Source organism: Dermacentor silvarum, chromosome 6, assembly GCF_013339745.2.
Source record: "Dermacentor silvarum isolate Dsil-2018 chromosome 6, BIME_Dsil_1.4, whole genome shotgun sequence".
NCBI classification, from domain to species: Eukaryota; Metazoa; Arthropoda; class Arachnida; order Ixodida; family Ixodidae; genus Dermacentor; species Dermacentor silvarum.
In genome coordinates this window covers 121,697,676-121,939,690 of record NC_051159.1, presented here as the reverse complement: position 1 = coordinate 121,939,690, position 242,015 = coordinate 121,697,676, and the positions used below count along the sequence as shown (strand labels likewise).

Below are 242,015 nucleotides of genomic sequence, written 5' to 3'. Positions count from 1 at the left end.
GTGTAGTTATGCGTCATGTAATTTGATGTAACATTAAGTCTCGTACTTTCATGTTACAAAATATGACTATTATATGGGAGGCGTGACAAATATAAATCTATTTACCACTGCATGAGTGGAATGGTACGTTTCTGCAACCAGCAGTCAACAAAGTGTGCTGCATGCGCTCACAACCAACACATAGTATTTTGCATAACCGAAGCACAAAGGTGCACAAATACCGTAAAAACCGGAATATTGGTCGAACTTTTTTTCAAAAAACCATTGCGAAAAGTCGACCCTCGTCTAAATGCTGTCACCATTGTGCAACCGGCTGAGTCGCATTTGTTTAAAGGTAAGGGTGTCTTTCGATAGTTTTGCCGTTGAAAAAGATTTTTTTTCATTTTTAGAATTAGTTAGTTGGGGGTCGACCTATATTCCGGTTCGACCTATAGTCCAGTTTTTACGGTAATATGGGAGTTGACATAAGCTTACGTCCACAAGTTGTAGTTGTAATATATGTTGTCTTATTATTCCGTAGCCAAGCATTGCAGACCAAAAACAACTGCACTGCGAAATGCTTAAAGTGAGACATCTATGACCGCAATACTTGCTTAGCTTCCGTGGCGTTGCCTGCCAAATGTGAAACGGAGTTCATAACATGACTTGGGCAGCCACATAGTACTACTTCATTGACTAGACTACCCTTGTAGTCTAGTGGCCCAGTGTCTAGGCCCAGTGTGCCTTTCTGGAACCTCATGTACCACTTCTGAGACCACTTGGGACCTTTTTTATCTGTGACGCTGCAGGGTGCATCGAAGACAGCATCCTTCAAACGATCTAGCAGTGATAACAACTGGCTTTGGTAAGAGGTGAACATGTGCCGAGGCTAAAAATTGGAAACTTAATAAGTAAAACTTATCAACAAGCTTATTGCCTGCTACTGCAGTTTCCAGTATACACCACTGCCACTATAATTCTTGGCCAGCAAAACTTATGTTCTGTTGGCAAGTAAGCTCTGTGGGACTCTGTAAGGCTTCATGAATGAGATAATAGAGTGTTTTAGATTAGGGTGTTGAAGGCATTGGGGGTGAAAACTGCTGTGTGTACAAAAGAATGCAAGGAGAGCACAAAGGAATTCAAAGGTCCTAGAACAGAGTTTGCACTCCCCAATGCTTGGGTGCCCTAGTCCAAATCTCTCTAATGCTCATAAAAGCAGGAAGGGTTTGCAGGAAAATGGAGACAAAGTGATCAACAGTGACCAAACAAGCCTGGAGCCAACATTTCAATAAGGTGACTGTTTATCACAGAAAATGTCTCCATCCTTTCAGCTGCTGTTTAATTTGCTCTTGCACTACTGTCTGCTAGCAAGCGACTGCACCGAAAACTTAGTGATACTCGGTTCAACCCCTAGACTAGCAGGAATTTTTTTTACAACTGCGGAGAGCTCGTCTGGGTTTCCTTTGTAGCACCAGGCTTGTGAAGAAAATTTCATGCCTCATGTGCAGACCGGTGGATGTTGCATTCTGCAATTACTTCGTGTAACAGAAAGTCTCCTCTTCCTTGGGTGGATGAGTTTTCTCTTTCATTAAATTATTTTGGCTTAAAACAGCTTTAACAAATTGAGACAACTATTGCTGGAACAACAAGTAGACAGACTTTCATACTAAGTGTGTTAATTGTTAGCAGCCATGAAAAGTAGTATGGGATGAGAAGGTGGGCAAGGTTCATGGTGGACAGCATAATTACATGTAAATTTGCAGGTGCAAGATACACATAAAGCTTCATCTTATGTCTTCCTTCTGCCTATGCTGGATGTCTGTCTGTCTGTTTTGGAATATAAGAGGCAGTATATCAACGACGGTCAAGTTTGATCTTAGCTGTACATGCCGCAGTGATTTCCCCTGCATGCGGTATTTTGCCAAAGTACAGTTTATTTTTTACTGTCTTACGAAGCTTCTTGATGATTTACTGGCTCTAAGTAACCAGTTTATGACCACCAAACATGATCACCAAAGCATTGTCAACGCAAGCCACTGGCCAGGCTTTGTATGTGTTTTCAAGGTATGGGAGCCTTGTGAAAAAGACATTTTTATTGCACATGGGACCAGGTGATACTGTACTGGTTGTGTGTAAACCAAGAAGAGTTGCAACATTGCAGATAAGTATATTCAACTACTATATTCCTTTAGCAGAACATGAATGCTTTTGGTATCTGAATGGAAGAGAGAAACTTTATTTACTTAATTAGCTTTAGGAGAATGAGAAAAGTGGCTGCAGTGCACGCTGCATTGATTGAACATACGGAGTTCCCATGCCTTAGTTTAAACATATATTGCACTAGGTGACTGACGTAAATATAAACGATATACTTTAAAGCTTGACAACTCTTAAAATGGGTTTTAAAAAAGTTCTGGTCCCAGCCAATAGGTGTAGTGCTCGAAGGCATGCTCTGCTTCTTGACAATGGAACTGCGAAGTACACTTTTATCTATGCATGTTCAGCAAACCCTCGTTTTAATGAAATCATCAGTGAAAGTAAATGTAATTTGTTATATGTGGTATTTTGTTAAGTGAGGAAATGCTCTAAAAGAGCGATGTAAGATGGATCATTTAGATGTAAGGCAGCGTGAGAGTTCGAAGTACAGGGGTGTGCGAAAATTTGACACTGTCGAATAACGAATGGAATAGTGTCCTATTCGGTCTGGCCTTTGTATCGAATGGTCACTATTTGTAAATACGAATATTTTTTTAATACATTTGGAATATTTTACATCAACTGTGTGCAATCAAACATGCAATTGGACCAAATACATGATAATTTTCATCCCCGTGGGCATAGTATATGTACTTGAGAACATGCATAGTACATATCGCTCAGGGAGCCAGACTTGATTGACATTACAGTGATCCTTCAAACTCTTTGAAGAGTCCTGTGTATGCGAACGAACTGTTTAATTGTAATGGAATTAATGAACTTCCTAATACTATGTATTAGGAGATGTCAACTTTCTTTTACATTAATTGTGACAATGGCTGCTCATTATTCGAGAAGTATTAGATATGTGATTCAATTCACTTATGGCATTATTCGATTTGATTTGCTTCTGGCACGATTTGATTCGTATTCGATTCGTTCTCAAGAATTGCTAATTCGCATACCCCTACTAGTAAGACGTATGCTGAAACAAGTCATCACTCAAAGTGGGGACATATGATAGCGGAGAAGTTCTGCTGATGCCCGTGAGCAGCTGCCTTTTGCCTGTATGAATTATCATCATGTGGTTTAGTTAGGTTTCAAGGAGCTGCTACTGCTTGGTGGAGTGCTCTTCACAGGGCTCCTTTAACTGCCAGGTTGATACGAAGAAACCCAAAGGGTTGATCATCACATATATGTTGCACCATGCAGTCCCATGCGGATTACCCACTTCGCCTTTCATGTACTACTAAGTGGAGTCCAGCACCACTGCACCTCTCAATATAACAGGTCTAAAATGCATGCATTGCACCAGTTTGTGTGTAACTGGGACCAGTTGGTTGCCAGCTGGAACCAGTTGATTCCAGTTGAGACTATAGTTTGATCCCAGTTGGAAATTTTCACATGGGTGTGTAGCTGGGACCATGAAAAGCATTAAAATAACCCCTTCAGTCACGGCGTACACATTTGTGTACGCGACTTATTTTCGCAATTTCTCTGCAGTGGTGTCAAGGAATAGATCGCGAACATTAAGCTTATAGTAACTTGAAAATTCCGCTTACCCTAACGCACCTCCATTTTATTTCTGAGTGCAATGTGTCACTATAGACGACCGCTTTGGTGAAGGCACTACCGTGTTTGACGGGCTGTTCGACGTGAAGCGGTTTGGTAGCAGCTGTGAAATAACTTTTTTTCCTTTCTAGTAATGCTTGCAGCGAATAATTAAATTGTGTATGTAATTCGAGCGGTTTACTAAATTTATTTTATGAAGAAACGTAGTATGACTGACTGATCACTAAGCAGATATTCGATAACTCTATAATTATAATGAGTCATCATAATATGCACAAGGAGTCCTTCCACTACCTAGATTTGCTTTCAATGGAGCATGCAGTACCTTGGCATAAATATTTGTAAATTTCATACATTTATCGAAAGTCTATCATAATTCGTGACTGAAGGGGATAAAGTGACATTTTGTATAAAGCGATCTAGGTGAAACGACTGTTTACTGTATGTTTGTTATATACATATGCGTTATATTAGTCTATTTGTGACAGCATATATTTTATACGTTGCTTTGTCCTCCTTTTAAACAAAATTTATTTTCTTCATTTTTCAGCCTCGATCCTCATCATCTGGTCGTAATTATATGTATGGTGCTCACACAGGTAATGGTAAAGTGTTAATAATAATGATTAAGTGTCATTGATTGCAAAACTTAAGAGTGATGAAGTTGCAACCACTGCTGTGTTCGAGTTACCGATACCAATGTCAATACTTTATTTACATTTATGTGGGTTTGTCCCAGGCACGCAGGGGCGCAAAAAAGCATTACTTCCCATGCCACAGTGGCTTTTGGTCCCAGCCCGCTAATTGCGCACTATTTATAGTTGTTTTTATGTACGACACTCGGTGCTTGCAGAACTCAGAGCTGCAGACAGGCTGTCACTGCGCGCAAAGCACTTTTTAGATGGAAGCGTCGAGTCAATTAGCGCGGCGAAATAAGCGCTCTTTTTTTTTTTTTTTTTTTACCTCATCAGCACGAGCTATTTCTGTGCGAGATCGATGCATTCATCAGGGATTAGTTTCGCAAACTGCCGCAAGGTGAAGCGCGCCGCGCTCTCCGCCCCTGCCGTTTTCCCTCTCTTCCTCTTCCTGCCTTCCCCTTCCTCTCTACGCATCTCACGTTTTCTGTCGGTGCGTTTCGTTTCCCTCCGTCTCCGGTCGGAGGAAACAGGATTTTGTGCTGCGTGCAACTCGGTCATGTCAAGCAAATGTTGTGCTGTGGCAGCGATTCGGAAAACCTTGAGGACTGCAGGCCAGACTCGGCACCTGGACGCTGCAGTCTGGTGAACATGTCACGTATCGGGAGGCCAGGCTCCGGCCTCTACGAGATGCTGACGACAATGATCCGTGCGAACATCGAGTACTTCAGAGAAGTGGAGACGGAGACGGGAAGTAAAATACTCGCGCACCTGAACTCGATGCAAGAACTGCTGCATTGGGTCGAAGACTCTGCTTACAGAATATCGAGTTCAGCGCACCTGTTTGACTTCGACTCGGAGACGCCTGCGAACGGCTTTCGAAGTATCATCACAGTCGTGGATCGGTTCATCTTCTTGGCTGCCAAACTATGCAGAGCGCTGCAAATGAAGCGCGGTTCGCCGTTTTTTCGAGGGGAAAGTTTCGCGAAGGAATTAGGCGACCACGTCGGCATCTTGCGCGGCCTGAAAGTCGGCATGTCCATCCTGGAGCAGATGATGGAGCACACGGATAAAGGCAGTCTGTTCGTGGATGAAAACATGAAGTTTAACGACTTGTTTAAGGAGTTTGACAACTTTGACCCCACATCCTTCTACGGCCGCTGCATGGGATTTTACGTAAGTGATGCGTAAATTATCTTCTATCTTCTTAAGAGACCAGCTGAAAGTAGAACTTACTCACAGCGGAACATTACAGAGGCATATATCACAGAAGGCTTGGTTCGATTTGCATTCGCTGTATTCTTCGTGATTAAGGTGTTCCAAGTTAATGACACAGCAAGCGACACACACACACAGTCACATACGCGAAGGTAAACGACCGCACCTATCAGCGGGTGCAAATTGTTCATGCATAAATCTGGGCTCCTGTTAGACGTTCTTATTCGTCATTCCTGAACGAAAACTGACACTCAGTGGCTTAACGCGCAGTAAAATAAATATATTTATACCTGTGAAATAATATATTTACGCCTGTGGTGCATGTCATTTGCAAAGATAAATTTTTAATTTAGTATGTTTGATGTGTGCCCGTTGGAGTTATGAAATGTTTGTTGATATACTGTTAAAAATATATATACCCAGTTCTAGTCACTTGTTGGAAATCTACACAACAAGGTGAGTTGGATGAAAACACATTATTGCTGCACTCGGACAGAGTTTTCCTTCATTGACTTCTTTCCTCTTTCCTCATGTGTGTAGAGTTTGTGCTGGTTGGTATGTTTGTCACAGGCTGTGGGATGAATGGCTTCTCGTTGTTTGTCCAGCAGCCGTATAGAGTCAGCTGTATCACCTGCAGTGCGTTATGTGCGATAAAATGCAAGCTGTAGTTTTCCAGCGTGCAGTATTCATAACTGCATATCTATGCATTGGATAGCGGGTATTGCATTTGCAAAGCTGGCGTCTTTCATCGTCTACCCGATATCCTGTTGTACTGCGAGAGAGTGACACTATCAGAGGATATATGTGGTACCACTATGCTCACATCTTTGTCTTGTATGTTTCTTTGATATCATGTGCTTCCATTCTCTCCCCCTTTCTATGAAGGTCAGCTTATCTTTATCTTTTGCCTGCTTGGCTCAGTGAAGCGAGCAGTTATATACTGCACTACTGAAGTACTATACTGACTGAGGAAGGGGGGGGGGGGATGTCGATGCAGTGTGATAAATAATGAAGTCTTCAACATTAAAAAGAACACTTGTACACTCTACAGAGGCTTTTCAGCTTCCAAAATGACCAGTTTGAAATTTTTTGGCATGACTGGACTTTGTACACATAGGTGCACAACACAACAGTTCATAAATATGCAGGTGTCGCCTAGGCTCTACATTTGGTGACTGCATTGTGTTGCTGAGTTGTAGTCTTAAGTTAAAACAAACTCAAATAAGTATACACCTATATTTCACTGTCTGACTAGCTCTTGCCTGCATTTTATACTCAGCACTAGCCATTGTCTGTGCAAGTTCTTAAGCTACATGAGTCACACATTAAACAACAATTATGCAGACACATGCACCTATTTATGATAGTTGATTGTATGACGTACCTAGACATATTCAAGAAGTAAAAGATAGCATTTTTAGATCTAAGTGTCATTCCTGATTTTTTATATTCTTATTTTCTTATTTATGCTCAGGCTTTCAAGGCAGAAACAAGGCTAGGGGAACTTAGGCATTGGAGACATTTCCAGGGCTTTGGGGAGAAAAGAAAACACCTTAGGATAAAGTAAGAAAAGACAACAGTACAGGAAGGACACATGTTGCTGCAGGATTTCTTAGGTGCATTTTTTTGGGCAGTAAAATAAGTTGAAGACCAACATCCTTCCCACCCCGGGTCGCCTTCTCTTTCTTCTAATACTTCAGTCACATGGGGCACTTTCAATTGCGATTGAGTGTGTGAGCGATCTAATTTCTCAATTGCAGTTGGCTCCCTTCTTCAGCTCGCACAAAGGAACCAATCGTACCAATCATGATCGAGAAATTTGATCACAATCCATCTCGATAGCAATCGAAGGGTCCTGTGTTACACTGGTATGAGATGTTCCTTTTCTCCCTAAGTGCTGGAAATGTGAAATTTTTTTCAGACATTGTACTTTTATAAGCAAAATGATCAAAGCAAAATTTGAACTTTTATACAAGGAACATGCACCAAACACATTAATGACAACTTGAGAAGTTGTAACATGCTTGAGCATCTGGCACTTCAAGCGTGCTCGTAGAACTTTGTACCAGGAATGGGAACCTGGAGATATCAAATGTGTATGGCGCAAATATTGTAGTTATGGAGGCACAGCTTATGATGGGCAGTACATTCCTTAAAAAATGGTTGTGACAATGATATGGAAATTCCAATTGTAACTAGGGTTTCCGAGTGTAACTAAGGATATATTAAGGATTAAGTTTGAATGGCCCCGCAAGATATGTCCACGATAAAAGTGGTAGGAGATAATGGAGTAGCAGTAACAAAAAAACAACAAGGGTGTAATGTTCAAACACTATGCAACATTTTGTGCACAGTGTCTCACGATTACAAATGCACCATGCAGAGACATGCAGTGCTGAAATTATAGTAATTCATAAAGAAAGTGGGGTTGAAGAAGTAAAAAGTTGGAGCTATAAGGTTCAATAAAGCAGATAGGCAATTTTTAGTAGAATCGGAGTACCATTTCATTTCACTTAGCGCCGGGAACAGGTCGATGTTTAGATGCATTATTAAGCAAATTTATATCCATCATCACATTGTTGAGAAATCTTCAGAATATGATAAACATCCCATCATGTGGCATTTGTGGATTATAAAAATTGATTTCATTCGGTTGAGATGCAAGCAGCCATGCAGGCATTTTGTGATGAAGGTATGAATGAGGCACATATGAAAGTCTCAGAAAATATATCCAAGAATTGCATAGCTTCACGAAATAGTGTAAGAATATCAGTCCAAATGGGTGTCAGGCAAAGTTGCACAATCTCTCTGTTTTATTCGTAGCCTGCTTGCAAGAAGTAATTGAAATACTAGATTGGGAATGGATTAGGTGTAAGGATCGACTGGAAACATCCTGGCAAGCTGTAGTTCACAGGTGACATTGTTCTGTTAAGAAAATCCCGCCATTACTTACAACACTTGAGTATCTGAAATGGCAAAATTTCAGAAAATGCTTTTCCTTTCATATCATCACCTGCTCATAACTGGTCAATCCTGGGGATAATGTTGGCAGAGTGTTGTTTGGTCCACTGACAAAGTGTGAGAAGGAACAGAATTGGAATAGAATTGTTGCGTGATCCAGGTCTTGGCTGACAAAAAATGTAACGTTTCAACTTGCAATCCTACTTGTTATAACCTAACTTTCTTATAATGAAATTGAAAGGGAAGGCAAAATTACTTCAGTATATGCAATACTTCTACATTCATTATTGCATGTACTGCAATATGAATCTCCATGGAGATTTCAAGGAAAATTTTCCTTACTTCGTTATATCCTGTTTCATTACAATGAGGTTTGTCAGTGTGTATATATATATATATCGCTTGTTTTTCGCTCATGCCATTTTTGATAACAAACTGACAGGCAGATATTCTCAGTGTGGACTGTGTGCAGCTGACAACTGCTGCACATTATTTGGTGTTGAACTGGATTGTAACCTGAAGTAGCATCACATCACAAGGAAAAGAAAAAAAGAAACAGTGTATGGGCGTCCAGATCATCATCAAAGCTTGTCCTATTTTTAGGTGCTCTACACTTACATCTATTACACCTTAGTTCACTATTATGTTAATTATGGTATATAATTTGGGGGATATAAGAGGGGCGCTCATAAGGTTCCACACTACAAAGAATGTAATTTTTATATTCCACCAAAACTAAGAGAGATGTGCGCTCATTTTGATGCCTGTTGTATATGCATGCTCCATTTTGTAGTACTGGTAGTACAAACTTTATGAACACCCCTTAGTGTAGCTCACATATCTGATATTGTTGCACACATTACAGAATCAGGCTGTAAGGTTGCTTATGTTTAATCCACTCCATACTAATGGCAAAAAACTCCTTCATGGCAGTAATATTCTGACTGTCTATGAGCTAGTTAGCTGCTGTCTTTTGTTCAGGTTGTACAAAAAGGAAGTCCCTGTTGCAATAATTTTAACAGCATATCTGGTCAATACTAATAATGCAAGTTCTTGCTTCAGTTAATAACTTCCTTCTTCCAAAAGTAGGTACTAACCATGGTAGACAGTTCCCTTTTCATGTGTTTTATTTTGGAACAAAATATCCTCTGCTAATAAGATCATTACTGTATATACCAAATAAATTTTTATTGATGTAGGCAGAAGTATTGTTGCTGTTTTTAACTGCTGCATGCTTTATTGATGTGGAATATATTTGGTTCTATGGTCTTCATTGTTCTCATTCTTTGTATAAATAACTCATTAAATTTCTTTCTATTGCACTGGCTTTAATTAAGCTATCATTTTTTTAACATGTCTATCCCTACTTCTTTTTTTGCTGAGCTTTTGATTGTTGTGCTTTGCCTTTATGCTTGCCGTTGTGCTTTACCTCTTTATAGGCTTCTTTTATATCTTTGTTTTGCATTGTGTAATTGTTTTTTGATTGAAATTTTCAATTAACATTGTATAGTGTTCTTGTTATTAGCAGTTGCCCTTGATACAGCCATACTACACTCTGAAACATAAGACTTCCTTGTTTATTATGTTTTTTCATTGCAATTTATTCTTTCTGCAACATTGAAGAGTAAAGTGGGTCACCGTACAGTCACTGACAATGGGAGCTTCTCTTATATAATACATTTATCCATATGTGTAATGTAACTTTAAAAGTCTGAAATCTGTATGGCTATCAGTATTGAACAGAAACTTGAAAAGAATCTAAAGACCACAAAACAAGTTATTGAAAAGAAAATACTAGGCTTAATGCTTACGGATGTGAAGGCAGCAGTATGGATGACACATCAAATAACAGCTGATGATATTCTACCCGGAATTCTGTTAGGAAGTGGGTGATAATGCATCAGTGCTTTATTAGAGTAACAGAGTAGGTGTTAGGAGGAAGGTGAAAATAATCAGGGGTGGTAGAGAATTTTAATATACAGTTGAATCTCGATATAGCGAATTGTCTGATATGATGAAATTATCATAAAATTTGGTTGGTCGATTATGTGGCTTTTCACAGAGTATTCTGCTGCTATTACGAAACTAAAAATTGAAGATCCATGACATTGGTTATAGCAAAGCAACCATTTGTTCACTTATATCTCAAAGTGTCTATCCTGGTAGCAAAAGTGACTGATATCCAGCAAGATCAACTTAAAATGGCACATTCTGGTTATGTGTCCATCCCGTGGAATCATACTGATCGCACAGTTGAGTATTAACAATGTTGCAGAGCACATGTGTGTCATTTAGCGTCGTTCACATGATGCGTATCAGTTCAGCAAGTCACCGATGGGCCATCAACACTGACAGCTAGGACACCTTTGCTGGCCTGACGAAGGCATCATACATTTCTGTTGCATAGACACCTTCACTTTTTTTTTTGCCAATGTCAGTGTGTACATTTATAACATATGTAGAATATAATAAAGGTATATTTGTGTCTGGTCCAACTTCATTATAATCAAGGTTTGACTGCAGCGAATTACATAAGAAAATATGAGGGTGCAGGTAGGGTTTAATTAACTCATGACACGCAAAATTCTATTCGTCTAAGAGAGGCCTTTGTCCTGCACTAAACAACTATTTTGTTACCGTGCCTATAGAAATAGACCAATTTGATCGACAGTCTTTCTGCGCATTGGTAAGCAGAATTCTGCTACTAGCAACATCATGCACCATATGAAATATAGACTGAACATTAACCATTTTTCAGATTTGTCAATGTTTAGCAGAATGGGGAGTCTGGAAAAAATAAAACTTCCACTGGGAGGTGTCGTCAAAACTAGACTCCAAGTGCTCCTAGCATTTCTTCAATAAAAAGACGCAAGACTCACGCTTTGGTTGACTCTGCAACATAATTTTAAATGACAGCAGCAGTGAAGACGCAGGAACTTCTCTCGGGTTGTCAATTTTCCGATCCGACGTATAGGCTGTCTTAATTATGTATAAAGCAATAGTAGGGGGGGATCCCCATGAATGCGTGCTATTTTGATAATTGTGTTCAACTAATAATATCAAGCGCAACTTTATTTTCCCCACAGCGGATTGCTTTTATTATGAATAAATGCGCTTCGACAGCATATGCACAAATTATTACGAGCAATCCTACCTGTCGTATGGGGTTTTCACTCGTACAAGAGCACACAGTTGATTTCAGACTGACCTTTGACCGCAGTTTGACTACTTGTCTAATCTTGTACATTTTGAACCCTGTCTGTGTAAGTGCCCTTATTCATTACTGTACAATATTGTGCAACACTACATTACTGTACAGCAAAGCAACATAACAAAGCACGTGAGGCTCCAGTGCCAGTTGTATGCACAGTAGACCACCTTGCTTGCCCAGAAATGCTGATCGAATGTAATGATCAAATATGATGCTCCTTGACCTGACAACCGTTGCTTTGTGAGCCTAAAGAATGGAGTAAAAAACAAACCAGGAGCCTGCCGCTATGAGTAAAATCAAATTCTCCCTGTACAATAGGAACTTACCCATTTTCGCATTTGCGTACTGCTTTGCCACATAGCATGGGCATCACTATGGCTAGTATTGATGCCATCAAATCTTCATAATATCTTATTTGCGTGACCTGGCTTACGAAATTGGGAACTAGGAACCAGGTGCATATTTTGTATATTTCAGTTTCTTTTTTTTACTTTCAGTACTTATACTAAAAATAACAAATTGTTACTTTCAATCATGTTATTTCAGGTGCTTCTGTGATGTTTCACATAAGAATTCTGAAAAATTGTGTGAGCAATTATTACTGCTATGCATTCATTCAAAGCATCAGTGATCAGGCTGTAATTTTATGTGTCACAGTATATGTTTCGACTACTACATCTCGAAATAAAATGTTCAAACATAATAGCACTGAAAACGAGCACATTTCTGGCTGTAACGGAACAGGACAGGACTAGGTGCCGTGCTGTTGCTTTGATTTTTATGACTGTTGCAAAAGATATGTGTTTGTGAAAAGATTTTTGGAGAATTCTGGGAAGGCCACTGTGTTATAAATAATGCCGAAACTGTTCTAATCACTGACTGTGTAACTGTCAGCGGAGTCTTGCTCATCTTTATCACTTTGACACAATGAATAGCTTTACATAGATTACTTTCGTTATCTGATCAATCATGAGCACTTCGTGTAGCCACTTTTTCTTTGTTGCCTTTCATGAAGCAAGCAGAGCAACATACACTTTGCAAAGCAGCCTTTGATATAAGCGTGGTGTGATTGTGATTGCTTGATAGATTAGATCTACTTCGCCATTACCCTGCTATTTCCTATTCTGTATTGTAGCTGTTGAGTGCCATAATAGCTCTAGTTTCATTTTGCCAAAGTTCACAGAAGCGGTGGTTCCATTTGGCTCCTGATTGTTATTGTCATGCCTATGGCGAGCAACTAAAATTTGTCCCCTCGTATCTTTTATCTCAAAGTTCCATTTAGGCGACTTTCATTATCTGTAGTCCTTGTAATTATCCCATGTGGGTAGGTGGTCTGGAATGCAAGTGTTCGAATTTGTGATTTTTGTGTGAAAACATATATTGCTGATCAACTGTTGTGACTTAATGGCACCCTGTATTTATTACGGAAAAGAGCTAGCTATTAAGTAACAATTGTCATAGAAGATTGGCTTATGAAAGCATCTGCTTGAAAAAGTCAATGTTCTTTCATTGCACACAGCACAATACAAAGCTTTGTGGAAATTTAATAAGATAAAATTACAATCTCGTTAAGATTTTCTGAACTCTGTCATTGCCTTGCATTTATAATGCTGCTTGATTGATAAAAAAAAATAAAGAAAATGGGCCACGGCACCTCTTCCCTCAAGCAGACTGATTTTGTAGTCCTTTTTCATTCTTTCTTTCTGTGTTCTTTTTTGAACAAGACTTACATACCTGAGCTGGAACGTTAAGTAAATCATTTTTTGTTATCTTTTATTCGTGAAAGGACTGATGGCTGTCCAGAATGTGTCCTGAGCTCGTGGTTCTAATGTCTCACAATGATGGAAGCAAGCTTTGCTTTATCCCTAAAAAAATTATTTACTACTCACCTCACAAAAAGGTTGTGCAAAATGGTATGAGATGACACTCTGGTATGCAACATTGTTAATGCAGTCAGTTTACATGCCACACAATCTCACATAAATGCAGATGCCTCTAGCTGTTCACTGTGCTCTTCTTTTCATCAACAAATATTTCCTTGCTCGCATTAGGACTGTCACAGTTTCAAATGTCCTTTTTTTTGTGTGTGGACTATGGTTTTTTTGTTGAAAAATTTAGTGCTAAAACAAAAATGTGAAGAAGAGAGCACAACACGGATCACAACATATTGTTTTTGTTGAAAATCATGCTGCCTTTGCTCCTCGTGTTGACGCACTGTGCAGCTCAGTGCCTGTTATTGTTCAGCTGGCACTTCAGCTTGCATAATTCCTGCACACTTCCTTTCCCTTCCTCCTTCTGGCTCCTTTGAGGAATAACTTTTCCAGTCTCTCATCTTGTCAGTCCTTAAACACCAATCTAGGCTCTGCTGGCTCAATACTGTTGATTGTGGTGTTTGGTGAGTGCCTCTGCCACCCTTCGTATCACCACATTGGGCTGTATTGGAATATCTGACCAAAAAAGTGTGCATGAAAGACCGTAAGCTGTTGGAGAGAGCTGTCACAAGTTGCAGATATGGGTTTCAAAACTTTAATTAATATTGTATTTAAAGAAGACACTTCCTGCTGCTAAAGCTGCAGTCATTTTTATTTCAACTTCTCAGCCGGCCGTCACTATTAAGGATGATGCTATCTGTTGCCAAACTTTGCAGTGAGATACCAACGGGGGTAGGCAATCCAAATCTGGCATATGATTTCAATTATGAACAGTATTGCCAATGTCTGCACATGCATAATGGAGAAAATTCACAGATTGAAAATTTCTGTTAAGAATCTTTTCGCATGTTTTCTAAATAACAGCTGAAGACTTAGTGCTTTTGATGATAAGCTTTTCATTGTGGCACGAAGAAAGGGGTGGGGTTAGAGGGTGGGAGAGGATTGGAAAGGAGAGGTGCAGTTCATTGGTCCCCTTAATATAGTGGCTGTTGTAGTAAGTCACCTGTGCATTCATTTATCCTTTGTAAATCCCACTGATGCATATAGCATTGCTTAAGCTGGCTTTTTATCTCCCTTTCAGTTTTGCGATGCTATCAGGCGGACACTACGTAAAGGCCATGCTGTTTTGTCAGCCTACAGGGACCACTATTACCAAACTGGTAGCAACTTTGGAAGCACCACAACGTTGATCTGGAGGTTCGGAAAATACAGCATGGATACAGAACTGCGAGCCAAGCAGATGGTGGAAATGCGCAAGAACGTCCACACCTGATTTTCTCAAATCTATGTGGTCACTTAATGAGCAGGTTCTTCTTAAGGTGTGTGTTCCTTCTTCACTCCAGTAGTTTATTTAGTAACATCTTTTGTGAAAGCCTTTACTTCTAACTGCCCTTTGTGATGGTTGAATTTTATAGAAAGTTGACTCAGGGCAAGTCCTTTGTTTATTAATAGTTTTACAAATATCTAAGAAATAACATATGATAGGAAAATGAGTGTGTTAATGCAGTTCTAATCAACCATACAAATATGCATTCTCATCTATAGAGTAGAAAAATATTTGCTGCAAGTTGACCATTGGAATTTGCTCTTAAGTTGGGTTCTAATTGTGCAATGTAGTGAAATGGAAGTATCCCCTTTAGCGAGATTGTGCATCTGCTGAGCTTCTCCCCTTTTCTTGAATCTATTATACGAGAGTCTCATGCTTATGGATCCTGTCATGCAAGGCAGAGAAAGAGTGTGGTCACTTGCATCATTTGACCTGTATCTCTAAGACAAGAAGACGTTGGCAGCACAAAATACACCTTGTGCAGTGTGCGCTAGCTTAGAAGTTTCTTCTTTGTCAGGATAAGAAAGAAGCTTGTCCCTGTGTGATACCTGCCTCTTATTTCCCGCTTATAGAAAGTGAACAAGTTTATTTCTTCGTCGCTGCAAGTTTGCTGCGATGTAGGTGGTTCCTCTTGAACGTCTGGGCCTGCCAAAGGTCGACGAACCGTCCACTCTTGTAGAGATCCCTTTTCCCTCAGCTCATGGTCCCCCTGCTCCTGTACGATGCCGGCTACTGTCATCTGCAGTTAGAGATGGAATGGTAAGCTGTGACTGTTTAATATGTCATAGTATTGTAATGAGTTGTAGCAGTGAGTAAGTTTTAACCCTTTACCTCCCAAATTACTTTTGAAAACGTTACCAGAATACCAATTGTTTAAAAATGGTTGATGGAATTGGCACAATAAATAAATGCGAGAAATACATTTGAGAATTATATATCTATTCGGAGAACAATAATAAAATTTTTCTTGTATGTTAAAGAAAGTAGGCTACACTGCACTGCTTGAACTTTGCTTTTTCAGTGTCAATTAAAGTTTAATAAAAGTAAACGTACGAGACACGACTTCCCTGTCCTGTGAGAGTTGTCACTGCAGCTCACTGCCACGTGGGGTCACAATTAGTGCTATAGGAAGGCCTCATTTAGTGTGGTCTGTATTAATGGCCTTACTTATTAATTAAGTGTGCTGCCCACCTAACACCATTTTTCTTATTGCCAATTTTAAAAATGCTTCCACCGAGATTTCCAATTTTTTCAGCACTATCTGTGACAGAAAAAACAGAACTAGCTGCGTGGATGTGCTTGGATTGTATTTGGTGAAATAAATTGGCACTTTTTACTCCGTGCTCTAGCCCAGCTCGTTCATGGCAGCTGGTATGCAAAGCGTGGGGACGTGCCTAGCTTGTCTACTGGATGTAAAGGGTTACTGCTTCGAGGTATCTGGCAGCCACATAACATTCCACTTAAATAAGTGTCTGGGGAAATATTCTGCCAAGTAGATAACAAAGTCTTGTTCATTTTCTTTCACTTGCACTTAGCTGGAAGCAAGTATAAGTGGCTCTCGTGAAGCAGATTATCTGTGCATAAACTTACCATTTGTTAAAAAGGTTTGCAGAGGCAACAATAAGTTGCCTATTGACAGAGCTGATGCTTGCAATAATTAAGTAAGTTCCTGCCTCGCCGCATTTTGGGCTTGACCTATGCTTGGATTGAACCTTTGTCTTCCAGGACTGCAGCCATTAGGCTACATTTGCACATATACATCTCTTGTGCCAAAGCCAACTTAGCCCTTTGAGGTAATTGGCATGTGTGGCATGTGCCAGTTTCTCACACTCATTCTTTTCTCATGACATCTACCACTTTGAGATGCTGTCTTAGACTACGCTGTCTTCGGGACCGGCCCGCATTCCCCAGTCCTGACCTCATAACAGCTAACGTTAGGCTGTGCAACATTGCACCGCCTTCATGGTCAGCCCAGGTTGAACAGGTTTTAATGTTTGTCCACTGGAGTACAGATTCTATTGTCGTTCTAATGTAGACTACGTGACATAGACGTAAGTACGGTACGATTGTTTAACACTTAATTGCAGATGACGTCACAATATGTGTTTCTCTAGCTTACACCTGTCCACTACCTATATAAAACCCAACACTCAGCATGTCATAAACTCAGGTTGACGGGCCGGAGTACAAATCATGCTGTATTCGCCATACAATCATTGTCACCATCATCATCGTCTTGTCACGTCAACACTTACCTGGTCCACCAGGTAACGCTTTGCAGAACACCGAATGATTCTGGATAGCCAGCTACCTGTAAAATGCTTTGCATAACATAGATTCCCACAATGCAAGGAATCTGCGCGTAATTTCTTTCCTTTGTTACTTTGACTTGTCGACTTACTGTGGAGCAACGTACTGCCAATGGCATAGCTTCTTAACGGTGCATAAGTTTGTTTACCCCCTTCCCTCTCCTGCACGCAAGCATGCACACACACATAGTTATATAACTTCGTGCAAGCTACTCCTAGTACTCTGAAGCTAGTTCTACATGTAAAATGTGTTTTTGTAAACTGCATAATAGTAGTAGCTTATCTAAATGCTTTTCTGTACAACTGGACAAATACTTTTTTTTTTTCCGCACACTTTTAATCTTGTAAAGCAGACAGAAGCATACAAAGAAGTGATGCTGTTCGAGCACAATATTCTGATTATAGGTTACTACTATTTGTTTTGTAAAAGATCTTCTAGTTCAAACCAGTGCAAAGCAAGCACTTGAAAGAGCTGTTATCCATGGCCCTTCTTGCTTTGTTTATGACACTGGACAGTGCGTACTTGGCTAGAGTTGAAGGTCATGCCCAAAACATTGTTTCTTTTTTGTTTGTTTTTATTTTGTTTCTTTTTCTCTTTTGCATTTAGCAATCACTGCTGCCAAGCAACCTTCTCAACTCGTCTGATGTCCTGCCACCTTCTCATGGTCTCATATTGCATTTTCATGGTGGTGGCTTCATTGCCCAGTCTGCTGAGTCCCACGAGGTGTGTATAGAGATCGGATATAAACACAAAATGCAGTACAGCAACACTTAAAATTTCTTTATTAGTCACATGTGTGACATGAATAATCAGAACAAGGTGCCTTTTTCTAAAGAAAATCTAAAAAGCATGGAGGAAATATTGAGGAACTATGCTCTTATGGGGAAAAAAAAAAAAAAAAAAAACGAGACAAAGAAACAACAGGAGAACAGGCAGAGCATTCTTGCCTTATTCACTGTCATGTGGGAAACTTAGTTATTGAGGTTTATGATGGCATGTTTGACACAAGAACAAAGAAAAAAAGAAAGATGTTCTGAATATATAAAATGTACAACTTGATCTGTCTCTTGGTTTATGAAGTGCAAATCCTGGATAAAATGCTTAGCACATGTGGTTTAAATATTTATCCCATTGTGCATCATGCCAGGCTTAATTAGGACTCGGGATAAGGAATTATTAAAATTAATTAGCTTACACTGTTTGTCAGTACTTTAAAAAAAAAAAAACATTTTGCCTTCCTTAGAGCAGCAGTTGTTATGGGCCACAAGGAGAACTGGTCAGAGAAAAGTAGCAATGATCAGAGAATACGAAAAAAACATAAGGTTGGTGTACACCTTGCAAGGCCTCTTGCAATTGAAGAACTCTGTTGAAATGCAAGACTGTGTGGTTTGTGCAGAGTATTACTATCACTGGTACTTTTGGTGTATTTTTCTGCACAGTAATTATCTTTTTCATTCATGCAGCGCATACATCCTGGAAGCAATAGGAACTATGCCTGTACAATTTTTTCAGAAGTATGGCAGAAAAAAAAAAGTTAGCCAGCTCAAAGGGAGCATGACCATTATTCATGGATGTCACAGGTTGCTGTGACAGTGTGACACAAACTTAATTCCAAAAAGCTTGTGTAATGACTCTCTACATTTTTTTTCTTTATAGACACTTGTTAGAGACAGTTGCTTTAAGGTTTGGTTTCATCTATTTCATCTATCTCATTTGATAGATGAAATGGATGACCTGGCTCGCATTTATAGGGCATAGTCCCCCCCCCCCCCCTTTTTTTTTTCTTTTTGTATTCTGGGAGAATTAGTTGCGGGAGCAGTTGTATATGGCGTGTAACATTTAATTGCATGTTGAGAGTTTGCATGTTCTTTCATTAATACTGTAGTTAAAATAGGTTAACCCCTTAACTGGGAAATTGCTTACTCAAGAACAACCACACCTTGGGGAGCTTTTTCAAAGTTTTGTTTTAATCTAGAAAAAAGATTTTTTTTACAACACCGTTGATATGCAACAAATAATTACTTATTTAACATTGTGTTATGCTGCTTTTCGCTTCAGAAGGTTGTTTTCATGTGAAAAGTCTTGTAAGCATGGTGCAGCACTCGGGGCAACATAACAGTCCTTCATCTTGCTTCCTTGGGTACTTTGCGTTCTGTGCAAAGGACACACATTTTGTGCAGGTACTTCTTGGTTGCTGATGGGTCATGGAAGTTGTTAAAGTGACTTGCTGAAAGCTGATCCCGAAAGTCGTTCTCGTCTTCTCTGTTGCCAGTTTCGCTGTCAAAGTCACTGTCGAGTTCCGACACATATTAATTGTCAGTGCCGTCACTATGCTCCAGCAACGCTGCACTTTCGCTGCTTGTCAAATCGTTTTGCCTCCTCGCGGAATCCATGTTTGGAAGTTTGGTACAATTCGCGTCAAAATTGAGATTTCCTACTGCCAGAAAGTCACGAGTCTGTAGAAGCATTCCCCACCACCTGCTCTCCGCTTTTCAGTCTACAAAACCAAAGTGGTGCCATTTAGAAAACAAACATCTCACCGTCATTCACTATTCTTTTTCTGAGAGATGGCAGAGTATATTCTGCTTGATAAAAAATGTATTTCTTTTGAATCAGGCTTTTCTATGCAGCGAGAAACTCATGCTTCCCTAGATGCGCTTCCCATGGCGTGGTCAACTGGTGCGCCCTACAGATGCACTCTCCAGTTAAAAGGTTCACAGTGTGCCACAGTTTAAGTTAGCAACAAGGTTGTTGCTTTGGGTGAAGATACTGGCATTAATATTTGTGCATGTTCAAATAATTTTTTAATATTTTTGTCTCCTATGAAATCTGCAATGTTTTCCAACTTTATTCTGGAGAACACAGAGCAGTGCTTTCTATGGTGTGAGCTGCATTGTTTGTCACACATTTATTTTACACCGCGTTCACTCTGTAACAATTTTTCTTTGTACAGATCTACCTGAGGGACTGGGCTCGTCTGGTTAACGTACCAATTCTCTCAGTGGACTACTCCTTGTCGCCAGAGTACCGTTATCCACGGGCATTGGAAGAAGTGGCCTTCGTGTATGGCTGGGTTCTCAACAACTGCCACAAGCTAGGTACACACGCCTTTCATGTGTTTCTCTTGGTTGTTTCATGAGTGTCCATCTTTGTGTGTGGCATTTTCTGGCATCAAGAAGTACACCGGGTGTGTTTTAAACTTTGGATGGGAACTACTGAAGCTTACTGAAAAGTGAATTTGGTTTCCGAGTGCAGTGATTGCAGCCTGTTCTCATTGTCATGTGAGAGTGAACCTCACTAGTGTATATCTGTGTCATAGTTTTTATGGAACTTTCACCTTATGACACTTTGGCTAACGTGTCGTAAATTTTGCAGCAAACTGTTTTTATCATACTCAGTGCCAATCATGTATGCCTTCTGCCAATACATATAATCCCTGCACCTCCCTTGTCACTTGCTTTGAAGGGTATGGCAAGGCGGAAGCTTCTTGCCATCTTTGTTGAAGGTACCATAGTGAACAAATGAGATGTGAACAAGTTAGGCTTAATATATGCGCACAAAAATCCCCCGCATACTGAGAAAAATCTGGGGGGATCTCTACAACGTGCAGCAGCTATGCATGATAAAGAGCAAAAGGCCTGCCGTATCATACATCTTCTTCAACTTCGTTGCCTGTTTATGACTGCCTTGTGTACCGTGATGGGGTGTGACATGGGGTGAGGGCTACACTGAACTCTTTCTGTACCATCGTGGGCAAATGAAAGGCAAACGGGAAAATAAAGTGTGATGTTGCAACGCTGCTTATCCATTTGCGAAAGATAGTGAAAGCACCATACTACACTTAGAAGGCAAAATCTTGCTGACGTGACATGCACTAGTGAAATAGTAAATGAAACAATGTGTTGGTGGCGGTGGTGGTGGTGGTGGTGATGTTGAAGCAGGCGGGGTTAGCCTGGCATACATCTAATTAAGTATCTTCTCAGGAAACGCTAGTGACAGGAAATGGTTTGTATGTATTTCGTTCCACTATAAAGTATGTCTGTCTAAGGAAACTTGAATTGCTGTACTTGGCAGAAACGTGCATCAAGTAGCAGCAAAAGAATGTGATATGCTTCTTAGCATTGCACTAAACTGTGGCACTAAGTATCACTGAACGAGCCTTGTTGGGGGGGAAGCCCTGAGCTTGTACCCTTTTTTGTACTTACCGCAGCTGCTCTTTCATCACCCTGTACACCTCAAGGGCAGATGCTGAGCCATTACCCCATTCCCCTCCCCATGTGCAGGGTAGCAAACTGGACTAAGTCTGGTTATCCTCCCTTCTCTCTCTGAGCCATCAGAAGAGACACAGCTAGTCCTCAGTCACAATCTTGCATTCTTACGTGATTTTTATATAGGCAAAGAAGATCTGGCTTTGCTACTTGAAGTTGAACAGAGAATTGAATTTTCTGTTTGGACTTTTTGTTGAGCTGCAAAATATATGTTGTGCTTATTTGAACTACTGGTGCAGGTATGATAGTGTAATAAATCTACGGTTACAAAAGCCATGTCGGAGTAATAATAATAATAATAATAATAATAATAATAATAATAATAATAATAAAAGAAGACAGTTTATTGCTTGCTTGTATGCTCAGTTTGAAGAATGTTTTACACTGGGATAGCATGATCACAAAGAACCAAGAAATTGTTTTATGTTTCAGTGACATGTTTTATAACAAGTAGTCGCTCTCGACATAAAAAGTGTGTTACATATAGTACCTAAAGCTTGGCACAGAGAACGATATAACAGAGGGCAGCAGGAAGGAGCAGTGAAAAATCAACAGAATTGAGATAATGCTCGCGGTTAGAGGTATGCAGCATGAGCATGTATAGTACATCTTAGAAAACACTGCATTTGTCGCACATTACCTGTTGGGAAAGAGCTCTCGATTCACTCTGTGTGCTTCAGTGAAAAGTGTTTGTACAGGCAGGAGTAGGGCGTGCAATTTAGGTAGGTTCATGGTTCTCTTCGAAAAGATTTTAAAAATTAATGTTTTTCTTGGTGTGCAGTTCACTCTACTACAGAATAGCTGAGGTTATGTTGTGTTCCATTCCATTGGTTACACTGTGTCTGCTGGTTAGCAGATGTAAAAAAATTGAATAAGGTCATGTTTACTGGGCTGTTGGTGAGACATTTCCTTTTCATTGGTCTGCATACCTGCATGCGCTCCGATGTCCTATTTTCCTTGAAATGCTGTACAAGACTTGCAGCATTTAGTAAATTGAAGAAACAAAATTTATGTCTCCCCAGGCGCTGCTCTGCAGTTTCCGAATTAAAGGAACATAGAGTGCATGTGATGTCCTGGGATAATGCCATATGCTCTCTTGCTTATTGTTCTTGCATTTCCAGTGCATTTCACTCATTGGAACTTTTCCGCTTTCCTTCATTACTGATAAGCATGTACACGTAATGACTATCTTTTCTTTTTCACTGTGTCATCTTGCGCAATTTTATGACTTTTTAATACAACTGTTGCTGCTGCTTCTTTTGAAACAGTTTCTGACTAAACCTGCCATGGTGGCTTAGTGGTTGCGATGTTTCATTTCTGTGTGAAAGGTTGCATGTTTTATTCTTGTCTGCGGCATGTGTATTCCGATGGAAATGGAATGAAAAAATACTTGGTCAAAATTAATTTAGACGCTTCTCCCCACTTTTTTTCCCCCGCTCCCAGACTACAGTGTCGTCCATAATCGAAGTGCTGGTTTGAGTTTTTAAGAGATCAGTAAATCAACCCATGAATCAACTTCTGACTTAATAAGCCATAGTTGCACTTCTGTGTGTTGTGATGAGCTTTCTTCCAATTTGCAGGTGGCTTGTCTCATTCTGGTTAGATGACATGCAAAACAAGTAAAGCTGCACTGTGTGGGTGTGCTTTAATTGATCACTGATATATTGCATTTTTGCTGGCATTATTGGGAACATTGCTTTGTTAAGTGTCTTTTTTTGTACCTTCTTACCTGAAGAATTAAGCACACAACCATCGCTTGCGAATATATGACCATCCACAAATCTTTGTGTGACCACAAGAGAAGCAGTGAGCTCTGTACTTTGACTGCGATATTGTTACCTACAGACATTACAGATAGTGGCACATTTATGGGTCTTTTGCTGTAGGCACCTTGAGAAGCCTTTTGCGTGCAGCAAAAATTGCCTTTGCATTTACAGTTATGCTTTGGAGAAGGCCCAGCGTGCAATCTGCCGTAGTTCCAATGCCGTGGAGCAGTGGCGATTGCACAGTGCCTGTTTGTGTATTGATAAAGATGTCACAATCTGCTAAGCCAGAATGCAGCATGCCTGGCTTGTGCAGTACGAGACGTTGTTGAGGGCCTCCATTGTTTCGGTTCACTGATAAGACAGGCGATAGCTCGGCGAGGAACTGGAGGGCCTTGCTCTGAATAGGTTCAATGGCAGGATGGGTCAGGGTCATAGCACGTGCTCTGCTGTGGAATGCTGCTTCCATCTACTGTGTTGTTGTTTATTATTCAAGCTGATTCACAGAATCTTGAGAGCTGATGTTTGCATTCGAAGTGTACACATTGCAAAGTTGCAAGCACTTTCTGCAATAATAAAGCAGCAGCTAGGGTAAACTCATAATATAGTTCATGGTTGAAATAAATCGTCATAGAAAGAGAGAGAGAGGAGTAGTAAAAAAAAAAAAACTCTGTGCAGTCCAATATACCATGTTTAGATTTGGAGCTTCAGCACATGTAGTGGGCTCTTCTGTGAGGTTCTTTCTGTGTGCCAGTTTTTTCTTTTTATTAGAGGGACCTTGTGCTATACCTACTGGCTGTTTCAGTTTAATTTTCTTTAATCAGCAAGCCATTGTAATTGCTTATTTATTCCTGGTGTGATAGCTTTGGACTCAGCTGTTACTAGTTCTATCTGTAACTCCTTCTACTGTTGTCTTACATTAGTTCAACTTCTTAGAGGCATTGACTTTTTATTTGAGTATCATACGTGTGAATTAACCAAATTTGAATGAAGTATGGCTGGAAACTAAAAAATGGGAGTTATATACACGGTGTCCCAGCTATCACGCAGCACGATTTTAAAAAAGAGGAACGGTGTTATGCGAACAAACCTAGTGTGTATTGTTTCCAGTACAGTGGAGTAGCCGCTAGTAATTTTTTTGTTACTGAGATTTAATTAGGTAAATGTAATTAATTATCTAACTCGAGAAGTACTGCCCTAATTATCAAAGTGTCAATGAGAAAGTTGTAGAGCAACATGAAAAACTCCCGGTACAGCTTTCTGTTGCTCAATACGTGCTACATAAATGTGTTTTTCCGAGCGTGAAAGAAGCCCGCGAATACATCCAAAGTGCCTCGAGCGGCCAGTCACGTGGCAATTCTGTGTCAACTATGCGTCAACTATGGCAATTCTGCGTCAACTGGCAAACTATGACGTATTTTGGGTTTCCGCGTATGGCCCTTGAGATCCGTATTTGCTAGCTAACGATGGTGTCTATGACGTGTTGTGGCCCTAAAATTGGTTTTGGCTCATAGATGTTCCGTATAAAGTCCAAGGGCGATAACGCAGTCGCCGCGTGCCGTATGCTGTATGTGCGGGTCAAAACTTGCGAGGGGAGCCGATGACCGCGTCTAAATCTCGCGCGTGCAAGAAAGAAAAGCAGGGAGGAAGTGCGCCTTCTTCCGTTGCGCTCGAGACACCGGCTAGGGAGCGAGGGGGGAGGGATAGCGGGCGGCGTTGTACTGTACTCTGGCATCAACTGCGTACTGCGCGGCAGTGCGCGGTCGCGCGGGCCGTATCTTGAAAGCAATCTGCGTTGGGGCAGAGTCTAGGCCATGGTGTTAGAAGTAACACCGTGGTCTAGGCAATGTAGGTGTGTCGGCGGCTCGTAGTTTTGTGCGTGCTGTGTGTCCTCGGCGCTCAGTTTGCGTTGAAGCAATAGACAACAGCACGAAGGTCACTTCGCTCACTTCTGCAGTGGCGCTTCCACACGCCACCAGTGTTTGACAGTGTGTGCCCACGCTCATCGAGTGTGATGTGTCACAGCATCTGCCAGCGCATCGCCAGCATCAACTGGAAAAGGAGAGTGCCGGCTTGGCGGGCTAGGCCAGCTGCAGCAAGCGGCAGGATCAGGTTTGAATTAAGGGAGGTGGAAAGGTCACGCCTGCGGTGGCAAGATCGCCAGGTCGCAAGCCCACCTTGCACACGCTCGCACGCACGCACACGTGCGCTCGCTTCGCATTCCATTGGAGAAGGTGCTTCCGGTTGCTGCTTGCACAAAAATGACAAAATTTAGGGCGAAATCTCTAGGTTGTCGGCGGGGAAAATTCTTTATTTCAAGGGGGTCACTCGCTGCCACTTCGTTACATAGAGGTCTCAAATACATGTGCTTCTATGGAGTAACGGCGGGGAATAGAAAAACTTCGTTATATCCAGGAATTCGTTATATGGAGGTTCGTTATAAGCCGGTTTAACTGTAGTTTCAAATGAGACATTTTGCTATTGATAGTGCAGAATGTTGACTCATGATAATTTCAGACTTTCATAATTAGAAAATTCTATTTATTTCAGATGAGTGTTACGATGAATTCGAACTTTCTGGCATTCCAGGGCAATGCAACAGAGCCATACACAGCTGATGGCAGGACATTCATAGAGCATGGATAGCCAAAATGTGTGCATGATTGATATTGAGGCTGCTGTGTATGTTAGGGGCTTCTGCTACGATTATGCACCATCTAGCTGGTCTCAGATGAGCAACACTAACTGTCTCATATGCTGCACTATGCTGCACTTGTTATGTCATTCTACTCCTGAGCATGAGGTTATAGATTCAACTCCAGGTGACGATTCTGATGGGATAGGTATGCAAAAATATTCATGCTGAGCTTCAGGTGCATGTTAAGGAACACTGGGTGGCTAGAATTATTACATAGCCCTTTGCCATGGCAGAGCTCATAGGTTGGCGTTTCTGTGGTGTGCTTAACACAATCCTATCAATCAATCAATCAATCAATCAATAAGCTATGATGCCCCCATATGTACATCGCGCAGGTGCTCTCTTTTTCTTCTCTTCGCCACGAAACACTGCAGTGGCCAGTCACTCACTTTTGCACTTGGCGGAGAATTGTTTTGTTAATTTATCTGTTGTACCATGCTTTATTGAACCACGAATAATAATAATAAGTGCTTCATATAGGCTTGAATTAACGCACATAAAATGTATAGCACAGAACTTCACATGTGCTCGGGGTGTAGCATGCGAGACTTTACCAACAATGCCAATTAGTGCTTTCACATATACTAGTGTGACTGTGTACTGTTTCTCTCACGTTTTAATGTTGACCTTGCAGGTTGGACTGGTGAGCGCATCTGCCTAGCCGGGGACAGCGCGGGTGGCAACTTGTGCCTTGCACTGAGCCTCAGGATGATACAGCTGCAGTTACGCTGCCCTGATGCCATGTTCTGTGCATACACGCCAGTCATGCTCAACGCTCATCCGTCTCCATCCAAAGTGCTCACGTGCATGGACCCACTCATACCACTCGAGTTTCTTCTCACCTGTGTTCACGGTAAGCTTGCCATTTTATCAGAACTGTCATTTAGTGGGTAAGTTGGTTCAGCATGACAAAACTTTAATGCGCAAGTAGTTAGTGACACTAGCCGGTCCATGAGTGGTTTCTTATAAGGACCAAAGGGATATATGATTTATTAGATTTGCCTTCCAGAAACCTCTCAGTGTTAATTTTATGCCAGAACATGACTCACAGTAAAAGCTCGCATCTAATGTGCAACTTCTTTGCAGACCTTAGCATGTCCAATTTGCACCTCGTGTTATACGCTGAACCCAACAATTTTCAGCCCAAATAAGCAGTTCCAATTTTTTTTTTATCATGCCTGCTATGCTATCACACCATTTTCTACGCTATCGCACCACCACGCTTTGTGGCACTCGCCTTGTCAGAATCAGCACTGTCACACAATGTCGGGAACACAGAAGCAATGTTCAGATGCTTTAAAAGAAGAGTTATTCAAGCTGGCGAAAACAATGGCAACTGTGCCAGGAAATATAGTGGTTTCGTCGAGTGCTTTCAGTGCCGTAGTTACCTCTCATGACTTGCGTTGTTCGTTCACATTGTAGTTCAGTTTCTTTTTAAGTTGCCTCACTCATGTTATATGCCAATTAAAATTTCTTTTTCAATTTTCGCTGTCTCCAAGTGTCGCCTTGCTTATGCTCAGGTCCACTTTATATTGTTACCAAGCAATGCTCGAGACAACGCTGAGGACACCACAGAAGACGGCGATGCTTTCTGATGTCGTGCGGACTGGTTTTGCATCTTTTATGCCTTGTATGCCAGTTGTAAATATTCTGTAAATATAATTTAAACCTCTCTTTCCCTGTAACAATATGCGGGTCTTTATGCCAGTTGCACAGAAAGCCATGACTGCAGAGGCTGCACAATTATAGCAGTTTAAATCGCCTGTGACAAACAGATGCTCTTCATTAGCTGCACTGGCTCAAATGCCATGGCCTGCCAGGCACCGCTACCGGCTCTGGGTTGGAGGTCCACCTGCCAAGGTGACTTGATGGAAATGGCGTTCCACTGCCGAGCAGGAGGTCACGGACTTGATTCCCAGCTGTGGCGGCGACATTTCGACGGGGGCGGAATGAAAAAACACTTGTGCACTTAGATTTAGATGCACATTAAAGAATCCCAGGTGGTTGTAATGAATCCAGAGCTTCCAAATATGGTTTCCATCATAACCTGTGTATTGCGTTTGGATGTTAAAACGCAAAATTTGATTTGATTTGGACGTCTACAGAGAGGTACCCCGCTACTCTAATAAAGTACCGACAGAGGAGTGTAAAGGGGTAGGACCAGTGAGTTCTATAAGAAAAATATAATAAACTTCGCCAACATGCTGTTTCTTTTCACGTTGGAATACATCATAGTGAGCTTTTTTATCACCAGTGGTTGACTGCAACAATTTACATATTATTCGCAGGTAATCACAAGTCATGTAATCTGGTGCCGATTCTGTCACAGTTTGCACAATTTTCTCGCTAACGATACTGTTTCATTTCAAAAGTAATGCTTTGGACACATTGGAATGCAAATCAATTACTTTAGCTTTACTTAGTACAGTCCAATCTCGATAATTCGAACTCAAAAGGGCCCGAAAATTTGTTCGAATTAAAATAAGTTCGAATTAACGAAAGGAAGTATTTTTGAAGTATTCGAGCACCATAGCAAGATGAACGAACGGTGTGAGTCGTGAAATTTCGCGGTGCGCAAGCGCATAGTGAGTTGCGCCCACGCCTGCCAACATTCGGTTCCTGATAACGGCAGAAAACGAAACTTTACGAAGCGGACGGCGCCGACATGGCGACGGGTGCGCATGCGTGCGGAGACCGTCGAAGGTGAGGGAGGAGGGCGGCAGGAAAGCGGATTTGGCCTCGGCAACTCCGCCGCTTCGGTGGAAGTGGCTTGGGTGGCTCCCCTCGCCCTCTCTCTCAACTCCCTCGCAGCTCCCTCACCTTCGACTGTCTCCGTGCGTGCGCGCCGCCGGTCCAGCCGGCCCGGCGCTCCCTGAAGTTTCGTTTTCTGCTGTTATCGGGAAGTGGGAGTGTACCGGCGTGGGGAATTCATTGGCCGGACTGGGCTTCTGCTGCGGCATGAAGGGGTCTCTCCTAAGCTTTTGCTCTATGGCGGTGTTGGAGCAATGCCGGTTGGAGGCGCCGCCGCGTTATTTGGCGCGCTGCCGAGAGCATTGTCGGTCCACGGTATGTTCGAATTAACCGTCACAAATGCTTTCGCGTTCGAATTATCGAGCGTTTTCACCCATTGAAATACACGTAACTTTGACGGGACCAGAGCATCAGTTCGAATTAAGCGTGTTCGAATTAACGAGATTCGACTGTATTGGCCTTGACTATCTTTATTATCATTGGCAAAATTGTGGATAAAATTTAAAGGGTCCCTTTAATTCCCTTCTTAAGCTTGTCAAATGGTCACCCCTTGGTTTCTAGAACGTGACGTAGGTCTGGCACACTGTGCCAAACATTTTTCCTTCCTCTTGTTAACATCCAAGTTCCTGCCCCATTAGTTAGCACCAGTAGAATGCAATGATTGTGCACTTTTATTTTTAACGACAGCGGTGAGCTCCCAGTCAGGATTTGGTAATGCCTGCCGTATGCGCTCCAACCCATTTTTATTGTTCTGTAAATTTCCTTCTCATGATCAGGGTCCCCTATGAGTATTTGACCTTTCTTAAACATACTCCTGCACAGACTGTAGAGGCCGAGTGATGATCATGAATTCTTACTCACTTGCTAGGCTATTGAACATTACCTTTGTCTTCTGCATATTGATCTTCAACCCCACGCAACAAATTTGCAATATGCTGCGGAAATGTCACGCTTGCTTGGCTACAAAAAAAGAAGGGAGAAAAAGAATATGCATAGGATGTGAGGGTCGCAGTGGCAGGGGCTTTGACAAAGGAGGTGGGCCTTGGGCTTTGATATAAGAGAAAGCAGGTAAGGAATTGTGCTTGCAGACATTGGTCAAGGTGACTAGAGAGAGCTTCGGTGCAAGGAGGCTAGCTTGTCCCCTCGCACTGCTGCTTTGCAACATTTCTTTGCTTCTGTCTCAGCTACTAGTGTATTATTTATAACACTAGGAGTTGTAACAAATCGTTCAGAGAGCTTTCTACTCCAAAAATAAAGAAAGAGAAGTCTTAGAAGAAGCAAAAGATAGAAGTGAAAAAATGTCCTAAATCAGTGGGACAAGGAAACTCGCTACTACCCTCACTGGGAGAGCCTCGGTGCAAGGAGACACACTGCTGCTTTACAACATTTCTTTGCTTTTATCTCAGCTAGTAAGGTTCCCAAAGTGCTTGACTTATCAGAGAATTGGTCTGATAAGAGTCTTAAAGAAAGTCTGCTGTAATTTAATGCCTCGAATGTAAACGCTTTCTTTACATTCTTTATTGTTGTGCAAGCTTAAAACGACATAGGTAGTGCATAAATGTCTGTTATTCTGTTATTTTGCAGCCTATGTTGGTGTGGAGCCACACGATACGAGGCAGGACACAAGACACACGCATGGCATTCACACAGCAGTGGAGGCATTGTCATTAGTATCCGGTCAGGGACACGAGACTGCAAGCGAAACACCGCATCTGAAAGCAAGCGTGCCCTCTGAAGAGCCCAGGAAAGAACAACCGTCCCCTCAACACGTAGATCAGCCCAAGAGTCAGAATGATTTGCTCCAGGACTGTACAGACAGTGCTTCTCTGCCAGCCACGAATGGCATAGAAGTGAATGCCGGAGAGGAGCACGTTATATTTGAGATTCCTGCTGACCTGTCGGCATCGTTGCGGCGTAAAGCAGCAGAAATGAGCAAGCAAAGTTTGGAGAAAGTTTCGGGCCCTGCTTCTAGAAGACGGCCTCCCAAGACTCGTCGTGAGGCACTGCCTTGGTTTCATCCGGAAAATCCATCTAGATTGAGGATTCTGGAGGCACTGGTGGCTCGAGCAGAGGACCCACTGATGACACCATACTTGGCTTCAGACGATTTGTTGAGGAAAATGCCTCCTGCCTTCTTTTTGGTAAGTGGCTTCAGAGGGTTGAGTGTTTTTTCCGTCTTATGTTCTGCCATTGCAATGTCTGGAAAAAGCTTGTCTGGTAAGAGCAAGAAACTTGTCTGTTCTCTCTAGAAAGACCAGAGCATTGTGTCTTGATGATGTGCAAACCTTAAAATGATGTGTTTTTATTGTAATTCTTGTAGTTTATCTTGATGTCTGTACAGTTGCAATTTCTTCTAGCGTACCATCATTGCGTAGACCATAGCATCATTGAAAAATTCAAATTTCTTCTAGCACTGTTTTGCAATGCGTAATTGCTTCAGTACATTGCATTGGTCGAACATGCACGAGTAGGATATACCACTTTATTTCAGCCGGCATGCCCATGCTATGCAGAAGAACAAAAAGCATTTTTTTTAGTAGTAGTAGTAGTAGTAGTAGTTTTAATAGTACTAGTAGTTTAGCAGTAGTCAGTAAAACCGAAAATCACAATGTTGTTCACATACACTGGTAGAGGCTGTAAATGCAAATACTAGGCTGCATTGTGAGGCTGTGCAGATATTCAGCTTTTTCTCAGATCTCGTTTTCCGTAAAATTTTGTGGTTGATTGTACATGCTGAACGTACTCGAACTCTTGTTAACATATCTCTAAGTTTGCCTTTGGTTAGAGCTTCCTGAGGGAATTCTGTTGCACATTTTCGAATCCAGTTACAGTTAACTGTTAACCCCTTTAACCCCCAATCCTGAGCTGTACTCATCATACAAGGTTGCACCAATATTGCCAATGATGAGTCAGACTCGTTCAGCCTAGTGTTGTGCTACTCCCACTGCCAAAGACGAGTCAGGGTCGGTAATTGGCTCTGGGTTCAATTTTACACATTAAAGGGGGGTAGAAGTCTGGAAAAACATGTAATCAAGTATGAAGAATCATGTAATATGTTTTCAGAATCAAAATGACATAGAAAAATTTATGACTACATGATAGACAAAAGTCGTAGTTTCGCCGAAAGGCGAAGCATCGATTGTGGTAACACATTATTAGACAGCTATACGAAGTAAGGATAGTAGCTTTATTGGCCGTATAAACTTGTAAACTTCCGCTTACTAACTAAATTAACAAGCACAGTGCCACGGGCGCATAGGCAACCGAACACATCTCACTCGATGACCGCAGACACTCGCTGTCAAAACGCTGCCGTAAGTAAGCGCGGCAGCAGCAGCGAGACTGTCGTGCTGACTCTCACTGCAACGTCAATTAAGCGGCGAGAACACAGCGCACATGAAGCTTTGAGGCCTCGGCGCACCTAGACTTTGTACCTAGACTTTGTCTCCATCACAGATCCTTTCAAGATAGGGACCGTGCGGTTGTGCTCAACCGCGCCATACCGAGCTGCCGCCGGAGTAGAATGCAATGCCCCCTCCCCCCCTCTTGGTGCCTTGCGCGTGATGGAAGACAGTGCGCTTCCTCCCCTCCTTCCTCCCTTGCGCGCTGAGATTGAGCCACCATCCTCGGCTCACCCTCGCACGCTTCACTCGGCCACACAGCATATGGCTTGCGGCCACGATGTTATCGCACTTGGACTTTATACGAAACATCACAGCGACGACGATGGCGGAAATGCGTGTGGAGTGTCCATATAGTTGCTATCACAATACAAAAAATTGGGAAATTTGGTACATTCTTTGAGAATTATTTTGGGGTTTAAAGGGATAAAATTGAATGTATTTTTGACCTGCTCTAAAATAATGAGCGATAATTGTCATAACTGGCTAGCAGTGGCATCATTGCAATTGCACATCATAGTCATAATTTCAGTGTAATATTCACAGTTACACTTATAAAGTGTTCATAACTGATGTTCTGGTTCCATTATTTTAATGAAGGAAAAATTATTTATGTTTTGGTCACCTTACTTCACTTATTATTGCGATAGCAATTATATGGACACTCCAAAGCAGATTTCTGCCGTCGGCGTCGGCCGTCGCCGTGAGGTTCCGTATGACGTCAATGGCGAGGAAATCGTCGCCGCGCTCCGGACGCTGTATGTGCGTGCGAGGGACGCGCGCTTTCACGGGGAGCAAACGCACATCGGAGAGCAAATGCGCGTTCTGCGCCGTGCTCCCTGAAGGGCTGCAGAATTAAGCGTCTCGTTCCTCCTTTACAATCACCATACATAGAGAGCAAACGCGACTTTTTCCCTCGTGCAAAAGGCCGTGGGGGGACGGGAGGGAGGAAGGGGAGGCGACATTTAGCTGCGGCACCAAATGCGTATTTATATAAAAACGTTGCGAGGCGAGAGGGTGGGTAAGATTTCTGATGCTGCTCGACGAGTGTCCCGTTCTGATCTCGTCGAAAACCTCCGAGCCGGCTCCAGAGGCACCAGCAACCGTCACCAAAGCCGCGCGCGTTCGGTGCAAACGCGGGTAAAATGCCGACGGCATCGACAACAGTTCTGCGCGTTGCTGGTGCTGCTGCATGTCCAAGTTTATACAGCTGAAAAAACTACTATCCTAACACCGTATAGCTGTCTACTAATTTGCTATCGCAATTGATGCTTCGCCTTTCGGGTGAAACTGCGACCATTTTTTTACCGTTCCTGGCTCTTGACTTAAGGCATGTTTAAATTTGGTGTATTATCACAAACACGGCATGATTTACCGTTTCATTCATTCATTCATTCATTCAATCACTCATTACTTCATTCATGATTGCCAGCATGAGAAAGCGTTGTGTAGTACTATATTAATGACCACAAACCCAATACTGTATAACGTGAAGACCCCCCCCCCCTATCTTTCACTTTGCACTTCAGCCACTAGGTGACTATAGATTGTGGGAAAGTGAACGTTTTGATGGTGCGAAATGCAGGCTTTGCAGGCTTACAGATAGCTAATGAAATTTAGCTCATTGAAGGGTAAGGGATCCAATAACTAATCGGGGTGAAACTACAGCAACTTAGGCAGGCTCTTTAAGTTCAGTGGACAGATTTACAATAGCTACATGCGGCCATGTGGCCTCACTGTTCAAATTTAACCGTCTTGATGGTGCTGTGAGCATCTGGCCCCTTGATGCAGCCCATCGTGCTTTTAACAAGAATGGTTGGCATGGTGTAATGGGCAATCTGTTATGCTGATCCGCATCCGCACATTGTGTTAATGTATCGCCCATCGCTGTATACTAAGAGAAGGCCCTTTTCTAAGGTCCTAGGTAAGACTACATTATTACATTTTGTTGTCACATTATAATTGCACTGTTGTTTTCTACATTTCACACGTAGTGGAAATATAGTATTTGCACCACATGTGTAATGCGCACATATGCACACTACACATCATGGTCTTCATTTATTGCAAAGCTGTTCAGGGGAGTTTTATAGCTGTTTTCGTTTTTGTACAGCAAAGGCGAGTGTGTGGTGGCATGCTCGATATCAGCCAGCAATGCAATCTACTTAAGAGTCACTAATTTTTGCTTATAAATGTAATTATCAATGATTGTAAAATAAATGTTACCTTGTGTATACCCTACTCGAATAGATAACAATTTTCTGTGTGTTCCTTCTTTTTTTTTTTTAGCCAGTACGTAATCTGTCATTTTTGTTTCTCACGTGGTGTTTTACCAGCTCCACGTTGGAGGTCAGCTAGGAGTTTGTATGGCTGCGGTGGTAAAAGTTGACGGCGTAGTCAGCAACGCAGCCTGTGAGGGAGCCCCGTATGAGCAGCAGGGCATCGGTGATAACTCACCACTAGCTAGCAAACAGACCCCTGATACTTTCAACACACTTATATGGCTTCGCTGTCTTTGATGTATCAGTTGATCAGATTGGCGTACATTTACGAAGGATTAAAAAAAAAATGATTTTCATGGTCTTGCAATAAACACTACTTTTCTGTTCTGTGTTGCTTTCAGTGCCTTCATCTCGACCCAACTTTAGATGACATGATCATGTTCGCCAAAAAGTTACGTGCCCTGGGCTGCCAAGTAACTATCAAAGTGCTGGATTACCTTCCACACGGGTTTCTTAATCTCTTTCCTCGTGGAAACGAGGCCCAAGAAGGTATCCAGTGCTGTGTCAACATGCTGCGGGCTGCCCTTCATATGGAGACACTGGGTGGCAAATGAGTATTTTTGATACACCCACTATACAGCCAGCAGTTGCTTAACATTAAGGGTGGTTTTTATGGAGCCAATCTTATACAGAGACTAGGAAACACTCTAGACGAGTGCATCACGTAAACACTTGCATCACTTTTGAACGTAAGAGGCCTTTTGTATCTATGAGGATTACTAAAGCATTATATAATTGTTGGCAATTTACACTGAAACTATGCATTTCCTTGGAGAGGCCAAAGTGGTTGGAGGATTGCAATTCTTTGTATGATTTAGTGCAGTACTTGTATTTTGAAATGGTGTAGGTTGGTCTTTAAACAGACAGAAGCTTACATATCGCTGCCAGGAATTGTTACTGCTAACAGGGTGTCATGTAATGCCTTACCACGTAAAACTGACCTGCCTAGGAGTGTCTACCAACTATTGTTGCCTATGAGCAAATGTCCTTGCTATTTTATGATCCAGTGAAGGGTGTAAATATCACGTCATTCACGCACACTTTAATTAGGAGAGAGATGTTTTTGTTACCGAGAGAGCCTTCCGAACGAGAAATAGAATGAGAAATTAGGTAGAAGGAGAGCTTGGGAACCTGGTAAACACTTACCTTTACAGACAGTACCAGACAGACAGGGATAATAGAAATCAGGACAACACTCAGTGCTTTTTGTTTTCCTACTGTCCTGGTTGGTTTTTAACTGTTTGTATAAATGAATGTTTGTCACTCACCTATTTCTCTGTCCCTGTTTCACATTTTGTCAGTTACAGCCATACTGTTGTAGTGTAATTTACATTAGCTTTCATATCAGCTGGATTGCGGTTGCAAGGTTGACTTAAGTGTTCACGAGTCAGGCTACGTTGAGTGATTAGCAGGGTAGGTTGATTTGTTCGGCCAATTATGTGTGCGCAGTCAAGCTGGGCTGTCTGGTTGGACTTGAGACAAGAACAAGTTTGTGACCATGGTCTCACTGTGGCCTCATCACTGCTTCGATGCAACCTCATAGTTGAGATTACGACTGCTTGCCTCATTCTTGGCAACATTGCATCACCTGTCATGGCGCTGGGCCATCACTATATACATGACTCGGCTTTTGCTAGAGTCACGTCTTTGTGAAGGCATTGAGGTAGCACAAGCTTTCTTGACTGAACACCTGGCTTGACCTGCTTCTGATAGGTTCGTGTTGGTCTGCTGGGTTGGGTTGCAACCGTCCCGTACTCTAAAACTGAGAGACAGGTTCGGCTTGAGACAGCGCCCTGTGTGGTGTGTAGCCATGTTCAGCAATGAAGGCAGTGCACCACCATTCATTTTTTTTTTCTTGGTTGTTTTAGCAAAATAATTTTTATTCTCTGAATAGTCAGCATACAGCTCCTGTACATACATAACATCTCTTGTTATGTGACACGTGTTGTACTTTAGCAAATTTCTTGGCTGGCACTTTGGTCAGGAAGTCTTGCCTATGAGTCAAAGTAAAGTTAACCTTTGTTGTTCTATATGTTACCTTGTCAGAGATATGTGTTATGATGAGTAAATTGAAATGTCATCACATCCCTCTACCACACCCCCATTTCCTGTGGTGATGTTGTAGCAGAGCATGTTTACTTCGTTTTCATAATTTTATCCGTCACTCGTGTCACACTATGTTTTGTGGCACCATTGCCTGTTTTTGTAACTGTTTAAACTAGGTCATATACTCGTATGGATTGACACACTTCTCAAATGATTTTTGAAGATACTTGCGGCAGACAACACAACAGTCGGTGTTGCCGATAATGAACTTTCACTGCTTCTACAGCCAAGTGACACAAAACCTGAATGAATATGAGACTCGGAACGCTCCAGCTTCATGCCACATGGCCGTAAGGAGCAGTGGTTATCACGGCATCTGCTACGCTCTGAACAAATCAGTCTTTAGATTTTAATGGTTTCTCACAGCTGCGTTATTGTGCAGGAAAGACAAGTCAAGGCAAATTACTTACTCGATATGGGGACTGCTAAGATCTTCCTAAATATTGCTCATGGCACTAAAAAATGTTCTTGTTAAGTGCTCTTGTTGCCATGGTGCTGTGTGGTATTGCTAGCAAGGGATGTCATCCCTGCACACTGTGCAACTGCAACTTGCACAACGAATGTCACATTTGTGGTAGTTTTTGCGTAGTTTCGTTGCAATCGTCTTGGGTCTTCATGCACCCCGCTTTGCTGACCTTATTACTGTAGGTTTCTGTTGTTTCACACAGAAGCATCTCCGAGTGTACAACAGGCGAGATGTCGCTGTTAGTGTTGTGACGCGGCTAAGATTATCTCTACTCTGCCTTAAAGTGCTCACATTGAATGTCGCAGTGCGTGTGATGACACCTGTACATTTACAATATTGAGTAGTTCCTAACCAGTTGTTTTCAGTTTTCTTTTTTGTGCATTTGTTGTTACAGCTGTGCTGGTCACTATTCGCTGTAGTGGTTCACCTCCTGCTTCTTTGTTAGTCTTACTTAAATGAGCAATGAACAGTCAGTATTAGGTTTTGCTCAAAGTCATGCTCAAAGGATGCAGTGCACTTTTTTGGCATGGCAGGCTACCTTCTTTATGTACACTCGTACTATTTGGCTATTGTTAATATCAGTACGCACAGTTGCAATGACATTTTCATGTTATGAACAAGGTGTACTGCATAGAATACTTATGTATCCAAAGACATTTTGTACTTTGAAAGGTGTATAAACTGTCCAAGCACACCCAGGCTCATGTGGTTTCTTTGTGTGATGTGTTTCAGTGTTTGTAAGACACCTGTGCACTCCTAAGAAAACTTGATTTCTTCTGATGCATACTCCATTGCCATTCTTGGGGAGAGGGCCACGCAAAATGCTGGAAAAGAACACATCAAACTGTAAGAAACTATATGCGTAGCTTGTTATGCCACTGAAAATGAGGCAGTGGCACCCAAATTGAGGATAAACTGTTCTTTTAGTAGAGGGAAATTTGGCGCTGCAGTCGTTCAAGCATTATGGCAATGATTGGCAGTACTTACATAAGTTTTCTACAATTTGGCAGGGCTTTGATCAGAAAGCAAGCAAGCTCAAATTCCACAATGTGCCTCAACCGAAAAACTCATGTCTCTCGGGATTCATAATACATTCAAGGAACTGGCAGAAGCTCAACTGATAACTCAAAGAAACAGCCTCGCGCAAACGACCACAGGTAGGAAACTCCTTGGCAGACTCGGGTATCACGAGCTCCTAGAAAAACACAACCAAACTAAACCCATCCCCACAAGAATCAGAAACAGCATCAAAGTGGCACCCATACCCAGAAATATGGACCCAACTCTACATGCAGGCAGAAGAGAAGCCAGGGCTGCATACATTGAGAAAACGCACGGAGACAAACCAAACTCCCGCTTCGTGGACGCGGCAAGATACCCAGGCAGGCAGAAAAGAGCGGTAGCTGCTGTCACTGACTACTTGGACAGAGAAATCACTAGCGCCTCCACTCACAACGCCACTATCGTGGAAGCAGAAGAAATTGCAATAGCCCTTGCTATCAAAGCGACAGAATCAAACCAACAACAAATAACCATCCTATCAGACTCTCAAGCGGCATGCAGAAGCTACCTCAGGGGACGAGCATGCACCACAGCCTATAAGATTATACGAGATATAAAACCGCGAGCCAGATTTCCCCTTTTATAGGTACCCAGTCATGAGGGAATCGGGAAATGAAGAGGCTGACAGAGTAGCTCGTGCGCATGCTACGCACCACGGGTGCTCACAGGCCGCCTCTGACGACCTGATGCCAATTGACCAGAACTACTCTGCAATTTTAAACTATCACAGAGGAAATAGAATCAATTTACCACCCCCAGATAAGAATCTCAGTAAGGAAGAACAAGTTATATGGAGAAAGCTGCAAACCTATACATATAACAACCTGCACATTCTCCATAAAATTCATCCCGAAAGATATACGGACACATGCCCATTGTGCGGGGCCACGCCAACCTTAGACCACATCTCATGGGCATGCACGGCATATACAGAAAAGACAAACACAGAAATTACGGAGCAGATACAATGGGAGGCGGCGCTGTCCAGCTCACAGGAAGAGGTCCAAAGGGCCATCATCCGACAAGCAAGACGGCGCGCGGAAGCCAGTGGGGCCCTTGCCTAGGGGCGCCACCCATTGAGCGTTTTATTCTTCAATAATGTTGTTCTATTACTACTACTAAGCAAGCTCCAGCTTCTTTTATCATTCTTTGGTAAAGCCAGGTTGAGCTTTGTTGCTTGCTAGCTGTGCATCATTTCTTTTTAGCAGTTCATTGTTCTGCATTGACGACCACTTCATTTTGTTGTGCAATATTGACTGCCTGCTGACTTTTTCGAGTATTCATGTTGCCAGGTTTGGATTGCATTGGGTAGTGATACTGGCTAGTCTAGATAGCCAAACAAGACAGAGGATCACAGGAAGATGGAGATATGGTGTGATTAAAGTAGTGGTCAAAGGGGTCAATAGTGGTTGGTGTCTGGAGCTAATGTTCCAATTAGGTGACTTGCCCAAGGCAAGTATCCTTATTGAAAACATCGGCTACAGTGACATCCCTTGTTTGACCACTGCTGACCATTAGTTTAGATGTTTAAAAGAGTTACTTTTGTTATGTTCTGAGAACGAAAGGAGGGCAGAAATTACAGAGTAGATGAGTCTAATCATTGCCATACAGCACATTTGAGATGACATTGTTAGGCTAAAAAAGAAAGTGAAGATTGTTCAAAGCCCAAGGGACAATGTTCAGACAAGTCATTATACTACCCATCATTCGTACATTGAATGAAAGGCTGTACTGGTGAAGAGCATAGACACTAGTGGCAGATTTCCTTCTACAGTTAAACCTGCTTATAACGAACCTCCATATAACGAATTCCTGGATATAACGAAGTTTTTCGATTCCCCGCCGTTACTCCATAGAAGCACATGTATTTGAGAGCTCTACGTAACGAAGTGGCAGCGGGAGACCCCCTCGATATAACGAATTTTCCCCTCCGACCACCTAGAGATTTCGCCCCAAATTTTGTCATTTTTGCGCGAGCAGCAACCGGAAGCACCTTCTCCGCCGCGATGGAATGCGAAGCGAGCGCACGTGTGCATGCGTGCGTGTGCGAGGCGGCCCTGCATCCCTCGACCCGGCGATCTTGCCGCCGCGGGCGTGACCTTTCCCCCTCCCTTCATTCGAATCTGATCCTGCCGCTTGCTGCAGCTGGCCTAGCCCGCCAAGCCGGCACTCTCTCCTTTTCCAGCTGATGTTGCCGACGCGCTGGTACACGCTGTGGCACATCAGACTCGATGACTGTCAAACGCTGGCGGCGTGTGGAAGCACCGCTTCTCCAGCGAGCGAAGTGACCTCACGCGCTGTCAAACGCTGGCGGCGCGTGGAAGCACCGCTTCTCCAGCGAGCGAAGTGACCTTCGTGCTGTTGTCTATCGCTTCAACACAAACTGAGCGCCGAGAACACACAGCACGCAGAAAGCTACGAGCCGCCGACGCACCTACACTGCTATACTCTGCCCCAACGCAGATCGCTTTCAAGATACGGCCTGCGCGACCGCGCGCCGCCCCGCTATCCCTCCCCCCTCGCGTCCTCGCCGGTGCCTCGAGCGCAACGGAAGGCGCGCTTCCTCCCTGCTTTTCTTGCGCGCGCGAGATTTAGACGCGGTCGTCGGCTCCCCTCGCACGTTTTCACTCGCACATACAGCATACGGCGCGCGGCGACTGCGTTATCGCCCTTGGACTTTAGGGCACGGCCACGCTAGCGGCAAGAACACGCAGCAAAAACGCGCGTCAGATGCGCGCGGCAAAAGCGGCAGGAATCGGGGGTCTTGCGGCGTGCCGCGCGAAATGTGTTCTGGCACGTACACACTAGCGGCAAGACGCGCGCCGCGAAAGCAGCCGCGAAACGGGTTTTTCTTGCCGCGGCATGGATCGCTCCTGGACCGATTTCTTGCGGTTTGCCGCGTGCCGCGGATGCATGAAGGAGACCAATGAGAGCGGCCCGCTTCCGTGACGTGCGCGCGGGAAACTGGTGCCATGCGGACCCGCCCGACCGCTTGTTTCTAGTTTCGCACTATCATCTGCACGCGTCAGCTCCCGGATAGTTCGAGAAGGGGAGAGGAGTCCAGTCTGTCACGTGATTGCCGCAGCGGCGCGCCGCCGGTTGGTGTGGCCGCCCTGCCGCTGCTGCGTTTTGCCGCCGGCGGAGCGCCGCGCGCGTTTTGCCGCTAGTGTGTACGTGCCATTCGAGATCCATTTCTGCCGCGAGATGAAGAACCAATCAAGAGCGACGTCACGGAGCCATCACAACCGGAACGCCGCCGGTCCGCGCCGGGTTTTCAATCGACGATCGTCGTCTCTCGCACGAAACAACGAGCGCTCGCGGTGTTGCTCGCCCGTTCGGAGAGCGCGGGAGATCTTATCGCGCTGCCGCGCGGCGAGACGCGCGTGCCACGGTGGCCGCGCGGGCTGACGCGCGGCAACTTGCCGCTCGCTGCATGACGCGCGCGTTTTTTGCCGCTAGCGTGGCCATACCCTTATATACGGAATATCTATGAACCAAAACCAATTTTATGGCCACAACGCGTCATGGACACCATCTTTATATAGCAAATACGGATCTCAAGGGCCATACTTTTGCTGGCGGAAACCGAAAATACGTCATAGTTGTCGCCCCCGGCACTTTGGGCGGCAAATGCCATCGTCAAGCCACCAAGCCAAGCGACATGAAAAGTCAAAATGGCCGCTCGGGCCGGCGCGGGGTGGCAGTTCGCAACGTATGATGCGGGAACGGTACCACAGTTGCGACGCAACAGCGGGGTTACCAATGCATTGAGTTCTATGGGAGCTGTGCCGGGACCGGTCGAAAACGACGTCACAGCCGGGAAAACGCAGCCGCCGGGAACGTAACAGCGAGGTTCTACTGTAACTTTATACGACGCTACGACGCCATCGTGACGCTCGCTCTTCGTTTCCGATGCCTCGCGCTTGTGCGAAACGACACGCGTCCACGCATCCGGTACCTGGTGTGACATTCCGAGGATGAGTGCTTCGACGAAAACGGAAAACGGGTGCGCGTTACAATTGAGGGCGCGTTAGAATCGAGTAAATACGGTAAACGTTTATTTTTCGAATTTTCGTGCCGAACCTGCATACAATGAAATCCTTTTTATAACGAAGTTTTTCGGGAATTTGTCAATTTCGTTATATCCAGGTTTAACTGTAGTATTTTTAGTGTGAGAACTTATGGCCACAAGTGGGAGGATATCGAAAGCTGAATTGCCATATCAAGAGGTACCCTGTATGGGTTGAACACCAAGCACAGACTGACATTGCAATCAGCCTTTTTTTTCCAGGGAGGAAGAGCGCCTAAGTGAATGCCCTTGCATGACTCGTTTCCTGAGTTACCCATGAATAAAAAAAAAGACGCTTAGGTATATGCCTGATGCAGCATGGCACCTTGTCCTTGTAACATCTGATTTACACCCAGCTGCTGGAGACAATTGCACTTCTATGGATCTCTTGGGCACACATGAATGAAGTCTGTTCCCCGCACTAATGAAATCGTAAATGTAGTATATGCCATTACATGAAGTATGGTGCAAACAGGCATACAGGACGGCTGAGGACATGAAGACGACGTCCTGGGGTGCCCGTTTGCGCTATACTTTGCATGCAGTGCTTACTAGCCCACCAGTCTGTTCTCTATATGCCATTGCATCACTGCCAGAGTGGCGATGCCTGCTGCCTTTCATGAAAAAGGCCGATTCGCATTTGTGCACTTAGGCTCTGGCATTTGGGCTCTCTGCTCATGTGTCTAAATATATGCCTGCCTTCACACATATCAGTTCAAGTACATTCAAATGTCTACACCAGGTGTTTTTCTTTAGCTGCACCAAATTTTGAAAAATCGCCTGTGGCAGATAGCACAATTATAACCCTTGCACAAAGTTACTCGATGAGGTGGGCATTACTTCTAGAATTCAAAATGCTTAATTGAATAATTAACATAATTGTACTAATTGACATTCTAATTAATACATTATGGCACATATTGTAATTTACTAATTGTGGCCAGTGAGTTCGTAAGACGTGTCCACATGAAAGGAATTCTCATGAGTGCACCAGTTTCGACATAATAATTTTCGATGTGTGCAACAAAATACATGGCCATTCCAGTTATTTCTGTGCTTCACTGCATAAAACTGTTTTCATAAAAGTGGAACACCACTGCATCTTTACTGCAAATTTGACGCCACATATCTCGAAACAGGTGCCATCCTTATAATTTGTTCCAAGTCAATATATATTGCCTTGCGAACGTTCTCACTAACTACAACTCACAAATTGCAATATGTGCATATTAATTATTAAACTACTTAATTAGTGAAATTTCGTTAATTAGTCAATTACGCATTTGATTGCATGTGAAATTGCCCACCCTCGTGGATTGCCCGCCTCGATTAATTTACTGTGAGGGCTAAATTTTTCCTACCTGCCATAGTTGATTTCTTAAAATGTTGCATGAATGAATTATCGCATGTAACAAAGTTAATCAAAAACGTTTCACATATATCAGCATGCATTGAAGATATACCTATAATGAATATCGGATATAGCAAAGGTACTTTCATGTAGAATGCCATTTTGTTGTCTCCAGGTTTGACTATGGAAAAGCGTATTACATCTATTGACATGTAAGTATGTCTATTGGTATGTAAGTATGGTTTGGTTAGAATAACCATTTCGCTTCGCTCTTGCTTTCACGACTTAAGAAAAGAGATTTCAGTGAAATTTGTTAAAAACTGCTGTGATACGGCTTTTTCCCCCCTTTTTTTCTGGGTTTTTGTGGAAATATCTGGAATTAACTTGTTTTGAATTTAGTTGACCATGTGGATGCAGTGAATTGTTTAATTTTTTTAATGTGTATTAAACGTTGTGAAGCTTGATATTACTATTAAATATTTATCTGAAGTTAAATAAGTGCCTGGCATTTCCATCCTCATTCAACGTAAAAGCTGTCACTTTTAAAAGACTTCCTCCTTCCTAGGCTGTTAAATGTTTCAAGCAAAACACTTTTGCTAAATTGGGAAACTTGATTTTTTATTTATGCTCGTGCCTTAAAATGGACGCTAAAGAGAAACACAAAATCGTTCTGCGGTAATAAAATATTATTTGAAAACCTTATTTTCATTAATTTCACGGTAAGAGATTTACTAGATAAGAAAAAAGACAAACCTCCATTATAAATTTCCGTGCAGACCGCAGCGCTGGTTGTGATGTGAGCACTGTGATGTTTTGAAATATTTTTCGTATGTGTGTGGTTGTGGCGCACTAAAAGTTATCGAAACGTAGCATTAAATCGAACATGAATTGGCACATTTGAGCGGACACCAGCGAGTTACAAGTGTTAAGGTGTTTACTGACAGGGTCCGCAAGACAGGAGAGGTCGAACTCATTGTGTATCAGTAAATTACGCTTCTACAATAACTAAGTGGCTACTCCTACCATGAGAGGGAGCTTGATAAGATAGAAAAGGTGCAAATACGGAAGACTGATGGTGACCTTGCTTCGAAGTTTTCTCACCAGGTCAGCAGCACGTCATAGAATTTTGACAGTGTCTACACGGGATTAGTTATCTACAGTTAAACCTGGATATAACGAAATTGACAAATTCCCGAAAAACTTCGTTATAAAGAGGATTTCCTTATATGCAGGTTTGGCACGAAAATTCGAAAAAGAAACGCTTACCGTATTTACTCGATTCTAACGCGCCCTCAGTTGTAACGCGCACCCGTTTTCCGTTTTCGTCGAAGCACTCATCCTTGGAATGTCACACCAGGTACCGGATGCGTGGACGCGTGTCGTTTCGCACAAGCGCGAGGCATCGGAAACGAAGAGCGAGCGTCACGATGGCGTCGTAGCGTCGTATAGTGTTACAGTAGAACCTCGCTGTTACGTTCCCAGGGGCTGCGTTTTCCCGGCTGTTACGTCGTTTTCGGCCGGTCCCGGCACAGCTCCCATAGAACCCAATGCATTGGTAACCCCGCTGTTGCGTCGCAACTGTGGGACCGTTCCCGCATCATACGTTGCGAACTGCCACCCCGCGCCGGCCCGAGCGGTCATTTTGACTTTTCATGTCGCTTGGCCTGGTGGCTTGACGATGGCATTGGCCGCCCAAAGTACCGGGGGCGACAACTATGACGTATTTTCGGTTTCCGCCAGCAAAAGTATGGCCCCTGAGATCCGTATTTGCTATATAAAGATGGTGTCTATGACGCGTTGTGGCCCTAAATTAGTTTTGGCTCATAGATATTCCGTATAAAGTCCAAGAACGATAACGCAGTCGCCGCGCGCCGTATCTCTATGTGCGAGTGAAAACGTGGAGCCGACGACCGCGTCTAAATCTCGCGCGCGCAAGAAAAGCAGGGAGAAAGCGCGCCTTCTTCCGTTACGCTCGAGGCACCGGCGAGGGAGCGAGGGGGGAGGGATAGCGGGGCGGCGTTGTACTGTACTCTGGCATCAACTGCGTACTGCGAGGCGGTGCGCCGCGGGCCGTATCTTGAAAGCGATCTGCGTTGGGGCAGAGTCTAGCAATGTAGGTGCGTCGGCGGCTCGTAGCTTTGTGCGTGCTGTGTGTTCTCGGCGCTCAATTTGCGTTGAAGCGATAGACAACAGCACGAAGGTCATTTCGTTCGCTTCTCTAGCGGCGCTTCCACACGCCGCCAGCGTTTGACAGCGCGTGTCCGCGCTCATCGAGTGTGATGTGTCACAGCGTGTACCAGCGCGTCGGCAACATCAACTGGAAAAGGAGAGAGTGCCGGCTTGGCGGGCTAGGCCAGCTGCAGCAAGCGGCAGGATCATTCAGGTTTGAATGAAGGGAGGGGGAAAGGTAACGCCCGTGGCGGCAAGATCGCCGGGTCGAGGAATGCAGGCCCGCCTCACACACGTGCGCTCGCTTCGCATTCCGTCGCGGCGGAGAAGGTGCTTCCGGTTGCTGCTCGCGCAAAAATGACAAAATTTGGGGCGAAATCTCTAGGTTGTCGGAGGGGAAAATTCGTTATATCGTGGGGGTATCCCGCTGCCACTTCGTTACGTAGAGGTCTCAAATACATGTGCTTCTATGGAGTAACGGCGGGGAATAGAAAAACTTCGTTATATCCAGGAATTCGTTATATGGAGGTTCGTTATAAGCAGGTTTAACTGTATGAAGAATGACTATGTTGCATTTTAAAAGGCGTGTGTTTCGTTCAAAATGTGGTGCCATTTTCGCGGCTTTCCGCTTCCCTTACCAGACGGCGTCGGCATATTTTAATCGCGCACTCAAAACTGCCATAGCGCCTCTTCGCCAGTGCTGCTTTCCTAACTGCTGAGGCCATCATGGGGAACCACATCACTTTATGCACCGTCGCTTTTCACAGAGGGTCAGCCAGAGGTTAGGCGCGGGCAGTGTTGATAAGCCGGTGCTCGTGCCAGAGCATGAAATAAATTAATTTATAAATTCATTCAACTGCAATGATTGTTCCTGTATGCTGTTGACTGTTATGGACTGCTGAGGGCCAACCTAGGGTGCTCTGAAGCAATGTCGCGCCAGTTGAACCCCAACAGAAGATGCACACAAGTCGGCACAGAAACAGAATACATTGTTACCTTGTACATCACTGCGTAGTTCTTCTCCGCTAAAGAAGTACGTCTTCTCTCTGGAACGATTAAGCAGAAATTATTGGTGACTGCAAAATATCTCATGCACCACATAAATTAGAGGGTATGCAGGCATGTTTTTATGTAATTACAGTTGGATGTGTTTCAGATACGGTGTAAAGTATGAGTTGACACTTGATTACACACTGTACATGTGTACATACAGAGTGCTTATATTGTAGCTGTGGGCTTGCTCATTTAGTCGCTCACGTTTTTCGAAATTAGAGTTCGCCACATTTATGTGCTTTGAACATTTAAATGCAACGGAACGTTCCTTTAGCTACGAGTTTTGGAATAGCAGGTTCTTCAGTAGCCAAATTTGCCATTTTCTCGCAGTTAATAAACAAAGAACAATGTGTGTTTATGAACTTGAACCTGTTCTATCTTTCACAAGGAGTGCAGCCGACCTGAAAATTAAATTTTAATATAAATTAAAAAGGTAGAGTGGCTTTCTTATGAAAGATAGTGAGGTTCACTTTATCGCATAATTGTTTAGGAAGGAAATGTAGACCATGAGGTAGGTTTGTACATGCACCTATCTGGTGTGCACTGAGTCTGCAACAATGCTTCTTACTCTCGTCTATGTAATACCAGTGGCTTCAAAAGACATATTTTGAAAGAAGATATTGCAGTAAGCCAATCGTGGTACTTCAGGCTTTGTTTTATGTGGCACGCATAAGAAATTGTGCGATATTCAGTGATGACCAATATAGTTATCAAATGTTCACCTAGTAGCCTTAATTATTTTAGAGCATACATTGCAATTGCAGATTTGAAATTGGTCAGTGTTTATAGGCACGTTTATTTAGTAGGAACCTTAGGCCGGTACCAGTTTTGACACATTTTACCAAGATATCCCACGAAATGCATTGCAATTTCAGTAGGGACAACTGGGCGAGTGGGTGTAGTAATGTGATAAAACATTGCTGTTCTGCACGTGTGGTGGGGTAACCTGCGCGTTACGCGCGGATAAACATGGTAACGTAGGGTATAAACCCACGTGGACACTGAAAAAAACCTAGTATTCCCCATAACTCCTATATATCCAATAACATCATATGACATACGAGAAAAACGGGTTTTTGTATGGGATCCTGTATGTTTGATATCGGATTATTGGATATGGTAGTTAAAGAGCATATAGATTTTACAATAGGGTTTGCATGACAAAAGTTGCTCATTTTATAAAATAAACTTCCTTCTCTAGCAGCAAAGTGAAATTAACCGCCCACTATATGAATGTACTAAGGACAGCTGCGCTAAGATGGTGGATCTAATAAAAGACTAATGCAAATAGTCGAAATATGCGCGCTAGTGGGTGTTCTTTTCCAGTGGCGCACCGACCGGGGGGGGGGGGGGGTTGTAACCCCCCCCCCCCCCCCCTGAGGCCGAGTTAACTCCCCCTTTTGTTTAACCCCTTTTCTTTCCTTGCGCCTTTGAGTACTGCAACTAAGATGTCAGACGCGAAATCGTCTGCACACTAGCAAACTTGCGCAAAAAGCGCATTTTTTGACAATTTCCCGTGAATAAATTGAAATTAGTGCTGTTTAGATGGTATTGGCAAACTAAGGCAAACTGTCAATCCCCCCCTGGCAGATATTCTGGGTGCGCTACTGTTCTTTTCAATAGCGCATAACTTTCGTTGATGGGCCAGTTCCGCAGCAATGAATCAATCCCGAAGGAGATTTAGAAGACGGCGAGTGAAATCTCCTTGTTAAGGAGATTTCACTGACCGGCTAAACGCCAGCAAAATGTTAATGTTACACGTAGTGGTTATTGAAAGGCACAGCGGTCTGTAGACATTATAGAGCTGAGATAGCCGGGCGCATAGACATAAATATGGAATCGTCTACGGCTCAGAGGATGAACGGAAATAAGGCGCAAACACAACGTGGTGAAAAAGGCTCGGCTCTTGTGTTGTTCTAAACAGCCCGCTGCCAAGTGATTATTGGAACACTTTTGCCACGGCCAATCGTTAAAGAAAAATGAAGGAAGAAATGAATGGATATTACAAATGCGGGGTGCTGTCACAATGATTGTGCGCAAGAAGTTCGAACTCACACCATGGTGGATCCCGAGTTTGCGAAGTTACTGTTGCTTCTTCGTGATCGTGACCACCGCGGTGACTCGTCCCCATCAGTCTCCATTTCCAGGGTGGACTCTGCGTGTCGAAAGAGAACGGCGAATTAGCCTTTGCACTATACGTTAGCTCAGCGTTGGCTGCAAGTGCTCGTTGTTACATGTGATGGAGGTTGAATTATTGCATTATTAATGCGCTTTTGCTGTTAACAAATGCATGGAATGATGCTGCGAAGAGTGCTTATCGTAGGGCAAGCCAGGTAGGCGTACTGCTTTTTGACATATTCACCGCTATTTATCGTGCCTTAGAGTTTGGCAGTAACACTTACGCTGCAGTGCACACCAAATGCTTTGCATTTTATTGTCTCACGGTTCCTTTTCGAGTATTCATTGTAGCACGTATTAGTACTGCTTTATTGCTACCTGCGAACCGACTGAAAAGTTACTACCCTTTACGCCAAACAGTCACCACCAGTGGCGGCAACGCCGCTATACTTTGTAATGGAACTTGCGTGAATGGGCATATAAAATTGGAATACGCGTGAAACTGTTCTGCGAGAAAATGGTAAGCTAGCTACGGAGAACAACAAACTATGCCTGCGTTACGCCTCTTCGCCGTGCTTTAGAAACAAACCGCAGATACGCATCGGTGCACAAACACACGCATAAAGGGCGGAGAGCCGTTAAAGCTACGAGCGGAGCTGGCAAAAAGACCCCGCCGAGGAATATCGTTGGGACATCGCGGGCGCTTAGCACCGAGTAGGTCACAGAGACGCACACTCTTGGACATCGGCATGCGTGCCTCAAGTGTGACGAGGTATTAGTCAGCTGAATGGTATGCATGACGCGTGACAGCAAAAACGAAAGGTGAGGAGTCAATTTAGTGTCGAGGGAAAACATGCGCGCATGCTAAGGGGCTCCAAATGAGCGCTGTCCAGTTGGAATATGACGAGCGAACATACACGCGCTACGAGGAGACGACTGAGGCGACAATGTCTGTCTGGCAAATGAATAGCAGTCCTTTTGAGAGGCGTTTGTCGCAGAATCCTTTGTCCTAGCTGTCACTGATTATAGGTATGTGTTATTGGTGTTGGAAGCGTCAGTAGAGGAAACTTGAGGGACCTTAAGCGTTCGTATTGGTGTTGGTAGCGCGCCCGTAAGAAATATCGAGGGGCCTTCAAGAACTTTTGGTGTTGCGAATGTGCCCATAGGAAGTCTTGGCGGATCTTTAGGAATGATGTTGGTGTTGGGAGCGTGCTCATAAGAATTCTTGAAGGCCGTCAGGAATTCGGTGTGTCCGACAAGATCACTCCGAAGGATTTTTTAACTGGGGTAAAACTTTATACCCATAAAAGGAAATGATAGATCTCCTCACTATTTTCTTGTGGTATCACATAGGGCCGACTGCCCTTCTCGGCCGGGTGCTGCCACTTCTTGGGACAGCCGGCAGCTTTCGTCGCCTTTGGGTTGTCGTAGTGGTTGAACTGCGTTGTTGGCGTATGGGCGGCTTCGGCTCCCTTGTCTCCTTTCTGCGCATCTGCGGGATCATGAATCAGTGCAGGGTTTGAAAATGGGTGACGCAATGCCTTGTCATGACGAAGACACTGTAAAGGGTAGTTAATTATTCCAGCGACGAAAGCAAGCAAGTCATGCAGTTTTAACCGTCATGGATTATGAAAGAGTAGTGTTGAACTCCATATATCGTATTACCGCGAACATAAGCACCGCGGAAATGTAAGATCACATGGCTTTTCTGTAATCGTGCAGCGGGAAAAAGGAGTACATTCGTATACTTAATCAAGACTTTTATCAATCAAGGTACTTAATCAACTTTCTTGTTTGAGAGCACGTGCATCACTTGGCAACGTTTGAGAGCAATAAGAAAAAAAAAAAAAAAACTGTCAGCGCTTCCACTGAGGTGGAGATGGAAGACCAGCGAAGCTGTACTATGGTGGGAATTATGTATTTCCAATTATGAGTATTAAGATGTGATGGTGTAATTCGTTATTTGAACGATTAAAGAATGAGAAATTTATATGATCCGGTGGTTTTAATTTATTTAGTGACCACAGGGACCATGGCCTTATGGTCGCTACGGTACACCGCCATAGGGTTACGGCAAAGGTTGGCACGTTCTTCATAAACACGTCACCAACGCCGCGCGCGTTCGCTGCGAACGCGAGCAAAACGCCGCCGCCGTCGACGACAGTTCTGCGCGTTGCTGGTCCTGCTCCCCTCCCTCCCATCCCCCCACGGCCTTTCATGCGGCGGAAGAAGTCGCGTTTGCTCTCTGCCGTGCGTTCGCTCCCCGTGAAAGCGCGCTTTCACTCGCACATACAGCATACGGCCAATGAGAGTTTTTTTTTTCTACACGCGGACACGACCATCGGAGACTGAGCGCTTAACAGCTTCGCTGTAAAAGTCCGAGGCATATTGTGTTCAGTGTTTTGTTTTGAGGTAGAAAAGTGGTCTCTAGATAGTCGAGGGAAGTGCAGTGAACTTCGTCTCCTGCCTTCGACCTCCTCGACATTAGACTCGTACTTGCTTTCGTAACAGTGGCTATGTCGACAAACCGCGTGCGGCGCACGTGATCGATCTCTTTCCAAGAGTAGTGCGGCATTATGAAAATAAGGTTACATCTAATTTTATGGTGGTAAGGAAACATTGGTGAAAATATTTCATTACCTTGTAACCCATGCAACAAGGATATTAAACGGTACAAGAATCAGGCTGGCCCAATATGAGGTCGGAAGTTGAGAGAGAGAGGGGAGAGAGTAAACAGCTGGATAAACGTTTTCAATTTGCTTTTCGCACAAGTGTAAAAAATATGTAGAGCAAACACAGAAGTGGTACTAATAATTTCGTCTTTTGTCTCCCTGCCTTTCCTCTCTTCTATTTCTCTATCACTCTTTTCCTCTTTTGTGTTGATAGCCTACAAACTGAACACACGTTGACAGATCAGCTTGTTAATTTAACTAGATTATTCAAATGACTGTTCTTCGTGCAAGATCGAATTGTAATTGGCTTTCAGTACGCAGCATAAAAACTCAACAAAGGGGTAACTCAAATTTAACGACTGTAGTTGTAAAGGAGCGCCACTGGAAGTCCGCTGAAAGTAAGCAATGTCATTTGAGCCACTTCACCATCAGGACACAGGCTCTCAAAATTTATCAGTGCCTTATATTTTAGATAATCCACATAGGTTCATCACTTACTACCTGCAAATAACGAGACCGATCACTTTCAAAAAGTTCGTGATAAATGTAACTCTGGTTAACTATTCCTGGCACAACAATGGTGGCGTTAAATAGTTTTCAAGCTCTCTACTTACCCTCATTGCCAGCGAGATTATGTATTGAAAATGGCCTCTTCGTTCTTGTATTTGCTACAGGTTGTTCCTGCGAAAGAAGAAATGACAGTATACACGCCTTCATTAATTATGGACATAATTAGCGCTTGATCGTCTCTCCTTAATTGTTATACAGCTTACCTGCGTTTTCTTGAGCACTATTCTGGACTTTATTTGAGTTTCCGGAAACGGTGCATACCCTGATATGTCATCAATTGAACCTGAAAAAAAAAAAAAAACAGTCATAGTTTTCGCTTTCCACAAGTATCGGGTCAGTTGTCGCAGTTTGTGTCAATATTTGGCGGAAGATGAGATTTATACTCCTGTAACTCTATCCCACCCAGTGTCGATGCATGTTGCTTAGTGATTGCGCTGTTTAGTTCTCACGGCCACCTGTCTCATTTGGTTGCTCTGTCATCCTGCATTCTCTCGCTTACTTGCGCAATTAACCTCGTAATTCAGAAACTAGCCTTGGCCTTAATCTCCACCTTGATTTCATTAATTGCAGGGCCACGCCACCAATCACCAAAAGTAGTCACTGCTCCTAAAAATCATTTCTCGGCTGCTCCCGAGACGAGGAGTTGCTTGAACGACAGACAGCACTCTGATATTTGACATAACTCTGGTATCGCGTGATTGCAAAATATTACCGGAGTATATTCTATTGGTCCCACTGACTGCATAAGTCTAGACTACATTGCCCTCCACTCAGTGCAGTCTTAAAGGAGAAACGTCAAGTCGCGTATAGTTTGTGAATGCGGTAGTCAGTATCGCTTAAACATGGTCTCTTCGGGGGTGACCAGACCACAGGACGGCGCCGTAGTCGTATCATTTTGGGGCCTAGCTCGTGTACCTTGCGTGGGCGTGGCTGCGGGCGCCACCACGGAATGGCGTCCCGGTGAGGCCAGGCAGGACGAGCCCTGGCGGCCGGACGCCGACGTGAGCGTTGAGAGGACGTTGTCGATGCTGGAACGCTTCACTAGCGCCGACTCGGCAAGGGCGTCATTGCTGGCACTGCGGCCGCCTCCTCCCACTGGGTGGCCCTCTGTCGGGCAAAAAAAATGATTGTACTGCGATTGTTGAACTACAAAGCGTGTGAATTAGACCGGCATATAATATGTATATTCTATTATATTGAGGAGCTTGTTATGCAGGCTGACCGCTGCTCAATGTGTTCGAAAATGGGCGTGAAGGTTGCCTGTAAAGCGTGCTTTTTCTTAAAGTGAGTCGTTCTGAGGGAAAGCACCTTTACTCGTGGAAAAGGTGAGCAGGGGTGTCTGAATGAAAAGAGTGTCCAGATCGAATTACGTTTTTCTGGTCTTGCATTCCACTTACGGTGTGATATAGCGCGGGTGTCCAATAATTACGTGACTTGCAGCGCAAGCAAGATCAGTAGCAACCAATGTATTGTGAGGCTGAAAACGAAAAGAAAAAAATAATTCCGTCCGAACATACGCGTCACATTACAATTTGTGGTGTGACTTACTTATAGTACAGCGAAGCTGTTTATCTCTAGTCCCTGTATACATCACCCGCATGCGGTCCCAGGGGGGGGGTGTAGGGGGAGGTTACTCTGGCCGGCTTACGTCGGTATCACGGCGCATGGACAGAAATGGCCGACGGCGCAAAGAGTAAAAACAAGTAAAAAATGTTCAGACAGTCGTCAAATTTCTCAGGGAGGTTCCTGTAAACTACGTAAATTAATGGATTGGAGAAGACAACTTGGCACATTTAGGTCTGGGTGGGTATCGAACCCGGGCTTCTGGGTTGCGAGACGACCACGCTTCCCCGACGCCACGGCGGCTCCACGGTTCTGGTTGACTAAGGGTGTGCCTAGTGCGTGCGTGGTTGCACACGTCAGGTCACAGCCATCTGGCTGACTAAACAGGTTTCCCCGAAGGGATTTTGATTGCTTTCGCATTCCCACACGTAAGCAATCCTAAGTGCCTCTGCCGAATTTTTTATTGTTCGCATTTCGCCTGTTTGTCGATAGCTTCCGTGGTCGCGTCTTTTCCAGTCGCATTTGTAAGCGAACAGTGAGCCGCGATAACATCGTGTTCCACGGGGCGAAGCGGGCGACAAAGATCGGTGTTGGCGTAGTGTGGTGCCGTATGAAAAAAATGTATGATTTCATAATGTATGCAGTCCATGTATGAAGTCCATGTATGTAGTCCACGTATGCAGTCCACGTATGCAGTACACGTATGCAGTCCACGTATGCAGTCCACGTATGCAGTCCACGTATGCAGTTCACGTATGCAGTCCATGTATGCAGTCCATGTATGCAGCCTAAACAGCTTCGCTGGCAGTCCGTCCCCATGTGAATGTTGCGGCCTCACGAATTTATAAAAATAGTTATAACAGTAAGGTATCATATTTCATGCGTCGATGACAAGTCTACATGAGTTTTTTCGCGAGGACCAGTCCAGGAGGTTTGGTATTGGAGAGTGAGGGCTCCTTAATGGATCCTAGAGAGCTTTGCCTGGTGGTATGCCTGGCATGCTACTCTAGATGGGTATGACGAAAAAGGAAATCATATGCACAGAGAGTGAGCAAGTGCACCAGTGCAGGCTGGTCTTGCCACTACATTCATTGAGCAGGTTTAGGCCCAAGGAATATATTGGCAAGATCAGCCTGCAAAAAGATAAATTCACACGTAGGAAATACATTTACTGTATTTTATACCTTTACTGCTTTTGCTTTCACTAGCCAACAGTGCAACAGGGGTTAGTGAAACTGTCCTATTATTTATTTATTTATTTATTTATTTATTTATTTATTATTTATTTATTTATTTATTTATTTATTTATTTATTTATTTATTTATTTATTTATTTATTATCATTAGAAGGACCACCACCCTACTAGTATTTCATGTCTTCTATACGACGAGTGCAATCTGCGGTACTCAACTCCATTTTCTTTCCTGGCCGCCAATTCTGTTACTCGTAATAGACCCACTAGTTAACTGCTTGGCGCATTACATGATTTGCCCAACTCCATTCAACTCAATAACACTGGGAATACCAGCTACACCTGTTTGCGCATTAATATACCTGTAAAGCGTGCTTTTCCTGAGAGTGATCAGTACTGAGGAAAAGTAGTCTTGCTCGCGAAACAGTGTGAGCATGAGTTTGTTTCTTTTGTTTCTTAATAAAACACCTGGCCACTTGTATTACTATTCTGTTCTTGTAAGAAGCCAAGAACTATTGTAACTGTGCAACTCCCTAAGTCGGTGGAAAAGGAAGTTTGCGTGATAGCGCTCACCGTGATCCTTGGCGAAGGTGGGCTCCGCACGCCTCCTGCAGCAGACGTAGCCCAACACCAGGGTGGCGGCGGCCAGAGCCAAGCTGAGTGAAGTGGCGATGGGAACCAGCAGCGGCAAGTCGCCGTCCGCGCCACTGCCACCGTTCACCACCATCAACTCTGGGAGGACGGTGCCTGCGACATGCACCGAAGATATGTGGTAAGAGGCAACGTAAGAGGCAACGTAGGAGGCAACGTAAGAGCAACGTAAGAGGCAACGTAAGAGGCAACGTAAGAGGCAACGTAAGAGGCAACGTCGGTCGACAAGCAGAAAAGGCTCAACCATTCGCAGCTTTACGTGTGAACGTAACAGTCAAATGCCGCCGAAAGATAGTTGCAGCGACACTGCGGAAATTGGGATGGAGGCCCAAATTTTGGGACGATTCTTTTCCCTCGCCTTTTCTTATTCCCTTACTAGCGGTCGTGCCGAGTGGCCCGTCTCAGCGATAATGACGGTTTAATGAAGCCATTATAGCGCAAATAAATACAAACACAAAGAACACAAGACCGGACACGACGGGTCCGGTCTTGTTTTCTTTGTGTTCATTTTTTGTTTGAGCCACAATGGCTTCATCAACTATCACCCAACTAGCCCAAGAACAAGTTATCTTAAGATAATGACAGCGTGGCCACGCGCTAGCTTATGACGAAGGGCGGATGTAGTGGGAAAAAAAAATAAAGGAAACGGTCGCGAAAATATGGCACCGCGTGCTGTGCTTTTTAATGCGAGGTTGTCGTAATAAAAGAACTGTGATCATTTTTGTATATACGCTACGTGCATGTCTAAAGAATGTTCAACATGGGCTCACAGCTTGACCTTGTGTTCGTAAGCGTAAGCTCAGACAAAGATGGGGCACACACAGCGTTTTCTCGCAAACACGCTTTCTTGCATACACCAGCAAGTCCAAACCCTAATGCTTACTCACGTTGACCAACGTCTGCTGCAGTCTCGAAAAGCCGCCAGACCGGGGTTTGTGTCTACAGAGCAGTTCGTACGGCTCGGTGCTATACAGTCACTGTCGGGCATCCTTTTGCCTTCAGTAGAATTTATAGTTGAACGAGTTCGTTTTGGTCCATATTCAGAAAAGCGCGAATGAAAGAACGGAAAGTAAAGTAAGGTGACGCAAGACATCGTATCACAAGTATCAACTGAAATTTTCGTTGACGAGAAGGACGATATCAACTTGGTGGCAATAATCATACATGCAAAGCAACAACACCAAAAACCATTGCAACCTCAAGGTAGCAACGATTGCATTGCACCCCTAGATTATACGACGACACATCTTCTGTCATAACCTTGTGCTGTATTGTGTTGCCCTTATTTGTACGTCCTTTTCTTTCGCTCTGTTCGGAAGATGGTTCTTTGAATTTAGGCGTAGCACTCGAGAACGTGTTTAAGTCTAAGATGTTTGATATAGTAATAATTAAGAGAGAGAGAGAGAGAGAGAGAGAGAGAACAACTTTTACGAACAGAACGCTTTTTGGAGCTGGTTCCCGGGTTAGCAAAAGTTCATCGATACACGCAGTGGTGGCGAGCGCACCTGCAAGCGTGGCCGAAGCCGGCAGCGTGCGGATGGCGTACTCGGCGGAGGTTGTGCCGGCCTCGGTATGCGCCGTGACGCGCAGGTTGTACCAGGTGTCTGGCCGTAGGTGGTGCAGCGTCATTGGGCCCTCGCGTGGTTGCAGGGCTCGCGAAGCCACCGTCCAGGGACCCGTGCCGTCGCGAGGCCTGTACTCGACGGCAAGGTGCGACACGGGGCAGCCGGCCGGACTCGACGCCCAGGAGGACGGACGAAGGGTCAGCGAACTCGCGTTGGGCGTCACGAACGCCTCCCGCTTGGGCGACGAGGGTACTGCGTACGTGGGTCATACGTGTGCGAAATTACTATCCAGTTATAGTTAAATCACATGATTAGCGAGAGGCACGAAGAAGCACGTGATCGGAAACCTTGTGCGGCTAACGCTAGACACAGCAACTATATGTGTGTCCGCGTGCGTTGGTTTGTGCATGTCGTTTTTTTTTTTTTTCATCTTTAAGCCATTTCACATAGGGCAGCACGAAATGTGAGTGGTTAGTCTGTCGTAACCACGCTTATTCGAATTAAAGCAACGGCAGCGCAAATGCCTGCCCTAGAGCTCTCAATATACGCCTGTCCTACGCCGACAGCGCTTTCATCAATTTCACCGTGGATGACACGTAGGAGGATGCTGTTTCTATCTGGTTTCTTTAAGAACACAGAGACTGTCAGACTTCGGGCGAAACGTCGCTTGCTGTCTTCCCATGTATTATTTCTTGTCCCTTTCTTGACTTTTCAGCAACCTTTTGGTGAGGGTTAGTCGCTCTTCATTCCTGCATCTGCCCTCAGCACCTTCAATCCAATTTAGTGCACGATTTGTTTGCCAGCGACAGCACTGTTCCCGCTGGTTTTATCCTTGCTATTTTAATTTCTTACGACTGCAACGCTTTGCACGCAACGAAGGAGAGAGAGAGAGAGAGGCGCTACTCTCTTACCTCCTCCCTGCGTCCTTGCGAACACGGTGTCACTGGGCTCGCTGCGACCCCTGTCAGCCACAGCCACGACGTAGATGTGGTACTGCGTGCCGCAGGACAGGCCGGTCAGCTCGTGGCCCAACCAGCTGCCGTTCACGTGGGTGGCCGTGGCCAGCCTGGACGGCGAGGAGGTGTCTCTTGCTCCAGCGCCTCCGCTGGGTCTCGGCTGTGGAGGAGCCACGCGCACCAGGTCCCAGGAGCCCTGCTGCCTCTTGTAGTGCACCTCGTACTCTTGAATAGTGAGTGAGTGAGAGAGAGAGAGAGAGAGAAAGGGAGAGAAAGAGGAAGAGAAAAAAGTTTTGTTGGCCCATATTTCGCAGCGTTAATAAAGTGCCAGAAGAGCTAATATAGGCCAATAAGACCAGGCTGACACTACGCAATTGTGGCACTAGAAATGATCAGCGAAGTCGTTGACTTTACACGAGAGTGCATTCCAGGTCTGCGCGTCGTTCTCTAGTATAGCTGGTTGCACACGGTAACTTAACGCGCATCAGTTTAATTTTACCGGTTCGGGAGACAGCAAATAGAGAGTGCGCGAACAAGCAAAGTTCGGAAGTTTAAGTTGTTTGCAACCTGCGTGGAGACCATAACTGGATATCAGTGTCAGGAAGAATAAAAAGAAAGAAAAACGTTCGCAAGTAGTTATAGTCACGAACTTTGTTAGCGTACTCGGAGAAGTGTTTTGGGGAAAAAGAACAGGCTTTATTTTGCACAAATACACATGCGCGAAAGCGTGGTGCTCATTACGCGACATACACGCATTGCGTTCAATTTTTCTTTCATTCTTCGCAAGCCGGCACAGATGCTTGCAGAGACGCGAGAAATGCGCACCTATTTAAACATACGTCGCATTTCAGTGGCAAGTTAGCGGCGAGAGCGTGCGAGAGAGTAGTTAGTTTCTTTAATGGTTAAGTATAGCTTCTGCCTGCTCGGGCCGCTGGTCACGAAGCAGTTAGCTTCCACATTGAACAAACAGGTTACCAGAAACCTCCATTTTTCAAAACAACGCTCTCTGCTTGCATGCCTAAATGGCGGGGTGATGGTGCGCTTATCTTTACGCATCCCTGTTCTCTGTCGTCATCATCATCCCTCATCTCTCCTTTTCTTCTTCATTTCCGGCTGCAGAGCTGTAAGGCTAGGGCGTGTTAGCTGCGGCCCGCCTCTCTGCGTTCCTAGGAATACATATTCTTCATCTGATGTGCTAGGTCGGCGGCCGACATAAAATCTATGCCCGCATTCGCAAGAAAGCCCCCTACGCTATAATTGATACTAAGAGAAAATTTCAGCCAATCATGATGCTATACATGATCATGATCTGATCAAGATGGGGTCAGTTGGTGCAAGACAGGGGTAATTGGAGATCACTGGGAGAGACCTTGCTGCACTAGACATGAACTGGCTGATGATGTTGATGACGTAGCTGTACATTTCATTACCGAAGACGACAGGCCAATGGCGGGGAGCACTTCCGAACGAAAAGCTTTGTGAATTTGGCCCCTGCTTCTTTACGAATTGGACGCTGAGCACGCCACAAGTATGTGCGATTTTGTGGACTGCAAACCTTTCAGTGCAGCGTCCCTACAAGACACGGAAAATGGTGCAGACGAAAGTACACGAAAGAAGGGGCACAGCGCATACGTTCCGTCTTTCTTTTGTCTTGTCGTCTGCGCCGTGTCATCCACGAACCAACTAGCCCGATTTCACACTCTCCGTCTTCTTCGGTATTGCTAACGGTCTCGCCAATAGAAGCAGAACACTGATAATGTACATACACTAAGAAATGCCACACCTACGCTGAAGAATTCCATATTCTCAACTAGCAGCAAATTTTGATACTTTCTGCGTAAGAAATGTCACACCTACGATGACGAATTCGATATTTTCAACTAGCAGCAAATTTCGATACTTTCTGCGTCGGTATAGTTTCGTTTTCTTCAGTACCGGGAACGTGATAAAGAACAACTACTGTTAGGTTTTGGAAACGCTTTGATATTGTTGGACGGAGAACGCTTCAACAAATGTTAATATTTTTTTTTGTTTGTGGATCGATATACGACAAGATAAACGGTGGCTGCCATTCAGTAATGCTGGAAGTGGGAGCGTATATTTATCAACGGCACAAATGAAATACCGGAAGGCAGCAAAATTGCACCAATTGTTTTCAGTTCATGCTTTGGATACGCATTTTCCACGAGACGTGGCAAATTTTCCGTGCGTCTCTTCTCGTGCACGCACATGTCAGACACGCGAGGGCGCTGTGGTTGCGGCAGTGCCTGGGACGCTTTTCAGCGCCTTCAAAAAGAGCCCACGAAGTACCGCGCCTGCTAGGTTGGAACGTTTAACCAAGTTGTTGCGTGTATTCTGTAAATGCCTGCTGCTTCTTCTTCTGCCCTCTTTTCCTTTTGAGTAGACGCTCACGTGACACGCGAGAATCGATTCGGCAGCTCCTTAAAGGCAAACTTGTATTGCTGTCATGCGTCGACTCGACAATGAAATAGCAGCATGAAGTAGCGGGCTGTAACCAAACCAAAAAAAAAAAAAAGTGCTGCGGCCCCTCATGATTACGCCGAAATGTGGTCGCGCCGACGGTGTAGTGGAGGGACCGATCACGTTGCTGCGGGGGAACGGATTTTCCTCGGTGAAAACGTGCGCCGCGCATGGCTTAGCTTTCAGTCACCCGTCTGGTTCTTGCCGACTTTTCTTTCTTTCGGGGCGGGCTGCGAATCACTTTTCGTCGTCGTCTGTTTACAAACTCCGATGTGACTTCGTAATGGCCAGACCTGTTATCCCGTTTTCCGTTTTGAAGCAGCACGCATCGCGTCGCAGAGGGTGGAACTCTAGGAAGAGGAGGAGGAGGAAAAGAAGAGGCAGACAAGCGCGCGCCCAAAGAACTTCGTGCGCGCGTGTGCTCGTCAGTTTGAACGAGAGGCAAGAAGTGCGAAGCGTGCCACGATTTGCAAAGAGGAGAACGCTGGCCTGCGGAAAGGCGGACGAAGGTTGCTTTGAGGCGCGCAGAAACAATGACAGTGTTCAGCTCGGTGCGACGTTAAAAAAATAAGAAGAAAAAAAAATGCACACTTTCAGGGCTCCACGGTTCCCGAAAGCCCGCTTACGTGTCTCGCACGGTTCCTTCCCGGGCCCTGGGCTTCGGAAACAGCCCCTCCCACTTTTTTGCCGTCTCGGCCGTTTTCCGCACACCGAGAAATCAAAATCGTATTTTATTCCGTTTTCTGTCATACTCGCGTTATTTTTGGCGCGCCCCCCCCGAACCGCTTTCCGCCCTTTACGTTCTTCGCGCTATTTCTGTTATCTTTGTTTAAACCAACTTTTCCCCGCCAACCTCCCGCAGCCCTCCTCCCAACCCCGCCTCATCTTTTTTTTTTCTCTTATTTATTTGTCCCGAAGTTCCGCCTCTTCCCTTCCCTCACCGCAATACCCCGCGCCGGCTGGAATCGATGAACACATATTTATTCGGCATCTGGACAAGCTTCTTTATTTTTTCTTTCCTCCACGACGTTTCCTCTTTCCGCGCTTTCTTCCTTCGCCCAAGCTTCTCCCGCGTCGTCGCTCATTCGCGCCGCTGTCTGCGCCCCCGTCGGCAGCCGTCGATCTCGCCCGCAGGTTTTTCCACTCGAGAGTATTCGCCGCGTTGCCCTTCTTCGCTTCTTTTGGGATTGATGCGCCGTATGCGTATTTCTTTCGCCTTCTCTGCGCGACGTCGTCGTTTTGTTTACTTCCCAACGCACATTTTCCTTTTCCTCCTCGCCTCGCCACCGTTCGCGGAGCGCCTACCTCTGCTCTCCCCTCCTCCGGTCCTTTCGTGCCTGGCTCACTCCCGGCGTCGCGCAGAAATCGTCGCGCCACGCGCGTCGCGGCCACATCTTGGCGTAACGGTCTCGTCGCGCTGCCAGCTGCCACGGTTTCTCCTCCTCGGGCCCCACTCGCTGCATCTCTTTCTGCATTCGCATCCTACACACTCTCTCCGTCTTTCTCAGCCCTGCCTTCCTTATCCTGACTGCTCGGAGACGGGGCATCCTTTTCTTTCTGCATTTTCTTGTCTGTACTCTCTTTCGTTTCCTCCACCGTAGAACGTCGTCCTCCTACGTCACGGGCGGCCGCGGCGCTGCTTTTAGCGACGCGCCCGACGGGGCTTCGCCTGCTATTGTTTAGGAGAAGGCGACGCATGCATGAAATGCATTTCCTGCCTCTTCCTTTTCGCCCCTCCTTTCTTTCGGCTTCGCCGCGCGGCGCGGGAGCAGCTCGGCAGAGCTCGTCTACTTCTTTGGGGCTCGCTGCGTTGACTCTGCATTATACGAGAAACGGCGTGGCGGCAAGGCTGACCCGCACGACGCGTCTTTTTGCGCGAGAATCGCGCGTTGCGGCGTTTGTCCGCGTCGGATTCCAGCTGCGCTAGGATTAGATAGATAGATAGATAGATAGATAGATAGATAGATAGATAGATAGATAGATAGATAGATAGATAGATAGATAGATAGATAGATAGATAGATAGATAGATAGAGAACTCGCGACGTGCACCCAATTAATGTCAACCGCCAATTCGCTTTCTACTCTGGTCGTTGTTAATCTCTCTAAATTTCTGTGATCTGACACCTTTCTTATGCACAAAATATCTGACACCGTGCGCACGTTAAGCAGGACCACTCGAGGCGTTCCATCGAAAAGCAGCTCTGTTTAGCTCACTTAGGGACTATTGGGATAACAATTGTATGGACCACGGTGTAAGAAGTAGCTTTCTTCTTACACCGTGGTACGGACACTCCTAGCGAATTTCAGCCGTCGTCGTCGGCGTAAGGTTCCGTATTTATTTGGGTATATGTATGCTCTATACCATGCCATGCTATATGACTTGGGGTATATGCTGGTTATATTGCCACACCATTCTATCACTAAACTTGCTCGTACCAGGTCTTTTGTTCTTGACAAAATTATTACTCAGAATTTGGAGAATGGCAGCCCACAAACAAATGTCATGAAACAAAACACCGACAGCGCATGCTTTTTATCTTAAATCTTCTCAGACCTAAATATTAAAAGTGCGAAACGACAACAGAGCTCAAACCCGGAAATGATGTAATTTTATTGGCGCCGCTGTGCACTACCTCCGGGATCGGGCCAGGAAAGAGGTTTGAAACATACCCGATACGGAAAAATGGTGGTACAGTTGCTAAGAAAGACGTTGGCTTAAATTAATACACATAAATGAATTTGTCCGATGGCAGGATTCAAACGGAGGACAGCTCTTTCTACAGTACTTCAATTTATACTGCCACTACAGCAACGAGTCTTGCACGTCGTGTAATATTCTAACATGTTGCTATCGCATTCATTGCTTCGCCCTTATGACGAAACTATGATGTTTTTTTTAGTGCTCTTTTGTGTTACCATGTCTCGATCGGCCGTTGTGATGATTATAAATAAATAGGTCTTAAAGTCAGAAAGCAACATACGGGATGTGACAGACAGCGCATGGCTCCGTATTCTATTAACGACCCCGGATACTTGGACGAGCGTTAAGATCTCTTCTTTACGGGCGCTATTGCGTTCTGGCCGCTTCGGAACGCGCCGGTCGCAACTGGTAATCGAACTTGCGCCCTCGAGCTCAGTAGCAGAACGTCATAACCGCTTAGATATATCACGAGTTTGAATCAATCAAATCAATCAATCAGCTTTGCATAAGATTGCCGTTTATTTACAAAAACAACCAAATTCGTACTTGCGCGCATGCAGTGTCGTCTTCTCATAACATACCGGATAGTATTTTTTTTTCTGAAGGAAAAAAAAAAAGAAAGAAGCATTCAGCAAGGAGATTATTAAATTTTGTCGTGTTGCGAACTCGAAATTTCATTCTCACTTTACGCTCGCTTCTCAACAATCCGAGCTGCATTATTCTCCCCCGAGAGCAGATATTTGTTGCCGGTACCTGAAAAGGCGGCAACCACATGGCGCGCATTTCTGGCGTACCTTCGGCGTCGCGTCGCCGCGTCTCCATCGCGTATTGCGCCATGCGTGCGCGCCGAACTGATGGCCGAAGTTATTTATTGCAGTCGCTGCTTCAAGCGAAACCCACACGGTAACAAATTTAAGCGCAGAATACTGCACGCAGCACGGACGTGCCAATGCCGGGAAACAGCTATAGACGCGAGACAACGTTACGTCAGAAATACGGTTCATGTGGTTGCGTGGCATATATTTTTAGACGACCGCTTTCATTCACATATCATCTGCCGAGAAGCCCTTCTTTCCCCGCTGAAATCGTTCTTCAGAAGAACGCACGCTTTCACGTGCCGCGTATGCAGGCTCGCCGGAGCATGCAAATCTGAAACGAATGGCGATGGTTCCAAACCGGGCCACCCGAGTCAGATTCAATTACCTCTTCTCTTCTTCACTGAAGCGTTCACAACTGATCCGTAGGAGACATCAAGATTTCTTAGAAGAGACGTTAGACGCATCGGCATCCTACGCTCGCGAGCACTTTCGCCCGCGCAAGTTTTTCTTTCTTTCTCTCCTCTTCTTGGACCGTTTCGCTCGCTCGTCTTCCGAAAAACGCAGCTCGCGCGCGGAATAAATGCAGCGGGAACAGGTTCAGGTCAAAGCAGATTGTGAGTGCGTGATATTCAATTTGCGATGTCCGTGACGTAAAGTACACAAACTCCTGTGCGGTTATTTTAGGGCAACCCACTGACTCGAGAACACGATGATTCTTTTTTTTTTTAGAATTTTCTTCTTCGATTCGGCGAGTGGCCTGTCAAGATTGCGCGTGAATTAAACGCTGCAGATTTCGTGCGATTCTGTTTTAAGTTGCTAGACAATCGTGAGAGGAAACCGCTGCTTCACGACAAATACCGATGACGTGACGGGAACGGGACATTTTTGACGACTCTGTGAATCAGGCCTTATAGACCGCCGAGTGTCGGAGACGTTGCAGAGTTTGTGATTCGTGCAACTAAGCAACCCTACCTTTGACCTTGGGCACGTTCGTTCCTTTGGCGGTGTTCCTGTTGAGCCAGCCCAGCGTGATGCTATTGGAAGTTGTCGACAGCACACTCACGGAGGCAGGCCTCCGGGGAGCTGCGTAGGCAATGAGGAACGCGCTGTTGTTTGCGGAAGCGGTATTAAGGTGCGATATTTCACATGCAATTTATGTAGTGTTGTGGTGGCTGTTTAGTATGAAAGGTTGTCAATTTTAAGTTTAACACGCGGGTTTATCGCCACACCAAGACGTTCTGCAGTGAAGCGGTAACCACGTGGACAACATTTCGGACCTGACGTTGGTGCGTCTATGTTACCGTCTATATCGCGGTAGGAACGGTTTCAAGAAGCCGTATCTTGTAACTCTTGTTCTCGAAGTCTGTTGCTTTGATTACGGAGTTAAAATTCTGTATAGTGAGCAATGACAGCATTAACGTTGTCGTTTGCTATTATTTTTATAAATTATAATAATTATAAGTGTTGCATTTAGACGATCCTTTTTTTCCCCGCAAAGAAGCATTAAATGGTTCAAGCAAATTCTGATTATCTCTGCACTTTTCCTAAACAACACACTTCTATATATAGTGATGGCTGTCCTAATCGGTAAGGTGCGTTATTATAGAATTCGAAAAAATGAATTCGTTGGGTACTTACATTTTTGAGATATGTTCACTGCAAAGAAATGAGGAAAAGAAAATAAATAAATAATGTGTAGACATGCCCACTGGTTCACGTTTTGCCAAGCACAATTATGAACACGAAGCGTATACGTGATATCCTCGGTTTTTATTCGTATTTCAAAAAGATGTCAGGCACTCATCATTTTGATGCAATTAACATTCACACACTTACCGGGGGTGGGTATCTATCTATCTATCTATCTATCTATCTATCTATCTATCTATCTATCTATCTATCTATCTATCTATCTATCTATCTATCTATCTATCTATCTATCTATCTATCTATCTATCTATCTATCTATCTATCTATCTATCTATCTATCTATCTATCTATCTATCTATCTATCTATCTATCTATCTATCTATCTATCTATCTATCTATCTATCTATCTATCTATCTATCTATCTATCTATCTATCTATCTATCTATCTATCTATCTATCTATCTATCTAATCTCTCTCTCTAACAAGGCACCGTGCTGCTGTGCTGGTTCAAACCGGCTTCAAAAACAACCGTCGGAGCAACTTGGGCCACTGGATGTGGGCATGTGGTGCTCTGGGCACGTGGTGCCCTTCAGTGAACCTTTTTGGCACCGACATGGGTCACTGAGTATGGGACGCTTTTCAAGGAACCTCACTGACGCCAACTTGGGTAACTATGTGGGTAACTTGGGTTAAATTGGGTAATGTGGTTAGTTAACTGCGTCGTATATACTCAGACACGCTTGCTGAATGTGTAGTATTGACACAAGCGCCATGCGCGGACTTCGCGGCGGTGCCGCTGAATGACTCAGCGTGTCTATAGAGGGAAGCGCGAGAGAGGAGCCCGGCTCAAGACCCGTCTCATGCACGACGCGCGTCTTCGCGGTGGCATTGCGGTGTTTCATCGCTATCCGCATTAACGCCGACATTCGTGGTGATATGGGTTCTGCCGCAACACTTTTTTATGGAAGCAGCCCGCAAATTTCTTGCGTAATACAAAACAGTTATCATTTTCAATCAAAGTGCGTCGTAATACTTGAGACTGCACACGTACTGAATCCGAACTAAGCACATTACCTTCCGTTTTACAGACTGTCGTACGTATTTGATAATTTGGAGTAAAACATGGAAGCTGTGAAAGATACTCGCGTGTCCTTTCATTAGTTAGGGCAACAAAGGTAAAAGTAACTAATAAAGCTGTCTTCGCCGAAGTCCTGCGTGGTATGCATCTACACAAGTAATGGCGTATTTTGCTTGAAATTCTTTATTATGTTTCTAAGATAACGAAAGTAATCCATATCTGAACATTGCAGGAGCACAACGAAACCCGCTATGAAGTGGTCTGGGCCTCTTGGGTAACGTCGCTTTGTTGACGCAGCCACCCGAGGTCGTAATATAAGTAAGGTGATGCCCGCCTTGCGTGTGATAGGCGTGTATAGGCAAGGGTGGCCGTCCAAATTCGGTGAGCCGCGAACCAATTGAAGGGCACGGGAAAATGACATTAAAGCGCAAATTAGTCTACAGCACTCTTTGGTAGACACAAACAAGTTGGCGCTTGCTGTCCACTCATCGGTAAGCATAAGTAAGGACGGTACGGACAGAAAGCGCGCGCAAAAAGGACCAGCCCGAAAGCTCACCGTGCACCCGGACGGCGTAGTGGACGGCGTCCCTGCCGTACAGGTTGTGCGCGTGGCAGCTGTAGTTGGCGGCGTCCCCTGCCTCAGCTGCCTCGATGTGCAGTGTGCCCGAAGGGAGCACGCGCACACGCTCGCTCTCCCGTAGAGCTCCGGAGCTGCGCGCGGTGGGGACAGAGTGTGGTGCTGAGTTCAGTGCCGCAACGTAGGCCAATAAAAACAAGACGAGCACAACGGCTAGATTTTAAATGGTGCGCTGATTTATTAAGGGCACCATTTGTAGAAAAGAAGCAGCCGTTAGACAGTAAAGAGAGAAAGAGAGAGATGAACACAAAAGACTTACATATATAGAACATGACGATGTTTTCATGATCATCTTCCTGACCATTTTGTTGACATGTCGCTTCGCGAAGTGGGGCTCACCAGGTGGCTTTGAGACCCTCTTCTCCCTTCCAAAACCCAACTTCAGGCCGTAGAGCCGGCCTTTTTCTGACATTAAAGATTTTTAGGTTGAACTCGTGCTTTCGCTTTCGATCCCTAGGTTTTCTTTGAGATTGTTGGCAAGTATATTCAGCGCCTGTGCACAGATGTAAGATTGAACTGATATGGGTCACCAGCTAGTCCTCTAGAAGGACGGGAAAAGCATTACACGCGCGACCTTTTTTTATGAAACAGGTACTTGCAGCTCTGAGAAAGGCGAAACACTTGTTTACGCGAAATGCACAGGATGGGTGGTTGTGTACTAAAAAAAGCACTGCTACTATCGCTGAAAGCTATAGGAGAGTTGGTTACTGAAATATAAAACATCATTACAGCACTTAAAAGACGACACAAAAGTGAGCTGCTAATTACTTGTACGCTAAGCATGACTACTCAGTATATTTAGAGAGAGAATAGAGTTATTGGTATGGAAGGTAAAAGCTTGGAGTACGCTTAAGCTTCGCCTTTAAGAGTGGAACGCGATAGCGTTATTGGACGCTGTTGACGCCAACACCGTATTTTCTGCGACATGGGGTTCGATCAAAATTTAGAAAGGCTTGGTTTTCAACATTCCCCTCAATGTTGCCTAGAACCAAAGTACAGCGAAACACCATCAGAATTGGAGGACGCTTAAGCTTCGCCTTTAAGAGTGGAACGCGATAGCACTTAAAGATCCCCGGCTGCGTATCAGGCTTTTTTTTTTCGTATATTCAAATTACAGTCCGACGCTATCACGTCTGTAGGTTGTGGTTAAGTCGTACTCTACGATTTTTCTGACGGATTTTACTTTGAGGAATTCAATTTTTGTTCACTTGCGCCTTGCGCCGCGCGAAGGGCCCGCCCGGTCGCGGTGGTACGGGATGATGTAGGGAGCCTACCTGCAACACGGTTTTAGGGTGGTGACAACACCAACATTTTGACCGCTACTTACCGCCAAATTTGGCGGGTAGCCATTTTGGTCCACAGTCTTTCTGCCCTTTTTTTTTTTGTCACGCTCTGATGTACTCATGTTGGCACGCGATCTATTAAATTTCTTTAATTTAGTTTTGCGCCAATGCGCACAAGAAGCCTGCATACATCTTTAATATACTAGTTGCCTTTTTCTTTTATTTTAACACATCAAACTTACTGTTCTATTGCACGTCGTGTGACACATATAAAGCAACAAGTTATAAGGCACGATGGCGTGCTCGTGGTATTATTATCTCACGCCAAGAATGTGAACTGCATTAAGCATTGTCGTTGCCTTACAGTTGTACATGATATATAAAGGGTGCTTTTCGAAGTGTGCTGTAATAAAGACTGCCCTTACTAGTCTGTTTAACTAAAACGTAGACGTGCCGTGTACGGCGCTCAGACGCGCCATTTGTCTCTGGCTGCTGAGGCCAAAGTTTAGTAAAAGAAGTTAATTTCACGTCACCAAGGGTTGCGGGAAATGTGATCTGTCGGCTGGTCTTTCGCCATTTTGTGCCCCAGATTTAACCCGCCAATTTAGCTGGCGGCGGCAAGTGCCTTTACAAAGGCTGTCACCACCCTTAAACGGCGTTGCATGTAAGCTCCCTAGGATGATGTGGTTCGGCATGATTATTTCCGCCAGACGCCAACACTTACGCCGACACTGACGCCGACGCCGGATTTTCTGCGACACGGGGCCCTTAACGCTTTCGCGTTAATATAGGACGGCTTTAAAAAACTGTCGCAGTTTCACCCGAAAGGCGAAGCACCAATTGCGATAGCAAATTTGTAGAGAGCTATACGGAGTAATGATAGTACCTTTATCAGCTGTATAAACTTGGACATGCAGCAGCACCGGAAAAACGCAGAACTGTTGTCGACGCCGTCGGCGCTATGCCCGCGTTCGCACAAAACGCGTGCGGCGTTGGTGACTGTTGCCGGAGCCTCTGGGGGCGGCTCGGTTTTCGACGACATCAGAACGGGACACTCGTCGAACTGTGTCGGAAGTCTTTACCACCTTCTCGCCTCACAACGTTTTTACATAAATACGCACTTGGTGCCGCAGCTAAACGTCGCCTCCCTTCCCTCCCCCCACCTCCCCCCACCGCCTTTCGCGCGTCGGAAGAAGGCGCGTTTGCGCTACATAGAAATGGGGACGTTGATTCAAGTATTGTGATAATAACGTGAAGACAGGAATAGCGCCCTAAAGAAACCCATCAAGTGTATTATTTTCCCGAAGAATACACATGATGCAAGGTCAATAAGGTCCAAGGTGACCCTTGTTGCCTGACGCGCGCAGCGTTTGGCAGTGTACATCATGCAGACCACCATTGGGGCGAAACACATGGAATACACCGACGTTTTCGCACATGCTGTGGTATTGGGGTTGCCTGCTGCTTCAGACAAATTACAACTTCACGTTCTTTAACCAACCTGGTGGAAATAGGATATGGAGATCCAACACACTTGTTGGAGTCTAAGTGATGCGAAGCTTTGGTGCAGTTAAAGAAGCCGTGTTTGAAATGTGCTGATGTCCGTGCTTTATCAAGGGAATGCAATGTCACTGTCAAAGTCACATGCTGTGTCCGACCAACGACAAAACCAGTTGCTTGCTAAGTAAGACGCAGAGACCTGAAATGGTTAGATGCGTGCATTGTGTTTATTATGCAATCTGGTGTCCTTTTCCCAACTTCTGACGGTCAAGTCAGTCTATATTTACTTTTCAAAGTTAAAAGTTCATACAGAAGAGTTTTGAGCCTCAGGTCCCGTCCCCTTCTCCCACGCACGCACGCACGCACGCACGCACGCACGCACGCACGCACGCACGCACGCACGCACGCACGCACGCACGCACGCACGCACGCACGCACGCACGCACGCACGCACGCACGCACGCACGAACTTGTGCATTCTGCAGACGTGGTGGGAATGGGAACACAAAATTTCGTTGATTCTCGCTTGCTCCTGGTCTATTGCCCACATTCTATGACCCTTATAGGGCTCATCCACGCACTAAATTGACAGAGGCTGCGCGACCGACCGCGACTGGCGCCCAAGCAGCAGCTCACGGCGACCGATGTCCACACCGGCAAGTGCGAACTGCCCCGTTGCCACACCAAAATGTCTCGCGATTAGTGCCGTTCGCGTCAGCTCGCACCGACATTGCCACGTAAAATAAGCGCCAGCGTATGCAGACGTCCATGCTCCTGTATCGCTGATTGATTCAGTAGGTTTGTGACTGCAGTCGCGCGATTAAAAAATCGAGCGTTGAGAGACTGACCCAAAACAGTTACTTTTGGGCCAAAGCGATCATTTGTGATCAACTTGGTTGCGCGACCTCTGCGAGTCACCGGTGTAATAGAGTCTTCGCGTTTCGCTTCAGAAATTTTCCTTACGCTTAACGCTGCGCTTCTGGTGCGCTTTGTAGCATTTACTGCTTTTCGCGCCGTTTCTTCTGAGCTGCTTTCTCCTCCTATGTGAAGAGTGGTTTCGGGCCCATACCTGCAACCATCACTGCGTCTTACCGCGCTCAATTGTACATGCACGCAAACCGCATCCGTAGATTGCGCCTCCGCCAGATCTCTCCCACTTCACGACGATAACACGCCCCTACGCACGTGTTTCCAAATCCTCACGTGCCACCACTCCTCTCATTTCTACTTTACTACCGCCGGACTGGAGTCGGATGACTGGAGATGGAGGACTGGTCTAAGCTGTTGTAGTGCCTCTAGGCGGCGTCGGTAGTCCGCTTTATTTAGGGAGCCTTCATGCAAGCACTGTAGCTCTACTTTGCTCTAATCTGCAAGGACACCGGTACAGGACACGAGGCGCCGAAAAGATAGGCAAAAAAAATAAATAAATAGGGAATACCGATGTTATTTGCTTCGTACAAGTAGAAAAGACGTACTTCGTACATCGTGAGCTGCATGTAACATAATTTTAAAAAGTTCGTCACGCTAACACCGAGCGTCTATAAAATAAATAAATAGAACGTTGGAGGGGAGTTAACACTGCGGTGTCATGGGCCTTGAGATCCATCGTGGTGCGGAGTGCATTCTGCATGGAGTTGTCAGGACCTAGCTTCCTGTCGACATAAGTTTTGAGAGCCGACTACTCGGTTGCAGGTTTACGCTCAAGAATCTTTCTCCCCCTAAAATAAAATTAAAAATTAAAAAAATAAATAAAGAAAAGGCGTTGGAATACCTGCACTAAGCAAATCGAATTCTGTGTGAAAGTTTAGCGAGGAAGCATCAGGTAACGGTGATTAGTAAAAAAATAATTAAGAAATTGTCATGATTAATTGATTACTTGACCGGCAAGCGCGAGCCATATATCCTGAGATTAAAACTATAAAACCCAGTAAAGTTGAAACTAAAGCGCAGGAAAGGGCGAACAACAGCATCTCTCTCTCTGTTAAAAATAACAGACAGTCAACATTTTCAAATTTTTTATCATTATTTTTTTTCTTCCCCGACGCCTGGCTCTATAGTGATGGCAGACACGAGCGAGTATTGTAAGGGCAGAAAACGGCGTACAATCCAACTTTCTTCACACTCGTAAACGAGCCCTTTCGCATAGAAATGTCATCGAGGGCAAATCAGCACATTTTTTTCCCGGCACGTAAACGAAGCTGATGGCGCGAGACGCGACGGGAGCGACCTAATGTAATTACGATTCGTCAGCACGTCGTACGGTTGCAAACATAGCAGGATATTTTCGCGCGGCCGCTCGCGCGAATATATCGACAAACATCGCAAAATTAAAAAAGGGAAAAGAAAACGAAGCTAATCAGCACATTCCGCCCGAAACGCCAGATCAAAGGACATAATTAATGACTCCCGCGAAAACGGCTCGATTAATTTGGCGTAAGACTCGCGCGGTCCCGCAGAGGTTGCTTCGCGACGGCCGGTGATATACATTTCTCGTCTTGCGAGGGCGCTATCGCGAGCACGCACAGGGCTTGGGGTTCGCACACTCCCGAACCCCTTTGAGAGAGCGTATATATCGTGGAAAGGGCGCGAGCGCGGGAAAAGGAACGAGCGGGGAAAACGACGCAGATGCTGCGAAATACCCTCGATTCTTCTTCCTTGCCATTCGGTGGCGTCAGAGGCGGCCCTTCAGCAAATCCGGTGAGACGCTGCGGAAGGGAAAAGGAGGAGAGAGAGAGAGAGAGGCTTGAACTAAGATTCGCAGCCAAGGCATTCATTGCCCGAGACGCGCCCGTGGCTCGTTTTTTACGCTCGCCAACTATACGGACAGGTTTTTGCGCGAGAGCCTGGGGTTAGGGCCGCGGGGCCTGCTGCCCATTCGGAGCGAAATGCCGTCTGCGCTCGATTTCGCTTCCAGCAGCTCCGAGGGGCAATCCGCCTGCCGGCGGCAGGGAGCGGCTCCCGTTCGAGGTGAGCACACGGCGCGGGCCTCGGCCAAAGCCGAGCTCTTTACCGCAGTGCTCTGGCTCGCGCGGGGGGCCGTCTTTGTGAGCTGCGGGCCGCGCACTCATCGGACAATGACGCGAGATGGGGAGAAGGTGGTGTTCCCTCTCCTTCCTTCTCCAACTCCGGGTTCGTTGTTTGCGCCTGCGGCCGGGTCGGAATGGCCGGATTCTCATCGTTGGCGAAGACAGCGGCCGTCTCTCACAGGATGGACGCGCGCGCGGGACTTTAGAAATGGAACGGGCAGGGGCAAGGCCTCTACCCCCCCCCCATTCTTTCGCCGAACGATCGCAAGGGCGTCGACGGCGCCCTGACGCGGTCAGCAGACAGACTATACGAGGTAGGCGGAACGGATTCGAGCCGGAGATGCGAGAAAGACGACGGGAGTTAGGCGGGCGGTGATTACGGCAGGTTCCCTGGTAATGACCGGCACCCGTAGTCGTTTAGGGGCCTGGAAATACGTTGGATGAAAGGACGCGGCTTACGTGCGTGTAGGCCGGCGAGAGAAAAGGTGCGCGCGGGTAGAAGAGGTGCATTCTTAATGAGTAGAGGATCAATTGAAGAGAAGAGAAGGACGACCATAGGCGACGGCACGAAGAAACACCCGTCTCGGCTGCCACAGTGACGCGTTGAGGAGAATAAAGAGGTCATTTGGAGAGAACAAGGAAGTGAAAGGATTGTAGCACCGATGAACCGGCGGAGATGCCATATTTCTGCTGCGTTGTGATTCGTGCCTCGAATACGAAGAATTCTGAATTGGAGGTGTGTGAAAGAGGAAACAGCCACCGCTCCGCTAATGACATGGACGCTAGATGGCGGGGCGGTGTCTTCTGGCGTAGGAAGCCTACATTTTGGCGCCGTTGCCGTGTCTCAGCCAAGACCGCGCTCGCGCTTGAGCTAAAACCGAAGACGTTCTGCTGACACCTTTGCGTTCAAAGTGCTAGTTTGTGCGTTGTACCGTCGCTGTCATGCGCATGCTAAGTCATAATGAATGAGGGGCACGGACCGAAGAGTACTTAGTAAAAGAAAAAAGCGAGAGAGAGAGATAAAGGAAACCCTCGAGGAAGACTAAAGTTAAACTGGCATACAGAATGCAGTTGAGGAAGGGTTTTATGTTCAGAAAATAAGTTCCGACGTACGCCCGAGAAGAAAAGCAGCTGACGCCTCTGGCAGGCTCCTGGAAATACGCATTGTTACATATCTTGTTACATAATATAATCTAGTATAAAGTGAATAAAAAACACACTATTTACCGAGGTGTAAATATGATGCTTCATTATTGTTCTAAAATCTGAAATTCTGCTCTTTTTTTGTAGAGACATTTACGGCCTAGATCACCAGAAGAGCCACCTGAATCTGACTTTTTTCTTTAAATGCAACAGTATTGATTCATAATGGTACAGCAGATGCCTAATGGAAGAATTTCGGCGTTTGACATGTTTTTGAACAGGTTTGAACAGCCAGGGCCCAAGCGAAGGTTTTCCTCTTGAGCGAGCATTCGCGCTAGGCGACGTGTGTACGCACCTTGTCCGCCACTCCCTCACTGGCGTCGGTTGGCCCGCTGTCCTGCAGGGCAGCTCCAGATCTTGCTTCAAAGCAACGCTCACCTCCCGGCTGAACGACGCTATGCGCGCGGGAGCTGCGAACCACAGAGTGAGTGAGTGAGTGAGTGAGTGAGTGAGTGAGTGAGTGAGTGAGTGAGTGAGTGAGTGAGTGAGTGAGTGAGTGAGTGAGTGAGTGAGTGAGTGAGTGAGTGAGTGAGTGAGAGAGTGAGTGAGTGAGTGAGTGAGTGAGTGAGTGAGTGAGGGTGGAGTGAGTGAGTGAGTGAGTGGGTGAGTGGATGAGTGGGTGGGTGGGTGGGTGGGTCGGTGAGTGAGAGTTAAACCCGGGGTACGAACACCGATTCTAGACGTTTTTCACGGTTACGTGAAAGATTGCTACACTGGGAAGCTTGTGCGTGCTTGACGTTCTTTATAGAAACGGCTAATAGACGATCTTGCTTTGAAGCCATCAGCCACGACTTGCTGCAACTTTTATTGAAATGGTCGGGACTACAAGTGCTATACAAAACTTACTCTACTGTCTGTCTTTTGAGTCTGTATAAATGATATCGCCCTTTGTACAATTGCGACGCGGGCTTTGCGTCTTTCTTTTACTTCGCCTTAACCCCACCGTGAAATGTTTGTCTGTCTAAGCAACAGATTCAGATACCAGCAACAGAGGCAGTTGCAGGTGCCTTGCATAGAGGCTGATTATCGCTTGATGGGCATACCGTCTTTGTGTCTGAGTGTCTAGTTAATTAAAGTGGTACGCGAGTGACGCATATACAAGGTACAAGATAGCTAGTGTGAAAAGTGTACATTCTGTTATTTTTAAATCTGTGACCTGCTTTGTGGCACCGTGCCGCAATGCTTGTCAACCGCCAACCGTATAACAATCATAATTGCTCGAGTGTGACAGAGGACCTGAGGTCAGAACGTGGGTGAGTGTGCAGTGACAGTGTTGCTCACGAATATGAAACCCTTTGAAGCAAACATAACGTAAGAAACACGAAATAAGTAAAAAGGGTACTTCTACGTATGCTGCGCGTAACACGCACGAGAAATAATCTACACGCATATGTTACTTAAATGCCTGCCTTTACTAGCACTGTAATATATATATATATATATATATATATATATATATATATATATATATATATATATATAAAGAAAAAAAAGCAGACTAAAAAGCCTGACGGTGTACCTCAGCAGGCGAGGTTTGTTATCGAGATAATAATAGGCGGACTTTTGAGACAATGACCCAGTATCACGCGCGAAACTCGCTATGGTTGTCCCATTTCGTCCTGTATCGCTGTACGAGTTTGGCGCCAGTGCAGTATCGCTTTTATATTTACCGAATGTCCTAAACGCGCCAAAACAATGAAATGCTGGTAACTCCACATAATTACCTCCGTTCCCTAGTGCTCCGATTCTACCCGATAGAGAGTACGTTTGCTCTGCTTGGCAGGCCCGTGCGATATTATACTGCAATGCGGTGCATACGAGAACTTTCGGCAAATGTGGCTAAATATACGAAGCTACACTCCCGAAAATACAGACTCCCGCAAGAGACATAGTCGGGCGCTCCACTTGGCCTTGGAGTCGTGTATAGGAAACGGAAAAGATGCAGGGAGAAAGGAACGTAAGGAAAAACAGGAGAAGCGTGCTTACCCCGCACTTCGGGACTCTGGGTGACGATGCGCGTGGCCGGTCCCTCACCGGCCCCCGTGGACGCGGTGACCCAGAACTCGTATCGCTGTCCCGTGCGCAAGCCTCGGGTCTCGTGCCAAAACTGGGACGATGGCACGGACACCGGTCGCGCGGGCACACCGCCCGACGCCTGCTGCGCATGGATTGAAACGTTGTTGCAGGTGCACAATGAACCATGACGGCGCTCCTTACATGCCGTATAATAGAGAGTTTTAGAGAAGGGGGCGCAAGCGGCTTGCGTGCGCAAGAACTAGGTGCCATGGTGCTGCGCATGCGCGGACACCTACGTCTGGGTCTGCGCACTCGCAGTACCGTGGCCCCTACATAGTTGTTGCGTGCGCAAGCCGCTTGTGTCTCCTTCTCTAAAGCTCTCTAATGTTACTGGCTCTACGCGGCACGTGGAAGAAACAGCACATCGCCTTTCACCACGCCGGCACAAATGTACAAGCTAATAGCGAGCATTTTCGTCAAACTATGGCAAAAGCTTGTGAACAGTACTTGAGTGGGGCTTGAGGGAGGTGAGCCACTTATGTGCGCCAAGGAGCTTTAGCTCAGCCTACACTAAGGCCTATACTAAGCCGTCAGCCTATACTAAGCTGTCATATCTCCTGTCAACTGTATATAGCAACGTCTCCTTTCTCTTTTTATCTCCCTACTCCTTCCCCCCGTGCAGGGTAGCCAACCGGAACTACCTAGTTAACATCCCTGCCTTTCTATGCATTCTTTCTCTTCTCTTTCTGGCAGCGTGTATACCGTAAGGTGGTTTGTCAATCCAAGCAATAATAATAATCACGCGGACGAAACTTATAGACGAGAAAGAAACGACATGGCTGGAAGGACAAATGAAGATGTCGCGATTGTTTAGGATTTGAGGCGCTCGTGTTGCATGTTGACAGAACTGGGAGTTCTGCGAACTGGGAGAACTGGGAGAACAAGTTTTCGGACAGGCTTGACACTGACAGTATTTTTCAAAAGCTGACAAGAAACTGCGTGAAAGTTCGGTGGTAGAGAAATGACTAGCCGGGTGAACGTTTGCGAACGCCCTTGCATTATTAAAGTACTATAGGCCACAGTGGCAAAGTGAAATCAGAAAGCAGCGAAAGGTCTTGGTGCGCACGTTGATAATATTGTGAGAAAAAGACGACTAGCTAACCAATGCTTTGGCCTTGAAAGTACTCCAAGTAAAAAAATAAAAAAATAAAAAATAAGTAAATAAAAAGTAAACTGGTCAGGTGCATTATATAGGATAGACACAGCGCGAAGCAAAGCTGACATACTACTAACTTTTATAGACGAAGGTCAAGATGAACAGTGTGAAGATGAGAGCGGTGAAAGTTCAGAACATGAATTTACAATTTGTTACCTGCACTTTGTGGCCTATACTCTTATATAGAGAACACAACTGGTCAAAAAGTCGATATCAGGACAGCAGTTCTACGACCGTATTAGAGAGGGAGTGGCTGATATAACGCGTTATGCAGACACATATGTAAACAAATTTTGCTGGGTTCCGTTTCATGCACGTCTGCTGTAGTTGATCGATGCCCGAATACTTACCTACATATCTCTCTCCTCTTTTTTTTTTCGCTTTTGCAATACCTGACTTGCAGTACAGTGCCACCCCATCCTACTATCCTACGCCCTGGTCTGCCACTTTTTTTTTCTCTATTTACGTTATTACTCTTTTATTCTTGCATTCCCACGAGATAATTTTTGAATTTCAATGCATCTCGAAGCACCGCTCAATTACCTACCGACTATAGTGGACATGAAGCCCAGTTTACGTTTTCGTGTGTGTTATGTATGAGAGAAATAGTAGCTGCTTTCATCTGTATAGCGTGAAAAGAAGTTGGGGCGCTGTCGCTAGGTACTGACATGAAAACTCAAGTACAGATAGTTCTGCACGTTTGGTACCAAACATGAACTTGTGTTTATTAAATATACCGCTCTGCAATTTTCGCGGCGCGCGTTTCTTACAGTGGTTTGCGCGTTCTTGAGGAAAAGTTCGAGCGCGCTGGTCTGGAATTTCTAGCGTTGCGCATGACCCTCACACCAGCTCAGTGCGTACTGCCGGGCACTTCCGAAGCTGTCTCCGTGAAATGAACGGCTATTTTTGCGGTAGCGTGCAGTTCGGACACGACAGCTTTATTAGGGGTCAGATTTCATCTCCAATGACACTTCCTCCGCAGATGCATCTGTGGGTGTCACTCCGCTGCTGTTATTTCTGCAGCAAACCAGTTTAAGCTGTCTTTTCGAGGAGGAGTCGGCGCCTTCAACTTCAAATTCTATGAAGTCATTCTCTTTTGACTGCCATTTGTACACGCCCAGATGATTGGCTAGCACGCGATCTTGTAGCACAGCACCGACCTGACGTAACGTCTAGGCGGCGCCACTCAACGTCCTCACCGCTAACACTAAATCTACCAACAATCACGGAGAAGGGTGGAAAGTAAGAAAAAAAAAAGACGATTTGGACTCCAAGCCGGCGGCCTCGTCAGTATAGAGCGCTTGAGATTGACAATAGCACATGGAGTCTCTCACACTATCGTAGCTCATAGGAGAAAGCGGCTTTGAGAAAGATCGTGTCGTTTCCGATACACTCTCAGAGTTCAGCCGGGATTGCAAGTGTATAGCAGCGGCCACGGCGCGGCATTAAGCGGACCGTGGAAGAACCCGACGCCTGCTGGTCTCCACCAATCTCGACGCATTCATCCCAACGGAGTCGCGCAATCCCATTGAGGCTAAATTTCGAACAACACGACGGTTACTCTCTTTATATCTTGGCTGCGGAGCCAGATAAGACCCGCTTCGAAGCTTGCTTTGTCACCGCGTACGGACACAGAAAACGCACTCTACGAGCGAGGAGATTGTGAAGGGGAGGGGGGGGGGGAGAGCGGCAAATAGACAGGGAGAATCTTTTCGTTCGACTTCACTTGTCGCCTCTTCCTTCTTCTCTGGTCGTGTCTATAGTACACAATGCGATTCCTTCTCACATCTGAGTTCAAGCTCGCCCTCTGCGAACTTGTTGTCTGGAGCGTCTTGTTCCTTTATTTTCGGGTTTTGACGCTTCAGTTCCGAGCAAAATCTAGAGAAACGCCTTATCGATTTGTGTCCCTTCTGCTACTCTGCCTGTTTCGTGGATAAGTGGTCTATGCTTGGAAGCTGGGGGAATAGGGAGTTTGACAGAGAGTGGTTGCGAGATCTAGCAAAGACGCGTTGTTAAGAAGAAAAAAAAAAGAGAAAAGGAACTTGAAGAACTTTGACACCGGACTTCGTTGGCACTCATTTATTTACGTCTTTCTGTATAAAAGAAAGAACGGATTTGGAGGCCCACTTCTATGGCCTTCGACGTAGGGGAAACAGGCACACACATACACACACACAAAAGCTGTGATAGTTTCCTACACGCCCGCGTGAAGTTTTCGGTTGAGCTTAGCGAAACTGCCCTGCCACGCCTCCCACTGACCAAGCTCCTCCGCTTGATCTGGCTATTTTTTTTTTTTTTTGCGTGCAAGGCTTTGACTTCGGCGTTTGAAATGCGCTGATTATTTGTCAAAGGAGGCGGGAAAATAGCAGCACTCGCGTGACGAGCCTCCTTGGCGCGATAACAAATTGACCCTCAAAAGAAAACGTTGCATCAGGCCAACTCCACTTCTGCCTGCCTGCGCTTTCGCAGAGCTCGATATGTACGCTGCCATATGTCATTCTCGGAAACTCGGGCCAAACGGCTATGTTGAAATAGCGAGCGCTGAAAAGGCAGCGATATTACGTTATAGACATTTTCGTTTCAGCTCGGTTGCAAATGCGCTTCGCAGCACTTTCTCAATACCGGAGGTCGAATGAGGGCGATATTTCTTGAGTCCAGACGAAATCGCCGAGTCGGCAGCTTGGTTCACTAGCCAGGGTGGCGTCTCGTTCGAAAGTCAAGCCCTGCTGATTATTATTATGTTTTGTTCCTGGCAGAGAACATGTGAACTCACATGATGGAGGGCGCAGTGTAATGCGCGAAGCTATAGCGCCTATTTGGAGGCCATAACCGGTTGGTTGCATGCCGAGAGAACGCAGAAGTCAAGTATTCAGCCACCTTGTTTCGCCGGGTCTTATGGGGCGAGCAAACGTTTTCTTAACGGTCGGATTCATTTGATTGAACTCAGAAGCTTTGAAATAAAAGACCGCGACGTCGTACTCTATACTAACTCGCACTCGGCGGCCATAAAATTTACCCGGGAAGGGGGGGGGGGGGGGGGGTGCTATTCTGGACGTTGTGAAATTCTGCCATATTGTCAACTTCTGTAATGGTGGCGTCGTGAGCCAAACAGAGAGACCGTTGCAGCCCTGTGGGCCAATCAGAGCAAGCAATATGGCGAATTTGACAGTATGGCGGAATCTGATATTGTCCGACATAGCACCTCGGGGGCTCGCTGCATTACCTTACTTTTAAATAAAATTAATTTGCCGGGTTTATTATCCTATAATCTGCACAGAGAGATGCGGAAGACTCTTTAGCGAGGTGCTTCGGATAAATTCTGACCACCTGTGGTTCTTTAACGCGCGCCCAAAGCACGGTACATAAGTGTTCTTAATCAAAATGTGGGCCTGGAATGTGAAATGTCATCATGATGTCATCGTGGAATGTAATCAGTATGTGGGCCTGGAATCGAACCCGCGAGCTCAGCAGCTGTCTTTTGTTTTGCATTATTTGTTGCCTCCGTAATCGTGCTGTCGATTTCCTCGTGACCACCCATGCACGAACTGATCAGCGCTTGGTTAATGCAAATATATTGTGTTGCTCATCAGAAGCGCGAAAGACTTAAATTAAAAAAAATAATTGTGCAGAAACTATTGACGATGATTGTCATAGTCGGAGTGCATAGCCGAACGCTTTTAGAAGGCAATCTTCCTTGCTTGAAAAACGCAGCAATCAATTTTCCACAGTTCTGAAATAGGAAAGCGGTTGTCATTGGTTAGAACAGGTCTGCACACGATTGTTAACGCGTTTAAAACGCACTGTTAGATGTTTAAATTACACACGAAAAAAAATGAGTCCAACGAAATGACTCCGATGTGGTTCCGACGCGGCTCAAGAGGTTTGGCTTTGACGTACTGTTCACGATGTGTTCCTACAACATGTAAAGTTCCTAATGAATGTATTAATGCGATAGCATTAAGGGCCCCGTGTCCCAGAAAATCCGGTGTCGGCGTCGTCGCCCGTTATCATCTCGTATATATTTAGGTATATGCATATGCCACGCCTTGCTATATGACATGGGGTATATGAGGCTTATATTGCCACACTATTCTATCACTAAAGTTGCTTATGCCTTGTCTTACATTGTTGACCAAGTTATTCCTCGGAATTTTGAGAATGACAGCCCACAAACTAATGTCATGCAACGAAACACCGACAGCGCATGCCTTTTATGCTAAATCTTCTCAGACTGAAATATCAGAAGTGCGAAACAACAACAGAAACCTGAAAATGGTGTAATTATTTTGGCGCGGCTGTGCAACACCTCCGGATCGGCTCACGCAGGAGGCCGCGTTTCTACCAGAAAGATCGCCTTCGTGCATAGCGTTCACCGCCAGCGTTTCCCGGTAAACATTACGGCTACATAAGCTGCAGTTGCCGGGAAGCGTGAGTAGCAGTCAGGGATCTTTGGATGCTATCGCGATCCACTCTTAAAGGCGAAGCTTAAGCGTCCTACGAGTTTTTGTGTTAAGGCTGTGAAGCAGTTTGGCATCTTAGCCTAATCCTTAATAAATGCTTGGCAGTGTCCGGCAAGGCCTAAAAAAAAAAAAGAAAGAAAACGCGAAGAGAATGCAGGTCGTCGGGGGTTTCGCAAGATACCTCATTTGATGCACACTTCTTTATTGCGATAGCAGTTACATGGACACTGCAGGGGAATTTTCGGAATTTTCGCCGTCACCGTGATGTTCTGTATATATTTTTGTATATGTATGTTTTATGTTTATCTATGCCTCGTATGCAAGGTAGATGCTATACTATTCAATCGCCAAAGTTACTCAAACCAGGTCTTACATTCTTCACTAAATTATTCGTCAGAAGTTCAGAGGATTGCAGGCATAAACAAGCCATCAAAAATTTCATTCAAAGTGCATGCCTTCTATTGGCTCGCTACCTAAAGGCCGCGCCGAGAAACATACCATCCACGTTCAGGTTTGGAGCGAAAGGGGTTGTCCTGTCACGGCATGCGCTGAATGCCTCGTCATTCTCAAATCGTCGTGATGCCACCGCGCACAAGCCCGAAAACGAGAAAAAAAGCAAAAAAAAAAAATACGCGGACGTCAGAAGACTTTTGTTGTGTACTATTATGCGTGTCATTGCAGTGGAAAGAGAGCAATGTATGATTTCATCGTTGAGAGAAGCAGACGACGCGCATAGGAGAACGACTCGGATAAAAAGCTTCCGTATTGGGAAAAGGTGACTGATACTATACCTAAAGCCCCTAACTATACCGGTTTGTTCAAAACACTTAACTCGGGCCGACTTCGTTATTCCCGGCGAGTAGACCATTGCTTTCTCTTTGTTTATTTTAAATATCTTGTTTGCGTTTCAAATCGCGGAGTGTACTTTCTTCAGTCAGGCGCTTTGATAAATTATAGTGATGTACGCTTAAGCTTCCTTCTGTTTTTGTTCGTTTATAGTTTTCTGTCCCACGATTAGTGTTACTAATGCTTTAAGCAGCAGGAATATTCTCGTTAATGTACTTTTGTCTGCAGGCACGGTAGCAGGATTGATAACTGCCTCGGAAGGTTTGAAGTTGATTATGACACATGTCATGCCGCGAGGCGGCATATCGTTTTCATAGCATGCTTTAGTTTAGCGATGCAAGCAGAAGATGCTGTTTTCTAATTCAACGCAGTGAATTGTCAGTTTATTTGCTCGCAATAAATTTAGAAGTAACTGCAAACAGCGCTCGTTCCAGCTTCGGAGTGCGGAATATCCGTATATATCTTCTGAAAGCACGATAAGCGTTGCTGCCTATATATTGAGATGCCATGTAGGATATACTGCAATGCGAGTCGCAGTGTGGAGCTGCTTATGAAGGTCGAAATCAGTCAAGTATCGTACCTGTAGCAGTGAAGCAATCCCGCGAACAAGTGCTTGCACGTTTCCCACTACGCACATACACTTCCTTTTTTTTATCCTCGGCTCGCTTGAGAGGCTCTTTGTCTTAAAAAAAAAAAAAAAATCTGATGCGGCTCGCTGGGCAGGCCGGACGTTTTCACGCACAGCGCAACTACTTCCGTGACTACGTCGCTCAAATCCTTGAGACCGATCAAAACAAGGTGATAAGGAGCAAGGGCCATTTCGGCTTCCACGAAACACCTCGATTCGAGGCCGCAAAAGAGAAACGTGACCACAGCGCCAGGCGAAAGAGCTGCCGTGAACCTGGATCTCTTAGCCATCTTTGTTTACTTGGACAGTGTTGCCAGATCAAGTAGCGGATTGTGGAGTTGCGGATACTAAACCTTCTCAGACTATAATAAAAGAGATCAAAACAATATTAGTGCTCACGATGTGAAAGCGATGCAATTATATTGGCACCACTTTTTACGGGCAGCGCAGTGGCGCCTGTGAGATGCCATAACAGGCCCTACACGGCTTGTGGATGCTTTTAAGTGGGCCAGAAATTTCGGCGCACCCGCGTATAGCTAGAACACCGTTCGATGAGTCGATGAGCACGCTAAAAGTTACCTGTCAGTGCTGCACCCTTCGGGCGAATCTGCCAATTTAATTTCTTAGTTCACTCGGTCTTCACATTAAATCATCTGCCGAGAAGTACCACACGGACAAAAAAATTCGCTTCTCCTCAAGTTTATTTGAAGTCTGCTATTAATACAGGAAGTGCGTGCAACACTACTAAGAGACAAAAAACGTATTATTTGATGGCGACCAGGGCTAGTTCTTCATTATTGTTTCGTTATACGCTAGTTGGATACATTTGAACAACACAGCGTACATTTGCTTGCGTTCGAAGATTTTAGCTAAAAGGGGCATGAAATAAGGGGAAACACTTTCACCTTTAAATGTTTAAGTTTACCGTTGCTTAAAATGCTAATGAGATATTTAGTCGAAATCTGTAGGCTAACCAGCGCGAGCACGGAGGTTTTGCAATACAAGGTATATGTGAGCAGTGCTTATATAAGCTTCGCTCTAGTGGCAGCACTGTATGTCATCCCCGTTACCTTCGCATTTCGGTTTAGGGATACCAAACGTTTCTCTAACAGCACGAACTCTGGCAGCAAAAACAGTAAGCTCATTAATTCACGAGAATAACTTCCCTGGAAAACCTTTACTGAGATATTGGATTAGTACTCTTGATCGCTTTGTCACAACAGAGATCTGGAAAGGCCCGAGAGCCGAAATCCCGCTACAATTTTACAAAGAAGCAGTGAACACAAAAAAAGCGATCGAGGAACTCTGTCCAGAAACCCCACTAGCAGACATAAAGACCGCAGAAATAAGCGCTACAATGGCTCTGAAGGAGTTGAAGATGGAAGATGTACCAAAAAGTCTACCACATAAGTGGAAATTTTGGAAACACACGCAATTACCGAAGGAAGTGAAAGACTTTGAATGGAAAAGACGGTGGGGAGTTCTCCCGACAAAAATAAGACTTGCACGGTTCGGGATCACACCATCAGAGGAATGTCCTAACTGCAAACAACCTGAATCGCAAAGGCATGCATTCAAAGAATGCCCTTCAGCAAAAGTTGTTTGGAAGATAGCCAACACCAAGTTCAGAACAAATCTAGCCAAAGAAGAGAAGAAGAAAAGCCTCTTTGAAAAATTACTGACCATAGTAATAATGTATAATTTGTGGAAAAGAAGAGGGCTTGCTGAAATTAAGAAAAAGCCCCAAAAAGCGGTGTATCCGGTATTAAAAAACACCAGAATCATGATGTGCAAAATATTAAATGAAGAGCTAGAAAAAAATGGAATAGACAATTTTCTTAAAAAATGGCATACAAAATTTTGGATAGTTAAAGAAAACACAGTTGAAATCCCACTTATTCCATACTAACACGCATTTAAATCTTTGAACTTTAGGAAAAAAAATGGAATTATGTGACCCCAACAACATTTCAAGAATACCAATTTTGTGAGAAATAAAGGGCAGCCTAAACATTGTATAAAAATACAAGGCTGATCCATTTGCAAGTGCATTTTCCAATGTATTGTGAGTCAAACTAAACATTGTATAACTGTGCAAGTTTGAACGAAAGTACAATATAATAGCCTAAAAATTGTATAACTGTTCGCAACTAATCAAATTTTATGTTACAAATGCCTAGTGTATAATTGTGTGTAATAGTATGTAAACAGATACCAGTATATCAAGAAAAATGAATGGTGTTACACTTGTGAATTGTAAAAAATGTAGAGATGACAATAAACTTCTCCTTGTGTACCTTCGCATTTGCTTACCTCTCCGCGGCCTTCTGAAATGCAGTGTTATGAAAGGGGCAATCACGCCCAATAATGCACACGTGTTTGTACGGCGACCATTACAATGGTTTTCTATGAACACGGTAGCGTCAAGGGCCCCGTGTCGCGGTGAATCCGGCGTCGGCGGCGTTGTCCGTATGAGAAAAATCATCCCGCACCACGCAGGCCCTCCGCGTGGTGCAGAGGCGTTACTGAACTAGTTGAATTTCTCAAAGTAAAATGCGTAAGAAAATTCGTAACGTACGACTTACACACAAGCTAGAGACATGATAGTGTCGGATTGTAATTTGAATATACGAGAAAACATAATTTTGTTACGCGCAAGCTCAAACACAAACCGTTTGAGGTCTGCCTTAGTGGGATCGGCGCGCCCCGCTCGCTTCCTTGCAACACCATCCGGCTGGCGCTCACCTCCGAGCGTCCGCGGCAGCGGCGGCGCGCGCCGTGCGGGGTAAAGAAAAAAAATGTCACAGTTTCGCCCTAAGGGCGAAGCAATGAATGCGATAGCAACACAGCAATGTCATACGAAGTAAGGTGAGCGGCTTTGGTAGCAACAACACGCAGAACTGTTGTCGACGCCATCGGCGTTTTGCCCGCGTTAGCTCAAAATGCGTGCGGCGTTGGTGACTGTTGCTGGAGCCTCTGATATAAATAGGCACTTGGTGCCGCAGCTAAACGTCGCCTCCCTTCCCTCCCCCTCCCCCACGGCCTCTCGCGCGTCCGAAGAAGGCGCGTTTGCTCTACATATATGGTGATTGTAAAGGAGAAAAGAGACGCCTACTTCTGCAGCCCTTAAGCGAGCACGGCGCAGAACGCGCGTTTGTTCTCCGCCATGCGTTCACTCCCCGTGAAAGACGCGCCCCTCGCGCCCTTTCACTCGCACATACAGCGTTCGGCGCGCGGCGACGATTTCATCTCCAAATGACGTCATACGGAACCTCACGGCGACGGCGACGGCGACGGCGACGGCGACGCCGACGGCGACGGCGACGCCGACGGCAGAAATCTGCTTTTGAGTGTCCATATAATTGCTATCGCAATAAAAGAAAAGAACCAGAAAGCTCGCCTTCGTGCACAGCGTTCGCCGCCAGCGTTTCCAGGTATACATTACGGTTACGTGAGCTGCAGTTGCCGGGAAGCGTGAGGAGCATTCAGGGATCTTTGAATGCTATCGCGTTCCACTCTTAAAGGCGAAGTTTAAGCGCGTCCTCCAAGTTTTTGATTTAAAGCCGACAATTTTAACACGAAAGTGTTTTATGCCGGGGTCCACCAAGACTTCACTGACGTATTTCCGTCACGGAAATACGTCATAGAACATAATACAAAGAAAGAAACCAGAAGAAAAAGTTCCACAAACATGCAAAATTTGGAAATCGAACCCACGACCTCTCGGTCCGCGACGATAGATCGCCGAGCGTTTAACCCATTGCGCCACAAACGCATTTGCAGAGAGCTACACAGACGCGCCTTATATATCTAACACTCCTCCGTGTACCCGCGCTCTTGCTCGGGGCGGTGCCGCCGCCTACGAGCAGAAAAGAGAAGTACTGCATTATGACACTAACGCGCACCGACAGTGAACGCTTCGGTGGTCTCAGCACTACGACGCCTCGATGCCAGCATTCGAAGGGACGCTGGCATCAAGAAGCACTACCAACGCCGTAACACGCTAGCACAAACGCGTTAGAAACGCGCTAGGTGGCGTTCACCGTACTCAGCACAGCGGAGCGTGGCCTCCGCAATTAGCTCTGAAAATGTTTCTGAAGTTGATCGCGGAGGCTGCAATTACGACGCGCTGTACGCGCTGATTTGACTCGGTGACGATTCAGTTACGTGCTTTGTCTTGCGCGTTGTATTAGTGTGTCAGTTACGTGCTTCGTCTTTCGCGTTGTGCTAGCGTGTGCAGCGTAGTGCAGCTTCCATATGCACGACGGTTGCTCATGGTCATCGACGTTGGTAGTCGTGATGGAGGAGACGTGCCACCAGGCGTCAGCGTGGGTGCATCAACGCCTAAGGGCGCTTTAGCCACAAAACACCAATAGACATTATATATCAATGTGCAATAAACATTACACTACTTCTGTGAAGACACGTTTCACTTTCGTGTTCTATACCGATTCCTATATAAGAGGGATCAACCACATTTTTTATTATCCAGCGGCCGTGAGCGAGCGCCCGAGAGCTCCATTTGAACAAAACATAGCCGGCAGGCCTTCTTAACGGCGTTAAGAAGTAGATATTGTACGTGGAATTGATTGTGTCCTACCTTTTTCGCTTATGCACCCTGAGCCACGATGACGTTTGCTCTGCGTCGTTCACGCGGTAAGACAAAGAGTGCGTAAGAAATTACCATAACTTTTCGCTGGCTGCTTGGTGCATTACAAAAAAAAAATAGTGAGTGCATCTATTGAAAGAAAAAGAAGGTTTGGCCTTCCATCCTAGTGACGTCACCATTTTCTTTGTACGCAGACTTCCAACGTCTTCCTTAATCTAATATCTTAATCTCGTCTTAATCTAGCCTAAGAGCGCAGCTCTTAGGCGCCCGTTCCTGCGGCGAGCGTCGGCGTTCCTCGTAACCGAGCGAACGAGCACAGCGAAGGATGTAAGAGCGAACGCAGAGCGCAGCATGAAAGACGGCGATAGCGCAAATAGCGCGAGGAGGAAGGAGGAGGAGGGGAGGGTATACAGCGAAAGTGTCGCGCAAGACAGGCTCTGCGGCAACGATGGCTACGAGATGGCGCCAGAGTAGCGCGCGTCGTCTGTTCACCGATGACGCCACCGATATCATATATGGAAACAAAGCACTGCATGAGCGGAGGTCTGTCTGCGGCGGCTGCTGTGAATCGCGCCCACGCGTCACCCACGCGCTGACTCTCGCGATCTCCCGATTAGGGAGGCAGTAGCGCTATACTTCGCTCCGTTTGCAACGTGCTGCACGAGACAGACTGTCCGCGCCAGCCAGTATATCGCGAAATGAGAGCGCGTATATAGCTGGCTCAAATTTCGCAATAGGGGGCATCGTAATCCTCGGTGACTTTTTTTATGGAAGTACGTACGATGTATCTCGTTGGTTTTGGCATGTTTCACGTTAAGATGCATCGGGCATAAGCACGCTGAACAACTAAATACAACCTTCCCTCGCGTCAACGCCCACTCTGTGTGTTGCGGTGCAGCGTGCTTGTGTCGGCGCGGCCCGCGCTGATCGACATGCTCACCACTGCTGCAACAACCGCTGCACCTGCTTCCATAGCGATGCGCGCTTTCACGGCAAGAAAAACGCATTCCATTCGGTGCCCCTCGACGCGATACCACCACAACGTGTGCCTCTCGCAAATGTACCAATGACGCAATTACGCTCCGATACCGATCCACTTAAAATGATTGGTGGAAGTGCGTCTCTGTTGCAGCAATTTGCAATTACGAAGTATGTCGAAGTCGAAACTGCGATCCACAAATTAACAGAAGCGGGAACGAACCGAAGCAGAGAAGCGCAACTCTTGTTGGAATAGTTAGCTCCGCTGACCGCTCTTCAAGTCGCCCTCAGTTGTCGTTCGCCAAGGGGCGCGAGTGACCCTTGTTGTACCATTTCCTGTGTCGCTCGAAGCAGTTCTGTCTTGACACTTCGTCGGGAAACTGCTTTAATCATACCGCTATGCAGACCACTAATAAAAATGAGGAAATTGCCAGCGCGAGTTACGGCGTCGTATGCGACGTTGTGGTTCTGCATATGTTTATAAATATTTTCGGATGTGTGCTTGTGTACACACTTACACTTTGATGCTGTTTCGTTTACTTAAAGTAGTGAATGCTGCATAAATGCGGCTCGGCGCGAAACCTGATCTGACGCAATTTTGCAGAGGCGTGTTCGAAAGTGTTATATGCGTGTTTGTATGGCATCCGGAGTGAAGGACGCTATTCATCGAGTTTAGATTTAGAGGAAGTAGGCAGCACTTTAGCAGTGATGCACAGGCAAAATTTTAAGTTTTTGCTTAAATTAGGGGTTATAAATAAAACCTCCGCTTTATGCCTGTTTAGAGGAGTTACGTAAAACGCTTACAAAGTTCTCCCGCTGCTCTGGGAGAACCAAATGTCGCAGCATTTGTATATATTAAGAGAATAGGAATCGCGTTATGGATTACGTGAGAAGTTTGAAGTGTGCATTTTAATTATAGTCTTTGACAATGTTTGCTGATTACTAGTTTTCTCCTTTTTCATGGGTCATACGATCCACGTATGTTCACTGCGACTCCTAAGTGAACTGAACAGGACACGTTGCTTGTATTTCGTTGAAATAAGAAGCGTGCTGTTGGTGATGAAAGAAAAAGAAAGTTCAAACTTTGTGGTTGTTCAAGGCTTTTGTAGAATTGCTTATACAAGCGTTCCAGAGCTTTACAAGCGTATTTTATGAACTGAGTAGGTTTTTCATATTGTCTTAGGCGGAACGTCAAATTTGCGTCACGTTACGAAAGCAAAACGGGGCCATCGGCGCCATTTTGTAAGCGTCATGCCTACGTCACGCCTCGAAGAAAATGGCGGAATGTACAGAATAGAGCCTCAGGTCTTTCCCACCGCAAAGGGAAGGATCGCGTTAAGAAGGATCCGCGCGGTTGCTGTACTGACTCCAGCTGCAACCTGGCCATGGGGTCCAGACCGTAAGCCAGCCTTCGGCGGCAAACGTTTATGCCGGTGGGCAAAATTTCGAATTAAAAAGTAAGATACAAAGAAAAACGGAAAGAAAGGAAGAAAAAAATAAAGAACAAGCAAACAAACAAACAAACAAACAAACAAACAAACAAACAAACAAACAAACAAACAAACGCACGTAAGTGTTATGCTGTGTGGTGAACTCAACAAAAAATTTAGCTTCTTAACGAATTCCGTTCTCGAAAAACGTTTGCCACCAGCTTACAAATGATACGCCAACCACCGTCGTGCTTGAATTGCTTTAGAATTTCGAAGGCTCGCCATTTCGTTTAGTCTAGCGGCCCGCTACGTGGTTTCGAAGGACCTCAATAAAGTTTTTTCCATTCCATTCCATGGATTCGTCCGCCGCTCACGATCCACTGCCATCATGCTTCTAGTTTGGTGTTGCCTGGTGCAGTCAACCACAAAATACTACGGATCATGAAATCTGACAAAAATCTGAACATATCCGCAGCCTCACAACGCAGCCTGGTATTTGCATTTCGGGTCTCGTCTAGAATATGCTAACAACATTATCGTATACAGTTTTACTGGCTATAGATAGTTTGCACATACGTCATCGCGGACGCCATCTTTAGCTACCAGCAGGTCGAGAAGCGGCGTAATCAAGAAGCATGACAGCACGACAGGCGCGTCTTGTGTCGAACTTCAAAGCGATAACAGTTATAAACCCGTGAAAAACAGTCGCCGTTCAAAAGTAAAACAGAGTGCTCGTGATAAGACGGTGCACTGACGTCATCGTAGCCGCCATCTTTAGGTACTAGAACGGTGGGAGCTGCCTCCGTGACGTCACATGAAAACTATCTATACTGCTTCAGGCTGCTCGGGAATTGAAAGTTTTGCTGAGATCCCGTTGTCCGTAAACTTTTGTGGTTGACTCTACGTCCAGCTCGTCATGCGAGCATCGATCGTTTCGGCAGCCACGAGATTTTTGTCCGTCATCGTGGTCGTCCCATCAAACATTGTTTCACTTCTACTTCTGATCGAGTCGCAAAAGCTACAGGCTCGCAAAGACTCAGTTTGCAATCCCTGCTTCGTCGCTCGACCGTTGCTTTGGTAACGCTCTCGCAACTGATAACGACGTCTACTCGCGATCGCCCCGACGAGACCCACGACAGGTTTCGTGTCTTCGGCTGGGCGAGGCTGCTCGACGCTAGCGCTATTGTCGCCGAGAGATACATCTGCGCGCAGCACCCTGCTGCTACTTTGTCCTCTGTGGCTTCGATCTTGGAATCAAGAACGCGACTCCCACTCGGTAAGACTTAAATATCTTTTTATGCGCAAGTGGGTGCGGATTACTATACCTTCGTTTTAATGACGGGAACAGCAGACATCACTCAAAACGCGATACACACAGGCGCTTATTCTTTGGGTGCATGGTGTCCGCTTTTCGCGCCGTTACAAAGAAAGTAAGACTTCTTGCTCTTGAAAACCAGTACTTGTTCTACATCAGTTGCAACTAACGTACGTCCGACGTTTCAGCTTCATTCCGCCCAGCGTTGGCACCTGAATTTTAAACGTGCGATAACAGCGCGTCGCCGTCACGCATGCACGTGATGGAGCCGGTCAGTGTGTTGGGGCTCTCTCCGTTGGTTAATGTTTTGGCCAGGCGCCTCTTTTTGTCAGCGGCGCCTCACAAGCTGATTGAGATGGAAGGTCGAGACATATGCTCGAAGAATCTGTAGATGCATCGTTTCCAGCTGCGCGTGCGATGTTTCCCGCGCGTGACCAACGGCAGCTTGTCATGAGTGAAACATGAGTGCTGAGCCATGGTCCTGCAACCATGGTCGCGCCACCATGGTGGTGTTATCAAGGCGCCGCGCTCTGCGTACACTCGCGCCCACAAGCCGTCAGTCTGCGCGCTGCTGTGGTGGGTATAGGGATTCAACCGCTTAAATATATTTCGCGGTACTCATTTTGACTGTGACTGCGATGTGAATCAGATACGGATACGCTAGCCCCATAGCACGCCGAGGTTGTGTCCATTCTGCTTATTGAATGATGTGGTTTAACGCCCCATAACAATGCATTGGCTTTATGAGGCGCTACATCGGGGGTCATTTGAACAATTTCAACGGCCTGTGGTTCTTTGACATACATCTAAATGTAAGTACACGAGAACTCTTGCATTCGGCTCGCTATTTTCGGAATGCGGCCGCCGCGGCCTGGGAATCGAAAGCTTGACATCGAGCTCAGCGTCAGAATGGCATGTATATCCACTGAGCCACTCTACCGTGTTCAGCGTGTTTGCTGCTTATGACTCGACACTTAACATGAATGACTCGTCTGATTAATAATCGCCGCGTTTAAAACTAAATCTGGCAGTCAGACGAGATCCGGGAAGGTCTCTGTGCCATCTGACATGGCCCAGAATTTGCGTAGCTTGCAATCTAGCACTCAACCTAGTTTTTCACACAACGTGCATATATACAAATTATTCCGGACTAATTAAATTGACTAAATAACCGTTCGATGGTGCCCACCTGCTTGTAACGTGTTGAATGCTGCAGAAAAACGTGGCATTGTCTTTGTGCGTTGATAAAATACACTCGTAGTGGTATGTCCAATATAAACAGCAAGCTACGCCGGAGGCATGCACTGACCTGGTTAGGCGCGTGGGCGTGCACCCGGCTGTACACGGTGTACCGCTGGAGCACGCCCTTTGCCTTGGACGGTGGAAGCCAGCTGATCAGGATGGCGTCCGGCGCCAGCACCAGTGCCTTGATGTCCGCTGGTGCCTCGGGCACTGCACGGAACAGCGTCCCGTCAACGTCAGTATAATAGTTACTACTACTACTACTACTACTACTACTACTACTACTACCACTAATAATAATAATAATAATAATAATAATAATAATAATAATAATAATAATAATAATAATAATAATAATAATAATAATAATAATAATAATAATAATTGAATTTCACGACAGATGCTTCTCCCAGATATCTACAAGACCCATCCCATTCCTCAAAAATTTCGGAGTATACGCATTACAGCAAATCCTCCGAAACTAAAAAAAGGAGGGTCACTCTCAATAGCGTTGCTCCTCCTTCCAACTATTTTGTTACTGTAAGAGACCACCTGTTATATGTGCTGCATATAATCTCCACTTAATATATAAGCTCCACTGCATATATAAGCTCCACTGCATATATAAGCTCCACTTAATCTTATCTAGGATCATCGATCTGCTTTTGAACTCAAATCCGTGCTGCCATCTGTCTATTTCTTGCTCTTGAATTAGTATGCCATACCACAACCTATATATGTTGCTCATGAAAAGTGTGCTTTTCAGTGACACGGCAAACCAATAATCATTGTTTATCGTCATGTTATGCCTCAATTTTGGCTTCTCTGCGTCCGAATGATTTTTCGTCAAAACGTTCCAACTGATTTTTCGTCTTCCAGTCCTCAAACAGATCAGCACGTCGTTTTAACTTCTTGTAAGACCTTTATAATTGTGTCCATGAGGCTGGATATATGGCAAACAAGTCACAACAGTGAAGATACGTCGGGCTAGCCTACATGGGCGCTCCTCATGACATTTGCACCTCTTGCGTGATCATTTCTCTTCCAGGTTGCGTAATGCTCAAACCACGATGAAGCCAATAATATCGAATCAATGTATTAGAGATGCAGTAAAAATTCTAGCATTGACACCTAATTAACCACGAGTAGATTATGGACAGAACGGGTCGCGACATTCCGAGTGGACGGTTTGAGAAAAGGGTTCTCAAAATGCTGTTGTATGTAGTGAGATAATGGGTATGAAGAGCATGTGCTGGGAACGTTGTATGTAGTGCGGACATGCAATTTGCTTGTGGACACTGCAGCGTGGACATACCCGTTTTCTTGCATAGCAAGCTTAATTGAATTTCCGATTATATTTGCATCGGAACATTGGAGTGTTCAGAGTGGGACACTCCATACATAAGGTGCACCAAACTACACGAACTAATCCATTCGCTTCAACTCCTACCTCCACACTGACGTCACCGATTTGAGGAATCCCTTCTGTGTCGGCTATGGTATTGGAGTTGCCTTCGCGAAGGCTTTACACTACACCAATTGGAATGACCGACAATGCAGCGCACTATACCTGCGGTTGCGAAGACAACATCGAGCCTTTATTGTGTTGTTGCCGTCTATTTCAATCGAAAAGACGATCACTTTGCAGTATATTGCGATGACTCGACAATAGGCCGCTCCCCGTGCAAGAGCTATACCGTCCCCATCGCTGGTCGGCTCTCAAAGCAGTAAAAGCACTGCTGCGCTTCATGAGGGCAGCTTGCCCGTATATGAACGCCTTTGACTGCGTGGCTCCGTCCGCGCGTCCGCCATTTTCCTTCCCGTCTCCCTTTTTCGTCTCTGTGTTTCCCTATTTCCTTCCCCCAGCATATAGGGCATCCACCCAGGCGCTTTTCTGATTAACGCACCTGCTTTCTCTCTTTTATCCTTGTCCTCATGATAGGGGATATACAAAGAAATACTGATTCACCGTTGCCGCATCGCAGCAGGCTACCGAGCTCTGTTACATCTGCGTCTAGCCAAAACGCGCGCGCGCACACACACACACACACACACACACACACACACACACACACACACACACACACACACACACACACGCACACACACACACACACACACACACACACACACACACACACACACACACACACACACACACACACACACACACACACACACACACACACACACACACACACACACACACACACACACACACACACACACACACACACACACACACACACACACACACACCCTGATAACTACAGGGCATCGTCGCCAAGCCAACAGAGCGCCAGGAAACATGGTGGCATCCGGCGACAAGTGAGTCGTACCCTTCACGACGGCATCACAGCAGTTTCTTACAGTCTGCCTCAACCTCGATGCTACTGAATCGTAGCAAAAGGCGCGACTTTCAAATGTAATTAATGTGTTAGGCCCAGATCCGCCGATCCAACGGCTGCGCCTTGTTACGTGTTACAGGATTTCGCCTCTCTAGAAAAAATGGCGCCCTTTCGGGCATACCTTGTCCCAAAAGAATAACCTTCATCTGTCTGGTTTGCGTTTCTTTCCTTGAAAACGTTGCTCCTATGCTCTGCACTCGCTACTTTCCTGTCAAGAATGCTCTATCACACTGATAACAGGCATTCCGTTCGTGACGTTGAAATGCCGGGTGCCCGTCGTTAAAGAAAGGCATGCAAGATAGATGACGATTTTGTTGGGGGGCAAGATAAGTTCGAAAGGGCGAATACGTTTTTTTAGAGTTTATACGAATGTAGTGCGAGTTATTTCTGTGAACCGAGAGTAGTATAATCTTTTCGCTTTTCATCTTTGGCTCGGACTGGTCTCGGCAGCGGCAGCACCGTCGTTGGTCGTTCATTCCATTCGGCACTTGATAAGAAGAACGAAAAATGGAACGCTACTTTATACCCGTCCAACTTACTTATTCAGCCGGAGTGGCGCTGCAGACGGCAAAGAAAGCCTCATGCTCTGTGCTTAACTTTGAGAGCCGGCGCAGGCTATACGTCGGGCAACCCAGACAGTTGGTTAAGCGTGCGTGTATGTTGAAATCCGCTATATTAAAAATATAAGTTCAAAGTGAACACTAGCGTCTTCCATAGCATGATCGATGCCCCAGGCGATATAGTCGCAATCTTACCGTCCTCCGGTGTGCTGCAGTGTACGGGCTCGCTGAATGCTCCAGTGCCCGCGCCAGTGCGGGCAGCCACGCGGACGCTGTAGTTGCGGAAAGGCTCCACGCCACCCAGCACGGCCGACGTGGCGTCGGGAGGCACGTCGCGCTCGGTCCATGAGGGCGCCTGGGACAGCGCCGTCTCGGCTTCATCCGAGCCTGGCCCAGCGAACAGGGTAAGAAAGCAAGAACATAAAAAGGAAAAGCTATCGCTGTACGCAGAGGCACTCGAATTTAGTAACTTATTCCTCGTTCCCCACGAAACTCTATATCAACGCGCGTGAACCATTCTTGTTGCAATTTTTTTACATGCTTTTTACGCTATAGTTGGTGACCATACATCTAAGATTTTTTTTTCTATTGGCACTTAATCTGATTGTTGCAAAGTCTGATTATTTTCTCTTTCGTGTCGGTAACACGCTAGACTTGTGGGACGCTAGACACGCTAGACTTTTCTCTTCTAATCGCACGTAGTTTTGTTTCCGTGTTTCCTCGTGTTTCTGTATTTGCCTGGTCCTTGACAGCATGCTGACGAGTGTTGTGTTTGAAGTGTGACACTCATAAGGGACCTCGTTACTAGCTGCTCGGGAGCAGTTGTATTAATGTGAATTTCAGAACTGCCGTTACTGTTTTTTTTTTTTTGCATACATGTGCCAACATTTCAATAAACGCAGCTAAAAAAAAGGCTCTTAGCCGAGGTAGTACAAATATTCGAAACCACACGTTTCCGAGCACAGCTGGGTATGGGGCTAAGAAAAGGGAAATGCGCTAACACGCTCGTGGGTCAGGTCGGTTCAGGGAACGAGAGCACTGAATGAATATAACGACTGGGTTGTGTGTTTGTGTGTTGAGTTAAGCAGTGCCGAAAATCCCATTTCGCTGATGGAAAAGCAGGTTGGATTACGAACAAGGAAAGCAGCGCGAACTACGAGATGAGAAAGTATTTCCAAAGTTCTGCGCAATGCCTAACACATGACACCGCGCAAAAAGCTAGGATCGACAAAAAGTTAGCCATGAAGAACGCTTCGTTGTTCATGCGTTGCTGATGTCTACGTCGATGAGCTTTATCCACAGACACGCTTTGTTCTGCTATCTACAGCGTTCATTACTCACTGAGTGAAACGCGACAGCCAGAGCGCGTGGCCGCCGTATAGGCGCCATCGGCACATGTAACGCCACCCGTGGACCCCCGTGGAAGCAAGGTGTTGTATTGCGGTATACCGCGAAGGTGAGAGCGATTCTGGAGCAGGAGATTATGGCTTCCGGTTGCCGGCGAGCGGGTTCTGAGGTACACCGCAGAACCGACTGTCGCAACAGTTGCGACTGTCCGACTATTCCACGAGTTACGGTGCATCGACAATAAACTTAACAATTGTTTTTTAGCAGTCTTATCGTCCAGTGTATAGCAGTTGTCCTGACTCTAACTATATAAAAGAAAAAAAAAAACCTGACAAAAGCAGAGGCAGCCTCCCACTTGCACAGACAAGCGTAAAGTGCTCACCGTAAAAGCTATGGTCGATCAGCTTGTAGAGGATGCGGTAACCTTTGTGGAGGCCGTCCAAACTTTTCTCGTGCAACACTGCCCACGAGACGCGCAGGCTCGTGGCCGAACTGGCCGAACAGTGAACGCCGGACGGGGCCACCTGAGGCACTGAGAGTGAGAAAAAAAAAAGACAGTGAAGAATACGCACCGTCAAATTGATGTAGACAGAGCCTCCACTTTTCATAAGCGCTGAGAAAGGGATGTCGGCTTCAATGATGAACAAGAGATGTTAGCCTGACCAACACCTGGAGGGTGAACGATGCGATGGAACATCGACCGTCGACACGCGAACACGCAACTAACGAACAAGATAAGCTAACAAGCTTGCTTGCTGACTGGATAAGTAGTAAACATAACAAGCGCTGAAAGATAACATTAACTGACAACGTGATAAATAAAACGTGAAAGATAACGTGAACCTAAGAACTTGAACACTGCAGGGCGCGGTTAGCGACTTTCGGACAACGTAAGAAATATGAAGTGTATTAAACAGGAGCCGATGGGTCAGTTTCAACAAACTTTGTTTCACCAGGAAATCGTGCGCCGGTGACCGGCAAGAAAACCAGGCACAGTATGATTAGGTAAACACACCTAAATATTTAAGGACAGGGAAGGGTAGAAATGTTTTTAAACAACGAGCTTAGCAGTGTTTAGGTCGAGCATATCGGACGCAGCAACAGTATTCCATAAGCTTCACCCGCTAGAACGCGCAAAGCAGACGAAATGACAACTTTCCTGTGTTGAACCACTAAAGTACTTAATAATTGAGTACTCTCTGCAGTGGCTTAGTGGCTATGGAGGCGTTTTCCGGTCCTCAGCACGCAGGCACGGATGAGATTCCCGGCTTCGGGGGCTGAATGCCGATCACCACAGAATAATAATAAAAAAAATCGTGTACCAAACTTTATATGCACGTTAAAGATCTCCAGGTGTTCAAAATGAATGCAGAACCCTCCACTGCGATGTCTCTTAAAGATACCGCGTTCCTTCGTGACGTTGTACCCTATAAGTCAGCATATATTAAGGTATAAGCAACTGTTTCACGGATCGTAAATGGACATCGGAGTTTTGACAACCATCTGGCACCGTGTAGTAGTAAAATTTCATTTCGATTCGTACCGCGGGTATGGTTGTGGTAGCTCATATTGCATAAGTAATGCAAATATTCCTTTTTGTAAGTAAAATTGATTGCATTCGACGGCATTTATAAGTGCTGAAATTATAATTGAAGTCCTAAATGAAAGCGTTTCGTCGTCTTCTATAAATTCTACGTTCATTGCTGTAAGGCTGTTTTTTCTAATAACCGAAGCCACAGTGAAATATAAGGGCAGTGATTATAATTTGACTTATAGTGTGGTTCGACCTGGTTGTCTGGTTGGCACTCATGCGCCAGTACGTGGCACTCAGTCACGTACTGTAGTATAAGCATACATGTATGCACCCCAATAAGCTCGGCGGTTTTTCCTTTCTACTTTTTGCGAGCCTTTGTTTCTGAACAAGACCTTGCTGCAACCGTCGGCCTACACAGAGTTTAGCCGCAGACCAAAATACCGCGGAATTAGGCAGCTCAACGTCGTAGCGATGCAGAAACGGCCGTACGGCTTGCAGAAATGCATGGTATGTAGGAGTCAGCGCTTCCTCGGCTTTCCGCCTGCCGTCCGCGTTATAAAAGACGACCACAGCAGAGCAGCGGTGCGCAGAGTTGGGCTAGGTGGCCTTGCGTGGCTTCCGAAGTGTGGGGCAGCGCAGCAAAACGAGAACCCCCAGGTGGTCTAAATTAATTCGGGGTGCCTTACTACGGCGTGCGTCATAATCAGATCGTGGGTTTGGCACGTAAAACCCCAGAATTAATTTTTTTAAGACGAGGAAGGGAAAGGGCGCATCACTCGCAACTAGCTTTATTCAGAGAAAAGCAGCGTAATGTATAGCCGTTCCGCACATGCGCAAACCAGATCGCTTAAAACGCGCATCAAATTACACCAGATAAGGGCATTCCCAGGAAATTTCTAATCTAGTAAAGATTGACTACCCTACGCTTGGGGATGGGAGAAGGGGAAGAGAAAGAAGAGAGAGAAAGGTGGGAATTCTTGACTGCCTTCCTTATACCCCCCTCCCCTCTCTATCTCTAATAAAAATTGAAAAAAAAATCGTATTCGCCGCCACGCAGAACCACACGCGTGTCACTGATACACATGTCTCTTTTCTTCTTAAGGCATCCGTCCTATTATGCCGAGAATACAAACACCAGAAAATCCCGGATCACACATGCATGAATCACAAAGCAGAGGCAAATGTGCTGAAAGATTGCTTTTCTTTTTAATCGAGAGTTTGTGTTTTCTAACTCTGTCATTTAGGCACCCGCCTTTTTGGCCGATGTAAACCCTACCGCAGCTAAGCGGGACTTCATACATACACCACGCCAACCGAGCAGGCGACATACGGCCTAGCATGCCTCTTCCCACTCGGGGAAGGCCTTGCCGCTTTGGAAATGCGTGGGCACAGGCTAGCCATCTTGCGTGGCGCCGAGAATACCATAGACACCTTCTACATATAAGCCGCACTCCTAAGGTTGTGCGTATTCTTATGCACGTAAGGCGCAACCATTGGTCTTTAGTCCATCGGCTGCTTGTTTTTCCTCGTTCCCTTCACGTTTTGAAGGAGGGTTTGAGAAACTGCCACAACGGCAGAGCTAGAGTAACGAGCTGCATGCAGATAAAAATGAATTATATAAAAATGAATTATAGATGAAAAAAAAGCATGATAAACCAGACATTTTTCATGCTTCTACTAGCCCAAACCAAGACATCGTTTGCGTTGTCTCCCTTTCCTATATGCCATCAGAGATTTTTATAAATGTCGAACGCAAATGGCTTAGTGCACGCAGAAGTAGGAACTCTATTGTAGTTCATTTGCATTCATTGCAGCTCCTTTCAGTTTTTGCTTTTATTTTAAATTTTAACACGAAAGTGTTTTATGCCGGGGTCCACCAAGACTTCACTGACGTATTTCCGTCACGGAAATACGTCACAGAACATAATACAAAGAAAGAAACCAGAAGAAAAAGTTTCACAAACATGCAAAATTTGGAAATCGAACCCACGACCTCTCGGTCCGCGACGATAGATCGCCGAGCGTTTAACCCATTGCGCCACAAACGCATTTGCAGAGAGCTACACAGACGCGCCTTATATATCTAACACTCCTCCGTGTACCCGCGCTCTTGCTCGGGGCGGTGCCGCCGCCTACGAGCAGAAAAGAGAAGTACTGCATTATGACACTAACGCGCACCGACAGTGAACGCTTCGGTGGTCTCAGCACTACGACGCCTCGATGCCAGCATTCGAAGGGACGCTGGCATCAAGAAGCACTACCAACGCCACCTAGGTGGCGTTCACCGTACTCAGCACAGCGGAGCGTGGCCTCCGCAATTAGCTCTGAAAATGTTTCTGAAGTTGATCGCGGAGGCTGCAATTACGACGCGCTGTACGCGCTGATTTGACTCGGTGACGATTCAGTTACGTGCTTTGTCTTGCGCGTTGTATTAGTGTGTCAGTTACGTGCTTCGTCTTTCGCGTTGTGCTAGCGTGTGCAGCGTAGTGCAGCTTCCATATGCACGACGGTTGCTCATGGTCATCGACGTTGGTAGTCGTGATGGAGGAGACGTGCCACCAGGCGTCAGCGTGGGTGCATCAACGCCTAAGGGCGCTTTAGCCACAAAACACCAATAGACATTATATATCAATGTGCAATAAACATTACACTACTTCTGTGAAGACACGTTTCACTTTCGTGTTCTATACCGATTCCTATATAAGAGGGATCAACCACATTTTTTTTTGCACCCGGCTGTTTGTGTCCCTAACTTTGGGTCCCGTGTTTCTAAAACTCCCTATCGCCTTGCTGCGCTGTAGCGTGCTTCAGATGCGGCAGCCGTCGCGCGCTCACCGTCTTCCGCGGTGTAGACGATGACCTCGTCGGAGCGCGGTCCGGCGCCGACGGCGTTGTACGCCTGCACCAGGACGCTGTACTTGGTGAACTTTCGCAGGTTGCTGAGCACGCACTCGCCGGGCGCCTCCGGGTCGTCGCCCTCTGTCCTGCTCTCGACCGTCTTGTACAGGTGCAGGTCGCTGGAATTGTGCAGCTTGTAGCCCACGTAGTAGCCCCTGATGCTCCCGTGACGAAGCTCGGGCACCGGGGGCTGCAGGCGCGGTTCACTGTTCACTTCTAAATGCAGTCACTTGCACATTACTTCGCAGTGTCTGTTCGTACGGAGATACAACTATCTTTTTTATTCTTCTGTGCAGTAGAGGCACGAAAAAAGTGCCGAATGCATGTGATAACCTCCGTTAAAAAAGCGCTGCGCTATACGTAAGGTAATGTGCACAATAATGCACGTTACTGTAGATGCACTGCCGTGTTTACTCAGAAGCTGGACGCATTCCTGTAAATTCCAAAAAACAAAACAAAATAAAAACAAAAACAAACGCGCATTCGTTATTGAATCAGAAATTACGAGCTATTAAATTACACGCCTGTTTTCAATGATGATTAACGGGTTTTAATGGCGCAAGGGCCAGTTCTGGCCAAAGAGCGCCAAACGCATGGTGTGATGAAGTATTAATGGGATCAAAGTATGTAACATGGCTGTAAAGGGGCCTAAAATAAGTCTCTGTAAATTGCTTAAAATATAAGTGTACTAAATTATGGCAATGGTTAGTTACGCGTGCTATGATCATAAAATGTTTGCAAAGATGGATGGTTAAGCGAGGCGTATAGGAGATGGTAGCACTATAGTACCTCAACAGAACCCTTGGAGGCAAGGGTCGCGAGGCGCGTACGTGCTCTACAAATATGCTTACATTGCAGCTACAACCTACAAGGCGGAGGCAGTGCTACAAATAACCTGGCCAAATTATTTTTAAGGTGTCGATTTCTTTAAAAAGTTTAAAGGGCCGTGTTAAAATTGAAAAGCGGTTCATTGCTGAGGCCTGTTTTCAATGAACATTTCAGCTTGCTACCATGAAAAAATGAGACATCACTAACATCGCAATGTCTGGAAAATATTACTGTTTTTGATTAAGTGAACGGGTAACGATTAGCTAAAATATTCAGGCCACAGTCTAGAATTTTCGCTATTTCCGCGGGAATATGTGACTAACAGTAATTCAATAAAGGCATGCCACAATGCGTGGCTGAGAGGGTTCTTAATATTCAACGCTTTAAAATGGAATTTGTGACCGAAATTGGCTTTGCAGAAAACGAGCATGAAATGTAAGAGTTAGTCTCGACAGTAAAAGTACATGTATTGTGACGTGTGGTGCGGAAAGGTGTAAGTTATAACAGTCGGAGCGCCTATCGTGGTGGGAAATTCATAATACGAGAATTCGCAGTGTGTAAATAGGCCATAAATACAAGAAAAAGAGACGAACGCTCGTCTTTTAGTCCATTCTTTTCAGCAGGCAACTACAAAAGCCAGAGGTTGTCGAGAGTCGTACCTTCCAGGTGACTTTAAGGGACTGTGGGCCTAACGTCTGGACGGAAACATGTGTTGGCGGACCCCCGGGCACTGCGGAAGGGGGAGAAAAACAAATAAAGCACATGTACTAGTACAAATCTCTCGAAAATGCAAATGAAATAATTGAATGCTAATAACAAGCTCTTGCTGAATGATTTTGTGGATTTCCTATGCAAACATTTTGCCCGAGATTGCGAAACAATTTCAGCAAGGCGTTCCTAATATTTCTAAGTCGAGTTATTTGCCACATAACACATAGTTATAAAATTTGGCGTTTCCATGATATATTTCTCTCGACAGCTTTACACTTAACACATTTATAGCACTGGGTTGTCGTTAGCTTCTTTATATTAGTTTTAATATGCATTCCGTGTTATCTCTAACTTGTCTGTAATCGTAAACTTTTTGTTAGCTTTTCTCAATCTTGCGTACGCTAGCAAGACCACAAAGCCGCAACACGTTCAAGTTACGTGAAAATGCTGGCGTGACCGCACACAATAAAATACCATCACTTACCCCCTCTCACCCCCCCCCCCACCCCCTCCTCAAAAGTAGTTGTTTCACATTGCGAATGTTTTTTGTGAAGTTTCTATAGCCTCTAGTGAAGCTACGTTAGAAAATCGACTGAATTTCGATCAGTAACATTGTGAGGAACATTGTGATGCGGGAAAGCAATCTATATCGGTTTCTTTACATAGGTAACCGACAAAAGCATGATGAATCTATTCGTTTGGCTGAAGGTTCTTTGCTAGGTTCGTGAAACGAGCGTCAGGTATACTGCTAAGTTAACCCGCCCACTAAGTAGGTTGACTGAGCAAGGCAGGCTAGGCAAGATGCAAGATGCACGGCAAGATGCAGACAAGCTCTATTGTTTAACCTCGATGCCGCTTGCTGCTGCAATCTCGGCCAATCACAAACGAATTTACTATTCAAACGCAATTATGTCCGACTTTGTCAGCCAGACATCTAACTCGGTCCGCCCGTGTCGCCTTTAAGTAAACTCACCTAAATAACATTTTCATTATTCACGCGAACCAAGAGCTCCAGCACAAATAGCGCTTTCCATGGTGCACACTGACCTCGCGTTCAGAAGGAAGCCAACTTACCATTATTTTAGCATTGAGTGACAGTAGAGAGCAAACTCATGGTCTACATGATGGCTATACTTGGCGCCAAATCGCATTGATTTGTGTACCTGATCGGTACACAATCGTTAGTTTACTGGGTCACCAGAGGGATGGCATACGATTACTGGTCACCAGAGCCGATCGCGTTTCTCTGTCATCGCAGAGCGCTGTAAAAAAATCTTTTTTTCCCCGCAGACCACCCTTGAGAAACGTGCGCGCTGCACTGCTTTCCTTCGCCGCTGATTGGCTAATTGAACATTGATATGAAGATGTTCATTGAAATTAGAATGAGAAGCGCAATTTAAATTCGATTTATTTGAGGCTCTGGTGTGACGTAGAAAACACGAGAACAAAATGGAGGAAGTTGGAGGGGGTGGGGGGACGTAGGGAGGGTATGTCTTTGGGCGCACCTTCTTCGTCGGTGGTGATCAGCAGGGGCGGCTGAGTGAACGGCCCCACGCCAAGAGCGTTGACCGCGGCCGCCCTCAGGTGATAGGCGGTGGACGGCTGTAGGCTGCGCACTGTCCACGAGCTCTGGTCACGGCCCACACTCACGTTGCGGACCCACGAGCCCGCGTCCGCCGACCAGCCCGCTGCGCGCCAGAAACTGACATTTCAGTCTTTCCGCTAAAACCGGTTCTTCCGGAGAAGCGGCAGTTCTATACCGACCATGTTTCTCGAAAATCACAAAACGCCGCCCAGGTAACCCGCCAAATCACCGATAAGGTCCCTCCATAAATCTCTCCGTTCATTCATGAGCGGTAGGGACACAGAAATGCTGAAGAGCCAAAGCCACACACTGCGTGCTCGGTTTGCTGCCTTTCTTTTTTTTTCTTCGCCTATTGTTAATAACGAGATGTGAGAGTTCTGTGCGCTTAACTGTTTGTACAGCGAAATAATTAAGTCTGGAGACATTTACGGTTCTTCTAGGTCATTTCATTAAGAAGGAGATGTAAGAGATGACAAGCTATCACGTTGTTGTGAATGTGAAATCCAGTCATATAGTATTCGTAAAATAAAACACGTGGTCTTTTACATTTCAGCCATTCTTAATTTGTCTACTTGTCTATACCTTTAGTGTTTTCGTCGCATTGCATGAGTCAAGGCTGTTGGTGAGCACAACGCACAAATATTAGACACCGGAAAGAGGGAGACAAGTTCACCTCGTGTCCTTTCTTTAATCTATTCTGAGATATGTGTATATACTGTCGTCTCGTCATAGGAGTTTGCTGGCCTCATACAGTGTACGAAGGGTTGACAAAGCGCTATACCATGCCCACTTACCGCACTGCATATATATATATATATATATATATATATATATTATATATATATATATATATATATATATATATATATATATATATATATATATATATATATACAGGGTGTTTCAGCACACACTTTCACAAATTCTTAAAGGTTGCCTGTGGCAGTTAGCACAATTCCAGTTCATGCGCTGGTCTACTCGAAGAGGCGGACATTACTTGCACAAGAAATTGAAATGCATAATCGAATAATTAACAAAAAATCACTAATTAAGTCTTTAACTAATTACCTGATGGCCCATATTGCATTTTACAAATTGTAGCCGTGGAGTTCGCAAGGCGGATCCACTTGGAACGAATTCTCGGGATGACACCAGTTTCGAGATATTAATTCCCGAGATTTACCGAGAAATGCATTGGTGTTCCAGTTACTTTCTTAACAAAACGTCGCTTTATGCATTGAAGCACAAAAGTAACTGGAACGCCAATGCATTTCTCTGCAAAGTTCGGGAATTAATCTCTCGAAACTGGTGTCATCTTGAAAATTCGTTCCAAGTGGGTCCGCCTTGCGAACTCCATGGCTACAATTTGTAAATTGCAATATGGGCCATCAGGTAATTAGTAAAAAAATTGATTAGTAAGTTTTTGTTAATTAGTCGATTATGCATTTCTATTTTGTGTGCAAGTAATGTCCGCCTCTTCGAGTAGACCAGCTCATGAAATAGAATTGTGCTATCTGCCACAGGCAACCTTTAAAAAAAATTTGAAATTGATCGCTGAAACACCCTGTATATATATATATATATATATATATATATATATCATGAACGAAAAGAACCCGAGGGGACCACAAAACCGAGGACAAAGTTTTGGGACATCACCAAGCCAACAGCAAGTTCGGCAAGAACCTCAGGAAGGACCTCGTCAAAAGAACAATCCCGTGACCAACATACGACAAAATACCAGCACACCGCAACCAGTAAGTGTAACGAAACAGGGAACCCCCTCAGCGTCTATTGCTGAACTTGTCATTCCAATGTTGTTTTCTGCTTTAAAAGCCATACTTGTCGCAATTCCACAGGCAAATAACCTACCGGAGGTTAAGGCCGTACTGTCGATGGAACAAGTGATATTACAAAACGCTACGTCAGCCACTGCGCAGACGAGGCATGAATAATTGTTATCAAAATGTCGCCATATTTCAGTGGAATGCGAATAGTCTTCGCTCTAAATGTGCGGATTTTAGAAAACTGGTGGCTCAGTTCTCCTTTCCAGTGTTATGTATTACAGAGGCTGGTGTAGACAACGCTTTTCGGCTAGCTAACTACGTTGTTTATACATCCTCTCGATCTTCAGGATTGAGCAGAGCGATGATCTGTGTTCGAAGAGACCTGCCGTCAGCGCTATTAAGTGCTACAGCGTCAGACATCCCAGAATACGTAGCATGCGAAGTTCGGTTTGGCCGAGTAAATATCACTATTGTCAGCGTTTATCTACAGCCTTCTACAAATATTTCATTTTCCACATTGACGGGCCTCTTTCAGAAATACACAAAAAATGTAATATTTTGCGGAGATTTCAATGCACACCATGTCATGTGGGGAAGCGCCTACTGCGACCGTCGTGGAAATGAGCTAGAAAAGGCAATTCAGAAGAGTGGTCTGTGTTTGTTGAATGACGGCTCAGTGACCTTCCTACGGGGTTTTAATTACTCCAGCTGCCTCGATCTCACGCTCTGCTCAAACGATATTGCATGTGGAGCAACATGGAGAACAGACATTGAAACAAGGGGCAGTGATCACTTTCCTATCCTAATACAGCATCCTAGACTACGATTTTTGACTTATCGGCGCTCTGCAAAAATAACAAATTGGCAGGCATTTCGATATCACATTACAAGTCAAGCTGATGCTGTCAGTGATACAGACAGTCTATTATCGCTTATAACAGACAAATTAAATCTTTGTTCAAAATTTGTTAAGATTCCTGATGGTTACGCTGGTGTAGACTCTGAATACGAGAGGCTCAGAGCCATACGACGCAGAGCTGAGAGAAAATATCGACGCACAGGCCTTCTTGAAGATTACCGAGAATGCCAAAAGGTGTATGATCGTATGGGTCGGCAGCTGGAGCGACTAGGTACAAAGCGCTGGCAGGAATTCTGCACTTCACTCACTCCCTTTACACCTGAATCAAAATTATGGAATGTTCTGCGCTCTTTAAGTGGACCAGTAGCGCACCAACAGCCATTCAGAGCACTAGCTTTAGTCCAGAAAGTACCGGAAACAACTATAGCAAATGAGTTTTGTCAGCTTATTACTCGCCCAAGTGCAGCAGTAAACACATCTGAATACAGTAATTCTGTCGAAGAAGTCAAAGCATCGATCAATTTTTCTATTAGAAGCGATCATCATGACCTAGATCAACCGTTTTCACTAGAAGAATTAAAGAACGCACTTGTATCGTGTCGCCAGAGGACAGCAGCTGGACCTGACGGGGTCACATATGCTGCCCTGAAAAACTTGGGTCCTGTAGCCACAAATACTTTATTAAAATTACTGAATGATGCGTGGATATCGGAATGTCTTCCTCCTTCTTGGAAAATTGCGCGAGTAGTTCCGATACTAAAACCGGGTAAAACTCCTTTATCGTTAGATTCTTTCCTCCCTGTAAGCCTGACAAGTTGCGTTTGTAAACTTATGGAAAAGATGATTGATGCTAGGCTTCAATGGTGGACAGAATGCACCAACGCACTGCCCGAAAATATGGCGGGCTTCCGCAGGCGCCGGTGTACGATGGATGCAATTTTAGATCTTGTTACATACGTAGATCACGAGAGGAGCTGTGGAAGAATCACCATTGCAGTGTTTCTAGACATAAAGCGTGCATTTGACACAGCCAGCCACACTCACGTACTGCATGGGTTAATTCAGTTGGGCATAGTTGGCCGAACACTGAGATGGATTGCGGAATTCTTAAGAGACAGGAAAATCTATATTGAAACTGCTGATGGCAAAAGCACAGAGCATAAAGTGAATCAAGGCGTTCCACAAGGTAGTGTACTCAGTCCATTTTTATTTAACTGTGTTATGGCTGAATTACCCCATATCTTGCCTGCTACCTTGAATTATTCACTATATGCAGACGACTTGTGCATATGGACTTCTGACACGAGTACTCAAGCCGTTCAGCAAACGTTACAAGCTGGCCTAACAGTGATTAATGATTTTTTGAAAAGTAGAGGTACGATTATTTCACTTGAGAAAACTGCTGTACTTCCTTTTACAAGGAAATGCCTCAAGAGATTCCAACTTGTGCTAGACTCTCAGCGTTTGCAACTTGTGCGACAACACAAGTTCTTAGGTATTATTATAGACAGACGGTTATCATGGGCTCCCCAAATAAAAGCATTAGAGGAGAAAGTCAACTCCCTAATCAACATTCTTCGTCGATTTGTTGGAGTGAGATGGGGTAGTTCAACCTCTTCTTTATTACGCATTCACTCGGCGATCATTAGACAAAGAATAGCATACTCTGCTCCTGTACTACATGGAATATCCCGTAATCTAGAGGAAACCATTCAAAGATTAATGGCCAGAGGCCTTCGCATATGTCTTGGTGTTCCCCGTGCATCTGCCAGTGCTTTGGTAATTGCTGAGTCCCGCCAACCAACTTTTCATGCACTAAGATTTACGGAAACTTGTCGTCACTTTTTTCGTTTAGCAACACAACACGCTAATCATCCATTATGCCAAAACCTTCAAGGTAGAACCGCTGCACGCATACATGATGAAATACGGCGGTGCAAAAACTTACTACCTGCTTACGAATACTGGCCTGCATGCGCAACTCATCCCCCATGGCGACTTACAATTCCAGAAATAGTCACTTCAATTCCTGGAGTAGGTCGTAAATGTGATATGCCCATAGTTGCGATAAAGCAATTAACTTTATCACATCTTTACACTAACTACGTAGATCGCATTCACGTATATACCGATGGATCATGCTGGAAACAAAGCTCTACATCAGCGTTTTATATACCTACATACCAAGAGAAAAGATCTTATAAGCTTTGCCAATTTACAACGTCCACAACGGCAGAACTTTACGCAATACTTTCTGCTTTACGTTACATATGTCAGCATTCAGGACCTCTTCGCTGGGTAATTCTGAGTGATTCGCAACCCTCATTGCTGAGCCTAAATGAAATCAGCTTAAGAAAAAGAAACAGCACATTGGCATATGAAATACAGAAGACATATGCCATAGCGAAAGATCTGCAACATGACATAGCTTTCCAGTGGATTCCAAGTCACTGTGAAATTATAGGAAATGTAACGGCTGATCAAATGGCACGTGAGGCTCATCAAAAGAATGAATTAACACTAGTTCCTCTAACAATGAGTGACGCGCGTTGTTTATTGAACAAACTATGCGGTAAATTGTCCAAGGAAACTTGGTTCATAAATGATGCGCAGAACTCTCGATTATATAATATTGATCCTGGAATAGAATTCAATATTCCGTTTAAAATTAACCGATCGGTTGAAACAACAGTACATAGGCTTCGGCTAGGCACTGCCTATACTAAAAGCTTCCTGTATAGGATAAGAAAAACTAATAGTGCTACATGCTCATGTGGAGAGGCTGAAGAAGACATAGAACACCTTCTTATACACTGTAAAAAACATGACGCTTCCCGTAAGAAGCTTTCAGAAAAACTACGTGGCTTGGACAGACGACCACTATCCATAGGAAAAATTTTGGGCCCATGGCCTACAGAAAAACAACAAAACATCGCTGCGCGCGCCTTGGTACAATTTTTGCAGGAATCAAAAATATCACAAGAATACTGAGTCGGATATTAGTTATTGCTGGTATTGTTATTATTAGCAGGCACTCTTGATTACATGTTTACTGTGTCTTCGTGTTCATGTGGCATTTGTGTCTGCGCACAAGACTGTTGTATTTAGAGCACGGCATTCAAGAGGGACCTAATTCGCAAGTGCCCAACATCATCTTTGTGAACTTGGTTTTGAGAACATTTATGCTTTGTGAACTCATGTGTTGTGTGTGAACACTTCAGTTTTGTGAATATTTATGTTATGTGAACTCTTTTGTAGTGCGAACATTTATTTATATTTCAGTTAGGATTTTCTACGTGAACGTTCGTACATGTGGTTATTAGTCCAGTTTTGTGAGTTTTGACAACATTCTGAGAACAACTATCATGCAAGAGAAGAGGAGTAGCCGGCGCCACATATAGGCACCAACCTCTCCTTAAATACATTTAATTAAAAAAAAAACCCGAGGGGCCCGATTTTTATTTTGTTGGCTTCTTATGACTAATATATATATATAAGACATGATGGCACAATGTAGGCGTGGTCGTAAGCGAAAACTTAAAATTTATAATGCCAACAGTGCCGAGAGTGGAACTCTCGTCGGTAGGGCACTTTCGATATATATATATATATATATATATATATATATATATATATATATATATATGAAGGAAGTATAGTTCTTCGGATCCGGGGTTGATTAACTGAAAGAAGTGCAGGCGCACGTAAAAGCGCCAAAACAAACATTTAATTTCGACGTCTCGGCCGGGGTGCGGTCTTCATCAAGAGTCGACTTTCAGTCACTCTTAGTGAAGGCCGGACCCCGGTCGAAACGTCGAAATTAAATCTGTGCTTGCTTTTTTAGGTGCGCCTGCAATATATATATATATATATATATATATATATATATATATATATATTGCAGCGTTTTCGGAAGACTGTCTATGATCGCCAAGCGTGGACAACGTGGATTTAAAAAGGCTTATCTTCTGAGCTCTACAAATAGCATTATGCGAACGCGGACTGAGTGCCTATGAAGCAATATCGTAGAAACACTACAACGCAAACTCGCTCGTGCTCCTTTTTTGAAGGGCGCACTTGTAAACAAGCGCAAATTTGATCGATACCACCTTTTTAAAGCAATCTCTCTCGCCTGTAGCCTCGGCGCTGTCTGGTTTAAGCCTGCTTCTCCTCTCGATTTTCGTTCGTTTTAGGACCGAGGAAAGGGGTTTCATTTCCTCATTAAAGCGTGCGTAATACCGCGTTATGAGTCCCTGCCGGGCGCCGTAGAGATAAAGCCAATAAGTCCCTCGAACGTATTCACTCTTGCCATCAGTTCCCGAAATGCCTTCGGCAATTTTTATTTAAAGCGCGGCCTCATCACTAAGATGAAGAGAAAAGTACGCTATTCACTCAGAAAGTTGACTTTCGCCGACAGATGCCCGAAGCTATCTTGAATAATTTAGTAATTTGGTAGGAGTTCTAAGTGTTCCCTTCGGCTTTCCGGTAAAAATGTCAGAGCGTCTTTATGACATTGCTTAGACACAAGGAGGTTTAAAAAACCTCCTTGCTTAGACATAAAGAATCGCCATTAGTATTTACGCCTAGGGATATGTCAATACAGATAGATAGAGAGAAAGTTCGCATGTGTGAGTGAGAAGTGATAGGCAGGAAACTTCTTAGTGAAACGCGGAGACATGTTCGCGTGTGTATAACGGTGTACTACAATTACATATATCCCTAAGTGGGAACTCGCCGTTGTGGTGGTGTGGCTCTGGCATTGCCCTGCTAAGTACGAAGGTGCGGGATTGAATCCCGGCCGCGGCGGCCGCATTTCGATGAGGGCAAAATGAAAAAAAAAAAGCCCGTGTATGCGTGCATTGGGTGCACGTTAAATAACCCCAGATGGTCGAAATTATTCCGGAGTCCCCCACTACAGTGTGCCTCATAATCATAGCGTGGTTTTGGCAAGTAAAACGGCGGAACTTAATTGGATTTTTTCCCCTAACTGGTTAAGCCATCAGGTACATAAAGGACTGAGATAGAGGAAGAGAGCAGGAAATATAAGTAAGATTAGAAAAGTAATTAGAATATCACGAGATGAGGCTATGGAAAAAGAAGCATTCGAGGTAAAGGAAGGTAAAATTGCGGAAGAAATGAAAAGCTCCGAACTTGTTTGTGATTTGAGAGAAGTGTGGGCTCCCTATGTTAATGTTTTCGTAAAAATATAATGCCGCCTCGACCGCCATTAAAAAAATTAGGAAAAGAAAGGAGCAAGAGGTGGAGGAGGAGGAAAGGGAGAAACGCGCTTGGCGAACAACAGAAAAGTCGCGGTGACTTTTGTTTCTTCTGATGGTACCTGAGGTTATGCTCAAAAACAGCTATTAAATCTGTAGGGTGCAGTGGGAGGCGCTTGCGGATGAATGCCGACTAACTGTACGGTTAGAAGTGAGAGGCGAGAAAAAATAAATAAATTGGGCGCCATCCCGCCCTGCCAGCGTGAATGTACAGCGAAGCTGTATCAAACACCACACGTGGTCGAGCACTGTGGTCACGCTGTTCTTCTGGCGTCTTTAATTTCCGTGGTATACCCGTGGCAGTCGTAGAATGAACTGAATGAGTTGCTAGACGGGCCTCCCTTTCATATATGAAAGCGTGGTGACGTCACTAAGTATATATATATATATATATATATATATATATATATATATATATATATGATGTGTGCCTGAGTGCAAAGAAATATATGCCGCTTGCCTTCAAATGTTAACCTGGAATCTTGTGTTTGCGCCACGAAATTTTCCGACCAACGCTCTCTAGAGGTATACAGCTTCGCTGTTTAAAAAAAAAAAAAGAAGATTGCACATTCACATGCGCGTTGCTCTGTGTAGCACAGTTAGGCTTAGACAAATATTTACGGCTAAAAGAGAGAATGTGTAGTTGGGCCGGTTTCATTCGAAAATACACAATAAAAAGACGTCACGCTCGAAAATACGCAATACGCGAATGAACTAAGACATGATCATTAGAACAAGATCAGTGCGACAAAGGGAGTCTCTCTTTCTTGCCGCGTTATTTTTTTAGCTGTTCTTGTTTTAATATTCTTTTTTTTCAAACGGACGCCACATAAAACATGAACACGGAATGACACAACGAACACACCGTGTTTGTGTTTTTCTGTGGCGCCGCTTCAATGAAATGAACCCTTGCTAACTCGTCCAACTGTCGGTTGTACTTTGCTCTAATAATCATATGCCAATCAGCTCCACAGCAAGCTCTCCTGAACTAACGCATGGCAGCGCTGTCTGAGGAAGAGCACGTGGGATCGCTGTGCGCATGCGCATTTGAATGGTAGCAGACCAGAGGCGTTCTTGTACTGGATCAGATAGGACAGGATGGCGCTGTTCCCGTTGTATGGCTCGCCCCATGTCAGACTCGCCGAGCGACTGTTGACGCTGGTCACGTTGAAACCAGGAGGCGCTTCTGGAGGTTCTGCAAGTATGTCACAAAATTTTTGTTGAGCGTGTGCACACTTCACATGAGTGCATACGGAACACGGAAATTAGGAAGAGAGAAAACAGAAGGTATCTTTATGCAGTATATCTTTCGCAATGTATGCGCATCTTTTATGCAATTTATTTTCTCAGCTTTATCAAAACTCTCTTGCTACGGACACTCGAGTTTCTATTGTCGGTTGTTTATCGATTCTCTGAATTCTATTATTTGTTTATTCAGTTGGCGTCTAATCGGATAAGGTTTACAACATGCTATTTTGCTGTTTGTTTTCTATTGATAGTCCAAGCACGTTAGCAAAAACTGCTCTATTGTCGGAACGCTTTCATATCAGCTCATGTTGTTATCCTTTAAATTTAGCAATTTAATGCCTATGTAGAAGACGATGACAAGTGAAACATTTTAGTCCCACGGAAATAAATAAATCCAGGCGCATAAAAAAATCAAATGAAATTAAAGTGTATCGCGCTATACGGGCACAATTTCTGGCGGAAGATGCGTGCGAACGCTCTGAACGAGTTTACTTATATCCTTGCAGATATATGTGGCCATTTTTGAGGCCGTACGCACGCCTTTGGTGCACATTGCAGAAAGCTAGGAAACGAAGTACAGAAAGGAGAAAGGAATTCCTACACGCAACAAATAAAAAAAATAGTTCATTTCTTTTCTTGCTTCGATTTTCACGTTGTCTCGCATCAAGTGCCGTAAGTACGACGTTGGATTACACGATTGTGCTCTATCAAGAGTTGTTCGTGCGCTCGTCGAAGGACGTTAAAGAACTATTCGCTGCACCGCGTTGTGGCGCCGGGAAACGGTAGCCCGACAGTATTCATTGTAACCCATTCGTATATAGTGACGCTCTTTATGGCTGCCGCAAAGCCTGAAGCCTGGCGCTTGCTCCGCAGTGGACTTACAGTACACTGAGATGGTTGGATAACGTGAACCTTCTTCCTCAAAGCTGTGTGTGTAGTGCAGGTTGATCTCGCCAAAGCTATCTAAACTTAAGGCGATGTATATTTAGGGTTGAAGTGTGTGGGTTACCAAATCTTGTCAAGTTTAGCCGTTCTGAGTAGGCATCAGAGTTCTGCGTAGCATATATATATATATATATATATATATATATATATATATATATATATATATATAAATTCTGGTACTTGCTCTTGATGCCTGTTATTAAATTTTCATACATATGCCTTGTCATCGATGTAGTAAAATACGGAACTATAGTGAAGGCGTGAACTGAGCGGTGCTCCTAAGGCATACATTTTGGATAGCTCAAAACTTTATACAAGTTGTTCAATCCCATATATAGTGTCTTCGTGCCCGCCTAATCTCAAGAGGTCGAACCAGTGACCGTTCCTTCTTATCGGACACACGAAGCGATGAATGACAGAGACGCGATCACGGCTGGCTTAGCTCTAGCTCTCGATTAGAGATCGAGGAGGAAGTTTTCGACTCGAGCAGCGCTTCATTTTTCTTCAGCTTATTGCCCCCGTTGGCAAAACGCCGTGCCATTACGACAGTGAGGTCGAGCGGTGACGCACCTTGCACGATGAGCCGGATGTGCGTCTCGTCCTGTCCGTAGTCGTTGGCCACTTCGCACACGTATATCCCCGAGTGCTCCCGCTGGGCTCCGGACAGCGACAGAGTGGATAGAAGACCATCCGGCAGCGACTTGTTCTTCACGCGCGAGCCTCGCCTGTAGGAAGTTGGCACGCCGTCGTTGGGGCGATGGGCACAGTGGAAAATGAGGACACACTTGGATGTCACGTGCATTCGACAAAAAGAACATGCCTTTTCGTTAGCTGTTTGTGCCTAATTTCCGATCTACCGTCGTAGCCATCGTATACGATTTGTAACGCACCAAGTAAAACTAATCACTTAAAAAAAAGTAACTACGCAAGACAAAGAGACCACGAAGCCAGATAAGGCGTAGGGTAAATGTAGAAGCAACAAAAAAAGATGGAAGTGAATGTGGGCGAAAACTTCGGTGTTACGCCAAGCTGTGGTTTTACCATTTTCTACATTTCCCCTATGCTTTCACGTAATTCATTGTTCCCGTTGTAGTTGTGGTTGTAACGTGCAGTACAGCGGAAGTTACGCTAGCAAAAGCAATTATATACCACCACACACCTTACGTGCCTCGGCCATGTAAAGGCGAGCAATAAGGTAGCCTATTTGGCCGCTCACGCGAACTCACACGTGCGCGGCAAGATGGATCGAGTCGACTTGTAGGGTTGACATTCTGCCGTCCGAGGAACAGAAGCAGGAGTACGGTCGGGACTACTGGCAGATCTCCTATCTTTGCAAAAGCACGCCGGCAACTGCTGCGCCCCAACGTCTTATTTTAACTTGTATGAGGTAAACGTGACAGGAAATGAACAAGCAGACGCTGAAGCTAATATAGCTGTAAATAATGCGCCAGAAGTGAGCATCACGTTCTCACGAACAGACACGAATGCTCTGCTTCGGTGCGTTATGCGGAACTCTACACTTGAGTACTGGACCAATCCTGATAGACGACACAGGCGACTGCACAAATGTGACCCAGAAATGAAGTTCCGCATGCCTCATAAACTGAAGAGGAGCATAACAAGTATGTTACACCGGATTCGTCTTGGTGTTGCGCTCACTAGGCGTTATACGCATATCATCGGCTGCAGTGACACTGGTCCCTACTGCGATCACTGCCCAGTGCCAGAAACACTTGAGCACATATTTTGCTCATGCCCAGCGTAAGTGCGAGAACGGCAGAGCCTCATTTCTACTATTCAGCGAGTGACTAAAAGACCAATGTCTGACGAGATTGTATTAGGTCCTTGGCCTGACGCTAGCAGCGCAGTTGTGGTCATCGAAGCCACTATAGCCTTCCTTCAAGCCACTGGACGCGATGCACGACTCTAGTATGACCTCAACGTGATGGACATGTATATACGCACCTCTTAATCTTATCATCATCATTCATCGCTATTTTATCACCCCCCCCAGTGTAGAGTAGCAGGCCAGAGCAAACTAACGCTCAAGCCGACCTCGCTGCCTTTCTTCAAGTAAACCCCTCTCTCTCTCTCTCTCTATGAGGTAAACGTGTCACCTAGTTAAAAGCAACGCAAGCAAGTCAAACTCTACCAAAAACATATCAAGGCGATTATACGGAGCACTGGTATAGAATGCTATACACTCCACGAAGCTAACCTCAGACCTACTGAGTATACCTACTATACACCAATCGCTGAACGTATTGGTGTACTTGAGAAACTTCAGAGGGAGGCGAAACACCTCTCTCCTGAAAATACAATGTCCCCGCTTGCTTGCGCACGGAGCCACTCTGTGTTTCAGCCGGTCAAGGAGAGCCTCGCAAGAAAGGGAGGAGGAAAGAGAAAGGCAGAAGGCAGGGAGGTTTTGTGCTTTCTGAGAATGTCTGGCTTGTGGGAGCGCCTTTGACTCCGTAGTGCTGTCCGTGCGAGTCTCTCTCGCTCCCCCATCTATATCACTCTCCCTTCTTTCTATTCCCCTTCTTCCTTCCCCCAGAGTAGGGTAGCCAACCGGACTCTTGACTGGTTAACATCCCTGCCTTATATATATATATATATATATATATATATATATATATATATATATCTGGGCAGTTTAACAAGTAATACTTCTCATCACTGTGAGCGTGGCAGAACCTGCCGGGCTCATGTAAGCACTAGATGGTAGTGCTGAGGGAGCCTCGAATATTGGGCTGCCTCGGCGGTAGACATCTAAAGGCTGACGGGTAGAGTTCCGCAGTTCGGCAGTCAGCAGTGACGACCCAAACGCTGCGGTTGGCGCGCTATGCTCTCTCGCACCGACCGTAGACTTCGTGCCGCTACTTCTGCTGTCTGGGCTTACCAAGAAAGCGTGTGCACGTAAGCACTGCGTAGTTGAAATTTATTAGCCCGAGTTGGACTTAACCTGCTTACGTTGGATTCATGTGAACGAGAGTACAAAGAGGCAGAAGCTTGGCTTAGAAAATGTTTAGGAACGCAATTTTGTGTTGTGAAGAAGCGGAAACTCCAACACGGAGAAAGGTTATCGGAAAGCTTTCTTCTCTTTACGTGTACACAAGTAATACTTTCCGATCCGCGGCTGCTATCAAATATGAATGATACATCGTTATGAACAGCGCGAATGATACGTGTTATGAACAGCGCGAAAGTTACCTGTCAACTTATCAGATAGCTGCCAAGGTTTTGGTCTAAATCAGCTTGTCCTAGCATTGGAACGCACTTGATTTGAACATGAAGCGATTTCTGTGAAGTTAAAAAAAAAAAGAAATACCGGCTCTGCACTGACACTATCGATCCCGCTTGGACATAAAGGAAGATGTCTCGAAATCAAGCCATGTGAGCGGCCGCGGTATGGGTTTTAGGAGGCTCGTGAAGCCAAAGTTTGTCCACTTGTTGCTGTTATACTACCGTTATAGCAAAAAAATTAGAACTCGCCATCCCATTTTCCCCTTTCTCCATAGTCTTTTTGTTGAGCACTATTTTCTAGTACTTCTGTGACGACGAATAATCGCTACATTTTCTTGTTCTGTAGTACGAACATATCGGGTTTATTCAAATCTGGTATATGGTTGAAAGATTTTATGTCCATTTTGATTCATACCACAGGCATTCGCGTTAACCATCGCTGTACAATCCGTATGTGCATCGCAACTTTCATCGCTAGAAATAAAACACGTCAGTAACGTCTTCGTCTAACGTGACTGATTCCAACCAGCAGGAGAAAAAGAGAAATTTCTGCTTCGGTGACGATAGTCAGGTGAGATCTTGTCATTTACACCCGCGAACACTAGCCATTTCGGTAACGCTGCTCTGGTAGGCACTGGCGAAACTTAATATGTTCCAATAGAAAAGCAAATGTCAGTTAATTTTAGAGCATAAAAGACACCTTGTGGCCACAAGTAGCAGTAGGAACAATATGGCGTACTACAGCAAAACGCACTGGACAAGCAGCGGTGCATTACGACCCAGTACTAGGCAGCAGGGGCTTGTATGTATGCAAATGCCGTTGCGCGTTGCCGTTTGCTTTCCATTTGCTACGTCAGATTGTGTACCACTACCTCGCTCTTTCTTTTGGAGTTCGTGCTAACATTGGTTCTTCTTTCCAAAAATAAAGTTTTGTGGACAAATGCTGGCTTAGGTACCATGGGAAGTTTTGCTCGTTACATGCAACATTACAAATCAGCCTTCGGTAGTGGCACACACGTACAAACGCGACGTTTTTAGCCAGCTAGGCTTGGCCGCAAAGCTTCCGTTTCTTTACCGCCTGCCGTGCCGTCTCTTCGAAAACGATCCCTGCCGCTGATTTGCGACGCAGCTGTCGCCAAAGCCATGTCCAGTCGAGCAAGGGCCACCGAACGTTACGCGTCGATACGGTTCATTTGTTCCTCGGAAGGAACTCGCCGTCTCCCTATGGGCATTTACGCGAGCAGCGTTCGTGTGGACCCAAGAGAGAGAGAGAGAGAGAGAGAGAGAGAGAGAGCGTTAGCAAAAGAAAAAGTGACCTCAACGGGAAGCCCTTGAAAAACTGGTTGGGATAAATTTGTTTGGTCTCAGTGAGGAGGTTGGGAGCAGGAAAAGTACCGCTGGCTCGTTAGAAGTTGTTCTTCTCTAATGGACCTTCGCTTCGCCGGGCAATTTGAGACCAAAGCGCGGACATACCCATGCTTACTAGGCGATCATTATTACTCTGGGAACACGGACCCGGGACCGTTGTTCCGAGCGAAAAACAAGCTTTCCTCGTGGCCACTTTATCATACCACTGTCGTCAACGCCACGGACAAGAGCACCAGGAGGACTCTTGGCAACGGTCACTGGGAGACAACGAAACAGCATCTCCTTCCTCTCCAGCCCACCCACGTTTCCCCCCACATGCACCTTGTAGACCTCTTTCTTCACCTCGCTTCACTTCCTTCTCGCGCACAACTCCCACATGTTTCCCTCACTTCGGCTTTGCGGTCATCTTTCTAGGCACATCTTTTTTTCACGCTGGGAGGGAAAACTCCGTGTCAAAGTTCCCCTTCTTAAGCGCCTCCTCCCGCTCCCTGTAGCCCAGGGGGCCTTTCGCTCTCTTTAATGATCGCCATGGCTCAACGAGCAGCCGGGACGCGGCCGCGGGCGCGCAGTTGCGAACGACACTGACACGCGAAAAAAAAAATGGTGCGGAAGTTGGTAGCAGATGGGCATTCCTTTCTGGCCTCCGCTCTGCCTCTGCCTTCCCCAATTCCCTTTCGCCTTCCCCTTTTCCTTCACCGCTCGAGGCTCTCCCTGGCGGGGAGTGCGAGATGGTCTCCACGCGGCCGCGACGAAACGCCGCCTCAAAACGTCGAGAAAATCCGCGTCCGAAAACGATCAAAACACTGGCGGGAGAAAGGCGAAGAGGAAGGGAAAGAGGCCTGAGCGAGTGTAACGAAGACGATGGGGAGAGAGAGAGAGCGCGTGTGTGCGTGCAAAGGAGGAAAAGGCAACTCACAATTTGTGAGTGTCCAGTCGGCGCCCGTTGCGGCTCCAGCTGATGGTGATGGGCGCATCGCCGGAGGCTCTGCACTCGAGGCCGACGTTGTGACCCCGCTGCACGGTCTGGTTCCGGTACGACTCGTCGAAGCGCGCTGGCACTGCGAGACACGGATATATAGGCGGAGCGTCGTTTGACGCGGAGTGGACGACGCTCCAGCGTCGGCGTGGTGTCTACGAGCGCTCAGCGACAGAACGAGCACCTCTATACGAATGCCGTTTCTTTTTTTTTTTTTTTTTTGCTGTGGACACGAAGCGACAGTAAATGCAAAGCGATGGTGCGAGGAAATGTACACTGCGAGAGATTGCCGAGAGCTCTGCTTAGAAGACGGAACGCTGCGCAGCGTTCTCCTTCGTGGTCACCGCGCGCTCTCTTCGCGCACCATTTACTGGTTGCCGTTTCCGCATTGCAATGCTTTGTTGTTTTGTTGGGAGGAGGGGACGAAGGAAAATCTTAAAGTTGTTTGAACTCGGCGGCCTATTTATCGTCAGCTCTTATTCTATTGGCCAAGCGAAAGGACGCGGTTAAGGCAAGTGCCCCAGACCATGCATTGAAACAAGGAGTTATCGGAGTTGGCTCCTTCAGTTGCCGCCAACCCAGGCAAAGGAAATGATCATATCGAGGAACATACCTTCCCTTTTTCTGACTGTACGTACTAAACGATGTTAAGCGGACATGGCAAGGAAAATACTGTATTGCGCGAGTCATTTTGCCTCGAGTTACGCTTCCGTAACGGAACGTTCAAGAACCTAACGCGGTTACCTCACCAGGCTTTAATACGCTATAAAGAGTTTTACTGTAATTGTTATTTCAACCCGCAATGCTGTATTTACCTCCCGTTCATCTAAGCTACTTACCATGGACGTTGAGTGTTATGACGGTGCTGAGTCCTGTTCCGACGCCGTTGCTGGCTTGACACAAGTACGAACCTCGGTCAGAGACCCGCACTTGTGCCACGCGCAGCGTGCCATTCTCGAAAACTTGGTAGTCGGGGCCGCTTAGAATCTGTCGGTATTCCGTGGCGCTTGGCTCTGCGCAGTAAAGAAGCGGACATTTGACAAGGAAGGATTTGTCTTTTATTTCATTCGAAACTGATTATCCATAATTATGCTTATTATGCATAATTAAACCAAACAAAAAAAAATTGTCGCAGTTTCACCCGAAAGGCGAAGCACCAATTGCGATAGCAAATTAGTAGAGAGCTATACGGAGTAAGGATAGTAGTTTTATCAGCTGTATAAACTTGGACATGCAGCAGCACCAGCAACGCGCAGAACTGTTGTCGACGCCGTTGGCGTTTGGCCGCGTTCGCACCGAACGCGCGCGGCGTTTTTATATAAATACGCATTTAGTGCCGCAGCTAAACGTCGCCTCCCCTCCCTCCCTCCCGTCCCCCCACAGCCTTTCGCGCTACGGAAAAAGTTGCGTTTGCTCTCTGTATATGGAAAGGAGGAAAGAGACGCTTAATTCTGCAGCCCTTCAGGGAGCACGGCGCAGAACGTGCGTTTGCTCTCCGACGTGCGTTCGCTCCCCGTGAAAGCGCGGCTCTCTCACGCCCTTTCACTCGCACATACAGCGTCCGGAGCGCGGCGACGATTTCATCGCCGTTGACGTCATACGGAACCTCACGGCGACGACGACGGCGACGCCGACGGCAGAAATCTGCTTTGGAGTGTCCATATAATTGCTATCGCAATAAAATAATTATTTCCGATTCTACGCCTTTTTAGGCATCAGCCCTCCGCTATTGGTCAGAAGTTTTCGGGCTGCTCCAACTTCGCCGGTCTGTCATGCGACGTCACAAAACCACGAAACTCTCCACGTCGAAAAGTGTACGCATTAAGGATGTATTGCTATGCCGAACAAAACTGAAATTTTTTTGTATATTCAGAAACAGCCCCGTTCCTAAATGAATACAAGATGACTGCTCGCCGATTGCACTGACAGCTCGGAGCTGCCGGGGAGAATGGATTTATTTGGGTATAATAAAAAAAATGTTACTTGGCAGCATAACGTTGTTGAGTCCTTTTGGCACGTACACGACATCACTATGCCAGCCTTTCTTCACTGAGAAATCGTTTTAGTGGCATTTTTAGCCTTCCGTTGCACGCCGCCGTGATTTTCTACCATCCACCGAAAGCTAGCAAGGGCAAGTGGGCCAATCGCCGCCGCCGCCATTACTCTCCTCATCCAGGTTATCTAATTTTACTGCGCTAGCCCGGCCCCAACAAAACCCTCTCCTCTTCCGCGTGGTTCTCGCCTTTTGCCAGCCGATTAGATAAGAAAAGGAAGGAAGGAAGGAAAATAAGAGGGTGAAAGGCAGAGAGGTTAACCAGGTTAAGTGTCCGGTTGGCTACTCTGCACAGGGGGATGGGGTGAGGGCAGCAAAGATTAGAAAACAAGAGAATATTAAAAAGAAAAGAAAAAGAAACGCATCAGACGCACATTCTATAGTTCTTCACTAAGTTTTGAGGAGAGACCTGTAGCCTACCGAGCTCAGCCTGGTTAACCTCCCTGCCTTTCCCTTATGACTTTTCTCTCTCTTCACTAAGTCCTGTTTATTTTAAAATCTTACTAGCACTTTTAAAGCAGTTCGTTCCGACGTCGGCTGGGTCCAGGGACCAAGAATTCTGCCTTCCGTAAGGGGACGGCTGTCTATCCTTGTCGAGCGTGGTGCTGAGGACTTTCCTTTGTGCACTAAAACGACGACAATCACACAGAAGATGTGCTATCGTCTCTTTGCACCCGCAAGTTCCACAATCTGGACTTGTGGCCATTCCGATAAGGTAGGCATACGTGTTGGGAAAAGCTACTCCAAGCCATAGGCGACATATGAGAGTTACCTCCCATAGTGGTAAGCCATGTGGAAGGCGGAGCTTCAGATTAGGATCCAGGGAACAGAGGCGCTGGTTTTTAAAGTGCATTGAATTCCAGTGGGCTAACGTAAGCTCGCGAGCAAGCGCACTGAGCTTTCCTGCTGCGTCTGTTCTGGACGTAGGGATAGCGACGCAATCGGCACTGGTATGTGAAGATCGAGCGGCTCGGTCTGCTTGCTCGTTTCCAAAGATACCAGAGTGACTTGGCACCCATTGAAAGACGATGTCATGTCATTTGTCAACTGCCAGATGGTAAATTTCGCGTGTGTCCGCGAGAAGTCGTTCGTGGGGTCCACGGCGTAGTGCAGAGAGCAAACTCTGGAGGGCGGCCTTGGAATCGCAGAGGATAGACCATTTCTGGGGTGGTTCCTGATCGATAAATTTCATTGCTGCACACAGAGCTGTAAGTTCGACCGCCGTCGTCGATGTCAAGTGCGATGTCCGGAATTTTATCAGTGTATATTTTGCTGGGACAAATACTGCAGCTGCTGAACTGGAGTGCATGACCGACCCATCGGTGTAAACATGTAAGCAGTCACTGTGGACCTCATGTAGTAGCAATAATGCTGCCTGCTTCAATGCTGTTGACGGCATTTGTGCCTTCTTCTTGACGCCTGGAATGGTAAGGCATAGACAAGAAAAACATGTCAAGGTAGGCAATGCTATTCGCTTTGAAAGCGAACAAAAGTGACCTACAAACGAGGACAGAGTTTCATTGGCCTGTTCAAACAACGCCGTGGGTCACCGCCCGGGGCTTGCGTCGGCGGTGATGTAAATTTGACGTCAGGAGATTGGTATAAAAACATATTGGAATAGGTTCACGTTATAGGGTCCTTGGTGTTTATTAAATGATGCTACCGTAGGAAAATAGGCCAACGAAGGACCGGCTATCCGAAACATCAGAAATAAATTCCATCCGGAACAAAAAATAAATGCAGGAAAACGAAACAATACAAACGAAAGAAAAACTAAAGAAAAAGAGGGAAAATAGAGAAGGGTCTATATAGAACATCACGTAACTCAAGCGTACGTAGCCTGCTATACAATATAGAGTGCGCTGTATCGGCGTCAGGCGAACGTCCAGTCGCAGCGTGCGTTACCAAAACAGTGTATCTATCTGTATAGTCAAAGAATAATACACAAGACACTGAAAAAAACAACAACATAAATATATAGTGCAAGTTGATGTAAACGTGTATGATGTCAGATAATGAACACCATCGCAATTTACCGTCCTTAATATCGACTGCATAAAGTTACTGGATATCGGAAAGTCACAAGGAGCTATGACAGCGTGTCTGTCTGGGCTACGACCAGGGACCAAGAACCTTCTCCACAGATAAAGGACGCCTATCCAGCCGGTTGAAGAGGCTGCTTGGGGTCTCCGCTCGCAGATTCTCGCTCGTGTGGCGGACACTCGATCAGATGTGAGACACCGGATCGGCCGGTCTCTTACTGGCCACTGCAGTGTCCCCGTTTAAAGTGCAGGGAAAAGCAGGAAGGTAAACAAGACGGACGGCAGGTTTGCTACCCTACGCTGGAAGAAGGCAACAGGATAAAAAAATGGCTCAGGTTTAACTCTTGTAAACCTAGTTATCACGAGCGCTAGATCTGTTTGGCTTGGTTTTGCAAAGACTATGCAAACAGTGGTTTCATTAATGCATGCTTCCGCGCTTGGTAAGCTTCTCTATATCGTGCTAATCTGGCCTCCCTTTGCTCCGGTGTTTCAGCAGCCAACTTTGCCTTTGCTTGAGATTTCGCAGCCTGCCGGCTAGATATATCGACTGGATGATTGGATTCAGCCTGTCGCTTGCGCTGAAGCGCACGCACAGAGGGCCCAGCCGGCGCGCCAACCATGACGAGACGGAGCGACCAAGCGCTGGCGAAGCAGCCGTTAAACCCTCGCCTAGTCACGTGGCACTGCAGTGGCCAGGTTCAGAGCGAGCGCAGACGCCTGTCCGCAGCGGATCACGTGACGTGACGTCACACTTGCCACACTTGCACTCCGGCGGCTCAAGGTCATTGCGACGCGATGAATGGCCTTGCGAGACATGGCGTAGTAGAGCTTTCGCTCTAAAAGGAAAAAGGCCTGGTAGACAGCGCACACTGCAAGCACAGAAGATCGGACATGAAAAGACTACACAAGGTCGTACTGAGCAGTAGATTGATAGGACTGCAGTGAAGTTCAAGTTGGCTTTGTGCGTACCCGACGGACGCTGAGAAAAAATTATTTTTGCCATGCGATATATATACGTATGTAATGACGGAATGAAGACGATGACATCCCGGGCTCAGCGATCATCATCACGAGCTGAAGGCACGAGATCGGCGTTCGAACACCACCATCTTGTTCTCCCCGAGTACTTTTCCGAGCTACCGCCTGTTTGTTAGACTCGTCCAATAAACCTCTTTACACGTATATAGATAATTTGTTTTAGTGAGCATTTCCTGCCGCTTGTTTTTGCTGCTTCTTGCTGCTTTGCTGGTAGGATGCTTTAACGATTCGCGTATTAATGAGCATTTACCGTGGCCCCTTAGAATTAAGTTGTGAAGTGCTTGTAATGCACGGCTCACACACGAGTGCTGCGAAGAGGAGTCGATAGTCTTAATTTCACAACGCCTTTAATCGAGAGGAAAGTAATAATTGATCATCGATCCGGCCGAATAGTTATCCTGTTTATTACAGAGGCACGGATAGGGCTCATCTTCTGAGGCCCAGGAAGAGCTATACGGGTAACTTCCAAAGGCCCGGCGATGGGAAAGAGATCGCAAGAAAAGATTGGCTGCTACTTCTAGATCGATTTATATCGAGTCTATAACCAATATTACACACAAGGGAGATAAGAAGAGAAAACAAGCGAGAAAACGATGAGTGCAGACGCAACAGAAAAACCCACAAAATGAGTAAACGAGCGGGGAGGGCTACCGGCGCGTGGCCCGACTGCAAACCTTAAAGACGAATCGATAACGCCGCTCCACTTTGGAGCGGGAACTAATTACGCGGAACGCTGGCTTCTTTCCAATCACCGGTCGAGAAAAAATTCAGGAAAAGAAAAAAGAGGGAAGCAGATAGAGAAAGAGGTATACAGAATGAACGATCCGCACAAAGGAAATCTCCTCCGCAAGCCATGCATGCCGCTATTCACTGCGTTATTTTTTTTTGTCTGTGGTGTTTTATTACGCTGTTTCGGTTTCATCTTTTAGTCGTCACATCTCGTTGCACTCTCTCTCTTGCGGATAGGATGATCCCGATACGTGCAGTCCCTCGGAAAGCAGCAAGTATAAGTAGTTTATTTTTGTTTTGGTTTTCTCGTCAGTTATTGCTTTTTCCTAATTTGCCTAGTGGGAGATAGTATAAAGAATAATAGATCACCGGTCTCGCTCCTGATCAGCAGGTTCGTCAGCTGCTGTGGCTGTTTGTGCAGCTACGCGCATTTACCCCGTGCGCGCCTATTTTTTTTCCCGCCGTGCATGGATCGGGTTTTAGAAACGCCGGTGTTTGGAAAATGCGGCGATCCGTTGCGGAATATGGAAGCTGAGGAAGTTGGGATGGTGAGGAGGATACCTGGGAAGTTCATCTCGTCGCTTCGGAAGAGTGTTGAATAGCAAAAAAACGAGGAGGTCTGACACGTGAGGGGTCGCATGCGAAGGGGCGATGACGTCACCGACGTTGCGGCAAGCCGATGGAGCAGGGAGGAGCGGCCCGCGTGAGAGGCGGCAGGTGTCATCCATCTTCATTTGCCGGCGGCGGCCTTGTCTGTTTTCGCGTCGGGTTTATCTTTCGCCCGGCGCGGCCGAGGCACGCGCGATGGAGACGCGCGCCGAGCGTATAACCGGTTCGCGATCGTTAATTGCCGATTACCGCCCGTTAATCTTCCTCCCGCCATTCACCATTCGAACGTGTGTACGTGCCCCGGATTTGAACGATCGGAGAACAGCGCACGGTGTATAATGGGGAGGGGTAAGCGGACAATGTGCGCACGAAGCGCGGCAGCAAATACGCTGCAGGAGCATTTTTGTATAGTTTCGTTTTGGGGGAAGCTCTTCTGCTCTCGTTACGAGCTGGATAACGGTAATGTAAACGAAGAAAGTAAGAAATCGCAAGTCACGCGCGAATTTCTTATCTGATCCGAGGTCTCGCCTTCGAGAAAAGAAATTACTGCCCGTCGGAAAACTTCTAGGAGGATAATTGCTTTAAAACGTTGCGTTCTCCTTCGAATCATCATCATCTTCGTCTTCATCACTTATTCTACTTCACCTTATACTTCTTCTTCTTCCTCTTAATTTATGACAACTGCAGGATGATGGCCCATTCCAGCGATCTCCAATTACCCATGTCAGCTGAGCCCAGCCTGCGAATTTCCTAATTTCATCACACCACCTAACTTTCTACCGTCTTCGACTGCGCTTGCCGTCCCTTGGCGCCCGCTCTGTAGCTCTAACAGAGCACCATATGGTTGCTCTGCGCATTACACGGCTTGCCAAACTTCATTTCTTCCTCTTAATGTCAGCTTGAATATCGCACCTTCGTAGCGTCTAATAATGTGCGAGCGACGCGATGAGGTGGAAACTGTTTTAACAGCGGCAAGGTGCTCGCTTGCCGATAAATCAGGGTTGCGAAGTTATACACTGTACCCAGGTTCAGCTATGTGTTAAAATTTATAGCCAAATGGTAAGCTAGCCATAAATTTCTTTTTTGCGGGAGGAAGAGATTTGTTATATCAGAGAGCCACCCACGAGTCGTCTACGAGTTGCTATCAGTTGTCTATGTTGTCTTGTCTGAGTCGCTATGTGTTTTCTATGTTGTTCAAGTTCTATACTGCTGGGAGTTGTCTGTCAGTTGCTGGTAAATGTCTCTGTTGTGGTAGACTCGCTTTCAAAAACCTATAAGGCTTTAATAGCGTCACTACAGCTGATCGGCACCGCCCTCAGGCTACACTGGAAGCACTCCCGTGTCCTTGATCTGCGTGCGAGTCCAAAGTTGATGAGAAGCGGCGCGGTGTTGGGCTGTTGTGCGGTGGTTGTAACGTCGAAAATATGTGGAGCCTGAAAGTGTGCACGTTTCTTTATTATTAAATCTAAGAATGGTAAGCTTTACTAAGGATGTGCATTTCCAGCGCTTCTTGCGATCTCGTGATGAATTATAACCAATGCATACTTTAGCAACGTATCTCACGAAGGCGGGGTATGCAAAATACTGTACTGGTATGCAAATACAAAGTACTGAATTACGAACGAGGCCCGAAACGCGAAGAGCGAGGCGTACTGGTCGTTGTATATTTTTTAGCTTTGCCGCAAGATCAATTTGTACCGTGGCTGCCACCATCTTGGACGTCATGTATACCGTACATTTGCCATCATCATGAATATCTTGTAAACCAGCTAGCTGGAGCTGTGCTGAGAGAAGACAGGTTTTATGCGCACTCTTGGGTGGAAGCGAGCAGCGGCCGTATAGGACTGTTCTGAAGTTGCATGGCGAGCGGGTTCATAATAATTCCTATCTATTTTCTTTCTCAATTAAACTTACAATATAGCACTTTCTAATAGTGTGCTACAGAAAACAGGCTAAGAAATTGAATGCACGTCACCTTCAGTTTCAATGGCGCGACCTTTGTTCATGTAATTCTGCAATTATAAGCGATCTTCCACGGTATAGCTAGCAGAGAATGTTTCGCGTCCGATTTCAGGCCACAGTAGATGCAAACGGGACGAAAAAAGAAATACCCAGCTAAATTTAAATAAAGGGAATGTGAAGGGAACTAGCCGATAAAATATAGAATAGTAATAATCTGGAGCCCTCCCTTGCGTCTCTGTATGGCTTTCAGTTCTATAAAACATTCACTCGTTATTGAAGTTTAGAATGCTTCCTTCCGAATAGAGCTATTACATTTGCAGTATGCTCTGTCGGCCGTCACTCAATCGCCTCGGTCGATGATATCGAATGCCTTATTTTCATTTTTACGCCCTATAATGTCCCGCAGCTTCAGCTGTTCTCGTTGCCTGCGTCGCGCCAATTGCTCCGGCATCACCTCTGGTCGTTTCACTGACGTTTGAAAGCTCAGTGCCTCAGAGTAAATGTTGATAGAGGTGGAGGAGGAAGGATGAAAACCCCAGAATTAAAAAAAAATTATTCGTTCAGAAGCGCCATGCGAGACGGATGAACAAGATGACGTGCACGGTGAGGCGGAACATGACACGAGCTGCAAGCCTGTGAGTCGTTTCGCGCACGATCTCATGCGAACGAGCTCGCCGGTGATCTCACCGGCGAGCTCACCTCCCGGCACAACACCCTGAAATGAGTCTGCCAAGTGTTTCGAATCACAGGCTACGTTCACATTACTTAAGAACTTCCGTAGGAGTCGGGACACCTGCCTCCTGAATGCCCAATGTCTTCGCGAAAACACCACGCCGTTCACAATAGCGTGTGGAGCACCTGGACACTGAAATGCTTACATCAAACGTGTGTGCTTTTTAGCTGAATCCAGGTCAGGATTCTAAAAAAAAAAGTAGTATTCAACGTCACCGTCAGTTTTACAAGTCAGACATTACGGCGACGCGGCGTGTCCGATCATGTATATCTGTGCTGGGGTACGTGATGACTCCGTGCGGAGGCAATGCGACAGGGACTATAACTCAGCCCCTTTGTCACACAGGGTCGCTGTGGTGGTGACCATAAAGAATGAAAATGATTGGAGACGGCTTGTTGCATATGATGTTGGCCGTATCTCGGCGCCTTCTTTGTTGGCCTGAGCTCTAAGGCAACGCGAGTAAGTCTGCCAGTCGATTCATTGCCGCTACGCCCTAAATGCGAGGGAATCGATTGAAACGTATACTACACCCCTGGTTTCCCAGTTGTTCGAGAAGGCATAAACTTTGTGCGCGCTTCTCCAGAGCAACATTGCGTAGACATAATGCTGGAACGGTTACAGAAAATAAAGATAAGGACTTTCTTGCATTAAATACTAGACTACTATGCAACACGAATGGGAAGTTTGCGTAGTTGTTAGCGGTTTTCGTTTGAAACGGAACGAATCATTTCTTCACTTTGTACCGCATCAAAGTGGAGCACGTGCAGCATCTAATTTTTTTATCAAGCTACTACTGCGGCGAAGGACAAGAGCTGTTTGAAAGATCGCGGATCATGTGATTAGCACCCGTGCCTTCAACACGCAATGTTCAAGTACACGGACATGATTCGCGGCGGGCTGTCATCTTGATCCTCGCTTTCAGATGTGCGCTGCAAGTTGGAACCCTGCTTCCGGGTAAGCATTGGAGGCGCTCGGGCGAAGCACTTGCCGCGGCCTACATAGATTCGCAGCAAATGAGCTCCGCAGCTCGTCTAGCCCTTTCCTTCTTTCCTCGCCTTCTTTCCATCCTTCACGCACGTCCCTTTGTTATCGTCAGCGCGCAGCAATGGCGGCTTATTTGTGTTTAACGCGGTGTCGTGTTGCGGCTCCCTCTCTGTGGAGGTAAAACCCACCCTCATCACGCTCAACAGCGACGTCGGGAATCCCCGAGCGAGCTCGCTGCTCGATATTGATAGAGCCTAAGTGGGCATTGATGGAGGCGCGAGTTTCACTGTGGCGAGCGCTGCGAGTTCTTCTTTGCTACATAGCGGAAGACTTTGCCTTCTCTCTCCTCCTTTCCAGACTTTCAGCGGGGGGCCTGGCGCGGCGGGTAATGGCTTTACCGAGATAAGGACCTAATGATTTATCTACGGCCCAGGAAGACGAGATGACGGTGGCGTTAGCGCGCGAAACAAACCTACGCACACCCGTCGAAGGCACGAAGCGCACCGCGGCGACGACGTTTGTCTGTCCTTGCGCTCTTGCTGCCTCTTGTTTCGTCACCCAGAAGACATAAAAGGGATTTCTATGTGCAAAAAAAAAAAGAAAAAAAGAAAAGGAAGACAGAGAGAGAAATGCTCACTTTAACGAGAGGGCCGGGATGGACTGGAAAGAGCATTCAGACCATGGCGCTGACTCGGTAAAGAGTGGTGTGGAAAAGGTTGCCACACAACGATGGTAATCAACGAGTGTTGGAGAAGCGCCTTCCTTTTCCCACTGTAACTGAGGTGTTGCTTTTCGATGCGAGGCCCTAGCAGACACAAGAGAGGTCGGTGGTATATAGGAGAAACACCCGAGACAACGTACGAGAGCCCGAGCCCAGCGGCAACGGTGGCTTGGCGTTACGAAACGAGAAAGAGTGGCAGATAGTGTAGAGCCGAGGCCGTCGTCCGCCATTGTGTGTCTCACGGCCGCGGGATTAGAAGCCACGACATCTAATCGCCGCTCGGTCATCTATCACGGAAGGGCCGCGCTTAAGACTTATCTCGCCGGCGTTCTATACTGTGGTGGCTCACGTTGCAGGCGGGGTTTAAAGCATCGTCAAGGGACGGCATGGCTCAGCGTGTTTCCGAATGCAGAGAGTCGGTGCACCTGTTTCTTCTTCTCGCCTGGCTCTCGCTCCTCTTTCTATTTTCTTTGTTTTGCTTACTCACCTCATTCTAGAGTGCCAATTCCCCGCGTCGTTTTCCGCGCTTCTGAAAGGGTTTTCACGGAGGTATTTACTGGTCTCTAGCGTTGTAATTTGTTTTTCTCTCAGTGGTGGCAAAAAGATATTCGGCTTCCTCAGTATAAGCTCCACTTAAACCGCGACCATGGTGGCTAGAAGGAAGAAAGAGACCGCTTTCTGAAGTGCAGTTCAGATAAGATCAGATCAGAATCATATATTTAAATGTCTCGATGACTACTTTTTGACGAGGATAAAGGAACAAAAATATACAGAAGCAAGTAAATTTGAAGACAAGAACCTTTCCAATCTCATTATGACGGCCGGCAGCGCAAGGAAAACGGCGACACAAAGAAGAAGAAGAAGAAAAAAAAAAAGACAGAGGACGAGGCAGCGCTTGTGATGTGTCTTTCTTTTTGTCTGCGTCGCCGTCCTCATTGTGCTGCCGTCTTATGAAGTTGAAGCAATTCGTCGTCGTCCTTCGAGAATCGGGTCTGGCCACCAACTAACGTTAAAGACACACTCACCTCGCTATGGAGCTTTTCCTCTGAAGTTTCCAAACTGAGTCACCATACTTAGCTCCATCTACCTCCGCTGAAATATATGAGTATAGTTATTTCGCTACACCCCATCCCCCTCCTCCCCCTACAACGCCTTGCAACTAGAACCAACGCGGAACCGCGTGACTGCCAAAATTGAATACTATACAGCCCCAAATGCAAGGACATACATAAAGAAAACCAAATTGCGAGAATGGACTTAGACCACGCTGTGCCCAAACTTCTACCAGCTGCTTGTGCAGAAGCTGCAACGTAGGCTTTCCGTGTTCGTTTGTGGCTGCACGTACACGTATGCAGTCAGTTGTACTTACGCGTTAAGTGTGATAAAACTGGGCAGGAGAACGAAAACAAAAGAAGAAAATGTACTGAGAGATGGGCTCATTAGAGGCGTTACGTTCGCGATACTCCGTCTGCTCCTGTCAAGTACGATGAAAAAAAAAAAAAAAGGAAGAAACACGACTTATTAGCGTACTCAGTAGTCTAAAAATGAGGAAGCAAAATAAGCAGGGTATCAAAAAAAAAAAAAAGAAATGTAGTGTCAGGGGTCTCAATTGCTCCAGTTTCGTGCCAGTGTAGAATTAAATGTTGAAAAGAGGAGGGCGAAAACCGAAAACAGACGAGCATCGCTAACTGTTCAGGCGAAGGCAGTTCCTTGGTACGTTGAAGCCACGGTTGTTGGAAAGAAATCTTGATGAAAAAAAAATCTATAAAAGACGTACAGGACAGGAAAGAACTCAAAAGTCGCAAATGAACTAATTCCGATGAACAATTAAGTGAGAGGAGAGAGAGGGGGGGGGGGAGGGGACGCGCACGCGCTGTGGGGGTGTGCCTCGCACTTAGAAAATTCCATCAGTCACAACACCGGTTGAGCGTGTCGTGATGCGAAGCACTGTTGTGTGGTGAAAGAAAGGGTTCTCACAAATCGTGGAGCGAGACGGCGACCGCAGGCGTAAGGTCTGCGCGAACCGGTGGCATGTGCAGCGGGAATAATGCAGCGTTTGTGTAAGAAGAAATGTTGTATTACGTTGTAGTAACTCCGTTTGCTCCACTCGGGGAGTGCAGCGTTCGGCGATTCGTTTTCGTTCCTGTTGAGCAGCGCGGCAGCCTGAGGTGTCCGAGCCGCACAACGAGGACGAGCGGCCTCGGTGCGCTTACGCTGTACGTTCCTGAGAAGCTTCTCAAGGCGAGGCGTTCGTGGCGCAATGGGCTAAATCGCCTGGCTTCTGTGAGGAACCCGTGCGACGCAGGTTCAATTTCGCCCAGCAGCGGGTAAATTATAAAGGATTTTTTTTTGTATTCGTTGAAGAGCGCCGTGGAAGAGGCTAGACGAAAATGGTCAAGACAGATGGCAGGGACAATCAACACTTGTGGCGGGTTCCGGCGCGCTTTTTACGGAAGCCGAGAGTGGAGTGAAGCAGCCGAGACTGCACTAAGTTCGGGATCGGCCCCCATTTTTATACTGCACTGTACCTTCGGAATTGCCCCCACGAAAACAGTTAGACAGATGGCAGGAAAAAAAAAAAAACGCGCTGCACTCGAAAGGAATTCCTCGCTTTAAAAGTTGGGCACTGCTCTCTGAATACACGAAAGCAAAACCGGCTGACATACTTTTAAAAATTTGTGCCCGCAGTAAAACACCGTGCGCAGGGGTCGCTTTGCCGTGAGAGTCCAATATATGTATACGTCCCGCAGCGAACAGCGAAATCAAACTCCGATATAGGCGAACCAGAGCGCGCCCGGCAGCTGTAAACGCGTACATACCGTGTCTCGCGCTCTCACGGCGAAGTCATCGCAAGGTGCGCAGCGTTAGCCGGCTCCCGCACCTTCACCCTCCCTCTCCCCGGTGCACCAACGCCGCAGGACGCGCGAGCGTTTGCGACGCGAGAACGCGAGCTCCTCGCGCGCGCGCGCCCCAATTCCCCCACCCGCAGCGAATATAATGCATTTTTAACGACAAGACACGCGTAAAGGCAAACAGGAGCGCGCACTCGCGCTGTCGTCGATACACGAACGTCTGAGTATCGTCGCTGCCCCCCCCCCCCCCCCCTTACCTCCCCTCCCCTTATTTTTTTCCGCCCACTTCATTTTTCTTTGGTTGCCTCCTTTCTCGCGTTAGCCGACGCAAAAACGTTGTTGCGCGCCACGGTTCAATTTGCGGAAAGCACACCGGGAAGTGCGCACGAGCGAGGAGCACCGTGTACGGGGATGCATAGATCTAGCTACAGCATCTCGCGCTTTCTTTTTTTTATTCCCGTTCCGCGAGTCGCTTTAGCTTTGCTTCTATATGCAAGGCGCGTGTTGGAGGCGCGCAACGCGGCGGAGGAGGCTACGTACACGGAAACGTGATTGTGTGTCTCTCCTTGCTGGTAGCGCGCATCACCTCTGCATCCTCTCTATTTTAGCAAGTGTTGGCCTGGAGCGAGCTTCCTAAGCGAGGGATGCATATTGCATCCCTCTATTTGGTCGCTGCTGTGCCTATGCGTTTGTAAGCGCGCGTTTTTGCTCGGAGTAAGCCCAGAGACATGCGAACACTCTTAAGGAAACCAGAATTTTATCGCACCTTTGCTCCGTGTTTCGTTTGCGTGTGTGTGTGTGTGTGTGTGTGTGTGTTTTCGCTTTTTATTCAGAACGGTGTCTTAGGAAAAAATAGTCGGTGCCTGTTTCGAAAACTTCTGTTCAATTGAGCTGTCCCTGTTTTTGCAATGTAATAAGTATAAAAAAATAATAGAGAAAAATGCAGACTTCCGGGATGCCTCCGGCTCAGAACTCGTTTACGGCAGCAGCAGGTTCTTATACAGCGAGCACCACGATCCGGCTTCTTACTCCTTAAATAATGTTTCTTTTGTGAACATTTATACTTTGTTTACACGAAATTGAGAATTTATGTCCTTGCGTATATTTTTTTCTAGTCGTTATTCTGTATTTCCTGTTATGAGCACAACCATCATGTTAGAGAAGAGTAGCCGGGGCCCCTTATTGGCAACCACTGCTACTTAAATACACATAAAAAATGAAGCTGTCTTCTGAACAGCAACTTCGGATTCGCGATGCGCACAACGTCGTCTTCGTCGGCCACTCTATTGCTTGCCGCAGCCTCCGAAATACGTTCGCTGACGCCACCATTCTGAGAGTCTGGATGGCGCGCAATACCCTGAACGAGTACTCCAGCGTGAATGTGTTGTGATAGCCGAGTGGTTACTTCACATTGCCACGGGAGCGTGAGTTCGATTCTCAGTGACGGCACCAGGCGAAGTTTTATTGCAATGGCAATTAAATGAATACTCCAAGCGCATTTCTGCCGTCGCCGTGATGTTCCGCATGAAATCCAAACACGATAACATCGTTGCCGCGCACTGTATGGTGTATGTGCGAGTGAAAGCGTGCGAGGGTCAGCCGACGATCGCGGCTCAATCTCGCGCGCGCAAGGAAGAACGGCGGGGCGGAAGCGCACCGTCTTCTGTCGCGCGCGAGGAAAAGCGGGAGGTGAGGGAGGGGGCTGTGTGTTCTACTACCAGCGGATGCTGCTTACGGCGCGGCCGCGCGGCCGCCATATCTTGAAAGCGGTCTGCGACGTGGGCAAAGTGAGCGCCCATGCGGGCCTCATCTTCAAAGCGTTCTCCGATGTGGACAAAGTACGAGCGGATGTCCAAGTTGTGCGCCCGATAAAACTAATACCCTTACTTCGTATAGCTGTCTACTAATTTGCTATCTCACTCGATGCTTCGCCTTTCGCGCGAAACTGCGACTTTTTTTCTTCTTAGCTATATGGCGAGGATGAAGCTGATGGTGTAAGAGCGTTCTGACGACGATACGATGGTGGCATAACGGAAAAGTATGGTCACAACGAACCCAGTTATGACCTTCTAACTACTGCCACACTAATAACAGAGCTTCACCTGAGCTCCAGTGTTTTTAAAAACGTACTTATTTGGGCACGCAGTTTGAAAGCCCGGGATCGCGCGTCTAAAAAATGTGAGTAAGTTCACTTGGACTGAGAGCATTGTTGTTGTCGCCTTCAACATGTGGCACGTACCCGCGAGGGGAGGATTGTCCAAAGTTTGCAATTGAAACATAATATTAAGTCCTTGCTTCCCGTTAACTTAGTGGTCTGTACTGCCTATATTTATTAATAATTCATTTTCTCTACAGTTTTAGACTACGCAGCTCGTCTTCCTTTGTTTGCTTTTTTTGTTAGATTCTGAATGTCTTGTCCATTAGACGCACACCTTATAATTCACCACATTTTGAGTCATCAAAATGTGGTCATCAAAATTTCTACCTTGAGGCAGAAATTTTGAGAATAGAAACGATAAAGAACACGCGTTGTGTAATACCTTGGTTAATAGCCTTGTATTGTTTATTAGCGATCTATTCACTTTGCTACCTCCCTGCCTTTCCTCTCTTCTATTTCTCTCTCTCTCTCTATTCACTATGCTGTGTAGAAATATTGTTACGTAAAACGACACAAGGCGGGACTATTTACACTGTATTTACAATATGTGAGAGACACAGTAGCCAAGATGGTGGACAGCCACCAGCACCAGAGAGAACCGTCTTCTTCGTCGTCTGCCCCAGGTGAATGTCTCTCTCGTAGCATTACCTCCGGCGGTGGAAGCGCCGTCTCGGCACACTTCACACATTGTCGTTAGAAGGAGGGCGGTAGGCTTTCAGTCTGCTGACGTGAACTATGTCATTGGGAGTGATCGCAGGCGGTAAAGTCGAAGAGACGGGAACAATCTCGTAAGTGACATCCGTGACCTGGCGGACGTTTCGGTAAGGACCCGTGTATCGAGATAACAACTTCTCGGACAAGCCAACACGACGGAATGGACACCACAGGAGAACAAAGGCACCGGGTGAGAAGCGAACGTCGTGATGCCGGCTGTCATAGAGGTGCGTCCAAGTCGCTTGCGAGGCCAACAGCCGAGAGCGGGGGATCCGACGCGCGTGATCGCCACGAGCGATGACATCACGTGCATATTCGCTAGGTGGCGCGGCAGCAGCCAAAGTAGGGTGTCCATTGGTAAGGTCGGTTCGCGGACAAAGAGAATATAAAAGGGTGAATAACCGGCGGTATCGTGACGCGATGAATTTTAGGCGGAGGTCACGTAAGTTAGCGCCAGGTCCCAGTAACGGTGGTCAGATGAAGCATACATTGAGAGCATGTCCGTGAGGATGCGATTTAGTCGCTCGGTGAGGCCATTTCTTTGGGGATGGTAGGCAGTGTCTCTCTCGTAGCATTACCTCCGGCGGTGGAAGCGCCGTGCTGCTTTGAGGATGAGCGCAAAAGATCGTCGATTACTCGGGATAAAAATGCACGGCCTCGATCTGTGAGCAAGTGGCAAGAGGCGCCATGGTGTAGAATAATATTGTGGAGCAAAAAATCGGCAACCTCAGTAGCAGTGCTGGTGGGGAGCGCTCGAGTGATTGCATACCTGGTCGCATAATCGATAGCAACGGCGACCCACTTGTGGCTCAAGAAAAGGACCGAGATGGTCTAAACCAACACTGAAGAATGGTTCGGTCGGGATGGAGAGCGGCTGAAGCAGTCCAACCGAGGGTGCGGCAGGACGTTTCCGACTTGGCATTTATCGCAGGAGGTCACGTAACGTTGAACAGACCGGGCGAGACCGCGCCAAAAGAAGCGGCGCCGGACACGGTCGTATGTGCGGGATCCGCCAAGGTGACCAGCAGTTGGTTCGTCGTGGAGCTCATGCAGGATCGTTGAACGCAGATGTTTAGGCGGCAAAGAGCGATAACGTCCTGAATGTAAGAGACGTATGACTAGGAGGATGTCTGTGCACGAGTCGCAAGTTCATTCCGCGCAGCAAGCTGCCTGCCGACTAGTGCTGTTACCGAAAAGGTCGCGGATCTTCTCTTTGAAAGAGCTTGTAATATCCGCCTCGTGCGTCTCGAACCACACCCGCGGTGGGCCATCGAGGTAAAAAGCACGTTGGCGAGCATAAGGGTCGGGTCCCACCTGTAGCCGGCGCTGATCCGTTCGCAAAGGTTGAGCCATTTGTCGACGTCAACCCCATCCTGGCCGGAAAATACACCAAGATCACGAGCAGGAGGCAGAAAGATGTAGGTGGGAGCCACGGGAGGGGAAGGGGGTGAAGACGATGTGCCTGTACCGACTGACATGGTCGCAAGCGTGATGAGGCAGCCGTTGCGGAGCTCCGTGATCGAAACAGGGAACTACCCAGCACTTCCACCACAAAGATGTTACGTAAAACGACACAAGGCGGGACTATTTACACTCTATTTACACTACACAGACACAGTAGCCAAGATGGTGGATGATGATGATGATGATGATGATGATGATGATGATGACTTTATCATCTTTGGCACATACCCACTCACGTGGATCGGCCAAGATGGTGGACAGACACCAGCACCAGAGAGAACCGTCTTCTTCGTCGTCTGCCCTAGGCTGAATGTCTCTCTCGTAGCAATATCTTTCAGGAAAATGGCCCTGATCACTTAAGAAAACAACACATCACAATATCAGACTAACGTTATTATATATTTTTCGAGGCCGCAACTGCGGGAACTTCCTTGGGAATTTGAATTTACTTTAGTGCTAGCTTCAGTTATTAACTTCAACAAGCTGGTAACAGCCATGGCTGTTACCAGCTTGTTACCATGACTCGAACGCACACCGTATTACTGTTCTGCTTTCTTATTAGCTTGTTTATTGCGAGCTTGCAGTACATTGCATTACAACAGTTAGAGCGCATTGATTCGCTAGAGTGTGAGTCAGACGTCGCAGTCTCCCCACAAAGAAAACAAAGCGGACGGGAACAGGGAGTGGGTGGTATAGGAAAAAAGCTCAGCGGGCAGTTTTCGTCATCGAGGTTTGTCAGGAGCCGCGACACCCTTCCTTGGACTGTCTGTCGATGAAAGCGTCGTAGGCAAGACTTCACCATCGGGGAGTCACCGACAACGGCCGTCTCAATTCGAAGTAGCCATAGGCTGTTTCGCAGACGCTGTCCGCTAAGCGAGTGACACGAACTATTTACGTACGCTCAGCAAGCGCAAGGAGATGCGGCGGCTTCAAATGTACACGTTGCTCGTGAGTTTAGCGAGGTCCTGATCCTGAGTTTTAATTACGCGCGCTTCTAATAGATTGCCTTCGCTCGTCGTTAAGCAACAACTGCTGACATGAGAGTGAATAAGGCTTGCCGCATACGGCATATCGAAAACTTTAAGTTATTACTCAGAGGCTTGCGTAACCTGCTAATATCATACTGTCAGAGTGCTTAAATGTAGTTACTAAGCAGTCCACGCTAAGGTGTTATGCATGAAAAACATGACATTTGTTTAGATAAGGTTGCCTAGGAGTTGCAGGGGAGTACAGAATGACTTGAATGTGCTTACCAAGAATGCGTAGAAATGTTGCTGCATGCGAGATGCTTCTTTACGCCTTTACGGCTCCGTGTACTACAGCACAACTGAATCTCGCCTAACAGCGACAATGGCAGAGACATGCGGAATGGTACGGATTCGCTCACCGACTCCTCTGTGCCAGGTGACCCTCGGTGTGGGGTGGCCATCGGCGACGCAGTCCATGCTCGCGCTGTGGCCTTCCACGGCCGATGTCTCCACCGGCTCTTTGATCCAATGCGGGGGAACTGCAACAAATAGAACCGAACTGTGTTTGCAACGTACGCGTGACAATTAGCAAAAGCAAGCACAGAGGCCACGTGCTGTTTGAAAATAATAAGCGAAGCTTTCTCTGCCTATAGCCCACCATGGTTTGGCGCTCATCCGTCCGTCAGCTAGTCGGTTGGTCGGTCAGTACCTCGCCAGTCAAGTTTGCGGATATACTTATACACAGGCTGTTCCAACTATCATGCACCAAGATTTAAAAATATGCAAATGCCACGTAGCTGGACAGAACCAAGGTAATGTTGTTTGCCGTCGCTTGGAAATGCTCAGATTATATTTTGCATTCCGAATAATAACATAATTAGTCCTCATTAATTAATTAATCAATCAATTTCTCAAATATTATAATTAGATGAAAAGTGTCAATGGTAAAAGTCCCCGTCAATACAGCTTTCTGTTGCTCAACACGTGCTACATAAAAGTGTTTTTTCGAGCGTGAGAGTAGGAGCTCGAGAATGCACGCAAAATTGCAGCGCGACTGGCCGCTCGAGGCACTTTGCGTGCATTCGCCGTATGCCTTCCGTATTTTCCGTATACCTTCCTTCGATTCATTGTTGGCAGTGTTTCGCCAAGTTCAACTTCTCTGGCCATTGTACTGCGTGCACATTCGAGTGGCTACGCAGATAATGCCTGTTGTAGGGAGCACCGACCTTCGTCAAGCCTTTCCACGGGCTTTTATAGTCGGTTCCCCCCCAACATCACCCTGATGTCGATGTTGAAGAAAATTGATTGTGATTTCGATTAGCCCAACAATAAATGCATACTTCAAATCCTTGCTTCAAAACCTGCCCATTGTAAGTACCACACAATTCTCGTGGCTAATTAAACTGTTTTTTCCCGATGAGTGCCCGATCACGGTCTTCCGCCCCCGGTGCAGGTGCGGCCCGCGACTACGACAAAGCAGTCCCTTAGGACGAAATAAAGTTTCTCTGTCTGTTCTGTTCTGTTCCGTTCCGTCCCGTCCCGCTTTATTTACTACCGTTTTACTCTTGATATTGGCGCTCTTTGACTGAATGCAAAGTATAGAAAACTGTGTTTGCAGACACTTTCCTGCTATGTTGCGTTTTATCTGAAAACACGGAAACTCTCATTTAGTAAGGACGAGTTGGCTATTCAGTCGGTAAATATACGGCGAAATATTTTGGAAATACAGAAACACACATACAAGAACAGAAAGGACTCGATCAGCTTTAACAAAAAAAAAATCTTTTTTTCTTTTTCTTTTGCAATATCAAGCGCCGGGGTTACTTACAAGACCTACAGCAGTAGAGCACATACGCTTGTACGCATTGCGCAATATTCTTAAGAGAGTTGTTGAGATATTTTCTTTTTAACGCCACTCGCTCGAGAGTAACGCGTGTTGTAAAAATAGGGCAAGAAATAAACCAACAATGGAATGTAAGAAAATGAAGAGAACCCTAGCGGGCAACTAAGCTGAATGGTCAGCCTCACTTCTACTGTGCGCTTATCTCAACTCTGGGATCGCAGGGAGCTGCAAATCATGGCTCGACAAAAGGAATCTGCTGCTTCTTCGCAGAGCCAGTGGGGGATACAGTTTGTCTCAAACTAACAAGATTTATTCGCTCGGGGCTGTGTGTATCTTTCGCGATGTGCGGACAGAGGAGAAAGTTTGAAACAGAGATAAAAAAAAAAAAAAGGAGACGGCGACAGCGAAATGTTACTGTGCGCCGGGTGAAGCATGGCAAATAGGGCTTGGTGGAGTGCTTTCTACCTACTTCTTGGCGTTTTTTCACTTTTAGCCAAAGTGTTAAGTACGATATCAGCACGCTGGAACAAACTGATGATGCCGGCGTCTTTGGATAACGAGAGACGCAAGATAAAAGAAACGTGGGGCCTTCCTGATAGCTCGTACGTCACAAAAAATAATAATATAAGATAAAAGAAAGAGGGGCAAAGAAAAGGAAGAAGAAGAAAGCTGGGTAACTCAAACAAAGCAACAGAGAGATGACAAGAACATTGTAAGTTTGCCCTCAATGTAATAGGTGACAACCGAAATAACTCTCTACGAATCGAACTAGGAAAGAAAAAGAAATGTTGACCATTGCCACATCTGTATGGGCGTGACAACACTCACACAGAGCGGCATTATTTCCTGGCCTTGGGTCTTTGCAAGCCTTGCGAAAAACTCGGACAACTTAGCGCAATCACTTTTTTTTTTTATTTTGTCGCCGCGTTCGCTTTCAAGATTACAAGGGTTTGCAAGTTTGGTTTATGTGCGGCGGCTTTTAAGTTTGAACCACACGAAAAAGGAACGTTTCCTTTGCAAGTTTCCATTGAAACTGGCAGAGAAGAAAATACGTCAGAAAGGAAAAAAAATGTCGGAACTGTAGTCGCACGGAAAAACCGTCTGCTGTACTGATAAGAATCTCGTTCCGAGAACAGATGGCTCTAGTCCAGAGTTTCTATGCCACTTGTGTCGAGTTCCGTTGTGGGTTTCTCCAAAAAGAAAAAAAGAAAGGAAAAGAAAAAGGAAGGAAAAGAATAAAACGAATAGAAGAGGCGATTGTGTATACTTCCTATTAGATCTTGGTGACGGAAGTCTTGCTCAGCCTCGCGTCCTTACACTCTGAGGTTGAAAGCGCTACTCCACGAAACTCAGTTTTTCTTTTATTGTATTGCTGCTACCGCGTTCTGATTGCTTGAGGATACTCCTTAGAAAGCTCATTGCCGAAAAAAGTAAAAATAAAAAAATCCACGAAATGCTACCTATCAGTAGGTTGATACATTTTCTAACATTTTTTCACCCTTTTCATTTCTAGAGTCAACGAAGAATGATGATGATGATGATGATGATGATTTATTGGCATCCCCTTTGAAACGGGGCGGCGACAAATAGTCACCTAGCCTGCTTGATTTAATCAGGTATACTATACATGTTCTTTATCTTGCATTTTTGTATACCTATCATTATTTTTCTTTTTCAAAAATTTACCTTTTACCGCTGCCTATGATTTTAAGAGATCAGGTCGCATCCATCTTTTCCCTACTTTTTTTCCACCAGTACTCTAATCGTCTCTTGCTGATCTCTACGGCTGATCTGTTTATGTTTCCTTCCACTTTAAACCCAAGCGCTTCTGGGAGTTGCACGTTACCTACGGTTCTCACTGGGTGGATCCCGTCGCATTCCATTAGGATGTGCTGAGTGGTCTCTGGATCTTTACTGCAGCATACACATGTCTCATCTAATTCCGAATATTTGTTCCGATATGTTTTCGTCCTTAGGCAACCGGCTCGAGCCTCAAATAGCAAGGCACTGCCCTTTGTGTTATCGTACAGATTTTCCCTTCTAATTTCTTTCTTCTCATTCTTGTAAATCTCCATTGTCCTTTTCGTTTCCATTCTTTGCATCCAATTCACGGTCTCTATTTCTCTCACTTTCTTTCTGATGACCCCTGGTTGTCTATTTACAGTTTCGATTATCCTGTACTTGGTTGCCAACTTCCTTGACCTCTTCCTCCATTCTGTGTCCACGCTTTTCATGTAGAGATACTTGTGCACTTTAGCCGCCCATTTATTTTCATCCATGTTCCTGAGCCTTTCTTCAAAACTAATTTTGCTTTGTGCTTCTCTGACTTCAAAAGAGGCCCAACCCATGTCTCCATGCACTGCCTCATTTGTCGTATTACCGTGTGCTCCCAAAGCCAACCGGCCTACTGATCTTTGGTTAACTTCCAAACCCGCCAATATATCCGATTTTAAGCATATAATGGCATTTGCGAATGTTAGCGCTGGCACCATTACTCCTTTCCAGATTCCACGCACCACCTCATACTTATTGTGGCCCCACAGTGCTCTGTGTTTCATTAATGCTGCATTCCGCTTCCCCTTTATTTTCAGATTATCTTGGTGGTTGCTTGAGTAATTCTTTCCTTCGTTTATGTGTACGCCGAGGTACTTATATTGCTTCACTATGGGTATTACTTGCTGTTGAATTGACACCACGAAGTTACTCGTGTGCTCATTAAAGATCATAATCCCTGATTTCTCTGTGCTAAACTTAAGGCCTAGATTTGTCGCTGCGTTCCCACAGATATTCGCAAGTATCTGTAAATCTTTTTTATTGTCCGCTAGTAGCACAATGTCGTCTGCGTACATCAGTCCAGGGATCTTCTGTTGCACCATTTGTCCATTACGCATGTAGGATAAATCAAAACCTAATTCGCTGTTTTCCAGTCGTCTTTCTATGCCCTTGACGTAAAGCGTGAACAACAATGGTGACAGAGGGCATCCTTGCTTCAATCCTTGGTGAATTCCCACCATTTCATTTCCTTTTCGGCCTTCCCATGCCACTTGTACTTGGTTGTCTCGATATATCTCCCTCAGCAGCTCCACGAAATCGTCATCTATGCCTTCGTATTGAAGAATATCCCACAACAATTCCCTGTCTACGTTGTCATAAGCTCCTTTAATATCTAGAAATGCTATCCATAAAGGTCTTTTCTGAGCTATTGAAATCTCTATGCACTGAGTTAGTACAAACATATTGTCTTCTAAGCGTCTGCCTGGCCTGAACCCATTCTGTAGTTCCCCCAATACACCGTTTTCCTCCACCCACTTCGACAGTTCTAATTTTATGGCTTGCATTGCCATTCTATATATCACCGACGTTACTGTAACTGGCCTGTACGAGCTCGTCTTTTCCTTATCTCCTTTGCCTTTGTAGATAAGATTCATCTTGCTTTCACGCCATCCAACGGGAATATTCTTTGTTCTAATCACTTGCTCTATGGCATTAGTCAGCAGTGCCTTGCTTTTTGGACCGAGGTTTTTGATTAGCTGTATTGGGATTTCATCGGGTCCTGCTGCCGTGTTGTTAGGGACATTTTCTGCTGCCTTTTTCCAATAAAAGCTTTCTATGCTGAATTTTGATCTCTCAGGCCTCTCTGTTGTTGCTGGATCTGTTGTCTGAACTACGCTTTTTCTCGTCCCGAAGTTATGCCTGATAACGTCTGTGATGTACCGCAGCGCATCATCGCCTTCATAGATGTTACCGTCTTCATCCCTTATAGCCGTTTGCGAGTTTCTAGTTGGAGCTCCGAGTGCTTTTATATGGTTCCAGAATCTTTTTGGGGCGCCTTTGTCTCTTTTGTGAATGTTATGCACCCAACGTTCACTTGCGCATTTAATTTTCTCTTGCACGAGCTCACTCGCAACCCTTTTCTTTTCTCGGTATGTATTCCATCTAAGGAGCACCTCTTCTTGTTGTAATCCCAACTTTTTGGCTTCTCGATGAACCCTAGATGCCTCTTTACGCTCTTCTATAGCTTGTTTAATTTCCTTGTTCCACCACTTACGTGGTTTCCTCTTTCCAATCCAACAATTGTATTGCCGTGTCCGCCTTATTTCATGCTGCATAACCTCCACCAGTTCCTTATATTCCCAGACTGCTGTAGGAAAAGCCTCAATTTTCTTCTCTATGTTGTTTGCGATCTCTGTTATTTGCTCGTCATTCATTTTTAAAAACTCTGAGGCTATTGGTTCATGTTCTGAGCTGGTATCTCTCCCAAACTTTAATGCTAAACGTCTATGATCGCTTCCCAGGCTATTTTTTCCATTTTCGTCTATTATCATTTGGTCCAGTTGTTCGTAGACCATTTCTGAGACTAAGGCGTAGTCGATACATGACTGCCTGTTTCCGCATTGCCACGTTACCTGTCCATGACACTTATTCTCCCTGTTAACTACTATAAGGTTCTGTTCATCACACAAATCCAGCACTAGAGAGCCGTTGTAATCAGTATATCCGTCTAAATCGTCCATGTGCGCGTTCATATCTCCCACTAATATCACCTGGCCCGAGTTACTGAACTCATTAATATCGCTTCTAATGCAATCGACCAATTCCTTATTTTTTTCCCTGCTATCACTACCTGTCCACAGGTAAGCTACTCCCAGCCACGTCTTTTTACCTTGCCATGTACCACTAATCCATAAATGCTCTTTACATGTCTCGTTTACCCTTCGCCACTTCAGACCTCGCCTAATTAGTACGCCTACGCCTCCGCCTTTCCTTGACCCGGTCATTCTGTTGCACCCTTCCCATACAAAGTTGTCAATAACCGGCGGCTGCTCCAAATCTCGTAGATGCGTTTCGGTCAAGGCGTACACACTAATCGCTTCATCATTCAGTTGCGTTTGAATTTCCAGCCATTTTTCCTGCTTACGACCACCCTGCATGTTAATGTAGCAAATTTTACCTTCTCTATTCTTATCCTTTCTGCGTCTTTTCCTGACTCCTGGTCGCCTAATTCTGCCCTTTACTGGTGTTTCGCTATGTTCAATACCTAATCCTGCTTCCTGATTGCCTGGGGCCCGCCTAAAAAAGCTACAGCTCGTGCCGCGAATCGATTTTTGCGGTGCGCTAATTTTGCGGTGCGCCGCCATTGCCGTGTAGCGGCAAGTATAATTACACCGCGCTTTCTTCTTCAGAAGGACGTGACGCAGAGGCGCGTCATAAACAATTCAGCAAGTTTTCATCGCTCTCACTTCGGGTCATCAAGAAACGGCGTAACTCTCACTTGGGGCTCGGGACACGCGTCATTCCCCCAAGCGTTGCGCGTCAGCAGAAGCTCTGCCCGCAAGAAAGAAATAAATAAACCAACAAACAGAAAAAGGATAAACTCGGCTCTGCGCAGCCGACAGCTCCTCGTGCAGAATCTTGCTTCACGGCGAACGAGGCAAGCGCAGCGACGAACCGCCGTCGTCGAAGCAGCAAGGGGTGGTGCCAGTGAAGTGCGATCTCGGAAAAAGAAAGGAAAAAAAAAAGGCTAACAAAGCAAACAGAGATCACTCAATTGGAAGCGTGCATAAGGGACGCGTCGATGGCGGTCGTTACGCAGCGTCAGCCGCATCCCAGCTGGGAGAGAGAGAGGGGGAGAGTGTGAGAGAGAAACAACAACGAAAAGGAAGGAACAGGACGGGGGAAAGGACAGGGAGTGGGAAAGAAAAGGAAGTGGTCCACGGTTTCCTGTCGTTCCGTTGTTCCAGGATGCGCGCGCGCGCGCGCGTTATGTGCTGCGGGCGCGTCCACCTGCTTTGGTAGTCAGTCGGGCTCGTTAAGCAGAATGTCAACTAATGGAGCGACGCCAATGTCGCCCTAATTGAGTGGCGCTCGGTTCGCGACGCAAACCGGCGACGTGATGGCGATTATGGCTTAATGAAACTTCGGCCGCGCTCGGGCGTGGCCGCCGTCGGCCATAGTGCAGCGAGGTTCGGCCGGGCTTTTTTTTTTTTTTTTTTCGGGGTTAATCTGTTCGAAATTAACGCTCCGCAAAGCCTCGGCGCGTGCACTCGCCTTGAACGGCACCGTTCTTCGATGATCATTCGAGCACGCGTCGCGGCGTTTCTGAAGCTTCAGAGCTCCGGACGGCACGCATCGAAGGCCGCGAGGACGCTTTGCGACGTGCGGGCGCTCAACGGCCGTCGCGGGTTCCTGAATGTAATTGCTCTCCTCGGAGGAAGCGCCACGACGTCGGTGTTGTCGCAATCCCGAAGGCGGGTATAGTGGCGAGTACTTCGAGAGGCGGGCAATTACGGAGACGCGGTCTTGTCCCAGGTCTTCCTCCCTTCCTTTCTGGCTCTGGCACGGGCATCGTGAAAGCCGGTGAGAGGCGCGAACACAGAAGGAGTTGATGAGATGGAATAGAATGGTGGCGGCGGTGCTTTGGGACGATGATGATGATGATGATGATTTAATGACAACCCATTTGAAACGGGGTGGTGACAAATAGTCACCTAGCCTGCTTAATTTAACCAGGTATGCATATTTTTTGTACCAAAAAGCGGGAAGGATGCTAACATTATACTCACCCATAAGAAGGGAGACGTTAAAGAATTGAAAAATTATAAACCCATTAACTTGCTTTCAGTATTGTATAAAATATTCACCAAGCTAATTTCCGATAGAATTAGGGCAGCACTCGACTTCATCCAACCAAGAGAACAGGCTGGCTTCAGGAAGGGATATTCTACGATGGATCATATCCATGTCATCAATCAGGTAATCGAGAAATCTGCGGAGTACAATCAACCTCTCTATATGGCTTTTATAGATTATGAAACAGCATTTGATTCAGTAGAGAAACGAGCAGTCATAGAGACATTGCGAAATCAAGGAGTACAGGAGGCATGCGTGAATATCTTGGCAAATATCTACAAGGATTGCACAGCAACCTTAGTTCTCCACAAGAAAAGTAAAAAGATACGTATCAAGAAAGGGGTCAGGCAAGGAGACACAATCACTCACTCACTCACTCACTCACTCACTCACTCACTCACTCACTCACTCACTCACTCACTCACTCACTCACTCACTCACTCACTCACTCACTCACTCACTCACTCACTCACTCACTCACTCACTCACTCAGAGTGAGTGAGTGAATTCATCGGCCCTTCCAGTGAATTCATCGGCAGGAGTGAATTCATCATTCATCGGCAGGAGTGAATTCATGATGAATTCCTTTTTTCATTCCCGGCGATATCTGCGACGGATAGCGGCGGTGGTGGCAGACACCATCGCCAACCGATAAGGCTATTAGAATGAGCCCATAACAGCTTACGCTGCGAAACACGGTCTGGGGGATACCCTAAGAATGCGTCGCTTAAATTGTCGCAGTTTCACCTGAAAGGCGAAGCATCAATTGCGATAGCAAATTTGTAGAGAGCTATACGGAGTAATGATATTAGCTTTATCAGCTGTATAAACTTGGACATGCAGCAGCCCCGGCAACACGCAGAACTGTTGTCGACGCCGTCGGCGTTTTGCCTTGGTGCCGCAGCTAAACGTCGCCTCCCTTCCCTCCCCCTCCCTCCCTCCCCCACGGCCTCTCGCAAGTCGGAAGAAGGCGCGTTTGCTCTACATATATGGTGATTGTAAAGGAGGAAAGAGACGCCTACTTCTGCAGCCCTTAAGGGAGCACGGCGCAGAACGCGCGTTTGTTCTCGGCCGTGCGTTCACTCCTCGTGAAAGCGCGCGCCCCTCGAGCCCTTTCACTCGCACATACAGCGTTCGGCGCGCGCCAACCTTTCCCTTTCCCTCAAGAACCACTTATCATCATCATCATCGACGGCGACGATTTCATCTCCATTGACGTCATACGGAACCTCACGGCGACGGCTACGGCAGAAATCTGCTTTTGAGTGTCCATATAATTTCTATCGCAATAAAAATGGTCAGCATGGTCCTTGTTATTACAGAGACAAACGGAAGCTCGTTTGCTCATTACGAGATGTAAATACACAAAACGACATGAGCTGCAACTCTGTTTTTCTTTCACGCTAAGAAAGATCACGTATCCACTATAGTTGCACTATAGTTGTGCCGCGCTGGGCACCGCAGACAAGTTGCTATACTGAGGTAGTTAAGGAGAAACTTATTCAACCAATACACAGTGTCAGAACCTAAGCGTTGCAGGCGCTTATGTAATAGCTTTTTTAAGCAGGAAATACTTTTAGCTCCCGTTGTCGGCGACCTTGAGCCAAAAAGCAGAGCCGTTATCCGGGCATTCTTGCGAGATCAAAACAAGATCATCCGGTCCACCAGTGAAACGTTAAGAAAATGCGGTCTATGGCCGCCAACCCTTTGTACAGGACCTCATTACATACGCTAGTTACTGCCCAAATAAGTTACAAAAATATTGCTTCCGAGTTCTTCCTAATGTTTGTTCACAATGTCACTCAAGCTGTAACTGTAGTACGCTGAATATTTATTTGTCATTTCGAGTAGCGACGTTCAAAAAGCAGATACAGGGCACCATACACTTGTCATCTTTTGGCGCTGTGACAGGGTTGCCTGTGCTCTTTTCAACGTCAGCGAGCCTCGAGTTCCGCGGCGCGGGTTTTGCGCCGCCTCGTTCGAGAGATGGCGCCACGCTGCGTGACCAGGCTAGGGAGCCTACATGCAACGCCGTTTTGCATGTAGGCTTCCTATGACCAGGCTGATAGCGTCCGGTGCGCCGCGGATGGTTGTGTGGTGCGGTGTGCTGTGCCCTCACGAACATGCACTAAAACCATTTTAAAATTGTGGCTAGTATCATCTCGAACCAACCGGCTTTGCCGGTACCTATTTCATGCTTACATATACTCTCCAGTATGGGAGAGCCAGCATTATTTCTCACTTGGGTTGGTATTACACAGCGTTGCATGTATACCAAGGTCATTCAATACTTTTCTTCGTACAAACGCTAGACACAACGTCAATCACCAGTGAAGAGTGCACGTTCGACTACGCACATACGACTGCCAGTGGAGCCAGCTACTTAAAGGTGCAGCTAACATACCCAATCTTAAAAAGCCCTCGAGCTTGCCCTGGTTATTCAGTGCATCTCGCCTGCATATCTAATTAGCAACATGGGTAGCCATAACATAAAGATCCAGCAATAAAGTTTCTTAAGCATCCTTCATATCCTTTATACTAACATATCCGAATGCAAAGTAAATATAAGCCCGATATTGTGCCGAGAAGTATTCGTCAGTAAGGTATTCCGAAAATATGCGGCGTGATGTCGAGGTTTATTTATTTTTATAGAAACTATACCTAAATATTCTGCACCGAGATTTTCAGCGTAGCGACACCGTGCACGTGCCGGCCCGGCAAGACGGACACACGCGTAGACCACCACCTACGCGACCCGCACTGTTTCTAGGATCGGCCCATTTTTAATCGACGAGAAGCCGACCAAGCAGAAGCAGATCCCCGGCCTCGGCAACTGCATTTCACTGAAGAGGAATTGCAAGAACGCTCGTGTTAAGTACACGAGCGTTCTTGCAATTGGTCTTCAGTTGGATTCCAACTGATCTTCAATTGGATTGGTTCTGGCAATTGGATTTAGGCGCACGCTAAAGAAACGCCAGCTGGTCAAAATCAACCCGGAGTCCCTCACTATATGGCGGCGTGCCTCTTAATCAGATCGCGGTTTCGTCACGTAAGACCCCCTCAGACTTTAACTGAGTTCAATTTAATCGTCACTTAATAACGAGGGGTGGTGGGCCACCGCTCACCGTGCACCCTGAGCGGCGCCGTGTAGTTGACCGTGGCCGCCGCGTTGGATGCCACGCACGTGTAGCTGCCGTCGTGGCGCGGGCTCAGGCTGTCGATGGCCAGCGCCACCGAGAACGGGTCGAGCAGGCGCACCTCCATGCCGGGGCCGGACTTGACGGGCTGCCCGTCACGCAGCCACGTGATGCGAACGGGCGGGTCGCCGCGGGCGATGTTGCAGTAGACGCGGGTGCGCATGCCTTCGTGCAGGTTCTCGTCGAAGGCGAAGCGCTCGATCAGCGGGGGCACTGAGAGTTGGGGTGCAGAGGGAGAGGGAGGCGAGATCGTTAATTAGGCGAGTCGGTGATTGTACATCTTGTAAAGAAAGCACAGCTAACGAGCCGCGCCACAATAAATTCGGGTAAAAACAAACGTGGCGCTCGCTTGAATCGTGTATTGAAGAAACACGCATATTAGGTATCACAGGACCCTTGCGGTTAAAATACGTATTTGAAGTACACACAATTTTTAATGCTGAAGAAAGCTGGCTTCAGTGCACTGCTTTTAGTTGGCTTTTCGACCGCTAATTAAAGTTAAAATAATAAAAAAAAAACAATAAAAAATCACAAACACAACTTCCGTCGTCAATTTTCTTGTTGCCAACTTTTTAAATGCTTCCGCCGAGATTTCAACTCTTCTTTCTTTTTTCCCCCTTTTATTCTTTTTGTTTTTGCTGCAGCATCTGTGATCGAAAAACAGAACTAGACGCGTGGACGCACTCAGATTGCTTTCGGTAAGATAAATTGGCATAGCGTAGGCGACCTACGTGACCTGCAACCTATCCGACCTACAATCTTAAATTTCGATTGAAGCTAGACACGATAACTACACACTGAAACTACACTGAGAAATTTTGAAGGCATGTGCCCAAGTTTCGCGGAGACTCAAGTATTTGCAAATTCCGTGTTCCGCATACTTTTCTGACCAACTGCACAAAGCTCTACATACTAACTTAAACAGTAGTTATGAACCACGATATAAACGAACTCACACGCAGCTGCTAATGCCTGCGTGTTGGCTAAAAAGCACAACTTTTCAGAAAGTTGTGAAGAAAAAAGAATTGGCAGTTGTGCCCTGAGTTCATCTATTTTGAGGCACAACGTGAGGCAAGAATCAGATGTATAAAAAATGGTCTCGTTGCTCGCCTCCAATAAGCATAAAATGCAATGGCAGACTTGATGTCTGTAAAAATTACGTTGAAGCGAACAGTTTTTTAGGGGCGAAGCTCCTTATAGCGGCACCCGTTCCGTCCCCGTCGTCGTAGTAGTAGTGTGTAACCAGTAGTGTGTAACCAGTCTGAGAAAAATGAGAAAAAAAATTTGCCGCGTATCTACGTGCTTCGCTGCAAATGTCGTCGAAAGACGAAAGTCTTCTGCCGGCCGTACTACATGAGTGCTGGTCTGATCCGCGGCCACCCGTGATGCTGTTCTCGTACCATTTCCGTCCTGGCATGAAGGTTTGTTTGAACAGATTTCATTTTACCGCATTATTTCATAAAGCGGCCATTTATGTTTTGCCCTGCCTCAGACAGCGCTTCCTTTATGTTGAATCGGCCGCATCTGGCAGGCATTGATAAAATTTAGGAGGCGCTGCGTGAGACATGGACGCCATCTGGCAATGCATCGGAAAACATGAGCTTGTGCAGAGGGTTTCCTTCCTCCATGGCAGAGGGCGCTCGTCGGCGCGCAGTCGGGGAACGTCGTTCGTCGGCGCGCATAGCATGGCATTTTCAGCGCAGCTTAAGAAACTAGGGTCTTTAGAGTTACGTATCTATGTATTTTCTATTAAAGGAACACACCTCCTAATACTTACCTAGTGATGTTGCGCCTCAGATATGCGTAATATTTACTTTGTGATCGATAACGTTCACAAGTATGAACAGCCGTACCAGTTTAAGTAGTGTGGGCGGTAAGCAAGTGGTCCAACTTTGGCCGGGTGGCTGAATCGGGTGACAGACAAACAGACAGACAGACAGACCAAATTTTCAGCGTTTAAGTTCCCCAAGAAAGACTATCGTCTTTAAAAATTCCGAAGTTGTGTCCGTAGCGCGGAATCGAACCAGGGACCCCTCGCTTCCGAGCGCGCGGCGTTAGCCCACTACGCCACGAAGCGGACATGGACACACGCACCACGATGGTAATAAATACCCAACATTAACGAAAGGCCGCGTTTCTAGCGCGTTTCTAACGCGTTTGTGCTAGCGCGTTACGGCCCGTGTAAGAAGCTGGTGTAAGACGCTGTGGCCTCTCCGCCTTACCTTCAACGCGTTTCGAACGCGCTGCCCAAAGCGGTGGCAAGTCAAGTTCAAGTCGAGGAGCGTTTATGAATACGGGGGGTATACTCTCTCAACAGTCATGTGATGGCGTCGGCAAACGCGGTGCACGTTCCGGCATGTGTAAATGGCTGCGTAAGACGCTGTGGCCGCTCCCCCTTACTAGAGAGTACTGCACGTTTCTAACGCGTTTGTGCTAGCGTCCCCTTAAGCGGGAGATCCGATGATTCCCTCCGGAGCTTCGCCCACTCAACATCATTCACCCCGTGGATATGCTGTGATTTTTTTTTACCTCTTTTCTTTTTTTTTTTTCGTTTTCGCAGTTGATCGGTGGTTGGTGGTCGGACTCAGTAAGAAAAATGGTCGTTCGACCGATCACTCGCTTGCTCGTTCGTTCGTTCGTTTGCTTTTTCATTCGTTCGCTCGCTCGTTTAATCGTTCGCTCGCTCGTTAGTTTATTAGTTCGTTCATACGTTCGTTCATGCGTTCGTTCGCTCGTTCGTTCGTTCACACGTTCGTTCATACGTTCATTCGATCGCTCGCTCCTTCGTTAATTCGCTCGTTCGCTCGGTCGTTCGTTCGCTCGTTCGTTCGTTCATACGTTCGTTCATGCGTTCGTTCGCTCGTTCGTGCGTGCTGTTCGCTTACATTCACAATCATCGTCGATGTTTCCTGCGCCATTTTCGACGACTCGCACGAGTAAACCGCAACAATAGCGTGAGAAGTTTAACGGGAAAAAGCAACTTCGACATTTCAGGGAGCGCGGCTCGAACCGAAGTGTTTCCAGTAAATTATTTCTCAGCCAGGCGCACAGCGCGTACTCCCTCTTGACCAGCCGGCTATCGGCGCTCAGTTCGTCCGCCCTTCTCGGCTTCCGGAATCGGCGCTGTTCCGCGCTAAATTAGCGCCGCGGCAGCGCAGTAGCGTAAACACAATCGGCAGCGAAGCAGCGCTCGCTCGGCAGTCGGGATCTCATTTCGTTAGGGCCCTTCGCGCAGCGGCGCACAATTAGAAACAGCTCCCTTGCCAGTGTGCTTCCACAATCCCTGTCTGATCTTTTGAATCCAATTTCAGCTTCCGCGCTCGAGTATTGGCTCAGCGGAAACAGCGTGCCGACACGCGGATGTAGGGACAATGCGCCGACGCCCGAATTGGCGCTCATCTCACCCTCCAGAATCGAACAATAGGCGAGGCCCACTCGGAGGTGCCCGTGAACCTGTTTGCATAGCGACGTCTTTTGTTACGATGTGACGATGCCTCTTGTGTAATGGGTTAATAACGTTTGGCGTCTTGACAACGACAGCTCTCCTTCTCTTGAAGTGTCGCAAGTACGCGCTTCTTTATTTCAGCCGGCGGACTTAATGCAAAGCCGCACAAAGTAGCACTTTTGCAGCGCACTGAACCGGTTAAAGTGACCTTGGATTGAGAATGCTTGTAAATGTTGTGACGAAAGCGTGTCGGTATAATGGCAAAAGCAGACACAGGGGTAGAGATCTTTCAGAGCTAAACACAATAAATGGGACGTACTTTATGCTCTTAATTTAGCACTTCTGTTTTAATTAGGTGCCTACACGTAGGAAATAAAGGCGAAAGAAAGCGAAAAAGGCTATTTGCTCAAAGCGCTAATGAAACAACCTTTAAGAACAGTGTATGAGTGTGGACTCACGCGCGGGCCGCAGTAAAGTGACGGGGCATAATTGATGTGGGGACGCTTTTGTCGAAATAGCTGCAAGTGCTGCTATTTCGGTCAGGAGTTAGTGAGCCGCACGATCTTCATAAACGTAGGCATACCGTGCTTTCAAAGTAAAAATTTTGGCTAGTTTTATTTCTAATGCTACCCGAAATACGTCAGTGCAGTTAACTCAGATCGTTTATAATCCCTGGCTGACAATGCGGGAGAGTATGGTCAAGACAGAGATTCTCTACACATGTTAAGTAAAAATTCAGCAGGATATGCTGAATCGACTTATCGAGGAATATAATTTCCACCAGACAAACAGTTTCATTATAGACATGGCGACAAATTATTTGCGGCAACAACGTGCCTAAATATTTTCTGTATCATTCAAATAAATTACGTCTACCTGAAATGAGCACAGTCTTAATGTACTGAGCAAGTTGTGTGCAGTGCGCGGAAACATTGCAATCTTATTTTGTAAAGGCCCAATTCGGTAACAGTAAGTACTCCGTGGAAAGAGCGATATTTGACAAGCAATTTCTTTTGCCCATTCCGCTGTGGTGATTTTGGCCAGCGCCTACCTTTGACGCCGACGTGCAGGCTGGCGCTGGCTGTCTGGCCTTCCTCGTTCGCCGCCACGCAGGTGTATTTTCCTGCGTCCTGGACAGTGGTGTCCAGAACCAGCAGGGTGCCGTTGGCAAACACCTTCTGGCGGTGGTGGAAGGGTAGCTTACGCCCGTCTGAAATACAGTAAGACGCGAAACTGTGTTTAGAACAATACGCCATAACCCGAATGAATACAGGGTGAGCGCCAACCATAGGGCATATTCTAGAAGGAGTATGGTTAGGCATGGTGCATTGAAGGACATGTTGGTGTTTACCCACAGTACAAAAAAAAAAGGGGGGGGGGGGAGGGGGGGCGTACCGATCAGAAGAATGGCACAAGTAACAGCCTAGTGGGAACTTGGAAATCATACGATCGAGAATGCGCCCGAGGTGATCGGGAACTCGGCTCGAATAGGCTACTCATGAAGAGGAACAGCCTCCAACACCCACGAAACTGAACAAAATGTGACGCATTGTCTGATTATGTTTCGTGTACTAAGATACAATCTAATGTTTTGCTCTTAGTTGCTCATGCGAACTTTACGGACACCTCCTGTTTGCTTGTGAACTTCGATTTTGCGCATAGGTATTCCTCTGCGGCCGAGTCCTTTCAATACACGTAGCCGCGATTGTTAACGCGATACTGTTTTAGCAAGTTCTTACGTAAACGCTACGTAGGTTGCTTGGTGTTGGCGTGGAACTTCCTCCTCTACGCACTTTTACTAACGCTTCCGGTCACGCGGCCCTCATATCTAACGAGTCGACATAATGCGTAAGGCTACGGTCACTACACTACAAGCGCGCAACTTATAATCGATTCTTCTCTGAAAGCACGTGCCGTGCTCTGCCCGGATCTCGGGAAATGTACGTCACTCGTAGCGCGCCGCCACGCACCGTAGGGGATAAGAACCTCCTACAAACGTTCGAAGTCGTGCGCAAATATACGATCCTATACGGAAAGGGCGCCCCACTGCGAGTATAGGAACCGAGCTTTAACTAAGGCGATTCCAGACACTTTCTTCGATACTACCCCCTCCTCTTCCTCCACCTTTATACCCCGTCTCTCCTCCACCGTGACCTTTCCTCAACTTCCCCCTTCGCCTCCCTGCCCACGTGACTGAGCCCGCTTCTCGATGCGAAAGGAAGCCCTGCGTGCTCGGATTTGCCTCGCACTTCCCTCTCATCGGATGCGGGTCACGTATAGGTGCTTCTGAAACGAGACGGCGGCCGGAGCAGCGCGCCCAGGTTTATTTCGCTCCATTATTTGTCTTTCTTTTCCTTATCTGTTCGTTTTGTCTCGGCTTCGTCGAGAGGGCGGGGTCCTTCCCGCTTCCCGTGCACTCCTAACCTGATCGCCGGTGCCTCTTTCGCCTCGTATTGATTTCCAAAGGGAGCTGCCAATTAGGGAAGGCCACATTTTCAGTTTATATGGGAGCAGCGCCTTTAATCTCGCAGTCCCTGCAGCAACGGCTGCAGCCTCAGCAGCTGCTGGGGGTAGCAATAAGAGAAAACTTCCGGGAGGGGGGGACTCTTCCAATTTTGCACTCTTACCGCTCTCGAAACCGGCAACGTGCGACGATGTCTTGCACGCCAGACGCTCTCTCTCTCTCTTTTCTTTTCGCAAACAAGGCGACGGCAAAAATAACAAAAAATTAAAGTTGATGAACTGTTGCAATGCAAACGAGGCTGGCACGGGGAAAGGGGGAGGGGGCGAGAGGCGGAAACTGCAGGCACCGGCGGTGGCTCTTCTTCATTTGGTGACACCGCGACTTCGTTTCGCCGCTGTCGCCGTTACGGTACTTCTGATGCTGCTGCGCCGCTATGCTCCAGGTCAAAGCAAACGTAAACGTGTCTTCCCGACGACTTTCTCTCGCAGTCTCCGCGTTTCTTCTTTTGCTTTTTCTTACTGAGCGATTCTTGCTAGCCTCCGGCGTTGTTTCTGCTTTTGATTTCCATTTCGCTCTTCAAAAGGGCGAGCGCGCCAAATCAAGTTTATTAGCGCGGCCGTAGCGCCAGTATTGCGACACGCCTTGCTAGCTCTTGGGCTTCTCGTAATCTTCCGGTACGAGTGTGTTGTTCGAAAAAAAAAAGAGAGAAGAGCCATTTATACCGGAGTGTTTCGACTAGATTGTTTTTCCTGTTTATATTTACGGAGTTTTTGTCCTTCCATTGCCGGCTTCGAGTTCCCGAAGTGAGGTTTAACTTTCGAGCAATCTCTGGATCTAAGTAAGTTGTCCGTTTACCCTTCCTTACTTCCCGTTGGTACCAAATGGCCGCCGTAAATTTAATCAGCCCCGGTAATAGGAGTTTGATACTCGCATTGCACGAAAGAAAGAAAAAAGACAAAATAAGGAACTTTCGGAAATGTTTCTTTGGAGTACGCGGATAATAGAATAAACGCTTTCTCGGGAGGTGCGAAGCTGAAAACCATTGGGACGCAGCTTACGCGCTTATATATACTATATATATATGCACGTGCTCAATGTGCTGTTTGTGGTTTTAGTATTCAAACGAGCAAAAGTAAACGGACTTGGCACGGTTAATGGAATTGTGCATAGTTAGTGTAGCAAGAGAACTGGGGCAGTTCCACCTTTTTTTTTTTTTTTTTGCAGTCTCTCAATGAAGGTTTAAAAATCTCTACATGTCACCAAGCGTATCACATGCGTCCCCAGGGCTGTCGCTACGCATTTTTTTACGAATGGTTTTTACAGCAGGAATTGTGCAAGAGTATAATTAGCATTGTGGACACTGCAAAAAAAAGCTAATAAATTATCTTTGCAGCTATGCCTGGTGAGCACAAGGCAGCCACAGAATAATGTCGTGTTTAAGTTTTGCGCAGCATGTATATAGTGCACATCTTTTCAAACTTTACTCACTCGACTGCCAGCGCAAATGTTTTCGCGCTCTAATGCGTTCATTTCGCCTGATGCTGTCAGTTTTTATTCGTTAATCTGCGTAACTTTGTTGACAATGTTCACAGCTGAATAACTGCCCCAATGAGTGGCCAGCTTTGAATGTCTGTGCAGAAGCGCGAAGCATCCGAGAAATGCGTACCTTTAATGAAAACATGGCCGCACGGCACTGCGTTGCTATAGGGCTAGACGGTCGATTAGTGCGAATAGCAGATTGGAAGCTCTCAATAAGTATGCGAGGTATATGAGCATGGATGGTCGTCACTCACCTTTAGATGAAAACGGCTAAACTCTGACTAGGCTGGAATAAACCATGCAATCACTAAGGAAAGACCTTTGAACCGGCACGCCCAGACCATTTCCAGGTTCATAACTGCCGCCCCTTTTCTATGGCTTCTTTAGCTGTGCGCCATTTTCTAGGCGTTTTCGAAGAGTACGTATGCGCTCCTTAGTTGTTCCTAGCCCAACCACCGTGCAACATTCCGGTGCCTTGACGCGGCTCCTAGCTGCAGGCCCTCTGACGTCTAGAGCTTCTACACTGTGGTACAGTTGGTTATCGAAAAAAAAAAGAAAATAAAAGAAAGGACGGGTTCTGACCATTTCGCGGCTCATAAACGTTGTCCGCAGTAAAATGCTTCGTGTTCGCAACTTTGATTTGCATTCCTGCATAGCGCATCGTAATGCAGCGAAGACGCATTTACAGGGCAATGCTGGGAGCACAGGAGATCATCGGAGTGGGTATAATTAAGCCCAAGTTTCGCGGGCTAGAGCGGCAGCGCAGATGCTCGTAACTTCCGCTGCCGCTAACACTTGGCGGAATGGTTGGTTCGGAATCGTGACGAAAATCTGTAGCGCGACAAGATGACATACAAAAAAAGACAGCGGCGGACAAACAGTGATATGTGTGCAATATAAAGGTTGAATTGAATTTGGGGGCCTTACGTGCCAAAACCACGATTTCATTATGAGGCACGCCGTATAATGGGGGGGGCTCCGGATTAATTTTCATGCCCAGGGGATAAATATTGCACGGGTCACAAGCGTGTACGGGTCACAAGCGTGTTTTGCATTTCGCCTCCATCGAAATGCGGCCGCTGCGGCCTGAATTTGATCCCGCGACCTCGTGCTAAGCAGCACAACACCGTAGCCACTAAGCCACCGCGGCGGGTGAATATAAAGCTAGCCACGTCGTCTGTGGGAAGCGCAGCTGACGCACGGTGAACGAAGCCGTCAAACGCTCACCTTTCTCCCAGTGCAGCGATCTGAGCGGGTACGTGAGCAGCGCGCAGTGCATCTCCAGCGTCTCTGTGGCTACGGCGGTGCGGTTGGATCCGAAGGGCCGCACGGCGGGCGGTCCGCGCACGGCCACGCGCGCAGTCGCCTCCGCCGCGCCAGCCGAGTTGACGGCTACGCACCGCCAGACGCCGGCCTCGTCGGTCCGGATGCGGGAGATGTTCACGTAGCTCGCCAGGTGGTTCTCGCCGTGAGAAGCCTGCGTGCGTTTGTCACGCGACGTTTTTTCGTTGTTGAAGAGGGAGAAAGAAAAAGAGAGCTACGCTGTATTTCTCTTTACCCATCGCGGTTACATGTTTTCCGTGTTTGTTTCAAAAAAATAAAAATAAAAAACAAACAAACAAACAGAAGCTTGTGTTGTCGCCCTTCTATCTGGCCCTGTTGCGACCACGCCTGTTTCTTTTCTACCTTTTTTTCCCCTTCTTTTTCTTTTTATGTCACTATAACTTCTACAAGTTCACCCAGTTGACAGTCCTTCTGATTGATTGAATAACTTTTATTTCTTTTGATTGAATAACTCTTATTTAAAGTCCTTCTGATGCTTTTTTTTAATGCAAGCTGGTGATTTCTTGCCTGGCTGATGGCGCCTGGCATGCTACTCTCGGTGTCCGGTGAAAGGTACGATGCACACAATGATAAGGCAAACGCACGAAACGGCACATACATCTATAGACAGGCACACACTCGAACTGTTCATTAAGTCTTATTAAGGTCCCTAGTCTTAAAAAAAATGTCGCATTTAGATACGTCTGAACTTCAGTTCTAAGTGTTACCTATTTAGTCTAAGCCTTCCAATGCTCATGCAGGAAAGGACATTGCTAAAAAATGAACAAAATGCGAACGAGAGTGTTTGTACACGTGAAACATGTGGCTCCTTGAAAGATTAGTTTTGTATGCACGAGGATCAAGTTTACCTCGCTGATGTCGACCCTGCTAGATTTCATGTGACGAGCAGGAATTCCATCGACGTTCCATGTTATCTTGGGAGCCGGGGAACCTGTGGCTTCGCATTTCAGGAGCAACGAATCGCCTGGTTTTACCTTGGAGTCCTTGGGCGACTCCAGCAGAACTGGAGCGGTGTCTGCGCGGAATAAATGCTAGGCATGAGCAAAATCAAGCCAAAATATAGGTTGAGTGACGGAATATACACTGATTTTCGTAATTATATTCTTCATATGTGCGGTTGACTGTCTGTGGTCCCAACTCGTCCAGCGATTGGTGGTGAAATTTTCTAGCCGGAGATTTCCGCCGACATTACAAAGGATCGTGAAAGAAGCTGTTTATTTGTTACGGCCAACTGTATGCAACTGCTAGTTAGTCCAAGTTTAAGGCAGAAAATGAGACTTTGTGGGAGAATGATCTTAGCAAGTGCAGAAAGTCTGCCTATGTCGGAAGAGCAGGCTTGAAAGAATGAGAAATGCAAAGTGAGCACGACGTAGAATGAAAATATTCGGGAGAAGTGTCAAGTGCTACAGCAGCACTACGGAGTAATTCGGGGAGCACGTACTTATACAGCTCCTGGAGCACAAGCAGAAATGCTGAAAAAAATGTGCAACTTTATTTCTTTAACGCAATAATAACCTAATAGATATTGACCTGCAGGAGCATACTTTCAATGTTTTGGAAACAATAACTTGTTTGGTAGAACTGTGCCCAACTGTAGCATTCTTTAATAATAATTCGGAGTTAATTGCCTTGACGCCTCTACAGAACGAATGCCACAAACAAATAATTACAGACTCAAGGCGTCAAGTCGATTGATTTGGAGCTTACGAATAAGGGACCCAACGGCCGAACGTTTATTCGTTAGTCGGCCTTATGGTTGGTGCGTCAATAAATAAATAAATAAATAAATAAATAAATAAATAAATAAATAAATAAATAAATAAATAAATAAATAAATAAATAAATAAATAAATAAATAAATAAATAGATCAATCGATCGATCAATAAATAAATTAATTGATCAATCAATCAAACCTGCAGAACACCTGAACGACTGGCCAAATGGGTAGATAAAATTTTTAATCCATCCACTGACTTGCATGAATGGCCGCAGATAGGAAGCAGCAACCCAATTTCCGATTTATCTTTAGCGCTGCGGATCTGCGTGAATTTCATGGCGCTCGATGTGCACGCTGCAGGCGCGGTTGCATGGCGTCTCACGTGATTGCAAGCTTTTTCTCGTACAGCCGGAGCCATGGAAGGAACGCGCTTTAGCCGCAAGTACGCCATGCGGCGAAGCGCGACGAAAAAAGCGTTTCACATGACGGCCGCTTGGCGCCTGCAGTTTACAGAGTCCAGAATGAGGAACTGGGGTCTCACCTCCGAGGATGAGCTGTGCCGATGCCTGCGCCTGCGCAAGGGCGTTGTAGGCCAGACACTGGTATATGCCGCCGTCCTGGGCGGCCACTGTGGACAGTTGCACGAGGCGCCGGTCGTCGAGCAGGCGAACACGCACCCCGTCGTCGAGCAGCTCCCGGGCGTCCTTGAACCATCGAACCAAGGGCGCGGGTTGGCCCGCAGCCGCGCAACGCAGAGATGCCGGCTGGCCCACGTGCGCTGTCAGCACCTCGGGTTCTAGACGTGCTTCCACGGGAGCTGCAGCGGAGGTGACAAAATCGCGGAAACAATGAACCTCCGGAGACAAAGGGGAAAAAAAAAGCCAACCAAGAAACAGACACAGCTGAACACGAGGTCGCGGGATCGAATCCCGGCTGCGGCGGCCTCATTCCGATGGGGGCGCAATGAAAAAAAAAAAATGCTCGTTTACCGTGCATCTGAGCGCACGTTAAAGAACCTCGGGTGGTTAAAATGAATTTGAGAGTCCCCCACCATGACGTGCCTCATGATCACATCGTGGCTTTGGCTCATGAAGCCTCATAACTTATTTCCGCGTTATTCGCAGCTCATTCAACAGTAGCTTCAGATATCTTAAAGGGACACAAAAGAGAGAGAGAGAAAAAAAAAACACGAATAAGTTTAGCCTTAATAGGCGTTGTTGTAAAATTTTATTTTTGATAATTCCGCGGTAACAAGTTTATTACTAGAAGAGAATATTAACGCCGAAGTTAAACTCTCCCTTCAACTTCCCGTCGGAAAGCCAGTGCCTGTTACGTCAGTGTAACGTCATGTATATGAACGTACCTTTCTTGTATTTGGGAATTTGTGGATCAGAAAAAGCACTTGAAGCGGTTCTAGCCTTGCGAGCACTTGCCGCCAATTTCACCACCTGATCGCTGTCTTTCAGAAAAGTAAAAAAAAAATGAAAAAAAATGAAAAGCCTACGTATGTTGTTCAATGCGTCATCATGCACGAATGCAGCGCCAGACAGCGGCGGTTTGGGCGAGCTAATGTTCAATGACGTTTTCTTGAATTAGCGCAACTCAGAATGTGTGAAGGAAGCAGCACAAACAAGCAGAAACAGGAGACAAGGGCACACTAAACTTCCAACTATTTATTTCGTGACACCTGTGAAAACATTTATACTCAGTAATAATTTATACCACACCTCTTGCACAATCTACAAATGTGACTTGAGGTCCTTTTGCGCGACTAGGACTTGCCACATTCGCAGGATCTATGAGCTTACAGAGTTTTTCATGGAAGCAGAAAAAAAGACATGCTGACATTCGTACGCTAACGGACCTTTCTTTAAATAGTGGGATGCAGTGTAATTGAAGTATATCACACCTACTTTGCTGCCAAAAAGTACCGTACTTGCGCCTTGTCGACTGTCATTGCGAGACTGACATTGCCAACCGTAAATAAATATCACTTTGACTGAATTAGTTATAGATGAGCAGTATATACAACTAAAGCAACCTTTGCAAGCCGCACGGCTAGTAATTGCATAGGTTTTACAGCGCAGCTGTCTTTGGTTAGGATCCCTGGTTTTCTTCTTAGCGTAACGTCGACAGAAAACAATGGTGGGCCGATCCCGGTGGCAGTGCAGGGCAGAGATAATGGCTCATACCGCCCGTAAGGCAGAGGCTACAAGCACTCAGCGAAGTGAAGCGAACAGTGCATACATTCTTTGGAATAGCGCATACGACATAACAGCCATACGTTTCAGTAAAGAGCAAGCTCAAACCAAGCGTCCGGGCCACGTAATTGATGATAAGCCGCTCGTGATAGCAATAGGAAGCACCTAGCGCTCGCCACATACGTTTCCCGGTAAAGATCACTGTTGCGCAAGCGATGTGGGGAGTGACACACCTAGCATTTTGTATATAAAACAACCAGCCTAGCAACTCATTTCAATGTTGTTGCAGCACCGCTGTGGGCGGCGGCGTGCTGTCAAAATTACCATTACTCACATTACTGTAAAGCCAGGAAGCAATTGCAACAGCGTTCAGGGGTTAACATAAATGGTTTGACCAAAAACACATAAAATAAACAGAAAAGATCTGGAGAACACGATAACAACATACTAATCAAGGAAAAAAGAAAAGCCTTACAGATATATAAATTCGAATTTGAGAACACGTTAATTATGCAGTAGTAAACGTAAAAAAAAAGATAACACAGCAAATAAAATGATGGAATTCGCTGTATGTGATTCGTGCTCAATGAGGTGATGCACCTGTGTTTAGCATGAGTCACGAAAAATGATTATTAACCGTTGCGCGAAGTTTCTTACAGCAGTGCGTGATACAATGGTGTCTGTTGGGTTGTTCCAGAGCGTATTATCCTGAGGGAAGAAAGAGGAATTAAATGCTAATGTGTTACCACCAATGCGTCACTTCTGGTTAGCGGTAATGGCAGAGTTTGTTTCAGTTTATGTATTAAAAAAAAAGAACAAAAACTGGTATATTTGCGAGCTTTTCGTGACGCTCCGGCTCGTATTTCAAACGTCAAATTTTATATGGAGGCTCCTCTGTACGTAAACTACTCAAAACTAGGCTTTTTATGGGGTCCAGAATTTTGTTACAGTTGGTCAATGGAATACATTCTGCAACAGACGCTTGTAACAACCTCGGGTAACCGCTTTGCCAGGAGACTTTCTTTCATTTGTGTGCATGAGCTTAGGATAAACAGTGCGACGCACGCACTATATACTCTGTCCTTGGTAAGGATAAGTGCGCTTCGATGAAATCTGTTGAGAACACCGTACTCCACGGACGATTACATCCAGTAATGGTTCACTGCGCTCTACACTATGTACACGGGGCGGTGCAGAATAGGAAAAAGACTCAAACGTGCATTCTGGCACACGACGCATGTCATTTGAAGTCTATGTACATTTTATAGCTTTCCTTGCGGCGCAGACATCTTTTCCGCATTTTAAGAAAATATTTATTCACGTATATTCAATGGCGTGCGTAAGCTAGCAAATTGCAAAAGATTTCATGAATCAGCGCATGTATGTTAGTCTAAAAATATTTTATAATCAGCGAGTGTATTTTACAGCACCTTCTCTAATGCATTAATTCGTTAACTGCTGTAGGTTTATGTTCGTGGGCTCAGAGCTATTACGTGGTAATGCGGTTTCTCACATTGGCAGGCTTTTCGGGACGTTACTGTATGAAACATGAGCAAGTTTCTCTAGGCCCCTAGCAGTGTCAAAACAAACAGCTTATGTCAACACTTACGACAAAACTAATTTTCTGCCATCTTCAATTTTGATAGCGGGCGTAAAAAGCATGGTCTCAAAGAAAATGAAGGGGAACACACAGTCGACGGCGTTTGTGTCTGCGAGATCTGCCGAATTGTTCGAAGCATACCGGCAGACTCGTGTCATATGCGCATGTGCTTCGGAGGCCACTACAGGCCGTTCGCTCGCACAACATGGGCGAACAACATGCATCAACAGCTGCACAAATTGCAGCTGGTGATGCATGTTGCAGAATTTTTTTTCTTGAATTCGAAAGTTGATGAACAAGAAAGGAGTAGTGAAGAGAAAGAGGAGGAGAAGGCCTAAGATGGCGAGGTTGCCACTGAGATTACCTGGTGACTACGAGTCTCTGAAATGCTCGTAGATAAATCAATAACGACCGGCTTTCTCCGTCGTTGCAGATGTCATTCGTGGAAAGTGAGACAGAAATTTTATCTGAATTCTTTTTCGACACTGGGGGTAAAGGAGTGCACCCACTGGTTCTCATGAGACATGCTTTAGCAAAGAGCATGCATGCAAGCACGGAAACGCCCATGTGTTTATGTCCGAATTGCAAGGAAAGCGTGGCAAATGGCCCGCCATGGTGGCTAATTGGCTATAGCTTTCTGCTGTTGAGATGTGATGGACGCACATAGCAAGAAGCTCCGTGCAGTGAGAATGACAGGCGGTCAAACTCAATGTGAAGCCTCACGCTACGGTTTCTTTAATGAGCAGAATGTGGCTTTGGGGTGTGAAACACCGTATTTACTTCAATTTCTAGTCTCGTAAATTTGCATGGCGCTGTCGCAACTTTGGCGACGGAAAACTCGCCGCCTATGCAGCTTATCAAAGGACATTAAAACAATTTCAGTTACGCTACACAAGAAATTGTGTATGCACCAGCTTGAGGAACTGTACGTGCTACATGTTAATGAAAATATAGCATAAATTAGACATGGCTATGTCAAACAGTACATATATTCATCTCAGTACATTCTTGTCATTCCGTCGTCATTATGCAACCGTCGCCGTGCAGTCGTCGTCGTGCTCTCGTTGTAATTCCATCGTTGTCATTCGTGCGCATATTGGATCGTTAGCCTTGGTTTCTTCTTCGGCATTAACAAAGTCTGCATGAGATTGTAACCTTCGAGGTAGATAAACATTGCAGGACATTACACACCGCGTAGTATGACAGTAAACAAAACTGTATTCTACGTTCTTTTTGATGGTGCGAAAAGCAGACACGACACACAAAAGCTCCACTACCATCTGCTTAACGAAAGGAAGGGTTTAGGGGAACGTATACTTGTTCCGCGCATGCGCAGTACATTGCCAGCGCAGACGTCGCGACATGTTTTTCTTGATATACGTTTAACACACATGGTGCGCGAACAAGGTATTGACGAACATGGTGAAATGGAATTTATTTCTGTGTAGTGTCTTCTTGTCGCTCCATTAAACATAGTTTGTATTAAACCAAACTAACTTGCCGAGCAGCAAGTTTTGAACAAACTGTGCTCATCGTCTTTATTTATATAGCAATTAATTCACCACGTTACTTGAGCTTCACTTTCCATATACACCAACGTTTGTGTTGGATCTGCATATTGTTTCCTATGTCGCTATGGCTTCATTCTTCGCCAAGGGTTTCTCTTCTTTTTATAACACGTCGAAGTAGAGAAGTATAGCCTGATCATCTATGAGGCAGGTGCGAACATTTCGTTACATATACTGTGGTGAAAAATCATGTGTGGCTCTGCTATCGCAAACACTAGAGACCAGCGGAGCTGGGGAAAGCCTATTAAAGTAGTGGCGAACCAGACACTTAGTCTAACTTTTGCTGGACTTCCCCGATCTGCGCTGGTCCCTAGTGTTTGCGATAGCAGAGCCACACATAATGTTTTTGATATGCCAGTGCAGATTGAGAATGCTAAGATGTTCTCTTCGGCGACGCTTGGTTTCAGCTTCCCTAGCTCTCGCTCTCTCTAGTCGAAACCTGCCGGGCGCGTTCGGTGGGAACACAGGGCGCGTTCGGTGCGAACTCGGGGGAAACGTGGTCGGTAGTCGGCAGCAGCTGTACACGTAGCACAGGGGGGATGGGGGTTGAGAGTTGGAAGAGAAAGGGAACACTTGCTGCCACGATATTCCGTGAGGGGAGAGGGCATCGCCTCGAGTCTACGTCACCTTCGCTCTCGCAAGCCTGTGTTATTCGCGCGTTCCTGGTCCGCGCTAGGAAGCCTACATGCAACGCCGTTTTAAAACAGCGCTTGAATGTAGGCTCCCTAGTCCGCGCAAGCTTAAAAAAAGTTGTCGCAGTTTCACCCGAAAGGCGAAGCATCAATTGCGATAGCAACTTAGTAGAGAGCTATACGGAGTAAGGATAGTAGTTTTATCCGCTGTACAAACTTGGACATGCAGCAGCACCGGCAACACACAGCGCTGTTGTCGACGCCGTCGGCGTTTTGCCCGCGTTCGCACAAAATGCGTGCGGCGTTGGTGACTGTTGCCGGAGCCTCTGATATGAATAGGCACTTGGTGCCGCAGCTAAACGTCGCCTCCCTTAGCTCCCCCCCCCCCCCCCCCCCCCCCACGGCCTTTCGTGCGTCAGAAGGAGGCGCGTTTGCACTACATATATGATGATTGTAAAGGAGGAAATAGACGCCTACTTCTGCAGCCCTTAAGGGAGCATGGCACAGAACGCGCGTTTGTTCTCCGCCGTGCGTTCACTCCCCGTGAAAGCGCGCGTCCCTCGCACCGTTTCACTCGCACATACAGCGTTCGGCGGCGCGCGGCGACGATTTCATCTCCATTGACGTCATACGGAACCTCACGGCGACGGCGACGGCAACGGCGACGGCTACGGCGACGCCGACGGCAGAAATCTGCTTTGGAGTGTCCATATAATTGCTATCGCAATAAAATGTCGCAGTTTCACCCGAAAGGCGAGGCATCAATTGCGATAACAAATTAGTAGAGAGCTATACGGAGTAAGGATAGTAGTTTTACCAGCTGTATAAACTTGGACATTCCGCAGCACCAGTAACGCGCAGAATTGGACATTAATGCTTTAGCAATAACAACTTATAAGAAGTGCATAGGTGTCCTCGGATCTTTTTTATTGCGATCAATTATATGGACACTCCAAAGCAGATTGCTGCCGTCGCCGTCGCCGTCGCCGTGAGGTTCCGTATGACGTCAATGGAGATGAAATCGTCGCCGCGCGCCGATCGCTGTATGTGCGAGTGAAAGGGCGCGAGGGACGCGCGCTTTCACGGGGAGTGAACGCACGGCGGAGAACAAACGCGCGTTCTGCGCTGTGCTCCCTTAAGGGCTGCAGAAGTAGGCGTCTCTTTCCTCCTCTACAATCACCATATATGTAGAGCAAACGTGCCTTCTTCCGACGCACGAAAGGCCGTGGGGGGGAGGGGTGGGGAAGGGAGGCGACGTTTAGCTGCGGCACCAAGTGCCTATTTATATCAGAGGCTCCGGCAACAGTCACCAACGCCGCACGCATTTTGAGCGAACCGGGGCAAAACGCCGACGGCGTCGACAACAGTTCTGCGTGTTGCCGGTGCTACTGCATGTCCAAGTTTATACAGCTGATAAAACCACTATCCTTACTCCGTATAGCTCTCTTCAAATTTGCTATCGGAATTGATGCTTCGCCTTTCAGGCGAAACTGCGACAACTTTTTTCTAACGTACGTTATTGTTTACGTCTTCTGCTTATGCGCAAACACAACCTGTCATGATATGCGACGTGGATGCGGCGATGACTTGCAGGCTACTGCAACCTTGTGAGAGTGGTGAAGAAAGTGTTGTGAGCGAAGGTGAATGTGTGCAAAAGTACGAAACATAGCGATCACTCCCACCACGCTACCCCCGGGAGCGCGGATACAAACCTCTGAGTCTGTACGGCGATATGTCCTTTGTAAATGTCGTTTGTCCTGCGAATGCTGTTCGTGCTTTTCCTGAGCGCGCCACAGCTGTGTGGGCAACCCCTCGTCACGTCTACCCCGCGAAACATCGACGCCAAATCCAGAGGAAGAGGTGAAGACTCCACGTGCTACACCTGAGCGACTGTGACGTGGACGCATTATCAGGAGTATAGGAATCGTAATACCTAGTAGCGCCCACCGACGCTGCAACGCGGGGCGCTTTGGTCGGCGCTCCCAACTGGTGCCTTGGCGCCGACTGTCAAGGAAGTAAAAAAATTGTGGTTGATCCCTCTTATGTAGGAATCGGTATAGAACACGAAAGTGAAACGTGTCTTCAAGAAGTAGTGTAATGTTTATTGCACATTGATATATAATGTCTATTGGTGTTTTGTGGCTAAAGCGCCCTTAGGCGTTGATGCACCCACGCTGACGCCTGGTGGCACGTCTCCTCCATCACGACTACCAACGTCGATGACCATGAGCAACCGTCGTGCATATGGAAGCTGCACTACGCTGCACACGCTAGCACAACGCGAAAGACGAAGCACGTAACTGACACACTAATACAACGCGCAAGACAAAGCACGTAACTGAATCGTCACCGAGTCAAATCAGCGCGTACAGCGCGTCGTAATTGCAGCCTCCGCGATCAACTTCAGAAACATTTTCAGAGCTAATTGCGGAGGCCACGCTCCGCTGTGCTGAGTACGGTGAACGCCACCTAGGTGGCGTTGGTAGTGCTTCTTGATGCCAGCGTCCCTTCGAATGCTGGCATCGAGGCGTCGTAGTGCTGAGACCACCGAAGCGTTCACTGTCGGTGCGCGTTAGTGTCATAATGCAGTACTTCTCTTTTATTGCGATAGCAATTATATGGACACTCAAAAGCAGATTTCTGCCGTCGGCGTCGCCGTCGCCGTTGCCGTCGCCGTCGCCGTCGCCGTGAGGTTCCGTATGACGTCAATGGAGATGAAATCGTCGCCGCGCGCCGCCGAACGCTGTATGTGCTAGTGAAAGGGCACGAGGGACGCGCGCTTTCACGGGGAGTGAACGCACGGCGGAGAACAAACGCTCGTTCTGTGCTGTGCTCCCTTAAGGGCTGCAGAAGTAGGCGTCTCTTTCCTCCTTTACCAACACCATATATGTAGAGCAAACGCGCCTTCTTCTGACGCACGAAAGGCCGTGGGGGGGAGGGGGAGGGAAGGGAGGCGACGTTTAGCTGCGGCACCAAGTGCCTATTTATATCAGAGGCTCCGGCAACAGTCACCAACGCCGCACGCATTTTGTGCGAACGCGGGCAAAACGCCGAGGGCGTCGACAACAGTTCTGCGTGTTGCCGGTGCTGCTGCATGTCCAAGTTTATACAGCTGATAAAGCTACTATCATTACTCCGTATAGCTCTCTACAAATTTGCTATCGCAATTGATGCTTCGCCTTTCAGGTGAAACTGCGACAACTTTTCTGCTCGTAGGCGGCGGCACCACCCCGAGCAAGAGCGCGGGTACACGGAGGAGTGTTAGATATATAAGGCGCGTCTGTGTAGCTCTTTGCAAATGCGTTTGTGGCGCAATGGGTTAAACGCTCGGCGATCTATCGTCGCGGACCGAGAGGTCGTGGGTTCGATTTTCAAATTTTGCATGTTTGTGGAACTTTTTCTTCTGGTTTCTTTCTTTGTATTATGTTCTATGACGTACTTCCGTGACGGAAATACGTCAGTGAAGTCTTGGTGGACCCCGGCATAAAACACTTTCGTGTTAAAAATGTCACAGTTTCGCCCTAAGGGCGAAGCAATGAATGCGATAGCAACACAGCAATGTCATACGAAGTAAGGTGAGCGGCTTTGGTAGCAACAACACGCAGAACTGTTGTCGACGCCATCGGCGTTTTGCCCGCGTTAGCTCAAAATGCGTGCGGCGTTGGTGACTGTTGCTGGAGCCTCTGATATAAATAGGCACTTGGTGCCGCAGCTAAACGTCGCCTCCCTTCCCTCCCCCTCCCCCACGGCCTCTCGCGCGTCTGAAGAAGGCGCGTTTGCTCTACATATATGGTGATTGTAAAGGAGAAAAGAGACGCCTACTTCTGCAGCCCTTAAGCGAGCACGGCGCAGAACGCGCGTTTGTTCTCCGCCGCGCGTTCACTCCCCGTGAAAGACGCGCCCCTCGCGCCCTTTCACTCGCACATACAGCGTTCGGCGCGCGGCGACGATTTCATCTCCAAATGACGTCATACGGAACCTCACGGCGACGGCGACGGCGACAGCGACGGCGACGGCGACGGCGACGCCGACGGCAGCAATCTGCTTTTGAGTGTCCATATAATTGCTATCGCAATAAAATAAAGGAGCGCAGCGCGTGCTCGAAGCGCAAGCTCGGCACGCGCAGTGTTGTTCCAGGAGCTTGAGACGCTATGTAGTCCTCGCAGCCTCCGCTCGGCTCGCCGCCTTCTGAGTAGGAACGACGACACGGCTCGTTCGCCGCCGTCACGTTAATTCCTACAACCTGAAGCTCGCCTTACAGGCCACATTAAAGCCCCTGCGTGGGCGCATATCTAGCAATGATGTAAGGATCAACCTAGCAAGTCATCACCCTTGGTTACAAAATCTCCAGGATCGGCTTAATTTTGATTGCACCATCTCCCGGATCAGCCCAGATTACTATTACATTGCCTCCGGGATCGGTTCAGTTTACTTGGCAAGAAACAGACGGACAAACAGATTACATGTCCTGGGGAATGAGAAAAGAAAGCGTCGCTTTAAAATGGTCAGCATGGTGCTCGTTATTGTAGGGCCAAAGGGAAGTTTGTTTGGTCATTACGAGATGCAAATACACATAGCGTCGTCGTGACGCTACTGCAGTCGTTCCATCTTCGTCATTATAACTCGCATAGCCCATCGTCTCAGAGTGGTCGTCGTACCATTCCCAAGCCATCGCCGTCATGCTTTCGTGTTAACGTTTCACCACTTCAGTAACGTAAACGACATGAACTGCAACTCTCGTTTTCTTTCACACTTAGAAAGATCACGTATCATTGCACAGTTGTTACGCGCAAGGAACCACAGAGAAGTTGCTATACCGAGATAGTTAAGAAGTTCATTCAACATGGCTGCAGGCGCTTAGGTACTTTTTCAACGCGATAGCATTAAGGACCCCGTGTCGCAAAAAATCAGGCGTCGGCGCCGGTGTCGGCGTAGGCATCGACGTCTAGCGGAAATAATCATGCCGAACCACATCCCGAACCACCCCGACCTAGGGTGCCTACATGCAACGCCGTTTGAAAACGGCGTTGCATGACGGCGTTGCATGTAGGCACCCTATCCCGACCGAGCGCGCCCTTCGCGTGGCGCAAGGCTTTTAGTGAACAAAAATTGAATTTCTCAAAGGAAAAACCATCAGAAAAATTGTAAAGTACGACTTAACCACAGTCTACGGATGTGATAGCGTCGGATTGTAATTTGAATATCTGAGAAAAAAGCCCGATAAGCAGTCAGGCATCTTTGAATGCTATCGCGTTCCACTCTTAAAGCCGAAGCTTAAGCGTCCTCCAAATCCGATGGTGTTCGCTGTACTTAGGTTCTAGGCAACATTGAGGGGAATGTTGAAAACCGAGCCTTTTATTGCGATAGCAATTATATGGACACTGAAAAGCAGATTTCTGCCGTCGGCGTCGCCGTCGCCACAATCACCCGCTTTACAATCACCATATATGTAGAGCAAACGCATGCCTTCTACCGACGCGCGAAAGGCCGTGGGGGAGGGGGGGTGGGAGGGAAGGGAGGCGACGTTTAGCTGCGGCACCAAGTGCCTATCTATATCAGAGGCTCCGGCAACAGTCACCAACGCCGCACGCATTTTGAGCGAACGCGGGCAAAACGCCGACGGCGTCGACAACAGTTCTGCGTGTTGCCGGTGCTGCTGCATGTCCAAGTTTATACAGCTGATAAAGCTAATATCATTACTCCGTATAGCTCTCTACAAATTTGCTATCGCAATTGATGCTTCGCCTTTCAGGTGAAACTGCGACAACTTTTATTGCGATAGCAATTATATAGACACTCCAAAGCAGATTTCTGCCGTCGCCGTCGCCGTCACCGTCGCCGTGAGGTTCCGTATGACGTCAACGGCGATGAAATCGTCGCCGCGCTCAGGACGCTGTATGTGCGAGTGAAAGGGAGCGAGGGACGCGCGCTTTCACGGGGGCGAACGCACGTCGGAGAGCAAACGCGCGTTCTGCGCCGTGCTCCCTTAAGGGCTGCAGAAGTAGGCGTCTCTTTCCTCCTTTCCATATATAGAGAGCAAACGCAACTTTTTCCGTCACGCGAAATGTTGCGGGGGGACGGGAGGGAGCTATACGGAGGCGACGTTTAGCTGCGGCACCAAATACGTATTTATATAAAAACGCCGCGCGCGTTCGGTGCGAACGCGGGCAAAACGCCGACGGCGTCGACAACAGTTCTGCGCATTGCTGGTGCTGCTGCATGTCAAAGTTTTTACAGCTGATAAAACTACTATCCTTACTCCGTATAGCTCTCTCTCTACTAAATTGCTATCTCAATTGGTGCTTCGCCTTTCGGGTGAAACTGCGACAAATTTTCTAACAGCGGAGCTGTTTAAGCCGAGCGTTAGTCCTTAACATATACGAACAGAAAATGTGGGCCAATCCTGGCTGTAATGCAGAAAGGGTCCAAGCGCAATGGCACATACCCCTGTGAACTAGCGAAGCTGAGCCTGTGCAGCGAAGCTGCCCAGGCCCAGCTTCGCTAGTTCATAATAGATGTCCTTTGTAAATATCCTTTGTCCTGCGAATGCTGTTCTTGCTTTTCCTCAGCGTGCTACAGCTGTGCGGGCAAGCCCTCGTCACGTCTACCCAGCCAAACATCGACGCCAAATCCAGAGGCAGAGGCAAATACTCCACCCAGCAAGTCACCACCCTTGGTTGCAAAATCTTCAGCATCGGCCGAAGTTTAATAGCACCTGCTCCTGGATTGGTCCAGATGACTATTTACGGCCTCCGGGATCGGTTCACTTTACTTGGAAAGAAACAGACGGACAAACAGAAAACACGGCATAGGGGATAGGAAAAGAAAGCGTCGCTTTACAATGGTCATCATCGTCCTTGTTATTACAGAGACAAAGGGAGAGAGAGAGAGAGAACAACTTTATTTAAATATAGACTTCAGTCCGGGTCCACCAAAAGGGTGAGGCCTAAGACAAAGGGAAGTTTGTTTGGTCATTACGAGATGTAAATACGCAAGACGACATGAACTGCAACTCTGTTTCTCTTTCACACTAAGAAAGATATCATTCCACAGTTGGCCGCGCAGGGCACCGCAGACAAGTTGCTATACCGAGGTAGTTACGATTCTTATCTAACCAATACACAGTGTCAGAACCGAAGCTCTGCAGGCGCTTATTTTTTAGCGGCGAAACACCTTAGGGCCGAGCCTTGTCCCTCGTCGTCGTCCGTTGTCCGTAGCTCTATTTTGCATGGAGCCCGCTAGAGGCGCTGCGGTGCACAAGGGCTATATAAGCGCTTATACAGTGTACACATGGTCAGTATATATATAGTGGATCCGCCTTGTGGACTCCCCGGCTACAATTTGTAAATTGCAATATGGGCCATCAGGTAATTAGTGAAGAACTTAATCAGTGAATTATTGTTAATGATTCGATTATGCACGTCAATTTCTTGTGCAAGTAATGTCCACCTCTTCGAGTAGACCAGCTCATTAACTAGAATTGGGCTATCTGCAACAGGCAACCTTAAATAAAGTTTGAAAGTGTTAGCTGAAACACCTGTGTATATGTATATATATACTTATATACGGGGGGTGCACGCTTACCCGAATGATCCCCCTGTGCTTCGCCCACTCACCATAATTCACTTCGTGGATTTGCGGTGGTATTTTTTTTTCTCTCTCTCGGGTTGGTATTACCAGGGCATAGTTTCTATGACCAGGGTCATACAATACTGTTGCTCTTATAGAAACTCTAGACATACCATCATTTACCCTTGCAGCTTCGGCAGATGATACAGCCTACAGTGTCCATGCAGCCAGGTACTTAAAGGCGCAGCTAACATACACAGTCTTGAAAAGCCCACGCGCTTGCTCTGGTTATTCGGCATATCTCGTCTGCATACTTATTTAGCAACATAGGCAGCCTTAGCATAAAGACCGTACAATAAAATTTCATAATCTTCCTTGATATCCTTTAACTTAACATCTCCGAATGCAATGCAAATTTAAACCTGAACCTTTGCCGTAGAAATATTCGTCAGTAATGCTTGAACTAGTGGCGCAAGGCTAAAGAAACAGTGGAGCTGACCGGAACCTAGATGGTCCTCGCCTACGGGTTATGATTTTCCGGAATGTATTGATTATTGATCGATTATCGATTACCTATTGATTGGCTATCTCACGGCATTGGTCTCGTATTTGTGCTAGGCTAAACACTACCAAGTCATCTCCAGCATTTCCCAGAATTTATTGATTGAGCGATTATCGATTAGCTATTGATTGGCTATCGCAAGGTGAAGCGAGGCGCAGCTGTGCGCAGTTACGTCATCGCTAGCGCGGCGGCGGCGGAGGAGCTAGGCGAAGTGATCGGTGCAGCTGTGCGCAGTGACGTCATCGCTAGGCGAGTTTTTGCGAACGCTACGCGGGGAAACAAAAAGCTTAAACAGCTCCACTGTTAAAAACACTGGCTCTCCCGCAATCGAGATTAGAAATATGCACGAAATGGCTACCATATGGCGTCTTCTGCTGCCTTTGGTGCCGCCGCCTTCAATTGCTTTTCTTCTTTCAACAGTGCTGCGCGCTCATCGTCTGTCGCTACTTTTCAAGCGAAGGTTGTATTCGCTAGCTTGCGGCGGCGATGTAACGCTAAAGGGCCGTTTATAGTCCGACGTTATCGGCGCGAGGGCCAGCGTCGTTTGCGGCCGGTCACGCTACGCCGGTTGCGCTGCGCCAGCCGAAACGCTATCTCCTCTATACTCCGACGCGCGCCGTTGGCAGTTATCTTCGGAGCATGCGCAGAACGATCCCAAGCCCGCGCGCGCTCTCAACGGCTGTCTGCTACCGTCGGCGAAGCGGCGTGGGCGCCTTTATTTCTTCGCGCGAAATGCAATGTGGGTGAGCGCAGTCGGGGCGACCAACGCGCGAATGGAGGAGTAGTCAGGAGCCAATTCGGCGCCGGGCCCGTCGAGGCGCGTCGGAAGCGTTGGCTGCGCCGGTCGTTTTCGCCAACGTGACGTAGCGTGAGCGCGCGCTCGCGTTACGTCGGACTATAAACGGCCCTTCGGTGGTCCCACTCCGGCGGCACGAGTCCCCGTTTTCAGTACTTTTGGACTAACCATGGCGGCTCTTCTACTTAGGATATGAAGTTGTCGTATAAACCATAAAAAGCTTAATTCTTGTAGATTCCAACTATATATAATATAAAGAAAATGATTGGCGTGATTTAGAAATAAATGTTCACGAACAAGCATGAGATACATGGTTTTTGCGAACTGTGTCTCAGTTGTGACCATATTTAGAAGAAACTACCGCACTTACTGCATTGCGGCTTGCTCTGTAGCTTTAGGAAATATTTATCTAGTTCCTAGAAGTAGCAAAATTTTGGATAATTTGCAACTTTTTGGATAATTTGCTTTTGAAAATCGCCAAATATCGCGATCTTCTGTTGTAAACAGCCCGGCAACTACATGCTCAAGGACGCTAAATTTTGGATAAAGTAGAGTTCAAGGAATTTCCATTTAGGACGCAAAATTTAGGCAATTTAGGTTTACTTATCACCTGCTTTTTTTATACAAAACGCTTCAAATATTTCCCTATCGACCTGCCTATGGAGCCGCCTGAGCACACGAGTGTTGAAAGTGCGCGGTGCGCGAGCACCTACGGCAACAACAACAACGTTGCAACAACAACAACAACAACAACAACAACAACAACAACAACAACAACAACAACAACAACAACAATCGTGCCCGCAGTAACGATGAACTGCCCTTGACAGTAGCACGCTTCCCGACGATGCGGCCAGCGCGCGCCGCCGTAGCAGTCGACGCGGTTCAAGATAACGCGCCTCGACCGTCTGCGCCTGCGCAAGCTGCTTCCGGCACCCGACTCCAGCGCTCGCCGCATCGCGATGCAATGCGCTCCGAGATTTCCCCTAAGTGTGAAACAGACTGTACGTACAACCATAAACCCTTCACTAGCGAGAGGGCAATGCCACCGACTGTGGGGATGTCTGTGCCGTACAAACGAAAGACGCAATTGTGATATCCACTGTGTATAGATCTCCAGGCACACCCAAGTTTGATATCGAGAAGTTCGTGACCACGCAGTTTGCATGGGTTCGCCATGATGACACTACCCCTGTGATCATCGTTGGGGATTTCATTGTGGACATTTCAAGACGAGACAAGAAATGGTTCACCCAGTTTGTGCAAGAAGAGTTTGCTTTGGAGTGCCGCACCAATTATTCGACAACGGTCGTGTATAGATTTAATTTTGGCGAAACTTCTGTTAGAGGCTGTAACCGCAACTTCCGATACAGCTTTCTGTTTCTCAATACCTGCTACAAAAATGTGTTTTTCCGAGCGTGAAAGAAGCCCGCGAATATTGCCGCGCGTAGAGCCGCTCGAGGCACTTTGCGTGTATTCGCGGGCTTATTTCACGCTCGGAAAAACACATTTATGTAGCACGTATTGAGCAACAGAAAGCTGTATCGGGAGTTTTCCATGTTGCTCTACAATGTTCTCCTTGACACTTTGATAATTAGGACACTATTTCTCGAGTTAGATAATTAATTACAATTAACTAATTAAATCTCAGTAACGAACAAAATTATTGGCGGATACTCCACTGTACTGGAAACAATACGCGCTAGGTTTGCTTCGCGTAACGCCGTTCCTCGTTTTTTTTTTAAAAATCGTGATAGCTGGGATACCCTGTATATCACAATAATCACAAAGCTATCGTCACTAACAGTACCAAATGATGAAAATAAATACATGTATCTTTTTCTAACCATGCGGGATGTGCTACAGCTTCGCTGGTCATCTACCTTCACAGAGTGGAGTGGCTCCTCAATGTTTTAAGCAATCGACATATCGAAGCTGTGGAAGAGAGAAATAAGCAATTAAGTTTTGCAGAATTTTGTTAGGTTCGAGATCGACGATCACTCCACCTCGCCCTACTATCTACAAGTCGTGATCTCTTCGTTAGATACAGCGACTGCTTTGGAAAAGCGATGGGGTAGCGTTTTAATCGTAGAGCAAGACCATTATTTTTTGTATCTGTGGCTTTCCTTCTGAGGAACCCTTACGCGAGAGGTGCAGGGGGGATCGCAAAGAAAATGCTACCACACGTAAGGCACTTGCATGTATGCGCATAAAAGCGAAATATTAGAAATAAGGTGGCTGATAAAGCCCGTCAAAAAATCTGAACGCAAGTTTTTTTTTTATTATATGGTATTTAGGAGATGTTGGCGCCTTTAATTGGCGCCGGCTACTTCTTTTCACATAGAGATACAAAACAAATGAAAAGAACTGCAAAAACAACTGAAAGTCGACTCCAAATCACAATAACACAAATTCCAGTCACATAAGTACACTAATGTCACACTAATACTGAAAGTCAACTCAGAAACTCAGCAACACAAAGTTCAGTCACAAAGGCGCATTAAAGTAAACACAAAATGCAGTCACATAAGTAAACTAATACCACACTAAAACTGGAAGTCAACTAAGAAAAATAGCACACAAAGTGCAGTCACACAGGTGCACTAAAGTAAGCACGAAGTCCGGTTACGTAACTGCTAAAATCACGGCACATAAGATAGCACGGATTAGGCTCAAATGAAGGTACACGGACCCAGGTGTTAAATTGACCAAATAAAAAATCCCATAGAGTGAGCTTATCACAGATAAACACTCTTTTCAATAGTTTCCGAGAATATTACTCGCTTCTACAAATCTTTGGAGGGTCATTAACGCTCGGCTTTGCAATGAATATGTTCGCCAAGGACCTAAGATCTTCCTGAGGCTGAAGGGCCGGCGGTCTAATGCCCCTAAATCACGTGCTAAACATTGTCTGTGTGTGTCTTGTCGCGGACATTCTAACAGAAGATGTTGCACATCCTCATCCGCGTGGCCACAAGTACATTGCGGACTATCAGCTAATGAAATTTTTTGTAGAAAATGTTTTGTGTACGCGGTACCGAGCCGCAGACGGTGAATGAGCGTTTCAGAGGCTCTGGTTGCATCCAATGTGGACGGGATTTTGAATTGAAGCTCAGGGTCAATGTGAAATAAATCTGAAGATTTCGAGGTCTGATTAAACCATGTCGCTTTGCAACCACGAACTGAGATCTGTCTTAGTAAGTGCCGCAAATCGCCTTGCGTTAGAGGGAGACCGTACGTGGCGTTAATAGAGAGTTTTAGCAGAGCGACGCTTACGCTCCACTCCGCTCAGATTTCACGCTCTGAGATACTGCAGGGAACTGCGTAGATTTCGCATTTGATAAGCGCGTCTTGCCGAGACCGGAGCGACGCGCTATCAACTTGGTTGCAAAACGACTAAGAGCCAAGTAGACACGCTGTCACGCTGCGCTCAGTCGGCCTTGTAGCGGAGCTAGGGAGGCGGTCTTCGTTCAGCTGCCGGTATGAGCGTTGTGCGCAAGCGCAATAGCGTTCCCGCTAAGCGGTTGTGTGGCATTTTGCTAGCATATACCGGTCTGAGCGGAGCGGACAGCAAGCGCTCAGCTAAAACACTCTAATTGTATGCGCTTGTCTAGCTGCCTTATCTGCTGCAACATTACCAGGGATTTAGTGCTAATGGAACCATTGTTGTATTAAGGCGTTTTGGGATCCAGAACGTATAGTATAAACATCGGCTAATAGTTTGTTCTGATGAAAAGATCTCCTTTTTTGCCATTTGGTGTTGTTTGTCATCGGAAAAAGACAGCTAAATGTAGCGTTTCTGCCGTACCAAATTGAAAACACTTCGCTCATTTCTTCATTGCTACATTTGAGCTATATCGTTGCTTTGTTATAGAGACGACTGCATTAATAGGCTATCCTGAACGTCAAGAGCCACTTTCACTTTCTACCCGTCTTGAGGGCAATATGTTTTCGCAAGGGGATGTTTCGTTATAAGGTAAGAAATTTGTTCAGAAACCACCGAAGAGGATTGTCAATGTAATCAAATTGCAGAACGCTTCAAGAAATCTCGATTTATTAGAGGAATGATGTGCTTGACAACACATATTCGTTACAGTGAGGATATTTAAGTAGCGTTTGTTGTTTTGTTGCGCAATTCAGACGAGGACAAATTGGTTAATCAGCACATATGTAGCGGTAGTATAGGTGGACAACACGTGCCTCTCGTCGAACTCTGCTGCACGGTTACAGGAACTCTCCACGGGGAAAACAAGTCCTACCCCACTAAATGGTTTTACGAGTATTTGGCCAGAATTAAGCGTCATGATCGCGCTTAACATACGTTCATCAGCGTTGTCTTCGGAAACGAGTATTTGGCCAGAATTAAGCGTCATGATCCCGCTTAACATACGTTCATCAGCGTTGTCTCCGGAAAACATATTAAACAAAACAGATTTCTGAGACCAGCATTCTATACGCTTGAGAATGGGGAGGCTTACTTAAGAAACAAGCACATGACCACATAAAAAAAAGTATGTCCGACGATTACGATACTTCATAATGTGAAATTTGAGCGCAGCTGTATACGTGTTTTCATGTTGCGATATATTGAGGCAAATAATTGGAGACCGAAATCACCGGCCCGACTGGCAGTGGGCCAGTAGCGTCAGCGCCTTCGCAGATGGAGGGGCCGTACGGGAACGCTGGCATAATGAGCGGCATCGGCGCCAGCTTTGGAAGAAGACGACGACGACGGCACGAGTAAGATAGAGAGAGAAACAACTTTATTTAAATTAAGATCGTGCTTGGTCACTGTGGGTGGAGCCCCTCTTCCAGGGCCCCACTGGCTATTGCGGCGCGCCGGGCCTGCCCTTAAGAAAATATGAGATGAGTTTCAGATGAAGGTCTGATGACTTTTGACATTACAGCCAAATGAGTCTGTGATGCCGCTCACATAATGAGTGGCATCGGAGCCAGCTTTGGAAGAAGACGACGACGGCACGAGTACTGGCACGAGCACGAGGGGCAGTATGGGAACCTTGGCAAGATAAGCGGCATCGGAGTCGGCTTTGGAAGAAGACGACGACGAAGGCGCGATCACTGGAACGAGCGCGAGGGGCCATATGGGAACGCTGGCATGATGAGCGGCATCGCTACCAGCTTTGGAAGAAGACCACGACGAAGGTGCGAACAGTGGCTCACGCTCAGTCCAGGAACGGACGTAAAAGAGCAAAGCTCTAAGACTATGGCGAAATCTCGTAGTCTCGTGTGGCCATTCTATCTTCCCCAACTTTTCGCCATACTCTGCTCCTCCGTTTTTTCGCCTCATGCTTTCATTGTAGCCTCTTCCTCCGCTTTTCTCATCGCGCTTTCTGCGTTATCGCCGTCTTTCGTATCCCGCCGCGCTCCGCGTTCGCTTTTTAACAGCGAAGCTGTTTAAGCCAGCCACAATTAGTGGTTCGTGGTTAGTATCAAGAAACTGCCATGCCGTAGCCATGGCAACCAGGAGGGTGGGGTGGCCCGTGTGCACGTGGTCTCCTCCTAGCCAGCTCCCTCCCTTTCCGACCGCGTATATTGCTTTCCGCGGATGATTGCACATGCGAGAAAGGAAAAAAAAGGAGGGCGAGGAGGATGACGCGACCTTTTTGTCGACGACGAGACAACGACGACGCTCGAACGCCATAATTTGGTTTGTATGAATGCACGATTTGGAAGCATGGCTGTATGGCCTAATGGTTACGACGCTCGCTTTAGGATCGAGGGTACGCGGGTTTGAATCCCGCCTCGGCTTTTTTTGGTATCACCATTTTTCCTATCTGTTTGGAGGCGCCGTCGTTTGTGCCCCGGTGCCGCGGCGGAAGCCGCGGTGCCCGGCGCCGACGCGAAGCGGCGGTCGTTGGGGTGTTGCGGAGCGCAGCGTGAGCAGTGGTACGAGCGCGTTCGCGCGGTTGCGCCAAGGGGCGCCAACCCGTTCCTCTTGGTCGCCTTATCAGTCGCACACTACGTCACGGACTACGTCATACATTGACAGAGAGACATGCTCCGACGCGAGCGGCGATATGCCTTTGCTGTTGTTGTTGGCTCTTTACTCTCTCTTTTTAGGGGAGAGTTTTCCGCGCAGACGCCATAAAATCCCGGATCCTAGCTATAGAGAGCTTCACTGTAAAGAATATAAAAGTTGCGCAGGAAATGATTGACGATGATTGTCAGTGATTGCTGAACGCTTCCACGAAACTATTCGCTTGATTAAAGTAATGATGCGCTTGAAGGCGTATATTTGTTAACCAGTACATCTCAAGCGGTCACGTGTAAGCGTGCGTGGTCAGCTGCGTCTCAAAGAGCGAGGAACGCGGTGCGCAACTTTGTGCGTGCTCTCGCGGCGCGCGAGAGCACGCGAGAGTCCGACCACCGGGAAAATGGGCGAACGAGCCGAAGAAAGCTGCAGTCGCTTTGAAACGGCAAATGAGGAGCGAAGAAGCGCACTCACATCGCACGTCGAGCGTGATGGTGGCCCGCTCCTCGCCCACCGCGTTGTTGACCAGGCACAGGTATTTGCCGGCATCCTGCGCTTCCACCTTGCGGATCAGCAGCGACCCTTCAGACGGTTCGTGCCTCGAGCTTCCCACGACGACGGGATGGTGCGGGCTGCCGTTGTCGGCCGTTGTCAGTCTCTCCCACCTGCACAGGGACAAAGGAGAGAAAAAATTGGTGGCGATTTAGTGGAAAATGCGAGAGTAATGCGTTACGTCACACCTCTTTCGCGTCCCATATGCGATTTAAACCGCGTTCACCACATTGCAAAGTGTTCAGCACTCGACTAACGCTATGCCTCTTCGAGAGTCGAAGTGCAAGTCACGGTGGTCCGGAGCGGATCATCGTCTGTTACGCTATATACAGGGTGTTTCACTTAACTTTTGTCTAACTTTAAAGTTATGCAAATGTCACATACCTAGACAGAACCGAGGTAATGTTGTGTGACGTCGCTTGGAGATACTCAGATTATTTCTTGCATTCCGCCTAATTCGATAATTAGCCGTAATTATTTAATAAACTTCTCAATTATTATAGTTAGATGGAAAGTGTCAATTAAGAAGATTGTAGAGCAACATGAGAAACTCCCGATGCAGCTTTCCTGTTGCTCAATACGTGCTACATAAAAGTGTCTTTCCGAGTATGAAAGATGCCCGCGAATACACGCAAACTGCCTGAAGCGGTCAGTCGCGCGTCAATTTTGTGGTCGACAAAGTTGCCAATCCCTCTGCTTGTAATATAGGGACAATGAAAGGTGCTTACAGCTGCACCTTCGACTGCTTCTCCCACTAGTCTAACCGCTAGCGCTACTTTTGTAGAAGACCTCTAAGAACAGATGCGCAACCGAAAAGAAGAACACTATCATGTGTGCGCTCAACCTCCGGATACGCGTATGGGTCCCAGACATCTTTTCTTACTGTTACGCCTTGCGCACTATCACTCACGAGAGTGGACATTACGTTTGCATTAAAGGTCAAATGAACTCGTCAGTATTACTCGTTGAGCGTTACACGTGATGCAAACATGAAAATAAACGAAGGACAAAACCATTTTTCTTTTTTTTTTGCTTGAAGCGTGACAAAAACTCAGCTTCTTCATTTGGCAAGCTGCCTGTTTTTACACTCCAGGCGTATAAGGGGACGCCACCGAACTGCATAGCCAACTTCCCGGTGCCGAACTGCTGCCCGTAAGACCCTTGCCGGTTTTCTTGTGCCCCCACCACCCCGGCTCCCCAATTCTCTCCCACCGTTCCTGTTTTATTTTCTATCCACGGCGTTTCGTTTACGCTGGCCGGAATTTCCAAAGGCTGGAGTAACCTACCCGGCAGGACAGTCGCTCCTTTAAGCGATTCACATTGCAAATTCGATAGCGTGCACCGTTAAAGCCTTCCCGCATTCTCTTTACTTTTCTAGCCGCGCAGCGTCTTACTTTCGGCAGCCACTTCGTCCAGACGGAATCCCGAGTGCGATCCCGAAAACCTATTTCAAAGTCAATCGACCCAAACCGCAGCGAAGCCGAGCTGACAACGGCAGCTCCTTGGAGGACGCGCCACTGGCCGAGGCTATTTTGTTCGCGGCCGAGACGACGGCGCGAAAGCCGAGCCCTTTGTGAGGAAGACGGGGGAACGTGCTGGCGCGTCCGTAGCACGTATTGTGGTGTGCGATGGGGGATGTGCTGAAGGATCCGGATCAGAAGGCGTTCGCGCGAAGGGAACAGAACAAAACCGGAGGAGGACGAAGAAGCAAAAGGAGAAATGCGCAGCAAGGCAGGAGGAAGAATGGGGGACGCGGGGTCTGCGCAGGGATTCGCAGCTTAAGGTGTCGGGTTGTGCCGTCTCAAAGTATGCTGGCTGTACTGTAGCTTGGAGTTTGGCATTAGGCATCGGTGACTGGAGCGTTGCCAGTGTCGTGTGTTATTTCCTAACGGACGAACTTCTGGGGCGGTATTCTGTAAGAGTCTACCTAGTGGACTGTCCATTTCGGCTGTCGCTGATTGGCTGCTGCTTGACGTGCAGGAAGGAGACTGGCTGGCACCTTCCTGCACATCAACCAGCAGCCAATGAGCGACAGCCGAAATGGTCGACTTACTAGGTAGACTTACAGAATACGTACCGCCCCGTACCGCGAGAACTTGCCAGTGCCTCCTTTTCCGTTGCCAAATTCATTCCCAACGCTTAGTTTTGTTTGTTCTCTTTGTCTTCATAACCCGTCTTGTGCTGCGTATTTTTGGAAGGCCGTAACATCCCCCCTCTCCCCCATGCCTACCATAATTTAATCTCTGAGGCATCAAGAGTTCTAACGTTATTAATGAAACTGTCAAGGCTTGCAAACGGCATGAGATAGCGCGAATAACAAAAGCAGGCAGCAAGATGATAACAAGGCGCACCACTAATTTATCGTTTATTTCTTGATGATGCAGAAGGAAGGCTCGATTACAAGCAACCAACTCGAGATAGACATCGGTGCAAGGGCACAATAAAAAGAAAGCAATACCAAAACTACGGCTCACTCATGCCAGATTTCGATAGGGAGCACAAGTCGTTCACTGGCAATGCAACAGAAGGCATGCTGATATGAGATTATATCCACCCTTTTAACCTCCACGACTTCCATAACATCTCTTGTAAATCGATCAGCAGATGTTCACAGAACGACAGCTTTTTCTAAGAGTTGTTACCACATTACCAGCATTTCTTGTGCGCCATCAAGAAATAAACTGTCAGTTGTTGGTGTGTCATGTGATTGCCTTGTTGACGACCGTCATTGCGAGCACAATAACAATGTACGCAATGGTGAAGAAGAGTTTTTACCCATTCGCCATCACACATGTGATTGAACCCCTCTTGTTGGAACAAATATGCCCTGTGTTAGCTCCATGGCTACGGAGCTGCGCCGCTGAGCTCATGGTGCTGTTTGCAAGCCTTGACGAACCACATTGTCAAATAGTATACTTTCAAGTGTGTTCAATATTAGCGCACGTTAGTCATGGTACACTAAAATTCTTACGAAGCCTCCATAAGGTGGTCACCATGCGGTCGGTTGGTGCGTTTTTCAACTTCAGTTCCGACATCAAAAACTTTAACGCTTCTTTTTCAGACTTCTTCATGCTTTACCGACACCTTGACCGATCCTCGGTCTATCTTCCATAGCAAGCTTGTCCTGATGACAATGACCTGTGGGCTCGTGTCTCTACTATATTTTGATGATAGCCTGGGAGTTGCATAATAATAATAATAATAATAATAATAATAATAATAATAATAATAATAATAATAATAATAATAATAATAATAATAATAATAATAATAATAATAATAATAATCCCATTTTTACCTGAAAGTTTGATGGAAGGTAAATCTAGCACCAGCCAATCAGGCGTATGACTATGCCAACACGCATAGTCGCTGCGTATCCCGCGACAGAACGTCTTATCTTTAGTCCCGGACCCAGTGTTGAACATATATGTAAATATAGCGTAGAGCGACGTCTCGAGCATGACAGCATGCTCCGTAGCTTCCACTCCAGAGCCAGATTATTGTGAAACGAAATGCACGTGAAGCGCGGAAAGAAGCGCGCGAGCGCCGAAGGGGTATATGGATATTGACCAGCGCGACGCGACATGTTATATGCTCGCGGCGTTCCCCAAAAGGGCAGCCAGCAGCCAAGATGCCTTCGCCGCGAAGAGGCCGCCGCGCACGCCAGACGATGTGAAGAGGCTCTCTGTCTTCATCCATCAAGAGACTGCGGTGGAGCAGGACGGGCCGGCAAGCGGGGAAGACTGGGAAAATACGCGGGACGACATCCCTTCCCCTCTTCCTCCCGTCCTCCTTTCCCGTCCCATCTTCCCTCACCGAAAAGGCGTGTTTCGGCCCCGCGCGGTCTCCTTTTGACCAGCGGTCATTCTCTGCGGCTTGAGCCCGCAACTGGCTTGCGACATCCACGTCGCTTCGTCTTTTTATTTCTTCTCTTACGAGACTACGTAGCGGTCTCGGTTTCTGGCTGGATCTGGCTTCTTATCCTGTCTATACGCGCGCGAGGCGTCCGTTCTGTCTAGCCTCTCTTTTTTTTTTATTTTGTATTCTTGTCACTGCCACGAGAGGCGGTACTTTCCCCACTGCCATTCCTTCTTTTGCTTCGTCTTTTGCCGGGACCATATCAAAACTTATTTTGCCGTATGCTTCCCAGCTCAGAATGTTAGGTAGGGCGCATATGAGACGCAGTGCGAGGGCCATGCTTTTTGAGTCGCACATACTCTGTGAGAGCGCGGTGTTCGAGGAAAATTTTAGGACTTAGACAATTTTGTGATAGATGCCAAAAGAATATAAACGAGAACGCGAGGAATGAAGGAATATTTTTTGTGTGTTTTAATTAACAGGGACAACAGCAACACAATTGTTGCCATACTCCGTATGCGGATCTAGTTGCAAGAATGTGACGCTCATTAAGCTTCTTTACATGAATGTGGTTTTATTGCACGTCTCCTCCCTGTTTACCCCCTATAAAAGTGCGCGTCAAGTGCATGCGGGAAAAAAAAAGTATAGTACATGCGAAAAAAAAAGCATAAAAAACAACAGTACAGATCATAACCAGTGCGCGTCGTGGGCTCGGCCAAATTATCGACAGAAAACTGGTCCTCATGACCATATGACTTTACATAAAGATGGGAGCAAATGTTTACTGCGATGTTTAGTGCCATGAAGATTAGTCACACGAGTGACGGTCGCATCGATTGAGCCGCGCATGCTTTATTTTCGTAGTTGTATGTACAATCAAATTGTTTAAAATTTCATGACAGCAGAAGCAAGATTTGCTTTAATAACATATTCGCTGAAAATGACTTGTTTTTTTTAAGCGTAAAAATGGCGAAATGGCAAGTACTCACAGGTATTTGGGCGGAGGGTAGCCCTGGGCTGCACAAGGCAGTTCCACGGAGTCGCCTTCGTTCGCCACCACAGAAGATCGCACATTTGTGATCCGTGGAGGCACGTTCACTTTCAGATCTTTCCGAAAAAAAGCAATAAAAAAGAAAGTAAGAGAAAAAAAGAGAATTTTAATAAAATTGAGAAGATTCGCAATAAATTACTTGCAACTAACGCGACCAGTACACCACTCACAAGTAAGGAACTGCACATTCGGTCGTCCCCAACCATATATCTATCCTCTGTGTACAACACTTCTCAAAGGTTTCGAAGCCATAGCGCACGTGATCACTCCTGCACTTCGGAACAGTACTGGATTCACCGATAAACTTAACTTGCTGCCCAAAGACGGAGCATTATTTCCTCCTCAATTTCTTGATCTTCGGAGCTCCAGTAGTGCAATACGGCGTACTACGACTGATCTTCGCGCTCTCACGAGAGGCTTCGAAACTTTCGATAAATACCGTACATTTCCTTTCTCCATAAACGCCATCATCGGCAACAGCCCCATTTTAATCCCCGACTCTGGTAGCCGGCTAGTTTTGGCAAGTTGGTATCGATGTACAGTTACAGAGTATTTTCTGCCACTCGTTGAAGCAGCGACTAAACCATGACGCCATGTCATGTCAGTGAGCGCAAGCCCTGTGAGATTACGTCCGTGGTATATTTTCTCTAGGTTTAACTTGTACGCTTTCTTTTTTGGCATAGCTTGTAGATTATAAGTTATGAGTAAGTGGAAGTGTTCGTGTGGTTTTTAGCGTCTGCACGAGTTAAGCGTGATTTATATTCTTGAATGTACCGTTCTATATTTGTATTTAATTGTACCTTACGCTGATAGCTGTTCCGAGGTTGCATCTTGCACTGCTTCGCTTCTGTCAGTATAGTTTCAACTGCGATGCAAAGCGTAGTATTTTTTCTTCGATTGTTCATCCCCAAATATAGTTTTTTGTATTTCTCTCTCTCTCTCTCTCTCTCTCTATATATATATATATATATATATATATATATATATATATATATATATATATATTTGTTCCTCCTCAGCACGAGATGGGCGTTCGTGTACCACTTCTGTCACCCGCACTCCAAGGAAAGTAGAGCTGCGTAAGTAAGCATACAGAAGACGAGCATTACCTGTCACGACGAGTCTGCCGTAGGAGCTGAGCTTTGTCTCTCCAGTTAGCCGGTGCCAGGTACGACAGCGGAACTCGGCGGTAGCGTCAGACTGTTGAACTCGGCGTATTTGCAGCTCTCCGCTAGGAAACACGCTCATGCGACCACCTAGAAAAAGAAAAAAGAAAAAAAAAGGAAGTTGCTTACCTCTGAATTGCGCTTTTCGTTTATAAATTTCTACCTGTAGTTTTGAATGTGAATCAAGTTAAGAAACGTTTGCAGCATAAAATCAAATAGAATGAAACGGTAGCGCAGCAAAGTGGCTCTGCCGTGGGTACACGTTGTTACGCATGTCATTGGAGCATTTCTGTCGTGCGTACCTATCGCTATTTTTTTGTGCTTACGCTTTGGGTCATTAACTTCCGTGCATAAATCCATGACTCCATGACCATGACAGAACTCCATGACCAAAGTCAGATTTTGCTGGAAACGTTCATGGGGGTGCAATGTGAAAATATATTGAATGAACGTCGCGAAAAATTATGCGAGCCTCCATATTCACTAACCTTGCGACTGTAGCAGAATGCAGTTAGGCTTCAAGTAGAACCTGTTGCAGACTGACTGCTGATAGATATTTCGTGCGATTTGTGAATACGTCATCTACGTCGCGTGACCCAGTCTTAATCACAATTGCTTTGTCACGCTCCGATGGAGCTCCGAACAGCAGCACAACGGTGATAGATGTACTGAACGAAGAGACTGCGCCGTCAGTTATGGCAGATATGACTTGATGCCATGGGTTAATCATTCTGCGGGAAGTTTCTTTCCAGTGGCACGAAAACTAACGCGGCACGTTTCAGCTTCAGCCGAGTGTCACGAAAGCGAACGCGGTACATTGCAGCTTCAGCCGAGTGGAATCACGGCACATTCTTGACAAGCGCGTGGTCGATTCCGACATATCGCGTAAAGCGCAGCGCCGACATTCAGCCTTCGTTTACAGGAGCTCTCAAGCGCTCTCGACTTACAGGTCTGATGCACGTTTAATTAGCGCCACTGTGTCATTTTCCTATAGAACTTGACGAAAACGCATTATTTACAGAACAGGAGTGTGAATGGTGAGAAGTGTGGACTGATTAGCAGGGTTAAATGGGATGGATGGCTCGCAGCATGTTGCATTCCGGTTGAACTCCATCCTTGCCGTTAGCATTCCCTGTGTAGGTTTTAACGCGATAGCGTTAAGGGCCCCGTGTCGCAGAAAATCCGGGTTCGGCTTCGGCGTGCGATGTCAGCTTCCGTAGCGGAAATATAATCCGCAAGTTGTAAAGCATCGCGAATGATGTGTATTTCATATTTTTTCTTTGCGTGTTTTGCCTAATGTAGTCAACCCTGTTTGGGCGTGTGCTTGATTCTTGCATATATGATATATTTTACTGTCTCTGCTCTGTGCTAGTCTAGTAAAACACGTTGTTTGGTGGTGTATTTGATGCTTTCAAATAGCAGATTTAATTTCAAATAAAAAAACAACCTTACTAGTTTGTTTTCACGACTCATTTTTTTTTGCCATTTTACGCTAGAAGAAGTGATGGCTACATTTTGGCTACAAGCTACCCAGGCCTAACTGCATGGTTGGCTACTTTTTGGCTATAATATCCGTCTGTTTTGCCTATGTCACTCTGCGCCATCTGGCAACACTGTCCGCAACCACCCCGACCGCGCAGGACTCCGCGTGGTGCAGGGTTTTGGTGAACAAAAATTGAATTTCTTGCGCTAAAATCCGCCAGAAAAATGAAATGGTAAAGTACGACTTGACCACAACCTACATACATGGTGGCGTCGGATTGTAATTTGAATGTACAAGAAAACGTAATTCTGTTACGAGGAAACTTAAACACAAACCCCTTTTCCAACATTTCTACCATCCCAACCCGGTGCGTTCGGGTAATTTACTTGCGAAAGTTCTATCCGGATGGCGCTTCTATCCAGATGACGCTCCCTAACCTCGGCAGGTTAGGGAGCCTATATTCAAGCGCGTTGCATGTAGGCTCTCTACGGCAGGTAAAATTGGGACTCCACCTGCGTAATGTGTTTTCTACACGCGCGCGCGTCGGAGCAATAGCAAACAAAGAACCAATATGAAAATGTGCAAGGGCCTTCACATTTTAACGTAATACCCCTGACACACGAGCACTCTAAAGTCCTTTAGGTAAGGGGACATCTACTGGAAAGGCGTTCAAGCGCAGTGACACACGACAAAGGCGTATCTCCCTCCCGGCAAAGTTCCTTTGCGGGAAAGAAGATCGGGCATCTACTTTTCGAGCGGAAAGGCATACTCTCGCATACAGCGTGCACAACTTATCAATAGACGAACACGTGTTACATAACTACGGTGCCCCGTGAGTACTTTTTTTTTTACCTAGGAAAATGTATTAATCTGTAGCGGTAATGCGATTTGTCAAACAGTAAATATTTACTCTAGCTATACTCTCAAACGCCCGCACCACGTCGCTAGCGCCGCCATGTTAAATTACGAATATGCGCATTATAAGCCATCAAAAATGGACAAAAATGTTTTTAGGTTCTACAATCACTAAATGTAATCTACATGCGCATAGTCTAGTAAATGCTTTCTCTCTTGCTTCTTTAACAAACAACCAAAAGAACGCTTTTTTTCCGCGTTCATCTGAGGAACCACCTAAAGAAGTTAGTGAGATGCCGTGTGTCATCGGCGCAACTCCTTTCTGCAAAGGGTACTTCAGAGTAACAAAAGGGGTTTCCTGCAAAGGACTTTACTTTTGCCCGTGTGTCAGGGGTAAAAGACGACTTATATTGCCCCTAAAAACGACTTCCCAGCAATGCATTTTTGTTTAAAGGTGAAGCCGACTTTACTTTAGGGGATCGGTGTAAGCTTGGTCTTTGTAAGCTGGCTTTTCCACGTTCTGTGTTGCGGTGAAGTTCACTTGAAACAAAAATGCGATGCGAACGGGGCCCGATAACGCTATCGCTTTCTATTCTTAAAGGCGAAGCTTAAGCGTCCTCCAATTTTTGTGACGGGCTTCGGACTCTACCTCATTTGATAAGAGGGTTCTCGGGCGTAGCAATTGCCTGCAGTTTTGTTAAGCTTTGTCGGCCTGCAGCTGGTAATACCCTTCCTTGCTCCTCGTTCTCCTTTTGCCAGTCACTTTGAAAACCTGGAGAGTACTCTGGTTTTTTGCTTTCCTTCATCGCGATGGACGGATCACAAATTGTCCTTTTAGGGAAGCGGTGTAGAGAAGACGGGTTTCTATAGTTGCACGTGGCTCACACAATTCCATCGTATGAGATTCCACGGTGATTTTAATGTTGAAGTTATTCTAATCGTTCGTAGTGTTCTTTTTCTGGTTCGCCTCGCCTTTAAACCAAGCTCGAGCGTCACTTACTCCCGTATTCTCATACGCTCCTCGACTCCACTCGGTAGAGTACAGGGCTGCCCCTGGACTAAATAATAGACTATGTTTTAGAGGATTGCTGTGGAGTTTTTACGTAGTGCAGTGACAGCTCCGATCAAGAGGTGACGCGGCAATCAACTTTCCTGAGTCGAGGTGAAGTGCTTACTGGAGGAACCCTCTAGAATACGGGGTTATCATGATGTGAGGCTGTGAAGCCGATCATCGCTTGTTCCATCTGAGCTACTGCTGAACATTTGGAAGCGTTTGCGCAAATGGCCCAGAATATAACTAGACCTAGGCATGTAAGACACTAAACTTAAATGCAATGACCCTGGCCAGCCGCATTTTGAGAAATATAAGTACATTGGCTACAGTCCGCACGAACCTCTATAGCGAGGAGGCACTTAGTTTTATTGTTACACGCAATTACGTCATCAAAATTAACCGCGCCCATCGAAGACCACTCCCTTCTATAGGGACAGGCCGATTGGCTCGAATACATTAAAGGTCTGCTCCCAGACTGGTGAGTTGTGTGCCGACACGTACGCGGCAGGTGGACGTGAAAAACCCGTCCATTTTCTCCCTAATCACAATAAAAATAATCAAACCCGTTGTCACCACTGTCCTTCTTGGTCGACTACGCCCAAAATCGGGTATTCGATCGTGTGTCCAAAAGCGAACAACGTAATTGCACTTTTTTATGTTGAGGTGTATACTTTTTAGTTATTTGCTTGACTTTTGCACAGCAATGCTCACGCTCTTTCTTGAGGACCCCAGCTTTTCCAAAGTACAAAGAATGCAGTGCGGTGTTTGGAACTGCTGCACAACCGCATCTGCAGCCTCCAGTTAGAATAAATGCAATTACTTCGGACTTAATAAAACTTAAAAGTATACTAAATGATTTAGTACAGCCAGGGCCTGGAATTGCGCATACGTCGAGTGTGCACTCCCGATGTGTGTTGAAGCCTAGCGCCGTAGAAATTGCTCTGCTTTTTGTTGAAGCCTAAAAGCCGCCGCTGTTGAACAGAGTCTGCTATTGATCCTGGCAACAACCATGCGACAACTGCGGTGTCGACATTTCGCCACTATAAAATATGATATACATATTTGGTGCAAAAATGTATCCGTGCATCTTTGCGCACGGATCGAGAATTGTCTGTATTGAGCGGCATTGAACACGGCCTATCTTCTGGCTGTAGCGCGCCCACGCACGCACGCACACACGCACGCACACACGCACGCACGCACTCACGCACACGCACACGCACAAACGCACACGCACAAACGCACACGCACACACGCACACGCACACGCACACGCACGCACGCACGCACGCATTACGTGTACATATAAACACCAACGCGAGCACGAAAAAGGAAGCGCGAACAGTGTATACGGTGCCCTGGGCGTAAACGAACGGTGAAAGAGAGAAGTGTGCCCACCGTTGGGGACGACGTTGGCCTTGTCGGCAATCTTCTGCTCCCATGAGACGACGACCACGTCGTCCCGCACGAAGGACGGTACGTGACATCGGAGAACGGCCGTGTTTCCGGCGATGGTGAACTCGTCGTACACTTGCACTTCGTAGTATTGCTCCACGACTGGGAGTGGAAGAAGGAGAAGGATGAGAACGTGGACACGTGGGATAAACGAGTGCATTAACGCTCCTTTATTTCATTTCAAATGCTCGTTTTTCTTTCTCTCTCTTTTACGAGGTGGTTGGAAAGTGCGCCTCGAGTGAAAGGCTCATACGCGACTTTGGCGAGACCTACCATGATCTTAAAAAGGTTGGATCAGACACGCCAAAGGGTATTATTGAATGCCATATTTTATTTTTCAGTGGCGCCACAGTTGACATACTTTTTGGGGACACAACTACATTGAAAATGGCAGTTGCCAGTGCACCACTATGTGAAACATGCACAGCTTCTGAGTGAGCTCAAAAAAAGCAAGTAAACAAAAAGCAACTATATATTTTCTTGTGTGCGATACTTAACAACGCCGCTTGATTCCTTCTCTATATATTGCAAACCCAAAACTATAAACTGTGGTGGCGACTACGAAATAGGTCCTGCTCTCGAAGAGACGATGCCAATAAGAAATACACTATGTCTGATACGAAAAAAAAATGTTGTTGTTGCACTGGTCCAGTTGGCAAAGTTACCCGAAAACGCCGCGCTTCACAAAAGTCGAGGCACAACCCACTTTACGCCCAAACATATCTGCTTTCGCAATTGAAAAACAGAACCAGGCAAGAAAAAGAAAAAAAAAACACCGCATATCGACGGGGTGAATGATGATGAGTGGGTGAAGCTCCGGAGGGAATCATCGGTAAACCGTGAATCTTCCGTGGAATTCGCCCAGTCTCGCCGCACTAAATCGAACGATTGACTTCCACCAATGACACGCGCCATATGTGACGTCATTCCTATTTTATAACAGCGCCCTTCATTATAATTGCACCATCTCCCGCTTAAGGGGACGCTAGCACAAACGCGTTAGAAACGTGCAGTACTCTCTAGTAAGGGGGAGAGGCCACAGCGTCTTACGCAGCCGTTTACACATGCCGGAACGTGCACCGCGTTTGCCGACGCCATCACATGACTGCTGAGAGAGTATAACCCCCGTATTCATAAACGCTCCTCGACTTGAACTTGACTTGCCACCACCTTGGGCAGCGCGTTCGAAACGCGTTGAAGGCGGTGGCAAGTCAAGTTCAAGTCGAGGAGCGTTTATGAATACGGGGGTAAGGCGGAGAGGCCACAGCGTCTTACACCAGCTTCTTACACGGGCCGTAACGCGCTGGCTCAAACGCGTTAGAAACGCGCAGTCTTTCGTTAATGTTGGGTATTTATTGTCATCGTGGTGCGTGTGTCCATGTGCGCTTCGTGGCGTAGTGGTTAGCACCGCGCGTTCGGAAGCGAGAGGTCCCTGGTTCGATTCCGCGCTACGGACACAACTTTCGTAATTTTTTTTCTGATAAAAGTAGACGTGGCTACCTACTACTACGACGACGACTACTACTACTACTACATACTACAGAGGAGGGACAGACCCACAGCCTAAGGAGCTTCGCCCCTAAAAAAATTCGTCGGCCCTTCCACTCCGTAAGATGTTTAACCAGCGAAGCTGAAATGTGCAGCCCTGGTGTTTATCACTGGATTAATCGCGATGGTTCATTAAAATATTTCTAAATTATCAGGTTACACACACGTTCGGCTGCGACGGACAGAACGACGTCACTGACGGTTAGCCCGCAGTCCGCCGTTGTCGCTTGCGTTCGATGTCTCGAGTTTGCTCGGCAGCGTGGTTAGCTGCATTCGCCCACCATTGCTGCTTGCGATCTTTCGAAATTAAATTGCCGCAAGATTAAATCTGTGCATTACGTAAGACGACGAATGGCTTATACCCCCGTAAGCTCGGCCTCCCAATTACGACGACCGAAGAGAAGTGAAATTCTACGCTGGAATGATGAGCGGCAATGCAGCCATTTGTGAAAGACGACAACGAACGCGGGAGAAGTGGCACAAGCGCGTGCCGAGCACGAGCACGAGCGCCACCCAATTGGCGCCAACGACCCAGCCGCGGAAGAAGACGACGACGCTCCAGTCAATGCTGATGATGATAGTTTTCTGTTCACAGGCGATTTCGCCTAGCCATATACGATTTCGCCGAGACACATAAAGCTTCGCTTAAAAAAAACAAACAAAAAAAAACAACGAACATTTAACCAAAGCACCTGAAATACCATGCCTTTTTGTAAGAATACCTTTTTTCCGTGGCCGTTATTTAAGCCTTCTTTTGCATCATTCCTTCATCTCCTATTGCTATGGCGATGTGAACATACTTAGGTATAGATTATTAGAGCGAAACGAAATATTACGAAGGAAACTCGCCGCCTGCCATGGTATCCAGTGAATTTGGAAAAGGCATCAGCGCTGCCTCGCCCAATATGCCTTGTGCTTTAGATTTGTACAACATGCCTTCTACTTCAACTATCAGAAGTTGCGCACTGAGAGTATCTAAGATTGACTAACTGTAGAAAACATACGGCCGGCCCCAACCCTCTGCAACGTCGTCGATAGCCCAATGATTCAAGACATTCAACTTCAGCAGCGTTGTAGCGTGACTTGCATTAATTTTACCGTGGCCAATGCGTCTACATAGTTGACCCGAGCTTTCTTGACAAAGGAAATATTTGAAGTTTCGTTCTGTTAGTGGGAGAAGTAGCACCGATGGCGTGCAGCGACTGACAAGCTCACTGTGGGACTTGGGTCCACCTGGTACGAAACCATTTCGCAGTTCCTATACTAGAAATCAAGCTTTAGAGTTCTGGAGGTGTTTCCTTGTCCATGGACTTCGTCAGAGTGCTAACGACTATACGTTAATATATTTTATGTCGGCTTGCGTTAAGCGCTGGGGCAACTACTAAATTACATCTATATATGTCACATGCAAAAACTGCATAGATGCCGAGAAGGAATGCACCAAAAATCCGAGAAAGGTTGTCATGGACTCTATTAGTACATTACCAAAATTTATGGATTTATGCGCTATACAGCAGTCAAATGAATTCTTCTTTTGTCATCGCATGCAATACGATTGATACCAAGAGCTGTCGAGTAAGGCGTGGTCGCCATAACAACAGTAGGGCCTGTGACAAAAAAAGAAAAAAAAAGCGTTAGGCAGAGCAATCTGGCACGTTAATAGAGTAAAAGGAGCTAACTATGTATGTACGTCCACAAAAAGCAAATCGCTGATAAAGTATCTTCCCGTACTTGGTTTGGGTGTTAGTTTTTGGTGCTTGAAGCACAAAAAAAAAAATTGCGCGTTCCAAAACAATAATTGACATGACATAAACGTCTGGTGTTCATTTTTAAACACAATCCTGTTATGTCAGTTACTGAGGAGAGTGTCCTGAAGAAAAATTAACATATATATCTTCTTTCTATTCAGTAATGATCCGGTATGCAATAGTGAAATGCGGAATAAATTCTCTCAAGCAACACTATATACACATGCATTGTTATCACTATCGAGTTCAGATTGTTTTCTGCTTTTGCAATACTTTATAGATTGTTTTTGTTATGTATTTTATGCCAGGTATACTTGCCAGGTAGCTTGACATATATATTACGCGCCGCTCAGACTTTTAGTTTGTTCAATGCGCACATTATCGTACATTCTCGTGTTGACTTTATTTACGCACACTGAGTGTTGTGCCAAAGCAGAGGGGGAGGAGAATAAGGGGAACTGGGGATTTTTATGGCATTTCATTGCTTTTTCACCAGGACCCTTGACAATCGACAGTACGTTTTATTTCTTATTGCCTAAATGAATATTGTATCCTATTGAATTTTGGAGACGAACACCCTGACTTTTCTCCGACCCACGTGCATGTTAAGAAATTCCATCCTCTGTGTCTATGTACCTGACACTATGCGTGACGATGTGGCGCCTTAATAGACTGTGTGACAGCGCCAACACAGTCTTATATTGCTCCTCCGTACCTAGTGTGGTGTCGCCAAAGCACGGCCCGACGAACGCTACCTGGTGGACTACGTCCGAAAGTACCTGTAAACGTTCACCGGCGGATATATCTGAGCCCTGGACTGAGGGTTCCTAACCTAGAAACACCTTTAAATATCAATAAAGTTTCATTATTAATTTATAATTAATTATTTATTCATTAATCATGAATTAATAATTAATTAATTAATTCTTCTTTCTGATCCTTTGTACCTTTTTACCCCTCACCCGGTGCAGGATACCGAACAGCAGGTAGGATATTTTCCTTCCGGTTAACCTTCCCTCATTTCTCATCTAATTTTTCTGTCTCTTTCACCTCAGGTTAACATCTCTGTCTCTCTCTCCAGCCGCTCACTTCTGAGGGTAATTCAAAGTGTAACCGCGCGACTTCGGACGAGGACATAGACCGGAGAGCAGACAAGAACAAGCGCTTAAACGACCATCATTGCGAGCACAATAACAATGTGCGCAATGGTGATGAAGAGTTTTCACCCCTTCGCCACCCCACATATGATTGAACCCCCTTGTTGGAACAAATATGCCCTGTGTTAGCTCCATGGCTACGGAGCTGCACTGCTGAGCTGATGGTCACGGGTTCGATGTTGGCCACGGCGGGCGTCTTTCCATGGGGGCGGAATATTAAAACACTTGTGTACCGTGCTTTAAGTGCACACTACAGAAACCCAGATGGTCGAAATTATTCAGGAACCCATCGCCCCATCGCCACCACGGCGTCCCTCGTAACCGCTCATTGTGCAGTTTCGTTACGTTAAACCACGCAGTTTAATTTATTTGCCTGTCATGGGCTGTTGCTATAAACTATACAGAGTAATGCTGGAAAACACTGAAAACAGGGTGGTTATGAACTTGGACGGTGTGGCGTCTTTTTCTTTTTTGCTTGTTCTAGGTTGGAAAATAGGTATTCTGTTGCCATTTACATCTAGCAATGACACTTGTTGTTAATGGTTACTAGATTGCGAGGCTTACATGGTTATGCGACCCTTGCGACAAAGTATGAATGCATAGCGTTACACGTTTTACTAGGGTGGTAAAACCAAGGCTCTTTCTGTAGGCAACGGCGTCCTGCCGTATTATGCTTGGAGTGATCGTGTTCGCATTGGTGGAGTTTCAGTTGGTTGCCTTTCTTTTTAGTATTATTTTTCTCTTATCATCGTATCCCTTTCCCCTCCCCCGGTAGAAGGGTAGCCAACCGGAGAGATTCTTTGCTTAATCTCCCTGTCTTTCCTTTGACTTTCTCTCTCTCTCACTCTCTCTCAATTAGCTGCTAGAGAGAAAAACGTTTTTCTCTAAGGTAAAGCTAACAAAGTAAACTTAGCGTTCGAACACTTAAGCCAATAGTCACAATAGCGTGATATTCTCGACCTCGTTTCTGGCATCAGTGGAGCCACACATTTTTTACTTTTTACTTTCTTCGACTCCATTTTTCGCAAGCGTTGTCCTTCTTTCTGGTAACCAGGCCGCACGCGAACTGCCACAGCCTGGTTCTCATTGCTAACAGCTTCACAGCTCACGGAGCCCGGTCTGCCGATGTTGGTCCAAAAGCAACAACTGGTACGTGCTTTGATACTCGTAAAGCACCGTTTCAACAGCGAAAGACGCCCGGTTAAGGGCGGCACATAAGAATGTCTAAAAAAAGAAAGAGAAACCCGTCGAATCGGCAGGATCCTCTTTCGATCGTCGATCTTGTAGCTATCGGTAAGCATGCAACGCCCGACCGCCTTGTACAAATGGGTAGTTGGCGTTCGTGCTGCACGGAAAGGTAGGACAGAGAAAGGAAGAGGAGAATGTGGAACGTGAGCTCGCTATGTGCGCGCCGATCTCTCGTGGCAATACTTTCGCCTCCTATCGTACTACACCAATGCGCTCAAAGTTCTGGTGGCAGGGCCATTTCTCACCCCATCGTGATCCGAGCGTATAAAGCAGCAGGGGACTATCTTCCAGACACTCGATAAACGCAGACGGCTGTTACGTTCCCGCATGACGCGCTCGTTTTCAGTTCACCTCTTCTTGGGTCGTTTTTGTGGTCTTCGCTCTATAGCAAATTTTGCTACATATATGAGAATTTGGAATCCTGTGCTGCCGCTACTGCCACTGCCTGATCACTTTTCGGACGTCTGTATATCAGCATCCTGTTAATAATAACTGCTACATACGTTGCTATTAGTTAGTAGTTTAAGTAAATCATTTATGCCACAGCGATGACCTCACGTTAAACTAAAGGTGATAGCCTGCAAAGTACGCCATCGGCGTCGCTTGAGCTGAAACAGGAATTAGTTTGCCAGAACACGAGTTACCAGAAATAGTGACGCTGCACTTTCTAAATTAGTTGTTACGTGTACGGCGAGGACTGATATATTGACCAACTCTATGAAAGCAGGCTTAGGCGTTTTTTCGGAATGAAATTAGCCTGTAGGTATCATGTAAGCGCTAGCTATATCGGGCTTTTTTCAGTTGGGCAGGGTCAGAATGGCCTACATGGACAGGTTTGCTTAGCCCGATTTGTCTCAAGCTGCATGTGCACGTGGACCGGTACACCAGGTGGTTCGCCGTCAGCAGCGTAGACCTGGCTTTGTTTTTGTCTCGCCTCAACGTTCGTTACCACTGAGGTCTCAGACAGTTAGAAATAACGTAATGTGGGACTATCCGAGCCCGACTTGTGACTCGACATGGCCACGCCGGTTTCGCGCCAGCGAACCTACGTCCCCAAAGCCAAAGCGACGAATCACCACAAACCTGCTCGCACACGCACTTCCGTGCTTATGACGGCCCCGAAAATGTTTTCAGCTCTGCACCGGTAGGTGGTGCCGTGCACCTCCTGGCGAAACTGTGACGCTGCGAAGGGTGGGAATCGCAGCGTGCCGTTGGGAAGCAGGAGCAGAAGTCCTTCGAGTGGCTCCACCTCGACACCCTCGCGCAACCACGTGACCCTCGGTGGAGGCTGGCCCGCGGCGGCACAGTTGAGCGATGCACCCGTCGTGTTGGAGAAGCGCAGCTCCGAGAGCAGGGGTTCCAGAAGTCGGGGGCCCAGGCCCTGCGGACTGCTCCGAGCGGGAGGAGCTGCGTGGCATCAAAGAGAGAAAGTAGGCAGAGTTCTTATCTGACGCAGATTGGTAACGAACGCAATTCTTGGCGTAAAACAACTGAAATCACAACATCCTTACTAGCACTGCAAACAGGCCCTACGTCGGTCCAAAATTGTTCAAACGTTGGGCCAATGTGATCCAGCGGTGTGCCTACAATAAGACTTTTTATCTGGCCTGTAGGAATGATTTTACCGGGTGTTTAAAATTAGGTTTTACGGAATTTTTATAAATCGCTTGTGGTAGGTAGCATAATTCTTATTGTTGAGCTGGGTTATTCGAAGAGGCATACATTAGTAGCACGAGAAATTGAAACACATATTCAACTGATTCCCAAAAACTCACTAATTAACTTCTTAGTTAATTACTTTGCGACACATATTGCAATTTATGAATTTTAGCCGGTGAGTTTGCAAGACGCATCCACTTGAAATGAATTTCCATAATTACACCAGCTTCGAGATATTATTTCCCAAAATGTGGGACGAAATACATGGGCGTTCCGGTTACTTTTACGCTTCAGTGTACAAAACAGCATTTTGGTAAAAACGTAAGTGGAACAACAGTGCATTTTTACGGCGAGTTAGATGGCGCATATCTCCGCAAATTCCGTAAAGCTTAATTTTGAACACCCTGTATATGGCACGCTAATATTTTGATGGTTATGTGTATCTGTTTTCAAACAGCAGCCATGGTACTACGACTGTAGCAATGATCGCTCAGTCGGAATTCCATTGGATTCCACTGACCGTGTACACGAAGCTCCTCTTCCACCTCGGGATGTTGGCAGTGATTTACTCAAAGAGCTAAGCACCAACCAGCATAGAGAAGATAAGAAAATGGCAAACACCTTCGCTTGTGACGAACAAGACCTGTTTCGAAAACTTCATGGGGCATACAATTATCATGGCTTCTAGCGTGTTGACGGAGCAATTAAAACTCGCTCAACGATGTAAATCGTTCTATAAGATACATAAAGTTTGCTGCTAAGAGCACATTTTAGTTTCAGTATGCTCACTGCATCATGTCTCATAAATGGCAAAATATTGGGGGCTAGCTTGTCGGAATTCGCCAGATGTATGTCTGAGCGACATTTTTCAATTTATTCCTACGCACACATGTGGGGACTTAGGGAAGGATTAATGAAAATATCCGCGGCCAACACTTCCACCAGGTGCGTTGAGGTTGAAATATGCACGATCACGTTTGCTTTCGCATCGTTCTGGTGCCGCTGTGGCCACGAATACCAAAGCCGGGCCGGCACGCTTGACATCAGACTGTGTGTTGAACCCTGTCTGATCACGACGAGTTGAGGACAGAGATGTCCGGATTACAGCTTTGTTTTGAGTGGTAAGGATACTGCAGCATTTAACCCTTTCCACAGCACAGGGCAGCCAGCCTGTCCTTATACTGACTCCCTTTTTTTACTTCCCTTTTGTCTCTTTCTCCAAATAGTAAGCGTAATTTGAAGCCATGCTAAAGAAAATTGTGATTTAACGTTTTTACTTTAGCGCTTTAGTTCTGGGTTTGTGGAAGAAGATAGCTGGAATTTCTTGAAACGCTAGTAATGCGCAAAAAAAGGCACATTCGGTGTTATCAATGTGCGTAAGAAAAAGGCAATGCTTCTAGTATTCTTTATGGATACGAGCATACTAGACTTGCTTCTGGCTTTCACCCGCCGTGGTTGCTCAATGGCTATGGTGGTGGGCTGCTGAGCATGAGATCGCGGGATCGAATCCTGGCCACGGTGGCCGCATTTCGATGGGGGGCGAAATGCGAAAACAACCATGTACTTAGATTTAGGTGCACGTTAAAGAACCCCAGGTGGTCCAAACTTCCGGAGTCCCGCATTACGGCGTGCCTCATAATCAGATCGTGGTTTTGGAACGGAAAACCCTATAATTTAATGAAAAAAAATTTTTGCTTCTGGCTTTCGTTTTAGAAACAAACATTATGTATAACGAGTCGTTACGACAGCGAGCATTTTACCAAGTTTTATGACGCTTTATGAGCAACAAAACTCGCAAGCGTGTCAAGACCCAGCTTCTACAAACTTTTATGACGTCAGTCAAAGTAGTGCAAGAAATAATAATAAATTAATTTTGTGCGTGATTGCGTGCCACAGTGTCATGTTGGAATTACGGGAACTCTCTATGTGACGGTCCACTACTGCCGAGAACGCGAAGCTCGTTATGTGGCTATAGTAAAATAACACTTAATAAAGTTATTGCCATCAGCGCTTGCAGGCTAGTGGATGTAGCCTTAATAATGATGCTGATGGATTTCCTACGCCGTGTTCAGTACACAAGAGATAGCATTTGACGTTTTGCCACCTTTACGTACTTTTATCCTGTTCTTCGGTACGCTGACTGCACTTTTTTCCCCCGAGAGTTGAGACTGCGGAAAAGTGTTGTTGATGGAACGAAATGGTTTCAAAACTGCAAAGTGTATTTTTATGAATCGTCCTGCCTGTTAGTTTGGTCAGACAGCCACCGCCGAATTTGAGAGTTACTGTTCTTTGTTCACTGAGCGGGGGTTGCAAATAACATGAATTCACGCGATTACTTTAAGGTGTTAATAACAAATGGCATATATTCAACTGATGATTTTTCTTAGATTGTTTACAAAGTATGCACGCAGTATTTTATATTAAAGTTGGCAAGGTGATATGCTACTAGGAATACTTTGGTACATTTCGTATAATACCAATGCACACTTGGAGCGGTAATACGAGAGAAACATATAGCAAGTCAAGCCATCTTCGGTATAACCTGGTCGGCGGCCTGTCGACCAGCAAGACTTTATGCAGCTGAAATTTTACTGAGAAGGCAGTGTTATCTAAATATATATGGAAGCGTTCGCACCAAACCCGGGTAACTCCAAACAAAAAGTGCAGAAGACAAGAGTAGCCCAGTGAAGAATACAGCAAAAAAAAAAAAAAAAGAAAAAAAAAAAGAAGAGGAACTTTTGACTCCATAGGAACTCAGTCAAGGGAGAGGAAGTTGGTAGTGTGTAGTGATTTAAAGAACAACAACTGAAAAACGATAAAGCGCGCTCTTTAAGTCTCATGGGGTCAGAAGCGAGCACAATGACGCAATCTCGCCTACTCTCCCACAACCAAAGCTTTGTGAGCGTATGAAAGGATTTCGTGATCTTTACATCCCTCCTTTACCAAGCGAGTTGTGGGCGCGACCGAGCCTCTTGAAAGGCGAAGTTCACGCGGACTACCATGCAAGCCATTAATCATCCTCACGATCCTTTCTTGAAATCTGGTCGATGCAACGCCCCTTCACAGCGAAGGTCAGTAAAAGAGTGGTTGCGCGAGACCAGAAATTTTCAAAGCGTCAGCGGACAAACTTGTTTATGATGTGAAGGAGAGCCGGCGTATAATAGCTGCGTAGCTACGGTGGAGAAAGCCTAGGAGAGAATCTGCAGTTTCCCGTTTCGGCTTAGCTGCCAGAATGATTTGTTCAGGTGGCAGCCGAGAACGCATACGTCTGGACAAGGCAAACAGCTTTAAGAAAGCATCATGTTAATCAGATGATAATCAATTTGCCATTAGAAAGTTCTGAATATTCACACACCCCTACCAGCCCATGACAAGTCCTACGCCATCAAAGATCGACTAGTACAAAACTACAAGGTCTCTTCATGCTGCAATCCTACGTGCCTGAACTGCCCACCTCCAAGAAATATAACTTTCGTTTCTTTGCCTTTCTTCTTTCGTGCTACTACTGCTGCTCCTTCTATAGAAAAATGAGTTATTTTCTGTGTTTTCTAGAAAGGCTAGACTGAAATAATCAACTTTCAGCCAAATCAAGAAATTGTAGTCGGCGTTAGCCAGAGTTGGATATATATATATACAGGCTGTTTCCGCGAACACTTTTGAAATTTATTTAAGGTTCCCTGGGGCAGATAGCCCAATTCTATTTAATGAACTGGTCTACTCGTAGAGGCAAACATTACTTGCACAAAAAATTGCAATGCATAATCGACTAATTAACAAAAATTCGCAAATCAAGTGTTTAACTAATTACCTAATGGTCCATATGGCAATTTGCAAATTGTAGCCGTGGAGTTCGCAAGGTGGATCCACTTGGAATTAACTCTCAGGATGGCACCAGTTTCTAGATATTAATTCCTGAACTTTGTGGAGAAATGCATTGGCGTTACGGTTAATTTTGTGCTTCAATGCATAAAGCGACGTTTTGTTAAGAAACTAACTGGAACGCTAATGCATTTCTCCGCAAAGTTCGGGAATTAATATCTCGAAACTGGTGTCATCCCGAGAATTCGTTCCAAGTGGATCCGCCTTGCGAACTCCACGGCTACAAATTGTAAATTGCAATATGGGCCATCATGTAAATGGGTAAAAGCTTAGTATTGTTTGTTAATTATTCGATTATGCATTTCAATTTCTTGTGCAAGTAATGTCCGTCGCTTCGAGTAGACCAGCTCATTTACTACAATTGTGCTATCTGCTAACTTTAAGAATTTTTGAAAGTGTTCGCTGAAACACCCTATATATATATATATATATATATATATATATATATATATATATATATGCAAGAGATGACCCGCGACTCCTATAACTTGTAACTGGCTGATGATGGCTGTTTGAGACACGTAGTCGTAAGCCTCACTGTAAATGCCATTCAGGGCCACTTGGCAACGCTTGGCTTTTCACTGTCAGCAGAGAAATCATCATTCGTACTATTTCCTGGAGTGAAAAGAAAACCTACACGCTTGAAGCTGAATATGGACAGATACCAGATTCGACAAGTCGCCAACGTCCGATTTCTTGACGTTACCTTGGACCACAGGCTACTCTGGCGCCGCACTGTTGGCCACGTTGTGGCGTCATCGTCACAGAGGCTACCTGTGCTCAAGCGAGTCGCTGGCATACGCTGGGGCAACCACCCGACGTCGATGCTACGGCTACACACAGCGTTGGTTACCAGCCGGATGCTATACCACCTGCCTCTGATGTCACCCTCAGATAGTCAATACGAGCGCTTAGAAGCCATCCACAGAGGCTGTGCCTTGGAGTCCCTCAGCCGGCATCGAAAAAAGAAAGTGCTCTATGAATCTGAATAATGCCCTCAGTGACTTCTGGCTTCCCAGACTCTCATCACCCAGCTATTACGTTTGAGTGTGTCTTCGCCCCGCAAAGCCCTCTTGAGCCGTATAGGTTAAACAATCCGCGCTCACATTTTTATGCAGAGCTGAACACGCTTTGAGTCTTACGATTTCGCTGCTCGAGACAGAGGGAGAAGATAGGGCCGCCCTGGACATTCGTGGACATCACATGCAACTTAAGTGTACCACGATTGCACTCAAATAGCTGCATTCTATCTGCAGAAGCCAAGTCACTAGTCCTGGAACATTTGAACACGACTTACCCGAATCACCTACAAGTATACACAGATGGCTTTGTTAAATTAGACGAAGACCGCTGTGAAGCTGCATTCCATATTCCTCTTCTAAGATATACATGGCCTGGCCGTCTGGACTGTATAGCCTCGTCGACAGTTGTGGAAGGCGTGACATTAGCAGCTGCTCTGCGCAAACTAAAGACTTTGCTTCCGCCCACTGTGGTTGACCTTACAGACTCAACGGCCACGTTAAAACAACTCTACCGCGGTCTGCCATTTATCAAGTTCCCGCGCAAGTCACTAGCCCTCGTGAAAGAACTCGACAGCAAAGGCTTCACAGTAAAGTTTCAGTGGATTCCCTCCCACATTGATATGTCTGGCAACGAAAAAGCTACCGCACTTGCATACGCAGCGCTCTATCATCCTCCCAAAATCAAGGCCCCAAAGTGTAATAAAGTTAAAAAATCTGACGTTTGAAATCACTTTGGGTCGCTTTGGATTCTACCACATATGCCCTGCGTAACCAAGAGATTTCACCGAGAGGAAGCCTCACTTTTATATCGAATAAAGACAGGATCCGCTAGTACACCGGTCTGGTTATTTAAGACGGGGCGAATCAATTCTCCGAACTGTACGGCATGCGACGAGACAGGAGACATTGAACACTTTCTGTGGTCGCCAGGCTAAGACCGCCTGTTGCTACAATTCACCACCACCACCACCACCAAAACGTGACTTCCAGAACGGAATCCTGGAGGGAGTGATTTGGCGGTCGGTGTGTTCAGTTGTGAGAATGCTGCGGTCTATTAGGGCTGACGCCCTCACGGCGATGTTGGTGGGGACGCGTCGCAAGAAGGCTTTTACATGTTCGCAGCTGGTGACGAATGTATGCGGCTGGAGCAGGGGCGTTATTCTCGGGCCAGCGCTGCTCGGGCAATTACTTCATAGGAGACGCTATCCCTTACACGTGATTCGGCACTAGACGCATCGATGTGTATACGGCCGACAGCTTTCCTGCCACTGTGCGAACAGAACGAGCTTAGCATACCATCAAAAACTCTGTCTGCCGTATTGCGCCGACGTGTCCGGTGCCGGGTCACGCAAAATCTCGCGAAAGGGACAGTATCTCCAAAAGCAATTGCCCGAGAACACTGCACCAGGACAGAACTTAGGCATTGGTCGGAGGACAACAGAGGATGTCGGAGGAGCACGCCTTATATATTTCGATAGCTGTCGCAACATTTGCAGCAAATGGTACAAGAGCACTGGTGAACAGTGCGATAACTTGAGCGCCTATTTCGGCCGAGAAATATATCGTGAATCTGCGTTGACAAGGGAAAAAAACCAAAACAAACTGAAGTAACGCAGCACTGCTCTCCGAGGCTGCGCTGCGGATATTTTTCATATAGAACAACCTAACACCCGTGGTCAGCAGCGGGAGAATGGCTCAATTGTCCGAACGCCCGCAGAATGGCCGAGGAGACCACTGAATCAAATTGTCCTCCCATTATCCAACTAACTTTTGCTTTCTCTGGCTTGAGTGCTCAAAGCAGAGGAAATTCTACAGTCGCATTTGTGTGGATTTCACTGAAATCCCACGGATTGCGGCTTGCCTAAGCGGATTTTATCGACATTTCCCGGAATGTGGATTCCCTATATGCTTTGTTGTTTCTAAGAGGGTGACAAGAGGGCGGAGGTTGCGTTTAAAACACAGGTGTTATATCAGCGAAATTTCAAGTAAGGAGGGGTGAAATACAAGTGTTTTTTAAAATCTATAACACCCCCCTCCACCCCCTTTTTTGCAGTTAGCTTCAAACGAGATCTCTAGGTTGTCTGATTTGTGGTACGGCTTGGAATTTTGTCTGTGTACAAACAGTGGGACGCACTTCAGCAGAAGGCTGATTCTAGCACATGAATTCTTGCGGGAGAGGGGGGGGGGAGGCCTTCCTTATTCTCTTATCGCGACGTTTAGCAATAAAGGGCTTTCGTAAATGAATCGCGTTCGAAAAACATACTCTTCGTTTTCACCAGGTAAACGGATAGATTGGTGTCTTCCGCGTTTTCCAGCTTTTCAATTACGTTCTAGTTGAATTGCAATCACAATTCTGAGTGACAATCTATTTGAAGCAGCCCTATTCTTGAGTCACTGGTCTTTACTGTGAAACCAGCTGCATTACAAATGCAATAACTGAAAATACAGTGTGGCCAGTAGAACCGCAAAAGAAGAGCCTGTAGGTTTTACAGTATTCCTTCGTTGTAAGTGCTCCGTGCGTATTGAAATGTTCAGAATATCGCGTGCCCTTAGGTTCTTGTAAAGCTTATCAACAATGCTGCTATTAAGACAAGAATAAGCCACAGGAAGAATGAAATGTGCTCGGAAATGGCTAATCTTAAACAAGAGCTAGCTGTATTAACAATGACATTTAGGACGCACTGAAACATTCGAAGAAATAGGTGTACTCGCCCGAAGAAATGATATTTGTCCAGCTCTCTTGCTTTTATTCAGTACCATCTGGAAACAAAGACACTTCCTTTCATCTCTGAAAAGCTAGACTGTGCGATACGCAATTAGCGGTATTAATACTGACAGGCGCTCGACGTGCTCTTAGGAAAAGCAACGTTATTACCGTTCGCTCAAAGCGAAACTATATAGATCTGGCAAGAAGCGCTGCTGAACTTGCTGGCGCGCACTCGTGCATGCTATTTTTTTTGCGGACACGTTCCACTGTTGTTGATTGCGTTATATTCATTCATTTTATTTATTTAAATATTTTCCAGGCCCGAAAGCAATACAGAAAGGAGGGGTACGTATTATAGTAACGTGCATACATGTGCAGCAATAAAGTTTAACGTAATGTGTTGTTGAAGGCTGCTTTGAAGCTTGCATTGTCCTGAATAGCAGCGATGGAAGCAGGCAGGCGGTTGCAATCTCGACTTCTTACATGTTTTTTTTTTACATCGTCGAACAACGTTAAGTCATGAACCAGTGGGCAATTTAAATTCCGAAGCAGTTCGCAATTACGGGGCGCCTGCGGAACCGCTTACCGATGTCACCAGAAGTGACGCAAGTTAGACGGTATATATATATATATATATATATATCGACGCTCGACTCGAGCTCGGAATCGCTAAACGAATGTGTCACCCGTTAAAATGTCTCGCAGAGTAAGTTGCCCGACGTCGAAATTACAAGCGCGCACGCACGCATGCACGCGCGTATACTTCTGAGCGCGTGAATTGAAAACGTGTGTGTGTGAGAGAGAGAAAGAACCAAGAAACAGACGAAAGTGGGCAATCGTACGTCGTAGCGTTCACAACGCTGGACGCTACGACGCTGTCGTAAATACAAGCCAAGGACCGAGCCAAGAGCGGCTGCGTCATCGAGAGCACGCAGAAGGCGGGGCGTCGACAAACGCAATATCGGGGGGTAATTTAGAAACGTCCCATGTTTGGAGAGAGCCTTGGGGAATGGCTTGTTTCGATGCCGGAACACGCTCCTTGCAGCTCTGCGGCGGACGCCCGCTCGCCCCCAACCTCCCGCTTCGCTCTCGCCCGCCATAAAGAAAAAAAAAAAATGAAAGACCGGGCGGGCAGTATATCGAGTTGTTCCATGTCCGATGCAGGAGCGCACATAAGTCGGGACCGCGCGCTGCCGCCGATGCAGAGGCCCCTTGCTTATCCCAATGAAATTAATGGTCCTCTTCGAGCGTCTTTCGCTGAGAAATGCGCTCCTCCTCCTCGTACTCGGCCCCCCGCACGAAAATCGCATCCATAAAAAAAAAAGAACGATTGCCGGAGAAGAAAAGAAAGAGAGCAGCCTCAAGAATCACGCGCGCAGAACCGCCGTGTCAGCCCATTTAATGCAGGCGCGTAACTCGGGCAGCGGGTGGATGAGAGAAAGAACGGAACGAATCAGGACAACGTTCAATGTTTAAAGAGGAAGATAAACACATGCAGGCAGCTGACGGGGGAGGGGGCGGGGGGACGTGGTTTCTAATAAGACGCGTTCAGGAAGTGGTGCGTTCGTTGTTCGCGCTGCCTCCTCCGTACCGATGCTTGCGACTGAGGCAACAACGGCCAGCGAAGGCGGAGGCACCATCGCCTGCTAGCGATGCCAGTGGTGGAGCCACGGCATTAGTAACAGCTTGCACGCATGCGACGGAGCTGAATGAGAGAGAGAGAGAGAGAAAGAGAGAAAAGGAAGTGAAGGTGAGAGAATGAATTAGGGACGGAGAAATAGATAAAGGAAAGGAAGTGAAACGTGGCTTAGCTAACACGTGCTGATGCGGAAATTAGAGGAAAAACCGTGTCGCTGTAATCTCGTGGCCTGTGTCTCATTTTCTGTATGCATGTAGCAATGCATTTAGTTTTCCCAATCACATGGTAGCAAAGACTGCAGCCATTTGCCCCCGGGCGACCGAGCAGATATTCGGGATTTTTAACGAATTCCGAGCGCTAGGAAGACAGATAAGCGAGAATTAGAAATCTCTCATTGTGGGACTTGTGTCTGTTTAACTTTTTTGTTAATGTTGCGTTTAAAAGCAGGTGGCTCTGCATACTTGAAGAAAACCTTTTGGTGCGAAAGTCTAATGCATAGGATAAAGAAATTTGGCATCGAAAGACGTCATGAGCATTTCTTTTGGAGAAGATTTCGTTTTCGCAGCAGTTGCTAACTAGATTTGAAGTAAATAGTTGATGTTCCCGTGTCCTTAGGCATTCTGACGGCATTAGCTAAGCCTATCATTTTCATTATTTTTCGCGCGTTTCGTAAAGGCGTTTCCGTAACGTTCACATTTAACAACGTGACACAAGTGCTTTGAAGGATCGAAGGCCTCGAGCGGCGTTTTCCGTAGGAATAAGAGCCGTGTTGCTCCCGCACGATGTACGTGAAACTTGGCGCGCTCTACTGACATGTTGCTAAGTGAAATTCGATAAAGAACACTTACTTCACCGTCTCCAAAAAAACATTCAAGCATCGGAAACTCAATGTTGTGCTTACTTAAATATTGGCTCCCTTGCAGCGCAATTGGAATCTCGTTTGGCGTTCGTGCTTTTTGAGCCATTTCGGCCAAAATGCAATGCACCGACAGTGATACTAGGCGCAACTTGTTTTTATCCTTTTCGCTTAATAGCTGTGGGAAGTACTCACTTCGAGTGGTAGACGAATAAGATAGGGATAGCGATACAGGAAGAGATATAGATAGAAAGAGAGCTTGAGACGGGCAGAGAAATAGAAAGAGAGTGAGAGTGAGCGGAAGGTACCAAGTTGATGGTAGAGAGAGAGAGAGAGAGAGAGAAAGAAAGATAGATGATGAGAGATAGTGATGGATAGAGATGGAGAGAGATGCAGAGATAGATGGGAATATAGATATAGTGCTAGAGATAGACAGGTAAAAAGATAAACAATGGGAAACAAGCGCGAGAGAGATAATGGCGAATAGAGATTAGGAATAGATGGAGAGAGACTAATATAGAGGCAAAGTGAAAAGATTATAGAGAGAGTATAGAGAAAGGTAAACATAAAGTGACAGTAGATAGAGATAGCCAGTGAGAGATAGATAGAGAGATAGAGATAGGGAGACAACTTTATTTGCAAACGATTGTTTGCCAAACACCACGGCTCCACGGTGTTCGGCAGAAGCCGTGGGTGAACCATCATGCGCGGCTTCTCTTGTGGTGGTTCATTCTCTTTCTTTCCCATTGTTTCACTTCAGTTTTCCCAGTGTCGCAAAAGGCACTGTTGAAACGGGGCACCCTGCCACTATTCCATCATCATTTTACCACCTATTGTCCCTCTTGTATTAGAAACAGCTTTCCCCATAATTCTCCCCTTAATAATTTAATTAACACCGACAACGGTTATGGGTTAGGAAGTAGGCCAGTTGAGTTCGTTCGATACACACACTTTGCTTCAGAAAACGTTATGAAAAAAAATTATTTGGCTCTGAAGGTCACTGCGCTAACGCTTGGTGGCGGGCTAGGCGGTTCGAATTTGTGATGAAAATGTGCCGCGCGACTAGACGAAAACAGCAGAAGAAGACAAAACACAGACAACGCTATTTTCACCTAGTTGAATTTTAATCATATTATTTTTTTTTGGCGGCAGCCTCAGGTTCTTCGCCGCGCACACAGCCATCTTCTCAAAACCAACTTGTTCGACAAGCGCACAAGGTCTTCGAAACCGGTAATTGAGTTTCCTTGGTAGCTTCGGCTACTGTGTAGTGGATGAACGAATTTTCCCTTTTACGATATTTCTTACCCCTTTCGGGCATCAGCACAACTGATTTGCTTGTGGTAGCCTCCAAAATGCGGCTGCATGGTTAACCCCATTGCGCATTAGCGCATTGGTTAGCGCGCGTGGCTTTCAACCGCACATTGCCGAAGGGGCTTTAGTTTGGCGACAACCACGACCACTGGGAATCGAGGTTGTGGTTTTCCTTCGATGTTTGGCGAGGGTGAAACCGACAATTGGGAGGTGGCCAGACGACGACACGATCGATAGAAATGACGACAATAGACGAAGATAGAAAGCCTAATTTCTAGCTTTTAACCATTCTCGCGGTAAAAAAAAAAGAGGGAAAATATGGAAGATCGCACGATAGGTCCACGAATGTGCATTTGCGCAAGCTAACGAATAATACCTGCATTTGCAAATAATAATAATAATAATAATAATAATAATAATAATAATAATAATAATAATAATAATAATAATAATAATAATAATAATAATAATAATAATAATAATAATAATACCACCTTCATTGGCGTTTGTTTGTGCGCTTGCACTGACAAACAATGATGGTTTCCCGTCAGATTTATGCCAGGAAAGCGCTTCGGCTAAGGGTTATTGCGCCTCTAGCAAAAAAATAAAGTTTTCATCATCATCATCATTTTTGATTGTGGCGCCGGGCCTTCAGTGTTCGTACCCGTCCGTCGGATAGCTGGCGGCAGGTTCACTTGACACACTGCTGACATAAGATCAAACCCTGAAATAGAATCGCTCAACTTGCGCGGTTAATGGCTAGATTATATGATTCAATTAAGAATATATATCTTGGTGCCTGGTTTCGATAGCGCAGACAAGAATCTCTATCAGGTTTGGCTGCATTTCTATGGTTTGGGAAGACACCACTGCACTGCCGGTAAAGAGCAGTGCCAGTGAAATTGCATCCCTTTCAGATTCTGAGCACTCTAATCGATTATCACTTTTGAATTGTGTGAGAGGATGTACGATGGGAGGCACACGGTGCGAATCAAATGTAAGAAATTGTAAGGAATAATGCAGTCAAGACCATAAAACGGGGTCGGAGTAATGGTGTAGATAAACATGTAGCACGCACGCACGCACGCACGCACGCACGCACGCACGCACGCACGCACGCACGCACGCACGCACGCACGCACGCACGCACGCACGCACGCACGCACGTGTGTTTGTGCTACCATGTTTATACACACATATAGCGTCTGTGTGTGTGTGTGTGTGTGTGTGTGTGTGTGTGTGTGTGTGTGTGTGTGTGTGTGTGTGTGTGTGTGTACGGAACATCACGGCGACTCCGATGACAACGGTGCAAATTCGCCGAGAGTGTACATATAATTGCTATCGCAGTAAACAAAGAAAACATTTATTTTTCAAACCTACAGACGACTTCGCGTGCATCCAGGCATGGGTGCCATTTTACACAACACGAGGTCGTCCGGTCCATTACTAAAACGCCATCCAAGTTGGCAGCATTGTAGTATAAATAAAATCAGACATGCCAGTCAGCACAATGAGATGCCTGTCCCTTGTTAATCTTTTGACTGAAAATGCAATGTACTTCGAATGAAGAAAACACACTACTACTGCAGGTGGCATACATTACATACTGTGACGTTGTAGTCTTGAGTCATAGATGTACTGTCATTGCCATTACATGATATGTCATTACATACAGTCACGTCGCGTCTTTCGCTGAGTGATACCTTGTAACAGTGGTGAGCCGGGGCAAAAACTGCCACCGCAGCAAGATAGACAATCGGCGCGTGTCAGCACATCTAGCTAAAAAAAGTTAACTTTTTCCTTAACCAAGGCGTCATAGCGTGCCTGTAGCTGCTTTCTGACAGCCGACGAATTATTCCGTAAGAAAGAAACAAACGACGACAAACTACTATAAAGTCAACCATTTCCGCCGCTTCTATGAATTATTACAAACTGTCGACGGTGCTACAGACGCCGCTTGCAGCAAAAGCGCTGATGCCATCAAAGCAAATGTTTGTTCTGAAATCGTGCGAAGCCGTCCTGTTTATACACCCTTAAGCAAGACGGCGATAAAGATGCCCTTTTGTTTATTCCGCTAATGTCGACGCATCCGAATAATAATCGTCGGCCGAGGGCGAGCATTCGAAGTGAATGAAAGAAAATCTGCGCGCACGTTGCGACCTGGGCAGCACCGCGATGATGACACGGACTCACGCCGTATTATGCTCACGCCCGGTGTAAACGACGCGAGTGCGCTTGCGAACCACGACCTGAAGTGTTGCGCGCGGTCTTCCAAGCGTTTGTTTGCATTACTCGAAAGCGGCGCCCATGGGCGCTGATTAACGTGCCCGCGCCTGCGAGCGGAGAGCAGGCGCGTGCCTCTAGCCGTAATGCAGCTGCATTTAATTACGAGGAGCGGCGAGCGGAGGAAGGGTTCCCTAAAATATATTGCCCAGTGACACGCACGCACTCTGAAGTGGGCCGGGGCGCTAGTAGTATGTAGTCTCGGCCGGCAAGAGCTGGAACCCCATTATGGCGGTGTTGGTGGTCGTCGACTCTGTATAGCGATGGCGTGACTCGTTTCTACTTTGCGTGCTCCTGAATGCGACGACGAGAAAACGGCGAGAAAAGAAAAAGAGGAGAGGGAGGTGAGAGTGTAAGTACTAAGCGCCTTTAGCACGGAGGTCCTGCTCTTCATTGCGCCCCGACAACGTGCTATTATAAGATCGGCGCTATTCACCAAGGCGCTCCCAGAGAGCTCTGAAGAATGACGAAGTGTTTGCGGAGGGTTCTCAAAATGTAGCAACTCACACGAAGGTATATATATATAAAAAACAGATGACTGAGGCAGAACAAATGCAGCTGGAACACCAAACGTCGAAGAAAAGGTGATCAAAGGGAATAAAAGAAGAGAAACGGAAAACAAAGCCGGAAAGCTATGTGGCTGGCACAAGAAGTCAAATGGTGCTCTTTATGGGAGAATCGGTACAGTTAGGTACATTTGTTCCCAACTCTTTATTAAGGACATTATGAGTACGGGGTGAACAATATTGCTAGTGTTCTTTTTTTTTTCTTTATCACGTGCGTTTTCTCATTTCTTTCTCATTTGTTCTGGTGAAAGAAATATTCCCAAATAGCGATCATTAGCGCAAGGATCGAAAACAAACTTCAATAACAATTCTGGCTGCGCTTTATGACATTGCTGTTGTAGGTTTCCACGTGACGCCGCACAACCTTACAGACTATATTATAGATTTACTTGTCGTTTCGTCGTGGTTGTGGTTACCCGCCGCGGTGACTCAGTCAGCTAAGGCGTTGCGCTGCTGAGCACGAGGTCGCGGGATCGAATCCCGGCCGCGGCGGCTGCATTTCGATGGAGGCGAAATGCAAAAACGCCCGTGTGCTTGCGTTGTAGTGCACGTTAAAGAACCCCAGGTGGTCAAAATTAATCCGGAGCCCTCCACTACAGTGTGCCTCATAATCAGAACTGGTTTTGTCACGTAAAACCCCAGAAAGAAGTCGTGGTTGTGGTTCGTCCTGCAGATGGGTTTCATGTTTTTATTGCGACAGCAATTATATGGACACTCCAAAGCGGATTTCTGCCGTCGGCGTCGTCGTCGTCGCCGTCGCCGTGAGGTTCCGTATGATGTCAACGGCGATGAAATTGTCGCCGCGCTCCGGACGCTGTATGTGCGAGTGAAAGGGCGCGAGGGACGCGCGCTTTCACGGGGAGCGAACACACGTCGGAGAGCAAACGCGTGTTCTGCGCCGTGCTCCCTGAAGGGCTGCAGAATTAAACGTCTCTTTCCTCCTTTACCATCACCATATATAGAGAGCAAACGTGACTTCTTCTATCACGCTAAATGCCGTGGGAGGATGGGAGGGAGGGAGGGAGGGAGGGGAGGCGACGTTTAGCTGCGGCACCAAATGCGTATTTATATAAAAAATCACAGCATATTCACGAAGTGAATAATGATGAATGGGCGAAGCACCGGGGGATCATTCTGGTAATCCACAGCTACGGACGAGAGATAAAGAGAGCGCTCGTCGGGAACGAACGCCCTTGTGCACCGCAGCGCCCCTAGCTGTGGACGAGAAAGAAAGAGAGCGCGCGTCGGGAACGAGAGAAAGAGAACGCGCGTCGGGAACGAACGCCCTTGTGCAACGCAGCGCACCTAGCTACGCACGAGAGAGAAAAACGCCGGAAGCGTTCTCCGGAAGCCGGAAGCTGGCTTCCGGAACCGGAAGCGGAACCGGAAGTGGCAACAGAAGCGGAAGTCGGATTCCGGTTATATTATACATATACATGTATATATGCGTATATACATGTATATACATACATACATACATACATACATACATACATACATACATACATACATAGCGGTCTCCATGCCAACCAGAGCTACGGACTTACTCCATCTAGTGAACACTTCATAAAACTACAGGTGGCTACCACTTATGCCATCTAGTGAACACTTCATAAAACTACAGGTGGCTACATACGGAGGAAGGACAGACCCACGCCCTAAGGAGCTTCGCCCCTAAAACGTTGCGAGGCGAGAAGGTGGCTAAGATTTCCGGCGCTGCTCGACGACCGTCCCATTCTGATCTCGTGGAAAGCCTCCGAGCCGCCCCCAGAGGCACCGGCAACAGTCACCAACGCCGCGCGCGTTCGGTGCGAACGCGGGCAAAACACTGACGGCGTCGACAACAGTTCTGCGCGTTGCTGATGCTGCTGCATGTCTAAGTTTATACAGCTGATAAAACCACTATCCTTACTCCGTATAGCTCTCTACTAATTTACTGTCGCAATTGATGCTTCGCCTTTCGGGCGAAACTGCGACATTTTTTTTTTTTGTCGCAACTCTACGGCCCAGTACCCACTACCCCGAATGTTTACAAACGGTTTGCTATCTACGGGAATGATTCTGCTGAATTATTCTGGAATGATTTGAAGTAATCCGAAGGGAAATATAACAAAGGCCTAACAAATCTAGGGCAATAGAACCGAAAGACGTACCCTGGTTTAAAGCATAATGACAGATCTAGAAAGTGAAGCATCTCAGGCTTGGCAGTTCACTGGGGAAATCAAGTTTATTACCTCTTTCCTGAAATACCTTTAGGACAGTAGCCGTAGTCTAGATATTGCTGGCACGATTAACAAAGAAAAATAGTCGTTCACAAAACGAAACACTGTTAGCCACCTTGCTGTGTGCTGCTGTCATGTTCCAACTGAACCGTTTTGCCATCCTTTTCCTTTTCTGTTCAGTAATATTTCCGTAAACCCTACTTTGGAGATAGTTATTGCGAACCGCTTTTTTTTCTTACCCCTACGCTTTTTCAAAACATATTTGTTGTTCTTTTAAAGCTTTGTGTTCGTCACTGATGTTGATATGACAAGATTTTTAGCAGCCAACTTTCGCATGTTTTCCCAGCTAATAACGTAAACGACGAGTAATGCGCCAGTTTCGTAAGTACATTAGCCTCTGCAAAACACTGTACACGCGGGAGGCAATATTCATATAAATAATTAATTGCGTACATGTGGGAAAGACGGCAGAAAAGAATCTACGATAGGAAGGTTGACACTGTCTGCAGACTTAAGGGTCACGAAAAGGTGTGTTTCAGCCAACAGATATAAAGGCCATATTAAAGACAAATGACAAATAATAAATAACAATGTAACAATCGAAAATTGACAGTTACAAGAAATAACGACACAATATCCAGCTATCAACGGACACATTGACATAAAAGCAGAAGCAGCGCTTAAAGCACAAACATTCAGTCAGATAATACTAAATAAAGAACAATATGAAACCTCGTCATTGCATATAAGTAAACTAGCTATTCCTTATGCTTCGGACATTAAAAAATCATTTGGCGTGAACGCCGAGCGTTTTGCACGCACATTACACAAATCGAAGACACCCTCCAGCTTCTGATTCTCCCCAAACTTCACCTGTAAACTTCATTCAAGCTCCGGCCTCACACCACAAATGGCCCGGAAACTTTTCCCGACTTACGGACCAGCGCGCACTTCTCTCCGATTTCGCAACGCGAGTGGTGCGCCGACATTACACAATAGCGCGGACACATACGAGCGCATATATACGGTATATAGGGCTATTCCGTATGAGCCGAAGTTTAAAATCGGCCCCCGAGTTTTACACGCGCTTACTTCCAGTGGCAGCGGAACGTCACGTACGGTGGCGTTGGTGCTAGCCGACGGCATTCGCAGAGACGAGGGTGCGTGGGTGATGGGGGTGCCTCTCTTTTTACTCTCTAAGAGCCCGTTGCGATTTTGTTCATGTCAAGTGCAGGTCCCCCCACCTCCCCGAGTTGCTCAACGTCGCGCTCGGATCTACCAGGCGACCGCGCCACGAGTGGGTGATTCGCCGGCCGGGAGAGGGCGCGCCTGTGCGCCTGCGAGCCGCGTATATGCAGGATCGTTAGCGAGAAGTGGGCGATTAGCGACAGTCGCGGCGACGGCAACGCCGCGTGGTGCGCGTTATGGCGTGCACTGCCGTCCTCTGCTCGCTGCTGCATATGCATGCAGTTGCGAGCAGTTTGTTGCGAGTGGCTTCGAGGCGCGCCGGGGGTTACACGGATATCGCTGTCGGCACTCGAGAAACCCGTGCACCGTGGAAAAAAAAAAAAAAAAAAAGAGGGTGGGGGGTGGGGGGAGGAGGCGGTGCTAGGAAGCGTTGAAGCTCGAGATCGCGTTGAGGAGAGCGCACGAGACGACGAGAAAAGGCTTTAATATAAAAGCTATAGAAATTGTCGGCTATACGTTGGCGAGCGCCAATCTGATCGAAGTATGCAAATGAACGTGTCACAATAATACGCAACCGTCAGAGGGTGTGCTTTTTTTTTAATTTTACGGATGTGTTTGACGCTCACTTTCTCTCGCTGAGCCAGTGTGTTGGGTTTTTGTAGGGGGGGGGGGGGTATTTAATGGTAACACTTTCCATCTTCCGATGCAAAGCTTAGTTTGATTATCTCTAAGCTTCGTATTGTAAAATTAAAAAGTAGCATGAATAAGTTGTTAATTGCCTCCTTGTGCAGTTATTAGCCTGCAATCGTCTTCCCTACGTGTCTGCGTAGGGTTGCTTTCAGCCGTAGCTTGTACTAACGCATATGTAAAAACAAACCTAACTGAAAATTCTCTCATAGTGGCAGCTAATGGCTTAAAATTATACAAAAACCGCAAATGATGCAAAATTCTTGAGCACACAATTGCAATATCATTACGAACCACCTTGGGCCTAGAAACTGTCTAATTCCCAACCTGCTTTCTGTAATGGTATATCCACCACCTCACAGCTTGTGTGACTCGCTCACAAAATCACGCTAACATTAGGCGCTTCAACGCAAGTTGACCTTTCGTTATTTGAATATATTGACAAGACCTTTATTGTATAATGTACAATAAGGCTCTAGGAAATCTACGAAATTTATAATTTCAATCCTTTATATCCTGGCGTTGCTTTATCAACCGATCTCAGTTTGTTTCTGCGGGAGTGATTCGTGCTTACTTCCACTTGGTTTCAGGTTCGCAAAAGTATCATTCTGAGGTCACTACAGGGTAGCCTACCGAGCTCAGCCTGGTTAACCTCCCTGCCAATCCCTTATGACCTCTTTCTTTTAGGCGAATTCTTTTCTTATTCTATGTGAATGACATTTCACTAGCCGTTTATCTTAGCATTATAATTAAGTTGTCTGAAGACACCAAAATCTGAAGACACTAAACAGCCTGTATTAAAAAAGAAAGCAAGAATGAAAGAAAGGAAGACAGAAAGAAAGAAAGAAAGTTGTATTGGTCGCTGCGGGGTCTTTCTCTCTTTTTTTTTGACAAAAACAAGAAGTGCCAGCCTGTCTAGAAAGCAATCGTGTTATGTATAGCTTAACATGCTCAAGCAATAATTTTACAAAATGAGTACAAAGAAGCTGCAATTAGCATATCAGATATTTGTTTTCTGGAAAAATGTCCATGATAACATCAGAGGAGCGTGAGGCGCGCCAAAGAGGACAATGATTGATGGAGTTTATCGCCTGCAAGCGGCACAAAGGTTATGATAGAGGCTGTAATGGAGCACTCTGGGTTAATTTGGACCACCTGGTGTTCTTTATCGCGCACCCCAACGTTGGCACGTGGGAAGGTTTGCATTGTGCACGAAATGCTTTGAGGTTGCCGAGGCAAGAAGACTCAAAGATAGACGAAAAAAACCAACCTGCAAGATTATTTTGACGTTTATGTTCTAAGAAAATCCTACCGGTACTCTTGTTCGATAGCATGCATCCTGTTGATTTTGCCTGATTTTGAATAAACGTCATGAAGTTATTGTCGAAATTATGTCCACGCTTTTACTATACCACGTTGTTTTCCCCTAATGCACATGACTGCATTGCGATATGATCATTTGTATCTGTAAATATTAGCCACCTCACAGATGACTGCCTGAAATAAAAATAAAGGAAACCGGGCGAGAAGAACTAAATAAACATCCACGCAATTAGCTGGCATCGTAAAAGAACACTCCTTAGACGAGGCGAACCCTCCCCCATCCCTTCTTCCGCACTTTACGTTTTCTTAAATCGTCCTGCATGTATTAACCTAACTCTCCGCCGGGTAAAAAGGGATCGTGCGAGCTATAATTATCTTCCCGCAATGAATATATACAGCGGTCGTTTTTTGTACGCAATTCCGCTTTGGTGGTTCGCACATCATTTGCGAACACGTCGGGCGTGAAATTCATTTCTTGCGCTCCTATTCGCCGTCTCTCATTCTTTTCTTGCGCGCGGTACGAGGCAGGCCTTTTCCCTCGATTCTATTCTCCGTGCCGTGTTCTTTTTTATTCCTGGTTTGGTGGGCACTGCTGAAACGCCCTCTACCTCTCTCTGCATACGTATCTCTCTCGTGTGCGTCCGTCCGTGTGTACAGTGCGTGCGCGCGTATGTGCATAAATGAAGCGCAGTTAAAACAATCTTTCAGAGGCGGCCCAGTTCATTTATCACTCGATGCGGCCCGTTGCCGCCGAGGTACGAGCGTCAAAGGTGCGAACCAGGGGCGCCTTGGGTCTACGCCCGAGACCGGAGCCTTCCATGAATCAAAGGAAGAAATAGGGCACGTTCCTACCCCCCCCCCCCCCCTTTCCGTCCCCCTCCCTTGTCGGTGACTTCGCCGTATTCAAAAATAGAGGCGAAAAGAAAGGGGGGGAATCCACAATTTACATTCATTAGCAATGCTAATTAAGTCACGTCACAGATATTCCTTGAGCTCCACTGTAATCGCTTCGTATTTTTTTTTCTATGGGCCGTTCGAACTTGTTTCCGAGCAATTTTTCGTGCTGGTTACATTCTGCAACCATAGGGCCTAGAAGGTATAAAACGATGGTCTGGAAAAAGAATTGTGACTAGAGAATGTCAGTTTTTTTTTATAAGAAGTGTTTATTTGCGGTATGGTCTTCGCGGAGATGGGGACAAGGAAATGTGCTTCGGTTCTTGCACTTTCTATATTGTTCCCTAGTTTGATTACGGTTTTTCGTTAATTGAGTGCGGAAGTGATATTTTTAGCACTTTATTAATTTCCTGTAAATTTCTGGATATTTTTGCTGGCTAGCTTTGTTTTTACTAAGCGGGCATAAGATTATGGAGGAATTTCGCGATACATAAATGTTGGACTCTCATCACAAATGGACAGAAAAAAATAATTAGCACTCGCAGTACTGAAGCATTGCATTTCTGAACGAAAGAGCAGGAACAGTCAGACAAGAAGTATTGCTTAATGGCTGGAACAAAGACAAAAACGCTGGCAAATGGTCAGCGCAATGTATTGGTTCGCTTAGTGTGATTAGTTGCGTGTTGTTTTAGTGTTTGAAAAAGTATGCAGATCCAACGCACATCTTGGAATCTACGTGAAGCGAAGAACATAAATTTAATACCGTACTAGTGGCCAGATTTGACACGCAAACAGGTAAATCTAGGTTTATCTGTAAGGTTGTGAAGTCGTAGAGCCCAGTCGAAATCGTGGTAACATGCTGGAAACGTAGCTATGGACAAGGTCGTCTGAGGTACTGCTTTTCCCGGCTGAAAGAGGACATCCAAGCCCTAGATGCTTGAGTTTGGGTGGCCGTAGAAGCCTCCTTCTCTAGATAGATTAAAAAAGAGAGTTCAAATGCAATGCGAAGTTGTGGAACCCTTTCGGATAAATTTTGTTCTTTTCTTCAGGTTTCGAGCGTGGTGACACACCAGCCATGCCGCCCTTCTGTTGAGAACAAGGTGAGTTTTCGCAGTGCTCAGCTACCGGAACGCAGGAACTCGCAGTGCGTAGAAATTTGATCTGCGTAATGGAATTACGTGTTGTGTAATTTACCCTGAAACCCTGCGCAACGTAGCTCCTCGTACACCCTCAATCATGATGTTGTATTTCTCTGACGAAGTTGTTGGGCTTCGAGGGGCACCCGGAAGTATCTCATATGCTTAATCTTCACATAGAGGTTTAATTTTTGTGGTATATGTCCCGCTAAGGCCCTTTGATACTCATAGGAATTGTACAGCAAAATGGCACCTATAAAAGCACACGGGGCCTCTTCGGTGATTTTCGCCCACGTGACCCCGAGTTACTTTATACCAGAATAACCAAGCATTCTTTTTTGAGCCATCCCTTATAATTTGGGGATTTCAAGGGTTAAGTTTGTGCCAATCACGCAGACAATTTCTGATAGACTCTGGCAGCAAGTTCATGGGAGAGGGGCCACTTATGCTTTAAAGAATAGAATATAACAATGGGGCTTAGATGTACAGGGAAACGTATATATATATATATATATTCCCCGTATACGGATGGACCATCTCTTTTGCGAACAACAGAAACGTTCTTCATATGGACGAGGCGTCCATCTCGGGATCTCGAGATGGTCGACGTGTACCGCGTATAATACCGTTGCCTACGCAGCCCACATCGGCCAGCCAGCAGATTCGGGAATCATTCAACGACAGCCTCACGCTGTGTTCCTTCCGATACCTGCACCTATTATGAAAGGGAACAAGCAGGCTCCGCGATCCATTGATAATGAGCAAGGAACTTTGAGGGCAAAAGAGTCACTTATCTTTGGAGCCTAGCTGGATGGAAAGAACGCGCGTTTAATAGAAGGCGGAATGAGCGAAAAGAAGAAAAAAAATTGAATTGAAAACGAGGACAGAGAAAGGCAATGCCTTTCCGGGCGAACATGCCGCGCGGTCGTCGTCTCTCCCTCGCGAAGCAATCTCAGCCAATGGCGCGCTTCCGTAAGCGGAACAGCTCCGGCGGAAAATTGAGACTGAGCGATGGTGGCCCTGGCCATCCCTCGACCCATAACAAAGTCTCCCAAGGGGACGAGAAAGAGGCCGCCAAGCGCACCGCCATTGTGAGCCGCAGCTGAGCACAATGGCCACCCCGCTCTGGCCCCCCGAACACACGCCCCCCTCCCCCCCACTCTCCTTTCCGCCCTCCTTCGTCATCCACCCGAGAAAAGAGGTCCGGACGCCAGGACAGCGGAGTCAGGGGCCGAGGAGGACTATACCCCTAGAGTGAATGGCGGCAGGGACCGAGGGAGCCCGATACACTTAATCGAACTCATCTGCCGAGACCAATAGCGGCTCGGTTTGCTCGTTTGTTCGCTTTCGGGAGAAAAGAAAGGGTGAACTGTCCTGAATTCTTGACACAGTAGCGAATCTAATTAACCGTGGCTCGCGTTCTGTGGAGACGAATGGTCCCGCATTAGGTTGCCGCTTGGCCTGCGCCGCATAACATTTTTTTTTTTGCTGAACTTGGGGATGCGGGCAAATGGCGATGGGGGCAGAGGAGAACTGCTCAGTGGACGGAGTTGGCGCACACCGCGAACAATCGCAGTAGGGAATGAAGTGCGTGATGAGGCAAGCGCATTTCAGTGAATACTAAGTTTTCCCATTCGTGGGTTCAACTTGACGTGCGTGGCCGGAAATGCTGGTGGTGTGCCGTGCGCTGATTTGATTGCCGCAGGAAGAAAGAGAAATAGACATAAATGCATGTCAAAATTGTCGAGTGTTAAGTCCGAGGTGAAAGCAAGTAAACGTTGAGCAAAATAAACGGTTTCTGTTTTCTTATTTGAGCAATGAGAACAGACACACCGTTGCGGAGGGCAAAGGTCTTCGATGTTTCTAAAAGTGCGTTCTCGAAAGGACGTGAGGGCACTTGAGCCTGCACTAAAATTTATTTAAGCACTCTGTAGATGCGTATCGTTATTTCTTGTGCGAAGGCGGTAGTTCGTCTACAGAGAGCCTGCGTAAATATGGTCCTACGTTTCTTGACGGCAGATTTGTACAGAATTTCTGTTCAGAAGTCGGGGATCAAGCAAATAGATTTTTCAATAATAATAATAATATATGAACAGCCTATATAGACTCTACATAGACAAGAGGACAAGTCGCTTAGAAGGCAAAGCTTTCTTCAAGGAGCCTACAGACAACCTTCAGAATCCACAATTCATTCTCGTAAGGCTGGTGTCGCCGAGTCATACGAGGGCGCTTGCGATGAGCATTTTTTGAGCGCATTTGGGAAGTGCTCTTCCTCCCCCACTAAATCGCGGCAACAAACTCTGTTGGGATGTTTATTGCTTCTAAGCCTTCATTTTACCTCATGTTGTCATCTTTAATCAATAAACAATTGATGGTCTGTGGAGAAGCCCGTGACAGAAATCTTGCCAACATTTTTTACTACATTCGAATAAATCATTCTTCCACTTAGTCTGCTCTTGCAGATGGATTCACATCTGAAAGAACCGCCCTAATGGCAGCACTGAATATACATGAGACTGTCGTACCTTGACGGACGACACTTACTTCGTCGAGTTTATGCGTATCACCCAGTGCCACGTATGCGTATCCCGCGCGACAAAGACGCTTTTATTCACTCTGAGAAACACTGGAGCCAACGAGATACTTTAATTACTTTGTACGCTCTGTGTTGTGTACGTTCTCTGCATTTTCTTTTTTTGTTTTTGTCACGTACAATGTGCGTGCCAATTTATTTCTTACGATTACCATCAGGAGTTAGCATGCTATAGGCATGCCGCAAGACAAACCTATCCGCGATTCATTAAAGAGCCCGTATCTCATTTTTCTTCACTCATTCATCCGCTGGAATGCACTATTAGGATTCGCAGAAGTCACCTCTCATTAGTATTTAGTCTGACATGATTTCAACACGCTTGATTTATTAGGAAAAGAAGAAAAACAAAAGCGCTGACCTAATGCATCCCACCGATTGGTCAGGAGGGGTTCTTCCTAACAGTTGGCGACAGTAGACGTAGATAAACGAGAGAGACCGGGGATTCGCATTTAGATTATAATAAGAGTGGATATTTAGCAGTCCCTAATTAATGAATTGTGCGAAATATCGATAGTGTCGGCTTTCAGTGCACAAATGAGGCCCATTTTCTTGCTTTCAATATACGGCGAATCTTTTCTGTCACTGAGGCTATTCGTCGCATGATCGAACGCTATTTGGAGAGAGGCCCAGTCTTCGCGCGAAAGATCAAAGCTCTAGAGCCAGAGTATTAATGAACAAAATGCAGATTAATGCAAAATATTGCCCGGTTTTCCTCTGGGTACTCCCTACCATGCATGGTCTCTTCGTAAGTGCTCAGTTTCTCAGATGAAGCCCGTTCTTTTTTTTTTATTGCGTCTTCCATGGCCTTCGCCGCTTCAGTTTCTGGTTTTGTGTAATCTTTGCCCGAGTTCCCTAATTAGTATGCATGAGATGCATTTGAATAAAAAAAACAGCTGGTAGAAATATTGTGCACTGATTTTATTAATTTTGTAGAACGGAAGTACCACGCTTATGCCAAGAGACACTGCAACATATTTGGAAGCCGGAAAGCATGATTTATGAAGTAGGCTACTAAATTTCCCCCCAATGTTATTAAATATAATAGCGGAAGAAAAAAGAGACGCGCAACATTTCGATTATTTGTTATATCGTTCCCAACAAAGAAAGAACGGCGTGGGTATTACGCCGCGATGCTTTGACATAAATTTATGGTCATAAATAGTGGAAGAACAGCTGTATAGTCTCAACTGTGCTATGTAGTAGTGCGAGAATTACCGTCACATGGAAATAAATTAATGATATCTAAAATTATTTGGCAACATATTGGTGTACTTAAAAACCAAACTTCTGCGACATTGTACAACTTAATATTTAGAAGGTGCACTCGCATCCTTATAACTTATGACAAACCGGAGTGCCTGCAGCAACAAAATTCTGTATGCATTTTCACTGTAGAATAATATATTTCGCGCTTTCCCAGGATATGACGTTTCTGGTAAATGTTATATTTTTGGTGTTTTATGTAATCTCGTCCATGTCATTCGGGTTAACTATTGCTGCGGGTTCAACGTCACCGCTGCTTTCGTCTTCTGTTTGTGCTGTTGTGCTGGCCGTCGGGAGTGAAGCACACGTGACCTGCTGGCGCAATTCATCTTGACGTTTATCGACTCCAGGTTGTAAAACTACTCAAGGAGTTCACGCTCAATAAAATTCGCAGCACTTGCCTCCGTCGTTTCTTCCCGTCCTTTGTCCCCCTGTTCCACTGCGCGCATCATCACGCGTTACCAACTAGCCCGGCCTCACATCTTCTTCCAGTACTACCAATCGAAATGGTTCTCTCGAGGCTGCAGATGCCTGAGCAGACTTGCATTATCTGGTGGATACAAGAGTTTCTATTAGGGAAACTGGCACCGTTCTCCTGTGACTGTATGTTTTCTTACTAACTGAAATAATAAAAAGAACAGCACTTTCACTTGGTAGGTGCAGAGTCTTGGTTTGAGCTAGTTGGTGTAATTCAAAGGAACGTTTACGCTGTGGATTTATTTGAACTATGTTTAGTGCGCGCTTCTCCCTGTGTACGAAAAAAAAAAGATCCGTTGACTCAGTCGGCTTGCTGGTCCGTGTTTCCGGGTTCTATATTAGTTCAGTACACTCCGTTTTTATTTTTTTTTATTTTTACGTAGTATCGGAAATCTGGTGCTCGCGAAAGTCGTCGCGAAACTGCCATTGCGGTTAAAAGGCAAAGCCTCGCATTACGCCAATGTTACGCCAACGTTACGCCAATGTCAATGGCGTAACATGTAGGTTACGCCAATTTTCCGACGCAAGTTAAAAGCAGTGCAAGATATGTTCCTCTGCGCTATATGCAAGGAATAAGTATGCAAACTTAATAAATATAGCGTTTGTGTGACCTCGATGACATCTGTGGCTCTACACACAGTATTCGTGTTTATTACGCAGGTCACTTAAATTTGAAATAAAGGGTACTACTTAGCCGCCACCGCTTGTTTTATTGCGATAGCAATTATATGGACACTCCAAGCGCATTCCTGTCGTCGCCGTCGTTGTCGTCGTTGCCGTGGGGTTGCGTATAAAGTCCGACGGCGATAAACTCCTCGCCGCGCGCCATATGCTGCATGTGCGAATGTGAAAGCGCGCAAGGGACGCGCGCTTTCACGGAGAGCGAACGCACAGCAGAGAGCAAACACGACGTCTCCGGTCCGTGCGAAAGGCCGTGGGGGGATGGGAGGGAGGGAGGGAGGGGAGGCGACGTTTAGCTGCGGCACTAAATGCGTATCTTGCGACCGGGCGCAAGGGCAACTGGCGACTCAATCCCCCATGCGGAAGCAGGAAAGCGGGAAAGCAGTGCGGGAGGGAGGGTGAGCGGTTTCTATACTATCCCAGGAACTGCGTATTTGTACTTTGCGCGGCTGAGGGCTGTCGCGCGCACCGTATCTTGAAAGCGATCTCCACAGGGCTCTGACCTTTGTATCCGCGGTGCTTTCGCCACTCAGTTTCCATTGAAGCGACAGACCACACGAACCTTCGGTCACTGCTCCTGCAGCGCTTGCACACGCCAGCGTTTTGACATCGGTTACCTGCGGTCATCGAGTGTGATCTATTCATGTTTGCTTGAGTGCGCTGACACTATGCTTGTTAATTCAGTTAGTAAGCGAATGTGTCCAAGTTTATGCAGCCCATAAAACTACTACCCTTACTCCGCATACTCTACTAGTAAATTTGCTACCGCAATTTATGGTTCACCTTTCCGGTGAAAGTGCGACTTTTTGGAACCTCCTAGCTACGACAACCCTTGAGTTCCAAAGGTTAGGCAGCTTTGTTTGTAAGTTATTGTAAGGGCATATGCCTGTAACTAATAACAAAAATAAGAGTTTGTGCAGCATTCTAACTCGACCACGCCGCCTTTCACAAAATGAACGTGCTCGCCGAGGGCACGTTCATCACCACCGCGTGTTTCTCTCCTACATGCGCTTCACCGCTGTAGCAGTGCACGGTAATCACTTAGTGTCTGTGCGAGCTGTACGGGATAACTAGCACTCTTAACCATGGAGGAAGGGAAAAAAAAGCTAGGAGGGAGTATTGCGGTATAAAACTGAGGCCTTGAAGAGTAATCATGTTACGGCAAGTTTCAGTGTCTTCCACCGTCGTGGTAGACGCGCGCTTGTACAAAAAAAAAAAAAAAAAGTCTGTCGTTTGCAGCGAAACCGATAAATGTATAGGGCTTTTAATATTTCCTTTTTCTTTCAACAACTTGGCTAAAGTTAGCTGGGAAACCCTGTATAGGTTTATGTAAACGGCGGAAGTAGCGCAATCATATCAGGAGATCGTGAAAAGGGGGCCCGCGCACAATATCACAACAGCAAGAGAGTGCGTATCCACCATTTTCAAGTTTATCAGATACCAACTATAGCCAAATTGTCTACATTGCTGAACTTCATTTCGGGAGAAAATATACACGGATTGCTTGGAAAAGCACCTAAAACAAGTTCGCATACAATAAAACCTAACGTGAACCAGCCACACTGGGCCGCGTCCACCGAGCGTGGGGTCACATGTGGCGCCGACCTCTTGAGAGAGAGAAAGCGAACGTAGCGGCTGCACGGAAAGGTAGCTTGCGACGGCTGGCTGCGTGACAAAACGCCTCCCTTCTAGTTTTCTCCCTTCCTCCATGCGTTTAACGCTAGCTTCCCGTCGACTTCAGTGCTATGTTGCCATCATTCTAGCTTAGTGGAGCTGAGCCGGACTGAACCAAAAACTGTCTTTTACAGGTAAAATCGGCTTAAAATAAATGCCGCAAGATTTCTTTAAAGGTTCCTGAATTCGACTGCTTTCTACGAAAGATGATGTCAGGCTGGGAAAGTGCCGAAAGTATATCACTTATTGACTGTTCATCAGCAACTGAGTACTTATTCAACCTTTACCGACCTGGCTGAAAGCATTAAAAGTTCGCTCGCTTCTCTGGCGAGCAGTTAAACAAGGTACGTGCTTTGCTCCTAATCCACCGGCCATACGCTCGTGGGTTTCCGCGGTGCCGCAAGTGCTGCAGGAATTGCGGAACGACGGCTCGTCCACAAGGTGGGAAACCGTAGTCGGAGGCAAAAAGCGGGCATTGCGTATACTGTTCGTCACGAGGAGATCAACGCAGTGTTATACTTTCTTCAACAAATCGCATGCCGTTTCCTGGTGCCCGAGCCGTACACTATCGTAACCCCCTCAGCGATATGCACTCTGGGACACTGCTCAAAATACCTCCGAGCCCCGAAGACGTACCCCCGGGGGAAGGAAACGCACTTTGATGCAAAAAAAAAAAAAAAAAAAGCTTCAGAACTGCAGATTCGGGAGCAGTCGAATCTCTCTCTCTCTTATAACTCTGCACTCGGCGAGGTACTTACGGTGCATTTTTCATTCTTTTTCCTTTTTTCAGTCAACCCACGTGCCTTCGGGCTCTTCTTAAGCATCGCCCCAGATGCCATTCCAGAGAGCCTCCTCGGTGATTCCGTTGAACGCCGTGGAGGATCTCTGGGGCGATTCGGCTCGGAGGAGTCGATATATATGCGCATCGCTCTATGTGCGCTCGCGAATAAAATAAGATACTCCGGACAAGGTAAAAGCAACGGGGCCGAGCGCATCGATAACTGTGTGAAAAAGGAAAAAAAAAGAGAAGAAAAAGAGGAAGTGGACTAACGTATACACATCGCTGATCTCACAGTATTTAGAAAGAAGGCATTTGGGCCGGCATATAAATCCCTTTCCCTTCTCCCCCCCTCCCCCAGTTTCCTCTCGCATGAATTTAGAGCTTCATAACTCCCGTATATCATTATTTTTTTATTTCCGGCGTAAGGCCGAAGAGAGAGAGAGCGAAAGAAATGTGTACACCCTGAATTATTTTATACTTGAGCTCGCGATCATGAAAAATGACGCTTGATAGCAGAGGTCTCTCGAGAAACAGGCAACAGCGAGGATAAAGATGGGAGATGAAGGAGAAATGGGCAGAAGAATAAGACGAAGAAAATGTGAATTCAACCCCCAAGAAATGCCTTCGCGAAAAAGCTTTTTTTAATTCTTTTTTTTTTCTAGCGACGAAGCGAGCGAGCTGAACGTAGGTGAAGTAGCAGGGACTTCCTGTGGTCTTCGAAATAAATGAGGGCAAAGATGGGAGTATGGTTCGGCCATGAAGAAGAAAGGGTGTAAAACAAAATTTATTTCTACGCGATTGGGAAAAAAAGATCAGCTTGAGAGCGAGATGCCCGCGAGTGCTGAGGCCATTCTCCCGGAGAGAGAGAGAGGGAAACGAGTTCGAGGAACGTTCGTAATGAAACCATACGTCAAATTCGACGCTTCTTAACAGTCAAGAGCAAAGAGCGCGGAAGGAAGGAAGTTATGGTCAAAATGGCGGGTGTGATGGGGCGGACAGAACGACGACGAAGTAGTAGTTGAAGGAAAATCATTTAGTAGTAGTAGTATAAGAAGACGGAGAAATACAAAATGAAGTGGGGAAGTCGAAGAAGACGCAGAAGCCGAAGCAGAAGAATGAGGGGTGGTAAATTAGGGGAAGAAGATGAAGAGCATCACCAACAAAAGAAAGAAGACAAATAGATGGACAATAAGAACTGTTGTACGGAACGGCGTTGCTGAAACTAGTTCCTTTTGGAAGGAACGGAGGAACGCCACCGTTCCGTTAAAGGGACAAAAGGCAAATATTAAGTCAATGTGGAATGTTAAAATACGATCATAGAAACCTCGAAACGGTTGTTTCGTGCCAAGAAAGGACTTATTTTATAAGAAAATTGCGTCTGAAGCGTCCGCGTACCTTTAGAGCCATTCAAATCGCCCGCCTTCCCGAGCGAGGAGTGGTGACGTCATGCTCTCAGAGTGACGTTGGGTCGCGGGTGAGAAAGCGCCGCCCACAGACGGCGCTACGATTATTTTGCGGAAAACACAGATGCACGGCCAGAAAGAAAGCCAAGAAGAGCCGACGGCAGTGCGAAAGCGGAAGGAAAAGTGTGCGCCGCATTGTAAACATGATGACCGTCGACGCTCGTCGCAGTGGACCTTGTTGACGACACTGACAACGACACATTGGCTCGAGACGCGGGGCTCAATTTCATCGATTTAAGCTCCCACGAGTGTGACATGTTGCTGAGGGCTTGCGCTGCCGGCATCGTTGCGTACTACGACGGCGGCCTCGACGCCGGCTCTTCCGAGCGCGAAAGCAGCGAGGACTCGAGCAATGCGACGTCGGGCGACGAAGTTGGTCACCGTCTGGACGTGCCGTTGCGCGGACCGTTCGGGCATCCCGCGACATCACATGGACGTGGCATTCTGTGCTGCTTGCAATTTCAAGTCCGAGTTTAGCGAACCAGTAACACCAGCGCAGCACTACGCGATATCGGAACTCCTGAAACTCGAAAGCGCATGGCGCAGAGTCCAGCGAAAACGAAACCTTTACACCAGCCATATCGTTATCAGGGGCAACGCCAAAAAGTTTTTTTTTCTAACAATCTAATAGAAGTAGACAAGTAGCATTTTCTTTCGTCTTATAATGCAACGAAATTACCTTTTTAATCCGAGTGGTTGAATACTAGTGACATAATTTTTTTTGAGGAGTGCCTTCGTCATCGGGTAAGTATACTTCCATGTCCCCGGGGAGTCTCTTATCGTTTCCTGCATTTACCTCAATGTCCCTTTAAGGGTCGGTGGAACAACTGTAACCGTAACTCGCTAGGTTTACGAAGGAACGGTAGATGGAACGGCATTCCTTCTGTAAACGTTCCACGGCATGCATTGAACAGACGTACGCACGTACGCAGCGCATCATGCAGCGCGGATGGGCGATCGCGTGAGGCGCAAAGAACTACCGCTTGCCTGTCACGTGACAATGGTGAATTTCTTTCGTGAGTTCGCCGTTTTTTTTTTTGTGACTTGTGACTGGAGACCATCAACATCCAGACAGAGCTGGCTGCGGTGACCAAACCAACCAGCGCAGATGTTGCTACCTCGTCCGCACCCGAAGATTTCTTCTCGTTCGGGAACCAAACTCTTCCAGCCGAGGCACAGGATGAGCTGTCGCGGTACCTGCTGGTACCAGTTGACTACCCGCTGTTGCAGACGAAGGACTTCGAGAGACTGAACTAACTTTTCCTCAAGTATAACACGACAACACCCTCCGACAGTACCCGACAGTACGGTGGAATGGCTCTTCAGCATTGCCAACGAAGTGGTGACGAAATAACGGGTTCGTCTGTCAGACACCAACATCGAGATGCAACTCTTGCTGAGTTCAAAAAGGGACTTTACTAAGTTACGAATATGTATTCTGGATATTTAACCCACTCATACAGTAATACTGAATCAGCATTCATTAAACGCCTTTGTACGGTTCCTTTCGATGTGGTTTCTTGTGCAAGAAATTTAAATATATTGGTACATGTCACATCTGATACGCAGTATCCTGACTGCGAATTTGAAGACCTAAGTGGGAATTGCCATATGCGTTGCACTTGTAATAGACGAGCGCCAAAGTTGCATTTAGACATGGCTGGAGTATGTCCGGTGCTCCCTGAAAAAACTTCGTCTAGGAGCGTTTCTTTGGATTCTTTTTATCTCCAGATAATCTGCTGCCAGCGATGTTCAAATTCGTATAATATACGTTTTTAAAGTGCTTAGTTTATTTCGCTTCACGATTATCCGATACTATATTTTAATTTAGAAAAATCAAATGTAACGTTAATGTAACGACACGTTCCAATGTTCGAAGTGTAACTGAAACGCGTTCCTTTCGCATTAAACGAACTTGTAACGGGGAACTCGTTACAAAGCTGGGAAGGAACGAGGAATGAGCTGTCGTTCCTGTTTTAGAGGAACGTGAACTACACTGATATTGACGCGTGTATTTGTTTATCTTTCACCGGTGGCCGCTTTTCACCGGCTACAAATGTTAAACGTTCACGCTATAGGCGCAGGACACGCCTGCATGTATCGGAAGTTTCTCGAACGTTATCGCCGCTTCTATCGGGTGTCTGTTGTCACCGACGCTTATGTAATCTGATTGCATGAGCGGCGCGAATGGTCTAGTACTTTCTGGAAGACACGCCGGCACCAGGGATTACACTGGAACCTTTGATTACTCATGTATAAAAGCCGACGCGTTTCGCCGCTGATCAGACTTCGACAATCGCCGACTGTGTTCGCCGGTATCATTCTGCTTCGAGTGCAACTTGCTTTTGTGGGCACATGTTCGCCCAATAAAAAGTCGTTTCGTCTTTCACAGTTTTGCGACTGTTTTCTTCACCGTCACTACTACGGGACAATATATCATCATCATCATAATCACCATCAGTCTATACCTATATTTATGTCCACTGCAGGACGAAGGCCTCTCCCCGTGATCTCCAATTACCCCTGTCTTGCGCTAGCTGATTCCAACTTGCGCCTGCAAATTTCCTAACTTCATCACCCCACCTATTTTTCTGCCGTCCTCGACTGCGCTTTCCTTCTCTTGGTATCCATTCTGTAACTCTAATGGTCCACCGGTTATCCATCCTACGCATTACATGGCCTGCCCAGCTCCATTTATAAATATATATATGAAAATACAGAATAGCAGCTTCCGAACGAACCGTGGGTGTGCCCAAAATCCGCCGTAGCTGCTGCTTGAAAGACGACCAATCACGGAAGTCTCTCTCTCGTGATTCAGGAACCATGTCTTGGCTACTTGAGGGACGTCAAATGGTACGTTTTTTAACCTCGATGTCTCGTTCCAGTTATTGTACTCACTGACACGATCGTAGCTGTCGAGCCAGTCTTCAACGTCCTCACCAGGCAAGCCAGAGAAGATTTCAGGATCGCGATACCGGTTGTTGGCAAAGCTGGGAGTGGGGGTGGCTAGCACTTGAACCGAGCTGGTGGACGCTGCGGGCTGGTCTTGCGACATGGCGGCCTCTTGGCGTTAGCGGCGTCTCGAACGTAGCTCCAGGAGAGATCTTGATGAGGATAGATGTCGAAGGGATCTTAAAGCACCTCCACCACTTGAAATACCACGGTCGAGACGACGCTTTATCCCAAGAAGGAAAAGTGGCACCGACGCGAAAACGAACACGAGCTGATGATTGATGGTTTTGTACAGAGGAAGATGAAGTCTGCATAAATGCGTAGCATGTATATATATATATATATATATATATATATATATATATATATATATGCTCTTCTACGCACGCACGCACACACACACACACACACACACACGTTCCGTGTTCACGCTTTCTTTCTGAACGATGTGCGACGCAACCGATGGAATTCAAAACACCTACAAAGCTGCGCTCAAATTTCGCATCACGGGTATCGTAATTATTGACAGCTGTTAACTCACTACGGCGTCGAGAGAAGTTTATTACTACAAACAAAAAAAGTTGTCGCAGTTTCACCTTAAAGGCGAAGCACCAATTATGATAGCAAATTTGTAGAGAGCTATACGGAGTAATGATAGTAGCTTTATCAGCTGTATAAACTTGGACATGCAGCTGCGCCAGCAACGCGCAGAACTGTTGTCGACGCCGTCGGCGTTTTGCCCGCGTTCGCACAAAATGCGTGCGGCGTTGGTGACTGTTGCCGGAGCCTCTGATATAAATATGATATGATGATGATAAGTGGTTCTTGAGGGAAAGGGAAAGGTTGGCGCTATCTTCTGCAGCCCTTGAGGGAGCACGGCTCAGCGCCGATATAAATAGGCACTTGATGCCGCCGCTAAACGTCGCCTCCCTTCCCTCTCCCTCCCCCCCCCCCCCCCTTACGGCCGTTCGCGCGTCGGAAGAAGGCGCGTTTGTTCTACATATATCGTGATTGTAAAGGAGGAAAGAGACGCCTACTTCTGCAGCTATTAAGGGAGCACGGCGCAAAACGCGCGTTTGTTCTCCGCCGTGCGTTCACTCCCCGTGAAAGCGCGCGTCTCTCGCGCCCTTTCACTCGCATATACAGCGTTCGGCGCGCGGCGACGATTTCATCTCCATTAACGTCATACGGAACCTCACGGCGACGGCAGAAATCTGCTTTGGAGTGTCCATATAATTGCTATCGCAATAAAACACTCTTGAATATACATGGGCACTTCGTGTACAAGAAAACATTCTAACACTAATGACACTTCCAGATATATAATGAACACACATTACAAAAAAAAAAAAAAAAAGTTGTCGCAGTTTCACCTGAAAGGCGAAGCAACAATTGCGATAGCAAATTTGTAGAGAGCTATACGGAGTAATGATAGTAGCTTTATCAGCTGTATAAACTTGGACATGCAGCAGCACCGGCAACACGCAGAACTGATGTCGACGCCATCGGCGTTTTGCCCGCGTTCGCACAAAATGCGTGCGGCGTTGGTGACTGTTGGCGGAGCCTCTGATATAAATAGGCACTTGGTGCCGCAGCTAAACGTCGCCTCCCTCTTCTCCCCTTGCCCCCCCCCCCCCCCTTAAGACCATTCGCGCGTCGGAAGAAGACGCATTTGCTCTACATATATGGTCATTGTAAAGGAGGAAAGAGACGCCTACTTCTGCAGCCCTTAAGGGAGCACGGCGCAGAACGCGCATTTGTTCTCCGCCGTGCGTTCACTCCCCGTGAAAGTGCGCGTCCCTCGCGCCCTTTCACTCGCACATACAGCGTTCGGCGCGCGGCAACGATTTCATCTCCATTGACGTCATACGGAACCTCACAGCGACGGCGACGGCGACGACGACGGCAGAAATCTGCTTTTGAGTGTCCATATAATTGCTATCGCAATAAAAAAAGTTGTCGCAGTTTCACCTGAAAGGCGAAGCATCAATTGCGTTAGCAAATTTGTAGAGAGCTATACGGAGTATAGGATTTCTCTCAATTTGAAGAGAGAGAGAGTGAAATTAGTCAAGAGGAAACAGGCCGACCTAGAGGCAGTAAGGGTAAAAGCAGACCAATTCAGGCTGGTGCTCGCAAACAAATATGCAGCTTTAGAACAGGAAGATGAAGATAACATAGAGCTAATGAATGAAACCGTAACTAGGCTGATCTCAGAAGCAGCAATTGAAGTGGGAGGTAAGGCACCAAAGCAACCTGTAGGGAAGCTCTCCCAAGAAACAAAGGACCTAATAAAGAAACGACAAAACATGAAAGTGTCCAACTCAAGAGATCAGATAGAATTCGCTGAACTGTCAAAACTGATCAACAAGAAGAAAGTAAGGGATATTCGAAATTATAACGTAGGAAAAATTGAGGAAGCCGTAAAATATGGACGCAGCATGAAATCAGTAAGAAGAAAACTAGGCATAGGACAAGGCAAGATGTATGCACTGAAAGATAAGCATGGTAATATCATCAGCAATTTCGATGACATAGTAAAAGCAGCAGAAGAATTCTATACTGACCTGTACAGTAGCCAAAACAGCCAAGCTTCTTCCATTCGAAATAGTGATGAACCGGATACAGAAGCTCCTTCTATAATTAGCGATGAAGTTAGAAGGGCCTTGAAAGATATGACCAGGGGAAAAGCGCCTGGAGAAGATGGAATAACAGTAGATTTAATCAAAGATGGAGGAGATATCATGCTTGAAAAGCTTGCGGCCCTTTATACGCAATGCCTCAAAACTTCAAGTGTACCAGAGAGCTGGAAGAACGCCAACATTATACTTATCCATAAGAAGGGAGACGTTAAAGAATTGAAGAATTACAGACCCATTAGCTTGCTTTCAGTATTGTATAAAATATTCACCAAGATAATTTCCAATAGAATCAGGACAACACTTGACTTCAGTCAACCAAGAGAACAGGCTGGCTTCAGGAAGGGGTATTCTACGATGGACCATATCCATGCCATCAATCAGGTAATCGAGAAATCTGCGGAGTACAATCAACCTCTCTATATGGCTTTCATAGATTATGAAAAGGCATTCGATTCAGTAGAGATATCAGCAGTCATAGAGGCATTGCGTAATCAAGGAGTGGAGGAGGCATACGTGAATATCTTGGCAAATATCTACAAGGATTCCACAGCTACCTTGGTTCTCCACAAGAAAAGAAAGATACCTATCAAGAAAGGGGTCAGGCGAGGAGACACAATCTCTCCAATGCTATTCACTGCATGCTTAGAAGAAGTATTCAAGCTCTTAGACTGGGAAGGATTAGGAGTGAGGATCGATGGCGAATATCTCAGCAACCTTCGGTTTGCAGATGACATTGTCCTATTGAGCAACAATGGAGAGGAATTACAACATATGATTGAGGACCTTCATCGAGAAAGTGCAAGAATTGGGTTGAAGATGAATATGCAGAAGACAAAGATAATGTTCAATAGCCTGGCAAGGGAACAAGAATTCAGGATAGCCCGTCAGCCTCTAGAATCTGTAAAGGAATATGTTTATCTAGGTCAATTACTCACAGGGGACCCTGATCATGAGAAAGAAATTTACAGAAGAATAAAATTGGGTTGGAGTGCATACGGCAGGCATTGCCAAATCCTGACTGGGAGCTTACCACTGTCGTTGAAAAGAAAAGTGTACAATCATTGCATTCTACCGGTGCTAACATACGGGGCAGAAACTTTGAGGTTAACAAAGAAGCTCGAGAACAAGTTAAGGACCGCACAAAGAGCAATGGAACGAAAAATCTTATGAGTAACGTTGAGAGACAGGAAGAGAGCGGTGATGATCAGAGAACAAACGGGGGTAGACGATATTCTAGTTGACATTAAGCGGAAGAAATGGAGCTGGGCAGGCCATGTAATGCGTAGGATGGATAACCGGTGGACCATTAGGGTTTAAGAATGGATACCAAGAGAAGGGAAGCGCAGTCGAGGACGGCAGAAAGTCAGGTGGGATGATGAGGTTAGGAAATTCGCAGGTGCAAGTTGGAATACGCTAGCGCAAGACAGGGGTAATTGGAGATCGCAGGGAGAGGCCTTCGTCCTGCGGTGGACATAAATATAGGCTGATGATGACGATGATGATGATGATACGGAGTAATGATATTAGCTTTATCAGCTGTATAAACTTGGACATGCAGCAGCACCGGCAACACGCAGAACTATTGTCGACGCCGTCGGCGTTTTGCCCGCGTTCGCTCAAAATGCGTGCGGCGTTGGTGACTGTTGCCGGAGCCTCTGATATAAATAGCCACTTGGTGCCGCAGCTAAACGTCGCCTCCCTTCCCTCCCCCTCCCCCCCTCCCCCGCGGCCTCTCGCGCGTCGGAAGAAGGCACGTTTGCTCTACATATATGGCGATTGTAAAGGAGGAAAGAGACGCCTACTTCTGCAGCCCTTAAGCGAGCACGGAGCAGAACGCGCGTTTCTTCTCCGCCGTGCGTTCACTCCCTGTGAAAGCGCGCGCCCCTCGCGCCCTTTCACTCGCACATACAGCGTTCGGCAGCGGGGCCCACTCCTGCAGGAGTTCCGCCGCCTGGGCCTCCCCTGTGGCAAGGAGGAAGATCTCCTCTTCCCCGGCCGACACCACCTTTCTGCACTTCGAGGCGTCGTGGAGTTCCTTGACTCGTCAGGGCTCTCCGCACGCCTCTAAGGACATTTCTACAAGCGGGAAGGCCTCACGGCCTCCCACTCCACCCCGGGCCTGACCGGCCTGGCACAACACCCCTGCAGACTCTGCAGCACGCCAAGGCCTTCCATCTCGGCCTGATACGTGCCGCCTATGCCTGCCGGTTTTGCTTCGCCCAGCCATGGCGTCTCCACTCTATCCCTTCTTTCGCTCCCACTTACCCCTCCCCGTTGGCGCTGAGCCGTGCTCCCTCAAGGGCTGCAGAAGATAGCGCCAACCTTTCCCTTTCCCTCAAGAACCACTTACCTACCGATTTCATCTCCATTGACGTCATACGGAACCTGACGGCGACGGCGACGGCAGAAATCTGCTTTTGAGTGTCCATATAATTGCTATCGCAATAAAATGCAGAACACACAAGGGTGATGGACAAGTATGGCAGGTGATCTGGCGTGCCAGAAATTAACTACGAACAAAACCACACCTCTATTTTCGTTGGAGCCAAATCAACAAGCGTGGTCAGCACACATTATATTGAAAAGCCGCCGTGCTTGCTCTGGTTAGTAGGCAGATTTAGTCAGAATATTTCATCGATATATTAGCAAATCCTAATATAAAATGCCTGCTACAAAAATCTATGTGCTTCATTCATATCCTTTAAGCTAACGTCTCAAAGCACAAGGTATATATGGTATATATGTGGGTATTTATGTTTATCTCCTGGAACTAACCCTGGGAGTGTTAGCCAGTGCCACCACTCATGGCCTTGGCGGCGCATGGGGAACATCCTGTATGTCGCAGGCGTGACGTCTACGTCGAGGAGGTTTAAAACTTTTAAAGCGAAGCTTTATAGGCTCACAAGTTTCGGCGGTGGTGGTGGTGGTGTCACGCTGAAAAAGCCGACCCTGGCGATTGTGCAGAAAGGGTCCAAGCTCATTAGCACATACCAGGGACAAAAAAGAAAGAGAGAAAGAGAGCGAGAAAGAAAGAAATGGAGGAATAAAGAGAGAAAGAAAGAGAGAGATGAAGAAAGATGGAGAGAAAGAAAGGAACAGAGAGAGAGAGATAGAGAGAAAGAAAGAGAGAGAAAGAGAGGGAGAGAAAGAAATAAAGAGAGAGAAAGAAAGATAGAGAGAGAGAAAGAGAGAAAGAAAATAGAGAAATAGAAAGAGGGAGAGAAAGAAAATTACCACGAGGGGGTCAGAGAAAGAAAGAGAGAAAGAGATAGAGAGAAAGGAAGAAAGAGAGAGAGAAAGAAAAAGAAAGGAAGAGAAAGAGAGAGAAAGAAAGAGAGAGAGACATAGGAAATAACCACGAAGGTCAGAGACACACATGACAAGATTTGCTTAACCCCCTTTTCTCGAAACGGCTGGTGATTTTGTAAAACCTCCTTCCTTGGTTTACTTGATCTTTTGGGTGAAGGCAACTGGTCAACAAACCCGTGCACACATGCACCTGAAGGCAGCAAAGCGGCCTGATTCGAGACGCTCGCTATGTAATGAATGAGAAGAAAGGAAGCCGAGTAGTTCTGTAAGAAGTGAGAAGGCGGCGCAGTTCCTGAAATGCGTCGTCACACGCCGGGGACTAGTGCGGTAGGTCAGAACTGCCGGTAAAATCTCGGTCAAGGGGGCGATTATGTAGGCAAAATTACGGATGAAGTGGCGGAAATACGAGCTTAAGCCGATGAAGCTACGAAGCTCTTTCATGGTAGTTGGTTTCGGGAACGCGGACAGGGCACTAAGTTTCGTAGGGTCCGGGAGCCTGACATCTTTTGAAACCACATGGCCGAGAATTGTAAGCTTGCGAGCGCTGAAGTGAGATTTCTTAAAATTTAGTGGCAATCCTGCAGTGGAGAGGCACGCAAGGACTTGCTCGAGGCGTGTTGTGTTGTGACGCAAATCGTTAGAACATTTCACTGACGTCGTGTCCAGGAAAACTTATGGAGCGCATGGCACTATCGCGACTACTCTTGAAACAGGACATGACATATCCGGTCGACCCACGTGTAATCGGA

At 46.2% G+C, this 242,015-nt stretch overlaps 2 protein-coding genes across 2 annotated transcripts; one reads left to right on the top strand and one right to left on the bottom strand.

Moving 5' to 3' along the window:
- The first annotated feature begins 4,836 nt into the window (after window positions 1-4,836).
- Window positions 4,837-37,769, top strand: LOC119455920 (hormone-sensitive lipase-like). The gene is given in 10 exon segments (XM_037717454.2): window positions 4,837-5,558; window positions 14,785-14,973; window positions 14,975-15,022; window positions 15,603-15,650; window positions 15,652-15,789; window positions 17,947-18,063; window positions 20,294-20,438; window positions 26,704-26,922; window positions 30,405-30,961; window positions 34,845-37,769. Coding segments are annotated over 10 exon segments (2,280 nt in total). The 5' UTR covers window positions 4,837-4,952; the 3' UTR covers window positions 35,058-37,769.
- Window positions 37,764-235,421, bottom strand: LOC119456860 (Down syndrome cell adhesion molecule-like protein Dscam2). Its single transcript, XM_037718677.2, has 37 exons — window positions 235,265-235,421; window positions 201,146-201,469; window positions 194,305-194,463; window positions 189,459-189,605; window positions 188,288-188,405; window positions 183,363-183,553; window positions 162,510-162,785; window positions 161,099-161,265; window positions 160,134-160,383; window positions 155,955-156,113; window positions 151,387-151,671; window positions 140,208-140,327; window positions 121,601-121,774; window positions 120,702-120,843; window positions 115,745-115,899; window positions 114,045-114,176; window positions 104,980-105,162; window positions 103,423-103,493; window positions 101,873-102,125; window positions 97,886-98,035; window positions 96,352-96,543; window positions 93,256-93,398; window positions 76,435-76,606; window positions 74,744-74,858; window positions 67,356-67,510; window positions 65,708-65,725; window positions 65,042-65,152; window positions 58,023-58,292; window positions 57,052-57,363; window positions 55,469-55,642; window positions 53,055-53,246; window positions 52,343-52,422; window positions 52,184-52,250; window positions 50,228-50,389; window positions 48,835-48,934; window positions 46,723-46,772; window positions 37,764-37,899 (listed from the first exon to the last, which is right to left on the bottom strand). The coding sequence occupies exons 1-37, from the start codon at window positions 235,419-235,421 to the stop codon at window positions 37,832-37,834; spliced, it is 5,994 nt and encodes a 1,997-aa protein (XP_037574605.1). The 3' UTR covers window positions 37,764-37,831.
- Window positions 235,422-242,015: the final 6,594 nt, after the last annotated feature.

Excerpts from the sequence above, each read along its gene's own strand:
- LOC119456860 (XM_037718677.2), bottom strand. The coding sequence starts at position 235,421 with ATGTCGCAAGACCAGCCCGCAGCGTCCACCAGCTCGGTTCAAGTGCTA. Across the intron at positions 57,364-58,022 it reads CGCAAGGACGCAGGGAGGAG|TACCCTCGTCGCCCAAGCGG; the intron begins GTAAGAGAGTAG and ends CCACGTACGCAG. Across the intron at positions 52,251-52,342 it reads TAGTGCTCAAGAAAACGCAG|GAACAACCTGTAGCAAATAC; the intron begins GTAAGCTGTATA and ends CTTCTTTCGCAG.